This window comes from Myripristis murdjan, chromosome 17 (genome assembly GCF_902150065.1).
Source record: "Myripristis murdjan chromosome 17, fMyrMur1.1, whole genome shotgun sequence".
NCBI lineage: Eukaryota > Metazoa > Chordata > Actinopteri > Holocentriformes > Holocentridae > Myripristis > Myripristis murdjan.
In genome coordinates this window covers 16,478,763-16,724,662 of record NC_043996.1, presented here as the reverse complement: position 1 = coordinate 16,724,662, position 245,900 = coordinate 16,478,763, and the positions used below count along the sequence as shown (strand labels likewise).

General features: G+C 41.8%; 17 protein-coding genes and 1 pseudogene across 25 annotated transcripts; 10 read left to right on the top strand and 8 right to left on the bottom strand.

Moving 5' to 3' along the window:
* The first annotated feature begins 10,812 nt into the window (after positions 1-10,812).
* LOC115374884 (solute carrier family 22 member 5-like) lies at positions 10,813-19,780 on the top strand (annotated as a pseudogene).
* A 928-nt stretch (positions 19,781-20,708) lies between these two features.
* map2k2b (mitogen-activated protein kinase kinase 2b) lies at positions 20,709-30,331 on the top strand. Its single transcript, XM_030074354.1, has 11 exons — positions 20,709-21,789; positions 21,956-22,166; positions 22,306-22,452; positions 23,442-23,519; positions 23,734-23,785; positions 24,696-24,820; positions 25,813-26,026; positions 26,583-26,635; positions 26,902-26,963; positions 27,201-27,246; positions 28,571-30,331. Exons 1-11 carry the CDS (start codon positions 21,701-21,703, stop codon positions 28,679-28,681), a joined length of 1,188 nt encoding a protein of 395 aa, XP_029930214.1. The 5' UTR covers positions 20,709-21,700; the 3' UTR covers positions 28,682-30,331.
* A 3,771-nt stretch (positions 30,332-34,102) lies between these two features.
* Positions 34,103-58,093, top strand: tcf3a (transcription factor 3a). Of its 5 annotated transcripts, none has more exons than XM_030073722.1 (20): positions 34,103-34,641; positions 37,800-37,896; positions 38,327-38,399; positions 43,299-43,372; positions 43,538-43,610; positions 44,326-44,366; positions 44,628-44,760; positions 45,205-45,254; positions 46,721-46,820; positions 47,251-47,369; positions 47,499-47,649; positions 47,787-47,845; positions 47,964-48,042; positions 49,815-49,891; positions 50,080-50,253; positions 50,438-50,549; positions 50,732-50,864; positions 54,076-54,320; positions 54,764-54,910; positions 55,119-58,093. In XM_030073722.1, exons 2-19 carry the CDS (start codon positions 37,843-37,845, stop codon positions 54,901-54,903), a joined length of 1,887 nt encoding a protein of 628 aa, XP_029929582.1. In that variant the 5' UTR covers positions 34,103-34,641; positions 37,800-37,842; the 3' UTR covers positions 54,904-54,910; positions 55,119-58,093. The 5 variants fall into 5 exon arrangements, with proteins under 5 accessions (XP_029929582.1, XP_029929583.1, XP_029929584.1 ...); XM_030073723.1 differs by having other exon boundaries at positions 43,538-43,612; positions 44,325-44,366; positions 50,083-50,253; XM_030073724.1 differs by lacking the exon at positions 54,076-54,320 and adding an exon at positions 52,018-52,256 and having other exon boundaries at positions 43,538-43,612; positions 44,325-44,366; positions 50,083-50,253.
* A 1,699-nt stretch (positions 58,094-59,792) lies between these two features.
* Positions 59,793-64,058, top strand: uqcr11 (ubiquinol-cytochrome c reductase, complex III subunit XI). Its single transcript, XM_030073730.1, has 3 exons — positions 59,793-59,949; positions 60,606-60,736; positions 63,596-64,058. Exons 1-2 carry the CDS (start codon positions 59,900-59,902, stop codon positions 60,724-60,726), a joined length of 171 nt encoding a protein of 56 aa, XP_029929590.1. The 5' UTR covers positions 59,793-59,899; the 3' UTR covers positions 60,727-60,736; positions 63,596-64,058.
* Positions 64,059-64,606: 548 nt separating this feature from the next.
* mbd3a (methyl-CpG binding domain protein 3a) lies at positions 64,607-72,303 on the top strand. Its single transcript, XM_030073729.1, has 7 exons — positions 64,607-64,777; positions 66,848-67,013; positions 69,188-69,325; positions 69,657-69,747; positions 69,845-70,022; positions 70,959-71,114; positions 71,255-72,303. Exons 1-6 carry the CDS (start codon positions 64,722-64,724, stop codon positions 71,107-71,109), a joined length of 780 nt encoding a protein of 259 aa, XP_029929589.1. The 5' UTR covers positions 64,607-64,721; the 3' UTR covers positions 71,110-71,114; positions 71,255-72,303.
* Positions 72,304-72,937: 634 nt separating this feature from the next.
* Positions 72,938-81,170, top strand: LOC115374678 (RNA-binding protein MEX3B). Of its 2 annotated transcripts, XM_030073721.1 has the most exons (5): positions 72,938-73,055; positions 73,220-73,349; positions 73,874-74,438; positions 75,713-75,957; positions 76,128-81,170. In XM_030073721.1, the coding sequence occupies exons 3-5, from the start codon at positions 73,940-73,942 to the stop codon at positions 77,343-77,345; spliced, it is 1,962 nt and encodes a 653-aa protein (XP_029929581.1). In that variant the 5' UTR covers positions 72,938-73,055; positions 73,220-73,349; positions 73,874-73,939; the 3' UTR covers positions 77,346-81,170. The 2 variants fall into 2 exon arrangements, with proteins under 2 accessions (XP_029929581.1, XP_029929580.1); XM_030073720.1 differs by having other exon boundaries at positions 72,962-73,349; positions 73,876-74,438.
* Positions 81,171-82,881: 1,711 nt separating this feature from the next.
* LOC115374676 (protein unc-13 homolog A) lies at positions 82,882-119,029 on the bottom strand. 3 transcript variants are annotated; one of them, XM_030073716.1, is made up of 43 exons: positions 118,682-119,029; positions 114,272-114,301; positions 113,866-113,965; positions 112,252-112,369; positions 111,484-111,607; positions 110,372-110,442; positions 110,087-110,141; positions 109,617-109,646; positions 108,402-108,615; positions 106,080-107,174; positions 105,825-105,927; positions 104,254-104,297; positions 103,428-103,506; positions 102,987-102,992; positions 102,819-102,893; positions 102,499-102,718; positions 101,489-101,716; positions 101,223-101,364; positions 100,743-100,912; positions 100,479-100,594; positions 100,211-100,374; positions 99,752-99,905; positions 99,194-99,262; positions 98,798-98,887; positions 98,277-98,411; positions 97,853-97,980; positions 96,960-97,045; positions 96,623-96,749; positions 96,424-96,520; positions 94,711-94,854; positions 94,531-94,608; positions 93,840-93,917; positions 93,655-93,743; positions 93,363-93,506; positions 92,719-92,842; positions 92,529-92,534; positions 91,762-91,818; positions 91,544-91,624; positions 90,414-90,561; positions 89,863-89,919; positions 87,858-87,944; positions 87,523-87,679; positions 82,882-86,482 (listed from the first exon to the last, which is right to left on the bottom strand). In XM_030073716.1, exons 1-43 carry the CDS (start codon positions 118,701-118,703, stop codon positions 86,194-86,196), a joined length of 5,631 nt encoding a protein of 1,876 aa, XP_029929576.1. In that variant the 5' UTR covers positions 118,704-119,029; the 3' UTR covers positions 82,882-86,193. The 3 variants fall into 3 exon arrangements, with proteins under 3 accessions (XP_029929576.1, XP_029929575.1, XP_029929577.1); XM_030073717.1 differs by lacking the exon at positions 92,529-92,534 and having other exon boundaries at positions 86,194-86,482; XM_030073715.1 differs by lacking the exon at positions 92,529-92,534 and having other exon boundaries at positions 93,655-93,917.
* A 4,012-nt stretch (positions 119,030-123,041) lies between these two features.
* Positions 123,042-129,273, top strand: btbd2b (BTB (POZ) domain containing 2b). The gene is made up of 9 exons (XM_030073727.1): positions 123,042-123,589; positions 123,713-123,832; positions 124,044-124,200; positions 124,512-124,617; positions 124,714-124,911; positions 125,030-125,222; positions 125,797-125,884; positions 126,007-126,153; positions 128,037-129,273. The coding sequence occupies exons 1-9, from the start codon at positions 123,042-123,044 to the stop codon at positions 128,196-128,198; spliced, it is 1,719 nt and encodes a 572-aa protein (XP_029929587.1). The 3' UTR covers positions 128,199-129,273.
* A 332-nt stretch (positions 129,274-129,605) lies between these two features.
* On the bottom strand, positions 129,606-138,810 carry LOC115374677 (elongation factor 2-like). The gene is made up of 14 exons (XM_030073718.1): positions 138,643-138,810; positions 137,281-137,495; positions 135,738-135,919; positions 134,669-134,880; positions 134,323-134,501; positions 134,044-134,149; positions 133,551-133,803; positions 133,182-133,377; positions 132,833-132,956; positions 132,370-132,612; positions 131,836-132,189; positions 131,523-131,705; positions 131,279-131,411; positions 129,606-130,218 (listed from the first exon to the last, which is right to left on the bottom strand). The coding sequence occupies exons 1-14, from the start codon at positions 138,643-138,645 to the stop codon at positions 130,025-130,027; spliced, it is 2,577 nt and encodes an 858-aa protein (XP_029929578.1). The 5' UTR covers positions 138,646-138,810; the 3' UTR covers positions 129,606-130,024.
* A 5,352-nt stretch (positions 138,811-144,162) lies between these two features.
* On the top strand, positions 144,163-150,576 carry LOC115374883 (cyclic AMP-responsive element-binding protein 3-like protein 3-A). Its single transcript, XM_030074035.1, has 9 exons — positions 144,163-144,252; positions 144,713-144,986; positions 145,838-145,971; positions 146,050-146,160; positions 146,347-146,453; positions 148,658-148,726; positions 149,717-149,801; positions 150,222-150,315; positions 150,404-150,576. The coding sequence occupies exons 1-9, from the start codon at positions 144,166-144,168 to the stop codon at positions 150,574-150,576; spliced, it is 1,134 nt and encodes a 377-aa protein (XP_029929895.1). The 5' UTR covers positions 144,163-144,165.
* Positions 150,577-155,246: 4,670 nt separating this feature from the next.
* Positions 155,247-158,969, top strand: LOC115375326 (relaxin-3 receptor 1-like). Its single transcript, XM_030074745.1, has 3 exons — positions 155,247-155,453; positions 157,814-158,254; positions 158,358-158,969. Exons 1-3 carry the CDS (start codon positions 155,247-155,249, stop codon positions 158,967-158,969), a joined length of 1,260 nt encoding a protein of 419 aa, XP_029930605.1.
* An 8,078-nt stretch (positions 158,970-167,047) lies between these two features.
* Positions 167,048-180,190, bottom strand: sirt6 (sirtuin 6). Its single transcript, XM_030075183.1, has 8 exons — positions 180,015-180,190; positions 179,088-179,215; positions 173,884-174,066; positions 172,604-172,663; positions 171,538-171,633; positions 171,364-171,444; positions 168,502-168,625; positions 167,048-168,337 (listed from the first exon to the last, which is right to left on the bottom strand). Exons 1-8 carry the CDS (start codon positions 180,078-180,080, stop codon positions 168,029-168,031), a joined length of 1,047 nt encoding a protein of 348 aa, XP_029931043.1. The 5' UTR covers positions 180,081-180,190; the 3' UTR covers positions 167,048-168,028.
* A 995-nt stretch (positions 180,191-181,185) lies between these two features.
* On the bottom strand, positions 181,186-192,207 carry cdc34b (cell division cycle 34 homolog (S. cerevisiae) b). The gene is made up of 5 exons (XM_030073885.1): positions 191,046-192,207; positions 190,852-190,938; positions 190,177-190,274; positions 183,252-183,386; positions 181,186-183,135 (listed from the first exon to the last, which is right to left on the bottom strand). The coding sequence occupies exons 1-5, from the start codon at positions 191,229-191,231 to the stop codon at positions 182,925-182,927; spliced, it is 717 nt and encodes a 238-aa protein (XP_029929745.1). The 5' UTR covers positions 191,232-192,207; the 3' UTR covers positions 181,186-182,924.
* Positions 192,208-192,524: 317 nt separating this feature from the next.
* On the top strand, positions 192,525-198,816 carry cactin. The gene is made up of 10 exons (XM_030073878.1): positions 192,525-192,832; positions 192,950-193,601; positions 193,751-193,846; positions 194,516-194,661; positions 194,825-194,987; positions 195,630-195,744; positions 195,970-196,162; positions 196,412-196,534; positions 196,749-197,140; positions 198,083-198,816. The coding sequence occupies exons 1-10, from the start codon at positions 192,525-192,527 to the stop codon at positions 198,571-198,573; spliced, it is 2,679 nt and encodes an 892-aa protein (XP_029929738.1). The 3' UTR covers positions 198,574-198,816.
* Positions 198,817-199,283: 467 nt separating this feature from the next.
* LOC115374768 (semaphorin-4E-like) lies at positions 199,284-208,714 on the bottom strand. Its single transcript, XM_030073880.1, has 15 exons — positions 208,579-208,714; positions 207,372-207,654; positions 207,064-207,209; positions 204,839-204,901; positions 204,650-204,748; positions 204,408-204,507; positions 204,204-204,311; positions 203,498-203,649; positions 202,954-203,132; positions 202,325-202,481; positions 201,933-202,155; positions 201,640-201,755; positions 200,834-200,991; positions 200,693-200,745; positions 199,284-200,477 (listed from the first exon to the last, which is right to left on the bottom strand). The coding sequence occupies exons 2-15, from the start codon at positions 207,478-207,480 to the stop codon at positions 199,804-199,806; spliced, it is 2,337 nt and encodes a 778-aa protein (XP_029929740.1). The 5' UTR covers positions 207,481-207,654; positions 208,579-208,714; the 3' UTR covers positions 199,284-199,803.
* Positions 208,715-210,392: 1,678 nt separating this feature from the next.
* On the bottom strand, positions 210,393-216,537 carry stap2a (signal transducing adaptor family member 2a). The gene is made up of 11 exons (XM_030073884.1): positions 216,430-216,537; positions 215,467-215,538; positions 215,257-215,376; positions 215,113-215,169; positions 214,841-214,992; positions 213,840-213,971; positions 213,657-213,726; positions 212,627-212,729; positions 212,414-212,509; positions 212,206-212,334; positions 210,393-211,826 (listed from the first exon to the last, which is right to left on the bottom strand). Exons 1-11 carry the CDS (start codon positions 216,535-216,537, stop codon positions 211,771-211,773), a joined length of 1,095 nt encoding a protein of 364 aa, XP_029929744.1. The 3' UTR covers positions 210,393-211,770.
* A 402-nt stretch (positions 216,538-216,939) lies between these two features.
* Positions 216,940-228,180, bottom strand: LOC115374770 (endophilin-A2-like). 2 transcript variants are annotated; one of them, XM_030073882.1, is made up of 9 exons: positions 227,965-228,180; positions 224,765-224,833; positions 224,372-224,588; positions 223,918-224,051; positions 223,476-223,634; positions 222,504-222,607; positions 221,889-222,022; positions 221,681-221,737; positions 216,940-220,012 (listed from the first exon to the last, which is right to left on the bottom strand). In XM_030073882.1, exons 1-9 carry the CDS (start codon positions 228,007-228,009, stop codon positions 219,825-219,827), a joined length of 1,107 nt encoding a protein of 368 aa, XP_029929742.1. In that variant the 5' UTR covers positions 228,010-228,180; the 3' UTR covers positions 216,940-219,824. The 2 variants fall into 2 exon arrangements, with proteins under 2 accessions (XP_029929742.1, XP_029929743.1); XM_030073883.1 differs by lacking the exon at positions 221,681-221,737 and having other exon boundaries at positions 218,070-220,012.
* A 556-nt stretch (positions 228,181-228,736) lies between these two features.
* LOC115374769 (nuclear receptor ROR-beta-like) lies at positions 228,737-243,629 on the bottom strand. The gene is made up of 10 exons (XM_030073881.1): positions 243,179-243,629; positions 236,552-236,637; positions 235,617-235,758; positions 234,926-235,459; positions 233,607-233,728; positions 233,160-233,292; positions 232,476-232,583; positions 232,068-232,178; positions 231,508-231,620; positions 228,737-231,410 (listed from the first exon to the last, which is right to left on the bottom strand). The coding sequence occupies exons 1-10, from the start codon at positions 243,183-243,185 to the stop codon at positions 231,249-231,251; spliced, it is 1,518 nt and encodes a 505-aa protein (XP_029929741.1). The 5' UTR covers positions 243,186-243,629; the 3' UTR covers positions 228,737-231,248.
* Positions 243,630-245,900: the final 2,271 nt, after the last annotated feature.

Here is a 245,900-nt window from a genome sequence, read left to right as displayed (position 1 = left end):
TACAAACATATAACCTTGTAAATAATTTCATAACAACAATGTAGTGAAAATGATAATAATAACGACAATGATAATGATATTGTTAATAATAATAACAATAATAATACAAACAACATCAATAATAATACGAATGATAATAATACTATATATTTATGACAAAACCAACAACAATAGTAGTAACAACAGCAATAACAATAATAATAATGATAATAATAATAATGGTTGGGGATAGTATCATCTCACCTTCTATTTGTCATCTGCTCACCGGTTATTTCCTCATTTTGGTTTAATTATTTTCTGATATATATTTTTTGCAGACAGGGACAGTCAGTGTGTGAGCTGCACGTGGTGCCTGATCAGTGAATGTGAGTTCACCACTAACGGAAATAAATGAGCACGGGACAGCACGAGAAGTTGATCGGCACCAAAGCTATTGGCACTGCTGATTGATGCTTGTATCATCCGATTGCTTCAACGACGGCCGATCTTCAGATGCTGACTGTTTTCTCTGTTTTGTTTGTTTGTTTGTGTGTGTGTGTGTGTGTGTGTGTGTGTGTGTGAGAGAGAGAGAGAGAGAGAGAGAGAGAGAGAGAGAGAGAGAGAGAGGTGGCAAGGGGCAAGAGGGGCTTTTTGTTTTGGAAATCTGAGTGTCTTTATGAGTCTGTTTCTTCATAATTGTGAATGCAGCTCTTTATATTTTCTCAGTGGCATATAAATTTTAATGTTTGCCTTGCTTAATGATAAAATTCAAATGATAATTGTACTAAATTCAAACTTATATAACCGAATTTCAATATTTTGAAGTTGCTCTGATGGTCTTATTTTTTTTTTTTTTTTTTCTACTTTTCCTCTTAGATCATTGACTCGGCTGTCAAAAATAGGCGACAATATCCCAGGCAGCAGGCAGGCCTATAGGACAGATTCTGTCCTTAAGCACCGCAAAATTGAAATAAGTAAATACCCCGTTTTCTATATGGGATGATTGACACTTCGTAGCCAATTAGATAATTTTACTAAAAGAAAGTCTAAATAAATTAATTAAACATAGAGCATAACTGCCTATTCTTCAGTGTTAGAATGTTCTGTTAAAGGCTGCTTGCCAGGTTCTTTTCGAAGCACAATTATTTTTGATAGCCCATTGATCTGAAATGTAACTTTTCAATATATAGGGCAAGGAGTAGGTCATTAGGCCTATTTAAGCCTATTTAATATTTTAGAAGTCATCGAATAGCTGGGAGGAAATTGACACACACACACACACACACACACACACACACACACACACACACACACACACACACACACACGAGCTATGAGCATTTTCCACCAAAATAGTTTGTTAGGGCCTCTCTCTCTATCCGGACAAACTAAACAAACAAAAAGAGACAGACCTACCTATGGTGCGTTTGCTAAGCTTAATATTGATTAAAACTCAGTTTGCCATGCCAGTGTCTTTGTCGCCAGGTTAAGAAACAATGAATAAATAAACAAACAAACAAACAAATAATTTAAAAAATAAATATGTTTGCCCATAAACTCAGCCGACGAAGTCCGTCCATGCAGTTATTTCCGTATGGCATAAAGCTCGATGGTTAAGCTGTTTCTCTTAAGTTTAGGAATTGATCGCTGCTTTCGATTTATTGATCCTCGATCACTTCAATCTCAGTCTGTGCTGCCTCCTAAAAAGAGAGGCGTTCATGTGAGCTCGTGTCAGTGCTGGAGCCTTAACCTGTAGCACAGGAATGACACCAGAAAGGAGAGACGCTCCTGGAGTCTTACAGCTGATTCTTACCTGCTAATTTGAGGAGGAGGAAAAGTCATTTTTGCGAATCATATGCGAATTAAGACTGAATGCAGATAAAAAGCTGCGGTTTGTGGCTCATCCTGTCGTTGCTTAATGAGCTGCGCTGAGCAGTGGGCCTAATGAAAAAGTTGAGGTGGGTCCTCCTTTCAATAACACCGATAATTATATTCCTGCATAATCCAGCTTGTTAAATTGTTACAGGAGATTATTTAGGCTGTTTCTTACAAGAAAGCAAATAAAAAACATTTTCCTCGTGCCGCCACGTTACCTGTAAGCGGGAGAAATAATTCCTCATTTTATCGTTTTGGCACAAGATTCAATGTCCATGTGAATCAAACACACCATGAAAAACCGCATTTCACGGCGCATCTAATATTCCTGACATAGGCATCACTTCTATAATGTACTTAAAAAGGTTTATATCAGTGCTTGGGTTTACTGAGAACAATGACTGCTTGGCATAGTGTGTGTGTGTGTGTGTGTGTGTGTGTGTGTGTGTGTGTGTGTGTGTGTGTGTGTGTGTGTGTGTGTCATATCATAGCATTGTTCCTTTAGAATGATGCTCTAAGCTTGCAAATTTGCTCATGTGGGCTACATTTGTAAAGCGTCTAAGCTTCACTCAGACACACCTCCGTATTTAATTCTCAGTGTCGGATTTGAAGTCTTTGAAAATCTCCCAGAATGAAAAATAAAACTGCTGTGTTTCTTTTCTTTCTATTTAATTACATCAGCATCAGTGTACTGACAGAGCCGGTAATCTTGTAACCTGCATGCTCCCAACCAGCGAAAATATTTGCGATTTCTAAAGTTTTCTTAATTTAGTGATTCATATTTGTTCATTTTTAAATTAAATAAATTATGTGACAAATGCTGCAAATGTCAATATCCCATCAATAGAATTTATTAAATACTTGAAAGAAAATAAAAAAAAAAAAAAGAAAAAGATAAAGTCCGGCTGGTACAGGGCAAAGAAAATCTCATAAGATGTTTCCTGTAAGTCTTGCTCGTCCCCTCTGAAAACCTTATCATGGATCTGTGCTCCATTAGTGGCCAACGGAGCCTTGAAATGTGGTGCATTTGAACTGAGCCGGCATATTCAGGCTGGTGTTGGAGACTTCTTCCACCTAAACTCACCACACTATTTCAAAGCCAGTATAAAAATGCTAATGTCGGCTCATTTTATATTTGAGGTATGCAAGTCAAGTTTTATGAAAAAATAATATCTAAAGAAAACTTACAAGACATCATGTTAAAATAAATAAATAAATAAATAATAGGCTAATAATAATTAAAAATATATATTTAAAAAAATAAACTGAACTGTAGGCTACAGTAAAGAACAAAACCAAATTTGACTTCGAAAGACTTCTAGCAGGCCTTCTCTTTTCAGTTCGGATACTTTTCCATTAATTTCTGCTAAATGGAAATTAAAATGTCCAGTTTCTATGGTCTGTAAGGGATTTTAACTATGGAAGATGATAGATAGATAGATAGATAGATAGATAGATAGATAGATAGATAGATAGATAGATAGATATTTGCCCAGGTGTCCCCCACACGAAGATTGGCCTGACTCTTCTCATCACACTTTGGTTTTATGTTTTATGTGCTTGGTCACTTGGTCAGGAACCACTATGGACTTACTGATTTTTCCCCACACACTGCTCTTTCTCACTTTGATGAGTTTTTCCCTCTTCTGAAGGGTTTTGCATGAGCTGTGGTAAACAGCAGATTGATGTGCCTGTCACGGCACATATTTGTTTTTTATTAGCGCAGAAATGATTGAGAAGCCATGTCCTGCAGGTTGGACACACACATTACAGGCTGTCTTTGATTTCTGTTTCTGTATAAGGGAAATTATGCAGAGTTCAGATGCATCGGTGCCAAGTGGTGATTTTTAAGCCTCTCCCAGACTTCCACAGTGTCTGTATTTTTAATCTGGGGATTATATTGTCACGTCGTGCAGCATTTAGGCTACATGATGAAAGTTCACTTCGAAGAGAGCATCGTCCGCAAACACAATGCCAGTTCGAGGCTTTTGAATATATGTTTAAGATATAAATTATTTAAACAAGCATATGGTTTTGTATTGTACATTAAAACACACACACACACACACACACACACACACACACACACACACACACACACACACACACACACACACACACAGTGGTAGTCACCGGAGTGTCTCATTACTAGTTTCTTTCTGGGAGGAGTAACAACCTAACAACCATCTAAAAAAGAAATAAAATGTCTTGTTAAAGTAAAATGATGTAGAATGCGTTTTTAAAAATCATAGCATGTGAGTAAAAAATGACACTCTTTTAGATTCTTAACATAAATTTAGTGACGGTCCTCTTTATGAAGAACAAAAATCATTTCCCTATTTTTGATAGTAGGCCTAAAAGCTGCAGATTTTCATCAGCCTCCATGTTATGGTGCAACTAACTGGAAAAATTATCAAACTACCTCAAATTGTGGGCACAAAGTTGAAATACGTCCTAACTCTGACAAATGGCGGTCACATCATTAATCACAACTCACAGTGTTTTACAAAATAAAATTTCAACAGTTTTGGCGGGACAAAGAGTTACGGAAGACGGAGAGGAGAATAGAAGGTGCTTCAGTCTCCCACTGTTTCAGCCAACAATGGCCATGCCTGTCCTGATAGCATTGAGACGTTTTTACACCACTAAATAATATAGTAATAGTGACATTTTCATTAATCATATCTCTTTATCAACCGAAAATGCACAGGAGTACAACTTCTCCAGCATCCATATCCTCTCGAGCACCGGTTGCTAAGTAACAGAAGGAGAGATGTATTGAGACAGAATAGTCAATCAATTCTCCAGTGAGGTGTGTGTGTGTGTGTGTGTGTGTGTGTGTGTGTGTGTGTGTGTGTGTGTGTGTGTGTGTGTGTGTGTGTGTGTGCGTGTGTGTGCGTGTGTGTGCGCGCTCTAGCTTTGTGTTTATCTCGGTATTGTTAGGGCAATATTGTGTCTGCGCACATTTGCATTGTGTAGCTATTCTTGCAAATGCTGGTAAAGAGTATATTTTTCTTCGCAGACATTTGAAATACTCTTTTTCTTCTCACTCCAGTGAAATCTTCCTGTCAGGTTTGGCAAACGGACACGCAGGCCTGTGTATCTGCATCCTAACATGGACAAAAATGCATCACGATTTCCATGCACTTGTCATTTGAAGCACTTAATCAAAACTATATGTCCAGGCCGCCCTCTTTAACCACTTTATATCTGGAGGTCATAGGTCACCTTGATTTTCCTCCAGGGATTATCTGTTTCAAATCGCATCACTCAGTGCAGTAAGAGGCCTATATGGGGAAACTCTTATCTTCACTTCACAGAGGCAAAGCAACAGATTGTCGGTCAGATGTGTACTGGAAACCTTATGCCGTACCCACGAGGGATGCATCGGACATCATTTGTTTCCCCCAGATATAAACAGCTCCGACAAAACAACCCGGATCTATATGGACTCGCTTGTTCGTGACCAACAACAAAGAATTCACAGTAAGTAAGTTATTTGTTTAGTTTTGTGGCAGAAAAAGTGTCTCCAAGAAACAGAGCGCAGGTCGGATTCGTACATCTTAGCTCTTAAGTACTGCAGTTGAGTTTGAGGGGTTTTTGTTTTTGTTTTTTTTTTTTTTTTTTTGCACAGTGATAGTCTACAATTTGATACACTTTTTAAAATATATTTCTGATGCTAAACTGGTCCAGCTGTGCATTTTCTTATGTTAAAAACTGATACAATAAATAAAAAGTGAGATGGGAGTATGACCAGGAAGCGTTTTCTTTGACTGAGAGACAGGAATGCCACGAAGCATCTCTGCAATATTAGTTATTCTTCTTCTGCACAAAAATAACCTGCAGAAAGTGAGGTGTTTTTTTTTTTGTTTTGTTTTTTCTTACAAAAGAATCAGTAGACTCATCCCGACCAACTTAGTCTTCTATGCAGCACTTACAAATGTGTTAAAACATCAGCAACAAAAAAAGGCATTACAAAAAAAGATGTATAAAGTTACAGATTTAAACCATACTTTCCACGTCTGCTCCTCTCACACCCATTCCCCTCAGGTCTCCTACAGCAGGAGGCAGAGAAATATGCTGGTTTCATACAGTCTATCGATTTTACCCCCGAACAAAGACAGACAGAGAGAGATGGAGGGAGGGAGCGGGGAGGGGAGGGTGTGAGAGAAATGAGAGATAGATGAAGAGTACTTGCCGATGGGAAATTTTCTTCTTTTATCTAACGCATGGCCACATATATTCTGTTTGGCAATTATTGGCAACTGTAAATCTGAACAGGAGATACAAGGAATGCGCGTTTAATATTGGGTTAATTTAGGCATTCTGTATGTTTACCGTGGACGAAAGCCACTCATCATAATGGCTCAGGCTTCAAATGCAGAGAAGCGCCGCTTTCTCTGTGAATCTCTCTCTCTCTCTCTCTCTCTCTCTCTCTCTCTCTCTCTCTCTCTCTCTCTCTCTCTCTCTCTCTCTCTCTCTCTCACTCACTCACTCACTCACTCACTCACTCTCACTCTCACTCGGTGTGTATGTGTGACAGAGCAACAGAGAGAGAGAGAAAGAGAGAGAGAGAGAGAGTTGGGTTGGTGTTAAGGTGATTAGTCTGGTGGGTTGGCGATAGAGAGAGTTGATCAATAACCTATCGATCTCTCCTGGCGAGTGTCAGGGGGGTAGTGGGAAAGAGAGGGAGGGTGAGAGAAAGGATAGGGAGGGAGTGGGTCCTGGCTTGACTTTTAAAAATCCTTTACTCTGCAGATGACAAATAACCCATTAGATTGCAGGAGAGCTGGAAAATGTGGAAATCCTTTTGGAAGACACACACACACACACACACACACACTCGTGTGTTTTCTGAATTTAGCAAATATTCCCCAATTTCAATTATACATGTTATGGATGATTTTGCAAATATGGTCGCAAAAAATCATTTCTGTAAGTAGGGTGGAAAAACTATTGAGCTCTATGCAGTGAAGTTACTTAGCAGACCATTACTTCAAAGAATTCCTCTAGGCTGAAAAATTCACTGAAGCAACCCATATTCAATACTGAAGTCTTTTAAAATGTACAGCAATAACTCTATTAGAAATGGGTGACATGTTTGGATGTAAATGATAAGCAGAAAAAACATTGCTCTTAAGGAGTTTAAAAAAAAAATGCTGTTGTAACACACCAAAATTATAAAACTGCATCTCAAAACCTTTCATTTCGTTGTGCATTATAGAGTATGGAGTCTGTGAATACTGGCCTACAATCCGCAACTAAAACTCCACAAACGTGTGTTGTCAGTGAACTACTGCTCTCTGTTGTGGGAATAGTCTGTCAAAATGATATAAGATCCGGTAAAGACAATAATAATCCTCATAAAGCCGATGATAAACATGGCTACTAACCGTCCCATCCCCCAGGCCTCCTGACAGCCGAAATCAGGGGTTGTCAGCATTTGAAAAACACAGACAAGAGAAAGCTATTAATAAACAGCAGATACAACTGAGCTGTGGTGAAATCAGTCAATACACAGAGGAAAAGATGACACTGTATGCATGCATGTATGTGATGTTTATGTGACGTTTGTGTGTGCATGGATGCAAGTGTGTGTCTGTACGTGTCACCAGGAAAGAGGTAGAGATGTTACAAGGTTTGTCACTCCCTAGTGTAATGTGGACAGGATGGGGTCAGAGCTGAGAGGTGAGGGGTGAAAGGTCACGGGTCCTTGAAAACACCTCAGAGCCCAGAGGACGGATGTCAGGGTAATAGAGGAGAGGATAGTTATTGAAGAGCCCATCATTTTTTATTGTTGGCTCCCGTGCTGGACGCCTTTTATTATGGCATGTGGAATAAGTGTCCAAAGAGCAGTCGGGGTTGGGACAGGTGGTGATGTTGCTGCATTGAAGTCAAAACACAGTCCTTTCCCCTCATAAATCACCATTGTGCAACGCTCCCTCTTTGGAGTGGCCCGGAGATCTGATGGCAGAGAATGATGGATTCTATTTGCATCGGGGCTCAGCTCTCAAACAGCCATTATCATTAAGGATACTGCTGACTTCAGGTCTCATTTAGACAAATAGAGAAGGTTTTCAGAACATCTTTTGATATTTGAGGAATGGTGCGTACAAGAATGGCTAATGGGTAAAATACAACCCCCTCGTCCAAGTCCCTCTTCCCTCACCAACTCTCTCCCTCATCTTTCATCCCCACGTCCGACTCCTTTCCATTTCCTTATTTTCCTCTCATTTCTCCTCCACCTGGCTCTCTCCTTCCTTTGTCCTTGTCTTGTGCATGCCACCACCACCCCACCCACCCCACACACACACACCCTCATGCCTCTCTCTACCTACTCTGCTCAGTGAGCCCTGCCCCCATCCAGTGTCTCCACTGCCATGCAGTTTCTCAAATTAATGTGGAGATATTGACAAGTCATGCGCCTGGGAGGGATAGATGATCAAGAGGAAGGAAAGAACAGGGCCGGGATGAAACTATGCCACATAATTCCTCATGGACGAAAGGGGTTTCCCCATGTGCCCAACGGCAATTTGCTTGCTTGGTTATGTGTGGCTTTAAAGTGCTCCTCACTCCTGCTCAGCAATTACCCACTGGCTTCATCTAATCGTGGGCAGAATCTTCAAAGTCCCTCATTAGTTAATTCCCCTCTCCCTGCCTATCATCCAAAAAGCATTACAGGAGGAGACAGCTCTCAGAGGAAGGTAAACTGGGCAAGGTATTCATCACTGGACCGAAATTACACACTTTTTTGCAATTAACCGGGCACATAAACATCACACACGGTGGCTTCCCTACTACATTTAACCAGATGTAAAGTGGATAAGGTGTTACATACAATGTGCAAAGGGATAGTTGGTCAATACACCAATTATATAGATGAGGGTATCGAAAGGGCAAATGATAGCCAATCAGTGAAGTGCTTTTACTGTCCTCTAGCAAGAGCTGACCCTCTGACCCCAGCTGATGACCCACAGGCCAGAGGTCACCACCCCAAGGGTCAGAGGGCATCACCGTGCACTGGACAGAGAGCGGTTGCTATGGTTACAACACTGGCCAACTGATGGCTAGTGGTGATGTCGAGGGGGAGGGGACACTGAAGATGTGGAGACGTAGGATGCTTCTTGTTTGACCTGCTCCAGGTGCGTTCAAGACACAAAACTCCGGGCACTCCAGGCACTCGATTTTTCATTTCAACACCTTATATCTTTTATCTTGGCAGCAGATTAAAAAACACACTTTTGAAATATATGAATATTGAATATATGCTAATATCAGTTGTGGTTCATATTTTGTTTTCATATTAAACTTCATTCCTTGGCAAAGCTTATAGAGCCTATATGGCCAATAGGTAGGACACCCTCAATATAAACTGTTTCCAGTTATCTTGCACCATCTTGTGGTGGATTTACACATAAATGCAACATTGCTGGAGGCCGCTTGCTAACTGTAGCTATATTATGGAGTTGTATGTCTAAAGCATGAGTCTGAACATGCATGCTCACATTTTTCCCATATTCTCCCTTATACATACCTATCACCCTATAGCAACAGGATATAGAGGAGCACACCCACTTTCTCCTCAGTAATCTATCCTTTTACTTACCCCTTATTAAATATCACTACTGCCCTACATTCTACAGTAAATTTATTGTTAATGAAGGGAGTCCGATTATTTGGCATGTTGACCACAGACATCATCAAAAAAAAAAAAAAAAAAAAAAAAAAAAAGGTATACCACAGACATTTCCATTTCTATGAACCAGATACAGTTTTTACCCCACCAACACCCTCCCCACCCCCACAGAAAACAAAAACCAAACCCTCTCTCACACACACATTACAAACATAATTCAGCACAGCATACACACCTTTTAACTGCCATTCTGCTGTGATGCCATGCGACTGCTATCTTTGTATTTCTGACTGCATAGATCCCAGACATAACAACACAGTAAACCTTGACAACACTAGTGTGGCCTATAGCGACTCAGCTATAGGCCACGATTATTATTATTATTATTTTAATCATTTTCATTTTCTTTTTCTTCAAAACAATTTTTATTAACTTTTTCCCCACATTCTAAACCAGATTTTCTCATATCGCTTCAGTATGTGTATGTGTTTTTAAACAAGCGTACAAAAAGGAAATAATGGTAATAATAATAGCAATTTTAATTATCGTCATCATCATGGCATATAAGCATCATGCATATAAAAACACTTATGGAAAATACAAAAAGAAGGAAACACAGTGTGTGTACATATATACATACATACATACACACCCTTTTGATGTTGGGTTGGTGATAGAAAAGCATCAACAGAAGAGCTAACAGGCTGAGAAGAAACAAATGAACAAACTCGGACACAGCTACGTACCTGATGATGGCTAAATTAAAAAAAAAAAAAAAAAAAAAAAAAGTGACTTTTTGGGACATTCAGATATAGCCTACATACACATATGGAACATAAGGAATGTAATAAGGAATGTAAACCAAACCTAAACCAAGTTGAACAAGTTTGCAAACCATTTGCCAACAACCAACGGTGAAGTATAGGGGTGTTGCCCGTCTAATAATAAAACCTGAAGTTGGGTAAGTCCATAATGGGCCTTTCAGGCTTCAGCAAGTACGGCTTGCGGCTTCCCAAGTCAGCTTTATTATAGACGCAAAACAATTGAGCGATATTTGAAACAACTCCTCTCCCTGGAGCCACTGCCGTTGACAGGCAGAGCAACCGGTTAACCCACGTCGTCTCCATTATTATTCTGAAGCGCTGATGAGACTTGAAGAGCCTGCTGAGGTGAAACACGCCGGCAGTAGAAGACGTGATGCGCCCGACACTTTTGGCACACTCGTAGATCTCGCGTTGGACCACAGCGCTTTTTTGGTAGCACATTTACGTGCGCTCCAGTTCCCCAAATTTGCTGCTGTTTTGGCCATTAGCCATAAAAATATGCACGCAAAGGTGAGAGACTATGATGACATCACATCGTTCCTGGGTGATTTCGGTCGCTTTCAAACTGCAATATGGGCACTGATGGCTGTAAGTGCGATTCCCCCTGGATTCATGGCATTGTCCATGGTTTTTTTAGCGTATGTGCCCGAGCACCACTGCAAGCCGTCCATGAACTTTACGGGGAATGCCACAGATTCAGAGGTCTCCTTTCATGAGCAGAGTAGCTGGGTCGGACCTGACATGTGCTCTCGGTACAAAGTGATCGGAGACTCGTCGGAGACAGCGGGACTTGGCAATGAGACAGAGGAGTGTGTGGACGGATGGGTCTTCAGCACCGAGCGATACAGCGCAACTATCGTGTCTGAGGTGGGCTCCTGAACACACAGAATAACCTTAAAGTTGCACAGAGTAAATAATTGCATGGGGGTGATTCCAGTCACAGTCAAAGCGGGCGCTCTTGTGTGTCATCCCTCTGAAAATGTAAAGGAGGGGGCTTAATTTCTGAATTGAGCGACAGAGGCGACAACTTTTGACCAGATCAGTGTCATTGGCTTGTCTCGGCGCTCAGGAACAGGGGCACACTCAGTAATTTGGAGTTCCCTGGCACACCCCGACCTTTTTCAATCCATACACTTAATGTCAGTCATCATGTTTTGATGCGGATTAATCCTCCTCCACCCTTTCATTACCATCACACAAAAAAGAGGTTGTCAGCAAAAATTTCCTGTTTGTTTTCTACCCGACTAGCTTCTCTCATTTTAGGGAAGAAAATGAGCATAAAGTCATGGTTCCTAATAGTGCATTACAGCCTGACTGGGGCAGGAGGTGGCTCTGTACTGATTGTTTTTTATAGTGTAAAGAATAGGTGTGTTTTCCCAATAAATGCATTTCTTTGTATGAAAAAGGTCCTTATATTGCTCGATATCCTTGTCTTTTGTGGGGTCTCTCTGGCTATCAGGGCTTAGTCCAATGAAATGATAAGACCGTCCCTGCTCAGGGCTCAGAATATTTAAACTTTTTGCTTATGTGGTTAGGTGCAATATTCACATGGAAGTGCCAACTCTCTTTTCCTCTGTACAGTGGAATCTGGTTTGTGAAAATGCTTGGAAGGTCCCCTTTTCCATCTCCACATATTACATAGGAGTCCTGATCGGATCCTTCATCAGTGGTCAGCTCTCAGACCGGTAAGTACACTGACACTAGCCTGCATACCATTGCAGAAACACAGTTTTCTCTGGCTCTGACAGACCAACTACACTATGTATCTCTCTTGTTTTCTGGGATCTCTTAGGTGTCAGAAGTAGCAGTATCACTAATTCTGACACGGTTGCCGGATCAGATAAACACGTTTCACTATGACCTTTCTCTTAGCGTAGAAACAGCAGCCAAAACAAAGCGAACACATCACATAAACAACAAATACAGTGTACGCCCTGTTGTTATTTGGCTTGGCTCAGGATGTTTACTCTCTTCTTTTCTTTTTCTAACTGAACAAGCAAAGTAGTGTTCAGTGGCAACACAAGCATAGATGAAATGATGTGATGTTTGCAGTGATGCCACAATAATTAATAACATGTTCTACAAACTACATGCTCTGTTGATGTGATGCCTGTGTGCGCTGTCTTCCAGGTTTGGCAGAAAGCCAGTGTTTTTTTGGGCCATGGCCATAATGACAATCTCTGCTTTGATCCAAGCCGCCTCAGTCAGTTGGGTCATGTTCTGTGTCATCAACTGTGTGAGAGGAGTAGCCCAGATATCAAATTACATCACATCACTGGTGCTGGGTGAGAGAACATGTGCACACCTCCACTGTTCACAGTCCTATCCTTGCTTCTCTCTATTCTGCAATATGTTCATAAAAGTGAACATAAAACATCTATTGTGTGAACTGTGAGCTCAGGGGTGAAGGTAAAATGTGGCCATAAACCAAGGCTGTCCTTTGCTTGCCTTAATAATAATAATAACAATCACAATAATGATGATGAATGCACCATCCCCCCAAGTTTCATCAAAATCCCTCCAGCTGCTGCCTCAAATATGTATCAAATGTTTGTAATAGTTGATGATTTGAATTTTAAATATGGTGCCACCATTGGGTCAATCAGTGTAATTAAAGGAAAAAAACAACATAAAATGTGGCAGTAAGATGTTGGGCTGCCAGAACAGTTTCAGTGCACCTTCGCTTAGATTTTACAAGTCTCTGGAACTCCACTGGAGTGCTCGGACATCATTCTTCCAAAAAATATTCTCTCATTTGGTGGTTTGACCCCGACAGCAGGACCCCCTCTCTGTCGGGGTCAAGCATCATGGTCTTGTTTTCTTGGTGAACTCCAGACATGCACCCATCCACTTGTCCAGCACATGATGAAGGATGACTCATCTAACCACATCACTTTTTCCCACATCTCTGTCCCACATCTCTGTCTACCACAAGTCTCTCAAGAGAGACTTATGGTATCTAGGCCACAGGGGGTCAACACCTTACTAAAACATCTAAAGTTGATTCAAATTTGTCACCATCTGAATATGTTCACATTTTTGTATTTTTGTATTTAAAAAAAAAAAAAAAAAAAAAATCAGATCATCAAAATACCAAAATTGCTTCATGTGGGTTCAAAATCAGGATGGTGGTAGCAGACACAGCTGATTCAAAGTAAAACATAAAATATTCTTGATACACCTAGGCCTCATCACAAATGAACACTGGAAAAATCACTGAAATATTCAAATTAGGAAAAAGGAGCTATTCGCGGTCACACTGAAATTTGCATGGCAAGACCTGGCAATCAAAATTCAGCATGGAGCATCTATGAAACTCTGGAAATGCTATGAGATAACAGCTTGGTATTTCTGTAATTTAATAGCAAAGTGAAGACTCCCATAAAAATGGTATTGTCTATATCTTACCTCAGCAGCAGAAAAGTACACAAAAGTCAAAACATTTAATCAAAGGGGTAGCTATCACTCTTCCTACCAGAATTATTCCCACGATCACTACTACTAGCACTTCCATGGCTAATGTCTGAGACATGCAGTCAGACAAGTAATTCATTTTACAGAGAGCAGACTGATCTTGGTTTCTGTATGAAGCCAAATCAGTTTTCCCAAGAAGTTCTCAGAGTTTACTGTTTCTAAACCATGTTCAGCTATTTATTGTACACTTGAAAAAGTGGCGTCTTACAGGACATAAAGCAAATCACACGTATTATTAGAGGAAAGTTGTTAATTTAAGTTCCTGGCTGACAAAACAAACTTTTACAGACTTGAATAATGAGCTTCCATTTTTGTTTTTCTAAAATTAATATGTAGGTTTTTGTGTTAGAGCTTGTCAAATGCTGATCTGTACGAATGCTGGACTATAGGCTAATGCTTTCTCTTTTACTTTAATGCCTTGATTCTTTTCCGGGTCAGCATCAGAGATCCTGAGCCAATCTGCGAGAGTCACCTTTTCTATGCTGGGCCACAGTTTATTTTTTGCCATCGGCTACGCCTGCCTTCCTCTGTTTGCCTACCTCATTCAAGGCTGGAGGATGCTGCTAGTTGTTTCTGCCATCCCTGGCTTACTCTACATCCCAGTGTGGTGGTAAGTGAGTGATCCGTGGATAAATATGTGACTGAGAAGTGCTTTGTCTCATATTCAGAAGGGGTGTGTGTGTGTGTGTGTGTGTGTGTGTGTGTGTGTGTGTGTGTGTGTGTGTGGTATGAGGGTAGAGTTGGCGCTGGAAAGGAATGTGGTTGATGAATTGGCTGCATGCCATCTATTATATAGAGTTATATGTTACAGTTCTCCAATTTGTGCAACTTATTAAATATTAGGATGTTAATGTTCTTATTGATTATTCATGGTACACATTCAAGTCTCTCGGCAGCACTGAGATGCTACAGCTTCTCAAAATAAACATCCCATTAAAATATATGAAACTTGTGTCTCCTCAGGGTAATTCCTGAGTCTCCACGTTGGCTCTTGCAGAGAGGCCGGGTTGCAGACGCTGAACGTGTCATACGAAATGCTGCCAAGAAGAACAGGGTCCCTACCCCTGAGGTCATATTTACGCCTGACGAGTGCCTGGAGCTAATGGTTTGCTGCTCCATCCATTATTAACCCAATTGCAAACTGTGTTGACAACTGCATTCATGGGCCAGCATAACTGTGGAAGAAGCAAATTGGTGCTTTTCCAGTGTGCAAGTAGCATTTACAATCTGATGTGGCTGTTCTGTGTCTCTTTGTATTTGTCATAAAGCAAAACAGAGGTGAAGAAGAGCAGCAGACATATAATGTTTTGGACTTGGTCCGGACCACTAACATGAGGAACATAACAATTCTAAACGTCTTCCTTTGGTAATGTGGGGTTCTTCCTAATCTATTTACACCTGTCCCATCTATAACCTTTCCTAAATATGTATTTTATACAGTATATATTACTTCATTTGATTTTTGCAACCAAAACTAATAACTGCAAATAATGTTATGTTTATCAAATCAATGACAAATACTTTGTCACAGTCAGTGTCACTGATTGCCAGACAGAAAACCACCGTCCTGTTTAAAAAAAAAAAAAAAAAATCATGCATACCTGCTAAGTGGTGGCATTGCACTGTCGCAAGCACAGCTGATAGTGACAGTTTAAGCAGTTGTTTAGAAAAATGCTAAACATGACCAATTACAGGTGTTATGTGTTAACTGAAATTAAGTGGGCTTTTGGAAAACATAATTACTAAATCTTGATGACTGTGTAGCAGCTGGACTTTACAGGCAGAGGCTTGAAGCAGAGGTTAGGTGCAGACCAACCAGATGTATATTTTCACCAATGAAGAACATGACACATGAATCAAAACTCACTCACAGCTGACAGCAGCAGGGCTAGATGTTACTGGCAGTGTTATATAGCCAGCTACTGGCCCTAACTGCACCCCTACCACAACACAGGGACATCTAGTTCTCACCTAACAACATAATAAACACCCTACAAGAATAAACACCAAAATACATGTTATATACAACCCTTTACATCAACTTCATGAAGTTAATCCATGCTACACACTACACTTTTATCACAGAAGAGCTACTGCAGATTAACGAGCACCACACTTCCCCTGCACTAATTACAACATGGTATCTCCCGGAGCCTTTAAATTGGTGCTCAGTGGCCTTGGGACTTTTTTTTTTTTTTTTGCTCAAAACCCCCGGAAAAGAGACACAGAGGTCAGTGAACTACACACACCCTCATATCATTGCACATTCACTGAACACTGTGCAATCCTTTGCCATTTTAACGTTTAAATATTGTAGCACAATAAAACAAAAACACATGTGCTCACCAAAACTGAATGTATGTTCGTCTTTACAGGGCCAGTCTCCAGTCAGTCACTGCTGAGAGGCCGCTCCAACATCTGCAAGACACACACCATTAAAACACCATGTTAATAAACACATTCAATCCTTGTAGTGTGTGTTTTCTTTCAGCAGAACTGTGTATTAATCGTACTACAACATGCAACAACTACACAATTCTGGTAATGAGGAGGACCTTCAGTACTCTTGCTCATCGAATAAAATAGAATAAAAGTGACAGCTGTGCACACGTTAAATGGGTTTGGATTGACGTATTGTAACATTTTCCCATCTGAATAGTGATCAAATCCTTGTGCTTTCTTAAACATTCCCGCCATGTTTACCCAGCTTTGTTTTTGCGGATCTCCTCCTCCCACAGGGCTGCCATAACCATGGTCTTCTATGGACTATCTCTCAATACTAGCAACATGAGGGGAAATGCCTACCTCAACAGCTTCTTCTCTGCAGCCATCGACATTGTAGCCTCTGTAGCCGTCTGGCTGCTGATCAATCAGGGTGTCGCGACCCACAATCCTCCCCTCCACGCTGCTGCTCTGTAGCATCACGCTTCTAATCATCAAGCTGGTTCCTGAAGGTTTGAATATTCTTTAGGGCTAAAATCATAGTGACAATAATATGTGTTAAGTACAGTATCAACCAAGTTGTTGGGTAAAACATGACGACTCGGTGCATTTTGTGAAGCTTTATGTGCCCAGTTTGACACCCTTCTGTGTTTCCTCAGATATGCCTGTCATGTCCCAGGTGTTTGCCTTGCTTGGAAAGCTGGGTGTGAGCGGGGCCTACTCCTCTATCTACTTGATTGCCACTGAGCTCTTCCCCACTGTGGTCAGGAACATGGGCTTGGGAGTGGCCTCAACAGCAGCACGTGTAGGCAGCATCATTTCTCCCTATGTGGTCTACCTAGGTATGTGTGTTTTTGTTTGTTTGTGCTTTTGCACGTACATGAGTGCATGTTCGAGCAAAATTTTACTTTTACTCAAGTACATTTTTGCTTGAGTATTGTACTTCCCATTTTAAATCATATCCATTACAGAGTAGAAATGATCAATGATCAATGAAGAGGAATCTGGTTCTAATTTATTTCCAAGTGCATTTTAAATGAGGTTCTTTTTGCTTTTACTTAACTAGATTTTTACAGCAGTACTTCTGCTTATACGTCAGTAAAATATCACCACGGGCGGCTCCTTAGTTTGCACCATCGCCTCACTGTGAGAGACAGACCTGTTTGACTCTCCATGCAGTTTGTCATGTGTTTGCATGGTTTGATCCGGTGGATTGCAGACTGCAAGTGTTGCATAAGTGTAACAGGGAAATGTTGTCTGTCGAGCTGCATATGCCCTGTGATCCTGTGGCAATGCGTCCATTGTGGTTTCCTTCCTTTCCAATCAGTGTTTGCAAGGACACACCCTGAAATTTTTTTTAAATGGGTACAGAAACTATTTGAATATGACCTCAAATTAAACAGTGTGGTTCTTTGTGCAGACATGGATGTTTGACTTGGCAAAGTCGGCGCTTGAGACATTCTCCTTATCTTGTATGTTATGGCAGGACAAATGTATCTCAGCATTTTCAAAAGTGTCTACAGCCCCAGGAAAAACTGATTGAGTGCCAGTACTCTTTGTATGCCCTTGTAAACCGGTTTAACTACTTGCCATAACATTCATCCACCGATACTCACTCACGAAAGTCTGAGGGACTAAAAATGAAGAAAACAAAAAGTCTAGTGTGCAAAAGCACTAGAGTACAAAAAAAGATCTATCAATGTAATTAATGCCAGTGTAATTAACGAACACACACCATCAATGTCATCTTCCCCAAAACTAACTGAAATAAGAAAAATAAACTTAAAATTGAAGAATCCATGATGTATGCAAACAATGAAGCAAAACAGATTTGTATTTTTGGAGTTAAGATGTGTTTGAAAAATTCCAAAAAGGTAAGTTTTCCAACTTTTCAATGAGATATGTGCATCAGCAAATAAATTACACAGCATTTTTGTGTTAGTTGTATTTGCATGCTGCTAGTAATAAATCATAAACTGTCAAAAATGAATGTAGGCTGAAACTGTGTATTGTGGGGGCAAAAAAATACATTTTGTCATTGAAGTGTGTTCTGCTCTGTTTGCAGGGGTTTACAGCAAGATCCTGCCTTACATTGTATTTGGTGCAATCAGCCTCATAGCTGCTGCTGTGAGCTTCTTGCTGCCAGATACCACCAACTCCAAACTCCCCGACCACATCAGCCAGGTCAAACCCATCAGAGGGTATGTCACCGCAACGGGATAGCGCCACAAGAGCCTGTCAGCTGTCTGAAAGGTTCACAAAAAAAAAAAAAAAAAAAAAAAATTGAATAGTGAATATCACACAGCAGTTTGTTGTGACTGATGCATTAATTTGGGCAGTTGTTATTTTACACTGTTTAGAGTAACTATGACATTAAGAGCTGGTTTGAGGTTAAATTGCAGCTGCCTTTTTATTACTTAAACCAGGCTCTGATTTCAAACATACGATGTTGATAGGAAATATTGCTCAAAACAAGTCAAATGTGGTGAATGCAGTATGTGATCCAAAATGTCCCAAATCCAAAAGTCACATGAAGAAATTCTGTTTATAAGATCAGATTTATCTATCTGTGTCTCTGTTGTGTTTTGTCATTTTTTACACTGAGCGCAGTGCATTTGTAACGCTATCGCTCTCATTTTCTCTCATATAATCTTAAAGCTGCTGGTCGCCAAAAGAAACTGCCACAGTCCAGTCGCAGGACTGCAAGGAAACGAGCAGCTCCGCCGACAAGCCGTGCCGAAATCAGCTGCTGTGTGGCAGCGCCCTCTGCTGACAGAAAATTGCACAGCCACAAGGATTACGCAAAGACAACACCCATGAAACAAACGCAGCGCTGTGTTTTCAAGTCGCTGTCTGATGCGAATGAATGTCATTAATATTGTTCATATCAGACACTTTCTTTGAAACAGAAGGCACCCGAACCACAGCAAACCCAGACAGATCTCCCTGTGGGTTTGACAGAGATGCACTATAGTGAAAAATTTAACTGTGAGTGTTATGAGTTTGAATTCACCTCCGGCTCTGTGATCTCATGTTATAAAACCACTGAGCAGCACATGTAGTAATTTGTCAAAATTTCATGCTCAGACTATTGTCTTACATTAATACGGTGCTATTTAAGTCTTATAAGCTTTGTTTCATTTGAATATGTTTGTAACACATGTCCTCATTTTGGCCACATTATATTGTAGGTAGTTATGGTGGCTCAGGCAGGTGTGTAACTATAGTGGTGGTGCAGTGTTAAATAAAAAAGCAGACTGTTTCATTTAATTTCTCACACACTGTATTTTTCTGTATTTTAGCCCTTTCATTGGGCCTAAGTTTGATCATATTTTGTATTGCATACTTTGCTCTGGGCCGCTTTTCTCTGCAGGGACAGTAAAGTCTACCACTAAATATCTACCTACCTATCTGATGTCAACTACTTGCCTTAATATGTTTCATGTTCTTAAAAGGAACCCACCATCAGACTGATACTACAGACTACAGTAAATATACACTGTAAAGATTTGTATCAGTCTGTAAAGCTATGTAAACACCATTCACAAATAAAAACATCCCTACAGTCTCTATATGATCACAAACTCATTATCAGGATGAACACTAAAGAAGTTAGTTTCACCATGTTTGTCTTTGTAATAAGACTAATCAATCAATTAAAACGGACAAAATAAAGGGTAATTTATGGGTACCTGTAATCTAGGGTGTTTTTTTTTTTTTTTTTTTTTTGTTGTTGTTGTTGTTGTTGTTGTTGTTGTTTTGTTTTTGTTTTTTCAAAGTAATGCTGGTAATTTCAGTTCAAATTTCATTTCAGAATCACAAAACGGTCCATAGCATATAAATGATAGAGAAAAAAAAAAAAAAAAAAGCATACAGAATGAAAATGTCTCTCAGTTGCCCCCTGTTGAACTGAGACGCTATTGTTTGGAAACTGAAACACCAAACAAATCAATTTAAAGGGAAGAGTTGGTATCACAAATTTCATTCAACATACAACAAGACTCAATAGATGGATTTAATGATCAAAACAATTTGATTTAGCCTACAATAAAAATGACCAAAAATAGCCACTCTACAGTGTCATTCTACCTCAGCCAACACAGCCTGCAAAAGGATCTGTGTAACTTAACACTTCCCTTTATAAAAGTAAGTTAACTGTTGTATTATCAGAATAAAACTGCCAAATAACATCTTTATGGCGAGAATCATGTTAATCATTGATTCCTTGCATTATTAGAAACTTCACACTCAACCAAAGCGGTGCATTAATGCTCAATTTGTTTACTTTGCTCCCACACCGTGGGCTGTTTTCTTTAGTTTTTGCATTTATTTATTTATTTGTTTGTTTGTTTGTTTAGGACAAAAAGTATACCAACATGAGTTGAGGCACTGGACTCCTCGCTGCTGACGGCACTCACCTCACTGTTGACGTCGGCGGAGTTCTCGCGAGACTGTCCGTGACGCTGCACCCGGCGCTGTGCGGCTGCTGAGGGCCGCTGGACTCCGCCGCGCCCCCAAGCGACTGTAGGACTCGCCGCACACTCGCCAGTTGGAACAAGGGCGAGGAAAAACAAATAAATTACCACCCGACTAGGCCCGCACCTCTGTCAAAAACACACCGGGGTGGTAGACTGCCCTGCGAGCTGTTGGACACGACAACAGTGGCTCGCTCTCTCGTCAGCTGCACGGTGTGACAGTGGGACTATCATGCAACAGCTAGCCAGATGAAGTTAGCTAGCTAAACTGCTGGTGATGGATGTGCTTTCAAATTTATTCTGTTTGCCGTTAAGTTGCTGCTTAACGTAGTGGAGTGTTTTCTTCTTCTTTAATTCACACTCATTGGACTGTAGACATCATAATGCTAGCTGGCGTGCTAACCAGTTTAAGCACCGTTTACTGCGTCTTATTATTTGCAACACTGTCAACCAGCTAACGTTGTCTTTACATTAGCACACTAGCTACCAGTGCACCACTCTGGGCTTAACTAACTTGCTGTTTCGTTGACTGCGTTGTTTAGTAGCTGATCTTAATTTGAGCAGTGCCTGTGGCCAACCTAGTGTGAAGTATTCAACCTGTAACTTAACTCGCTTAGCCCTAACCCCAGCTAGCTTCCTCATCCTACGTAACTTTCTCAGCAAACGTGGTTTGGGAAGTGTACGTGTATCGTTTGGAAGGTGGCTAACTTGCTAGCATGCAAGCCACTGTGCTTTTTTGCTACTTTGCCTAGCGTTAGCATAGGAAATAGTTTTTTTGTTGTTGTTGTTGCTGTTGTTGTTGTGATCCCAAATTACATCGCCTAACCACCTGCCACTCCGCTCCTAGTTGTACACTAACGAGACAAACGGGAGAGACTTTAAGTACAAGTTGCTGGGCAGCATTACTTACTGACAGCTGTAAACTCACCATTTCTAACATTAGCAAGTAAAGACACATCAGCTGAGACTAGTCTGGAGTTTGTCCTGAAGTAAGCATGGCTCCTAAAAAGAGACCAGTACCCTTAAACATTGCTCCCACTGGCGATGGATTATCCACCTCTACCAACATTGATGTTGCATCTGAGTAAGTTACATCGCTGGCTTATTGGGTTTTTTTTTTTTTTTTTTTTTTTTTTTTTTTTTTTCTCACTGTACTGTCCTATATATGCAAGAGCAGACAAGCATGGCAGTCATTACAGAGTTTAGAAGGTGTGTTATTATTTCTCTTATCCCTCCTTTGTGCTTTCCAGGGCCAACTTAGAAGCACTCCAAAAAAAGCTGGAAGAGTTGGATCTGGATGAGCAGCAGAAGAAAAGATTGGAGGCTTTCCTCACCCAGAAGGCCAAGGTAGGCGAGTTGAAAGACGATGATTTCCACCGCATCTGTGAGCTGGGCGCTGGCAACGGAGGAGTAGTCAACAAGGTGTGCCACAAGCCCTCAGGCCTGATCATGGCTAGAAAGGTGAGCCCCTGGTGATTGAAATTAACCTCCAGTTTCTATGAGTGTAAATTGTGCCATATACATTTTGGTGAACAAAAAGGAGGCATTCCAACCTTGTTGTAAATAGCCAATTGAGTAATCAGCCTCTGTCTCTGTTCAGCTGATCCATCTAGAAATCAAACCTGCCATCAGAAACCAGATCATCAGAGAGCTTCAGGTGCTGCATGAGTGTAACTCTCCCTACATTGTGGGCTTCTATGGAGCTTTCTACAGCGATGGAGAGATCAGCATCTGCATGGAGCACATGGTGAGAGAATGGTGATGCATGTATTCAGGGAAGTGGTAGAAGATGATAATAGTATGGTAATGTTACATTTTATTGATCACTGCAGTTAAATTCTCTCCTCTTGCCCCCACCAGCCCACCCACCACAGAGAGTTCAGAGTGCAGGGTCAGATACAGAACAGTGTAGCTGGAGCTGGTCGAGATGCAGTGTCTTGCTGACACACATTGGCAGGGCGGATGTCTGCTGAGACAGGGCTTCAACCTGGCTTGTCGGGTTGAAGGGTGGGTCTTCTAGCTGTTAGGCAACACTTCCTCCTGAGAGGGATGGTTGGTGCATGATAGGTGATCAGAATAGTTGTCTAAACTCATGTCACCACATGTTAAAAAGTGCAGTCTTGTAAGCGATAATTTACTTATTTCGAAACGTTTCACACCTGTAGTGAAATTCAGGCGCAGTCGACCTGTGACTGGCCTCGTGATGTATGTTCAAGCTCATTTACAGCCCAGTATCACTTTTTACACTCTCAAAGGACTTTACATGCCCAGAACTTTTCAACAAACAGGACAACACCCCCTGACTTAACCCACCTGATTTGCAACCAGCACCAGCATTCAGGCTTTTTCCTCCAGTTCAGGACTGCAGAAATATAACATTTATGTACAGTATGTGTCAGTAAAAGGTTTAGGTTTGGTTTTCAGAACTACAGAAGCACAGTCAATTGATAAGGATTTACAGTGGGATTTTTGTTTTTTTGCCAGTTAATAATTACGATCATGGAATGAGTCCCTACAAAAAGAGTTCTTGTCCTGGAAAGGTTTCCCAAAAGCAGTACCACATTATCTGTATTTAGCTGAGCTGTAACTGCTTTCATAATTTCTGCATAAACCATGATCGGGTTTTGTTGAGTAAGAATAAATGTGATTCTTTGGAATTCCATGTTAGACAAGGTGTACTTGCAGCAGTGTGCAACCTGTCCTGTCCTCCTCTTTCTTCTTTCCCCCGCTGTACAGGATGGTGGATCTCTGGACCAGGTGCTGAAGGAGGCCAGGAGGATCCCAGAGGAGATCCTGGGCAAAGTCAGCATTGCTGTAAGTATATGATTATCCTCTGCAACAAATATTATAATATTATGTGATGGTCCATTATATGGATCTTGTTTAGTAAATTCAGTTTTGTTTTGTTTTTTTGTTCTTCAGAGTACATGTCAGTAATCTCTCACAACTGATTTGTTCTAACTATAGCTTGTACATTGAGATTATTTATAATGATCAGCTTTTGTATTTTCTCCCCTTTCCAAAACAGGTTTTGAGAGGTCTTGCCTACCTAAGAGAAAAACACCAGATTATGCACAGAGGTACCAATTTTTTCTGTGGAGATCATTAAAGTTTCACCCAGTTAAAGCATTCTGTTATGTATGAAATTTATACCAGCACACCTTTAAATATTATCCTATTTATACCATGGTCACTTGCCAAAGATTAAAAAATGAAAAATTGTCAATTGGCACTTGTTCATTGGCCTTTTTGCTGTGGTCACCACTGGGTTTTTGGCAAAAATAGTCCCTTTGCTGTATCAGCCTCTCTTTTGTGCCAGGCAACTGCAGCCACTGCTGAAGCATCTCTACTAATGAACTGATAAAGTCTGCTAGTCAGTTAGTGGAAATACACAAAATGAATTTTTTAAAAAAAATCTCAGCAAAGATGTTTTTATCCAGTTCATTTATTTGACAACTATTTAATTTTTCCTTGCACTGATAAATTAACTGTTGATGTGTTTAAGCTGAGTTGGTCACATAATTACTAAATATCCTTTTGGAAAACACAGTTTGTGGGCAACTTCAAACTAACTTTTGTTAGATGAGCTATGTAATACAGTTTGTAAGCTGAGTAATAGCTGAGTAAGTCTTGAATGATGTCTTGAAATTTGCATAGTTAGTAGCTAACTGGGCGGAACCATTAATCTTTGGTCCCACTCTTTTCAAGATGCAAAATATATGTATTACTTGATCACTGTTTATCTGATGGTTCAGCACATTGGTCTGTTTCCAAATGTTGCCAAGCTATTGATAATGGACACTACTTTAAAAATTGGTGCACAGTCAGATTTGAAAACCGCTCCAAGTCATGGTATAAATTGTTAAATTACTTGTGTTGTTGTATATTATTATGATTGTTTTTGTTCTGCCTGTGTATTCAGAATACTTTCTTGCACACTGGCATGTCGTGTCTGTTTCAGTTTTTCCAACATATTCACTTTCCACCCAGATGTGAAGCCCTCAAACATACTGGTGAACTCACGTGGGGAGATCAAGTTGTGTGACTTTGGTGTCAGCGGGCAGCTCATTGACTCTATGGCCAATTCTTTTGTGGGGACAAGATCCTATATGTCGGTATGTTGGCCCTTTCTCAACTAAGAGGCTACTCACATTACCCTATTCATGCCGTGCCCAAGCACGTTTGACCCCAAAATCTGGATTATTTGACGTGTAAGCACTTCGTTCCGTGCTCTCTTGTCACCACTCTCATGGCAGCAGCCTGTGTCTAACCTAACTTGTGTCATGTCTGGGAGGAACTGCTAGTCGTATTCATGCACCATATTAGGGCTGTGCTATGTCATATCGTTCATGATAATACTGGTATAAATTTGTACATGAAAAAGTGTTATTATATCAGCAAAATAGCAGGATGAAATGCTGACGCTTTTGCATACCCCACCACACAGCCTGCAGCTTTCTCTCACCACAAAAACAAACAGAGCAGCGTCAGCCTCTGGCCAGAAATTAGTTCAGTGTTTTCCACTCTGCCCAGGTATATCACCGGCTGCACAAATATACTGTAATTAAACCCTTTCAGGTTTTCCCTTTACTGCCATTAGTTTCACATCACACACTGTATTTTGGGTGGGTGGGTGGCAAGCAAGGTGAGCAGTGAAAAATTACGCTAAATTAAGATGGAGGTTTAACTAGAATTAAGAAATTAGGCTTAAGTACTTTTTCAGTTACAGTGTACAGTGTCATTCTGTGAAACACACTGTAGTTATCTTCTTTTTTATATTGTCTTTAATATTGTTACTGCAAATTAGCGTGAAATGTTGTAGTATTATCTTAAGTCTATATCGCCCTCCCCTATACCATTTCATGATTTTGTGTGGCCGCTGGCCTGCTGTGGGACACACTCATCAATAATCTAATGTCAACCTGATTAGTATAGTGGGTATTCTAGTAAAGAACTTGTCTAGTTCACTGACACAAGTCTGAACAAGTTCAGTATGTTAATGTCTTATTTGATCATTTTTGTTTATATAACTGATCATCTCTGAAATAGTGAGCAGTAATCAGTCACAGATTATATGCCAACATCTTTCCCTGTGTGTTTTGTGCAGCCTGAGAGGTTGCAGGGAACCCACTATTCTGTGCAGTCAGACGTGTGGAGTATGGGCTTGTCCCTTGTGGAGCTGTCAATTGGACGCTACCCCATCCCTCCTCCAGACGCTAAAGAACTAGAGGCCATATTTGGACGACCCATCTTGGATGGTGCCGAGGGAGAGTCACACAGCACTTCACCCAGACCCAGACCACCCGGCAGACCTGTCAGCGGTGAGCAATATATGCACACCCATTCACACACTCTGTCTCTCTCCACACAATGTTTAGTAACATTTTAGAAAACCTTTTTAAAACTGGCCTAGGCACTTTGGCAGCCTTTAATGACAGTAAGAGAAATCATGCAAGTGGGTTGTCAGTAAGCTGAACACAGTGCACTCATATTTAACAACCACTCAGCCAGTGTGTGACTGCTAGATACTAAATAATCTGACATTGGTGAGTTTGTTTTCCTGTGGATAGAGCACCGGCTTGCTGCAGTCAAATGTAACTGTATAAGACACACGTGCATACCTGACAGTTTAATTTGAGCAAACAGGGCAGATCTACAAGGTTTCAATTGGGACAGTCCAGTCTACTCTATTGTAGCCTCATTTTGTGATTTAGCTGGGTAAAACAGGTGTTTTAAAATAACAGTTTTGCCATGCAAAGCATTGAAATGTTAGGGTTTTGTGTGTGTTTGTGTTGTTGTTTTTGTGTGTGTCTAAGACTACATGTCACAGTCCTGATTGTGACTTTGAAACTCCTTTTCCCTCTGCCTTCTGTCTAGGTCACGGCCCTGTAATGGCCATCTTTGAGCTCCTGGACTACATAGTCAATGAGGTAAGAAACAAGTACGCTTAAATTCTGCAAAGAACAATTTGAAATTGAGCTAAATTGCCCACCAATTCCATAAACCACTTCTTTCCGCTCTTTCTAGCTATTCAGAGGTAACAGCTCAGGAAGAATGTCACAGGCACCCTGTGGTTTAATCAAATAGTGATTTCAAATAGGGATGTCTTAAAAATTGTTGTAAAACAGGGGAAGTCACTCAGTGCTCAGTCAGTGGTATAATTACACACTCATTTAAGTCTTCCTTTGAATTTCAGCCCCCTCCCAAACTACCACATGGAGTATTCACCTCTGATTTCCAGGATTTTGTGACAAAGTGGTAAGTCACCCTTTGTCTGTGTTAAGAAAAAATCACCTAACTAAAAATGTGCTGTTGTCGCTTTGCAGTACATACACATAACACAACAAATTGTGCAGAGTAGTATGTGTATTTTTCCTGTATACATATGGCAGGCAGAAGTATTAAAAGTAATGTAAGGGAGTGTTTTGTGTAGAACTTAACGGATGGCTGGATACAGTGGCTGCCAAACGATGACTCTCTCCTGTGTATTTCTAGTCTCATCAAAAACCCCGCAGACAGGGCTGACCTGAAAATGCTGATGGTGAGTATGTGACTCCTCGGTTAGATTGTGATTCACGTTTGAATTAAAGCTCCCTCTTTTGACTTTACTCAGTGCGTAACACTGGTTCCAGTTACCGCCCTGATAACACCTGCCATGTCGGACGGCTTTAGACACCAAAGTCAGATTTACCTCAGGGGTCCAGCCCTACTAGTCCTGCAGTTTGGTTAAACACAGTGACGTTAGTGTAACGTTACTAATTAGGACCCTATGAAATATATTATGCATCATAGCTGATTATCCTGCAGTATATTTAGGGCCCTATGAAATCTGTTTAAATTTTTTTAGAATCCATTTTGTTTTTTCCCAAATTCTGTTTTCTGTCTTTAATTTTTCTGAATTCTGTGTTTTACGGTCTAATCATGTGGTGGATGAATAAAATTTCAACAATTCAATAAAAAAATATTCAAAATGTAATCAGTATCAGTGAATTTGCAACACAACATGGCACTTTTTTTAATCAATTGAAAGTGCTTCAGTAGTGTTGAAACTGCCCATGTTGCACCACTTAGAGTTAGGCACAGTAAAAAAAAAATATAATAGTAGGGGAAACCCTGATATTTATGAACTGCATCCACATTTTGGCAGATTCCATGATATTCTGTATTTTACAGTTGATTCCTTTTATGTTATCAAATGCCACAGTTCTGTCAGTGTTCTCTACATCATGGAAAGTCATAGGGCCCTACATTGCGTAATTGCAGCTCATGCTTCTTGGGAAGTGAGAACCACAGAGGGTTTTCGTGGACCCCACAGAGTTGACAGACTCTCACACACACATGCATGAGGATGAAAGTGTTCTCTGCTCTGTGCACGCTTTCAGACACCATAAGAGCACGTGGGCAGAATGGAGTGGGAGTAGAGCGACTGAAAAGATGACTTCAGATCGGTTGAAGTTTTACAGTTATCACCTCCAGTGCTCAATACACGCAAAAAGTGCAGTTATGTATTTTGTATAAATTTTACATCATAGAAACTTGATTTACCAGCAAAGAAACCAAACTTGAGCAGCAGGTAGTGTTGTGTTTTGGCACTATTTGAAATACAGAAAGAAAAATGTGTGGCATTCTTGTGAGAATTCAGTGGCATTCATCATTCTTCACCACAGAAACCTTCCCCTTTGACACTGCGTTGTCTGCCTTTAAAGATTTCTGGTTGACATTTAAAGTGAAATAACCCTCAGATGTTCTAACTTTTCATTGCTTTGTTAGACTGCATTTTTCAGAATATGTTTGACAACGTACAGTCTTTGTGAAAACTCTGGGTCCAGTGTCTTATTTATACGTGATTGTCTGTTGTGTTGCAGAACCATACGTTTATCAAGCGGTCCGAGGTGGAGGAGGTAGACTTTGCCGGCTGGCTTTGTAAAACCATGGGGCTGAACCAACCTAGCACTCCCACGCGCACTGCAGACTAAACACACACTCCGAGTACGCTCTCGCACACAGTATGTATACATAAAAACAGACGTACACAAGCTGCTGCCTGAAACCATACACACACACACACACACACACACACACAGACACGTATACACCTTAACCTCCTCCCTCAGGTGAACCTCTGAAGGCTCCGTCTATCAAATCAGCTCTGCTGATCTGTAAGCCAGTTGATCATCCAACCATGTCAGGAGGGAAAAAAAATAATCTGCAATCAACACCCCTTGTTGAAAATCAGTCTACAGCGCCTCTGTTGACAATTCTGTTGACAATGACAATGAATTCCTTGTTAAATTGATTGTACCACATTTCCTCTGAATGTTATAATAGCAACATAGAGGACACTGGTCATAACTGATGTATTATTGGTTCTGGATGTTGGGCCTTTAAATCACTTATGTGGGAGTCATCATATCGATAGCTGCTAGGTTGGAATCTTTCACCCGTAACAAACCCCAACATTTTGCAGGAGGAGTTCTCAAGTTTGTCACAGATGTCACAACCATGCCTAGTGTTCAGCACTGCCCAGCCATTTTATGTCACATGGCCATCTTAATGCCATGAAGCTTTTATTTGTCCCCATCCCACTATCCAGCGGTGACAAAAAGTGGTTGTGCGTACTCTGTTACAGAACTCGAGGAGATATATTTCGTAACACAAACACATGTACAACAGCTGCACTTAATATTTTTGTAAGATGTTTTTATTGCCATTTTGCTTTTTTTCATTGTCCTGTCTAAATTGATCTGAAGTGTTCTAAGGCTCATGGCGGGAGTGCATGTCAGTACATTATCCAAGTTATTATTATTATTATTATTATTATTATTATTACAATCACTGGTAGGCATTTGTACATGTGTACAGATGGCGACATATAGGAATTTGTTTTCATGTCTGTTATGCAAACACTTTGAGATTGGTAAGGATGCATTTGTTTTCTGTGGCAGGTGGGTTTTTTCTCCTTTGTTTTCTTTTAGCAGGACAAGACTGACTCTAGACAGTCTTGTTTTTTTTTTTTTGTTTTGTTTTGTTTTTCATTTTAGTTCTTGGTTATATGTGTCCTTGGATTCAACAAATTTTGAAATGTCTTGGGGTGAAGCACAATGTTGCAAGCATTTTTAGCATGAACCTCATGCCCAAGCAAAAACAAATGCATAAATGTTACAACCTGGAATGCACCCTCTGCTCTTATTGTACTTTGGGGTTGTTTGTCAGCAACTTACAGCCGCATCCTCAGCTTGTACTGGTTCTTTCACATTAGCTGCAGTGGAGCAGAGGCAGTTGTTGACCATAATAGAAATGCAGCCCTAGTCAGTACCTGCTGTAACAAGACTGCTTTTATCTCTGAGCAAGCTGCATGGTGACACTTAGCAGTCTTGAGATGAATACAAATGGTAATTTATATGTGTATGTTATTATGTAAACATCAGGACATGGTTTTGCCATGAAAGTGCATCCTGTGTTCTGGCAGGATGAGGGCCTTTCGCTCCTTTGTTTTGTTCTCTTTGTGTGTTTCCTCCTCTCAATAACGGTTTAAAGATATGTGGTTTTTATGGTAAAACCATCAAGAGCTTTGTCTTTATAAAGTCATAATTGTCAAATAAATGGTATGTATTGTCACATGTGAACACGATGTCTTCATTTCACAAGTATCTTTTTCATGTACCTCTTAGTTATGCACTCATTTCACCACAAGGGGGAAGCACGTTAGGTGCTCAGCAGTAAGACCTCAGTAGTGTGATATGGTAAATTACCATGATGTTACATACCCAACCAAAAATAGCAAAACATCTAAAGACTGCCCTGTGTACTGTGTATACATTGTTGCCACCAGATGAAATGCTATACATTCTCAGAGAACAGGCCTGTAAACTAAAGCACCTTTGAAATGCATCACAACAGTCCATATAAATGAAGGGCATAGTGATTCATCTGTTTGGCTGCTATCTGAAGTGATACTGAAATGTCTCCTTGAATGTCTGACAACTGAGAAGGGAAGGCCTTGAGCTGGGAGAAAGATACGGTGTTGCAGTATGTGCGGCGTGGTTAAGTCTAAGGGGTGGTGATGGGAGGGAGGGGGGACTCTACTGCAGCAGAAAAACAGCAAAGTCTGCAGTCATTAATATGCAAATATGCAAATGAGAGGGTAATTAAGATTGGGCGTTTGTCAGTGGCTCTTTGATTGCTAATGAATTCCAATCTGCAAGAAAGGGGGAGGGGAAGATGAGCTGAAAATGAGGAAAAAGAGGAGAGGATGGTATTGTGCTTTTCTCCTTGCTTCATAAACTGGGGTGTGATGAGGGGTCCGTAGAATGTAAAGGCCCTACCGAACAAACAGGGTTTTTTTTCTCAGACATTTTTTTTTAAAAAAAGAAGATTGAAATCTTGTAAATAGTGCTGCTGTAAACCACACATCAAATATACACAAGACGTCAGCGCACATCCAAAGCAGATATGAACAGTCAGATGAATGGATAATGCAGTGAAACACTATGCTGGAATTCTTTGATAGAGATGCTGTTTCATTGCAGACTGAAGCTATGGATTGAAAGGGGGTAAAAAAAAAAAAAAAAAAAAAAAGGAGGAGGGGGTGGGGGGGGGGTGAGTTTGTTGCAGGATGATTAACAGTGTACACCATCACTGAGCATTCACCATGGCAAGCTCGAACCACCACAGGAAGGGAGAAAGATTTCTGCTCATTAAGAGTGATGTGGCTGACCCCTGTTGAGAGTGATGTCGAGGGAGGGGAGAGCGATGCAGAGAGAGGCTCAGGTATCCTGGCAGGGGGTTTGCAGTGGCAGCATGTCATGTGTCACAAACAATGTTATTTTGATATTTTTGGCAAACGGCGGGGCCTGTAGTTCACACACGAGCACACACCGCTGTTATTGCTGTTTCAGTGGTCCCTTGGTACTTGTACATCTTCCTCTCACACATAAAATGAGAAAATGTATACATGAAATAAAAACAAATTAATCTTATGAAGAATGGGGAAAACAGCTGCTCCTGTCACCTTACAGCCTAATGGTTTCCTTGCTGTGCTGCAGCTTTGTGTATATTTCACAGGGCCGAACACTGGAGCCACTATAAACAGCATTGCTGCCTGCAGTACTCAGCCCATAAAATATGCTAAAATATTAAATGTTGTTGTTGTGAATAAACAAAGGAGTAAAAGTTTCATTTGTAGTGAATCAAAGTGTCAGTATGATATTTTTATTGAGTACAGGGTTATAAGTATAGACATACACAAAATATTTTTGGAGTAGGGTGTTTGTAGCTTATCCCCGAATTGCTCTGTGGCCCTGAGGACTCGGGGAGTGTACGAGTGTGTTTGTGTGTGCATGTGAGGGGGGGGCTGTATTTTTTACAGGAAACAGGAAACCAGAAGTCATAACAGGATGCCCCAGGTTTTCATACTGTACCTGATGCGTGGGCGGCTGCATGGGGGTAACCCATTTACAGAGGAATAGGGCTCATATAGCGAAAGAGAGAGCCCAGGAAAGAGTGGGTGGAGAGGAGGGTACACACTTTGGGGTTAGGAAAATGGAGTTCCACTCTAAATATAGCTTTTTGTGTCTTGTGCCTTACCGTGCACCTTGATGTTGTTTTGCCACCGTGCTGTTTGGCCTACTTTCTAAAAGGCAGCAACCAAAACAGTGTTTGATGTTTCATCTAGAGAAATGATAGGATCACTTCCATAGCGAATATGTGCACCGTCTTTCCCCAGGTGTAGCAGCTTCGCCAGTGAATCTGTGACATGAGACTGGTTTTGTCATAATGGGGTTGATCTGCTCACACTGCCTGAACACTCCCACCCCTGTTGCAAACTTATCTAGAGCTGAGTTGCATACACTGAATGTGTATTGCCCTCACAGCCTGACTCACTTGACTGCGCCTCTCTTTACAGATGCAATTTTACACATTTATTGCTCATCTTTGTGCCTAAGTGAAATCTTCTTGTAATTTGTTCTACATGTATTCAGCGCTGCAAGGATAGCATAATAACCTGTCTTTAGGCAGGTTAGGCTGTTAATGGCATACAGGTGTGCTCAAGTGCATGTCTGCATTTGAGTGTGTGCATGAGCATGTGTGCGTGTGAACCACAAAGTGGATGGTTGAGTGTTCTCGTAAAGGCCGGCACAGATGTTAGTGAGGTTGTTTCCCCTCGAACCAGTTGAGGTTTTCTCTAGAAAGTCTCAAAACAAACACTGACACTGCAGCCTTGTTTATATAACCACCAAGTATACACTTCATAAGAAGCAAGAACCCAATCGTATTTCTGAATCTGTGTCATCTCATGGCCAAACCACACCGAATGGTTGTCGATCTTAAAAGATGGTGCAAAATGAAGTCTCTCTTTCTGGCTTTTTTCCCTTTCTCTGTATTTCACATACAAACATACACACACACCCACACATAAACAGCGACGTGACAGCTGTCAGCTCTTTCTGGCTACAACTGGACATTGACCATGCACACAAACAATGTCTAAAATGTAGAGTTAACCACGGGAGATATCTGTCTAGTGTGGTCTAGTGTGTTTGATGACCCCCTCTTTGAGTTTAAGGTGCCCAGCTGCTCTTTCACTCTCACCGGTGATGAAAACTTGTCTGTGGTGAGTCACCACAGACCTACATTTTGAAGGGATTTTTCTGCCCTCCAAACCTACAGTATTTAACCACCATTAGACCAGAATGATGCAATTAATGCAGCTTTTGGTTCAGTCTTAAATTATTTTTCATACTGGGAGATTGTGAGTTTTATCATGAACCTGGGGTGCTGTGATGACTAAAATTGTAGAAAAAGATTTTTATAGCAAGGTCACCTCAACCACTGTATATATATATATATATATATATATATATATATATATATATATATCACAGGACTTTTAACAATATGGCCAATCAAAATCTGCTGCAAAGAAACTTTCTTAAACAAATTCTTGTCAGTGGTCTGCATAATTGAGCATGGTGAAACTCAGCAGACATCTCTCTCTTTCTCTCTCTCACACACGTACGCACACACGCATACACACACACACACACACACACACGCACACACACACACACACACACACACACACACACACACACACACACGCACAGACACACACACACACACACACACACACACACACACACACACACACACACACACACACACACACACAAACATACATACACAATTCATGCCCGTTTTTTTGTAGCTCAGGCAGAATTTCAGAACAAAATTAAAATGCAACCCGTGGGCAAAACGAGGGTTCTTTAAGGAATAATGCTGAAACATAATTGGACGCTCCACATGCCAATCAAAATTTCCTCGTATCCAATTGGCCCTCCGCCCCGATATTATCATTCCATCTTGCACTGGTCTGTCACTAGTCTGTTGAGCTTTCCGCTGTCCTCATCCGCCAGTCGACATAGATCCCCGCGGTTTGCTACTCAGATAATACAGCATTTTACCCGTAGCTGCAACCTGATGTCGTTTCGCAGTATCTAAGGTGATAAATTCATCAATTCAGTGACAATCAAAATCCGCCTCGTTCGGTTTCTTCGCTCGGTTGAAATTGGACACCGCTGATGTTTTAGCGTCCATCTCTTCTCGTAGGCTGGTGCTGCGGAGGGATACTCCGTTGGAGACCGACAATGTGGAGGCTGTTAAAATGTCTACTAGGAAAATGAAATGGTTACAATTTCGGCGACAATAAGAAAACGGACTAACGCAAGAGTTATGGTTCCGTCGAGAGACACTGTTTCAATTTCGTGACGAAGACGACGGCGAGACGAGGCGGCGGAGGAGTGGTTCATATTGTCTTTCCTCATCTTCATCAAGCCCACGGTCCGGACCACGGGGAAGGATCCTATCCCCAACTTTGTTTTTCTCTCTACTCCAGGCGTTCATTTCCCTCTGTTGGATGCCAGATAATTGAATCCAGGTAAACGTGTGGGCAAATATGCGTTTTTATTAAGCGTGTGCATGCCAAAGAGAAACTGTCTGTCACGTTTTTATTGGAGTATTAATCAACTTTCAGCGCATCGCCCAAGTTGTATTGAGTGCCACGGCCGGGAAAAGCGGGGTCTTGGATTTTCGTCCGGCCTGGGCGAGCTGGCAGTGTTATTGAGTAGTATTTGCAGCTTGTGGGGGAAAAGACTTCTTTGTTCACTTCAATGGGCTATAACGTTTCAGCACATTAGCATATTACCAGACTGACTTCACTGAGTTGTTCCAGGGGTTTTGGCATCGCCGGTGTGTTGTGTTGGAAACGAGAAATGCATTGAGCACCGCACGTAGAGGTTGTTGAATTGTTTTTACGACATTTAACGATTTCGGCCCGGGATGACAAGCTCCTCCACCTGTTATACGAAATGTTGTAGTTTCACCTTTGCAGCCCGCTTAACTGCAACCACCATGAGAAGTCGCAATTTTGTCGTATTAAATCCTGCAGTGGTTACAAAGGATATGGGTGTTATTTTACGCCAACACCACCAGCAACTCCCAACAACAACAACAACCAAATAAACAAGCAGGAAAATTGGTGCTAAAACCGCTTTTTTTCTCCGTTGCTCGTAACGTTAGGCCCAATTTAATTAGCAATTAGAGGGAAATTGCATGGTTTGGTGTATTTGGTTGTGTTTTGGCCACTCGTCTGAAACTTTGCTGGCCTGAGTCTTTGTGTTCATCAGTGAGGTGGCCCATTCTCCTGCTCGATGTGAGGGGCAGGCAACAGGTTTTTAGGTCCTTTTAAAGCCTTGTTCAATGTAACCTATCGATGAGTCATGAAAACAACTGTGTTTTCATCACAATAATAGACGTCCCTTTTGGACACCACTTGGCGCATACTCTCGGCTAAATTGTTATTTGTGGATTAAAAAAAAAAAAAAAAAACTTTTCTCCAATTGGGCAGGCCGAAGGTGGGGGGTGCTTAAGACAAGCGTATGTAACTTCCATTTGTTAGGAGGGGCTAAACATTTCTCCCCCATTTTGACCTCAGCCCAATGAGACAGAAATTGCAGGCCAATTTACTGACAAGCAGTGTTTTGCTCGATGGACAAAAAACAAAATGATTCTCTTTACTCTTTAAAAAATATAATGTTACTGCATTGCTTATTAAACACTGAGTGCAGTGTTGTGCTGCTCTTTACATTAGGTTTCTTTATTTTTAGGCTAGAAATTGGTGGTTGCATCCTGAGTTTACCCGTTCCTTTAAAATTATGATAAATCTCACCTATCACTGCTCAAGGTGACAAAATAGTTTTTGTTTTTATCCCTTTGTCCTCGATGAAATCAAAAATAGTTGGAACACATGGGGCGGAGGACAGTAGCTGGGAAAACTTTTTTTCCCCCTGTTATTTCTCATCTGAGCTAGTTCAAAGGACATTTGAGGCTGGGATACAGTTTTGGAGAATTCAACTCGAGTCTGATGTGTAGAAGGGAGTGGAAACAAATGGACCGACTTATTTGTTGAATGGTGATTGTTTCAGTATTCAGTTCTCGCTGGCAAAAGTACCACTCACTCAACACATTGCCAAACAAAACACTGGTGATATCTAAACTCATTTTTTTTATGTAGAGTCTGTGTTTGACTAAATGCCTTGAATTGGCTTTTCCTGTTTCCATTGGGTTATTTTAGACTAAAAGCGAATCACCAGTCATGCCCTGAAAATGAAACTGAGCTATTTATGTAGTAACAGTGAAATCATCTCCCTGATCTCCTGTATGTACCTGAGGTCATGTTTTAGAGTGGTCTCATTAACACAAGGATCCAAACAAATTGTTTTATATTACAGAGTACACTTGTGCTGCTTTTGGTATCTTAAGGCCTTTCCATTCTTCACTGAATTAATTCTTAACACTGAAACCAACTAACTCACTTTATACACAAAGGCTGCATTTGCTTTGACAAGGGATAATCAAGAAATGCCTATCTGTGAGTTCAGACAACATGCTATGTCGTTACTCTTGAAGTTTCAGTGAAAAGAGGTGTTGAAGCAGGTTGGTTTCTGAGGTTGAGGAAGCAGCCTGAGCCCTGGGGCTGAGGAAGGAGGGGTGCAGTGCGGCCTTGCGGCTTAACAATTGGTCATAATTCAGATACACATGTTAGAAGTGGGCTAGCCGGGAGAGCCCTACTTCTGCTTGGATTATGCACAAACTGGGATATTTGGTCAATACAGTGTGATAGCATCAGGCTACATCCACACTAATACGTTTTTGTTTTTAAAATGCTTAACTTTAGCTACGTTTGTGCCTAGCGTCCTCACTACTCCAGCATTTTTGAACCTCTATAATGAAGGATTTTGGAAACATGGCTGATCCCGTTTTAGTTTGAAAATTACGGAATGGCGTTGTTGTCTGGATGGGTTGAAAAACAGTGACACAGATACCCGTGTTAGCCTCCCGATATGTTGCTGTATTTGCTTTGTGACAACTTAAAATCTCTGTTTTCCGCTGCCTTGACCGTCTTATACTCGTGTTACTTTTAATAACTGTTTGACCTGATCATCGGTTCAAACAAATAAATCTCTTGTCTTACTTTTTGCCATTACTCTTCATCTCCGAAGTATTTCTACAACTGAGCAGCCTACCTGCAGTTTGCTTCCTGTTCACTCTGGCATGTGCATGCCGGTGTACGTGAACGGTCATGTGATAGGCATTTTCAGGCATGTTAGTATGGACGAAGATTATTTATGAAATGGTGCTAAAACGCTCGTGTAGACAAAGATTATTTTAGTTTTAAAACGGTGTTTTCAAAATGAAAAGGTATTAGTGTGGATTGAACCCCAGGCAAGAATGTGGCACCTGAACGCTCTCTCTCCTTTGATGCAGGCATAAAGTACTCAGTAATATTATTGGCAGACAGATAACCTGAATCCATCAAATGTTGTTGAAAAGCTGAGTGAGCGGTTTGTAAGGTTAGGTGTGTTGGCCTACCCACCAGCGTCATTTAACTGACTTGCCTCTTGGGCTGTCGCAATCTTGACGAGCAGCTTGAATGCATTTGAATCATCATCCACTATGTGCCTTTTCCAGTCAGATTAGTTAACCATCTCACAAGTGGGCAAAATGTATTCATGCTGTCCTTACCTCTGCCTGCAGTCACTTGCTGAGACTGAAAGGGCCAAGTGAACAGCAGCAGAGAATGGCTGCAGTGGGAACAGACAAGGAGCTCAGCGACTTGCTGGATTTTAGCGCGGTAAGATGTCTCTAAAGAATGCTTGACTTTGACCAGTATACATCCTATACAATTCCTGCCATGCTCACAGAATGACATGACAAGGCCTTCACTTTATCTTTCCAAAAGTCTTGACGAGTCATTAAGAATGCTGAACTAATATGCCAGGTTGTCCGGGAATGTGTCAGGCTGAGGGTTTGAAAGATTCCCAGGCATAAATCATCCTCATTTTCTGTTAGACTGTTGTTGTGCGTCACTTTACTTTCAGTACTGACTCAGTGAAAGCTGGAATGCACAGACTGCCTCTCACCAGTGGAAGCTGTTGCCTAAATCTTTACTGGATAGTTTGAGTTGGCAGCTAATCAACCTTTGCACAAGTAAAGCTAACATACAACTAACTCTTAGATGCAATAGCAGTCGTTTATTTACTTTTCCATTTCTTCCTTTTCAGATGTTTGCGCCACCAGTTTCAAATGGGAAGAACCGGCCGACTACTCTTGCGAGCAGTCAGTTTGGAGGTTCAGGTAAGGCCCTGTTTTATCGAGACAAGAATAATTGCTGCCCTTATATCTAAGAGAGATAAGCCACTTCTTTTGACACCTTTCTTTCTTTTGTCCTTTGCCTTTGTAATAGAATCATTTTCTCTTTCTTGCCATCAGTGTCAGTTAAGAATTATCACCAAGAAAATAAATTCACTTTTTCCTTTCTTCCTCTCACCTGAAGCTACTGTTGTAACACTATTATTGCTTGGTAATGGTCCCCAGTATATCTCTTGACAGTACAGCATGGCAGTGAGGGGCTGTTAGTGTTTTTCAGCAGCCCCTCCCTCTAGTCCCACAATCTCACCTCCATTCACTGGTGGTGTTTTGAATGGTAATAGAAGAGGATATTGTTGCCCTTATTCATGGCATCGATGGAGTGACTTTTAAGATCACAGATCATTGAAAACAACCTCAGGAACGAATGCCGTGTTGTGTTGTGTTGTGTTGATCAGGCGTCATCTCCCCAACACTTTCTCATCCCTTACCCCTCGCTTCGCAGGTGTCCCTTCCCTCACCTTCTCAGCTGTTGCCATTCAATCACTATATACTGGCGGTGTGAGGACAAAGGCAGAGGGTGGGGGTTGATGGGAACAGCCCAATTAATCTCCACTGCTTACGTTGTGAAAAAGTGTATTCCCATGTCCTGCAATCTCGCACCCTACTTTTCCTGCACACATAATTCATTTTCAGCTAGAGCCATTATCCTCAACATCAACCTAACCCGCGCAGTCAGTTTTGAGAGATGCATCCAGCTGGTTATAAACAGGCCATGTTTCCTCAATATCAGACCTTTTCCTCTTTTTCATGATATCTCCGAGTCCTCTTATATTGCCATCGTATACCATGAAAACATCCTCATTTTTCCATCTCTGTCCCTCCTCTTAAAAGATCCCCTCACCCTTCATAACCCTTCCTCTACCACTCTAATACCTCTAGAAGTGCAGTTGGTCTTTCAGGTAGCAACAGAAATGAAACAGGATATTGAAGCAAAGATGAAACACGAGGCAAGCGATGACTGGGTGGAGTGGGGGAGGATATGGGGGGGCTCTGTTTCTTCTATTCACTTGAGGGCCACTTAGATGTTCTTTTGTGGCAGAAAGGTGCATGCTTACAAAAGAGGCACATTGCTGTTATCAATCCAACGGCTGCTCATCGTATTGTCTCTTAGCCTTTAGCGCAGGGATGCACAATGCGCAATAGATCCTGTGACAATGGGATCGGCATGAGCAAAACTGCTGGATAGTCCGGTAGCATATGCGGATTAGGGTACGATTTCACTGTGAAAACCCGCACTTCACAGTGCACAACTAATCAACCTAAAATCTTAGGACGCAAAATCTTAGGTTGATTATGTGGAATCTGCCACATGGTGTGTTTTCCCAGGCATTCGATGCTTTTGTGCTGTCTGTATGATTACGTGATGATTGGTTTCAAATAAATTCAGCTGTTTTTATGGTATTCCTGCAGTCTGTAGAGCAGCTGCCATGTGTTGTCCTTATGGAGTCAGTTAAATGTCATTTTCCCCCCACCATGATTAAGGTTTGGATTAGTGGGGGTTGAAGTTGTTTGGCATGTGTGGCCAAGGGGAACTTCTAAGAGCCCACAGCAGTGATAACATCTCTGCCCTGGTCGCATGTGCCCGGTAGATCTGCAGATCCCTTTAACTAGCAGTCAGCTAAACTAATTGCCAGTGTACTTTCATTTATTGGTCACCAGAAACCGAAAATTCTGCAATGTATTTTTAAACCTCGGTATGGGGCCTAAATGCAGAAGGGGAGGAGTGTTGAATTTGCATGAAGGTTCCATTTTTCAAAAACAGATGTCCTAAGTCGCTCAGACCTAAAATCCAAAAGTGAACATCATTAGATTTGCTCTTAAAATCAGAATGTCTGGCCCACAGTGCTTTACATAATACGGAGTGAGCACGGTGACATTTACTCATACAAAAGGGCTATCTGAACATGGGTTCCTGTCATTGTAGATGTGAACTACATCCAAACAAAACCTGTATGTCTCACTGGTGCCCACTATGTTGAGTCTGTTTTCGGTGAGTCACAAGCTAATACATCAAGGCCTGTGTTATTGTACATTGTTCAGTATTTCATTTATGGTGTTCACTCTCTTGAGACTTGATATGACATCATGCTTTGTGTCTGTGTGACTCACTTTGCCAGGGGAAGGAAGAAGGTGTGTGTAGACAAAAAAGACACACTTGGTTATAGGTGCCTGGGGCAGTATCCCAGTAAAAACTAAGACATGTCTGCAAGTTTAGCCAATGTATGTGCATGAGTTGCTCATGAAGTCTATGACTCAGGCTGGCTGTCTGTTTCCAGTATCTCTTCCTGTGTAATTATAGACTAGCCATGCTTAAAGGGGCGTTGTATGATGGGAGGAGAACAGCATTGGGGTTCACCAGAGAATTTGTCTGGCCTTACTCACTCTTCTCTACAGTTTTCACTCCCCAGTGCTGGTAGTCTCCCGGAGTAGTGTAGTACTCTTGGTCTTGACACGTCTCATGAACCATGTTAAAAGCTTACTTAGATTCTGTGTCATATTGTTCTGTGCTGGGCTGTAACTTATAAAATATAATTCAGAGAAGGATAATTTAGCATACTTGTTTTTGAGTGATCTAAAAGGCAATTTAATTTAAAACTTTTACATTTTTTTTTTACTGGAGTTGTGAAATTCACTCCTTTGGGCAGCACTTTGCAGTGGTGATGTGCTGTTAGGACTGTCATTCACAAAACATTTTTTTGGGGGGGGGGGGGTTAACATTTCAATGTAGTTAACAGGATTGATGATATGATTGATGATGGATTCTACTCAAATTAGTGTTTCTATCATGCCCTTCATTTGTCTGTCACTAGATCAGTCTCTATGAAGGGAATTGTGCACTTACATATGCATATTCATTATATAGTACATTGTCTCTCTCAGTATATGTGTATATAGATAGATGGAAGGATATATTTAGATATATAGATATAAAAGATGTTAATTTCTTACTCATTTACTTTCAGTTGTTCCCCCAGATAAGCTCAGTTTAAGGCAGAGTAAAAGCATCTTGTTCTTGAGGCTATTTTTCTTACTAATTTCTCATTCGTCCACTCTCCCATTTATCCTAGACATCTGTCCTTTTACTAATTTTAGTACCCTCAATTGTGAATTCACTTGTTGACCCTCTTGTGAATCCTTCTGTGTCATCCATTGATTCCTGTCCCAATTCCCTCGATACCTCCTTGGAAAAAGTATTCCTGTCCAGGCAGGGTTGTGGAGCTTGTTACCTGCAGAGCTTACTATTATAAATGTGCTTTTGTGGAACTGAATGGTGTCAGTTCAGGTTTCTGTCTCTGTTTCCTTCAACCTGTCAGTCTTCCCAAAGAGGGGAAAAGAATACAGCATGTTCATTTCTTACTCACATTCTTCAGTCTGCTCAGTTTAGGGTACGGTGCATGGCACTGAATTCATTAAAATGGGAAGCATGGTCGTTGAAATGTGGCAACTTCACTCCATTACAGTGAACCCCAAAGGAAAAGCCCGTTCAACTTGTTTTTATACATATTAATTTTTTTGGCTGTTGGACTGTCTAATTTCCAGAGCCCTTTAGTTCTTCTATTTATTATTTTTTTTGTTTAACTGACAATATATCCATCACAGGAAAAGGATGCCAGTACAGATTGTGCACTCATAAACATGTCAAACAAAAAGGAAAAAGCAGAGGAAAAGGAGAAAAAAAAACAGCAAAACATCAAAACAAAACACACACGCAAACAGTCCTTAATAATAGAATAGGTTACGCAGGCTTTTTGAAAACACAATTCACTTTTCATGCATAGTCAGTTCCTTTTTTTTGAAAGGACCAATCTGTAGCAACATGTAAATAAAAAGGGTAGCGAAGTCACAAATGCAAAACGTGGAATTGGAGCTTTTTCTTTTCTGGGGCTCGAGTGCTGATGATTTACAACTGAAATGAATGGTTTGTGCTTTTTCTTTCTCTTCTTTGATTGACATGGAGAGTGACAGTCAGCCATATAGAGGGAACAAGACATTGTCTCCTTCATCTCTTATTCCACTGGTGTCATGTGTATAGATCACAGTTGTCACGGCAATCTAGCAGCTCTCAGCGCTCTGGACCCATCATTCTGTTCTACTGCTGATCCTGTCATGATTCTAGCCCGCCTCTCCCCCCTCCCGTCTCCCCTCTCCGCTTTTTAATTAGACAACAAAACAAAAATATGAATATTCATAGAGCCGAGCTTCATTAATATGCACAATTATGCAAATCAGTACGCAATTAAGCTTCAGCTTTCCCCTAGAGATGCTGTGTTGCAGTACGAGAGGAGACTGAGAGAAGGGGGACAGGCAGGAATTTCTGCTTCACCAATCTTTAAAATCACACTCCTTTCAATCACATTCACCTCTCTGAAAGCTACAGTGCTCTGGCCAGGGATAACATGTGTCAAGGGTGTCAGTTTTGAGGCCTTTGGTCTGTGTTAGGGGGAAGGTGTAGGCCAAATGTGAGAGAATGGATGGGCTATGAATGACTGTTGCCATGGAAAATGTAAAGGAGTGGAGTGGGAGAATGAAGAATGTCGAGGATGATTCTGGAAGCTTCATACTGGGTGTTAATTATTCAAACTTCCTACAGCTCATATCCACGCTATGTGACAGCGCTGTCACTATGCTGTCTCTGTGTGAGTTGTGAAGTGAAGCTCTTCGATGGAGGTTACTTTGAACCGCGTGGAAAAACCTGTATCAAAGCAGGTCAACTTTGCAGCTCTCTGAACTCATAGTTTTGCAAAGCCGATGTGTAAAACCATGTTAAATGTGTCTGCCGCTGAACGCTTAATAGGCCTAACCCAGTTTGTCTTTGTCTTCCAGGTATAGATGAGGGGAGCGGGTCCAGTCCCTGGGGACCGGGAGAGCAGAACAGTCCCTCTTTCAGCCAGGCACGGGTAAGGCTGCACCTCGCCGAGCACATTGAACTTGGTCATGTACATGTCATGTTACTGAGCTCAGAGTCCCTCAGTGAAGCACCTCTTAATGCTGGATGATTCAGTAACTTAATAACAGGCTTTATTTTAATTATGTTCCTAAAGCCTCTGCTATCTTCCCCTCAGGGTTATGGAGAGGGAGCTATTTACAATGATCATGAGGGCATTGCCTCTGCCCCCTTATTTGGACCAGGGATTGGTAAGGAGGTTTAAATTCAACTAAGCTGTTGAGTCTTAGACAGCATAGTTTCACACACACTCTTCTAATCTAAACCCTAGCTAAATCAATGGCAACTGGGACCCATGGCACCAATAATACCCCTTAATATGGAGGAGAGCACACATATTGAAATACACAAGTGAATACTGATGGACTATGTGACTGAACCAAAAGAATGATGTGTGTGTGTGTGTGTGTGTGTGTGTGTGGAGACGGAGAGAGACCTTTCACAGGTTAGACACTGATGCACCACTTTGGGGCAATCCATATTTGTGCTTAGGTGGCAATGGATGAGGAGAGTGGGGTAATCAGGGATGAGGTGGGGGGAGGGTTTTGTTTGTGTGTGTTGCAGTTTGCGTGTTGGGAGAGTGGGGGGTAGGGTTGTGTAAAAGGGCATCCATGCACAAACAGGACCCTCCCTTGGGATTACGGTGGCCTATAGCTCTCCTCAATTGAACTGTCAAGGGAGGAGGTAGGTGGGGGGGTAGATTGGGCACAATTTCCCCTGAACCGTTTATAATGGGCCAATTTGTTGTTGTTTTGCTGTCCAAAGCCATAAATACTACACATCCTATACATTCACTGCTGCAGATGGGAGGTGCCCAGTTGGAAAAGGGATTGTGATTTAATATTGGCATAAAAGCTCAATTATTTTTATGTTGACCTGATTTATTTTCTTCGCTCATGCTAACAGGGAAGCCTGAGCGAGGACCATACTCTTCGTTTGTATCACAGGTAAAAAAAAAAAAAACAGTCGGATAGGCAGGTGTTCTGCCATCTCCACTTCTGCTGCTCTCTTTTTGAAATTCTCTCATACTTGTCTGTAATAAGTCACTATAATTAGACAAAATTAATCTTACTTGTCAAATGTAGAAATCAGCTCTCAGTGCATAATATCTTTTCCTATATCATGCACCATTTGCTTTCACAATTACCTGCCTTATTCCTCTCCTTTACAGTTCTTTGAGTTTGTCCTTTCCTTTCCCCCCTCTGTAGCCGGGCTTTATGCCCAATGAGATGCCCATGCCCAGTCCTGATGCCCTCTCCCCGTCTGGCCTAAAATCCAACTCCCAGTTCTACCCCTATCAGGGGGCCAACCCTCGCAGGAGACCTCCACAAGACAGCATGGGTAAGACAGCAGAGGACTACCGATATGCATTATTGAACACATGTTGCAGTGCACTATGGTAAACTGGGCTGTTACATGTCAGTGAGAGTTTTCTTTGTTCTGGTTTATATTTACATCCATGCGTAGCGCCACTTCTCCTACTTAGGCTTAAAAAAAAGTTTCTGAGAAATCTCACTTCTGCTTAGCATGAATAGAGGACCATCAGCGTGAGAGCCCAGTGTGGAAACAGCAAAGGTGTTGATAAACATCACATTAAAATACCTTTTGATTAGGAATTAATGAGTAGTCATAAAGACACATGGGTAGATTCCTTCAGCAGGACAGAGGGAAAGGAGCTGCACAAATGAAGCCATTTATCGGTACATTATATAGGCTGTATTGCCACAACTTAAGATGTGTGTATGCTCTTTCTCTCCCTCTCTTTCTCCCTTTCCCTCCCCTCAGATCCTCAGCCAAAAAAGATCAGGAAGGTGCCCCCTGGCCTGCCCTCCTCGGTGAGTACTAACATCCAATTCTGCTGCAGCCCCAAACTATATCTCAGCCCTTGCAGTCAGTCCATGGGAGCCCATGTGCACAGATTACACCCCTTTTCACATTCCAGTTGGCATCTTAAGCCTCTCCTTGGCTTGCAAAGCATTAGACTAGCTGCCATACAGGACATCCAGCTCCTACAGCTGTGTGTCTACGCTGCCGAGGCAAAAAAAAAAAAATACAGAGCCACTCATTCACCCAGTCACTCATTTGCAGTGTGTATTTATAGTGTGTTGTATTTGTAGGCCCTTTATTTTATAGCCACATATCTTCCCCCCTGCCAAGTATACTTGTTAGATCACTGAAGGGAATACATAGTGGGGTTTGATGGTTCTTACTCCACCTCTTTTTTTCCCTCCCTCCCTTGCTCTCTGGGCACCCTATTTCCTCCTCTTCTCCGTTTCTTCCTCCCCCCATCCCTCCTCCTCTATACCCCCCTCCCTCCACCGCCTCCTCCCCCTGCTACCACGAACAACAGCCCTCCCCTTTCTCTCTCCCTCCCCCATCCCTCTATCCCAGCTGCCAGTGGAGTTGGCTGCCGTCCAGGATTCGGCAGATGGTTCAGTAATTAGGAGTGCATCTCTCCGTTCCCTCTTCTCCTCTCCCCTCTCTTTCCTCTCCTTTCTCTCTCTGTTTAATCAAATTACAGAAGAAAACTTCAGTCCATTTGGATTTGAGTTTTTCAGACGCATAGTTTGATACTTGATTTTTGTGCAGAATAGTCCTGATTGAGAAGTGTATGGTGATTCAGAACATTGGTTTCTTTATACCCATTATAAGACAAGCCAAATCCAACTGCATCTCCTGTTCTATGGCCACATCTCGCTGTGTAGAGAGTCTGAATTATGTATCTCTAAACCATTCTCAGCATGTTTCTGTTTAAGATGGTAATATGTAAAAGCCACTCCAAGACATTAGAAAGAGTCTAAGAAAACCCCTGACACTGCACATCCAGTGCATAATGCTCACTGCTCCAGTCTGCTAAAATGTTGGAGCAGACTGTTTATTGAATTAAGTAGTAAAATCAGGTAGTAAAAATGGGTTTTAGTCCAGGAACACAGAAGAGCTGTGTCAAATCAGGCATGTGGTGCCTGGGTTTTTTCTGACTGTTTTCTCAAGAAAGAAAAGTTCACTTGGTCAAGATCACATTCTAATTAATTTATTTTTTATGTAAAAAATTAAACTTAAAAGGAAAAAATCATTTGTGGTGAACCTCCTAGTTGACCACAAAGGGCTTATATGAGCACAAAGGGCTTATATGAGGCCGAGTATCTCAGAAAGGACACAAGAATATCATCTATATAATAGATGAATCAGTTGTAAAATACTTTATTATGAAGCTTGTTTATGAACATAGTGCTTGCTGGGAAAATTTCTAGCTTTTAAACATGAAGATTCACTCCTCCTTTTTTCTGTGTGTGATCTATAGGTGTATGCATCAGCCTCAGGAGAGGATTTTAACAGAGATGGCGCTGGGTATCCTGCTTCCAAGCCAGGAAATGTCTACCCATCATCTTTCTACATGCAAGGTAAGTAGATATGAGCTATACCTTCCAAGATCTTTGATTGCTCTTTGTATTTTGTTCAGATTATCATATCTGATGAGTAACTATTGTCAAATCTATGTGTACGTGTGGCCAATCCTATTGCACATGTAGATAACAACCTGGAAATTTCTCTACATGGACAATATTTTTGGAAAGAGTTCACAGTCATATCCTTAAGTCCATGGAAGCTTGGGTGCTAAGCTTGTATGCCAGTACAACACCCTGTAGTGCCCGGGTGCTGACTGGTGCATCATGGTTGAATGAAGTCATCACAATAATGTGACATGTCTCATATGTGGCTTTCATTGTCTTTTATCTCTTGTGGCTGGTTATCCCTCGCCCTCCTCCTTCTTACCCCTCTTGCCCCAACCTTCGCCCCCCCTCCCTTCCTCCCCTGGATGCCCCCTGACAGAAGGCCTCCACCCCACCCCTGATCCATGGGGCTCTGCTGGGTCGATGGTTCAGCCTGGTTACTCTGCTGTGTTGGGCCAGCATGGTCCCTTCCCTGGCATCAACCCCCAAGACAGACTGGTGAGCTCTGCCTTCACACTTTGGATAAGGCATAATGAGGTTTTTGACACTTTGTGATTAATGCACCTTTGAAAGCCTCTGTCTGGTTGTGCGTTTTAAAATCTTTGACTGGGTGTGTCTCTTTCTAAGAAACGGCAGCCACTGCCCCTCTCCCCCCAAAACTACCCCCTGCATGGCAGCGAGGTGAACGGGACTCATCCCTCTGGCTTCCACTCTGGCTCCAGCAGCTACGGAGTCCCCAACCACACACCCCCTATCACTGGTGCTGACACTATTATGGGTAAACCCACCATCTCTCCCATCTCTGTCTCTTTATAAAAGTGCTGTGTCTGCTCTCATCCAGTAATGTCACATAGCAGAGTTGATGATCAGGCACAGGTTCTAATGCAAATGGATCTGCATTGTTTTTTCTACAAGCCAATCGGGGAACAGCCCCAGGAAGTTCAGGCGATGAGATTGGAAAAGCGCTTGCATCTGTAAGTAGTCTAAAAACACCTTCTAATAAGCAGACTTTCTCAAAATGCTTTGACATGAGAAAAGCTTTACATTTTCCATATAACAGTATATTAAATTTGAGAAACAATTTGTGTGCAGATCTACCCCTCAGACCCAAACAGTAGCGCCTTCCCTCCATCTCCGTCTACACCTTCCGGCTCCCCCCAGGCCATGTCCGGTGAGTATGTAGCTGTAGTCATTTTTCCCGAGGCCTCAAGGTCACTTAGCTGGTCATAGTTTTGTTTTGTTCATTACTGGGTCTTTCCTGTTGTGTAGGGGAATGATAAAATCTTTGCAAAGTACATTGTTTCCATTATGACTAAGCCTGAGTGGTTCACAGTGACAGTGTAGCTCCATCTATTGGGACAAAAGTGGAACTAAAGCATTTTTAAGTAGAAATACTGATTTTATTTTAGTTTTAGGAATTTGCATCAACTCAGCATTGTGTATAAGTTTCCTTATGATCTGTATGAATAGCATCTGTGTAGCGTATTACTTCTGATACGACGCATGACTGTATCTATGCTGGGCTTTCATTTACCATGTCATTGAAGTCATCTGATTTAGCAGTGAGTTGGTTGTAAAAAAAAAAAAAAAAAAAAAAAACCTTCTGATCTAATTCATGAAACCCTCCAAGATTCCAAAGTCAAGGATGTATCTACATTGGCACACTCGCATTTTTAGTTACATTTTTATTCATTTTTGATTCATGTAACAATTTTGTAGCCAGTACAGACTGACAAAATGACATAAGTATCATTTTTATGGCATAATCCACCATGCCACATTATACATGACTTTACCTCCTCTAGCATTTAAAGGCACACACAAAGACAAAGAGTGGAAGGGAAGAAAGTAGAAATAATGGGTGGAGAGTTAATTTTTTCTGCTGTTTTATAACTTAATTGTTTCTATAGTAAGTCTAAGATTGAGGTAATCACAAGCTTCTGTACACCTTTCTCAATCATTTTTACTGTGCATAATATATGAATCACAGCTGCCAGCACAAGACAAGAAAAAAATATATTTATAAAGTTGATGCTAATAATTCTAAAGAAAGAAAATGAGCTTGCATTTGTGGGTTTGATTGATACATCAGCCAAAGTATAGAAAACACATTTATATTCCATATTTCATTTTTTGATCTATATATTTATCTATATCTTTATATTTCGGTCACATTAGCTAGAAGCATGAAGATTAATATGTTGTAAATGTTTGACATTCTGAGTTTTATGCAAACTGTATTCAACACATAATAATCTGTGTGTATATGGTAGAAGCTCATATTAAGGCTTCCTGGGTGTTAGAGAACACATCCTTCTTCCTTTCGAAAGTGTCTTTCAGTTCTTGTAATTTAATAAAATGTGTAAAAATGTTCTACATTTCTGCTTAGTCAGGTGCACACAATGTATAGACTGAAGCTGAATGAGCCTGTGTTTTGCACATAATTGATGGGTGTACCCTTGTACAACCACATTCGACAGGGCTCTGGGATGAAAACCTTAGGTGGCATTAACACTTCTTGTCAAAGCAGTGAAGCCAAACAGGCTGATTTACTTACAACACTAGAGAGAACTAGACCCTCTCCCTTTTTTGTATGTCAGAGATTAGAATATTTTAGGGGTGTAAGTTAAAAAAAAAAACAGCAGGCTGGCATAGTGAGTAGGGAGATCATTGAACTCAAAGGCCCAGTGACAGCAAACATCTGTCTCGTAGGGTCTGAGTAAGACAAGTATCTGTCTGTAGCTGACAAACAGCCCTGATCTTCCTGTGGAGGTGGGCATGTGAAAAGAGAATATCTCTTTTGGAGATTATTACAGTACTGCAGTAAAACCATATAATGTGGTGTAATGTTTGAATGTTTGTTTTTTTTAGTTGATCACAAGCTCACCTGATCAACAAGGGCAAATATATCTGGCTGATGTCTTTGATTCTGCTTTTTTCCAGGCTCTGCATCCCAGTGGACCAGGTCCTCTGGCCAGGCGACACCCTCTCCAAACTTCGAGGGTGGAATTCAGGCCCTGGTGAGTTAAGATGTCTTATTTTTGTCTATTCTGTATGAGATAATCATACAGAAGATTTTGGCCTATATTTAATGGAGTCATGTATCCACCAGTATTATGAGGAGTGAAAGACGTCGGCTAATTATTGCTGTAAACGCATCATCTGCTGCCACACTTTTTTTTTCGTTGTTCTTCCTCCACTTCCACAGCAGAACAAAATGGAGGACCGTCTGGAGGAAGCCATCCATGTTCTTCAGCGTCACGCCAGTGGGCAGGGAGGGCCAGGACTGGCTGACATGCACAGCCTGCTCTCGTCTGGCATAGGACTACCACCCGCCTTCAACAGCGCAGGGCTGGGACTGGCCAGTCGCCTGCCTGGACTGGTGAGACTAATGAATGGTGGAATTGGAAAGCTAGCAGCAAATGACTGAATCGGTTTGAGATTTCTTGTGCATGTAGGCAGAGAATGAGGAGGGTATCACTGTGATATTGTCTGTATTATGCCAGCATTATGTATTTTTAAAAAGATGACTGAATCCATGTTAATGTTAAATCACTGTCTTACAGGTTTCCAGTCACCATGAAGACTCTGTTGGTGTGCCCTCTAGTGGTGGACTTTTGCATGGTCACCATGGCCCCTCCTCAGTCCAGCCGGGCTCTCAGCCTGAAGGTTTTACTGGTGAGTCTATCAGTGACTGTGCTCACTCATTTCGGGCAGTGAGCAAGCCATTTGGAGTGTTCAGACTTGCTTGTAACTTTATCAGGACAGGTCTATTGTGTGTGGCTTTCACAACATTTTGGTTGTGTACTTGTCCTGTTACATGTCACTGCTCATTGACTTTATTTCTCTTCTCAACCCAGGCCTGCCCGGTAGCATATCCCGCTCCAGTGCCAATGATATCAAACGAGAGGACAAGGAGGACGATGAGAACTCTTCCATTCCTGACAAGTCTGAGGATGAGAAAAAAGACTTAAAGGCCCGCATTCGAACAAGGTGTCTAAAACCCCCCTCATGTGGGGCAGAATATTTTTATTCCTACTTACTTGCACATGATCAGATTTCAGGTCACATAGTCTCGAGTATCATATGTCTCAGGAAATTACATTTTTTTTCTAATTATTTTACATTATTTTTTATTAGTCACCAATTTCAGTGGATGGATAGAACTTTGATACCCAATATTTAGCTCTTTTTTTTTCAAATTAACTTATGCTTGGTGTTATGGACATAAATATGTTTCTGCCTAGGCATGACTTTGTAATGTGGCCCTGTGGTTTCCATTTGAATTTATAGTGAGGCTGTTATAATGTGCCCACTTTTTTGTGTTTTATGTTTTTTAGAGATTTACCTAGTAAGGAGCTTTTCCTTTACCTTCTTCCACTTTATCAGAATTTAGAGCAGAGTAAGACTGCGTTTAGTCATGTGAGAATGAAATGCAACTGGATTCAGTGAATAAACATAACACTGCATGGTTGCATGTTACTGAAGGTCATAAATAGGCTTAAATTATCTTACAAATATTTCATCACTAGTGGATATTCATCATCTTAAATTAAATTTATTTACATGCCCCTCAGCTAGTGGGAATTTGACAATTCGTCTTCCTAGTCAGATAATCTTCACACTTTTAAGTGTGAAGACACGCCTTATTTGTTGTAATTTCTTTGGAAAACCCAATTACACTACCTGTCTACTCAGCTCACACATATCCTCTAAGTACCCCTCACTCAGCAAATTACACTCTACCTTTGAAAAGCTTGACTCCGACATACCAAATTTAATTGCAAAAGTGATTTCTAATAAGATTGATTTGTTTTTATTTTTCTTTTTTATTTTAAATAGAATGAATTGGTCAAAGATTTATCAGCTATTTAATTGCTAGCTGACATCTTCATAATTTATGAGTGTAAATAGATGTTTTTTGAAGAGAAGTTGGAGCCAGATTACTATACCATTTTGAATATGAGTATTTTAAGTCTTTTTGGCCTTGTTAGACTTGATTTTTATTTAGAGCTTAGCAGGAGACTTGATTGGAGTAGGAAAAAACTGACTGCACACCATCATTGGGAAGTAATTTCCAGTGAAGCGTATCCATATTATTGTTTCCTCCCCCCTTCATCTGTCATTTCACTTGGTTCTTCGCCAGTCGGGATGATGAGGATGAAGATGAGGATCTGCCGATCGAGGTTAAGGCTGAGCGGGAGAAAGAGCGGAGGGTGGCAAACAACGCCCGCGAGCGGCTTCGTGTGCGGGACATCAACGAGGCTTTTAAGGAGCTGGGCCGCATGTGTCAGCTCCATCTGAGCAATGAGAAACCGCAGACCAAACTACTCATACTGCACCAGGCTGTTAACGTTATACTCAACCTGGAGCAGCAAGTTCGAGGTCAGTGGTGGTCCAGGGAGAAAGGAGGAGGAGGGGAAGGGCCCCTTTATAATCCAAAACTCCCACATGGCTTCACTTCTCTGCTTCCTGTATCTCCTGTTATTTAGTAGTTAGATCCTTTAATAATAAAATAATAATTATGATAAAAAATAATGGCAACTTAATGATGACACTAAGAAAAGTGTTGTGTTTTTTTCTTTTTGCTCCATCTTGGACTTTAAAAGATCGACAAAGCTAGGAGAAGGGAATGAGAAATGAAGCTGTGTCTGGCTGTTTTGAGACTTGCCCATTCTCTGGTTCATCCTACAAGATTTTGCTCTTCAGGTCACACATACAGGACTGCAGACTACTGCATGTCCTGATGTAGTATGTGTTGCCTAGTCTTACAATTGGCTGTCTGTCTCCACTGTGAAGATGCTTACATGTCTCTCTGCCTCACCCTTAACTGGATTAACATTACATCTTTTGTCCCCTCATTTGCTTTTTACCACTTTTGCTTCATTGTGCTTTTCCTAACCAATGCTGCATCAAACTTCAAGACATTTTTAAGAAGCTATTTCACCTTTATAGATTTGAAACTACCTTTTTGATTTGTTGGAAGAGACTACATTGTAGCCTGTCTCTCTTCCCTTGAGTTATGATGTCCTTTCCTCTTGATGCTATTACTTCTGCACCTAGTATAGTTGTCTCTTTACTGGGACTCCTCGCACCTTTTCCTGCAGACTGACCATATAGAACAAGACAAAGGTTAACATGAAAGGAGGGGCTGTCTGTCGTCATGTTTATTAACCTGCCTTCCACTTCCTTGTTGCAGTGTCTCTGTGCTGCATGTCCTGACCTTTCAAATGTTAACCCCTAAATTTCGCTGCCCTGTTTTCTGTACAAACTTCTCCATTTCTTCATTCTCTCCCCACACCTCTCATTTTCCTTTTTGCAGATGGCAGCAGTGACCTACTCTTCCTCACATTCAGATAAATACATCTCCTGTTGCTGATGTATTTAACACGATGCCTCCAATCTCTTTCTCCTTGGCTTTCTCTTCGTGGCCTTGTCTGTGCACTGTACCTGGCAGAGGGTGTTGCTTCCTCTCTCCCTTTCTTTCTCTCCTCCCTCATAATTCTCTCATCCTATTGGACAGTCCCCATATCCCCTCAACTTCAATCCTGGACCTCAATGACCAGAAAAACCTTTGCCATATTTAAGTTGGTTAGACTCCAGGATAAAATTGTCAGTCCTGGGCCCAATTCAACTGGAATGTTTCATTTTGGCATCAAACATTTGATCTTGGCATCAGTTCATACATCCGGCATCTAACTCAGTGCAGCAAAGGAACCCGCGACATTTCAAAGAGTTCGATCAGCTTAAGTGTCTGCCAAGAATTCGTAAAAAACATTTGTTGGCAATTAGTTTATTCTCTGTTAGACTAGAATATGAACTATTTTTCAAAGGGTAATTAATTGTCTTCAGCAGCAGATACTGTAGATCCAAGAAAGGCATGTCTTGATTTCCACCCCTCCGCTCGCTCTCCTGCAACGCAGCACCGCTCCACTGGAATCTTCCCTCAGCAATTCCACCGGTCTTGTCCTCGTCTAAAAGCTGTAACTTTGCATGCTTGGACAGACACAAATTCACGAAAGATAAATACGTTCCAAGTAAAGGCAGTAGGATTCTCCTGCGTTATTGTTAAGGGAAAAAATACATCCAGAATCTTTTAACCAGCACAGCAGTACCTATTGGTAAAACCCTCAGAGTAGGATCAGTAAGGGTTGTGATTTGGGTGTGTTAACCAGCCCTTCCAACCCCCTTCTCCTCCCGGCAGCAGCTGCAGCGTTGTCTCGGTGACTGATGAGAACCTGACTGCAGAGGAGAAGGAGCAGAGGGAGCGTGAGCGCCGCCTAGCTAACAATGCTAGGGAGAGGGTGCGTGTGCGTGACATTAACGAGGCCTTCAGAGAGCTGGGCAGGATGTGTCAGGTCCACCTCCAGAGCGACAAGGCCCAGACCAAGCTCATCATCCTGCAACAGGCTGTCCAGGTCATACTGGGCCTGGAGAAGCAGGTGCGAGGTAGGTCAGCCCATACAGGAACATCTTCCTGTCAGTCTGATCCTCCTAAACAGCCAAACATCTCTCACCACAACCGGACAAAAGCCAAAGGGGGACAGAGTCCAACCACCAGCGGGAATGTTTCTCTGTCCTCACTTTCTCACCTCCACTTGCACTAGCCATTGCCTTTTCCATTCCCTTTTCCTCTTGGAAAAAAAAAGAGAGAATGAGGAAGAAAGGGAAAGGAGTGGAGGAAGTATATTCCTGCTTTTCTGCCAAACTCCTGCAGTTGTCATCACTACTACTCACTGTCCTGTCTAGCTCTCTTCCTTTTGTGTTTTATCCTTGTTTGTTTATCGACTTACCTGTCCATTCAAAATTGTTTCAAGGCAACAACATAATGAAGTAAAGTTGTTTATCTACTTCTCGATGATGTTTTATCCTGTGTGTCCTTTTTCTCTAAGAGCGCAATTTGAACCCGAAGGCTGCCTGCCTGAAGAGGAGAGAGGAGGAGAAGGTGTCTGGTGTGGACCCCCAGATGCAGCTTGGAGGGGGCCACCCTGGTCTGGGGGGCGATGGACACAACCCTGTGAGCCATATGTAATTCTCAGGTCAGTCTGCTGCAGACTCTTTTCATTGGGCTTTTTTTGGTGCATGTAAATGGGGACCAGTATCACCAGTAAGCAGCTCTTAAATAAACCACAAGTTTATGTAACAAATCAAGACCATATATATTTGAAGTTGTTCTGTAAAGTTACTTGGGAGTCGTAATTGTATTAAAAGACACTCACTGTGTTTTTTTTCTCACTTCTCTTCCAGTTCCTGTTGATTGTACAGCCCTTAGAACACGTGGCCTTAATCTATTATTGTCATGCATCTCAGTGTGTGTAAATCAGCATAAGGAAAGCACACACAAACACACACACCTCATCACTGACAAAGCAGGTGGCCACATTCCTGACCATGAATACAAGAGTAACAAGCACACTCACACAGAGAAAATTTTAATGAGTCTTTACCATAACAAAACCTTGAACTGAGGAGACTGGTTTGGAGACGGTGAAAATTGGACATATGGAGTTTATGTCTAATGGTCATGTTTTTGTAAGACATTTTTAAAAAGTTGCTTTACATGTTGGGAGCAAACTTGTTTGGATCAAATAGGACTTTTGGATCAATTGCTCTTGTGAGCAAAGTTTTGATTTGTATCCTTGGATAGTTATTTGGCATTCCCATCTGAAAAGGAGGTCTTACATTCATTACAAGCAAAGAGGACACCTGACTATATATTATGTTTGAATAATACCTATGTCTGAACATTTGCCTAATTGTAGGCTTAATGCATAGTGTTTGGTAGGATGAAAATGGCCATCATTATCATATTTTTCTTTCATATGACTGAAATACAAAGGTAGGTTGGAGATTTCCAGCTATGCTAACAGCATTTAAAGGACTGGACAGTCAGAGGACAGACTCCTCTTGCTGGTATGCTGGTAATTCTTGGCTGTATTTTTATTTTTTATTGGTGGCTGAAAAGGTGCCACAGTCACTGACTTTATGTACGTGGTGGGTATTTTTATTTTTTGTTTTTCAAATGGCGGATCCCTCAGCCTTCTATGCCCAAGTCCAGTACATCTATCGGTTATGTCACTGCCATGCAAATGGAATGGAAAGACTGCCAGAGAGGGATCTGCCACCCACTCACACATGAGCAAGAACTCATAATGAATGCAGAATCTGCAGTGATGATGATGAGTCACATGGTGGTGGACACTGTCATCTCAAGCATCCTTTTGCAAGACTGCTAGTGGACTGAAGCAAACAGGAAGTGGTCCTCACATCATCGTTCACTGTCATGAAGTCAGTTACCGGCTGCCTTGCCGTCGGCCACAGCGTGTGGACGTGTAGGCAGTGCGCACCTTCGGCCTTGAGTGCAGCCAGTGTCACATCAGCTTGGCCCTGTCATCGTGGCTGAAGACTCTTTCTTACAAATATGGTGAACTCACATGTCCAGGTAACAAAATATGAAGACTTATTGTAAGACTCAGAGCAGTCTGTATTTTGGTAAACTACATTTTGCTGGAAAAGTAAGATGGAAATGGTAGATGAGTATTGAAAGGGATCACGAGTGTTATTGCTACCTTCTGGTGACTTCACCTAATTGCCATTGACTGATATTTTTTTTTTTTTTTTTTTTGGTTGTTGCTCTGTAGTATAAACAGAGCCTTTGGTGTTTGTTTTTCCCCTATTGAACAACTGCAAAGCCTGTTTGTAAGGATCTTCCTTTTTGTAGAATTGATTTATCGTTCTGTTTTCTTTTTTTAAAGTTTTATTTTTATTTTTTACTTTGTAAGATAGTTGTATGAGTTTTTACTTTTGGAATGCTTTTTTTTTTCTTTTTGTTTACATTGTTTAAATGTAAGACAACTCTCAATTTAGACTCCAGGAACAAAGTGAGGTGTGTTCTGTCATTCTGAGCACTTTGTGCCAGGTGCTTAGTTGTTTAGAAATGTTGAAATTATCTGGCTGTAACATCACACAATTGTGGTAATTATTTTCTTTGAAAGCCTGCTTCAACAACAAAAGAAAAACAAAACAAAAAAAAACTGTCGGGCCAGTTACAATTGAAGTGTTCCGGTGTTTGCAAGACATAACCTGGTATATAATTTCGCTAAAAACTGAGTACATGGAAGATTATTTTGTCCTTCAGCATACCTCCCTCCCACTTTAACCGGTGTCCAGTTCCCTAATGAAATTGTTGGTTATTGTGAGGAAGGGTCATTCTGCACAATCTGCCACATAATTCAATGTTTCATTATGACTGCATATGAAGCATAAAAATGAATCAAAAAGGGTGGCCTTAGTCATTTTCCTGACTTTGGGAGTTTTGATAATGGTTACTCACCAGTGCCTGAATACTTCTCTGCTACACGGTGGATGATGTTGCATTTGAGGATTTATAGGTTGTACCTTTTTATAATACAGATGTATAAAAAAAAAAAAAAGATTTACTTGGGTAACATTTGACAATGTCTCAGCACATCTCAATGAAGAATTACACTCATTGACGACACTGAACACTTCAGTGTCTGCTTGTGTCATTAGATGTAGTAAGTTGATGGAGAACCTTACGTCTACAACTTTGACTATAATGTGACGCTGAAAACTGTACTTAAAATTTCTCATCTATTATGTACTGAATTTGTTAAAGAAATATAATTTCATCCTTGACTGGCATGTGCATTGATTTATATGTACAGCGGTATATGTCCTCATCAGCTTTATCATTGTAAGCTGATACTGATATGTAACAGTATTTGGTTTACCTCTATTTGTCATTTTGTTTCATGATCACAAATATCCCCCGCCCCCCCCATGGACTAGCCCCAAACATTATTTTCCTCTTGTCACTTATTTAGCTCTCTCCCAGAGTTTGTGCTCTTCAACAGAAATGGAAAATTGCTACTATACATTGCTACTTTTCTTTTACGTACGAGAAAGATGACTACAGTATCCATTGAATTTCATTTTCAAAACACACCTGGTATTTTTTTTTTCCAATTTTATTTTTTCTGTCCAGGGGAGTGGACAAACTTTGTCCCTCTCTGTCCTCCACAACAGATAACCTGCTACAAAACTCACTGTCTCACTCATGTTTGGGGACAACATCTATGTAGGCTATGTCCTCAAAGTGCCTCCAGTTTCCTATTTTTTATATATAAAGTAGATATTGAGAACTGTCGTGTATATAACAGTAATGTAGCAATAAATGTGCCATTTTGAATAACAAAATACACCCTTTTCCAATGTCTTTTTTTTGAACTCCTAACTAAATGGAAAATATTGTAATGAGGGATGAATTTCTATTATTGTTGTCTATTATGCAGGATGTCAGCCGAGGATTAATATAAAGTGAAAGATTTTTTAAATCAAACTTAATGGTAATGTACATCATCAGGCTATAATTATAATTAATTATATACACTGAAATGGACTGGTGGCCTAACCTAAGTGTTATCTGCCTTAGAAAGATGAAGCTGGTTACATCACACGTAGTAGTAAAATAGTTAAATATACATGTGGCCTTCATGTTTTGTTTATTAGTGGTTGTTTGCCTTGTGGTGATGAGGGAGTCAATTGACTGTCTACTTTTTGATTCCCAGTGCCTCACTGGCTATTATTATCCTCGATTCATATCCAGAAGGGAGGATTCCACAGCACCTACCAGACAGAGCTTTTCTTGGGCGGCTTTTAATTTGGCAAGAGCCGGAAATGTTTGCTGGGACTATTTACGTACACACAGCAGACGTTAACTAACCAAATTTAACAAAAATGGGAGGAATCTCTGTGTGTCTGTCCCTCCATAACCTCGACAACCGGTCATCTGATCGGCTTCACCTTTGGTTCAGGACCCGAGGAAGTGCAGTGTCCAGTTTTGTTTGTTGCACCGGAGACCAAACAGGCGGCCCGTTCCGCACAGGCACGTGTGGGACGGGCACTGCACCGGTGTGCACACACACTGGACACAGTGGTTGAGCCATAGATAGATATCTATGGGTTGAGCAGCCTATGGTACAATGGCCTGTTAGTTATAGGTAAGTAGGTAGGGAGGTTATTGTTGCCCTTGGTCAGAAGAGAATGTGTATATTGTGTACCTTTTATCTCCCGTTAATTAAACTACCCTGCAATGTCATGTCACGTTGGACTAGACCTGACAAGAAATGTCCTGCCAACTTGAGTCATTTGGCATTCAGTGAGATGCTTTTTTTGATGATATATATTGGACTAATACTCAACATTCATATTCAGGGAGGAGGATTAGCCTGTAGCATTTTAATTGATGTGGGGCAGTAAGGGACCTGGACAGTCCATAGGGGGACGCTGGACCCCAAAAGGCTGAGAACCACTGGTTTACACATTATCACTGGTAGTCTAGTGCATATGTATCAGTAAAATAGTCATGAATGCTCATTAAAAGTGCCTTCAACATGTGAAGGCATTGCCTAGTTTTTATATTTGGGTGTTATGACTAATTTAAAAAACAAAAACAAAAGAACTATCCTTTTAAATTGAAGAACAATATACTGGTAATGCTCTGTTCTTTTGTAATACAGTCAAAACACAGCATTTTATACAGTACAATTATATTCAAATATTACAGTATAAATATTGTTATTTGTTCTGGTCAAATATTGTTTCATCACACATGATGCATCATAGCTATGCACACTGGTGTGACTGCCTGTCATGCATTAGGTGCCCTTTTTATTTAATTGCCCCTGTCCTTCAAACAGTCTGAGTCTGCCACTGTTAAAAAGAAGAAGAAGAAGAAGAAGAAGAAGAGAGAGAGAGAGAGAGAGAGAGAGAGAGAGAGAGAGAGAGAGAGAGAGAGAGAGAGAGAGAGAGAGAGAGAGAGAGAGAGAGAGAGAGAAGGTGCCACAACTGTTTGGGAGACTTTTATTTTGGAGTAACCGGAAATAATCTTGTGCACTTGCGCGGTGAGTCTTTGTAAACGGAAGGTGCTAAGCTAACCGGTGGACGAGGACCTCAAGCTGTAAGCTAGCCTATATCTAACGTGTGGTGGTCCTTATTTAGTCAAAATGATCCGTAACCTGATCGGTAAGAAGTACGTGTCCATCGCCAAATCATGGTAAGACGCTGTGAAGTTTGTTAAAGTGATAAAAAGCGGGGAGAAGTCAGTGAGAGACGCTCAGCTAACAGAGTTTACACTTGTCCTTAGCGAGCCGGCTGTCTCTGTGACTGAGGTCATACCGTGGTTAGCTGTCAACAGACCTCATATTGAGCCTTAAGATACAATAAATAATATTAAAGGTCAGAGGATAACGCCGTTTAAATTGTTCGTTAGATAGTAAGTAAGCCATAAACGCCTGTACAACTTTTGAATGACTTGTCAGTGTTAGACACATGGCTAAGAAAAACATTTACCAGCATTACCAGATTGGAAGGCATGCTAACTTTTATTTTACTTAGGGTAGTTGCTCTTATTAGGCAACTGAATGAAAAGTATTTTTAACATTTACTGCAATACATGCTGTTACTGCTATTCCAAAGCAAATGTTCATTTTTATCATTAACTTTTCAAACAAAGTGTGGCCAAAAGAAATCTAGAAGAAAGTATAACATTGATAAAGGTGAATTTTTTCACGGAAAAAAAGCACCTTGTAATTTATGTTTGCCTCAAATGAAGGAGACTTGATTTGTAATTTTGTCTCAGTGGGGGTACTTCTATTTTTAATAAGTGAACATTTTTTTTTGTAAATCTTGCCAATGGTGTTTAATGTGCAGGGTCCCAACTTTGGCTGTATGGGGCACAGTGGGAGGTGTAGCCCTGGTCCACTTCACAGACTGGCGCGTGATCTTGGATTATGTTCCGTACATCAGTGGCAAGTTCAAGAGGAACGACTAGTGCCGCTCAGGTATGAACAGTCATGGTGATGTCTCACTCACTTTGATCACTCTCACACTGAGAGTAGGATCCAGTAGGATCCTAGTCTTCTTTGACAGCCATGTAAACTGTCTGCTGAGGCAACTCAAGAGTTGCAAGAGTCTTTCACACAATTTGCCCCATTTGGGCTTTGAAGGCTTATGTAAGTCGCACCCAGGTGACTTGTGAAACTGACCAGATCTTTGTTTGTTATGGTGAGTGCAGCTTGGGGTCTTTATAGGCTCTCCCCAATTACAGGATGCATTTGCATGGTAATGAATCGGGTAAACCTCACCTTCAATAACTCCCTCTGCCATGGAGTGATATCATTGTAGAAGTGATCCAACTGGGTCATATAACCACGCTTACATGTAACCTTTGTTATATGGAAAAAACAAAGCTTGTGTTTTACAACTGATGCTGAGTATGTTATTGCTCCTGCACATATTGAGGGAGAATACCACTGATAATTGAAGTATTAAAGCATTTTTCTTTGGTGCACATGCTATCACGTCAGTATTTATGTACAGCTCTCAGTGCAGTTCTTTAAAAGCCAGAGATGAGAAATCTGAGACCTGTCTGTTATGTTGATGTACAGCAAGGAGCTCCTCTGTTTACACTAACTTTAGATTTATGTTGTAGAGTTATATAATGATACTCCCAACCTATACATCCATATTTGCTCTCTAGCATGCTAGTGCAATGACATCTATGGCAGAACGTCTAATCTGACCAGCAGAACCTGAGGATTTGTTGTCATCACTGTCTACTGACTCTCTGGGGAGATGCACATGTGATCACTGATGCGTGTTGGCACAGATTCACATATTCCGTCCTATCCTTGAGCATAGGAAATCCACAGGTTATTTTGATAACTGAAACTTCTGCCTGGTATTGGTATTACTATACTCACTATACTCAAATGTGCTTGAAAAAGTTTTGTATTGTACTAGCTCGCTCTTGTTTATAGTGTATTAAATGATGTTAATGATATTACCAAATCCGTTGTTGTGGCATAATATGAAACCCTCTGTAGTTTATGCTCCAGAGTTTAGCGACATGAATCATACAGTTTAGGCAGAGCTGTTTGACTGAAATATTTCCGGCTTGGCAGGGTGGTCCAAGTGCTCAAAGTTGTTTGAAACTGTCTCTCTCGGCCACTTGAATTGGCACTAGATCCTAACTGGTAACTGGTAACAGCGTCTGTTACTTCTTGCCATCTGTTGCTCCTCTTGTAAGGCACTCTTCCGCAGAATGACTTTGACAAACTTTGCTGAGTGAGTTGTTTTTTTTTTTTTTTTTTGTTTTTTTTTTTGCTGGTACCTCAGCTGGTCAGTCCTGGTCGATCACCGACTCCTGAAGCTTTTTATAGTCTTCATATTCTGTGTGGTGGTTAATTCACAGACGGTGGAGCTGTGTTTGACAGAAATTGCTTTCCAACATAGTGTGCAGATTGGTGTCTTTTGAGCAATATGTGTCTTTTCAAAGCCAAACCACCTCCATGTGAGTGAGGATGATCCACGACTAGCAGTGAAATCTAACAACACTGATTCTATGGCTGGTGCTGTTTGTGTTTGCGCACATGTGTTCCCAATGCGCATGCTCAGTAGGCTGTCCTACCTGGCTTGATCATATGCAGTGAATGCGTGTTTTGATAGGTTTTTGCAAAATGAGTGCCATGCTTGAGTTGATCATATCACACATTGTCAAAACATAAAACAATTAAGATATTATCGTAGATGATATATCGCACACCTCTACTCTTGACACTGCCCTCATCAAAAAAGAATAAAATGTAAAAGGTGCCAAGAACAACCCCAAAAGGAGTTGAAACACAAATCACATAAAATTACGTAAGAGAAAACAATGCACAAGTATCAGTAAGCATATAATTTAACATTACTGTCACATGAAAGTTTGCCTTCTTTTGAGAATTGGGTGGCAGGTCTTAGCACATTCATTAACAGCTTACCAGAGAACATAATGTACAGTTTATGGGCTCATTAAACTTAGTATCATATTCTGAAACATGGGGAAGTTTATATCATCATAAAGATTGCATTGTGAAAGTACATGGGATTCATATTCAACAGCTTCCTTATTACAAAGAACACAGAGACATTGATCCCCTGGCGTTTTTGAGGATCTGCCGGTTTCTATTGCCAGTGGAGCAACACCACATCTAAATTTAACAAATGCACTTTGAAGCTTTGTTTATATAATATTCTGAACATAAGGCTCTGTTTCAAGGCAATTTTGAATTTACAATAAATTTGCAAATTGTTACACTCTGGTTTATTTAATAAAACATAGGCTAACAAACTGAAAAGTTGACAAATTAATTTTATTTATCAACTGAAACCGCCTGTGTTCCTCATGGTGGAGTCTGGTTGTATGGGAAGTATGTGACATATGTAAGGAGCTTAAAAAACAAGATTTATCATAAAACACATAGTTATGAACATTTGACAAAAACACTTAATTAATAAGTCTGACATCGGCCATAGTGTGAACAGTGTGGTTTCATTCATTTGCCATTATTAAGTGAGTGGATTATGTTTTCCAAAAATATATAAATAAAGATAAATAAATGGTGGTTAACTGTTCATGAATGTGAGAGGTACTTATGCTTAAGAGTGAAATATGCCTCCACTTCAAGTAATGTTAGTAACTTTGACATGTTTTTGGCTTTTCTTATCTACTGATTAAAACATTACATAGAGTTTGTTGACTTTTGACTGACCTGATCTTTCATGTCAGAAGGGTAGAAGGATGGCGTCTTGGTTTTCACAGCAGGCCATGCTTTGCAGTGTAAGATAATTACTTGTTTTTTTTGTTTGTTTTTTGTCAGGTCATGTGGGTTTTCAGAGAGACTCAAGAACATGAGCCTGCACAGGTTCTTTCTGTGGCGGAGGAAACCTCACCCTGGAACAACCACATGGCAGACCTCTGGAGGCCATCATCATCCTGCAGCCTGTGAAATCATTGATGGACTTTTCAACATCTGCAACTTCTCAAATGCATCGGGGTTTTGTCACATTGATAACGTTGCTCATCCAAGTGGAAGTGAATGGCAGGTTTTTGAAGATAGAGATGTCACGATAAATGGACTTTTCTTTGCTCTTTGTCGTATCATTTATTATTTTCTGGTCCGATTTTTAAATGCAGTCAGTCTCTTGTGCATTGTCGATCAAACCAGGATTTCTAGAAGGAAATCTGAAAATAATAAACTGTTTCATGACAGTTTGGGTCCCTAATCTCATATCATAATTGTTTAAGAGAGAACATGTGAATAAAAAAGTTTTATCCTATAATGCGGTGGATTGCATGCATTTATTACACTTGCAAAGGTTTATTATGGGATGTCAGCATTTTCTGCCTTCATTATCATGCCAGATTAGTCCCAAATTTAATTATGTGTAGCTGAATGCAGACCCTTAAGTTGATATTGGAAATTTTCTTAGTCCATCGTCTTGTATACAAGAAAATCTTACATTGTACATCGTGTGTCTTTTTTTTTTTTTTTTTTCTTCGACCATGAAAATATTCTGAGACTTGAAGTTCAAAAACTAAAGCATTTGCAATACTCTGGTGATAAACTGGGCGATGCATCTGCATAAAATGTTTCAATGTCATGCTGAACAAACTTAATACCTATTTCATGTCACACCAGAATATCAGTCTTTATTAAGTAGAGATATTGACGCTACTGCGTGACAAAACTTCCACAAATACTTATTATTAAAAAAAAAAAAAAAAAAACACTCCGTCAAAATTGTGGTTCATGATCACTGGAAGCTTCGGCTGGAGCTGCACTTTGGAACTAGTTTGCCCAAGTGTTGCGGAAGGATTGCCGTGCTTATTATGTTAACAGGTTGGCGGAGTGATCTAATAATGGTTGGGACCAGGGATAGAGAAAGGACAGCTGATAACAGACGCGAAGCAGATCCACGACAACAGTAGCTAGCTGTACAATCATGTACAGTCTCTCCGAAACAAAAGCCAAGACGTCCGGAAACATGGAGAGAAAAAGGTGGGCGCAGCAGCAGCTCGTAGGCCTCCAGCTGACGGAGTTGATAAAGTAAAGTTTGGTTTCTGCCAGCGGAGCGCACCGCATGCACGCTTCTTGCACGTTCAGCTAGCGATAATGAAACAGTTCATGTGTTCACACGGTAACGTCCGGTCAGCCAGCACTGACGCTAGAGGTGGAAAATGTCCGCAAACTCGGCTTTTAGAGTTTATCGAGTGGAAAATACACGTCAAGCGGCACATGGAGAAGGTACAGCTGCCGGCTCGTAACTCAAACGGTGTCGGTGCCGTCGCTGCTGCTCGCCGTGCGGCTAGCTTGATTAGCCAGCTAACTTTCATTGTTTACACACGCCTGACTGGCGACGGGCCCTCACACACACGCACACACACACACACACACGCACACACCCACACCGGGTGCTAAGGGCACGACGCGGCGGCTCGGTCCACACCGTGAGCCGGACCCGGAGAGAGGCTGCTGGGTCTCTAGCAGCTCGTTTATCGATAAATGTGCTGATGATCAGTGATCAGCTTTACATCGTCACTCAGCGGCTCGATGACAGCGCGCGCAGCTCGTGGTCTCAATAATCAATAATCAGTAATCACGATTACAAACCTGTTTTGATACTGGATGATTGATATACACATTTATAGTCTCTCTTAAAAAAAAAAAAAGAGCAACTTCGCCATTGTGTAACTCCGAAGTGTAAAGCCATCTGTGTGACTGCATCCCTTATAGCATCTTAACACTTTACTTTTTTGTTTGTTTTGTAGCCAAATAAATAAATCATCAATTTTTATTACATAGTAGAATTATCAGCCAGTATTTTCAATAGCTCTACCAGAGTTTATCTCAGAAATCCGAAATAATCTGATATTTCAGAGTGATTTGTTTATTTATTTAGTACTTAATACTTTGCATTGTTTTCAATAAATACCTCGGACGTTAGAACGTATATACAGGCAAACTTAAGTTATTATGTAAATTTTTTTTTTTTTTTTTTTTTATGTAGATGGAAATTGAATAAAATAAAGGTTGAAGGTATTAAGGGGGGGTTCAACATGTGTTGAAATGCTGTTATATGTTGTTATATGCTGTCCACAGCCCCAAAGCTATTGAAAATGGTGGGGTAATTATTATATTATGTAATAAAAATTCATGAACAAAAATTGGCCACAAAACCAAAAAAGAAAAAGGTGGAGATGTGATGGGGTGGGGGGTGGAGTCACAAACATGTTAGAGTTGGTTTGGGACTTTGGCAGTTCACAACAGCCAAGCTAATGAAAATGATAATGAAAATAATGCATAACTAGAAGAGTGCAGATCTCCTCTGTCTCCCCGGCTCTGGTGCTCAGACTACTAGACACAACCAGCTGAGGAGTTATCACCCAGTTGTGGTATAAAACAAGTTTTTAAAAGGTTTTGAATCACCATAACCACTAGAAATCTTTGATCCTATAGTCATAACTTTGCATAAAAAAATATCATCATAGACCTAATAGTATGTGAGATTAGTTGTGGATGGATACACACACACACAGATACACACACTGCAACCTAGTGGACACGACAAATATGTAATATATATTTTTGAAAAAACAGTGTACACAAATTGAAAAAAGTAAATTGCCACAATTCTGCAATTCACAACAGCCAAGCCATTATTTATTAAAAATAGTGATTGAATGATGTAATAAAAGTTCATGAAGAAGTAAAAGTAAAAGGTGAAGGGGTGTGTGTGTGTGTGTGTGTGTGTGTGTGTGTGTGTGTGTGTGTGTGTGTGTGTGTGTGTGTGTGTATGTATGTATGTATGGGGGGGTCTTTAAAATATAGGCTATAAAGACATAACAAAAGTAAGGAGATCTAAAAATACCTATGACAGTTGGTTTTACACTTCTGAGTTACACAGTGTAAAAGCTGTTGATTTTTGAAGTGCAAATATAAATCTGAATATCCAACATCCAGTATAAAACCAGTTTTACCCTTCTAGTATCTAGTGAACGAATCTTAAATCCTCTGCTGTCTGAGAAGTCACTTCTATGATCTTGATTTTACGTTGTGCCTCCTCTCCAGTCCGCCTGCGAAGCGCTTCCTGAACAAGCCCCAGATAATCCGCTGTCTTGGGAGCAATGGTCCCACAGATGTGCAAGCCGTCCACTCCCGAACTGGACGCTCGCTCATGAACAAAGTCCAGCGCAACGGACACAAGCATCTGAATGACGGCAGCCATCAAATCAAGGTGAGACAGAGTGTGTTGATGTGTTGGAATGACTGTGCAAAAATTAAATTAATTAGTGAATTTAAAGCAGAGTATTCCTCCACAGTCCTTGGCAGTGTGCAGGCTTCACACCATAATTGTAAAAAACAACTCAAAAGCACCACTTTTTGTACTGATGGTATTAATGTTGTGTACTAACATTAAAGCATGTGCCAGAACTGAATATCAGAGTACTTTTCACATATTTTTTGAATGTTGAAAAAAATCATTAATTTATTAAGTATGGAAAAATTTGTCATGCATCTGTTAGATTTTGGAAAAGAATCAGACATGTATTAAATATGGTAGGAAGAAAAGATAAATATTGGAAAAGACACCCTTATTAAGTGTGTAAAAAAATCCCATATTTGTTAAGCATGAGAAAATAATCAAGTGTGTGATAAATGTGGGGGAAAATTCACACATTTCAGGGTCCAAAATTAACTTTTTGGCTAATGTGCCAACAGGAGGCAAACTGAGAAAATTTACCAGCCAGAAATATTTGTTACCAGCCACAAAACTGCATCATGTATTTTCTACATACTAGGCTTCTGAGCTTCATATTTTAGCCAGGATCTCAGAGCCCCTGTGTCGTTCCAGCGACACAAGAACACCATCATCTATGACTTTCTCTTCACCTCCAGGTTTTCTTTTTGGTGGCTTAACTCCAGAGATGTGTCACCACATCTGTTATAACATGTAACACAGATGTTTCTTGCAGCAAAAGCACAGATATGGTGTGAAAAGCAGCTTTGATTTGATTGGCCAACATCACAACATCAGCATGGCTGGTGACCCCAATTTGTTTACCTACCAAACCCAAAATTTAGCCTACCTGCATTCAATGGGTGTTAATTTTTTATCCTGCACATTTCTTACATGTTGAAACAGCAACACCAACATTTACTAAATCAGAATCAGAAATACTTTATGGCTCTATACTGGAAACCTAATATAAGGAGCCTTGGGGTTACCTTTGATTCTTCTTCTAAATTAGACGGGCAACTCAAATCAGTTTTCGAAGCCAACTTTTTTCAATTCAGAGTTTTAGCCAAGATCAAACCCTTTCTCTCTCCCAAAGACCTTGAGAAGGCCACTCATGCTTTTATTACCTGGAAGCTTGACTACTGTAACTTGTTATATGTCGGAGGGCCAGCCACTGTTATCCAGGCTGCAGCTGGTTCAAAATTCTGCTGCTAGACTCCTGACCGGCACCCGAAAGCCTGATCACATTTCACCAGTCCTGCCATCTTTACACTGGCTACCTGTTCAGGTTTCAAAATATTGATGTTTGTCTATAAGTGCTTGAACGAACGCACCTGCGTCTCTGTCAGACCTGTTGCAGCCCTCTGTCCCATGTCGTTCGCCGAGGCTGTTGGACCAACAGTTTCTATCCGTTCCCAGAGTTAGACTGGCACTTTGGGCCGACCAAGCCTCCTCAGTGGCAGCTCCTAAACTGTGGAACAACCTCGCCCTCCTTGTCAGGGCAGCAAATTCACTTCCAGTTTTTAAGTCCCAGACTGCCAAGCTGCCTTCAACTCTGCTGCTGGTCGGCCTGAAACCAGTGATGGTCCTCATGCCACTCCAAACCTCTCTCACGCACTTATTAAATATTGGAAAATAATAAAATATTCATTATATTGTAAAACATGTTTTACACATTTTGTTAAATGTTGAGAATAAATAAACAAATACAGCATCAGCTATATGGGGAAAAAAAGCATTTGGTCAAAACTGGGGATAAAATTGAGCTTTTGTGAAATGTGGATGTACTTTTCACATATTTGTTCACTGCTGGAAAAGTATTTGTTAAATGTAAGAAAATTGTTATGTTCTTATTGCATGTTAAAAAAAAAATGTCTGCTTTGCAATAACATTTGGCTCATAAGCATTACATAAGTAAATTCTGAAAATAATGAATCTGAGACATGAATTTTGGTTTTAAGTACAAGATCATTTCTAATATTTAGCTTAAATAATGGAAATTTAGTATTTACTGAGCAGAGAGTCAATTTCTGATTACCAAAGTGTAAAACATATACTAGAACAATTTTCTGTTGTTGTTTTACTGTAATAGAAAATCAATCACAGTTGACTTAATCACAGTTAACTTTGGCAGTTTTTACAACAAATGTTTGTTTTTGTCTTTGTTGAAGGCCAAGCCTGACTTGAACACAGCACTACCAGTTCGACAGACAGCATCCATCTTTAAACAACCAGTAACCAAGGTCACAAATCACCCCAACAACAAAGTAAAGACTGACCCCCAGAAAGCTATGGACCAGCCAAAACAGGTGATTCATTGAGCTGTGTGCATGCACATGTTCCACTTTTGTCGACAAAGAAACTTTGTATTGTGTCATTTGCATTTACAACTTTTTCAGACACTTTGAAAAGTCAAATAAAATTCAGCGCAACTGAATTTTATTTCATTTATTTACCTACAGTGTAAAGTATGAAGTTCCCCGTATAAATTAAATGATCTAGTCAGCTGTGCTACGGTCAAGCTGAGCAGCACTTGAATTGATGCTGCTTTGGATCATATGCTTGATTATTTCTAATGTAGTTGATCTGATTCTTCTTTGTATTTTGTGTTTTTGTTTTTGTTTTTTTCTTTATCTTTAGCTGTTTTGGGAGAGGAAGTTGAGTGGTTTGAGTGCATTTGATATTGCAGAAGAGCTGGTGAAAACCATGGATCTTCCCAAGGGCTTACAGGGTGAGTGCAATGAGCATTTAAAACACGACAACCACGTAGTGTAATTTAAAGCATGGGTTTTCTGTATGCCTGACCTGTGCTTTGTGTCTTTTTGCAGGTGTTGGACCTGTGTGTTCAGACAAAACCCTGCTCTCTGCCATCGCCAGTGCCCTGCACACTAGCCCCACGCCCGTCACAGGGCAGCTTGCCGCTGCAGTGGAGAAGAACCCCGGAGTCTGGCTCAACACAACGCAGCCTCTGTGCAAGGCCTTCATGGTGACCGATGACGATATCAGGTAAGCCACGCAAGAGCAAACACAGCGCCATCCACTTGGGATGGGAAAAAAAATTATTCACTTAAGTATCACCATATTATATATATTATATAACTTGACAAAAACAAGATATCTAAGTGAAACTGGTTTCTTTCAGTACACATGGGTCTCCCCTTTGCAGAAATGCCCATATTATGCTGATCCCCTGCAGTTTTGGGCAAAAGAAATGCAGGTTTCTACATACAGTACAAATGTGTTGTTTTCACCCGTTCTAAAATGGTGCATTTCTTCTGAGGTCTTAACAGTCTTGGAGTTGGAGAAATTGGGTTGGACTGGAAAGCTGAGATTCTTGTGGATTCAGTGAGCCACATTTGATTCATGTGTGACGATGTTAGCCCCAAGAGTAGCCATGTCATTGTAGTGAGACTGTTTTTTGGTACTTGACATTATGGTATAAAATGACCCACTGAGACCTCTAGGATAATCAGAGCTTCATGAAACTTTACATCCACCGACTAGAGGGTAATTAAAAAAAAAAACAAAAATTGCAAGAAATTGTAATATCCAATCACAGTACTTAAGAATTGCAATACATATCGATTCAGCACCCAAGTGGGGTCACTCATGCTGCTAATGTACACACTCACAGTTTACAGCATGGCACGTTGCCTTCCACTATAAGGAATATATTTTGTGATGCTTAACCCTCAGAAGTAGAGATTATGGCCAATAGATGAATTAAAATGTGAATCAGTTACTGTTGTCTGTATGTTCAACTAATTTCTGTGGACTGAGGAGGTTGAAATTGTAAATCTTTTACTAATGTTGAGTTCTAAAATATTTTGCTGTGAAAGGTCTGTGGCAGCTGTATTTATAACATACATAGGTATGTTGTAAATACAGCTGCCACATTGGAGCTGATAACTGTGTTTCTTTCCCCTCCTGTGTGTCCTCCAGGAAACAGGAGGACCTGGTGCATAATGTGAGGAGGAGGCTGGAGGAAGCCCTCATGGCTGACATGTTGGCTCATATAGAGGACACGGCTACAGACGCTGTGGCTAACGCACCGGAAGAGAAGCCAGAGCAGGTGGACACGGACAACTTATAGCCAAGGTATACAAGAAAACGTCATAGGGTCAGTTTGTTGGGACTCTTAAGTCGTGGATCATTCAGTCCCGTCATTTGTCTTACATTAGTATGTAGTAAATGGATCCCAAACATGTAATATATCTCTTTTGTCATCTCTCCTACAGGCTTGTTGGATGAAAGGGAGTCTGCTGGTGCATGGTATCCCCTCCTCTCGTACAAAGAACTTTTTTTTTTTTTTTTTTTTTCAAATGATTGGCTTCATTGTGAAAATTGTCCTCAAGCTCTTGTAACTCAAGTGGACCTCAGATGCAGGGAATCTGCAAATTTGCAACCTAAAGAAAACAGAAATTGGTTCTAGAGAAAAAAAAAAGGTTTGTTTTCTTTTCTTTTTGTTTTTTTTTTTCTCTGGCAATTCTGAAATGGTGCTTTTTATTTGTTCTCATTTTTACCTCTACTCATGTTTAACAGTTATAGATGGTGCTTTACTCAATGCAGTTTTGATAACTTTCTAGTTAACATGTTCAGCATTGAAACACAAACCTGGTGTATGTGAATGAGAAGAGTGCCTTTGCTCTGTGTGTGTGTGTGTGTGTGTGTGTGTGTGTGTGTGTGTGTGTGTGTGTGTGTGTGTGTGTGTAAATGTTTAAGTGTTTCAGTTCAAGCTGAGGAGACCCTCTCAGCATGTTCTTTTTAAAGGTTCTGCCAGAGCACATTGTTGTATAATGTTCTTCTTCTTCTTCTTTTTTTTTTTTTTTATAACAGTCCTCAGTTGTATCCTACTCTGGTAATATAGGCAGTATGGCATGCCTTTAATCTTAAGGGGTATGTTTACATGCACACAAAATTCTAGTTATCATAAATTATAAAAGAAAGTTGTTAACTTGACTAAATGTTTTCATACTTGTATGATTTCTATGAATAACTTGAATTGATGTGGATTTAAAAGTATTACTCCTGCTATTTGTATTGGCAATATACAGTAATTGTCAGTATTGTTTTGGGGGGTTATTTTGCAGAGTAAGTGCAAACTTAACCACATTTGAGTTTAGAATACAGACAGTACCAGAAAAACGTTTCTACCTTGAGAAAATATTGGACAGTAATGATGCTGATGTGCCCTTGATTTACCTCATTTCCAAGGTGTGTTGTAAGTACATGTGTCTATACCACTTTATTGTCATTATTAAATAAATGCAGCTCTTTTGTAAATGGTGTAAACTATCTTTTTAAGCTCACTTACTTTTAGGTCATTGTTATTACCTGTTAGAATTAAAGGGCTGGGGTATTTCTTTCATTTTGTGGATTTATGAAGTGGACATTTTTATGCTTTTAAAATTGATCAGTCAAAGAGTGACAGGTAGTGGAGCTAATATTTTTCATCTTGCTTTCTCATATCCTATTCTGGCACTTTAGAAAGCATGTTGTGCCCTGAGAAGGGCTGAAATCATGTGTTTACATGGCTTGAATTAAAGCAGTTCACTCCAATAAATCAGATGTGCCTGTAGTGTGCTATCCGTGTGATAATCTGAAACGAATTAAATAGATGCAGGCACACACACACAGAGAGACACAGACACATGGAGCATCATTGGCTCAGTGCTCTGTTGGACCACCCAAAACCTCACCAATGGTAGCCATGATGAACACACCCTGCCATGACCAAAAAAATTGAAATGTATCATTGCGTAAGTATCAGGCTGCAAGTGGACGTAAGTTAGAATATCAAATAAAAAAAATACAGTGTCGGACAGACGGGCACAATGGCAGTGACAGCCACAACAGCAGCTTTGCGGTGATGCGCCCCTGTGCTGCATGGCCTTTGAACCCATTGTTGTGTCGCGGGTGACGTCAGTGCTGTGTGCGAGAGACAGTCAGAGCGGCGTGCGCCTGGCGAGACAAAGGCGGTGGACCAGGGTCAGGGAACAGCAGAAAGAACCAAGAAACACTGTATATTTTTACTAAAAGGTAATTATTTACCTTGAAATTCAACTGTAGGCTTCTAGTCGACACGCATAATGAAGACCCGGTGATGCAACTCGAAATACGGCTTGGGTAGAGTATTAAAAAAACAACAACAACAGTGTCCTCTTTTCGTTTTTAAACGTTTTTCTCCAACGCCCCCAATTTAGCGTGCTAGCAAGCTAACCCTGCTAGCTGTTAGCGCACACTGGTCGCCTCCTCCTCCCGGCTGCTTCTCATCTTTCCTCCAAGAATTGGCGAGAAGAGAGAGGGGGACCTCGTCGAGAACGGGAAGATAACGTAAGTTCACGTCGTTTCCGTGTTTGTTTTATTTTAAAAAAGTATACCTGCCTTTGAAAATGACAAAAAGTTCGACTGTCAGAACACAGCTAACCACCTAGCATTGGTACTCCCAAACAAAGGGGTCGGCAACGTGACTGAGTGCCGACTGTGGAGCTAGCTAGCTAGCTTGCTTGTATAAGCTAACAACAGCTCACCTCTTTACCCAAATTCCCAAATTTCGATGAGTACACAGGGGAGTAACTTATCGGCAGAGAATACACCTTTGTTAGAGCAGAGAAATATCCTGTGCACATGTATTCTCGTGGACATGCTTTATTCTGATCAGACAGCCAGCAGTGTAGATGCTTTCAGTTGTCATACAAGAAGCAGCAACAGACAAAGCAGGGCGCCCAAATCAACACTATTAATTCAATGTATTGATAGTGAATGGGAGCATGCATGACAGTCGATTTCAGTCTTGTTCCGTGTGTTTAATGCACAACAACCACTTGAATTTGTGCTATTTCGTCGTTATTTTTTAAAGGGTGCCCTCAACTCCCCAACTTAACAGGCAATATCCGAGATCTGATGTGAGATCCACGGAGACTATGCCTAGCCCTTTATTCCACCCCGAGATTATGGACCACGACATGGTAGTCAGCAGCCAGCACAACGGGGTCGGTCTGCCCCGAGAAACAGACCAGGAATCCAGGGAAGAGGATCACCAAGAGGCGCTTCGCTTCGCCCTGGACCAGCTGTCACTCATGGCCCTGGAGAAGGTGGACTGTGGGGGCGGTGGGGGCGGACTGGTCGACCCGCTCGACGGGACCCAAGGACCGGGCTCTGAGAGTTGCAACGGTGTGGGTGGAGGAGGCTATGTGGACCTTCAGATGCTGGAGCATCCTAGTGGGTCCCGGGACTCCCCGACATCCTGCTCCCCATCCCCAGAGTACTACGGCTCGGGCGGCTACCACATGGCCGGCTCTCACTCCATGCTCCACGGGGAACAAAGCTCCGTACTCTGCAGCCGAAAAAGAAGTGTCAACATGACTGAATGCGTGCCTGTCCCGAGCTCTGAACATGTTGCTGAAATTGTGGGGCGGCAAGGTAAGACCACTGGCTGTTTTAAAGACACGCACGCCGAGCTGGGTGTGTATTTATTCAGTGTTTATTAACATCTTAGACGGGCAGCATGCAGGCAGTTTGTTCTTTGTTTGGGTGACTGGTGAGAGGTGGATCCCAGAAGTTTTACAGCCTCAGTCAGGTGTTGATGCCGGAGTAAGCTCCTTGAGCCGCACTCTTGTGTTTGGTTCTTTTCGTGGCTTGTATAATGTTAGTAGTCCTGAAAAGGCATGCTTACCTTATTTGCATGGCCTTTATAACAGTGTTAAGACAATGGCTTGGTAGAGAGTGAGTGAGAGAGTGGTTGATGAGTGGGAGGGAGGGGGAGGGGTAGGAGAGGGTCAGACAAAGCGGCAGATTGTCGGGAGTCTGGACATGTCTAGCAGTCTGCACCAAACAAAGGAAACGTACCGAATAATTTTGATTTCACCTATCACAAATATAAAGTGGCTAGATTGAACTCCGAACATGATGTATTTATTCGCAGCTGTGCTTATGGTGTATTATAAATTATTTTGCTGAGCGGATTGAGGCTGAAACGGGGCAGACGCACAAACACGGGACTGGGCGGTGTTACGCCCTGCACCCATCTCCGTCTGCCGATGCTGTTCGCATGTATACCCCACAATTTTACTGTTTTTTCTTTGGCGTTACATCAATACACGTATTAAATTTGACATGAACCCATCGGTTAGGTTTGGTGCGCCCGTTGCAGTCGCGGTATCGTTATGGCATTGTTCTCTTTGTTTGAAAAGCCATGCTTTCTGCTTCCCAGAATGACATCACGCACTATGCGCCCTATTGGTTGCCCAGATTGAACCGTCCATATTTAAAGAAACAGAGCACACACTTTATGTCGGTGAAGGTAGATGAGGTGCTACAAACAGTGCATGAACCCCGGACGTTTATGTGGGCAGGCATCGTGGCTTTAATTCATGCCTTCCATTTTTGCTGCTTTATTTATCATTTAGATTGCAATAATTACTTGAAAATTACATGTGATGTTGGCAAGTCTTCATGTACCAGAAATATATTTTTTGGTTGTTTTCTTTTGACCACCTGTACATGTGTATGCGTAACACAGATCACAGTATGTGTGTTTTATTAATTAATGTGTATCTATCTAATGTGCTTTGGCAATTTTAGTATAATGTAATTAAAATCCATGTTTATATGCTTCTACATCTTACAAAATGTGCTTTGGCAATTTTGGTATAATGTAATTAAAATCCATGTTTATATGCTTCTGCATCTTACAGGTTGTAAGATCAAGGCCTTGCGTGCCAAGACAAACACCTACATAAAGACCCCAGTTAGAGGTGAGGATCCAGTATTCATCGTGACAGGACGTAGGGAGGATGTGGAGATGGCTAAACGAGAAATCGTCTCTGCCGCTGAGCATTTCTCTATGATCCGGGCGTCCCGATGCAAGGCTGGTGCTGGGCCAGGGGGAGGGGGCTCCCTTCCTGGACCGCCCCACCTGCCAGGGCAGACCACCATACAGGTATTTAAACCATTATTGTCATCCAGCTGTCCTTGTTATAGCTTATATAATAATCAGGCAACAACATATTTAAGATGTTATACACCTGTAGAAAACGTTAAAATGTCTGTATTATTTGGTCATGCTTTCACCTTTCAAAGGATATAATGTCTCTGTTATTGCCGATCCAGGTGCGGGTACCTTACAGAGTTGTTGGTTTGGTTGTTGGACCAAAGGGAGCTACCATCAAGCGCATACAACAGCAGACTCACACCTACATTGTGACACCCAGCCGAGAGAAAGACCCAGTGTTTGAGGTGACTGGTATGCCAGAGAACGTGGACCGTGCCAGAGAGGAGATTGAGACTCATATCACCCTGCGGACAGGAGCCTTTGTGGATCTTCAGGGAGACAATGACTTCCACCAGAACGGGACTGATGTCAGTCTAGAAGGCCTGGGCTCCCTGAGCGGAGGGCTCGGAGCAGCTCTGTGGTCCAGGGCTACTAGCCACCATTCTGCACCCCCTCCTCCGCCACCCCCTCCCCCTCCCCCTCTTCCAATGGCTATGCACCATTCATCCAGCCGGAAGATGTCGTCCACAGCCTCCTACCACACACACAATGGCGGGATGAGCTCAGATAGCTACAGCACCACACGCAAGGCCACCGAAGGAGGTAGCCCTACTAGTCCATTTAGCACAGGCTCCAGCAGTGCTGGAGGAGGATTCACTTTTGGGGGAGACTCAACCCCAGGGCTGTCCTCTTCAGATGAGCTGGGCTTTGAGTTCAGTGCTTCCAACATCTGGGCACCTTTTGTCAATGGTGGAACAGGCAATAAGACAGCCAGTACGTCCCAGCAGCAGCCTCTGCGTCGTAATAGCAGTGGCCTGAGTGGTGGTGCCATCACACCAAGATTGTCTCCAACCCTGCCTCAGGACACAGGCGTGAGCCCCCTGGATCATCCATTGGCCCGCCGTGCCCAGAGCGACCCCCTCAGCACTCTATCCTGGCTACAGTCTGGCAACACAGGTGGCGGCTCCTTCTCTGGAGCTTCCAGCTCCAGCTCTGGAGGTTCATCCACCGGCTACTCCTCCTGTTCAGCCTCCTCCTTGCCTGGGGGCTCTCCCACTGACTCCGAGGGAGGCAGCAGTGGGGTGGGCCTGAGCTCTGGCATGTTGGGCCGGCTGAAAGGTGGCTCTGGCCCAGGGGTTGCGGGTCTCGTCGGTGTTAGCCCTGGTGTCAATAGGGACTGCTTTGTGTGTTTTGAGAGTGAGGTGACAGCAGCCCTGGTGCCTTGTGGCCACAACCTGTTCTGCATGGAGTGTGCCGGGCAAATCTGCCAGTCAGCCGAGCCAGAGTGCCCTGTCTGTCATACCCCCACCACACAGTGCATCCGCATCTTCTCCTAATGCCAGCGGGGGACAGGGAACGAGGGCAGTGCCACCTGGGGATGAGGAGGGGAGGTATAGAACTTGAGTTGTCTTACTATCTACAAGACTAGAGTAGGACATCAACTGTGGAGGAGCGGACGGAGGGACTTACACTAATGACCTTCACACACACATATGATGGACCATAATAAATGCATTAATAGAGATGATGATACTATACGGATGTTAATTATTGGTGATAACTATGTCAAGAATAATAACAGTAATAATATTGACTTTTTCTGAGTGAGGTTATTTGAAACTGTTCTGCAGACAGGTGGGGCTCAGACAGTCTCACGGTGGGAACTTATGGAAGGAAACTAGTGTCTTATCTCTCTTCAGGCCTTCATTTTGACCTGGACCAGTCTGCACAGCGTGACATAGTTCAGGCTGCTGGCGGCTGGTCTGTCTCTACGTTTCTTCATTCTGGCTTCTTCAGATCTCTGCCTGCTTTCTCTCACAGCCTTTCCTTTTGACACTTTTGTACTTAACAGATATTTTTCGATGAAGCTGTCAATGAGGCCTGCACTTTTCTACTCTTTATTTTAATGTTCTTGACAGGATGCAAACAACTGTTAACCAATCCCTTGCTTTCTCCTGTGCTCTCACTCATGCTGTTTGTAACATTGCGCAGTGGGTTTGCTATTTTTCTGTATGCTTGGAACTTGTTTAAGGTTGGGCATGTAGTCAGGCACCTAGCAGCCCGATGCACCCGTGGGACCTCTAAAGGATAATTTCTTGTTGCTACAGAAACATTAGCGAAATTTAGTCATCATTAGTGATAAATTAATGGGATCAATAGGGGCAAACACAAGGTATCTCTTAATTCTTGATCAAATTACCTTAAATCAATGACATTTTTTTGTACGCTAAATTAGTAGAATCTTCCCCACATTTTAAATGTGGTTGGCCCTGTGACTCACATTAATTATCCTTTAATGACTAAGAAACGTAACATTAATGATATTGAAGGAATGTGTCTGAGGTCAGCTTCTGTGTACCTTTAGGATGCCTGACAATCCATTCACATCTCTTTTGTGTGCCTGTGTGTCTGCGTGAGTGTTTGGGGTAGATTTTAATAATGTATACCCAGTCATGTTTGGCATATCGGGCTATTTCACACATTGGCATTATTGTGTGTCCTCAAGATGAGAAGGTCTGGTTTTTGTCCTGCTCTCCCCTCTCCTTCACCCTCAGAGTCTAGGGAAGCCATCCATCCACACCGGGACATTTGCCCCAGTCCTCTCGGTTCCTCTATCTGTTACACTTAGATTGGGTTATGTAGTGTTTTCTAATAGTTTTTTGACTCTTGACTGTCAAGTTGTGTGGCTAACTGACATATTTTGAACTATAGGATAAGATAGGGCTTTCTGATGTCACACACGTGAATGTCTTGTCCAATAGGGGTCTTGGTTAAGGGGAGGTGGCTGCCCCTCCCACATAAAACAGTAATAAGGGGCTAGATTGAGCCATTTTTCATGCACTGCAACTCCCAGCCCCTCTAAAAAAGAAAAAAAAAAATTGAAAAAAGAAAAAAAAAAGCTCTTACTGTTTTTTTTTAAGTTTGGTCTTCCACCCCCACTCTCACAGCAAAGCTGTATGGCACTCTCAAATGACACTCTGTTATACCCCATATAGAGCTGTACTCTCGGCCAAATGTAGTGCACTATATGGATAGTTATTTGAGATTTGTCCTGTGTTTCATAGCATAACTTGAGTAACTCCTCATAAGGTGGTTACAACCTGTTTTGTGTTAGTGTTTTTTAATTCATTGTGAGTTCGCAGTAACTGCCTCCTGTAGTGTTTATATGTATGATTTGGACGTAAGTGGGTTTTGGTGTGACTGTATGGTTGCTGTTAGTAGCCCTTTCGAACATACATGGAATCAGCTCATAGAATGAGACAAGCCATGACAACAGAATTAAAATAACATGACTAATATGCTCAAGGGCTTCCTCTGACATTACATTTTCAGGCTCACACAGTAGAAAGAAAAATCAAGTTCTCCTATATGGCAGCTAGTAGCTAGGTCATCCAGGGCTTCCAGACACTCTTGTGTTCAAATCCCAGCAGCTGCAGAATGTTTTACTTGTTTTTTGGTTTTTATTTTTATTTTCCCTAAATTGGTATGTCCCCACACAGTCATGAGGTCATCACCTGGTCCTCAGATCACATCCAGATGAAAAAAACTATAGGCCGATGCATTCTCCTCCCTGGATTTTACAGCAGATTAGAAATGGTTGTGCGTTTTTAGTTATCATGGAAAGATGGGTGTATCTAAATCAGTAGATCGTTGTCATAGCTACAGAGTTGAAAATCTAATTGGCAGTTGCTGCTGTGATTATGGTGCTCCAGCCAGTATGATGTTAAACTCCTTCGCTGTGCGCTTGTCCGGATGCCTGACTGTTGATTTCCTACTTAGTTGACGAGGGCAGCAGCTCCACATAGGAATCTAATAAGCCCACTGTCCTGGTTGAGCACAGCGGTACACTGACTTGTCTGTCCACACATGTGGAGGGAAATAAACCCAGGAGCTGAACTAGTAGTCTTTTTGAAGACTAGCCAATGGTGCTTTGGTGCAACTCCCTACTGAAACACATCAGCGAGCAAACCCGCTTCTTACGTATGGTAGTGCAGGGGCATCGAGTCCCCAGACTAACTTCTCCAGTGCACTGTAGAACTGGCAACCCTGTCCTCATTCTTGTTGCCCCTGTGTGGGACTGTTCTGTTGAAACTGGCAACCCATCCCTCCTGGGGTCTGATGTCAAATGTTGCATTTTGTCTCTACTTCTGCAGACTCAGAATTGATGCAGGGGTGTGAATGTGTCTAAATGAACAGATAATGACTGTTGTGTGAGTCTGTGTTGAGGCCAATCTGAAGCCCTTCTGAGAACTGTCCAAGTTGACTTGTTCGAGAAATAAAATGTGTTTAATTTTGCCAGATGGGTCTAATGTAAGTTCTGGTGTTGCACCAGGATCTCTCTGGCCCATGGGAGAGTGTGTTAGGGTAATGTACAGTAGCTTAATCGTTAAAAGGTACAAATTTTCTCAGATTGACTGCTGATTTTTATTTTTTATTTTTTAGCCAGACTTATCCCATCCCCCATTTCCTTCCTAAATGTTTGAAAACAGGGTTTCCTGAGGCATGCTAGCCAGTGACCTCTGACCTTTTTTGTGATTAGAGGGGGATGTGAAGAGAGCGCGCCAGTTGGGGGTGACACACTCCCCCCAAGCCTCTGCTCTCCTATTTTGCTTTAATTCTCTTTGTATGCAGAACCAAAATGTAAACGTCAGCAAACTAGGTTTCAGGCCTGACCTGTATGTATATACCCTGAATACAATCATTGGGATTTTGTTTTCAAAAGGTGAAATGACTTAATTGAAGATAAGTGTAGTTTTTAAAGAACATGTATCATTATTTGTAAGTTAACCATCTGCATGTCTTCAAGCCGCCTGGCATTAGCTAATAATTTTTAAGATGAAAAGAAAAAAAACTTTTTACACATTTTATTTTTACAATTTATTTGCTTACCTAAATATCCCAGACAATAATGTGATCCTTTTTATTACTTCAAATTTATTTTTATTTTCCATTTTTTATTTTCCTTATTTCCTGTGTACAACATATAGGCAATTTATAACAAAATGAGAAAAGTATTGAAGAAATTTTAAAATTGAAATATATTTTATTTGAAAGTTTATGGACCTTCTAACCGTGAGCCGGAAAAAATTGTATAATCATATAATTTGAGCTGACTTGACGGTTATGAGAAATGTATCAAGAGTTTTATTTTTTATGCTTCTTTAATAAAGTCTTGTTTTTGGTTTCATTTTTTTACTGTAAAATAATCCTGCTGTGTCTGTCTCTTTGTTTCTGTAAACGTGTGCAATCGATTGCAACTGTTGCGTCAGACTGCCACATGGTGGCAGTGCAGGCACATCTGCAGCCGACCCACTGACTGCACTGGGATCGTGGTGCACTGTGAGCGATGCATAGATTATATATGATGAAAACTATTTGCAGTCAGAAGCTTTGCCACATGAAGTCGTACGGGCTTCCTCTTCATGGCCGCTGATGGAGCACAGCTCAGACCAGCTTTAATTATTTTTTTAACATTTCCATCAGTTTTCAGTATTCTGTTCCAAGAAGAGGAATAAAAATGTCTTGAAACCATGAATGCTCGCTCACCCCACTCCACTGCTTAAGCACACATGCACCAAACACCAGACTTGCTTGGAGGGAGATGACTTCCCTGTCATCTCCCTCCCCCATCCCCACCATTTAGGGCTTCAACTCAGAACCAAGAAAATACAGTTTAAAAAAAAAAAAAAAAAAAGGTGCAATCCCTCTGGTCCCACAGTCTGTTTTCTTTAGATGTGTCTATTTGCACCAGTACTGTTAAAAAAGGCAAAAATAGAAAATACTTATATAATGACCTCTCTTAGAAGTCTTACATTGTCAAAATAAAAATAATATAGACCTTATTGAAAAGACTAACAACCTAGAACAATAGAAAATAAACGTTTCCAATAATACACAATGGAGAAGACAGTTGGTGTGTGTAGTGCTTACATGAGTCTGTAGAAGCTTTCTTTTAGTTTTGCTCAGTTGCAGTGGCTCCTGAGGCTGGATGGAGGAGGCAGTCTTGCTAAAACCCCGGGCTCACTGTGGCTGATCACGTGTTGATCCCCCTTCCCTTCTGCACAGGGAGGTCAGAGGTCAGAGACGGCTGCAGAACAGCATCCTGGGAGCTCATAGGGAGTCAGTGTTTTGCTCATCAACACTCCATCCAAGGCCAGTGCTTTCTGGATGGTGGCTTGATCCTGGCCCAGGTGAAGGGCGGTGTCCATCTAACAGCCTGCTGTCTCTCCACCAGATTTCAACTTGGCTTCCTCTGTTGAGACATTGCTGTCTGATTTCCGTCTTTGTTTACACAGTGACGCATCGCTTTGAAGCTCCTTTTTCACTCTGAATTCAATTATCTGAGCTATCTGAGGATCAGCGGAGTCTGGAAAACAAACACAGCATTCTGAGACTGTATTTAGATTGTTAAACACTTGGGCTTAATTAGGCCACATTTGTATTTTCTGATGCAATATGAAGTGGGGGAAACAAGACTCATTCCATTTCCAAATCAAACTGCGAATATTTTTTGGGTGTACAATATCACTGATAAAACAAAGCATAATCAGATTTGTTGAGTGCTGTCATTTTATATCATCTTGAGGGATAAATTATTGCTTCCTACTGAATTGAGATTCAAAGATTCAGTTACTATGCTCACACAGTTTTTTCCAGTGCTCCTAAAATTTTACATTTTTTCACCAAAGGTGTAATAAATGCCACTGCAGAGCCTGCTGCTTATGCATTCATAGTCACTGACATTTTTCTAAAACAAGCGAAGTCAAAAGGAGAGGAGATCTTAATGGAGTCCAGTGTCACTGGTTTGTGAAGAGAGACGAATCACAGTTCAGAGATACAGAGGCCGGCGGGAAGAACGATAAAGTCGACAGATTGTGACACAAATGTCCTTTTAATAGGAAGCAGATCACAATCAGGCTGCATTCCAGTTCCACTTCATCCTCATTAAAGAACAATCAATAATGATAAGAAACAAATTAGAAACATCCTCAGTAGAAAATAATTCTCTCATGCGAATTCTGTGTTCACACTACATTCATATTGGTTACAGATGTATTCACAAGCCTTTTGGGAGAGAGGGGGAAAAAAAACAAGGTGATTTTACTAATACACTGGTTTTGAAATTAAAACCAAGGAAACGAAAATGTTGGCAAGAAACATCAAAGAGACACGTGCTGGCACAATAGTTTCCCATCATGCAATTTGTTATTTGATTCTATTCACAGCGTGGGCATCATTGGCCTCCATTGAGATGTGTCAGCGTGCATGCATGCATGTGTGTCATCTTACATGTGCCCTTTTGTGCTTGAGCATAGATTGGTGTGTATGCGTGCATGTGTGTGTGTGTGTGTGATCAGTTGTTTGTGTGCAGTAGAGTTTGTATGCATACATACATGAAGCAGGCAACCAAAGAGCCCCATTCTGCATGATAAATATATATATGCCTTGTTTGTTGTTGTTGTTGTTGTTTGTTTTCTCAGTTACAGCCTAACATGTCAAGTTTTGTCTTGGGCTATGTGGGATTACTCTCAACTCTGTGTTGTGGTGTGTCCTCAAATCAGTGGCACTCACCGGGACAGTTTGCTTTAAGATGGGAGAACAAGCCAGCGTTTACAAATTCACGTCCAGTTAAAGGGCTAGGTCACCCAAAAGTCAAGCATAATTCGGAAGTACAGTCCCTTTACGGTTCATGTCGAGTGAAATTTGGAGGCCTAGATAAAAGGCATGAGTTGGTATCACCGAGTCAGTCGTGGTTTTCGATTGAACTGTCCCTTTTGATCAAAGAGAGAAGGCTGTGGTGAGATTAAATAACATTCACAAGGCTAGTTTTTGGTAGAATTCAGCAGTGTCCAGTGAGGCTATGGGCACAAAATGTGACAAGTGTGCAGTGTTTTATCACTGTGTGGCACTGTCTCGTCATGTCGCTCCCCACAGCGACAGCACAAACGTCTACAGGGTTTGTTCATACTGCGTTGCTTTATACTACACCTGTCGTTTGCATCATAAACCTAAGTTTCTGGAGCAGAAATGAGACAAACTAGGAAAAGTGTTTGTGTTTGCTCACTTTGTTGTAGTGAAGAGTTAAGGGGTTGAGCACTGCGCCTGACAAGTCTTTAATTAAGATGCCAGAATACTATTAAATGCTTGGCGGTGACTTTGATGGCTTCATTCTTTGAAAAAAAAAAAAGAAAAAACAACAACAACACATAAGCTCTGGTCCGTGCAAATTTGGTCCTACTCAAGGCAAACAGTAATTCAAGGACAAAACCCTTTTCTTTTCCGTTTTCCAGTATTCCAAAATATTTCCCGTACTTCTGGGAAAAAACACACTTCCTATAGGAAAGGGAATTTTCTGAGTCCATAAAAGAAAATTCAAAGTGATCAAAAAGGGGGAAAAAAAGCAATCAAAAGACTATTCCCATTCCTTGGATCTGGGTATTGCAGTTGGTACTTGTGTATAGGCAGCGCATTCATTTTGGGTGTGTGGAGTACAACATATTGCTCACAATCTCAGGTCGCAGGTGCCATATGAGATTCAGCCTCCACACACACACACACACACACACACACTCACACACACTCGCACACAAACACACAGACACACAGACACACACACAACAACAAAAGACAACAGTGTGGACAGTGGGTTTGTTCTTCATAAAAGCCAAGAGTGTGAGTGAAGGTACAAACGAACCGCTATGGCCTAATGGGATGGATTTAAACATGGGAAGTGTGCAGGCCTTTGGAGGGACAGGTGTTCCAGGGAGCCGCTGTTCGGTTGCACGTCAGCGTTGCTTGTTGACGAACGTCCTCGGGCGTCCACAGGTGCAGTCTTGAAGATGGATGTTGAGAGCAGGGCAGACAACCGACCAAACTTCTCTCACGGACAACGCAACTGTGTGGATTTATGTGGAGTCCCTCCAAAGTGTCATGGCGCGTCTACGTGACACATGGGCAAACCTTGCGAATGATTTGCCAGTACAAGCATGGACAGTATTTCTTAGCACATAAATTGACATCCAAGTCCTCTGATCCTGTAGCCCTTTTTGGAGTAAATGTGCACTCTAGGGGAACATACAAGATGCCTTGGTGTGTTACACACTGGGGTATTGCTCCTTTGTAGTGATGTGAAGCAAGAGAGTTAAGTTTAAAAAAAAAATCCACCAAAAGTGTCTATGTACATTATGGCCATAACATTTGCCTCTTAACGATCACATCTCAAAACATTTTTCTGTTGCCTGTGTTTTCTCTGTGGTGATGAAGCTTAGGTCATCATTATAAAACGTTACTGTACCAGGGTTATATGCGCCATGCTCACACAGGTATAAGGTGTCTATTGGATGCACCCATTTTTATGGGAGGAGGGAGCTGGGGTGCGTGGGGGATTCTGCACATTTGTTGCCATGGTAACAGCAGGTCATTCACAGTGTTCCTGGGGTCAACATGCAGGAAGTAGTACATTACAGGACAGACTAGTGGGGGTAACACCCCTAGACACTGATCTAAGTTCAGGGCTGTGATTCTTCTGATCTTAGATCAATGTCTGAACTCCAACTTACACGACACATCACACTGTGGGAAGACTAAGCTGAGCAAAACGACAAGGGGAGAGAAAGAGCGACGGACTGAAAGAACGACACACAGTCAGGCAGGCAGGCAGACAGATAGACGGACAGATAGAGCATAGCTAGGCGAGGTCTGCTCTCCTGAAGAGAAAAGGAAGCCAAAGTGCAAAGTGGTCTTTCTCAAACTATTAACATGGTTCATTGTTGCTCTGCTTTTCATTATATCACATCTAGGTCTCAAATGTACAGCATATAAAAAGGTGTGATATGTTAAAGGAAAGCTTGAGTGGGTGATTGACAAGTGCTTGCTAATGTGTGGCTAACACTAAGCCAGGTGTTTTGAGGGGTGGTGGGGGCTGTTTCAGTTTCCAAAATTAGATATGAATGCTCAGAAACGTATTTCTCCATGTTTGCATTTGAGAATATTGCAGTGTTAATGTTGCATAATGTATGCAGATATATGTAGAACATAGCATTTTGTGTGCTTGTGTATTGCACATGGTGGTCTATCTGTGTAACTGTGAGTACTAATATATGTGAGTGTACAGAATACTATGTCTATCAGGTTATGTCTCTTGTGTGTTTGTGCACGTGTGTGTCCTTGGTCTCTCCGTCTCCCTCAGCTGCGACCCTCCTCGGCCGAGCGCTGGTCAGACTTGAGCTTGACGAACTCCTTTGCCACGTCGTCGTTGTTGCGCTGAGAGAGGATGCGCAGGACCGTCAGGCCCGTCTCATCCATGTGGACGCGCTTGCCTAGAGGCAGCCAGCAGGTGACACTGCCCTTACTGGCTATGTCCTTCACCTGCAGCACGCCCATGCCCACCGTGCGATCCTCCCGGGCAAAGCAATAGTCCTTCACGCAAACCTGCAGTTCATAGCTCTCCGGACCCACCTCCGTGCCCAGGGAGCTGCAAACAAACAGGAAGGTTGGAGTCATATCCATGTTCAACTTCACATCCACATGCCCCATATACAGGAATCAGATAAACAGGTATCAGAGTAATGCTTTTTAAAACCTCTTTAAGACATACCTCATGATATTTAAAACTGATATTTGGACAAACCATCTTATTCTTATTCACAAACGTTTTGCAGGTAAATATAAAGATAAGTAGTATTCTGTTGGTGCAGTGCAGGGCCAAGTTTTAGGCAGGCATAGGGTATTTTTTTTTTTTTTTGTAAAGATTATCTGTGGGCATTTCTGCTTTATTTGACAGTCACAGTTCAGAGAGACAGGGAAGACAGGGTAGAGAGAGGGGATGACATACAGCAAAGCGTCTCAGCCGTGGCTTAGTATGTGCCTTGGTATTACAATATTACTATAGTAGTAGTACATGCTCTACACAGTGAGCCACTGGGGTGCATATGTTAACTTATTAACTAGATGCTTCTATAAATTGATATTTCAGGCTGTATAAGTTCTATAGCATCAGAAATGCTGACTTTGAAAACTTGAACTATTTTTTTTTTTAAAACGTAGATGGATGAATGAAATTAGGTAAGATTTTTATGTTGAAACAAAGCCACTGGAACACATTTTATGGCCCTGCAGACACCCTGCAGTGACTCAAGAGTAGACAAAGCACATCTGCACTTCCAGCACATCTTAATCATTATTCAGTTAAACCTTGAAAATCTGAATCAAGTGGTACATAGCTGGTTGAACCATTAAAATGTCCAAACGGACGAAATACAGAGGCAATCAAGCGTGTAATTCAAATATTCCCACATAAAAGACTGTGCAAAGTCAAATTTGAAATTAAAGGTCCCCCAATTTTATGTCTCAACAGGGACGTATGTATTTGGTCCATTACGCCGGTTTGGTTAAATTTTTGTTATGGCCTTGAATATAGGTTTATGATATTTTAATGCGTATGACAGAAAATCCGCCAGACAAAAAAAAGGTAACAACAACAAATCAAACAGGATGCTGCCAGCCGATACTCACTACTGGAAGCTCTCATTGAATTTGGGTGACCAGCTGTTGTTCTTGGACTTGGTGGCAAATTTCCTCTTCTTGTCGCTGAGGTGAGGGCCGATGATGTAGACCTCGACGAAGGGGCGGAAACCCTGCGCCTTCCACTTCAGCTCATTAGCGGCCACCACTGAGAGGAGCGATGGGAAGGGAAACAAAGAAAGCAAGGAAAGAAAGCAGGAACAAAGGAAGAGAAGAATAAAGATAGACAAAAAGAAAAAAAATATTGGCTTGAAACTGTGGTGCAGCATGCACTGTTTTAAACAAATTGCTCCCACTTTCCCTCTCCCTCTCCCTCCTTTTCTTACCTTTGACATTAATCTTGTGTTCTCCGTTGGGTTGAGGTAAGATGTCCACGTGCATGACAACATCTCCAACCGAATCCACTCCAGAAGCTGCCACAAAAACACTCATTTTAGTGGTTGGCTCCAATATAGGTTGACAAAATGTGCATGCGTGCATGTGTGTTTGTGTGTGTGTGTGTGTGTGTGTGTGTGTGTGTGTGTGAGTGTGTCTCAGTTTCTTGGCTTGGGGGTAAATTTGGTGTCTGAGCAATCCACAAAAGTAATAATAAAGCAGTGATATATAAGTGGAAGAAGAGGCAAGCATCAGCAGGTTGTGAACTAAATTTAAACTCTCTCATAAACTCTCTCTCTCTTTCTCTCTCTCTCTCTCTTGCTCTCTCTCACACACACACACACACACACACACACACACACACACACACAGACACAGACACACACAGGTTCTGTCTGATCAGATGAGTGGGACTTGGCCTGGTGCGGGCAGCAGCTTTGGTGCCAGCTTTAATGCTAAGCTTGCAGACTGTAATGCAGTAATAGGTGGTAATTCTCTTTTGACACTCTGTTTACACTAAATAAGAAGGCAGCAATGAAATGAAAATCAAAGCTGCAACACAGTTTCCGGGAGAAGACCTATTTCATCAGTTGACCCACTTCGCACAGCGTTCATAAATCTGTGCCGCTGCAAAGCCCATCCCCATGTCTCGGCTGCCATTTGGCAGGGAACACAACTGGACTCTTCCCCGTTTCCAATTTTCTGAATTCAACATTAAGACCATGCATACGTCTCTTCTCCTTATTGGATTGCACATCCCAGCATCACCTTGGTCTCTTGCCATATCATTGCTTTTACTCCCACTTACATTCTGTCCTCCTAGCTCTTTTGTGCATCAGGATGTCATTACTTAGCAGAGCATCTCCTTGCCGTGTTCAGGCCAAATAGATTAACAGAGATGGTTCAGAAGAAAGACAGCCTAACTGAGTCATTTCCTGTACAGGCTGCAGAGGTCATGTCATTGTGTGTCTCTGATTTGCTAGTGTTTTTAAGACCTCTGAATTAAAAAAAAAAATAAAAATAAAAATCCTTTGTTTATGGGAGGAAGTAATGTGGTTTTCCTAAATTCTTCAAAAAATAAATACATTTGATCATTTCTAGATGAAAAAATATTTTTTTTGCCACATGTATAACCTGCAACCAGTTGGTGTAATTTTTAAAACTTAAGCGGTCAGCCAGCCATTATGACTTGTCGCACGTGTCCAGAGTTCTTGAATATTTGAGCTTAAACAAAACAAAAACACTTGGCCAAAGATAAGAGAATAGCCAAAGTAAAGGAGATGCTAGCTAGCTAACCAGGTATTTTTATGGCTCAGCAACAAGTTAGAATGGTTCTAGTTGGAAATCGATCAGGCAAAGCTGGTCTCAGAACAGCCAGCTATGTATTTGATGTGTGCTAAATTTTTGTTAGCAAAACAATTATTTTAGTTGGAAAGTAGCAGCATAACGCAGTGGATCCAGTCCCGTTTAAGTGAGAAACATGCAGATAAAAATGTCTAAGTTTTAAATCACAGGCTATGACAGGGACGATTATGTGAAAACGCTATGGATTTTCCCCACAGAGAAAATGAATTGGGTCTGAAATTACATATCTGGGGTTATTCACTCCAGTGGAAGAAGATGTACCTGAGTCCAGATTATGACTGAGGGGACAGGAAGTATATGCCATTTTCCTTCAACGGGAACTTCTTGTAATGCATCATCTTCTTTTATTTAAGTGTCTTTGATATTAGCAGCTCCCTCTAGCACACCTGCACCTATGTGACTTACACTCCCTCCTACTCATCTGACGAAAAGGAGCTCAAACAGGAAAGCAGAAGGAAGGAAGAGGAATGGGTAACAAAGACGGGTACGGAGAACTTTACTAGGGGTTAAAGTGTCACTGTGTTGGGTTTGATTACACACACTAACGTGCTCTCATGGACATGCAAATGATAAAACACTGCTGACACATACCTTTCTCTGGTGGTGTGTCTTCATTTGGTGTATACCTGATCCCTTTCCCTCCGTGGACTGATGCAGAGAGACAAGAAAAACATACAAAGACCACAAGGATGACGTTGACCATCACAGCAGTGAAAAAGAATACAGAGAACTGCATATATTTGTGTTTATATAGTACATCCATTTCTGCAAAAGTGCACTTTGGCACTGACATTTAAAGTTCAATTCATTATTAGAAGCTGGTGTTGTTAATTACAAATGCATCTGTTAACTATTAAAGGTTTCACTTGCATGTGTTTCTGAGATATTGCCACCAGCCTGCTGTTTCTTGTATTGCTAGTATAAGTCAATGAGGCGAAAAAAATGAAACCTCCTCTATCAGCACCGTAAGCAAACCATTCCATTTAGTTCTGTGAGCTGTAGAGACAGTGAGAATAAACAATGGAGCTCTCTGAGAAGAACTGAAAGCAGTTCTGTGAGAAACGGTTTTAATCCCCTGTGTGTGTGTGTGTGTGTGTGTGTGTGTGCACTGTTTCCAGTCAGGCTGCCCTTTGATGTCTCACCCTGAGCGTTCTGTGAGAGGACAAACTTCCTGATGAGCTTGTCAGTCGCCTGTGTGTAGAGAGACAGGGCGTAGCGCAGAGACTGCAGGTCTGGACTTTTCTCCAGGAATGTTTTCTTCAGGCCCACACCACCGGCATGGAAGTATTGCTGCGCGACAGACGGGACAAAACCAGGAGGTGAGACAGGCAGTAAAACAGACAGGAAGGAACAGATACATGGCAAAAAAAATAAAAATAAATTAGGATTGTGACAAAACAACAGCTATGTAGTTTGTAACAGCCATGAAGCTTTGTAGCAGAGGTGTGATGATTTGAAGCTGGGAATTTGCGCCATACTAGTCTGTCATAGCAATATTTTGTCACATGCAGTCAAAGCTGAATCCTGGTGCAAGTGTGTGCATATGAGACTGGAAAGAAAACCTCACAGTATCACTAAGTTTCTGGTGATGCTCATGGGCTAGATTATTGTACTTAAAAAAATTCTGACTAAATATGGAGAAAATACTAACTGATTTAATATGATTTTGATTTATCCAAATAGTTTGGTCAACCTGAAACTGTAACATGTGAAAAAAGGGCTGCACTAGGCAAGATTTTCATGTGAAAACACATGAAACACCCGTATCATCAGCCTAAACCACCAAATGAAGCTGCAACGGTGAACAGCATCCCATCTCCACTACCTGAGACCCTGCAGAATAACCCTGTTTGTGCAAATAAAATTCTGACGTCAGGTATGGAAACTTCTGCTCCAACAGGAAGTGACAACATATAAGAGCAAAATACACAGCAGTCCTCTGACAACAGTGAGTGAGCTCTCCATCCACAAAAATTTATATAATTGCCTTTCTAATTCCTTTAATATCTTTTAGTCCTTTAGCATAAAGCAACAACAGATCAACCAGGTCGGTAAACATGAGTGTGCTGTGTGCAGTTTACAGATGTCACATAATTACTGGGCATTCAAATTGATCAGTTACCTCTTGCTGCCATTTGGAGCCACCAATGTGCAATGTTGTCTAATGTGGTATGCAACATTGTCTAAATATTTATGGCACCCACTGTATTTCCAAAGTATTTGAATAGATAGAAACACTGCCGAACCAACGTAGATCTTTATCCCAGTTTACCTTAATAGTGTCCAGTGCCAGTTCTATCACTGCACACTGTTTAGGCGTCAGAGCTTTGGCCTCTTCCCGCCCCATGTGCTCCTGCAGGACAGACAAGGCAGACAAAGAAGTTAGCATGTACCACAGCTCACAATTTATTGTCAAATGAAATAGATCATTTTGATTCATTTAAGTGCTTTAAGTGCTCTTGGGTGCACTGATGTCATTCTTTTCATTACCTTGAGCTTGGAAAGCTGGCCCAACTCCTTAGCAGCGTTGAAGATCATCTGAGTTCCCTGGTGAGGACAGACACAGATGCAAGTGAGGTTGGTGCGGAGAAAAAGGCACAAAGTATGGCGTCTCACCAAGTGATGTTGAGAGATGCACAGACAGGGAAGAAGTTGCAATGTGTGAGAGGTGAGTTCGGGATGTTTTGTGTGGACAGCAGGAAATACAAGAGGGTGAAAGGGAAGAGAATAAAACAACTATATATATATTTACTCTTATAAAATAGATGAACATAACACCCTTTGTGAAAATATCTTTCACACTAAAGATTTCAGGGGAGGCAAGTTAAATTTTTCAGGAGAATGCTACTTAATGATAAAATAATGGGAGTTAGGGTAAGAGATTGAAGGTTTAGGTGCTTTGTTTTTGTAGGTGTTTGTGGGCATGTATGAGTGTAGTCTTTTCGTACACCATGCTAACATCTGCATCAGGTTTTGATGCACCTAGAAAGTGTTGATACCCACAGAAAGAAAGACAGAAAGAGGAGAGGTGGAGAGTTCTGGTGTGATATAGGCTGCCGTGAGAAGTGGGAGATGGAAAGAGTCTTTTTATTCAAAGGTTAGATCGTGGACTGTTACAGCTGGCATAGAGCAGTGTATGTTCATGCTTAGAGATATTATACAGTATATATATATGGGAACACACATACAGACACACACACACACACACACACACACACACACATACACACACACTGGAGCCCATACATAATACTTACAATAACCTAAGGAGGTAGGAAGGAGAAATGGAGTAATGGCGAAACAGAAAGATCAATATACAATCACTATGGCGTCTTGTGTCGAAAGGCACTGAAATTCTGAATCAGAGTGACACCAATGTAGAGAGGAAGAAGATGCAGTAAACGGGGGATGTTGGGGGGGTAGGCGGTGGGGGTGGGGGTTACTTACAGTCTGGTCAGTGAGTGTTGGAAGCACAACGGTCTTCTCCATGGTGTTCATCACCAGTTTCCACAACTCCTTCAACACTCTCTTCAGAACCGTCTTCTCACAGATCTTAGCAAACAGCGACAGGCTGGAAAACACAAACACATAATCTCTCAGCAAACATAATCAAAGGCAGCACTCTGATTTATGTGCATTTATTTATTAAATGTTAGTGTGTGTGTGTGTTATATGGCTATGATAGCTTTAGTGGGAAAAGAGTGTTTATATGTACATTATATGTGCACTATGCTGACACAATTAATCGATTGACAGAAAAATGTATTCATTATAATTTCAATATTTAATTATTTTAGCTAGTTAATTATTTTAGTAATTTATCAAGTAAAAATGTTAAACATTAGCTTATTATACCTTCATTAAGATCACTGAGGTGCTAAGATTTACTTACAGTACATTTCTCTGTTCATATCATTGTAAAATCAATACTTTTTTTGGCTGCTAGTGAGACTAAGGAAGATAACTTCCCATGAGAATTTGTCAATATTTTTATACTCTTTATAGAGTAAATTATTAATCAATCAATAATGTAATCGACAAAGAAAATGATCATTAGTTGCAGCTCTAATATACACAGAGAGAGAGCTCACTTGCTGTCTAAGAAGTCCATGATGGGTTGAAGGACGTTGTCAGCCTCCTGGACCACGCTGCCGTTGGCTGGCACAGTCTGACCTTTGACCTGAGCTAGGATGTCCCCCATCTGCCTCACGTTGTCCTCGATCTGGGGCTGGAAACTGCATGAACACGGAACACACACAGCAACAAAAAAACAGACCTCAGTGTTAGGTGGTGAGGTTGGTTACAGCATCTGTTAGCCCCCGTCAGGAAACGAAAACAAAACAGTGGATGTGTTCCCACACTCAAACACTCAAACACACCCACCTGACAGCAAAGATGTGGCTGAGGTCGTCCATGACGTTATTGAGTTTGTTCTGCAGCTCTTTGAGGAAGTCGCTAGCCTCCACATTCAACTGGAAGAGGAGGAGGAGATGTGATGAGGGTGGGTGCCTTATGACACAAACAAAAATTATGAATAAATATACAGAATGATAGGATGGTGGACTTACATCTTTGCCACCCATGGCCTCAAACATCTTCTCCAACTGAACTCTGAGCTGCTGGATGTTATTGATGATGATACATGGCTGAAGGAGAGAGAACAATTATTACTGCATTCAGATACACACACACACACACACACACACACACACACACACATACATCTCTCTCTCTCTCTCTCTCTCTCCCTCTCTCTCTCTCTAGGTTTTTGTTGTAATCAATCAAGGTTAGTCCACCTAACTTTTTTATTGCTTCTTTGGCAGAAAACAGTCCCAGTGATGCCGACAGGAAAAGCTGGAGTTCCTTGTAATTACCACTCCTCTGGGGCACCCAGTCTCTCTGGGAGTGCAGCCCACTTTCTTCACCACATTCAGCTAATTACACAGCCCTAATTCACTTAGACACGCTGCCAGATGAGCAAGACTATTAAACTAAAGAGGCTAAGAGATGGAGGTGGCTTTTTGTCCTCAAATCAACCTGATCACTGACCACTCAAAGCAGCTCTTCAAACCAAGTCTTCTTGGAGATGGAAACAAGCTATGCAATTATTCACTTCATTTTATTCTTCTGCCACAAATCGCCATCTGGTACTTCATCTGGCCAAAATACTTCAGAATCAAAAATTATAACATATGCTGCCTTGCCTTACATACTTTACTGCTCTTATGTCTACCTCTTTAAAATATATCAAAGGCCTACCACTTTCTCCTTGTTGACATGATTTGGAAAGTCCTTTGCTATGATGTCAGCATAAGACAGCAGGACATTGCCAATCGTCTAAGGGAGAGAGAAACACAAATGGAGACATAAAGTAAGTAATGTCAATGTCTGACTGCTCAACAAGCAGGCTCAACGTCCATATTAAGAGCTAAAAGTCACCTTGGCGAATCTCTTCATGTAGTTACCAACGATCTGGGGATCAGGACACTCCAGCTTGCGGATGATTTCAAAGCTCTGGTTGAGCTGAGAGAACACGTCCACCACTGAGCAGGAGAACAAAGCATGCTCTGATGTAACCTGGAACTGCAGGAGAAGAAGTAGAAGAAATGGCACCGGGGGAAAGTATTAGAGAGGAGAGGCTGCAGCACAATGAGCTGAAGCTGGCATGGCATGGCTAACACTGTCGGCATTAGCACTTTAATTCCCAATGGAGCCACTCATGGCAAAAATGTATGTACTCATGGTACGGCAAAGTGCTTTGGATAAAAGCCTCAACCACACGGCATATAATTTACATCACAGAGACATTGAACTGACCCTGATCCTTTCCCTGAGCCTTCATGTTCTACAGCTGCATGTGACGGTAGTAAAGAAATTGTGTGAAGTGACTCTTCTGTGAAGATCCAGAAACCAAAATAACCCTTTGCATAAGAGTTGTTGAGGCAATGAGAGGGTGATGATGGGGAGCAGGGCCCTCATTAACACCCCAGCCATTAGCCCAGTAGTAAATGGTGTTGTTGCATTATACAACGCGGGGCTGGGGACTGCTTTTCGCTGACACAGTAAAGTGGAAGCTGCTCCAGGCGACAGTAATTGGACCCAGAGGACTTGTGACATACGAGCTAGGAGAATCTTCGGCTGCATTGTATTGACCCCTCGCTGTGTGAATATGCAGGCGTGAGAGAGAGATACTGTGAGTCAGTTCATGGTATACGTGTTTGTGTGTGTGTGTGTGTGTGTGTGTGAGAGAGAGAGAGAGCGCATCTACTTCTGTTGTAGCATCTGCTCTTCTCTGCAGAGGAGTTTTTTTCAGTTGCCTTTGCTACTGAGTCATTATTGATTGTGCTGAGGCCTCCAACCTGCCTCTCCCTCACTAGGTCTGCAAGGTGCTGAGTCAGGAGAGCTGAGGCGAACAGCCTATTTGCATGAGAAATGCATGAATATATTTCTGAAGGAAAATTTTGCAGGTATCACATAAAACTAAGCTTTCATACTTTACTTGAATCCCAACAGAAGTTCCTTGAATGCATATGCACACCTGGCCATTAAGTCTGATTCTATATTTGTTTTAAGGAGAATTGTTCTGGCTTGAGTTACTTAATGAGTGAAAATAAGGGAAGGAAATTAATCCAGAGCATATTTGTGTGCAGCTTCAATCCACATCAAAAGGTGTGTCACTCAAAAGTAAGACGTGATAGCTGTACACTGAAAAATATGTCCACCGTAACAGGTCATTTAGACAAATGTCCAGTCTTACTTTCAAAGCAAGTCAACTTGATTAAAGATTTTTCATGAATTGAGTGTCCTGCTGTTGATACAAGTTGATATACAATATCTGCCTTATTCGAGAGTAAGGCAGACATAATAAGGACTATGATACTCACACTTGTTTTTGGAAATAACAGCATTGGAAACAGGTGGAAAGATTTCTCACTTGTTTTAAGATAATTAAGATATTACGAGCAAATGTTAATTACTTGTCACGATGGGCATTTTCAGGCTGCGTGTATGTGCGGTACATTCGTATTTCACAACACTGGAAGAGATGTGAGCTACAGGTTGTGGATTGTCTGCTGAAACACCTGTTCATTCGGACAAAAGTGCAACCAGACCTGCATCTTAAATGTGAAGCATGCAGAGGAAAAGAGTTACCCCGTCTTTTTTGTCCCTCTCTAGGGCACCATGGAGGAAATCTCTGGACACTTCCTCATTTTCGTCTAACCACATGATAACAAATGGCTCGAACCAGCTGCAGAACAAAAAAAAAAAGCGCAGGAGCAACCTTAGTTTCTGTGTGCAGTGATGAATATAGGAAAAAAGGTGTTGATGCCATATTAAGGGCCATACTCACGCAGGGTACTCAGGTACATGTTTCTGGAAAGTGGGCAGCTCTTTGCAGTACTCGTTGTACAACCACTTCACTTTGAAGTGCAAGTTCATATAATCTGCGCTTTTACACAGGCGGTGCTTCTCATGCTCTAAATACCCAAGAGAAAGAAAAATCAGAGGGAGAATCTCTCCTCACCAGGGATACTCTCTGTTCATACAGCCTACATAATAAAAATACCCTCTTTCCCCTTTCTTTGAATCATCCCCAGGCCCCCCATGCATGCACACACACACACACACACACACACACACACACACACACACACACACACACACACACACAGCACAGAGAAACTTACCCTCCATGGCATATTTCATATCTTGTGCAAACATATTCCACATGACCTCAGCGCTGATCTTGCCCACATTCAGTTCCTGGGGAAACCTATGAGGGGCAGCACAGTGTGCAGGATTAGATGCTCTTTATGTAATATTGGTAATGTATTATTTAACACAATAGCTCAGCTACAATTTTATAGATAGCCTGCTTTCACCATCACTTCCCCCTCTATATTTGCTCAGCGGCACTGATCACCACAGTGAGAAATCCGCCACGAGAGAAAATATGAAGCTAACAAGACAGTATTAATTCCCAGAATTAATGAGTAGAATTTGATTGTATCATTATTTCTTTCTGGTTTAATACTACTGCACTGAAACAAAAAACAACTGGAAAGAATCAAAAGCAGAAGTACACCCCCAAACTGTAGCAGCTACAGGAGAAACACTGATCTGCATACACACAGGTCAAAGCCTATCTCCAGCTTGTATACTGAGTAAATACACACCAGCACAACACTATTAACATATTATGTATGATTCATTGCTTTGTTTTGCAGTATTTGACATTCATTAATTCACTTGTGGTGGCCCACTACAATATCAAACAAGCTTATCACAAACAGTTATTCAAAAACATGATGATGATTAGCCAGAGTGATTAGCCACATTTGATTTATCTTCTTTCCTTTTAACTTACAAAACACATTCTGACCTTCCATGAGGCAACAGAGAAAGGTTATTCACTCTTCTCCTACTTTGTTTCTTTACATTTGTCCCTTCAGTAAGCCGAGTACAGCTGTTGCCCAGTAACTCCTTAGTTTTTCATCAGCTGGCCTTGAAATTTCCAGCCCTGGCGCTGCATGATAAACATGAAGTGAGAGATCACTGTTATGAATGGGAGCAGACTCACTGGTTAAGGCAAGGGGTGTAGGAGTTCTTGTCCTCCTCTATGATGGAGACAATGAGGGTGATGAGTTTGGACCAGAAGTCCAGGTTCTTGATGCTGGGACCCTGCTCATCCGGAGGAACTGCCTTTGACTGGAGAAAGATAGAAGGGGAGTTGTGGTCTCACACCTAAATATTCCTGCATGCGAGTTTTAGCTGCCATAGAAATGTCTAAGCCAACATCTGCCCAAGTCTAACTATAGTCTTTTATTGTTCCAGAAAGCCTGTGCTCATTTAGTTACACGCAAAACAAAATTGGAATTTTCCAAACATTTCTTTTCATGGGTAGAGCAACACTGCAGTGTTAGTGCGGTGAAGAGCAGGACTCTGTACATCTGTACATGCTCACACACACACACATACACACACACAGACACACTCAGACTTACAGGGTCTGTCTGGTATTCCCGGTTGTACAGATCGTGGCAGTTGTTGAAGATGTACTCATAGGTGGAGTTGAGGCAGGCTTTTACACAGTCCTTCACCACCTGGCTCGCCCTGGGGGGACTCTGCAGCTCCTGGACCTGAACACAAACATGACACAACATATGGTTGAATCCAGAGGGCCTCACAGTGCTGTCAGACTCACAGTTTCAGCATGGGTTATCCCAGTGGGAATTTAACCACTGAGCTGTGCAGAACACACACACACACACACACACACACACACACACACACACACATACAAACACACAAAATAGCTTAGGTTTGGATAAGGTAATGTTAAGATGACTCTAGGTGTGCACCTTAGGCTACTTTCCGGAAAGAACTGGTTCTGCTGTGTTTATATGACAGTATAGTGCTAACTGATCAAAAAAAAGAAAAGAAAAGAAAAGAAAAGAAGGAAAGAAAGAAAGAAAGAAAGAAAGAAAAAGAAAGAAAGAAAGACCCATCATTCTTTCATTTTCACCTTCATCCTGAAGAAAGTGATGCTGGTCAGGAGGTCTACAGTAGACTTGAGGTCCTGCAGCCTCTCAGGACTACTAGCTGGGAAATTATTCTGAAAATACAGATGCAAACACAGAAGACAAGAAAAAGAATTATAACCTGTATAAGTGTAAGTGTGTTACGAGCATGTTATCTGTAACGAGCACAAATGAGAACACCACATGGTTTTCATCTCAATGCCAAAAGCAAGGGATTCTCGTGTACATGCATCCAGAGACAGCACAAAAAAAAAAAACAAAAAAAAAACAGGGCTGACAAGAGATAGTTAATCAATAATAAAACTAACATAGCGGTACTATCATAGCAATCAAAAGGTTCACCATTTTTTTATGATAGAGAGAGGGAAAGATGTTAGTACCCGGTACATGGACAGGTCAATCCGTAGGGAATTGTGCAGCTGATCCAGCAGTTTCACAAACCTCTCCTTCTACACAGAAAAAGATAAAAACACACAAAACCTCTCAGAAGGACACCATGGCTGACAGATTATTTGCTATCATTTGACTAAACAAATCCAGCAACGGATCTTTCTTGGTTTACCTGATTGGACCTTTGGAAATGTAGGTTGGGCCACATTATCCTAACTTTCAAATACAAGCATCATATGCTTTACTTATGCCCTAGAGGGGGAATACTGGCTTTTGAAGAGTATGGTCCATTCAAATAGCTGCTCTGAAAAATATCTCTAGATGACTAGAGATGCTTCTCTTATTGAAATAGTCACATAAGTTTATGAAAAAGGAAATACATATGAAAGCTGCAGTACTTGAGTCTACATGGTTCTCACACTCAGCTATACAGAGATAAGTGTTTTTTTCCACAATTCTGTCTAAAGGGTCGCCAAGTAAATAATCCCTTGGCAATTTTGATTGCTTAAGCTTTAATTACAAAACAAATTAATTTCTCAGGAACTCACACCAAAATTGGAAGCAGCAAATCTGTCTGAGGCAGAAACATTGTTGGAGGACTGGGTGGTGTGGGCGTAGTAGGCGTTGATGTTGGCCAGCAGGGTGCTCATCACTGCAGGCACGCCTGGGCACATGTACTTTGATGACAAGCAGGCAAAGTGGCTGTTGTGTGGCAGAGGCAAAAAAGAAAAAAAAAAAGATTTTTAAAATATAAATGTAAAAAATGCAATAACTCTACATAATTACATTTTCTTGTACCTCTGCACTGATAAATGAGTAAAATATATAAAATCATTATCCTGCGTGTTGCTGCATGGTTATAATTTGGTTTGTAAAACAACTGAAGACATTTCTAGTAACACATAGATAGAACCAGGCCTATATTTAAAACTCTGTATTCGATCTCTCCTGTACAATTCCACTAAACACTAAATACTAAAATTTAGAGTAACGCTATAGGTACTGACGTCATAGCCTGGTAGATCGACTCCACTCCATAACGCATGGCAAACTCATCCACTATCTCCTGAGCCGTCTCCTCAAAATACACTTTCCATGCGTCATCCCCTTTGGCATCCGGGATCTTCACTACGCCACCATTTTGCTCTTCTGTAGTGTACTGGAACAGGTGCTGAACACAGAGAAAGAACAGGGTATGTGTGTGTCTGTTTATATGTGTACATATGTGTGTGTGCGTTGGAGCATATCAAAGTACCAGCAGGTAGCCAGACTGACCTCATGTAGACAGGTGTACTGAACATGGTAGGGAGCCACGGTCTCTTCTCCTTTGATCTCCACACTTATGTGCATTCGAATTGCCCCTGACACCGCAGACTTATCTGTTCGCTTGTCTGTCAGAGGAAAGAAAGATCGACACACCCTCTAAGTTTGCTTGAATCAAATCTATCTTCAGGAGAGAAGGACTCCAGTTGACCAAGTCTGGTTTACTTATCTCTTATTTGGCCTCAAATTCTCAATTCTCTCCTCCTGAAAACCTACCCAGGTTGTACCAAACGTCCATCTCCCCACTGAGTGTGCGGACCTCGATGATGGTTTGACCCAGGAAGTCGTCACTCTCCCGTTTGAACCTCTGTTTCACGCGGGACTTGATGTCATCATCCTCATCCCAAACACGCACCTTAATGCGATCAGAGGAGTTGTGGCATTCACTAGACGAAGCAGAGGCGAGAAATGAGCAGCTGTGGCACAACAGTATAAACCTCGGTGGTGGAAGAAACAGGGAATAGAAAACAAATATTGCAAGGCTCTGCAGTGACACTGAAAAATGTAGGTGGACAGAGGGAAATTTAGGAGCATGATTTTCAAAAACAGTTGTATTTAAATATTGTGATTTGTGAGTGAGGCGAATCCTACTAAAATAGTAGCCTGTGAAGCATTATACTGTCTATTACAGTGATATAAAATTAAATGAAATATCAGTTGATGGAAGATGTGGTTTGATATAGGTAAGTCCCTCACAAGTGAAAGTTCTCCTCCCAGACAGGGTTGAGGTTGCCATAGATGGTCTTGGTCCTCTTCTTGGTCTTTCCCACTTGAACAGTGACATATGGGTCACTGGAGCCTGTTTTGTCTTTAGCCTGCAGGCCCTGGGCACACACCACTGAGGAGAAGACAGGGAGAGATATCAAAACAAGAGACTTTGACAGCTGTCAGACATGCTATCTTTTTAATGGACAACTATGTCAGCGTGCGCCCCTTATTAATCTCAACTCCATTTGTCTCACCAGTGATACTGATCTTTGCCGACCATTTGGAGGTCCCATCAAGGACGCTCTGTTTGATCTGCTTCATGTGTGTTGCATGCGTTGATTTGTCAAGGGCAAACACTTCCTGTATTAGCTCAAAGATCTCTGGCTTGTTCCTCTCTCGGATCTTCATGCGGTCCTTCAGGACCATGATGATGTTCTGGGTCCGGTCCTCCGCTCCATGCTTGGAGCTCTTCTCCGCAGCCCCTGATGAGACGGGGGAGACAGGAGAACAGTTAGAGGAGAGAGATGGGTGGAGGAAGCATAGTTAATAGTGAGTAAATTATATTCAAGCAAATACAGCACATAGGCCAGCAGTTTATCTCCTGTTTCCCTGCAATCCATCTCTTTAAAGCTGAGTGCCAGATAGAGATAGCATCAGATCCCATTTTGAAAGTCTTTGACATTTTTTGGCCAGGGATCAAACCCCAAACCTCCCAGTATCAGGGTGGAAACTCTAACCACTTAGCCACTGATCTGGTTAGGAAAAGTGGGCAGACAGAGTTTCGGGCACCCGCTTCCCACAAGACTCTTTGGAGACAGGAGACAGATGAATAATACATTGCATAGATTGACTCCAAAATCAGTATGAGGATTGGATAAGTCACCCCTTGTGGAGCTGAATTAGAAAAAGCAGTATGGATGCAAAGCCTATGTTTAGAAGTGAGAGAGGAAAGAGGCAGGGGATGACAGCACATTACTCAGGAGATAAATTGGAAAGGAAGAGGGAGGAGAATGTAAGAGTGGATAGAGGACAAGAATAATGGGATGTCAGTCGAGCAGAAGGATACAGAGGAGCTAAAATAGCTTTGAGTTTGTGTGGAGGATTCAACGTGCATTTCTCTAAGTAAAAGTAGATGCATATATTTGCTTCTGTATCTGTGCATTTGTGGAAAAGTACATGTATACATGGACACTTGCATTTGATTATCGTATACAAGCACAGCTAATGTGCATAAAGATGTATGTCAAGCATCAATCATTCTTACTCTGCAGACAGTCCGCATTGAGCAGGTCCTGGCACTTTTCATGGCATTTGACGCCACACTCAGAGCAGCGCATACCCTGGCGGGCGATGCCCCACAGCAGCCCCTCACACTCATAGCAATAGGTAGGGGTGGTGGCCGTCCAAACCTCGAAGTTGTGTGGCGTGGTAGAAGAGATGGGGTAGATCAAAGCCTGAAGGGTCTTTTTGTAAACATGGCTCTTCTGCAAAGGGCAGAGATTGAAGAGTGGTAAATTTGAGACCAGCAGAGCTTAGTGTTGTATAGAATAAACTGTAAAGTAGACTTAAGGTGAGGAAACCCACCAGCTCCTCATTTCCAAGAGTGGTGGAAGCCATGGCGGAGGTGATTCCAGCCTTACGAGAGTTCTGCACTAGAGACTGGGAACAAAGGGGCATTTTTGTTTGAATGCATACTTAAGTGTTGAGTTCACTCTTGTATCTGACATCTGTAAGGTATAAACAAGTACTTACCATAGCCTTATGTCACCAGGCAGTGATAAAAAACAAAGAGTGAGAAAGGGAGAAAAAAGTGGAAGAAAATTGAAATGGATGTTAGCACATTTAGGTATTTCCTGTGTGGTATTTCCTAACATCTAGAAGATAGCAGTCAAATCTCTCACAGTGCGTAATTCTGGTGTATTCAAGCATCTAATTTGGCAACAAACCAATTGAATTACTTATGAATTACTTATCATCAAAATGCAATCATTGTTTAAAAATCTGGCAGGACTAAGGACTTCCTATCAAGCAAAAGTGGCAAGAACAGAGATTGGTCCCCAGAGGTTTTAATTGGGGTGGGAGAAACCAATAATGTCTGCAATAATTATAATTACAGGGCACATCACAAGAATGCTGTATATCATGTGTGAGCTTGTGTGTGTGTGTGTGTGTGTGTGTGCATGTGTGTCTCACCAGATCTCTAACTAGAGGGATGGCTTTCCTCTTTCGAAGGTCAGGCATGCTGTCAATACTGTAGAGTGCACCTCCCATTCTGAACAGGAAAAGTAACAACCATTGCACAGTCTGACGAATGTTAATCAATATTTACCATTTGTCAAGTGATTCATTGTCATTCTTAAGCTTAACATCAAGTTCTCTTACTAAGGGGGTAACATGATTCCCTCATTAATTTTCCCCTTTTTCCAGTCTTACTCAAGTAACAAAATGCCAATAAAAACTTCAAAGAAATGACATTTCCATAGGACATTAATTGAAAGTTTGATTACACAAATTCCCCTGTCTTAAACTGTGCACATAACACTCAACACCTATAATTGCCATGTTGTATCTGACTGCCTTAGCAGTTTTTTCAGTATGCAGCCTCAGTTCCATTTTAAGGTCTGTCTCATCTACAAATGGCTTGCCAGCTAAGTCAGGGCAGCCCACCACCGCTCAATACTCACTGGCCAATTGCCACAGGCTGAACGAGGGTGTGGATCAGAATGAAATAACATGGAGGCTTCCGACACTAAAGAAGGGCAAATCCCCTTACGCCAGCAATAGCTGGCATAAGTTTTCAGGATGATTTAAGAATAACTTAATTGGGTGTAATATCTGGAGGCATGTCTCTTTAGATAATTCTAGAAAAATCAAAAGACTGAAACATGTATCTCTATCACCTACACAAACCAGTATGAGACTTGACTAATTAAACTAATTAAAACTAATTAATTGTATCTGATAACTATATCATGTTTAAAAGAGTGTATTCCTAGATGAACTGAGAGCATAAACTCACCCTCCTTTACCAAACCACAGTGAGTTGGAAGTCTCTCCTCGAGCCTAAGAGAGAACAAAAAGGGATGGAGGGAAGAAGTGAGAGGGAGGAAAACTTTGACAATATTTGTTTTTAAGAAGCCTCATCATATGTTTGAGTCCATACACATCTGTTGCATTCATATATGAAGAGAAGACACATTCATTTGTCTCAGAGCTAACTGTTCATAAAATTACTTAATCAGGGTTTCCCATATCTAAAACCCCATTCCATCTGTGTGTTACTGAATGATGGGGCAATAGTGACTTTGCTCAATTAAAAACCTCAAGTCAAGTCAAGCTCAAGTCAAGTCAAATATGCTTTTATTGTTACTCAGCATATGCATATGCACATACCATACATACAGGGGAACGAGACTGTGTCTCACACGCTCAGACAACTCCCACCTTTTAAACTGCTGGAGTTTTGTTAGGGTTATAATGCATCTGTGAATGCCTATCATCCAAAGGCAAACCCAAGTCTGTGCTAGGAGGAAACCAGTTATTCTATAATTTAATCCTTATAAATGATGCTGTAGAAAGCAGCTATGCAAGGAACTATGCAAACAACATTGTAATGTAGTTTAATTTCAGGTATATATTTAGTAAACTGAAAACTCTGTGGCTAAGAATAATACTGAATGACAGCTCTTGCATGATAAAACAGAAAAAGTCAAATTCTAGTGAAGATGAATGGGTGTGGAGGTGCTTGCTTTCAGACAGTGAGGAGTCCAACAAGACATCTGCTGCATGAAATATCACTGGGCCAACATTTCCTTCTTTCCCTTGAACAGCCTATTGGGTTGTACCTACCTGCCAACCTGCTCCAATCATGGCCGAGCAAAGTGCATGCGAGTGTCACTATGGCAATGACATGAAACTGGAGAGAAAACAAAGTGGGTCGGCACAAACAAACAAACAAAAAAGACAAAGGAAGGGAAGCCAAGTGTAGAAAAACGCAACGTGACATACATCAACATAAACATTGAAGCAAGTGATTAATCTTCTGCACAACTGAATTCAAAGGTAATGAACAGCAACATAATATGTGAACAAAATATGCCAGTGAAAATTGACCAAGCAAAACTAAATGTGTAAAACTAAATCAAGCAGTTCTGTGGTCACAGTGGTCATATCGTGGTGTGGTGCCTCACCCCAGACTAAAATAAAAAGTTTGCCTTCTGAAAAGTGCTCAGTCCTTTAAAAAAACAAAAACACAAAAAAACTCTAAATTATAGAATATGAAACACATTAAGTCCGCACTGCAGTGTCTGGTGAAATGCACGATCAAAATAGAACTCCAGAACTTATATAAACTGTCTTTGCATATAAATAATGCACTTCACATACATATTTCAAAGACTTGGTGAAACACTTTTAGAGTCTCTTGAACTCAGGCATACCTTTGAGATGACAGCCGTGACACTGCGGCTTGCACTGAATTTGGCCTACCGGTCTGGGGCTCAGACTGGGCTGCTGTGGAAAGCTGGACTGGAGTTTGGAGTGAGAGTGAGGGTCCAACCAAAATAAGATTCGGGATGCAGTTGCACTTACCTCCCGAAGCTGCTCCAGGACCTTGTTGTAGAGCCTTAGCCAGTTCTCCTTGGCTCTGACTGCTGGATCCACTGGCTCTTTGGGTTCCTCTTTTACCACAGGGCTACAAGAAGAAGAAATTGTTTTCATTTTTATCAAAAGAGCCTCTGTGGGGGTGCTTGAGGGGTAAAGTAGTGTGGGAACTTCTTAATTGTTGATTTAAATTCAAATGAATCCAATTTCTTCCATTACAACGATACATTAGTTTATTCCTACCTCTCAGGCAGCATCTCCTTTTCGTCCACAGGTGTTGGTGGCCGGCTTTCCTCAATGCGCTCCTCCATCTCTTCCACAGGGAGGTTTTCCTCTGGCTGGGCAGGGGGCATCCTAGCCTCCCTTTCCAACATTATGTCCTCCTCTAGCCGGTGCTCCTCTTCCAGGTGGGGACCCTGGTCCTCAGCAGTAGTCAACTGTGTTGTGACAGGACCGCTGGACTGGGCATGAGATGGGGCAGAGGATGGAGTGGCTTGAGAGGGAGGAGCCATGTTGGAGGGGGGCTGCTGGGTCGCTGGGGGTGCCACGGTGGCTGGGTGGGATGGAGGGACAGCGGAGGATGCAGCAGACTGTTGTTGTTGGGACACGGCTGAGGGTGGAGGGTGAGGCTGGGCGGGTTGGGCAGTGGGTACAGAAGACAGGAAAGTAGAAGCCAAGCCTGTGACGGCCGCTGTTAGAGGTTTAGCCATTGAGAAGAAAGAAGTTGCGGATGGCGCTGGCTGAGGCTGAGGCTGAGGCTGAGGCTGTTTTGGTGGCTGGGCAGTCGGTTGACCCGTTGGGGGCTGTGCAGCCGGGGCCATGCCAGGAGGGTGAGCCTGGTTCGAGGCTTGGTTAGGGGGCTGGGCAGGGGGCTGCTGTTGGTGGAGAGAGGGCTGTTTCTCTAGGGGCGGTCTGGAGTTGGGTACATCGAGAGGTGGGGCAGCAGGTGACGTTGGGGTGGGAGTGTATGGAGGCTCCAGGTCTTCACTGAGGGTTCCATCCAAATTGTATAAATCCTCATCATCATACATCATCTCCTCATCTTCATAAAGGCCTTCCTCTTCCCCCTCATACAGCCCTCCGTCATCCTCCTCGTACAGAGCCCCCTCTTCTCCTCCATCCTTGCTGTAGCCTCCCTCATCACTGTACGCCCCCTGGGTCTCATCAGGGTCCCAGTCTGGAGATCCTTTGCTGTAGCTAACTGAAGAGTGGCAAGAGTGATAGGAGTCATTCTCATCATAAGGGTCCCGCTCTCCGTACTCACCGCCATAGTCCTCCTCACTCAGCTGACTGCTGCACCGACTCAACTCTGCAGACGATGCATAGCTTCCCGTGGGACTGGTGAGGAGAGGAGAGGAGAGCAGAGGAGAGCAGAGCAGAGCAGAGAAGAGAAGAGAAGAGAAGAGAAGAGAAGAGAAGAGAAGAGAAGAGAAGAGAAGAGAAGAGACACTTCAATACATTGACTAATAATTGACATCCCCAAGAGAGACTGATAGAGTATTAAAGAGAGGGATGTGGTTTAGGAATGAAGATAGCAGGAGACCAAAAAATATGCTTACAGAGCACTTTGTTAGAGGATGGCCTGTACACTTTGTGCTGGCTACCCATACCAAAAACCTTTTCTACATGTCTTGAGGTGGCCAGGCATTATCCTGATGGCTAATCGATGAAAGGCAATGGGGATACAAGAGCACCAAACAGGCAGCGAGAAATAGAGCAGAACAGAAAGGTGAGAGGCCTTCAGAAAGCTGACAAATGAAAAAGAACACACATCCACAAAGGCAACAAACAAGGAAAAAAGTATTTATACTCCATGATGAATGGGGCTATTAAAACCAGAATAGAGGCAGAGAAATGGGGAGAGCAGGAGATAGTGAAGACAGGAAGGGAGTGGTGAATACAGAGACAAAAAAAAGGAGAGAGGGTGGGGATGGAGTGAATGGAGAGCGTGGAGAAGAGGAGATGAAGACGAATGGGTGGAGGCAGGGGACTGTGGGGAGGTTGCCCTGTCCAATACACTCACACAGACAGCTAATCTTGCGTGCAATATTGACCATTAGACTGAAAGCTGAATTATTCATAAAGCAAGAGGTAGAGGGATGCATAGTTTTGTTCCTAAACCGGGAGAAACATGTGGAGACACTGAGAAATATAACAGTAAAAAAAAAGTCTTAAAGCGAAAAAGACTAAATGTAAATGTAAACATTAATTGAAATTAGCATCTTTTCAAACTGGAGACCAGTAAAAATGAGCTATAACGCACCTTTTCCCCAGCTCCACCTACTGAAATCTGTTTTCATGTTCTATGTGGGAATTGTGTTTATCCCTGTGAAACCTATGTTTGTGCATGGGGCGATTTATGAAACCAAATGTGTACATCAGCTAACACAAAGGCAGATCTAGTCTGCCAGAGTCAAACCCTTTGCTGTGCCTCATCATTTAATAAAAACATTTTCTATACATGAGTTGGCCTGAATGAAATGTCCTTACTGCCCCAAACTGTCCTTGTGTTTTATATCCAGCGGTTGAACTCATCCTCACAATTACAGCAATACAACCACACACCTGACAGCCCTCTGATGGTGGTAGTCGAGGTCATGGCTGTTGGCAGAGCGTGGGTACGAGGAGCTTCTGGAGCTGCGGTGCTGGTGGCTGATGGGATATTGGTGGACAGAGGCATTGGGCTGGGATGTGGTGTAGTAGGGAGGAGGGATGCTGTTACTGGTTTCACTGCGGTAGTCACTGTCTCGGTCATCTACAGCACTGTCAGGGTCCTCATCTACACACAAGAACATGTACGCACAAACACACATCAAAAGGCAAGAAAAAATTATCTGCCATTTGCTTTATCAGCTGTGTCCATAAACGTATTTATAGTGAAGCAAGAGTTTGTCTGGGGAAACTTTTATATCTCTATAAATTAAAAAAAAAATGTATCTGAAGAGAAAAGAACTTCATCAAAAATTAAATTATCATCCAACTTATCATGTGTCACAGTGATCAGACATACTAAACTGCTCTGGGCTACTCTTTTACAATTATGGTAATGACAGATAATATAGATGAGCTGCCTCTACTGAACTCTTATCAGACCAATATGGTCAGGTCATTCACAGTGCACTCATAGTAACACAAGACTGCTTGGTTCTCTTCATGGTCATGCCATAATAACTGTTACATATATACTGTATCACCCATTCCTACACAGTAAAGAGATGCCCTATATGTCTATGGCGGCCAGAGATCATAGCTTAATGCCCCAGTGGGAAGTGATGAGAGAGTTCAATGGGGCTGAATCATCCAGAAGCCAAACCAACATCTATTAATCATTCATCATTAGCCATCATCATCTTTCACACGCTGATGAAGGCTGCTGCAGCACCACTTGCACCTTCATCTTCATCTGTCAGGGCATGTAAACACTAATTAAAGGCACTGAACTTTGTTTCCCTCCTCAACCATGACCCCACATCTCCCTCTCTCTCTCTCTTGCTCTTGCTCTTCCTCTGCTCTCTATCTCTCACTACCGCTGGCTCGCACTTCTTTTCCTCTGAGCGAACAGAGATGAGATGGATTAAATAACTGCAGTGGTGGGTGGGTCTGATAGATACTTTATATAAGACCATCAGTAAATGGGGAGGGGGGAGGGGGGGGGGTTGATAAACAGGAAGGGAGTGCATTTTTCATTTATGCATGTACAGGATGAACTACACGTTTGTTTGAATGTGTGTGTGTGTACTATGAACATACTGTACATGTATGTTTGTGAGCCACACTTACTTTGTTGGTCTCCCCACAGGCTCCAGTTACCTGCAATGAAACAGGAGGAGGGAGTATTGATTAAGAATTTCATTAGTTTGTCTTGATAAGCATGCACTGCTGTTAACGCTTTGCAGTTCCCAGAAGCAGCTTGTGAATGGGGAGAAACCACAGAGGCTTTGCTGAGCCTGAAAGTCTTTCCAGATGCCCGAGCGAGCTGGCTCAGCAGGTTTGGCAGACTGGGCCAATAGAGGAACCACAGCAACATCCTGGAGGAGCTCGCCTCCGGACATCTGATACTGCTATTGATCCCTTACAGTGCAGCAATCCAAACCCATCCCTGTCCCATACACAACAAACCATGTGTGGTTACACACATAATGCACACGCTGAGGCAAAGCAATCCAATTACATCTCACCAGCTGAACACTTATTTCACTTGTCCTGGACAAACAAATGACTGTTGTGTGCAGCAGTGATTGTTCACTTACAGCACTGTGTTCCTGGAACAGGAAGTGGGCGTTCCTGCTCTTCCTGGTATGAGTACTGGAGGAGAAAAAGAACAGCACAAATTCAGATAAATTAGTTTTTGAAAACAGGATAGCTGGTGATAGACCAGTAAGTAGTCTTAAGTGTGTGGCAGTGCAATTTCACAGTTGGATTTCTACTTGTAATGTGCAACACATTTATAGTCTTAATAAATCATGTTGCCATGTTCCAAAAAAAAGTTAGGAAAATTTTGCTAAGGCATTAAATTAAACTGGGTGACAGCTTACATCTTGGTCCCTCATGGCATTGAGTTGCTCCAGTTTTTTGGCCCAGTATCGTGCCTCATCCTCAGGGATATCTGCGAACAGCAAGCAAGACAAACTCAGGTGACGAGTACAACCCTTACGCAGTTGCACCTGTATCACTTGCATTCTAGAAATACTTGCTTCTGCCTAAACATTCTGCCTTAAGGAGTTTTTAAGCTGCATTTCAAGTTGCTGCAGATGCCTTGACCTCACCCCACTACTCTTTGACATTGAATATTGGCCTTTTCACCTACAGAACTGGAACCAACCCCCCATATAAATAGACCTGGTCTACAAATCAAGGAGTCTGGTGTAGAATATTGACTAAGGGAAAGGAAACAGTATGAAAATGACACCTAATCAATACTAAGAGGAACACAGCTTCATCGTGGAGGAGGAAAGGGCACAAACAACAACATAGCAATGCATACACACACTAAAATGTAGGTCAGGTCAATCAATCAATCAAAGATTATTGTGTTTTCACATATCATTGTGTGCTATGAAAATACACATATACGTATGTGTACCATCTTCCATTCCCTGAGCGGGCTGCCTACCTACTGTTTATTGTTCTCCTCTGCTACCAGCTATTAACAGCTCATGATTATAAAGTTAATACAGATTTCTATGGAAGGAGATCAGTCTGGCATTTACAAAAAAAGATACATATTTGCATTTTTTTTAAATAAAAATGTTCAGCGGGCTTTCACTAGCATTGCAAAACATTACAAAACTTTCACACATATTGATATATGTATATTTTCATATTTTTAGCACTAGCACTTGTTTTTGTCATATATGTGCTGCACTTGCATGATCAGTTAAAATGGGCCAAAGCAGAAGCGTTCCTCTTACTGGATTGAGCTGCCGCTATGACAGAGGCCGTTTGAAAGAGATTGTTACTACCACAGAAGTAAAAGGGCTAGAAGACGCCATAGAGCCTCAATGCATCTAATGCATTTTTATACCTTAATATACATTTGTGAATTGTTTCTTTTTCACTGTTTATATTTCTCTTTATTTTAGTTTATATATGTGATGCTCCTGACATCTTCTCCCCTCATTTCAAAACAATAAAACTGTGCTCTCACCTAGGGGCAGTTCGAAGCGTGTGTCAAGCAGCACCAGGTGAAGCGTGGGGTCTTTCGTGCCGCAGATCTCGTTATCAGCCATGATGACCTGAGAGTCCAGAGTGAGCCACTCCCCTGGACCTTCCTGTGTACATAAAGACAGCACATAGTAGATACACAATTTACGACATATGAACCCTTAGCTGTTGCACAGACAGATGAACATGACAAGAGGTCCAACCAACTAGGAATGTCATGATACCAGGATTTTGGTAGCTGATACCACTAACAATGAAATTCTACAATCCTTGGTGCAGGATTCAGACATTAACAAGTAAACAAGTCATGAGGTGTTTAAACATGTAGACTCCATTAAAATAAAAACACTGAGTTACATAACATCAGCCTGTAGCCTTTAGGTGGAAAATAAAGCAACCCAACAAATTACTAATTTCAAATCGGAGGAACTGTATGAAATGTCCTGCTATAACAACAAATAGAACAGTATGATTATGTGCTCTTATTTTGACTCACAGTCCTGTAATGTACTGCATTTCAGTATTTAAAAACAGGCTATGGCTACATGAGAATAACATTGAGTTACAGAGTGAAGGATCAAGCTGTGAAGATACAACCAATACTATAAACTCTAGTGTTGGTACCATTTTCAAAATGCTGATATAGACTGGGTGTTTAATTGACTGTTGTGACTTCTTTGCTACCAAGAACCCTGAGTGTACAAATGAGAACAGTGTTGAAGTTTTTCTTAATTGGTGGTCAGTGGTGAACCTCATTTGACTGCCGGATGCTGCGGAGGGGTATCCACACAGTGCCGACCATGGTGTCCCAAATTAACCCTTTGTTCCACACCTCTACGGTCAGACCCAGGTCCAAGCGGTTAATTTCACTTGAGAGAGAGACAGAGAGAGAGAGAGAGAGAGAGACAGTCACAACAGAGGGGAAAGCACGACAGCCGATAGCTGATGTATGGTATGCCTGGAAGTTGGTCAGGTTCAGAGGACAAGAAAAAAAAAATTAACAAAGTACTTAAAGCAGTCAGACGAGACGAATACTGTCGTTCATGCGCACACACACACACACACACAAGGCGCAGAGTAATTACTTTTGGGCTTCACTGTGACAAATAGAAAACATGTCTCTGTGGGGGAGAGCCTACGAGAACCTAAAACACAGCATTTACAAGACAGCTGGGAGCTGAAGAAAGAGAGAGAGGGAGAGAGAAAGGGAGAGAGAGAGGGAGAGAGAGAGAGCGAAGGAGGGAGGTGTTGGGGAGTTGAATATTACATGTACATGAGTGAGAAAAGAGAGAGGGAGGGTGGGAGGAAAGTGTGATCAAGAGAGCGGAAGGAAGGAGGGAGGGACGGAAGGAGGTGATTGTATCACATGCCTGGAGGGAGAAAGTGGGAACTTTAATTAAGAAGCAGGGGGGTGGATTTCCCGTCTCAGTGGTGACTCCTTTTAAGAAAAGTGCCAGTTTGATTCATGGCAGTGACTGAGGGGGCACAGTCGTTAAAAGGCGGTTTGAAGGAGGGGATGAGGATCTCCGCAGCCCAGCATTACATAACACAGCATCCCTGGTGCAACACCAGTACAATACTCAACGCCTCCAAACATCATACAAATCCGCAGGACTCAGCAGTAAGCTTTGCTTGAACGCCTGCTGCATCCCACATGTTTCATCATTGGCAGCATTTACCAAATAAACTCTGAATACCACACCGGATTTCATAGCTTACAGAAACACAATGTACAAATAATTTTAGTGGTAGCAGTGAGTTATTGTTCCAATATTTACCAAAGCACAAGCTCAAACAAACCACTTTCAAGGTGAGGAAGGCTGCTAATGATGATGTGGAAAAAAACTAAAAAGACTGCTAGTGATGACTGGTACGCAGTTGAAACAAGATGGAAGGAAGATGCGAAACCACAGGGGAAAACAAGGGTTGAAACAAGGGGGAGAGGAGGGTCAAAGTAAATGAAGATCAAGGAGGCATGTTTAGAGGAAGTGACAGAGAAGAGAGACAGAGAGGGGAAGGGAGGGATGGGAGAGAGCCAAGGTTGAGAACAAGGATGAGAGAAGAGTGAGGGGCAGAAGTATCAAGGGAGAATGGATGAAAGAGGGGATGCGGGAAGTTGTTGAAGTCAGAGGTGCAGATGAAGAGAGGAAAAACTATCTAAAACAATACAGGGATAAAGGGCACTTGGGATGAAGATATGAAAAGGAGTAGGGGAAAGGAATATGAGAGAAAGGTTGACAGGAAGAGACAAAGCAAAAGCAGTAAAGCATCTCAAGTGGAAAGTGACTTTAGGGAATTATGAGAATGGACAGAAAGAGAGAAGGGGAGGAGGGACCTAAAGAAAGAAAGAGAAAAAGAGACTCACAACATGAAATCTTGCTCCCAACTGGGCAAATTGCCCCTGACAGCGATGGTTGTGCTCTTCACATTTTGTACCTTCAGAGTCACGTAGGTGTTGAATTTCTCTATCAATAAGAGAGAGGAGAAGAAAGAGTTGCAGGAAGAAAAAACAACAAAGAATTTTGTTCAGTTCTCACTGGTACTTATTTCAGTGAAACAACTCAATCTAGCCCCTGTCAGGCCTTAGGATTTAGGCACAGGACTGTTCTACATAATAACTGACTTCCCTTTGCTTTCATTTGCATCAATATCTTCAGCATGTAATGTTTACTCAGTCTGCTACCAGTCTGTGATTTAAGATTTATGCCACCAAACTGTGAGTCTCTCCTGTGTGATCTACCTGTCTTTAGTTCCAGCATCCCAGGCCTTACCTTGGGGTCCATCCAGCTTGGCTTTCTTCACTGTGGAAACACAGAGAGGGACAAAGTCACACACAGAAACACCATCTGTTTGTCTTATAAAAGCTCCCGCGTCCTCTTTTTTGGCTTTTACACAGAGAATAGGCTATTAGGGGAAAATCATATGATGGAGGCCCACGGAGAGTAAAACAAGATCTCAACATTATAACTAAGTCTATCAGGACAAATACAAGAGATTGAAGATGCTGCAGAGAATGGAAATCATGATAATATTTGTGACTTCACATATTTTTTTAGCAGCACCACTCCTTGGATGCTCCTTAGACAAAGATAGGGATTTGGTGTGCAGTGCATATTTCACATAATACTGAACTGCTGACTCAGGAAACTAAAACCTGCAAATGCAGCTCTGGGCTAAGCGTTTTGCCTTCAGTGCCATAAGGTCCAGACCTGTTGGCACTGTATGTGGTGGCAAAACTGCACAGAAACATGCAGAGCTGATGAAACGTGGGCCACCGTCCCACTGCGCATCATCAGTGTAGGATCACCGTATTGTGATATTTCGGGTAGCAAACAGGTTGGCTCTATGGCATACAGAAAACAACGGAGAAGCATATTGTACATCACAGCTAGATACAAATAAAAACAACACCATATAGCACTGATTAAAAAGATCCCAGAGAATATGTTATTGGCAGTAATAGTAGCAGTAGTTTAAAAGCTTAACACTATAAAAGGACTTTCTTAGCACATCAACAAATTCAGCAATTATCAAACATAATGAGTTTTTATCTTTGTGAGATTGAAGCCCAGCCTTTCTTTTCTTTCTGCAGAACACTTTTACCAGCTTTGATGTAACTCACGCATACATTTTTAATACTCCACTAACCCCCCACCCCGCACTCACCCTCAAACACACACACACACACACACACACACACACTCCACATCATCCCCACAACACACCACATGGGCTAGTACATTATGTGCGTACACAACATGTACACGAACACCCACACACAAAGATTTGATGATGTATTCAAAAAATGCGGGTTCAATATATTGCCTACCCAAACCCACCCCATACCTCCCCTTGAGCAATGCAGTATGAACTTAAATATTCAACAACTCCCAACTGTTCATCCAACAATACTCCAAACAGACAGTCCACACTGGAACAAGTCGCCATAGTAACCACCAAGTTGACATAAAATTGCGCTGAATCAGCTATAAGCTGGTGACTTCTTTTTCACTGTCTATCACCGTCTTGCTCTTTTCATCACACACACACACACACACACACACACAAAAAGGCAAAATCTGCAGGTATAGCCTTGTGCTAAACAGATGTAGCAGTTACATCAGCAGACACAATTATATACACCTGCAGTGACTCACTCAGATGCACCTGCAGCTATGGTAAAAAAAAAAAAAAAATCCATCCCTGCTGCCATTCAAACCATCACACTCAGCACACACACACACACACACACACACACACACACACACACACACACACACACACACACAGACACACACACACACACACACACACACAAACACACACACACACACACACACACACACACACACACATACACATAGCACAATTTTGCCCAGGCAGTGCCTCAACATCTGCCTAATGTCCAGTTCATTCCTCAAAACAGATGTGGCCGGGAGACACTGCGCTGCTGCAGATGTGTAAAGAAAATGAAACCATTCATTATTATGCATGGAAGACAAAGATGAAATCGAGCTTATGTTTTCAGCAGTCTCCCTTTCAGTAGCCGTCTCATTGTGTTTTACTCTCAGGACTAAACAGGCCTGGAAATATATCAGCACATGAGGAGGATCAATGAAAAAGGAATTGGATTTCAGACAGCAGAGAGCTAAAGCTTAATAATAGCACACAATCATAAATCTCTCTGATGGAGTAAAATGCGATGAGAAACGTCCCCAACCCCCAAACAATATTTAGAGTCACATTTGCTTGCATGTAAGCACACAAGCAACCCCCCCGACCACCTTCACCTCTCTTTCTCTCACAGACACACACACATTCACACAAGCATGCACATGAGCTGTCACACAACTCATAAACAACACGCGTGTGAGGGTGAGCGGCTACAACAAATAATCAATCTGCTGAAATGTGGGCTACAGGCAAGTAGCCTACATTCAGAAAACCAGGCCATATCCATAACTTAATATCAGCAGCTGATTTCCCACTTTGACTTACAGGACTCAAATCAAATTCTGCTTTTTCTTTATCAGAGGATGCACAGCGCAGTCTGTTAGAGCACACAGAGAATTGGGAAATGCACTCTTATATAGCCCCAATTTCCTGAGTAGAGATTTCATTTGAGGAGGTATGACTAAGACAGCAGACTCCAACTTATAGGTACTAAGAGGATTGCCCAGAGAACAGAGGCTCAACGGGACTCAAGCGAACCTTTCAACTTGAACTGTCAGAATGTGAAATAGGGTGTGGGTGAGGTGAGATCAGCCAGCCAAGGACAAAAATAGGGCTGACATGTTTCAAACAGACCGCTTTTTTTCTAAGGTGATCACTCCACACATGCAAAAGCAGGGACCTGCAGCAGTTTATATGACAGAACACAAAGAAATAATGCGGCCGTTTTGTGTCCAAACTAAGAGGGTAGAAAATTGAGCTTTAAAGTCCATGGAATATCTGCATGCTAAAAAAAAAATAACAACAACAAAAACGAAGCTTTTCAGCATCCATCCGTCTTACTGAATTCTGCTTTGTCGACAGATGCTACAAAAAAATGCAGACTTCTCAAGAGGTGCAAGTCCTGGAGGCCAAAAATAACTCAAGTCAGGTAAGCATGAATGATGTAACAGGAACAAAAAGGAGGCTCCCTGCCAAAACTCGTAGCCTAGGATAGTCACATCCGCAGCCAGTGTTTATGAATGAATAACACCCAGGTCCTAATGACATCTGGGACTAGCTCAGGGGGGAAAGGGAGAAAGGGGGGTGTTAATTATGGGCTCTACGCACAAGAGATGACTATACCTCCCTCTCCATTTTCATATCATCCCAACACTCACATTGCTTTTGCTGTGACAAACATCATTCAGTTAATGACCAATTATTAGTCACATTCCTACATGAAATTATAGGTTTTGAGCACCACCCCAGGAGCCCTAATTGTCCGTCATATCATACCATATCATATCATCTCATATCATATCATATTTTTAGTCCCATTTTTGAAATGTGTCTGGAAGGAGATATTTTTGTTTTACTCAGCACAGAAAAACCCTTGCTAAATTTTATTTAATTCCTCTGCTTGTTCCATTTTGTCTCCGGCAAACACAATACAACAGCTGCTGTATATTTTGAAGAAACTTTTAGCCTATTTGTTTACAGTTTTGCAGATTTCAACCAAACCCCTGCTGCAAAACCAGAACATTACCAATTTAAGTATGCAGTATTTATAAATATGGGACAACACTTGAGAGGAACAGCAGGGAATTTCAGATCAAACACTAGGGATCTAGTTCCTCAGTTTGGGGGTCTAGGTAGTCAGTAGTGCACCCCTACTACTGAGTGGGAAAGCTGTATTAATTTATAAGCAATCGCATTAGATGCTTAATCATGACATTCAGCGGGAGCAAAGGCGGTGTCAGGTGTTTTTTTTTTGTTTCCCAGAAAATGGTGTGATGAGGTGACGCATCGCTTCAGGGAAAAGTAATTTTCTCCCAGCAGACAGGAGGGTGAGTGTGACGCGGCGTGCGCACCCCCAGCCGCCCCCGAGTATTGGTATTCCCTCACGACTACATAAGGGCGGAAGCGGCGGCGTTTGATCGCCGTAGCGGTGCGGCAGGGGCGGCAGGGGCTTCCTCCTCCTCCTCCCCCGACCGCCCACGCATGAATGAACAGAGTGGATGACACACAGCAGCAGCAGCCGCAACAGTACTATGGCAGGACACACGGTTTCTCTCCCATGTAGACACACACATGGAAACTCCAGCCACAAAACTACCCAGCACCAAACACACCACAGTCACGACTTTTAGCCATTAGCTTGTGTCCGTTATCGCCTCTTGTGCCGTTAAACATCGCATTTCTTCAACTCAAGGTAAAAAAAAAAAAAAAAAAAGAATGAATGAATGAATGAAAACACGCCGAAAATAGCCCATTCAGCATTTTCTATCAGCTATTCAAGTATCTCCACGGTAACAAGAAACCAAAACAGGTTTCCGTTAAGGACAAGCTAGCCTCCTGTGTGATTTTAACGACTATTCAGCACAAACCCTGCTGTTTAGGCAGGACTTTTCTACTGAGAGGACAACACACAGGCTTTGTTTGACAGCTGGTGAGATAACGATGAATAAAAAATTGTTTACTAATGTTCAAGTAAATTGTTTTCACCCCGCTTTCCCCCCCTCTCTTACCTCCCACACATAGCAGGGACATCTCTGATAGCGGCGTGAGCGTCCCCGGCTGTCCTCTACTGAGTACCTGCCTGCCTCCTCCGTGATTTGTTTGGTTGGTCCGTTTTTTTCCTCCCTCTCTCTCTCTCTCTCTCCCTCTCTCTCTCTGCCTCTCCTCTCTTGGCTAGCTGAGCTTGTTCAAACCAAACCCGCAGTACTGGTGGTGGCAGAAACGAATCAGCACCATGTCACAAGCGCCCGTCTCTGTCTTGGCAGCTGTTGCTCTCCTTTTCGGAGGACGACTCTCTGTGGGTTCCCCCTCGCTCCTTCTCTGCATTGCCTCAGCTCTCCTCCGCTCCCCCCGCGCGCACAGCCATCTTGTTTCAGCAGCAGCACCTCTCCGCGAGGACAGCTCCCCGCGCCGCCTGACGTCACGCTTGATGAGAAGCAGGCAGGGCAGAGCGGGGTGTGTGTGTGTGTGTGTGTGTGTGTGTGTGTGTGTGTGTGTGTGTGTGTGTGTGTGTGTGTGTGTGTGTGTGTGTGTGTGTGTGTGTGAAGGGATGGGGGGTGTCGTGATGGGATAGGGGGGCTGAATCACATCATGCTCGCTGCTATAATGAGCACACACACTATGGTAAACTTTAGCATAATGACGCCCCCCTCCCCTTGAGCCAAGAAATCTCATTCATCCTTTGCAGCTTAAATGGGCAGTTAAAGACACATTTTAAAGCTGGCATTTTCCTAGATTGTGATTTGTTTTTTGTATTTACCATATTTTATCCTGCTCTTTATCATTGCTGTGTTTGCTTTTCTTATTTTGCTTTTCATCCTTTGCAATCTTTGAATGGGCCCTACTCACTCCAAGATAAAAAAAAAAAAAAAAAAAAGAGAGAGAAAAGGATCAATTTGTATCCGAAGTGAATGGCATTATTTTTTATGGAATCTTGCTTTTGTTATGCGTATAAGAGTAGGCCGGTGTTGCAGCTAATTACTGGTTTACAGGATCAGTGTGTTCATGAGCAAAAGATTTAATATATGCTGTGTAAATATGACATGTTTGATATGCACACAGAGCCAATGTGTGACTTGAATGTATCAAAGTTACCAGACTGACAGGAGAAAGGAAGCACATGAAAGGTGTAGGAAGAAGCCCAGCTCCTTTGAGAATTGAGAACTATGAATCCCACAAGCACAGTAGTCCTTCTGTCTCTGTCTGATTTGAGCAAAGGCTTAGGATGACAGGGAAGATGGTGGAAGTGGAGATTTGAAGAGTATATAAAATAAATAAATAAATAAAACAGGGAAACTCAACACCAACTTTGTCAGAGTTCAAAGGGGACTTCCAGGCATGTGTCAGCGTTGCACAGAGAGACTGAACTACAGTGATTGCAGAGCAAAAGTTGAGATGAAAACAGATAATGACAGTGTGTTTGTTTTGATTGTTACAGATACAGATGAGGACCAAACTGAAGATTTCAAGAAAGATGATGAAGGTAAAAATATGAACATCAGCATATACCAAATGTCGTAGTCTTCACATACAAAATATTTTACATTTAATGGTCATGTAGCTCTGAAATCGAAGTCATTTCTCATCAAAAGCCAGATGGAGGAGCTGAAGTGGCAACTATCTTACATCATACTGAAATGGAAAAAGAGAAGACCTCATTAGCTGGTTCACGCTGAACAGTAAAACAATAGCTCGGAGCAGCAGTAGCTTAAAATGAGCCTTAATTATCTCTCAATGGCGCACTACCTTTGTATTGTCTTGTAATTAGAGACAAAATTAGAAATGGCTTGAAATTAGAATGATTTGCATGCTTTGTTTTTACAGACTCTTCCATACAGATGCTTTACATTTATGGTTTACAAAGCCACTGACTGGCCATTGACTGTGTGGCAGCCACCAACACACACCTACAGATGTAATCAACCAGACATATTCTTTAAGCCCACTAAATAGTGAGATGTTTAAAAGATATGATTCCTGGCTGACAGTATAGTTGCTGTTTTAGTCATTTGATTTTATTAAGCTCATTTTATAGCTGATAACATATCCTATATATATCATATCTTTTACAATAGGGCTGATGATGCCTTGAATTAAGCCATGACAGCATATTTTTAAAACATGACCTGATGGTTTTTCACCCTGGCACAATGTGAATGAAGCAGAGAATGACAAATGACTGCATGTGTAAAATGTGAAAAGCCACCAATGAGGGGGAAAAAAAGGCTGTCCTTGAATTCCTACACTACCTATTAAATGGGTCATGTGAAAGGTATGACAGCAGATAATGGAAACATAGAAATGTTTCATCCTAAAAAAGCACCTTTATTTTGCAATATAAAAAGAATCACAACTTTGATACGCAAACAGCTTCAATAGGAGACTGAACCAACCACATATTATGCTACAAAAGGTTAACACAAGCACATGTGGTAATGGTTCTAATTTCATATGAGAAGATTTGCCGTGCACTTTGTTCACAAATTTCTAACTGCAAACAACACACTACCAATGAGGATATGGTGACCTCCACTGTTATTTATCCATGTTTTTGCCCAGAGTCACATATAAAGTCCATTATTTCACTAGAAGGGTTAACAGTACGGGGAGGTTTATGTTCATGGGTAATTACTACATGCTCATTGTTTTTAACAGGACATTGTGTGCAGCAGCTCCAGTTTCTGCACTTCCATCTTACTTACACATCTCTTTTCCCTTCTTAACAGCCAGATGAAAGATTTTTAAGCAGAGGCTACAGCTGCAGCCATTCTGATCTTGGATTTAATGATTCTCTGTAATTTGTAATAGAGTTTCTCTTTACTTGTTTTCATAGACGCTGGTAACACACTTTTTAATGCCAGCAAATTCAATATCTGTATGCTTAATATTTTCCCTTTTTTTTTTTTACAAGTCACATTTTATGTTCAAAGGCCCTGTTGATGCATTTCTATTTTTTTTTCTTTTGATAAAATAAGAATGTCTGGAAGTAAGGCCAAACTTCATTCAGTTGCATTCACCGAGTTGCATGCATTTTTATCTCAGTTAAGTCTGAATACTGTTTCATAAATATTCCCACAATTTCCTAAACAAGTATAATTTTCTTAACTACTCTAAAGGCCTGTCTCTCTTGGCTCTGTAAAAGAAAAGGCAAACTTCAAGAGCTTCAATCAGCTCATTGTAGTCAAAGAATTCTTCAGAGACATTTTTATGCACAGTCATATTTTTTTTATTCATGTGTAAAGTTCAGCAATACAGGAACACGGATAGCACCGATATAAACTGGACATTTACTACTACATGCATTGCTACATGCAGACATATGATAAGAAATGTGCAACCCTGCAAATGAAGGTACTGGCAGTAGACCATAAGTAGGAAATGCATTGTGGTTGCTATGTGTAGCAAAAACACAACAGCTTTTATTAACACTCAAATGTTCAAATTTAGAATCTCAGTCTGTAAAAAAAAAAAAATAAAAAAAAAATAATATTGGAGTTTTTGAGTGCACGGTTAAAAATGTATATTTGCCTCTTGGAGAAGATGGAAATGTCTTTGTTGAGCAACGGATAATTATTTATTGTCAGACTTGACAGCCTCAGCCTCAAAGATGTAAGGGATTAGCTGTGGTTTGGCAGAGGCCTTAGCTTGGTAAACATCAAGATGGACTGCCTGGCAGCTGTGGAAAGTGGAGACAGCTGAGTGGAAAGCAATATCCTTAAGAACATCTCTTCCTCTCATTTACTTTTTCTAGACATAGAACAAGTTTTTCTTAAAATATGTGTTAGGTTGTGAACATTGACTCATACATCTGCAGTTCTGCTGCAAAGAAACAACCCTTGAAATGGTATCATATATTATTCACTCATCTCTTTACTTATTTCCCCTCAACTCTTCAAATGAACTCATTTTATTCTGTCTTTAATGTTTCATTAAGGAGAAACATTTCAGAAATCTGTCAGATTGTCAAATTATGTTTTTCTTATTTGTGCCAAGTTTTTCTTTAGTTAAGGGAGATCTGTGTTGCTCCTGGGTGGGGCTGGGGGTATAAGAGTAAGACTTCAGATATCAATAATCCTACATAATCAATACAGAATTCAGATATGCAATACCTCCCCAGAAATTAGGAAAAGGTGATTTTGAGTAATAAATCTCGTATAGGGGAATGCACTATTCAACCCTTAAAATTTTGAATTTACGGTCTGCAGTGCACCTGTGAGGAGAGAGGCAGGACAGTGGTGTTGTAGTGCCTGTAACAAATAACAGGCTGCAGCAGCAGCCACAAAACAGTGTCGAAACGACCAGGAATATAGCAGAGGAAGAAGAGTTGTGTTTACGCCTACGTCACCGCCCCCTCAAGCTGACAGATCCAAGATGGCTGCTGGAGACAACAGCGGCAGGCCTCCGTGCCTTAATTTCTCTGGTCCAGGTCCTTTGGGCAATGGCCAGCCCAGCAACAGCGTCTTTTCAATGCAAACGTCCAACAGCGGAGCCGTCGGGGCGGCGGGCGGGGCGCAGGGAGCGGCCAGGCGTCCCAACCCGCAGCTGGGGCCTGGTGGGGGAGAAAGCAACGGTGTTTCGGCCGGAGCTCCGCCGACTGCGCAGAACTCCCTCCAGCAGCCCGCTCAAGGAGCCGCTGCGGTGGGGGCGGCCGCCGGAGCCATGGCCACCTCAGCGTCCAACATGACAACCACCGCGGCGTCCAACGCATCCCCGGCGGCAGTGCCGACCACACATTCCTCATTTTCGGCGACACCATCCGCTGCGTCGGTGCTGGTGTACCGAGAGCCGGTGTACAACTGGCAGGCGACGAAAAGCACCGTCAAGGAGAGGTTTGCTTTCCTTTTCAACAACGAGGTACTCAGTGACGTTCATTTTTTGGTTGGCAAAGGAATGGGGGTGCAGAGGATACCCGCGCACAGGTGAGTTAGACATGTTAACTGGACATTAAAAAAAAAAAAACATTTAAAAAAACGGCGGTGTGTCTGTAAAGCAAACAGCGCAGCTTCATGTATGTTCTTTGTTGTTTACTGTTCACCTGACAGGTTTGTTCTCGCCGTGGGGAGCGCAGTGTTTGATGCCATGTTCAATGGTGGGATGGCGACGACGTCCACGGAAATAGAGCTTCCTGATGTGGAGCCTGCTGCCTTTCTGGCGCTGCTGAAGTAAGCAGGATCAGTGTGTGTGTGTGTGTGTGTGTGTGTGTGTGAGATCCTCTCATTGGGCTCCAGTTTTATTGGGAATAGGAATATACCACCATCTTGCTTAGATAGTTAATCTGACATCTTATGGCAAAGCATTCACAAAAGCATATCAACGTTTGTGTGCCATAATGAAATTAATGTTTTGTATTATTTGTGGTCCCCTCTTCTCCAGGTTTCTGTACTCTGATGAGGTCCAGATAGGGCCTGAGACAGTAATGACCACACTCTACACAGCGAAAAAGTATGCAGTGCCTGCACTGGAGGCTCACTGTGTGGAGTTTCTCAAGAAGAACCTAAGGGCAGACAATGCTTTCATGCTGCTTACACAGGTCAGCATCTCTTAAGTACTGTCTGATCGCTGGGGCAGCACAATTTGGCCCAGAATAATTTTGCTGTTGTTTTTGTCTACTTTTTTGGTGCAAATTGCAATGCATTGGACACAACATCAGAGTTCATTTCTCAGGATCCTTTCTCGTTGGGGACACATTACAGCCTCTTATTATTTACGAAGCACAGTTGTCGTTTCTTTTTTCTCCAATTAAGCAAGCGTCACAGCTGTTGTAATTAGTAGTGTTTATGTTCAGTTAAATGTAATTGCTTGACTAATGCACTCCCTTAAACAATGTGTTGTTTCTTACAGGCACGGTTGTTTGATGAGCCTCAGCTGGCAAGCCTGTGTCTAGAAAACATTGACAAGAATACTGGGGACGCTCTTGCTGCTGAAGGCTTTACTGACATAGATTTGGGTAATGTGGGCCTAGCTCAGGCTGAATTTTGTCATTGATTATTTTCTCATGCTGTGTCACACATATTAATGGCTAATTGGCTTTTGCTTTTCTCAGACACATTGGTGGCAGTGCTGGAGAGGGATACTCTAGGGGTGAGGGAGGTGCGTTTGTTTGGGGCTGCAGTGCGCTGGGCGGAGGCAGAGGCCCACAGGCAGCAGCTGCAGCCAACTCCGGAGAACAAACGCAGAGTCCTGGGAAAGGCCCTCACACTCATCCGCTTCCCTCTCATGACCATTGAGGAGTTTGCTGCAGGTAAACACAAACGCTGCAAAGTTTCATTCACACACGACTCGTATGGTAGACTCGGCATCGTCTGTTTTGTCAACTCTGACTGTGATCTGGGTTTTGGGCTGTGTTGTTGCATCCTCAGGTCCAGCCCAGTCCAGTATTCTGACTGACAGGGAGGTGGTGAGTCTGTTCCTCCACTTCACCGTCAATCCAAAGCCACGTGTGGAGTTCATTGACCGGCCTCGCTGCTGCCTCCGTGGGAAGGAGTGCAGCATCACACGGTTTGGACAGGTGGAGAGCCGCTGGGGCTACAGCGGGACAAGTGACCGCATACGGTGCGTGAGAGCACAGTCAAATAATACCACATACATCCAGCTATGCATGCCATCCAGTTTATGTCAGATTAATTTATTTCTATCATAAAATGTCCAATGTATGAACCAATCCAGATCTATCCCATCAGATAAATAGAATGGTGAAATACAAACACACAGAAGAAAAACTAAGCCCAAGACACATAATAGTAAGTTCTAGCAAGACATACTGTTTACCTGTCCTATACAACCTAGCCCACTTGACACTGTCAACCTTAGACCCTCAGTGTTTGCAAGGAAAAACTCCCAAGAAAACCTTAATAGAGGAAAAAAATGGAAGAAACTTTGGATGGACCAAGTTAAAAAGGCTCACCCACTGGCATGGCAGATCATAGAGCGTGGGCTGGGACAAATAGTGAGAGAGGCTGACATAGACAATGTCAGTGACATAAGAAACATTATTTGGTTGAGAAATGAGGCCATGGTTTGTGCCAATGTTTGTAACAAGGGCAGCACTACAGCCAGTCTGAAAGACTGTGTCAAAGATGAGACTTTGGCCATCATCAATCAGCAATCTTACTGTTTTTCCTCTCAGGTTCTCAGTAAACAGAAGGATATTTGTGGTCGGGTTCGGTCTCTACGGGTCTATACATGGACCCACAGACTACCAAGTCAATATACAGGTATTGTTATGGTCCCAGTACCAACTACATCATTGTTCCTGTCAGAAACCTTTCATCTTGTTGTATTGTCTGTAGGCACGTATGTGATGTATTTGGGATGTTTTTATGTCGCCTTCCTGCAGATAATTCACACTGACAGTAACACGGTGCTGGGCCAGAACGATACCGGCTTCAGCTGTGATGGGTCTGCCAACACCTTCAGAGTCATGTTCAAAGAACCAGTGGAAATACTACCCAACGTCAACTACACTGCCTGTGCTACACTTAAGGTACGTTATATGATGAAAAGATGTGATAAAAATGACACAAAATATGACACCACATTTGAAATGACCACTGCACCTGATGAATTTTGTCTGCTAACCTTTAATTTGACCAGTTCCTTAAAGAAAGGATCGTGCCTGTAAAGCCTTACTGTTTTTATATAGTTCTCATGTTGGCAACACAAAACATTTCCACAGCCTTTATCAGTGTGTACCAAATACTTGCAGTGCATCTCCATTTAAAGGTGGGTTGTGTAAGAACAGGTGAAAGTAATCAGCAATCAGCTACGTCAAAGCTTCGTCACACAAGTTGTCGGTCTAGAATGTTTACAATTTTTAGGGTTAGCAAAGTAAAACAAACCTAAGTTGAAAAATATATATTTTAGTATTTATATTAATAATTGCTTTTTCTACTTATAGTTTGTTTTAGTTAAAGGGCCTTATTATCGATTCACTAATGCTTATTACAGTGACCTTAATATAAAGCATTACCTAAATATCTTTGGGTTGTGGACTGTTGGTGGGGACAAAACAAAACATTTGAGGACATAACCATGGGCTGTGGAAAACGTGATCGTCATCTTTCATCATTTTCTGACATTTTACAGCCCAACAACTAATCGATTAATCAGGAAAATGATCAACACATTAATTGATAATGAAAATAATTGTTAGTTTCAGTTCTAATAACAGTTTGTTGGTACATACTGATGAAGGCTGTGGAGCTGAAAATACGGGGCCTCATTCAACAACCGTTCTTTTGTTCTTAAAACCTACTTATGCAGTTTTAAAGAAGATTCTGGCATTCGCCGATGTTTTCTTATTTGAGCTTTGTTCTTGTGTTGGAACAGAATTTACGAACACTCGAGCACTCTCAGCACATCTGAATGCTGACGTGTGTGCAAAACAATTGGCTGTTGTGTTTTCTTCAATTCCACAGTTGTATAGTATTATAAGATTTGAATTACAACCATAGTTATACAATTTATAGTATCCTTAATAAATATTTTCATTATTTTATGACACTAACAGAGCTCAAATGATTTTTTTTCCCTTCATCAGTTGTGTGTCTTTCTCCACATACAGCATTTACAGTAACCGTGCATCTTATTTTTTGTTGCTCTGTCTCCATTCTGCTAAATATGAGCTCCGGGTTCTGCCTCCTCTGCTGTTGTGCGTGCAATCGTGTGCCCTTGTCCTCACTTGTTTGTAATCACTTTCTCGCACAATAAAAATTTGTATGGCAGGTCATTTGGTGTACACTTCCTGCAGCTGTACATCCATCTCTCTTTTTTTATTTATTTTATTTTTCATTTTTTCTAAGCATCTGTCAGGTGTCTGGTGCTCCAGCCTCCTCAGACTTGTCTTTGGGCATTCTTGACTTCTCTCAACTTGATCAGGTTCTGTGTGTGATTGTGTGTGCGCTTGACCCTGCAGTCTCATTCCCTTTTGGGGTGACTGGTGGGGCCCTAACTACCTGTGCTAATAAGAGTCACCTGGCATGCCCTTTTGCAATTCACGAAGGCAGTGGGATTCATCAGTGTAAGAACAATGCTGTGAGCAATTCTGCGGTTTTAAGAACACGTCAGGAGAATCTTCCTTAAGAAGAAATTTAAGAAAAAACTTAGGAAGATATTGGTGAATGAGGCCCATTGTCACCAAACATGAGAACAAAAACAGTAAGACTCCACAAGTTTGACCTTTTCTTTTTAAAATAAAAAACACAATACCACTTTTATAACTCTTGGTTTCCGATGCTGTAAATGTTCACATATATGTCAACGCATAATCATTTTATATGCCTTGGCTTGGCAAGGCATATTAAAGGAAATCTAATGACATAGATTTCATTTTGCTGGTGTCTCACTCTCTCTCTGTCTGCCTCCTAGGGTCCAGACTCTCACTATGGTACTAAGGGAATGCGAAAGGTAACGCATGAGTCATCATCCACCGGCACAAAAACCTGTTTCACCTTCTGCTATGCAGCAGGCAACAACAACGGCACTTCAGTAGAGGACGGACAAATCCCCGAGGTCATCTTCTACACGTAGTCGCCCCTGACCTCGTGTTGACCTTTTCACCTTGATGTGACAAGCTGACCTCAGTCTGGTGCCAGATTTCAGCGGTTAGACTGTGGCTAATCTCTCAGACAACATCCTATTGTTCTCTCCATATAGTGTACTGCTGTTGGCCACATAGGAGGGTGAATATCTGTGAGGCAATGTAGGTCACTACATGGGGCGTAGCTTGTCATCTGAGATGCTGCCTCTCTCTTTCTCAATGGTCTTCTTTATCCCATTGTGTTGTTCCCACAGTGGGGTGGAGGGAGGATGTCGATGTTGGAAGTTATTAAGTGATGTAAGTCGTTTAAACAACGAGAGAGGGAGAGAGAGAGACAGAGAGAGAAGGGCCGAGACAGATACAGAGAGAGAGAGGAGCCTCTCAGACTGTGATGCAGTATTGATGTCACTGCTGTGGACTGAAGACATAAACCTTAACACTGAATTTTACTTTAGCTGTATGATTCCCCTTCTTGTACTCGAGCTGCATTAGAGCAAAGGATTCGCAGTTGTATGAATGTACAGATTATTTTGTCCCCACTCACATTTGCCTAGAGAAGAGCCTTCTCACTGTTGCAGAGCAAAGCAGAATTTCACTCATTTCCACACCAGCTGTAACTCCCAGACTCATAGAATTCATAGGCTTAACCGAACTCTTGTGGCAGATCTGAATGGGTGTGGCTGGAGACAATATGAAAAGCCGCAGACAAACTGTAATGCGTTCAGAAATGTAACCCTTTGGGGAAAAAAAGTCTACATCTAAAATCTACAGATTAAAACATTTGTGAGTACCACATACAATCTGTGACACCACATCCTTGCTTGATAGTTGCCTGTACCCAAGATACCTTGCACTTCTTGGTCTTGCATATGTTCATTGGTTGTTTTAACTATGGATGCACACTAACTCCTCCTTGGAAATGTTTCTTTGCAGCCTTGTTTTAAAATGTACGGGTGTAAAAGACCCTTCCCTCTTGGTGCAGAAGTTAAAGGGTTGTATATTAAACTGGCATTTATTAACATTGATGTAACTTGAAATAACTATGGATTAAAGAGTGAGACAAAGTATCGTGTTGATTATGTTTGATAAAGAACGAGAAAAATAAATAATAATAAATAAAAAAAATAATTTTACAGGTTTTACATAGCGTATTGAGTAAAACGGACTTGTGGTTGTTGGATTAGAGATTGTTACATAACAGCAGGGCAAGTTTTAAACCTTCATGTTAAGCCTGCTTAAATGCCCTAATGCCAAAACTGCAGTTGTTATTCTGTAGTGGCATTTTGAATTTCTTGAAGCAGGACAAGCAAAAACTGAATTTCCTTTAGGAATCATAATCTTTACAAACTGAAATTATTTGCACATCACATGCAGTAAGCACATGTCCAATCCTGCTATGAGTTCTGTAATACTTTATTGTGATTTCCATGGTTTTATCTGGCCATGACCCATTTTTATAAGCATTATTGCAGCAGTATCACAGTGCACTGTACAGCCTCTTCCTACAGTACAGCGGAGGAGGGGATAAGGATGATCGGGAGGACAGGAAGAAACAAAGAATTGATGATACAACTGCTTCATCACAAATGTTCCCCAAAACCCTCACCCTAGGCACTTAGTGTAGCTGTGAAATGAGAAAATAAGCATTGTTGCTCCCACTAGCCTGTAAGAGAAGAAGCTTGAGCACTGATTTTGCCCTGACGTAAGACAGAACAAGTACATTTTGTGCATTATATCTTAAACCTATGCAAGTATTTTAAAGTGCCCATAGGGTAGGGTTTAGAGCTTGATTTGGTATTTCATCCCGGAACAGTGTTTACAATTTGTCCAAGTAGTTGTCAAGAGAAGGAATGCCCTCCTTCAGACCTTTGCGTTTTCTAATTTCAGCAATAACTTGGAAGGGCCTGCTGGCAGGGTCATTGGGGTCTCCCTGGAGAATCTGCCAGTGATCAAACACGCACTGAGGAAAGGCCTGGCCTCCTGTGTTGCTGCGCAGGTCAGCTGTGAACCCTGAAAAGAAAAAAAAAAAATGATGAAAGAGCTAGCAATTTGTTCCCAGAGGAGCATCATTGGCCCTGAACCTCTGCACATATTGATGTAGGAATGTGAACATGTGAAATATATGAGATTTCAACTAATGACAGCAGTCTAACAGTGCAGCAAGGTCATAAAGTTTGCACAAATAGAGACAGGGCAGCTGATTTTTCATTAGAATGACATATCACTCAGTTTATTTACCAACACAGCTCTGGTTGGACCAAATTACTGACATTTAATTAACCTTTTGCTTGCTTACACTATTTTATGTTAGGAATATGTGTTACACGTGAAAATACAATTTAGAATTTCAACTTAACTCAAGCTTTTCACACTTCTCTCTTGAATAATGACAGCTGGTTAAACCATGACCACTGGGTGGTGTCACTGGGTCCCAGTGGATGGTATCTGTCCCTACAGTAAATTTCTATATGTTTGAAAGTGAAAATGGTCTCTCAGCTTGTCTATTTGTACATGGAGATCATCTTTCAAGCTGAAATTGAATTTTAAGATCTATAACCTATACCGAATACCGAAGTCTCAGTTCCCTACAGTAACATTAATAATTTCAGTGCAAAGTGCTGCAAGCAAAATACTGCAGGATGTTTACTGTAACTTATTTACTTAGGTTCCTCACACTCTTTCAAATGTGTGTACAGGAGGCAATTAAGGAGGTTTTCATAGCAGGCTCAATATTTCTAAATAAACACTGAGTATTACTTAATAACATCTCCAAGATCCAATTTAATCTTAGGGCTTCTTCTTAATGAAGCCTGTATTTATGTCTTCCTGTAAGTGTTCAGTTATGATAAGTCACTAAAACTGCATCTATGAATTACTAATTATAAAACCAAAAAGGTGTCAATCTGCCCCCTGAATGTTTTGGATCAGGTTGCTCACTGTTGCTCACATTTTTAATTCAAGAAATTAAAAATGTAATTGTATGATTAATTCATAATGTATTCATTGTTAAATTCAAGGAGCAAGAGCGTGAAAAAGGTATTGCACAGTATTGACTGAGACACACACTCACCAAAGGATTCGTTGACAGGCAGGTAAGCTTTCACCACAAACATGGGGGTGCCCATCACCTGGGATTCCTCAAACACATGCCCTCGCTTCCTATTTAATACACCATAGATCCCACCAACCACCTGCTCTGGGCACTGCATGGACAGGAGGCACATCAGAGGGACACGAACTCACATCAGAGAGCTGTCAGACAGAATAATGATAACTGTGAACATCCAGCCACACATCAGCAGTGACACACACACCTGGATCTCCACAAGGTAGACAGGCTCCATAAGTCTTGGCTGAGCTGTGAGCTGGCAGGCATACAGAACCCTGCGAGCCGTGGGAATAATCTGCCCTCCGCCACGGTGAATGGCATCAGCGTGTAGTGTCACATCATGAATGTCAAAGCGGATTGAGCGCATGTTCTCCTCACACAGTGCACCCTGTGGGAGATGGGAAGCAAGATGACAGTTTTATTTTCACAAGTATACTGGTACAAAATATAGTATCACAATATAAAAATATCACATCTGTTAACACATAGGGACTGATTTCAAATTAACTGCTTCCCACCTCTTTAGTCGCCCACTGGAAACCAGCTACCATACTGTCTTTGATTTCACTGAGGTACTGAACCCCCTTGGTCACGTCCATCAGCAGATTGGGCCCACTTCCGTCTGGTCCAAAGCACCAGATCTTCCTGGCCTCTGTCACCTCCCATTCGTATTTGTCGGCCAGGTAACGGGCACGAGTTTTGAGCTCCTGGCGGGCGGTGACTTCCCCTTTCTCGATGTCCTCAGCAAGGCCATCAGGGAAAGGACGGGCCTTCATAAATATGCGATTGTGCTTATTGGGAGACTTGGACAGACACATCTGGCCTGATTCCTCAGTCACTGTCTCTCTGTAGGACACGACGGGGTCCGATTTCTGGAAGAGGATGAAGGAGACACAAAAGCATGAATGAATGATGCAACACTTTTGAGGTGCAAGTCAAGTGTTTTGAAGCTGGAGTAAAAATCTGAGATTTGTCTGTCTTCCTTAACACTAGGCTGAATTTCCACTCAGTTCTTACTCCACCCATCTTCTCGTCTGTTACTGGTGTCTCACTTTCAGGGGAATGCAGGCGTGGTCCTCTTCTAGATCCTTCAGGCAGATCTCCAGGTGCAGCTCTCCTGCTCCAGCAATGATGTGCTCCCCAGACTCCTCAATGATACACTGCACCATGGGGTCAGACTTGGCCAGGCGCTTCAGGCCCTCCACCAGTTTGGGAAGGTCAGCAGGGTTTTTGGCCTCCACAGCGACTCTGACCACAGGGCTCACACTAAACTTCATCACCCTCATGTTGTGGGCCTGCAGGCACAGCCACAGTCATCGAGTTAAAAGATTTCATTGTATTCGTTGTGTGCATTTGTGGCCAATGAAATCCATTTTAAATCCTAGCCTGTGTGCCAAAACACTTAAAAAGTGAGCAATAGCTCCTTCAGGTGATGCACTTTTTGGATTACATTATTTTAAGTGTTTATCTGAATATGAACCCTGTACAAAGCTTTACAAAAATGCACTACTTCACTTGTTCATAGGTGGTAATGGTCCCTGTCTTAACCAGGAACTGGTCTACTCCAACCAGGCCTACAATGTTCCCACACGGGACATCCTCAATAGGCTCCACATACCGGCCCATCATCAGAATGGTCCTGGTTAGAGGGAAAGGAGAGGAGGACAGTAGATGGGCAGAAGGCAGCAAAAAACAAGTCAACATAAAAGAGTAAAAAAAAGAAAAAAGAAAAAAAGTGTGCACAACAGGAAACATATACAAGTTAGCACACATACTTTTCATGTCCTTTTAAGACCTTTAACACTTGTAACCTTTTCTAATACATATGGAACACACTCCACATCACATGCACAGGGACACCCACCTCTGGATGGGTTTGAGGTAGAGGTCATCCTTCTTGCCAGGGGTGAAGTTTGGTCCCATGATGCGCACCTTCAGGCCCGTGGACACACATCCAGAGAACACACGGCCAAAGGCGTAGAAACGACCCTTGTCGCTGGTAGGAACCATCTTGGAAATGTACATCATCAGAGGAGCCTTGGGATCACAGTTCTTTATACCTGAAAGAAGAGCAGAGACCAAGATCAGAATCTCTTAAAGCCTATAAATAAATCCATATTTTCCCTATCCCACATGATAATCATCAAAATGCTTTTTAATGAATAATGTCCAGTTTGCCAGCTTGAGAATCTGTATGGTGGTGCGATTGTGTTTGTTTGTGTGTTTTACTGACCCATGGCGGCCTCGTCGTCTCCAGGCCCTTCGTACAGCAGCTCACAGCGGTACCTCTGTGCTGTGACAGGGGAAGGCAGGTGGATGGTGATCATCTGAAGCAAAGCCTCTCCGGCAGGCAGCCAGCGACGCATCACAGCCTTCAGCAGGGGCTTCCCCTCCTTTTCCCTGTCCTCTGAGTCCAGTTTGACATCCAGCTTCTCAATCAATTTGGCTGTCTCCTCCTTCTTGAAGTTCATGATGGCATCAAACACCTAGAAGGGGAGCGTCAGAAAGAAAGGAGTATGGTGGTACACAAAAAGGAGGTAAGTCAAGATGACAGTACTGTCCAAGAGCATCTACTTTTTTAATGGATAAGTTAATTCTTAATAATGGCAAGCAGATATATCAGCTAGTTATTCTATTATCTATTAGTCAATAGATAATTTAATTCCTGAATTGGTCAGGGAATACACTGAACATTTAATAGTCTACTGCATTATATTTCTACTCACCTTAAAGATGGGGTCCAGAACGAGCTGGGAGAAGGTGCGAGGAAGCTTCTTGCCATCAGGAGCAGTGGCAGTCTTACTGAACTTGCCCACACTTGGGTCAAAATATCTGAAAGAAACATTTCAAGTACTGTGTAATGCATTTAGGATAATGGATCCTATATTATCCAAATTAAATAATTCCTAATATCCCAACTCCTACTGCTGAGGAAATTTACAACATATGTGTGCTTACAAGCTTATATCATGATCATTTTCAGAATGAAGGTGATGTATGTTTACCTGTCTCCCCACAGTTTCTTCATCATGTCCTCCACCTTCTTACACCTCTCTAGTGGTCCAAGCTGAGCATCACCTTTAGCAGTAAACTTGGCCACATACATCTCTGCAAACTGCTTTAAGGTGAAAGCCCAGCCGTGGAGGCCAGAGCCAAACCCAACTGTGCCAACAACAGGGTCAATCTAAAGAAAAAAAAAGGCCTGTATTTAAAGCAGCTTCAGCTATCTATAAATAAAGCACAGAATGTACATTTCCAAACTATTCCATTTCCACTCCACATCACATTTGTGTGTCTATTTTTTCATTGGTATCTATATATGTCTGTGTGGCGTTTCAGCATGTGCCTCACCATGATGTTACCCATGGGTCCTCCCTCATCTTCTCCATAGGTGGAGATAATAACATTGATATTTTCCACAATACGCTGGAAGGTCTGGAAGAGCTCATCCGGCTCGAGCTGCAACTCAAGCAAGGCCCGGTCCATCTTGTTCATCATCAGAACTGGCTTGATGCGCTCAGCAATAGCTTGACGTAGCACTGTCTCCGTCTGCACACACACACCTGCCGAGGTAGAGGAACAGTTGAGACAGGAAAAAATACAAAGAGGACAGAGGTGTGTGTGTGTACCGAGCCCTTTGTCCACTTCATGTCAGGATCTTTAATTTCCCTGTCAGTGCTTATTCTGCAATAATGACCAACTCACCAAACATTTTACCAAGCATTACATAGCTAATTACCAAAAACATTACTCATTTGACACTAAATACCGATTTAAAATTGTTTTGTTACAAACTAAAGTAATTCACAAGCTTATGCGATAACATATTCCTTCAGAAATCAGTTAAATCCACTAACCTTCTTCACTGGGAGGGTGGTATAGTTAAATGTAAAGCAGTGGTCTGCTCTTCTCAAATAAAAGACCTCAGACCTCAGTCATTATAGAAAATTCAAAGTATTAATGGTGTTCATGCCGAGAAATAAGAAATAAAAATAAGCCAAAACTTACAGCGCTCAGGAGAGAGACACAATTTAAGACTAAAAAAATCTAAACTCAGTCTAAAATCTTATACTGTGTTGTCCCTGTTTTGTTGCTGCTTTCTCTGCCAATATCTGTCCTCTAAGTGGAGTCTTGCACTCCCCATTAAGCCTTCACTCTAGAACTTCATCTCATGAAGAAACACAGAGAAAAAAAAAGTGACTGAAACAAATAGGAAGAGAAGGTGAGATAACCAGGAGGCAGGAGACAGACAGACTGACATTAAGACAGACACTTATCAAACTTCTCAGTGTAGCAGTGTAGACTTGGTATGTTTCGCCTTTCAGGATAAAACAAAACAGGCTGCTGCAGGGTGTTAGTTAACGATCTGACTTCAGCAGTCCTTGCTCTGAGAAGACTGACAGATTTTGGGTCAGATCACCTGAGACGCAGTCCACCACTACCAGGGCTCCGTCAGTGACCCTGAGGGCAGCGGTGACCTCAGAGGAGAAGTCGACGTGACCTGGAGAATCAATCAGGTTGATGAGGAAGCCATTGCCGTCCCTACTCTGCTTGATGAACGCCAAGTCATATTCTCCAAGCTCATAGTACATCGAGATGGCCCTGAAAACCAGAGGGCAAAAAAGGGTTGAGGGTAATGTCACTCAGAGACATTTCACTTCACAAACCATGAGAAGAATTTTATTTAAAGATATACTCAAAACAAGCAATGAAGCTACCAGTATGTAGGCAAATAAAAGAAGGAATTATTTGGGTAGCAGAAGACGTGAAGTCCCAAAAAAAATCTATCTACAAAGGCACATCAAAAAAGGTTTGAACATGAATACACAACAGACTAACAAACAACACCTTTCGCCTGGAAGGCTTCTTCAGGTACATATATTTTATTCAAAGATGCCATGCTATTCTTGTTTCCACAATCCTGTTTTCAAATACACTGTTGCTAATTCTGAGTTGCACTGAATCAGTTAATGTGTATTCCTCACAAACAAAAAGACTAATACTGTTCCCTGATTAATCAACAACACCAGCTCCTCTAATTCAAATGAGGTAAACTGGCCTGATTAGAGGGATTTCAGTAATTATCTGGACCACATCCAGTGATGAATCCACTGTCTCAAACTAGAGTTGGGAGGGATCCAATGACATTGTGTGCCAATACTGGCATAATTCACTCATTGGATATTGGACTGACTTTACTGATCCATGTATTGATCCAGATTCCATAGTCTGATGATATGGCAAATTAGGAATGTGTAATAATGCAATTTTATGTTTGCCTCCCAGAATTCAGTGAGTTAGATGTACAGGTGAAGCTTGCACTGAACTACTGGTCTGCAACTGAGCCAGTAACTGTTGGCTGAGAAGTGCTGTGTTGTTTACTACAGCCTTGTGTAACCTTACACATAATACCACCACCACCACCAATAAAATGATGACGATGATGATAACAACAACAACAACAGCAATGAGAAGAAGAAGAATGGTATCATTATCAGCATCTGCAGATATCCAAATTCAGGTATTGGAATTGGAGCAGAACTGAAAAAAGTGAAAAAGTGAAGCGAAAAGGTTGGATTTTTAAAAAGTCAATAGACTTACATTTAGTTTAACAATGTCTTTATCAAACATATTTGGCCATCTTTGTAATAGACAAAAAACTGAAATTGATTAATATGGAAATCTCAGTCATCAGAGCTGATCAGACAATGATGTCAACTTCATGTCATAATGACTGCACAGAGCATTTCCACAAGGCATGAAGGTGAATGTTTGATATTTTGATTAATTTATACTGCAGGATTCAGACTTAAGATGCCGATCTTCAGAAGAATTTTTATTGGTCAGATAAATAATGTTTTATTGCAATTTACTAGGACAATACATCTGATATTTACAAAATTTGAGGCCACTTGTGAAAGTCATATACTACACACATAAAGAAACTTCATTCGTCCACATACGTTGACTTGATGGTGATGCAGCGCTCCTGCTCATCTTTGCGTGTGTCAGTGAAGCGTGTCTCTCCAGCCCGGGAGGAGGCAATGATCCCGGCCTTGGACACCAGCGAGTCAGTCAAAGTGGACTTCCCATGGTCGACATGGGCAATCACAGACATGTTCCTGATGTTGGACTTCTTGTCCATGATGGCACGGATCTGGTCCACTGAGAAGTTCACCTGACAGGAGGGCATTCATCCCGTTATAACCAGCAGAGATGAAATCTGTTCATCACGTGTCCATTTTCTTTATATCCCCTCCCAAATCTCTGCAACCACTCCAAGTAGAGTTAAGAAATGAATAACAGGCTGCTTACTGGTGTGGAAGAATCAATTCATAAGCTTGACCTGGGTGGGCTTAGGCATTTCATACTGACTTTGCCACCTCTAGAAATCAGGAATGACTAAGTACCAGTCACTGCATTCAAAAGGATTGAGATGTTGTCTCTCTCTCTCTCTCTCTCTCTCTCTCCCACACACACACACACACACACACACACACACACACACACACACACACACACATATAGTGGTAGCTTATAAAATATTTCACTGTAAGACTATGTATTAAACCTTTATTTAATGAAGCCAAGTGTGTTTCAAGTGTGATGTGGCCAAGAAGCAGCAGCACCCAGATAAAACACAGAGGTTACCATCAAATCATACAAAGAAAACATGCAGGCTTTAGTACTGTTATGTATTTACACTATAATGTAACACCCGGGTGCAGTGGCCTAATTGGCCGGTATTGTCCTGGCGTTATTACATGATTGAATAATGCTCAATTGAATGTACTGAATGCAGGGCATATCCCATAATATCTAATATCTCATCAAACATGCGACACGCAGCCATTCACCTTAATTCAGCAGGCCGGCTGACATAATAGATTTACTATAGGCCTGACAGTGCATTACCTGCATTATATTAGAGGCTTTGCTATGTGCATTACCTGCATTACATTAGAGGCTTTGCTATGAACGTCACCGCAGCGGACCGGTGCACTTACAAGTTGATGTTGGCTAACCGGGCCGTGACAGAGGCCGTTGCCCAAATTTTGTAAGCTGGCTGCTGCGCATTTAATATTTTCAAGAGCTCACATCTTGGAAAATTTGTTGTGATACATGAACACGCAACATTGTTGTGTTTCTACATCATTTTTTACAATAACGTCACCACCTGACAGGCTGGTTCTCGCTGCTGCACCGGTGAAACCGTTAACGTCAGTCAGGTGAAGGTTATTTGGTAACGCTGACAGCGCGTATCTTCCGGGCTTACAGTCGGGTTAAATAAGCACATCAGCGACTTGAGTGCCGAATTTACTCACCATTTTGTCTGGTGGTCGTAGATGTTTGTGTCAGAGGGTTTTCTTGCCGCAAACCGGTGGACACTGCCTTCCTAGTGTGAGCAGAGGAGGGGAGGCAGCCCGTGTGTGTTGACAGGGGAGGCTTGTTTAGCTAACCTGCTCACGAGCTGGTGATGCGCGAGCTGTGTTGCACTCCGATTGCACTATGAGCGTGCAGTATTGGCGCTGCGCCACCAGGGGGCGCTGCAGCTCAACACTGCGCTGTGTTGCCTGCCCCGGCTTACACCGCAGACTGTACTCACTTGTACTCCTATAGAGTCTCTGAACTAAACACAGGGGTCGCAAATTAATGGGGGAAAAAAAAAAACATCATAACGTGTTTTGTTAAGTCTCTGGAGCTCCGCTTGAGGGATGGAGCGCTGTTCTTCCAGAAGATACTGAACACAGGGAAGGATTTTACAGTCCAGCTGCAGTGCATAAACCCTTTATTACAAGGACAAATGCCTTCTGAGAGTGCAGTGGTGCAAAATCTGTATACACCGGTCCACAGAGATGTGGGGAAAAAGTGATGTGGTTAGATGAGTCATCCTTCATCATGTTCTGGACAAGTGGATGGGTGCATGTCTGGAGTACACCAAGAAAACAAGACCTTGATGCTTGACCCTGACAGTGAGGCGGTCCTGCTGTTGGGTGGACATTTTCCTGGCATGCTTTGGCTCCACTTGTCCCCTACAAATTCATACAAAGTTACTCTGAGTGATCACCTTTATCCTGATATGAAATGCCCCCATCCACAGGGCAGGAGGTCTCACTGAGTGGTTTGATGGGGATGAAAACGATGTAAATCCTATGCACTGGCCGTCACAGCCATCAGATCTCAGCCCAGTCGAACACCATAATCAAAACACCAAATGAGAGAATATCTTTTGGAAGAATGAAGTTCGAGCTCTCCAGTGGAGTTCCAGAGACTTGTAAAATCCAATCGAAGGTGCACTGAAGCTGTTCTGGTGGCTCGTGGTGGCCTAACACCTTACTAAAATGCTTTTTTGTTGATTCTCCCTTCAATTTGTCACATGTCTGTATCTCTAGACGTCTTTAATGTACATCATAAATAGATCAAAGAGGAAGAAGAGAGAGAAGCTAAATTCCTGATTGTAGCTGAAAGTCATTTCTTTATGTATTCTGAGAGTGTAAAAGATTTGTTTGCACCTGTGACCCTACTGATGGAGGAGACTGATCAAGAACAGACCTGCAATTTAGGTGACTGATTACTAGCCCCCCATAGCATCTTTATATTCCATGCTAGTCTGATTGTCAAAAGATCAGTTGTGTTAGCTGCAGCCATAAGGATAAAGAATTTTTTTTTTCATTGAAGTGTCATAGGTTCATGTTGGAAATTAAAAAATAGTGCCCTTGTTTTTCATTAGTGATGAACTACAATAATCCCATAAATGCTCCATAGCAAACAATAGCAGTGGCTGTGTTTCCGGTGCGTTGCTCTTTGTTGTGTGAAATCCTCCTTCCCTGTCATTGTGTGAGCCTTGCTGAGCAAAGGAGCTCCAAGTCTGCAATCACCTTCGAGCTGCTTTCATTTTTTTTTTTTTTTTTTTTTGTCATTTGTGAGTCATAGGAATTTCCCTTGAGGCTTAGGTATATAGTCATTCTGTGTGCCACAGTGCCCTATGTAAGTAAACAGAGTTATCGCCCAGGTCCAGATAAGAATCATCTAATGTGAATTTTATGGCTGGTGGAGTGATAAACCTGTATGTTCACTAGACTGTATTTAGGGGTCCTATGGATCTGAGAGGATACAGGTTCATCACAGTAGCTATAGCCTCCTCTCCTCGCTCACCTCCCTCTTTTTTCATATGGCTGTCTGAGAAAGTAATGGTTATCATCACTAGCCAGCTGGTGTTTTGTTGTTTGTTTGTTTTTTTTCTCTTACTTGTTCATTTTCAGTGTGAGCTGAGAAACAATTTGCTGTACTGAATTTCATCCTTATGTTTGAATGTGCAGTAAAATCACTGAGGAGAGACAAAAGCATGACCATGGTGTCATGCTACATTTCTTGTTATTTTGGTTGGGTGTCACTTCATTCCAGTAAGAAATTGGTATACCTTCCCTTCATCCCAGCCTCACCCATTTGTGGATCTAAAACCCATTTAAGCATTTACAGTTTAACCCTACTTCACGCTCATTAAAACTCCTTGGATTGGACTGATGCAAATCCAAGGTTATATGGATTCGTAATATCAAATGTAATAACATGGCAGTTATAGCCTATGCTTAGTAATCAGAGATGTGCTTAGTGGCCTGGTTAGATAATATCTGTATGTACTTTGTAACTCTCTAGTCTTAAGAAAGAACTACAATAAAGATAGCAGAGCTCAGCTGTCGTGCAATTAGGCCTATTACAATACTGATAATACAGTGTTCCTGCCGTAGATAAGTGGATTTTAATGCATCAACAACTTCACTGACAAGTGCACTGAAGACTGAGTGACAGGGATTAGGTTGATACTCCTGGGAAGTGGTTGCACGTACACGCACACAGGAACCCAGAGTGAACTGACCTCAGTTATAAACTAATAATGAATCAATCAAACCTCATCCAGATAAAGTGCATACGTTTCTTTTCCTGTCACTAAGTGCTTAAGATAAAGGCCCAAGTCCACAACGCCATAAAGATGGTCTAATTTTGAATTAATATAACATTGTCCCATTTCAATAGATAGTAGGGTTATGCAGTTAATGGCAGGTAATTCTTACATCTTTTTTTTTCTTTTTTTTTTTTCAAGATTTTCAGATTTTCAGGACATGACCCACATAAGAACTGTAAAAATGAATGATTCAGTCTCTGCAAGTGTTGAAATCAAAAACCTTTCCAGCTGTTTGGCTCTGACTGACAGATTTTATTATAAGAAAAGGGAATGGGCAATGTTCCATTGATTCATGTCGTGTCACACACTTGACACATAATCAAAGAAAATGAGGCAGGTGTGTATGGCAAGCTGTTTTACCATTTGATAGCTTGACTGGATGTGTGCTGCAGATATCTGTTTCAATTCTTCCTGGTCAAAAAGAACATTTCAGATACCACAACGTCATCCTCCATAGGACAAATGACATTACTTTTGCCATCCATGTGTAGGGGGTTTCTCATTACAGATATCAATAGTTCATTTATAGATATTCACAATGTGAACTGTGGATATCCACAACTGTATATTGACTAGTCCTAATTCCAGCTTCAGGTATCCACAATTTAAATCTGACTAGTCATTATTCCAGTTCAAGATATCTTTAATCCCCATCAAGTCCAGATATACATTGTCCTTTTCAAATTAAGTTTTACCAAGTAATAATTTAATTGTAGATATCTAGAACTGGAACTACAACTGGTCATAATTGAATCATAGATATCCACAATTCACACTGGAGATATACAACTGAATTGTGGATATCTGAAGCTGAAAGCCCAATAATCATGAATGGGAAAAGTGATGTCATTTGTCCTAGGAAGAAGGACAAAGTAGATATCTGAAATGTTCTTTCTGACAAGGCAAAACTTAATCACAGATATCTCTAACTGTCGTTTTGACTATCCAGAATGACATTATAGCTATATCGAATGACTAGTTACAATGTAATTACGTTGCTGATGTCTGTGAAGCTAATTCTAGTCAGTCGAACTTTGTTATTAAATGTTAAAACGTCTTGCCATAGGTGTAGGGATGGTGAGGTTGTGTTTTTACAGAAAATATCTTTCACTCATGTCACCTACCAGACCTGCATAGGCAGCTCAACCTCTGTTTTTCAGAAGCATAGCAATGCCTAGACATGGGGGCGGGAGTGATGCTGGTGGTCATGAAAAATAAGAGAGGAGCTCAGTGATGGTCCTGTTGACTTGGTGAGAGCAACTGTGTGCTGCATTGACGATGGCAGATATTTATCTTGGAAACTGAAGGATAGCCCGTCGATTTACCCTGTTTGAATTGAAGCTGCATAAAATGTTTGGCTCTGATTGCCTCTGCCACCCGATGGCTGTGTTCTCCTGGATCATTACTGTGATAATAGTTTGCTGTGAGCCCCAGAATACTGCAGCAACATCACTTTGCGATATGCATGCGTGGTCCTGTTGTACCGCCGCTCTGAGAACACATTACATAATGCTGCTCTTTATGGTGTGTATGCTTAGACATGGCACTAAACAGGTGTTCCTATGTATGGCAATAAAGATAAGAATAATAAAGACCCCTCTGCTGTAGAAAGCCCAGAAATTACTGTCATTATTCCAGTTTGATATTAGATCTTAGAACATAGCTGGAAATGTCTCATTGATTGGCACACAAACACAAAAAAGATATAACCTTTTAAAAACAAACCTCATGTGAAGCATGGAGTACTGAGTTTGAGCTGAATATATTGTATTGTTTGTGCTGGCTTTCACCTGTGACTGAAAGGATGAGTAAAAATGTGCGCGGAAAGGTAATTGATACTGAACAGATGAAAGCTATATAAGAAACGTCATCTGATCATGAAATACAAAACAATTTGTGTTGACGGGTAACTAAAAACTTCAACCCTGCACAGCAAAAAGAATGTGAAAGTATACAGCAAGCGAATCCTCCGTTATCTTAATTATGCCAAAGCTTAGGCAAGGGCTGCCTGTGACCAACTTGACCAATTCAACAATCAATAAGCCTTCCTCACTTTCTGATTGGTTCCTTCTCCTGTCTGCCACAGATTTGATTGGACAGCAATCAGCTGGGTTGAGAATGCAGCTCTGTGATATGGTTTTTCAACTTTGTCCCCCGAAAGAAACTCAGGCAAGCCTTCTGCGTGTATTAACTCACAGTCAGCTACACACTGAAATCACAGAGACAGAGAGAGAGAGACGGAGAGAGAGAGAGATTAATCTGGTTGTGTCTTTTTAAACCTGCTGGATACTTTCATTCAAAGTTAATCAGCACTGCTCTAATGCTGGAATTATGACCCTGACTACAGACAAGGTAAGATACATTTGCAAACAGATTAATAGGTAAAGTCAGTGGGTTGAACATACCCTTGAAGTAAAAGAATAATTAATGATGTGAGTGTGGTCAAAGTAAAATAGCAGTGGTGTCTTTAAATAAGGTAATATAGGTTCTTTACTGATTCTGCCAGGTCTTCTATCTCACCACACAAAGTATTGCCTCTAGTCCAAGAGTAGGCAACCATTTGCCAAGAGTGAGCCGAGAGTCTGCAGGTTTTCATTCCAACCAAAAACTCCACCAGGGGATTTCACTGATTACCTCACATTCGACTTATCAGTGAAATCATCTGGTGTAGTTTTAGACTCTCGGCTCACTATGGCACGCAGTTGGCTACCTCTGCTCTTGTCACACCTTAAATAGGAATGTTAGTGTGAGTGGAGGCAGTTTCATTTTCTATTAAGAACCATGCGTTGGGCTGGGAGGTCACCTGGCTCTCTGGGAATCTTCCTGTGTTACAGTCCGACACTCCAATAATCAGCACAGCTCATCATTACAGGTGCAAGACAGGATGGAAGTCATTGACCTCCTGCTCAAGAACATAGACGAAACCACCGGTTGCCACAGCAACCAGCCCTGGACCGTCACAATTCATGACGTGAGTAAGGTGGTCTCGGCAGTTTTCTCGTAAACAAGGTCATTGTGGAGATTCAGGGCCACAGCTAGCTAATAAACACGAACAAAATTACGAATTTATCGGATTTCATTATTAGAATTGGACCCTGTATTTCTGGACACTAAATCTGTGCCTGAGTGACTGACAGCGGTGAGAGTCGAAGAGTCATTGACAAATCAGCTCAAGTATTTTGAACTTCACAAGAGAAATGTCAAGATTTCATACGAACAGCTGGCTGTGTATGTGTGTGTGTGTGTGTGTGTGTGTGTTGGGGGGTGGAGGGTGGGGGGTGGGTGTGTGTGTGTGTGTGTGTGTGTGTGTGTGTGTGTGTGTGTGTGTGTGAGTGTGTGTGTGTGAATCTAATTAACAGATTAAGTCACCCCTTCCAGCAGTGCTGATGTACTGTGCTGTGCTGATGATATGAACTTGCTCTCCATCTCAGCCTCTGGTCCTTCAGGGAGGCGACACTGATGATTTCCTAGACGTCCTGCTGGGTGGGAGTGACTCATCATCTGCCCCAGCTTCCCCCCTGTGGTCGCCCTCCACCACTGACAGTGGCATCACTTCTGATCCCCTGGAAAGCCCTCATCTGTCCTCTGCCTCAGCTTTCCCAGCTTTCTACACACCGCCTCACCCTCAACCTCCACCACTGGCGAACCATCCCCCTAGCAACCTCACACCAAGTGAAATGACCTCTGATGTCTCCATTGATGTGGGTGAGTGTTTCACTGCATTTACAAAGAAAAATGTCTATCCTAACCACCTGAAACCTGAATGAAATACACTTTATGTATTTTTAAAAATATTAAAAAATTGTTTTGTTTTTTTGCTTTTTTTTTTTTTAAATGAGGCTCTATGCTTTCCAACAAAATGTTGCATCTTCAAAAGCCAAAGCATGGATTTTAAAGTATTTAAAAACAGAAATACGGTTAGAAATAAGGTTTTAGAGGGTTAAAAAAACATGTAAAAAAAAAAAAAAAGCCTGTTGTTAGACTCATGGTTTTCAGACGATTAAATTTTCACATCCAAAGCAATGTCCAATAACCTGGTGGCTGCAAAGTGTGGTTTTAAAAAGTGGATTCAAATTAGCTATCTGTTCTTTTTTTTCTTTTCTTTCTTTTCTTTTCTTTTCTTTTTTTTTTTTTTTTGATGCTAAATCGATGTTAAAGTAGGCGAACCTGGTAACAAGGGTCTCAACTACACAGTGAGCCAGTGCACAGTGCAGCAAGGAAAGAAAAAAACAGATATTTGGTGGGAAATTTGTGCTGAATATGGAATGAAGGCCTCTGTCAGTGAAGAGGCCATTCAAAAACCAGATGGTTTGAATCTCCATTTCTGTAAATGGAAATGGAAATTGTCCTGAGTAAAACAAGGTTTAAAACAAGATTTTTCACAAGAGGGCCTCAAACAAAGATGGATGTGTGGTGTGCATTTTGTAAAGCATAAAAGCACTACAGGGCACAGCCAAAATTACCTTATTTATTAATTTTTCTTTTTCTTCCTGAGAGGCCAGCAATTTTTTGTACCATCACCTGCTGTTTGTTAAAGAAAATGTTACTGTCCACAGGTTGGGAGTCTGATGATCTCCAAGAGCAGTTTGGGATTGCCTATTATCTTACCACTACACACAACAGCTCTCCTCTGTCCTCCGCTCACACCCTCACAGTGAAGGATCTGCTGTTGTCTAACCTTGGACAGAAAGTAAGGAAGCAGAGAGAAAGACGGAAAAAAGAGAGGGATCCAGAGAGATATCCTGGATTAATCTATTCTGTTTCACAGGCACAGCGAATCCCACAGCATTCCCTGCAGGAGCTTGTGCTGAATGAGGATGAGAAGAAACTCCTGGCCAAAGAAGGAGTTAAGCTGCCAAGCAAACTGCCCTTATCCAAGGTGTGTGAAGAACACACTGACTTATGTAGGGTTGATCTTCCCACATACCCATTACCTCTAAAAATCCATGTTCCTACTCTACAGCCCTCACCAATTACAGGCCCAATTTCTTCTCACCTAACCTTATTGGTCTTCAATCTTTCTTTTCCATTTCCTTCCATGCATGCGTTTCACCTCACTGACAAGATTGAGGAGAGGGTTTTGAAGAAGATCCGGCGGAAAATACGCAACAAACGCTCAGCTCAGGAAAGCCGGAAGAAGAAGAGAGAATACATAGACAGTCTTGAGGGGAGGTAGGTGCCAGATGAGCTCAGCATGAGACTATCTCCACATCAAACAACACATTCGGCTTTGACATACCATGGCCTTTCCCATTAACATTTATGAAGTGATGGTGTGTGCTCTCCACTCTCTCGTTCCTGACTGGGCTCTGTAATGAAAACCATCGATTAGATAAGATAAAATATGTTGAAACCTTACTGGAGCCTGTTGGGTTGTTGCAGCAGCAAATATGAATGTAACAGCATACATTTTGGTTTAAATTAATAGAATACAAAAAAAGCATAAAAACGCACAAAGTGGAAAGGTGTGAAAACAACATCAGTGGAAGCAGAGAACTTACTGCCACGCAAACTGACACAAAATGTATGAAATAAATAAAAACATACTTAAAAATAAGTAATAAGCACGTGAGAGTAAATGGTAAATAAAAATCACAATATAGATGGTATGTAAAAATGTGGTCATATTTAGTCTACAGAGAATAGATACATTTTACAGAAAGATACACTTTGTAGAAAGATACACTTAATTGTCTACCAAAAGGTTAAAATTTGTCTTTTGCTTCACAACATAATTGATGTACAGAATATAGATGTGCTTTGTAATTTATACTCACTCTAAATATTATTATATTCACTTTACAGATGTATTTATCATAGAATGTGCAGATTTGGATATGTGTATTTCTGGCTATCTTACCTCAGACAAAACTCCAGATGGAAGAACACTATAAACACAAACAGGGACAATGTGGGCACAGATATCTGTTCTCGTTATCCTTTTCATAAACAGAACAAATGGAAATGGTGAGTGGAAATATTGTGCATACAGGATAAGTGTCCAGAGATGAGTCTTAGTTGGCTGTGTTGTACAGGCTGATGACTGTCAGCACCGAGGAGCACCTAAAAAGCTCCGTGCTGCACCTTGGGAGGAAGAGGAGGAGGCTGAAGGTGCATCAGCTCACCATAGAGCAGTGGGAGGTGTTGTCAAAGATGAAAAATCGCTTGGTCCTCATCTTCCTCCCTGCTATGGTGTCCAGACTCGGTGTCCTGCAGATGAGTCAGGCTTTGTTACTAGTTTGTTAATCTGTCCTGCCTCCTTTGCACAGCTCTGGAAAGAACAATGAGCTGGCCACAACAGATTGGTACAACATGAAGAAAGACCGAAACCTCTTTAAGAACAAATCAATTCTTCCCTCTTTTGCGCTGCATGTGTTGTTGGAGCATACACAAGGGACTTGTGGGTCTCCATCTCCAGCTCCTCCCCCGTGGATGATGGCAGATGCCAGAAATTCACAAGCAGTGCCTTCTCATTACTGATCTTGAGCTTCAGATGATTCCTCCTGCAGAAACACCACCTGACCAAGCTCGCCACCAGAGCCAACATAATAAGGTCATCTGAGAGCTTCTGGAGGTACCATGACCCAGGGCTGAATTTGAAATCAGAATAGGAGACGTTGGTGTTGTCAACCCACATCGTTTTTAACATTTCCTTGAACCATAAAAGAAAGGCTCTGCAAACACTATGGATTGAAGACGCATTTTCTCTCTCAGACCGACTGAGCAAACCACCAACACAAAGACTGTGAGATTGTCACTGACCAATTTAAATGTATTTTTGAAGCTGTAAATATTCTGTGCATGTCACCATTGCTTGCAGTGACTAAAGAAAATGGATCTGTTATGTGTTCACAATGACACTCTCCTCAAGTCTCTATATATAGCTGTAATTTTTTTATCATCCCAAAAAATTCCTTATTGGGGCTTTAACCATCTGATAGTGTGCAATCAGATGCTCATTCAAGCCTGAGCTGTATTTGCACTGAATAACAAAAGTTGCATAACAAAGATGAGATTGCCGCTTCCATTGAGCAGAGTCAGCATTAATTGTTTATTAAGCTAGCTGCAAGCAGAGCGTGCCCGCAGAGTGTCATTATCAGACATCATTCTGCTCAGCCGGAGAGCCACAATAGTGGGTGACTCAACGACAAGAACACCACAAGAATAAGAAAGGGCGGTCAGGGGTAGAGCTGGTTTCAGGCTCAATGAGGTGCAAGATAAGAGTCAGCAGACGGATATTGGCATGGACAAAATAGGAGAGGCAGTAGGCCATCATAACACTGTTAAACATTATTTGATGCCTCCCTTTTCTCTTTTATTTCTTTTTCTTGCTCTCTCTCTGCCTCTTCTCTTTCTCAATGTCTTTCTCCTGGTAGGATGTCAGCCTGTAGCGCGCACAACCTGGAGCTGCAGAGAAAGGTCCATCAGCTGGAGCAAACCAACAAGTGGGTCTTCATGTAAACCAAAATGCAGACATAAAAGCAGCTCAGTAGATTATACACACACACACACACACACACACACACACACACACACACACACACATATATATATATACACACACACACACACACACACACACACATATATATATATATATACACACACACACACACACACACACATATGTATGTGTGTGTGTGTATGTATATATACACATAGTGTATATATACATACACACACATTAGTGTTTTTACCTTTCTTTAACTTTTCCTTAGTTTATACTGTAAGTTTTATTCAGCTTTTTTGTCATTTAAGTCATTTTTCAGCACTTGTTACTAATTTTTACATTTTTTTATGCATTTATGTTGCAGAGAGTTAACACTTTTTGTATTTGCTGTTGAAATTTATCACTGAATTTATTCTCCTGTAGCTACTTCTTTCTATAGTCTGCTTGTCTTTTTTTCATAAATCTTGTTTCATTTTCAGTTTTAGACCGATTCGATGTCCTCATTCTGTGCCGCTTTATCTCTGCCTGTCAGTTAACTCATTTATTAATAATTCTCGTTTTTTCTATCCCCTGCCACACAAGGGACGGCTTTGCCTTTTGCCCTGTAAATAACAAATTATCCCACACCTGTCTAGTTAAGTAAATATTAACCAGACGGTGTGGTACAGGTTACATGAATTTTACAAAACCCATCCAATATTTAATTCACATATTGGAGCCTCTACCCTTCCCTCCTCTTCATTCTGTAATCTCATTATGTTGCTTTCTTCCTGACACTGGCAGAGGACTACAGCGAGTTGAAACAAAATGTGGAAAGAGGCCATGTAAGACTATGCCTCCCCGCTGTATCCTACACCGCTTTTGTTTTATTATTTACCAGTAATTGCAGACTGTAAAAATATGCCCATATTCTAACGAATCTGCAGACCTTCATGTGAAAGATTACTCAGTCTCTTTTATCTTCCTGTCTGGTTTTATTCTGCAGTTCTCTGTTAGAGCAGCTCAGCAGACTGCAAGCTCTCCTTCCTAACAGCTCCAACAAAACAGCACAGAGAGGGACCTGCATCCTGGTGAGACAAAAACCTAATTTTACTTTGCATTAAGAAAATGCTCAGATGGTGTCATCTGCATCAAACGAATCATCGATACACATAGATATATAACACACACATGCCATTATGCCTGCGTCATTTGATTAATTCAGTGAATTAATTAAGTCATTCATTCATTCACTTAATTCATCACTGTCGCTGTGTCATTGTTAGCTACGGCTGTGTTTACTTTGAGGATGTCACTCAGCTGAATGTTTGAATTGTTCCTCTGCCACATTCAATTTTTGTGCAAAAAGTTTCAGTAAATTATGCCTGATAACTCTCTCTCTCTCTCTCTCTCTCTCTCTCTGTTTTTCTGTCACATTTTTCTGCAATTTTCCATTTCACTCCAATTTCTATTTCCTGCTCTTGGCCTGTTTTTCTTCCAATTATCTCCAGGTTCTGCTTCTCTCGTTTTCGTTCCTGCTATCCTCCAGTCTTCAGCCAGACGCTAGCAGCCAGCTCGGCCACAGAGAATTCACAGAGGCCAAAGGTCTGTAGACACATGTACACACACACACACATACACACATATATGCACACAGAGATTAACCTGTCATCACCACTTTTCTGCCCCTCAGTGCCATCGCGCTCCCTACAATCAGTGGTCGAGCTGGACGAGACCCATCCAGCTGTCCTGTCAGCCTCCAGGGGGTTGCACGCCGTGTCCAGCCTGATGGAGAGGCTGCGGCTGGGGACAGGTCTCCCCAAAACAGACCTCCACCCTTCCCACAACCAGGATCACAGGCACTAACACGGTCTCTGACTGCTTCGGGCCCCCTAGACGAAAGAAGCTTGTGGGCACAGCATTCAAATGAGATGTTTGATTGCTTTCCATTATTTCTTATAGATACAGCAAAGTGGTATTGTACTGAGGTAGTGCTGAGGTATTATGGGGTGCCTCTCATTCCATTCCACTTTCGAGATACACCAGTTGACAGATTATTGTGCATGAATCTACTGTCCATGCAGCTGTATTGTTCACTCATATTGAGGTCAGTGTAAAGGTCGTCCACACAGATTTAATTCACCATTTAATGGACCCCAAGACACCCAACAGGGTCATGTATTATATTGGCTGTGTATTACACTGACTCATTACAAGCTGCAGGCCTATTTCTGGCCACTGCACAACACAAATACATGTCACTGCCACTCAATGCATGAACGTAATTACTGAAATTGCCTTCTCTCATCGTCAGTCCGTCCATTCAAACAAGAATATTTCGCTGCGCATTTGCTTCCTTGGATCGTCGATTCTGTACTTGCAATCACATGATGCGGTCTGCCCCAGTTTCTCTTCAAATACTGCAATAACATCTGCTGTGTTCATTTTCATTTCTGCTCCTAACGCATCGCTCAGGGGAAGATTTATCTGCATAAAGTGGGGGGAACTGCATTTCATGTTGCTGTAAGTCTCTGCCAAAACCTGTCTTTCAAAATGGTACAAACTATGCCTAAATTTGTCACAAAGAAAAGGATCAGTGTTGTTCTGTGTTTCTTTTGTTGGCACACAGCTCCCTATGAACTTAACAACTTATGTAAGCTTTATGATATCAACAATACATCAACACCTAAAGAATGAGAGTGGTCTTCATTTAACCACAGGCTTTCATTTAAGAACCCACACTGTGGTTTAACAGACTCTCAAGCAGGCAAAACAAGCTTTCTAATCTTGTGTAAAACTTCTCCCCACCGTCATGAGGTGCAGCCAGGCAGTCCATTGAGATGTTCTTTATACAGTATATGTGCTGATGTGTCAGGTTCTCATTGCACACCTTGACAAATACAGGTTACTGAGATCTGATATAAATATTTAAACGACCCTCAGTGAGTGTTGACTTTGTTCCTGCTATTGAATCTACAAGAACTAAGGAGGTGGGGGGTACATTAATATTTTAAAACTGTATGATTTCAGTGAAACCAAACCAGATGCTAGCATTTTAGAAACCATTTACTGAACAATGATAAGCTCCATGTGGATTTATCTATACAGTACATGATGATGTTGTCTTTCAGATGTACCTGTGAAGTGAGTTTTTGTCTTTCATGCTTATTCATTTACAAACCTACGACATGGTTAATTTTGACTAACAAGAGAATTTATTATCATTGCTTGCTTGAAGAACTTTGGCATGAACCTCACTGATTTCTATCCATGTCACTTTTTTAAAGTAAGGCCGCTGTGTGAGTTGCTGACTGCCCCTGTTGCATTCTGACAATAAACGCTGCTGTACATTATGCATTGTGACAATGGGAAAGGAACTCTTCAGAGTCTTCATTCAAATCACTTTCTCCAAGAAATGGTTTCTCTACCAGCGTTAAAGGCAAGGCAAGGCCAATTTATTTGTAGAGCACAATTCAACACAAGGTAATTCAAAGTGCTTTACAGAGACATTAAAAGCAACAAGACACATTTTAAAACAATAAAAACAGTCAATAAAAAGGGAAATAGAATTGGGAATTATAGCGAAAATAAAATACAGTAACATAAAATAAAAAGGGAAATAGAATTGGGAATGATAGGGAAAATAAAATACAGTAACATAAAATATCAACAGGCTCAGTACATTGCCTGAGCTATACGGACTTCCCGGTCACCCCCTGCAGGGATGCCGACAGCCCAACCTCTTGATTCCTTAGACTCTGAAACCTCTCCTATTGGAGATTTCAGTCCGGACTCAGTCCTCAGCCCTGGAATCTCTGACATTTGACATCGGAACTTTTCCCAACATCAGAACCTTTTCCCGACATCAGAACTTTTCCCAACATCAGAACCTTTTCCCGACATCAGAACTTGCACTGACATCAGAACCCTTTCCCGAAGTCAGAACTTTTCCTGACATTCCTGACATCAGAACCTTTTCCCAACATCAGAACTTTTCCTGACATCAGAACCTTTTTCCGACATCAGAACCTTTTCCTGACATCAGAACTTTTCATCGGAACTTTTCCTGACATCAGAACCTTTTCCCGACATCAGAACCTTTTCCGGACAGCAGAATGAGAAAGGGAAACTCATCTGAAGTCTTTGGTCAGGCAAGGGACAGTATGTGAACAATTCATTGTATACTCAAGCCTCTCACAGAGCTCACAGCCTCGCCAGGTGATTGTGAGTGGAGAAAAGTGGCTGATTAGGAAAAGTCAGAATCACATTGAGGAAGCTTGAGAGGTTATTAACGTTAGACCCATGATTGTCTGGAGTCATCCTAAGAAATTTGATTAATGATGACGGGCAAAGGACCATTTTGAGGATCTGGGAGACATGCACAAAGACAAAGACATGAAAATCAGTATTCAACTGTGATGGGAAAATCATTTCTCAAAGTTGAGGATCTCTATTAAATTCTTATGTGTTAATACATTAATAGTGTGGCTGTTGCTTTGACTTCTCAGTGTAGAATGGATTTTCTGAACTCCACCTTCTCCGAACTGGAGCAGCAGAGAACTATGTGATGAGAATGACATGATGAATGACCTTTGACCCCTAGCACTGCAGTTGCTCTTGCTGCTGACTTGCAAAGAGCAGTAAGTGGTAGGAGAACCAGGCTACTTCACACCAGCCTTGGTGCTGCTTCATTCTCAGCAAAGTCAGAGACAGTGTGCTTTTGTTTCGAGCTGTAGTGCGTCTGCAAATAAAAAATTACACTCATTACCCCCTCTCTCTGTCTACTCCCTCTTTTTTCCTCAAATGCATACACTCAGACACACTAGTGTATTGTGTGAATACCAAATGCTGACCTATTAGAAAATGCAAATTAGAAACATACATCTCTCGCTCTCTCTCCTCTCCTTCAAAAAGATTGAAAGGGGCTTGAAAGCATCTAATTTATAATTCCTGATGCACATCGTTTTAGATGCGCATATAAAAGTCGGCAAGTAAACCTCTCTTGAAAGATAAGCCTGGATATCTGACATACCTTTACATCATACACATAAATATATATGGTGATATTTGCCCATGACATTTAGGATAAGTTATTAGTATATTAGTATATACCATCAAAGAAATGAATTTGTGTAATCAGCGAATGAATGAACACAAACACACACATGGCACTGAACTCTCGCTGCATTTTTGACCGGCATGCAGATCACGCCATTCCCATAAATGTTTCACTTATGCACAGGATGTTAGCCAATTATTGAGGAATTAATTACACAGCATGTATGTAGCTAGAACTAAATGTCAGCCCATGTTCTCTCTCATGTGTTTTCTTAATTTCACATGACTGCTGGCAAAGAAACGATGGGCTGCATCATCACTACACACCACAAGACAGTCCTGCCCAGAGGCTCATTCAGAAGATGCAGGTGCTGATATTGTTTTTTTTTTTTTTTTTTTTTTCTGAGTTACCTACTATCATTAAAAGCACATTATAGCTGCATTCCACTCACATAAATGTTTAAGTTCCGAAGTACCCTGGTCTCTATGGCAATATTTATTTCAACTGTTTTTTGTGATTATTTGAACATGATAGGCCTGTAAATTCTTTTTCTGTGTTATGCAATTTATCACTTCTTATTGTGATTTTCATCTATGTTCTTTGATCTAATACATTCATGTGTTGGTCATGTGAAAGCCTCCTCTCTAGGTGCGGTCACACCTAATGTGTCTCTTTAAAGCCCTGACAAAGACTTAGCAGGGGTTGAAACATGCTGGCTTTTTTAAATGGCATATAGCCACTGCAATAAAGGCTTTTAAAGTTTTTTTTTTTTTTTCTTTTCTTGTTCCTTTTTTTTTTGTTTTTCACTTGTGGAGTGGCTGGAATGCCTTGCTATTTGAATTCCATTATGTTAATTATCCATTGATGATGGAGGCAGACATGAGAAATCCCAGTTAAATGTATCCTCAAGTGGATACAGGCGGAGAAAAGGGGCAAATTATCTGAATCAAGCAAATCAGCTGTGTTTTCTGGGGTTTCTCTGCTCATCAACAGGATGCTGAGCAAGTGAGACTTCAGGCGGTGCGCCACCAAGTGGTTTAGAAAAGAAGCGGGGTATAAAAACCACCGGGTTGGATGCTGTCAGTATCACTGAAACAGGAGGCAACTGCACAGTGCGTCTCTGGACTGGACGGCAAAAAGTGCACCACTGCGGGTTAATAAACATTTTCATTTTTAATTTCCCATCTGGCTTCCGCTGATGTAGACATTACAAAAAACATGCAATCAGTCTCCTGCTGAGACTTAAAAAATGAAGCAAGACTAAATACAGCAAGACACGACAACAATGGGGCTAAACCTTTGTGGCTACATCTCCTCCTGGGTGCCAACACTTTGGAAGTTAAGTTAAAAAAAAAAGAGAGTGAGAGCGAGAGAGGGGGAGAGACAGGACGAGAGAGGGCAACAGCCACCTGGTGCAAAACAGCCGGACTGGTTTTAAAAGTTCTTCGCTCTTTGCTCTGCCGAATTTCTGAGTAAAATGCAGAGCAACGACAGTGGCACGGGGCTGCTGCTGGGACTGAGTGTGTGCGGAGGGGAAGAGGATGAGCGCCAGGTCTCCCAGCAGGTGAACGAGACGGCCGCAGCCTCCAGCCTGGCCGCCCACAACCTGTCCCTGAACTGCTGGCTGCAGCTGCTCTCCAGGGAGTCCAGCATGGAGCTGCACGGGGACAGCGCCAACCTGGCGGTAGGTGTGCACATCAACACACATTATACCAACACAGAGAATTAACCGGAAAACATGGGCTGTCACTTGACGGAATTATATTCTGTTATTTACACACACATATGTACAATGCTGTACATATGTGTGTGTGTGTGTGTGTGTGTGTGTGTGTGTGTGTGTGTGTGTGTGTGTGTGTGTGTGTGTGTCATTATTTGAGCTATGATGAATTGGTTTGTTAAATCAACAACAATAATTAACAAACAATTAAAGAAAATAATGTAAACAGTTAATGAACTTTGACCTTTAAATACAGGTGAAGTGACAAAAGTCTCCTCAGTTATTTCTACCATCTATCTATCTATCTATCTATCTATCTATCTATCTGTGTGTTCCCAGTCCAGTGTGACTGATTTACAAATTTTCTCTCTGAAAAATGTAGGTAATTTAATGTGATTGTCATAGGCCTCCATGACTTTGTCCACACAGGTCATCTCAACACACAATAAATTTTGATGATTTCCATTCAATTTTTGGTGTTTTCACTTTAGTCCAATGTATATATATTTTTTTTAATTAATTAATAAAATTGGGTTCAGGTGCATGCACACACCTCATCTCCCAGAACCCCACGTGCATGTGTGTTTTAGCACAAACTGAGACACACACACACACACACACACACACACACACACACTAACACACACATACATACACACGCACACACACTTCACTTGGCTTTTTGTCTTCCATAGCAACTTCTGCAGGAAACCATCCCCATTTGCTGTAAACTCTTGTGGAAGGCATCACTGCACTCAGCACTGAGTTCTCTTCTCATTGGTGGATCTTAGCCCTGCCCACTAGACTTTAGACACACCCCCTTTTCGTTACTCCTGAATCGTTTTTCATAGACACTCTTGGGAGGCGTCACTGGTCTCCATTGCCATTTCGATGTTTACAATGGTTTGAGTTCAGAACTTGTAATGTTCCCAAGGATTTAATTTGATAAAAAGCTCTAACACAACATTAAGTGTTAATGTATGTATTATTATGGATTTACAATCAGTTATAATGTTCCCACCCATTTTCGTCAGGGAACACAAGGTTAATTAACATGTAACAAACACAGCAGGAGGATTAAGAAATAATGAGAAATAGTATTGACGTTTTTAATTTGCCAATAACTCATAGCTTTAATCTGCAGCTCAAGATTTAGGGACACTGTCCCTACAGTTTCAACAATTTTCCCTTCAGACTCAACCAGCGGCCTTGCCCAAAGTCTTTTGTTTTGTATTAGACAAAAATACTAAAGTGGGAAATGCTATTATTTGCATTTTGAAATGAATTTTTACATGTTCAAGCAAGCCAGTGCTTTTATTGTCTCCACCAGACATGGCCAGGGGAGATATTGTTTTCACCACTGTGTGTGTGGGGGGGGTCTAACGGCGTAAAATTTTCTGTGCACAGTCATGCCTGTACCATAAAGAACCTGTTGTGGTTGCAGTGATTCAACACCTTTGCAAATTGTCTCGCTCTCTCTCTTAACTCACTGTCTAACCCTCTGTTGTGACTGTCTAACTGCTTCCAAAAGAGCATGCCACTCAAACATGGCTCAAATAAGAAACTACGGGGCAAAGCATCCCCAAAACAATAATGGAAATATTATTCTGAAGCTTTTTGTGAATTACCTGTCTTGCTAATTGCTATTTGGAAGCAATAGCTAACGTGTTGTTTTGGTGAGAGAGTGAGCAATGGGAGACAAATTGGGAAAAAATGAAGCATCTGTTACTGATTATAACTACCAACACAAGCAACACTTCAGCTTTTTCTTTTATTTGTTTTGTCTGTCTGGGCATTTTGGTGGCAAGTACAACATGCATTGTGCACAGGTGGGAGCAGAGGGACAAATTGGTGACTGGTTTATTCAGATAAAGTAGAGCAAAGCAAATTGTTGGTATTGCTGTGCTGATAATAAATGCAGAAACATGTCTGTTTCTGAGGCAATTTAACTCTGCCGGCACAAGTGATTTTATCAACAAGAGCAAACTAAACTCTTTAGCAAATGTCAGACTTTGTAACCTATTTTAACCACCACTCTGACATTTTTTTTATTTTGTTGTGATTCTCGTGTGTCACATCTGTAGGTTGTTGACTTGCAGCTAACCATGCGAAAAACCTTACAATCAAGCCAAACAGACTTAATCAAATGGGCTCAAGTGAGATACTGTATGTATGTGCATGTGTGCGCATGAGTATACACATAATGTATACACTTGTCAGGTTCAAAGTCTCCATCTCCATTATTGACTCATCTGTGCAACATCGTCCATGCACAGTAAGTGAAAAACCTATTGTGTAATTGGATGTGTTGGACTCTCTCACAGGTACGAGTCATTATCGCCCTGGTCTACCTGGTGGTGTGTGTTCTGGGGCTTGTGGGTAATCTTCTGGCACTGTTCCTGCTCCATTCCCGCCACCGAGGCCACCACTCCTCCATTGATTGCTTTGTGATGAGCCTGGCGCTGACAGACCTTCAGTTTGTTCTCACCCTACCCTTCTGGGCAGTGGACACCCTGCTGGACTTCCGCTGGCCCTTCGGCCACATCATGTGCAAGATCATAAGCTCAGTCACGACCCTGAACATGTATGCCAGCGTCTTTTTCCTCACGGCCATGAGTATTACCCGCTACCGCTCCCTGGCTACTTCTCTGAAGATGGGCAGCCCCAGAATCGCCACTGTCCACGCCAAGTGTGCCAGCGTGGCCATTTGGATGGTGTCTCTGGTGGCCACTCTGCCTCATGCCTTCTACTCCACCACAGTTCAGGTTTGTTGGATTACATAGAAAGTTTGTTGCATACAGTGCACACTTTGTTAATAGGAAAGCAAGCATTTAACACCCCTCTGTGCAACTATTGCTGTGTTCGCAGGTGTCTGCTGATGACGAGTTGTGCTTAGTGCGCTTCTCTGACTCTGATTCAGGCAGCTGGGATCCCCAAGTTCTGCTGGGACTCTACCAAACACAGAAAGTCCTTCTGGGATTTGTAGTTCCCTTGGTGGTGATCAGTGTGTGTTACCTGCTCCTCCTGAGGTTCATTCTGAGCCATCGCACCGTGGGCAGTGTGATTGGTGGGAGTGTTACTGAGAGGTCAGAGTGTGAGAAGGGCCGCCACCAGCGCCGCTCCAAAGTCACCCGCTCTGTCACCATCGTCGTGCTGTCGTTTTTCATCTGCTGGCTGCCCAACCAGGCCCTGACCCTTTGGGGGGTGCTGATCAAATTTGACTTGGTGCCCTTCAGTAAAGCCTTCTACAACGCCCAGGCTTATGCCTTCCCTTTGACTGTGTGTCTTGCACATGCAAACAGCTGCCTGAACCCTGTGCTGTACTGCCTGATCCGACAAGAGTACAGGGCTGGTTTGAAGAAGCTCCTGCTCCGGGTTTCTCACTCAATCCAGAATGTTCTCACCTTGGCCCTAAGGGGAAGGAGAGTGGAAGGAGCGCCACCTGGCTTTGTTATGACGCACAGAGTCACCAATATGTGATTAACTCTGAGAATGCCAAATGGCTCCTTTATGAGTCATAAGATTATGATGTGTCTCTCCATAGGGACACACAAATTGTTTCGTTTTTTCCTTTGACGTCATAATTGAACCAAGTCCTTGTCTTCTGACTCAGACTGTCAGCAGACTATTTATGCACAAAGACCAAAATCAAATTCATCTATCAATCTGAAAGCAGCACACAGTGGAATTAGCCAGAGAAAGCTGCTACTAAGTCACAGTCTGCACAGCATGCACATAACCTTGTGCAAAAATCCCAGCCAAAATCTGCTATTTTTGGAAGTAAGCTCATGGTTGAATTACTGATCGAATTTCTTTGAGTTACATAGTGGTTGAAGTTTCACTTGATAGTAAAGGGATCGAGGGCCACACTAAAAAAAAAAAGAAAAAAAAAAAGACTGTAATCACTTAACAAAAGATTCTTGATTATTACATGATTTCCTCATATGTACATCATGTGATGAATAACTCTTTTGTTATGGGACTACAGTCTTTTCTTGATTATTACAATTTATTGTATGTCCTTTAAGCTGTTATGTTATTACAGTCTTTTTTGAGGGCAGACCTCCATTGTTTTCCTTTCTAGTTATTGTCTTTGGAGAGCCAATGCACCACGATGAAGCCTTGTTGCAGTGTGAGGTAAAAAGGGTTGCCTCATCAGGCTTAAGTTTCACGCAATCTAGGAAAAAATCAATGTGATATTCAAATAGCTTCAAGTGGTTTCATACTCTGTGTCCCAAAGGCTCACGTAGGCAACAATCACCCAGGCCTTTATTATCCAAATGAGGAACGTGAGTGTGATACTATTCACTGAATAGACTAATGTATTAAATATGGATTTGTTTCACTGTTGTAAACTCAAGACAGGAGACCAGAATACCCCTGATGTACATAAAGAATGAGCTTTATCACATACACTGCAGCAGAAGCATTGCAACCATTGCAGGATATTTCTCATTCAGCGCATGAGAAACGTGTTGGTCTGTTTCAAATCTCTTGGTGTCCAACTTGCTGTATTGCATTGTATGCATTGCTTTGTGAATGTATTTATGTATTGTGACATTAAATAAAATGTGCCAAATGAGAGGACAAAAGGTGTTTTTCTGTGACGTTTCAGGTAAATTAATCTCGTCTGGACACTCTGGTCTGACCTTGGCGAACAGTCAAGAAATCATGAAGACGAGCAAAATGAGACAACCACACAAAGGCTGTTTCACGCGTGTGCCCTTCTGCAACCTTTAAGTCTGTACATGGATAACCATCATCAGCTGCCCACAGATAGGACCACAATGCAAATAACACACACACACACACTCCACCACAGTCCCTCCATTATTATTGTAATTACATCTCAGATACAACTGGCTCAGCAGCGGTCAGAAACACATTAGCTCTGCTGTTTAAAAGCAGTGGTGCAGTGAGGGAACCTCCATCTCCAGGTATTAATGGAAAAACATAGAAACTGTGTTCTCAGAACTACCAGTTGCTAGGAAATCTAGAGCAAACACACTCTTATTCTTACTGGTCTTTTTGCAGAATGCCGTATGTCACTTTGCTCCTCTCTATGTAATCAAGTCAAGGAGAGTCTGGCATTAAGACATCGATTATTGTTTTCTCTGACTCAATAGGTTGGCTATTATACTTCCCTAGATGAACTCAATGTATAATTTAATAGCAATGGAATGTCAATTGAAAGTGCATCGACCTTGTGCAACAGACAGAGGAGCTACGACTTCTCATATTCAAATAGCCTCACAATCTCAGAGTAGGTCACAGAAAACAAGAAAAATCAAACAAATATGAGAACCGCAATCCTGTAAGTGCACAAAAATTCGTCTTCAAGTGGAGGGAAGCAGTTTCTGAAGATGTCCCACTGATGAAAGCTACTTGAATATTGTCACCATCCAGCGCTGTCCAATTTTGGTGATGTTCATGTTTGTACTTAATGTGAGAATTTACCCTTTCCTCCGTTGGGTTCAGCAAGTTCCACAACCGTTTGACTTATTAAAGTTTTTCAAAACTAATTAGATAAACTGAAAAGTGCACAGCCATCAAGCTAAAAACAAGACTGTTCTTCCTAGTTTCCAAGAGGTTGACATTTTGAAGTACAACACGCACAGCACAACAGCGATATATTAATCTCCATCCTGTCATCCACGGAAGTAACACCGACTCAGACCCATGCATCTCCCAGGGGCCAGGATGAATCACCGGCTCAATCTGCAACTGCAATTTTAAAAGAAAAAATACATACACAAGCAAGTTACAGGAAAGTGCATGTAAACAGGTCAAATTAAACCAGAACTGATACCTGCACATCAATGTGAATGTGTGTGAAATTTTACATCTCAGCAAGAAAAACTGTTTGGCCAATACTATTAATGTACCAAGCATTAATAGAAAACTGACATGACCTATAAGACCAAGACCTGCTGACTGAACTCTATCAATAATGTTACACTGAGGGAAATTATGAATTTGAATTGGACAGTGCACCTAGTTTTACATGCAATGACATACAGTGGAGGAAATAATTATTTGATCCCTTGCCGATTTTGTAAGTTTGCCTACTGACAAAGAAATGAACACTCTATAATTTTAATGGTAGGTTTATTCTAACAGTGAGAGATAGAATACCAAAAAGAAAATCCAAAAAATCACTTAATATAAAAGACATAAACTAATTTGCATTTCATTGAGTGAAATAAGTATTTGATCCCCTAGCAAAACATGATGTAGTACTTGGTGGCAAAACCCTTGTTGGCAAGTGAAGAGGTCAGACATTTTTTGTAGTTGATCACCAGGTATACACACACATCAGGAAGAATTTTGGTCCACTCCTCTTTGCAGATCATCTCCAAATCTTTAAGGTTTCGAGGCTGTCATGGCAACTTGAAGCTTCAGCTCCCTCCACAGATTTTCTATGGGATTAAGGTCTGGAGACTGGCGAGGCCACTCCATGACCTTAATGTGCTTCTTCTTGAGCCACTCCTTTGTTGCCTTGGCCGTATGTTTTGGGTCATTGTCGTGCTGGAAGACCCATCCACAACCCATTTTCAGTGTCCTGGCGGAGGGAAGGAGGTTGTCACTCAGGATTTTGCGGTACATGGCCCTGTCCATCCTCCTGTCGATGCGGTGAAGTCGTCCTGTCCCCTTGGCAGAGAAACACCCCCAAAGCATAATGTTTCCATCTCCATGCTTGATGGTGGGGATGGTGTTCTTGGGGTCATAATCAGCATTTCTCTTCCTCCAAACACGGCGAGTTGAGTTGATGCTAAAGAGCTCAATTGTGGTCTCATCTGACCACAGCACCTTCTCCCAAGCATTCTCTGAATCATTCAGGTGTTCATTGGCAAACTTCAGACGGGCCTATACATGTGCCTTCTTGAGCAGGGGGACCTTGCGGGCACTGCAGGATTTTAATCCATTACAGCATAGTGTGTTACCAATGATTTTCTTGGTGACCATGGTCCCAGCTGCCTTGAGATCATTAAGAAGCTCCTCCCGTGCAGTTGTAGGCTGATTTCTCACCTTTCTCATGATTATTGATACCCCACAAGGTGAGATCTTGCGTGGAGCCCCAGACCGAGGTCAACTGATGGTCATTTTGTGTTTCTTCCATTTTCGAATAATTGCACCAGCAGTTGTCTCCTTCTCACCCAGCTTCTTGCTTATGGTCTTGTAGCACTTTCCGGCCTTGTGCAGGTCTATAATCTTGTCCCTGACATCCTTAGACAGCTCTTTGGTCTTGCCCATGATGGAGAGGTTGGAGTCTGATTGATTGATTCTGTGAACAGCTGTCTTATACACAGGTGACAAGTTGAGACAGGTGTCTTTTATGCAGGTAACAAGTTGAGATTAGTATCTTTTATTAGTTGAGTATCTAATAGGTCTGTGGGAGCCAGAATTCTTAATGGTTGCTAGGGGATCAAATACTTATTTCACTCAGTGAAATGCAAATCAGTTTATATCTTTTATATAATGTGATTTTCTGGATTTTCTTTTTGATATTCTATCTCTCACTGTTGGAATAAACCTACCAGTAAAATTATAATAGTGTTCATTTCTTTGTAAATAGGCAAACTTACAAAATCGGCAAGGGATCAAATAATTATTTCCTCCACTGTATAACCTGAGCTGTAATGTCTTCATCTTGTGCACTATGACAAACCCCAGACCGAGGAATCCATTTTTAACCCATCCCTGTGATTGGATCCCCACCTATCTCCACATCCCATTTTATGAAATCCAACTGTCGTTCTATTTTGAGCCTCACAGTACTGAGAAATGATTTTTTTCCCCCCAAAAGGGCACTCATCACTCGCTGCTCACACATTAGCTCACATTAGCTGGGAAGGAACGGAGGGAAGCAGTGGACCCGACAAAAGGGTGTCACTGTGACTCGGTGACAGTTGCCTGACATCCAAATAGGAGAAAATGACTTGGATTGCACATAATGTCCCAAGGAGGCGGCACGATCGATCATTTCAATCATTATCAAAGCAAATCGGAGGAAAGTACAGGATATTTAAACTTCTTTTGCTCCTCAGTTAATAGAGAAATAAGTTACACATCTGAAGGAACCATGACATGTCGATTAAAAATAGGTTACTACATCTGTAAATAAGCACTCAACACAGGTAGATATGGAAAGGATGAGAGACAAAGAGATACCCATAATGTGATAGAAGATTCAATCAGTAATATAAACCACTGGATTAACCAAGCAGGAATACGTTCTAGTAATTATTGTCAGTTACAGTTAATTGCTTGACCTGCACAATAATTTCAAATAGTGAATTTAACAATGTATTCTAATATTCAGGCTGAGTTCAGACAATCAGTCATAAATCTAAATCTAAATTCACTGTTTTCCTAGGTGGAAATGTAGATTTTTTCCCATTTACCCCCAGGAATGTCAATAGTCAGATTTTTTTTCTTTTTTAGGTAACAAATGACAGTACCAGTGTTTGCAAGGAGACTATTGTAGCCCTGGCCTTCATGGGTGATAAAAGTGGTAACGCATGGACAGCTTTAGAGTGGTAGCACGCACAACACAGCGGCACAACAGCTAGAACAAAAACAAGCTTTTCTCCAGAGGATGAGTCGCAGCTAAACACCGTGGTGATGCATTTAAATGCAGCTGTTAATTCTGTTTCCGTAGCTTTTTTGATACTCATTTTATTATGATAGAAATGCAGCTCATATGAACATTCTGACCTGAACAATGTGATGTTTCAGTTCTCTGTGTGAAAGGCAAATGCTTTCAGTATGGGGCAACTGGTGCAACTGGCCAAAAAGAGAACAAGAACATCCCATCCAGTTCACCGCCGCTCATTGGAAGACATGACCCTGTCAGCAGCGTAGTGACAGGTGTTAACATGCCCTCCACTTAGTACATCACTTAACAGGCTCTTTGTCCATTTGCTTTCCAAGAACAGGTTGGACATTGTGGGGAACCCTAACCTAAACTGGAACTCAGACTCATGAACCTGAAGAGCTGACTCTAACAGTGTGAACATGAAGACAAGTCTCTTATGGCTCTTTTGAAGCCATTATTCTTTCTCTGGACACTGGAACTGTACACTGGATGATACCACACATCTGAGCCATAACAGCCGGCACATTTTCAGAGCTCAAACAAAACTCTTGAGTCTGCTGTCTTCATTTCAGCATCATATGGACCTCATCTCTTGTCAGTGTAGAGGATTAGAGCCTTGGTTTTCTGGTGTATTGCTTAGGGGGGGACACGATAACCGAGGTAAGGTAAGAAAGCGATGTCCATTATTTGCACAAAAAAGCTCTCTTTGAAAAGAATTGCAGTCATAGAAGTAAAGCTCATTATAGAAGACCATTAATATTTTAAGAGTTTCGCTTACAGATAAGGTTTGAGAATGGATTTAACTGTTTGAAATGCATAGAATATATCATGTAGTGTTTGTATGTGTAAAACAGTCTGTTTTAGGCTGATTTCTGCTCAGTATCTCTGCTATACGCTTCTTCTTCAGATTTTCAATGAGATTCAAATATGGAAAGCTCAAGGACTTTCACATCATTTTTATAAAGCCATTCCTCTGTTGATTTGGCTTTATGCTCAGGCTAATTAAGCTATTAGAATATAAACCACTGCCCAACGTTAAAGGCCATTGGTACTCTTGAGACATGCTCACCTGCACACAAAAGTGTCAATTTCCCTGAGGCCAGACAGCTGTTTCACCTTGGCGATCTCTCATCAGAGCCAGGAAACTCCAAAGCCGGACCCTCCTGCTCCATTTGATTAGATGATCTCTTCATGGTTCCATTTTCTTCCATTTCCTAATGATGGAACCTAAGTCGCATAAAGCCTGAACAACCAACACCTCAGAAACTGCTTTACACCTTCTGAAGATCCTTGAGTCAGTCCTCAGAGTTTCTTCAATTTTGTGGCTCCTCTTAAACGCATTCTCATCTGTGAGACTTAACACACACATGGATTTCATACTAAATCATTGTTAGTCAGCTGAATTGGTCACAGCTGGAATCCAATCAAGTAGCAGAAGACATGCTGGGCATATTCAAGGGACTTGGATGCATCTTAAGCGTCTCAGCAAATCAGTTATTAGCTTGAAACATTTCCACTTTTCTTTTTAGTGAATTTGTAAAATCATTTGGAAAAAAATCCACCTTGACACACACTCAAAAACATTAAAAGGCTTCTTGGCTGAGTCATAACCCTACGTTGTGCAAGCCAAATTTCATACGATCCATGCAGCTGATCGAGATTATGAAGATTTTTCACACCTGTGGCGCCCCCTAGAGGTGAACAGCAATGTGCTTTAATATAAAAAATAACTGAAACCTACTGAACATGTTTCTCACATTTCAGGTTAGTATCTAAACATATTCAAGAGTTATAGCCATGTTTTTGAAATGCTATTTTGAAAAAAATGATTGGTTTGTATAATCAAAACAGACTGGCACACTGAAAGTCTGTAGATCCTGGTTTGGGGAGATTTGCCCCCGTGGTTTCTGATTAGATGTCGCAAACATGATTTTGACATTTTTAGAGCTGAAGACCAGCAGAGCATAGAGTCATTTAATTGCAAAAACATACATTTACTTATTCCAGCCACCTTGAGGTAAATGAATGTCATTTTATCTGCCTGAGTAGTAGGAGGGATTTGCAACCCACCAGCCAATTTTGGTGTTTGTAGGTCATACAGTTTTTGCTGCACAAACAGTTTAAGTATAGAAAAATAACAAGAAAGAAGAGGACAGAGAGAGTAATGAGAAAAACAGTAGGGGTACCTGAAGCTTCACTGATTGGTCCCTCATTAATTTACTTTCATCTCAGGCTTGCAACACAGTATGCAGAAGAAATGACTATGCATGAATTTGATTTATATATATGTTTATATGGTACTGTGGTCCTTGTATGTTGTGAGTGACAAGGTCACTTAATTGACCACCGAGTATTCACCGCCAGAGACAGATGAACGTGTTCAGAGCAGTAATGATCTGCTTGAACAAACAGCTGTGGCCCACTGGCTTATGTCACCCTGAAAATATACTCTCTTCATAATCAAGAAGGGGAAAACTGTACAGTACATTCACGCCCCCTGACCTGCTTGTGTCACACTAAATACAGAAAACTTAAAATTCATAGCAGCTCAGTCATAATCTATGCGTGTATACTGGGAGAAAAGTAATCCATAGCTTGAATGTCATTGGTAAAGACTAATTTTCTGGGGTTTGGGTGAACTGGATGGATTGGGTATTTATAAGCAGGGGAGGATCTTTCAAAACAGCCCATGAACCCGGCTGAGACATGTATGAAGCCTTACTGAAAATTTCAATCAGCTCTGTCAAGGCAGTCATAATCATATTAAAAAACCTCTCAAATGTACATTTATGGATAAAGACCTCCTAAGTCTTAATGTGTTTCCTGGCAAACACAAGATTAACATCATTATCTTAAATGAACACAGCTCCTCCAGTGCCTCTGAAATAAATGTATATTTGTGTTTGCAATCAGGCCGAATGGAAGACTGAATGCCAAACATGCAGCACACATACATGGGGACTGTTAATGCTGTCTTTATTGTCCAAAAAAATCTGTATAAAAAGTTAACAAACATTGAATATAATGTTTGAGTACAGTGCTTTTCTCCTGAGAAGAAGACTATTTTCTTGGAAATGCACAGCATGACTCTCATCCACTCACAGCCGATCTGCAGCAGGTGTTCCATTAAACTTGAAAACAGGCGTAAACATACATACATCACACTAGAGGACAAAGAATCTTTTCCTCATGCTATAAACAAGAACAATTAATACAAACCATGGTTTTCCTTTTTATACCAAACTGACTGCAACCAGATACTCCTCTGTCCGTTTTAGAGGAGCGGTTTGATAACTTTGAGTGGGTATCCTGTCATTTTGGGGGATAAATTAGAGCACCCTTAATTAATTTTGATAAAAAATGATCCACTGAAAAGCTTTTTTAAATTTCAAGTGAATCTGGCCAACACACAAAAGGTGGTTTAACCCCAGTCTCAGCCAGCAGCATGTAGCCACTTGCATTCAAACAAATTGAGAGGGACCCACTCGACACCATCAGAGATGTACCAACTCTTTCCCAAGCCCTCTTATTTAAGTATCATAGTTGTGTTTCTAGGTTTAATAGCATGAGGGACGGTTACATCACAGCCTGTGTGCTGGTAAACATTTCCACCTGAACACCTACCTGAAGCAATGTCATCTTAGTCACCTTAAAACAGTGCAGTTATCCTTGTTACACAACCACTTAGCTGATGCTACTATATCAGGAAGTCAGTGAGTGAGGCTTCAGTTGAGGAGTCCTCCATCGATCAGTTTCATCCTTGATCACAGCACTGTGTGATTACTTGAAGAGATGTGGGATTAACAAAACCAATACAGTCCTAACAGAGACTCTTCTCTGGAGGGTATCAGATGAGAAACCCCTATTCCCTGTGGAACTGGTTGACCCTCTATTATAAAGTTCAGTTCTGGACGGGTCTGCATTGTGAGAAAACATGAAGCTATTTCTCTTCGTCTGTCCCTGCTGGGGATTCTGCTCTCTCCCTCTTTACTGAAACTGTCTCCTCCTTAACCTGCTCATCATCTGCTTGTGGCTCGGCTAGTCTTTTCCTCTCCTCCTTCTTAATGTCATTTTTCACCTCTTCCTTTGCAATAATTGCATTGAAGTCCGCAGAGGATTCGGAGGGCGCTGTGGAGCTTTCACAGATAGTTGGACCCTCCCACTTTGGGATGTCCAATCCCAGCAGCTCCATCAGCTGCTTCATGATTTCATCCACATAACCATGGATACGCAAGTGTGCATGCTTGTCCTAGAAGACAGAAAAAGAAAACCATGAAAGTGAGAACAATAACAGGCTAACAGCCCACATGAATAATGCCTTTTCAAACATATTTTTTTAATTTGAATTCCTCAAGGCATTTCAAGTGCCACTCAACATGAGACTACCTGTGGTGGAGCATGAGTGACACTCACATGTTTGGTAGGCTGCAGGTTCACTATGACCACTTTGCCACCCTTGCGCTTAGTGAGGAGTGGAAGGTCTCCACTGGGTTTGATCTGCAGCGAGGTCCCAAGAGTCAGTGCCAAATCTGCTCGTCTGCATAAAATACAGATAACAAATGTGCCATTTATCAACAAGCAGCGATGAGTACCTGTGATGGGTTCTTTGTGATGGTATGGACATGCTAACTCTTAATCAGTACCAAGGCACTTGTCAGATGTTCAGAAGAAGACGTAAAGAGACATGGGTCAATCAGCAAATAATAAGCAAATAATACTGATATGCTTCAGGTTCCTATTCTTCCTCCTCTTAGCTGAAATATTGAAGGAAAAATCCACTATTAATATGCACATATTGAAACAGTTTTGTTGAATTAATTCTGATTTTTCCATTGGGAAAATTGGCAGACATAATACACATCGAGGGCAGCTGCAGCAACAATGGAGCTTAAACGGAGGAAGAAGTGAGCTCTTTTCCTTCTTTGATTGGTTTCTCCTTGTATGTTTGTTTAACACTGCTGCAAATTGGTGAGCATACGAACATGCCCTTGTTGATTTAATTATAGGGGTTTATACTGAAACCCAGGAGCTAACACTTCTGTTATTTTTTTAATCACCACTGTAGCTGCACTGAAACTATATTTCAATGATGTCAGTGAATTCACTTGCAGGGAGTTTGACAAAGAAGAACAAAAATACAAAATCCAACAGCAAACAGCGCCAGATATGCAACGTAAATCTACTGCTGGGAGATATGGACAAAATCAAATATCTTAATATCTTTCACAGAATACCTCAATATTGATATTGTGACAATACTGTAAGAATGACTGTTGTTGCTTTCATAACGTACACTATATTGCCAAAAGTATTCGCTCATCTATCCAAATCATTGAATTCAGGTGTTCCAATCACTTCCATGACCACAGGTGTATAAAATCAAGCACCTAGGCATGCAGACTACTTCTACAAACATTTGTGAAAGAATGGGTCGCTCTCAGGAGCTCAGTGAATTCCAGCATGGTGCTGTAATAGTCATGTAATAGGATGCCACCTGTGCAGTAAGTCCAGTTGTGAAACTTCCTCGCTACTAAATATTCCACAATCAACTGTTAGTGGTACTATAACAAAGTAGAAGCGATTGGGAACGACAGCAACTCAGCCACGAAGTGGTAGGCCACATAAAATCACAGAGCGGGGTCAGCGGATGCTGAGACGCATAGTGCGCAGAGGACGCCAACTTTCTGCAGAGTCAATAGCTTGAGACCTTTAAACTTCATGTGATCTTCAGATTAGCTCAAGAGCAGTGCGTAGAGAGCTTCATGGAATGGGTTTCCATGGCCGAGCAGCTGCATCCAAGCCTTACATCACCAAGCACAATGCAAAGCATCGGATGCAGCGGTGTAAAGCACGCCACCACTGGACTCTAGAGCAGTGGACACGTGTTCTCTGCAGTGACGAGTCACGCTTCTCCGTCTGGCAATCTGATGGACGAGTCTGGGTTTGGTGGTTGCCAAGAGAATGGTACTTGTCTGACTGCATTGTGCCAAGTGTAAAGTTTGGTGGAGGGGGGATTATGGTGTGGGGTTGTTTTTCGGACGTTGGGCTCGGCCCCTTAGTTCCAGTGAAAGGAACTCTTAATGCTTCAGCATACAAAGACATTTTGGACAATTTCATGCTCCCAACTTTGTGGGAACAGTTTGGAGATGGCCCTTCCTGTTCCAACACGACTGCGCACCAGTGCACAAAGCAAGGTCCATAAAGACATGGATAAGCGAGTTTGGTGTGGAAGAACTTGACTGGCCTGCACAGAGTCCTGACCTCAACCCGAGAGAACACCTTTGGGATGAATTAGAGCGGAGACTGCGAGCCAGGCCTTCTTGTCCAACATCAGTGTTTGACCTCACAAATGCACTTCTGGAAGAATGGTCAAAAATTCCCATAAACACACTCCTAAACCGCGTGGAAAGCCTTCCTAGAAGAGTTGAAGCTGTTATAGCTGCAAAGGATGGGCCCACATCATATTAAATCCTATGGTTTAAGAATGGGATGTCACTCATGTTCATATGTGTGTGAAGGCAGCCGAGCGAATACTTTTGGCAATATAGTGTATTTGCATCCAGGAGATTTCTGATAAACTAATTAGTAATGTGGATATGATGACCAAGCAGGTAGAAGAAAATCATGAAACAACTACAACAAGCTAATAAGTTCAGAAAATTGCATAAAATTACTGTAATGCAGCATTTAAAAACCAGGGAAACACAACACTTATGCCATATGCCATACAATATCTTCCTTTATAGTCAGAGGTCAAGCAGAAAGTAGAAAATATGGGTCATTCCGACTGCATGAAAATATGTAAATGAATACATTCAGTGCATCCTATTCATTTTGATACACATTATGAAAGCCTTGTGTGGGCATAAGAAAAGATTTGTGTACTGGGAAATAGGAAATCATAATGGGCAAAAGTAACAGAGAAAGCCCTGGTCATAAGCAATAGGCTGTGAAGAATACACACTGTTCCAAATGAGGCTGAATTTGCATGAGGACAGAGATATGACATAAGGAGTGCTGCAGCACATGTCCCATATAGCCTTCATGTTTTCCAGTACTCTGAATGTGATTAAACTATTTCTTGTGCTATTTAGGGTAAGGGAAGCGTAACTGGGATGCTGGAAGGGAGGGCAGGTCAGATGGTGTACTTTATCAGGGTTACCAGCAGGGCAGACACTGAACCCAAAACATAAAGATAATGGATAAGAGACACACTGAAGCTCAAGAAAGAAATCAGTTGATTATGATCTCCATGTCCACCTCTGTCTGTCTCACCTGCTGGCTTCATCTGCTTTGGTCAGGTCTCTGTGTGGAAGAGCATCCTCCCAGTCCAGTATGGAGCTGATCAGCTTCCCTCTGTGTAGTGCACAACACACAGATGCACTCCTGAATGTGTGATGCTATACTTTTTGTCACCTGAATACATTCACAGGTCCAAGCATGTGTTACCTGCAGGCTCTGAGTCCTCGCGAGCGAACCACATCACAATAACGTCCAGTCGGCTTCAGCCCCATCACACCAATCACTTTCTCTCTGACGTACTGTCTGGAAAACCAAAAGTTGTACAGTTCATACCTCAGTCCACCCAAAATCACCTGTTACGGCACATCTTACAGTTAAGGGACACCACTGCTCTACAAATTAAAATTTATACACATACAGGCTTCATCAAGGTGGGAGCAGTATGATAGCAAAAGTCAGAGCAGCTTGTTTAGCTGAGAACTCTTACAAGGTTCACTTACCGCTGGCAGTACCAAAGAAACTAAATTTTTCAGCAAAGGATTTTCTTCTTCTTGAAAAATGCTCAGTGCAGCCTTGACCCATGACCGACCTCCCTACCAGATTTTGTGATGTTATGTGAAAGCATTTAGAAACTACAGCCCTGTTTGTGCTAAGTCCTATCCATAACCCTGCCCATTTGATGCTGACAGGCTTGAAAAAGATTTTGTGGTGTTACAGGGATCTACAGGCCGTTTGTGCTTAACCCGCCAAATTTTCAGTAATACTATTGTCAAAGGACACACCCCTGTCAGCCGATCAGCGTAGAAAGTTGCTTAGTGATGCCTTGATCCATGACCAACCTCCCCGCTGGGTTTTGTGATGTTATGTGGATGTGTTGGAAACTATGGCCCTGTTAGTGCTCAGCCATACCCATTGCAACACCTCCTTGAAGCGACCAAAAAGTTTCATGAAAATCCAGCGAGAACTTTTTTTTAAATTTATGCTGCTGGCAGCCCCTGGCAGATGTAATTATCATTTTAATGCTCATCCCATTAAACTGAATGCTAATGTTAGGTGTGATCTCAAACAAAACCCAACAACACAATTTTCATGTAAATGTATCATGGCCAATTTTGTCAGCTTTTAAAAAATGTGCTTGTTATTATCAGTTCTACTCACAGACAATATGTAATATTAAATTACCTTCAACCGCTAGTTTCATTGTCAGGCTTCGGGTGATCAGTGCGTGTGTGTGTATGTGTGTGTGCGCGTGTGTGTAGGCGCATGCACATACCTGCCACATTTCTCACACTCCTCTACAAACATGTTTCCATGAAGCTCTGATAACATGTCCCTAACAGGGAGAGACACAGAGAGGTTTGTCCAGATATGCAGGGGGAGAAAGGGGATCACAAAAAAAAGCATAAATTAAATTATCTCCACTTAAGAAGCAATGTGAAGACTCTTGAACGCAATTAAAAAAAAGGCAAAAGAAACATCTCCTCTCCTTCCTAGTGACTCACTCTCATATATATTCCAAGCACTCATGTTCACTTCTGTGTTCCATTTGACACAAGCACAGATTAGTGCCAAGTGGCTAGTTCACTTTAACAATCTGTTGCCTCTCTTGCCGATTACCGCTGAGAGAGCTGTCACTCGCCGTCTTACCTCATCTGGAAAAACTGGGAGGCTGACAGAAGGAGGAAGGACAGGTAAGAAATGCCTGCCAGGAACGGTAAGCCTTCCAATATCTGTGGAGGCTGGATGTGTATGCCAACTGGAATATTGGATTCCTGGCCTGGGGTCAGTCCAATATAGTCGAACAACACTGGACCAAAATTTTTGGCATTAACAATGAACATCATTTCACAAACTATTTGAAATGCTACTCATTTCTGACGTGCGGACACCACTGGAGCTGTAATCACAAAGCAGGCAGCAACTCCGGATTTTAAACCCCGAGTCAGGACTCACGGTTTTAAAGGGAATTAAACAAGATTACTTTATCATTTCACCCCAACAAGTTGAGGTGAAATCAGATATGGTAATCTTCTATAATTCCTTATACCAAATACATTTGTGCGTGTGCAAAATTCACAATCCCACATAGGCAAGGCATCAGAAGTAAAGTTAAGATTAAATTAAATTAGCATTTTGTCAGTTGTTTCCTCCTTATTGAGGCATTTACTACATGAAAACTTCTCTTCTTTTCAACAAATAAGTCACGTACCCTGCTGCTCACTAAATCACACACTTCCTCTACTCACTCTAAAAAAAAAAAAAAGCTCTCAGAATCATTCTGCGTAACAAGAGATAGCAGTATGGCTAAAATATCAAATATATATGCATAAGGGCTTGTTGTTTGGTATTCTGAGATGCAATTCTCCATCCATAGAGCATTGTGTCTAAGATGATCAATGTCTCAGTGCTACAACAAATGCTGTGACATATTTTTGACTACATTCCTGCAAAAATACAGGCTGATTTCAGTTACAGTGTTTGAAGTATAAAATTTAAGTCACCTAACTGATGGCTTGGCATTGGGTAACAGGACAGCAGGTGTGGTAGTTCTACCTGGGGAAGCCGGATCGGACGTGCAGGCCATCCACGTTCTGGCTGATGAGGTACTTGAGGTACCCGGCCCTCTGCAGCCCTAAGAGGGCCATGTGAGTCAAGCTGGGCCGGGCGTCCTCAAATGTGGTGTCAAAGTGGGGGCTCTCACCCTTTTCCTCTAAGGTCCACACACCCTTTGGACCCCTGAAACAGAGTACCGACGGCAACGGTTACCTAGGTATTTAAGATGGTGTTTAATTCTAACAAGCACAGTATGCATATGTAGTGTGTTTGAGAGCTTGTGATGTGAGTGGAGTGAGTGGGTAGGAGACATGATCAGTTTGCAACTGATGCTAGGAGTTGCCAAGTGATTTGAACAAACAACACGAAGGAGTATTCTTGGGCCAGATTTGACACCATAATCATCAAATAGTCAACTCTTGCTAGTCCAAGCCCTTTGGAAATGTAGAGGGAACAAAATCCTTGGCCGAGACTGCTTTCACTAATGAAACATTCAAAGGAAATGAGATATATTATACTGTACAAAATGAAAATGATGAAAATGAACCTGGGAGTATACCACAAAATTGTTTACAGCCAAAACTGTTTAATTAAAATGTCTCTGATTGCATACAATTATAAAACTTCAGCAATCAAACCAAAATATGCAAAACCCTCTGACCAATCTGATCATTCTGTTCATGCTCATGAGATTAACCTGTCAGTTTAGGAGGTCTGCAGAGGAGATGAATGCTTTGGTACCACGGCATCACCACTGGTTCCACCTCACACACTCTGACAGCTGCCAAGTTATTGCGAAGATGCACAACTTATCTTTATGCATCAGACAGGGGACTCGCTTCTTGTGAATCTTCATATGTAGCCAAATCAGTCTCGTCTCTTACTTTCTTTTTGAAGTTTTACAGCTCCGTACATCATTGCTCATATGGTTCATTACCAGCATTACTCTGAAGGCATACACACCAGTTATTATGTGCTTATCACCAGGGGAAAGATGGTGCGGTACATGAAAGCTGGGAGAGCGCAAAGCTCATGTATGAACTGCTGTGAGGGAGGGGTGTATGTAGGAGTGTTTGCTTTAATAATTCCACCCAAGGTCAACTCTGCTTGACAGACAGGCAGAATGATGAAATATTAATTGGTCATGTTACCACTGCTATCATCTCCAGGTGTGTATACTGGACTCCATTACAAGACAGCACTAGTGAATCAGACTAGGGCTGAATGACACAGTAAAAAAAATAAAAAATACAAATATTTTCACAATTATTGCCATATTAGTCATAATGTTAGTGGGAATGACCATTGTTCCATCATAGTTTTCATTTTCACTGAGAAAATAAATACAATGATGATGATGATGATGATGATGGTGATGATGTGATTTTTGTTGGGGTCTGCTCTGTACCATACAAATATTTATGGGCCAGTGCATCTCTGAAGCAGTACAATTTACAATTTATATGATATTTTATAACATAATTTGGCCACATTGCAATTTTAATAATATTTCAATTAACTGTTCAGCCCTAATTCAGACTTGATGAAAACAAGGGAAAAGGGCCACATTAATGTCTTGCTCAGTAATACTTCTTTGGTTCTCGATCTTATGCATCTCAGCTAAGATATTAGGGGCACAATTGTAGTTGAGGAGGAAATACAAACACTATAACAGGTCACTATAATAATAGAATAAGACACTATTATAGAATAAGACAATTTGCCTTTCTGTGTTACTGGTGCAACAGTGTTGCATCTGCCAAACAAAACCACTGCACTGAGCATGTGTCGCCATCATCTGCTGATTCACTGGTACTGCAAGAGAAACCAGGGAGATTAAAACAGGAGTTTCTCACACAGATTTCAGGCGCTGGAGGACAATCCCTCATTAAGCCATTAAGCTATTAAAATCTGGAAGAGGAATCAAAGCAAAAAAAAAAAAAAAAAAGCCTATAGTTTCCATTTTTAGGAAAAAGTCCTGGCTTTCACTTGTTAGAGATTAAATATTAGTTTGTTTTTTTTTTGTTTTTTTCAACAAACTGTTGCATGAAAATAAATAAATAAATAATTTTAAGCAGGTCTACACATATTTAATCTTATAGGCTCAGTGTCTATGAACCTTGTTTAAGCATCTTGATATTATTAACAGTCAATTTGCCAAGTAAATGAAGCCACAAGGGTAAAACATCAGAACAAATCTTTAACACCTCCCACAATGAATTCAAATGGGAAGAAGGATATAGTTAATAAACAGTTAAGCTTCTAATAATCCAAACTTGTACATGCACCGACTCACAGACCCCAATTTAAGAGTTCATGATCAAAATGATACACATCTTGCTTTTTTAATCTCTGGATCGATGTGCTTTATATTCTGTAGAGAACGCTTGTTAATAAATGTATTTCAGATGAAATAAAAAGTAAGAAATGCTAAAGCCACAATCCACACATTGCCAAAAATTAATCAAGTTTCAAATTGGTCATGTGAACATTGCTTGCTTTGGCTGTATAAAGAGTAACTTACAATGAGTGTGACACAAGAATTGCATGATAAAAATTACAAGTAACCAATAGTAATGGCCATAGCCATTGCAGACTATTCCTGTGACCACTGAATCATTATGTAGGATACAGAAGTGGAAGGAAATATGCAATGAGGTAGATCATATATTAAAATAAAGGTAAAAACAGAAATACATTTGCATTTGAATACATTAGATTTTTCTTAGTAAGGAACACTTCTCAGTATTTTTGGCTTTTAAAGATATCTTTCAGCATCCTCAGGATGCCTATTCATTCAACAGATCCTTCTCTTCTTCACTACTTTCTGATCTCTCCCTTTCAGTCCTGCTGGTCCTCCTCCTTCCACTTTTATAGAGACCAGTCTTTCTCCAGAATGGCTGCTGTGATCTAAAACGCTACACTCGACCAGTTGCTGATCTCATCAGATTCATTCACTCTTTTGCTTTAATCCCCCTTATGCCTTGACAAACACCTGAATAACGTTCCCTGGGAGATTTGCATGAAATCAGGACATTCACATGGGCGACATGGTCTCAGTTTTATCCTGCTGCAAAGGCTGTGCAATAAGGAGCACTAGGATCAGAGAACTGCATATGGACCATGAAGTCAATCGGACGATAGCAACTAAACTGATGAAATATGGCCAATGCACATGGCGCACTGCCCAGTTTTGATATTTGTTCTCCAAAATCATTATTCTACAGTCCTTAGTAAGTACACTTTAAAAGAGGCTAACTGCGGACTAAATGGCGCTCTGAATGTGTTGTGGGGTGAAGGATGACACAGGACGAAAAATGTCCATCTGCCAGGCCTCATCCAATCAGTACAGGCCCTTTTACTGTGATATACTTAATATGACACTTGCATCAACACTGTGCACTTCCTAGAAAATACTTTTCACCAATATGGATTAATTTGCTGCACTATAAGCAGTTAGGAGGGCCCGAACACAGGCCCCTGCATTGTAAAATGTATCAAAGGTACTGCAGATAATTCTGATCTTGTACCACTGCAGCACTTGATAATACAAAGGTAATCCCTTGTCACACAGTTTCCATTTAAACATCGGCCTCTGTTGTGGAGTGCTGCCCACCAAATGCCAGGCTCTCTCCAGTGACGTGCGCTGCTTTGAGCCTCTATTCACAGCAGTCAAGTCAGGTGAAGCTCTTCACTGTCTACCAACATCAAACACATATCCTGACGTAAGACAGACGTAAAACAGTCTTGTGGAGCAGTTCTAATGTGATTTGATTTGATTTCTGATTTAAAAAAAAAAAAACACCCAAACAATTTTCAAAACTAATAAGGCAACTCATGTATGACATTGTAACAATATTAAATTATGTACCTACTATTAATTATCAAATTCTGTTATTAGTGAAGCTGCTGTACCCCTAACCTATCAGAGTCTTGAGGGGAAACACACACAAAACATGTAAGTGTTGTAAATGAAAATAATGATAGGGCTGGGTGATATGGACAAAATCAAATACAGTATTACAGTATTTTTGAGAGAATAACTTGCTATCAATATTGTGACAATATTGTAGGGATGACCACTGGTGCTTTCATAAGATGTTTACACACGAGAGAGTTTTGATAAGCAATCATAAGTAATGTCGATATGAAGACCAAGCAAATAACAGAACAGCTCAGTCTCCTAAGCTCAGAAGCTGCATCCTGTGACTGTAATGCAGCCTTTAAAACCCAGACAAAACTAGTGATACCATTTCAGAAAATTATGATATCAAAGATCCCAGAACAATATCAACACAATAAAAGATAATATCTCCTCTCCAATCATGATAGATATTATACTGATATATCACCCGAACCTACATGACAGCACGATGCTGTGTAACTAAATGGGTGACAGTTATCTGCACAGGCATTTACCATTTGTGTAAACATATAATTGACTGGACTTGGCCTTTATTACTCTGTTTCTCTGTTTGTGTGGCACAGTAAGCCACATGTCACAACAAAGTACATGTTAAAATTCGGGAGTTTGATGATCACTTGCTCACAGGCATAACACATCCATCCATACCTCTTGGAGCATGATGATGTAAACTGTTTATTTAACAATTTAACTGGGCCCCTAACTTATACCGGTAGGACTTGAAAACAATTCAACAGTGCAATTTCTCTGTGTATATAAGGTGTATACAGGTAGACTTTTTTCTTTTTTTTCTTTCTTTTTTTTTTTTTTTAACACGTTCAATTTCTTATCTTGGTATTCAGTGTTGTAATACTTGTAGCATTGATGCATATAATTTGGCACATACCTTTGATACAACTTACACATAAAAACACATACTTTTTAAAATTTGTAAGGCACATATTTTTATATTTCGTATTTCTTTAATTGTTCTCTTTAGGATTGAGCAACTGCAACATACCCAATTTCCCCTCAGGGATCAATAAAGTATTTCTCATTATGATTTAGTTGAGTTTCCCCAAAATCACTCCTCATCATCCTCCAACCCAAACACCTACGGGGTGATTATGTAATTGCTGCTCTTTGGTCCAAAGCCTATCTGCCCTCCAGATTGAATGGGAATGCATTCACAGGTTTTTTGGGATGTCCTGCTGATAGACAACCAGCATAACATGTCACTAAGTGAAGTGACAACTTCTTACGAGAAAGAGAGAACTGAGAGTTTGAATTCCAGCCTCACCTGAAGTCCGGTATGCCCGTCGAGGTGCTGATGCCAGCTCCAGAGTGGACGACCAGGTACTGCGACTCCTTTATGAGCTGAGCCAAAGTCTCCACCTTCACCTTGAGCTCCTCAGGACTGTCAAACACCTGCCAGCACAGCATGCAGCAGGCCACAGGGAAGACAAACAGACACAGATCTAACCATTAAAACAAAGAAACAAACAAACAAACAAAAAAAAAAAAAACACTGCAAAAAGAAAATGTTTGGATAACAATAATGTCCATGACTTATCAGAGGATGGATACCAAAGATAAGAATGTCTGAAATCTCCAACACGTTATTAAGGTTTGAATGGGCGTGTTTATCAAAAAATATTTTCTACAAAGATGGAACCAATGATTGTAACATGTTCCTTGTAGCTGCATATAAACATTCATGTGTTGTTGTTTACCTTATAAGTCACTTAAAGTAGATAAACGATCATCTAATAATAAGTTAACTTTACTCTGGGCAGAAAAAAAGCAAGTTCTCTGAAGTCTTACAAAGAAAAACACACAAAAATGTTTTTCTATGTACGTATTCTTATTTTTCTGCAACAATGGTTCCTCACATTAAACGCAATAATAACACATAAGTAAATAAATAAAGGATGAAAGAGACTGGGTGTCAGATTGTGGCAGTTTGCACGGAGATTTCATTTAACTCTCTGACTGTTGTTGACCTGTTGTTGGCAACTTTAATTATGAATTGGTGAAGGGAAAACGTTTCTGCGTGTGAGGGAAACGCACTGGCATAAGTCAGTGTGAGGACAAGAGTGAAAGGTGAGGTCTTTGTGCGGGGAAAACTCCGTGTGTGTGCCTCCAAAACATCCACAACATAATTGACCCGCTGCGGCTAACATGCTAACGCTAGCTGATTCTCCACCGAGCTAAGCGGCCAGCTCACCTCGGGCAGCCCGCACACGCCTTTATCTGCGTACGGAGAGAGTCCAGCGGCGTAATTCACTGACATGGCTGCTGTTTGCACCACCTATTTATTTAGTGTTTTTTTTCTTTAGTAAAAATGCTCCAACACAAGATGCAAAGCAGCCTCCCCGGCGGCTTTTTCTCCGACTGTTTGGATTAGGCTTCGTCATTTCTTAGCGACGCTATTGCTGCGTTTAAGTCCGAGGGAAAGACGGAGATCTGAAATCCCACCTGGTTTGTCCGACTCTGAAAACTAAAGTCATGTTTTTAAGTCATGCATTCGTTTGTTTTGTGTATTTATTTATTGTATTCTATCTTTTTTGTTAGTCTGGTTTTGTTTTTGTGGTATTTTTCTCTGTTGCGCTATTGTTTCATCTGCTTGTACGAGACGCTGTTGTCTTCTTTGTATGTTCATTTGAAATACTTAAAAATAGATAACACATCGTCAAAAGTTTCAAACTACATAATAACATATATCGCTTAAGATAGATGTTTTTGTTTGTTTGTCAAACGTTCAAATGTTCGTCTCACTCAGTGCTTTTTTTATGAACTAGACCAGAGAATGCAGTCATGGTGCGTTCAGGGCCTCCAACCAACAAACTTGAGTTGTGGGACTCTGCTGCTGACTATCAGCTGTCAGCAACTACCTGGCACTGCAATACCTGTGCAGCATTAACATTTGTTTCCTCAGCAAATAAACTGCAAATTTCACTGTTATTAAACTGAAAAATAAATAAATAAATAAATAAATGTAGAGGACATCAGTGAAGTTTAAAAATACATGACAGATAAAACAAAAATGATTAGCAGACAGATGCCAGCAACAGAAGGCCCAGTAACAAAAGTGAGATGCCTGATACCTTTGTCAGAGCTTCATTTTCAACAGGAATAAATGATAAATAAATAATAAAGAATAAAAGAAAACTTCCACCTCTATTTGCTGGAAAATATAGCATGGGTCGAGACATGAACATGTGTAATTATATATATAGCTGGTGTTTAAAATATCTATATCTATCCATTTATATATAAATAATTTATCCAGCATTTAATGACGACAAACTTTTGAAACAGGTTGCAGTAAAAGAAGCATCTCCAGCAATAGCAATTCTAATCCAAACACCATCCTGATTAAAAGACTCTGGGCTAAATAATTTTCCGATAAGTCTTTATTTTTCAGTTTTAAATAGCCAAAAATAAAAATAAAAAAAAAGAAAGAAAGAAAACACAAGTACGTAAAACAATAAGGTGATCATCCATACAGCTACATGTGCATATCAGTTATGGTTCCTGTTGAAGCTGTAAACCAACTTTGACGACCACCTAAAGAGTAAAATAGTCTGAAGTTGTTTAATCATACGTATCCTGAGAATTGCTGTACGAAGTCCAATTTGAGTAAATAAAACAATCGATATTGCTGATGCAAAATACACACAAGGGACACCCATACACTCTAAAAATCATATAATCACCGGTCCACCCTCCACCAGCACGCAAAAATAAATAGTCATTAAAAATAAAAACATGGCGGCCATTTTCTTTTTCCACTTCCAGGGTCTCTCTCTCCAAAACAAGCTCAAATAACCCTGTCCGGTACTGCAACAACACTTTTCGACAGACACGTTTTTTTTTTTTTTCTGACAGCAACCTTTTTGCCAATCGAACCCACTAATCTCATCACATAATTCATATCATTCTCAAGCAAAGTTTGCAGGCAGAATGTCTAACCAAAGGAAGAGACTAAAGTAACAAAGCTTGCAAGAGAGAAAACAGTTAAACATAGACAAGAATACAGCAAAACATTGTTTCGTAGTCATAAAATGTTTTGGGCTTTCTTTTATGCCACTCCACCTCTTTGGCTCCATCAGGCCTCTCAAAGAGGAAACCTGGGGAGAAACACAACTCCGATCAGTAATTAGTTCTGCCCCCCTGATAAGCGTCATCGTCCTAGGCGACTCTTTAGCCGAGCGACTTCAAATAACAACCCCACACTCAAAATGACAGATAATCACATCCAACAGTTAATCGCCAGAAGACCACAGCAAAATTCAGTTTGATGTTGCCAAAATGTTCACATGAGAGTTTGAGCTATTGTCTGAGTTTGCCAGCAGGTCCTTCAGACTCGAGAATTTTTCTGGGATCTCCATCATCACATGTCCTTTAGAGACTGAGCTGAAGAAAAGATCACGATGCAGCTCAGCAGTCCGCCTGTAAAAACAACAACAAAACAAACAAAAAAAAAAGCTTCCAAGATGTTCTGGCATGCACAAGAACTCTGAACCAAGTGTCCTGTGACGACGCGGGTCCCTTCCTACAGAGGCGAGACAGGATGCACACCTTGCAAATGCACGACTCATTGTATGTCTGTGGTGCATCGCTCACACATACAAAAACAGGCTTTGTGAAGTCTTCAGTCTTTAAGTCACTGAGGCCGACTACTGGTAAGCAAGACCCAGTTACGATTAATGAAATAAAGGTATGAAAGAGAGAGACTGAACAAGATTTGTAAGTTTGCACCAGTGCAAAGATTGCTGTTGTTGACAGTGGTTATTAATCCCACAATACGACACAATAAGACTTAGCTATAGTTTTCAGTTATTTTTCTCAAGATAAGGTTTTTAGGTGATAATGAACATCATTTGCAAAAACAGGTGCAAAGATTGTGCTGGTGCAAATCTTACAGGGTCAGACCCTTCCTCGACGATGCATCAACTCTGGTCTCTGAAAAGAATTCAGAGGCTTAGGAAAAAACATCTCTTTTCAGCGGTTAAAAAGTGGGAGGCTTTGAATCTTTCTTAGATGTAGACCTATAATTTCTGGCAACCCTGACAGAAAAAAGGTGTAGCATGTGTCAGCTAAGACTGGGGGTGGGGGTCGAAGCTCAAACACGTCATGACTCTTCGTTGCCCGAGTCATCTTCATCGTAGCAGCAGTCACCATCCTCGTCCTCCAGCTCCTCCTCGTCATAGTAATCATCGTAGAAGAGGTCGGAGCCTTCATCGGGGGCCGGGGCACGGGTGCGGACACAGTACTCAGCCAGGGTGGTGGGCACCTTCACGCCGTCACGCTCGGCATCCGCCTTGGTGGCCAACACCTGTTTCCTGTAGGAGAACATTTGGAAAAAAAAAAAAAAAAAAAAAACATTTAGTTAGTCTGCATTTAAAAATGTAATGTAAAAACTGAAAGTCAGAATCGCTGCTGTTGTGTGGCTGCTTACCTGATGATCTCAGCATATTCCCGGTCCTTGCCCTTGCTGTCTCTCCATTTACGGTACATGACAGAGGCATCCACGTTGGCAGGGGAGAAGGTGTTGGGCTCGTTCAGCAGTGAGATCACACTCAGCAAGATGGTCCTGAAGACACACACACACACACACACAGAGTCATGAGTGACACACCAAACTGTAGTGGACTATGAGAGACATCAAATTAATCGGTGCAAAGGTGCAAAGTCAATACTACGAATCTGAATGCAATACCAACACTAGTGTTTTGAGGATCAGTTGTATCAATGCAACTTGATACCTCACTCTGTTCTTATTCTAATGCAGCCTATATGTTTACATAGTTGAAACACTTGCACTTTGGCTTACAGGACTGTAAATCAAAATGAGAGCGCATAATCATGCTGTTGTATTTGTTATTGTGGTAGGACATTTCACACAGTTGAAACAATCCTTTTGTTGGGCCGCTTTGTTCTCCACTTTCAGGCTACAGACGAATATTGCATTGCACAAAACAGTTATAATACAATCAGTGCAAGAATTATCATACATCAATTCTTCCCTCCCTCCTCCAGAGAAAGAGAAAAATAAAATAAAATAAAATAACATCCGTATCAACAATACTAATAATAACAGTATTCACACTTGTGACAGGGACAAAATATGTTAATAGGAAAAAACAAATACACGTACAAATAGAGCTATCACAAATCGGGCTCTACTCAGAGTCCTCGAAAACATAACCAATGTCCATCTCCCACTTAACCTTAGCATTGTGAACTTTACTTTCTGTAAGGCTCATTAGTCTGACGTAGGTGTAGGATAGAAAACCCTTAGAATTATGTTTTTCTTGCATCATCAGTTGCAAGTTTGAAAACCCTCTAAAGAGGTAAGTTTCTGCATTCTGATATAATTTCTAGCCTGTAGGTATTTTAAAAAGTGTGCCAAAGGAAGCTCAAAAGACAATTTCAATAGTTCGAAGGATTTCAAATTATTGTGCTCATGTACATGTTTGAATGTACATATGCCTTTATTACACCAGTCTCTGGTAATGCTGTTTCTCAATGCTCCATGTAAAACCAGTTAATGGAATGGAGTAGATTTGTGTATCGTGCCAACACTTCATTTCGTGTCATATTTTATAGGTACATTTTTAAGAGGATTTTGCCGCATGGCATTGGGAGTGCTTGAAATAAGTTAAGAAATTTGAGTAGGATATTAATTTTTATACAGTTTAATTTCATCCAATTAGGGATACAGGCAGAGACTTCCACCTTTCCAGACCTACTTCCAGTTGTATAAGCAGGGGGTCATAGTTAAGGGGGGAAAAAAATAGTATTTGTAGACCAAGATAACATAGTTCATAAGGTTCCCTTAGGTTCAGAAAGTAATGTTATCCCTTGATAATTCTTGGGCTGAGTTGAGAGGCATTGAAAGGTGAGTTGTGTGTGTTTATTTTGTATCCAGAGATGCAGCTATATTCATTTAATAGGGTACAAAGGGCAGGACGGGACGACACTACATTGGTCAAGTACACCATAATATCATCAGCATAAAGCGAGATGATATGCTTTTCCTGTTCAACCATAACACCCTCTATAAAAAGGGTGTGCTCTCATTACAAGAGGTTCAATTGCCAATAAGAGGAGTAGCAGAGACAAGGGACAACCCTGGCGAGTACCATATGACAATGGGAAGAGCGATCAGATATTAGCAATTGTTTGAGTCTCTGCTGATGGGTTGAGATAAAGTATCTACATCGTTCATATCAAATTTGGAACAAAATTAATTTTTTGTAAAACTGCAAAAAGGAAGGGCCATTCTAAGCGGCATCTAATGACAGGACAACAACAGTAGTATTGATTTTTTTAGCTCAATAGATAATGTTGAGGAACCTTCACATTATCAAAAGAAAAATGATTTTTGGTGAAGCCAGTCTGATCCTCGATTTATAAAGCTAGGTATCACATTCTCCAGTCTAGTGGCTATAAACTTGGCAAACACCTTATATTCTGATGAGGAGGGCAATGGGCCCATAGGATCCACAGAGTTTTGAGTCTTCGCCTGGTGTTAGCAGGATAGTGATCAGAGCTTGTTCTCAAGTTTTAGGTAACTGGTTGATCTCAACTGCAGCATACCCATTAATGGTGTAGTAGCTGCAAAGGCTTTGAAGAAGTCCGTGCAGAACCTATGTGGCCCTAGCAATTTTCCCCCTCAAAGCTTTACTCTAGCATGTAGAACTTCCTGTTAAGAAATGTTAGTCTCTAGATTATTTTGTGTCTCCGCAGTCATCCCTGGAACAGCAAGACTTCATTCATTTTACACAAATCTACACTCAGAGAAGAGTATAAGTCCAGATAAAAGTCCTTAAAGGTCTTACTGATTAATTCTGGATTATGGACTAATGGCACTATCTCTTATCTTAACTGAGGAGATACATCTTCAGCTATCCTCTTTTTGGATCTGCCAGGCTAAAAATTTACCATTCTTATCCCCATATAGAGTTCGCATATTCTGCCCGAACCCGACCTGACCCGACCCGACATTTTCGGGTTGGGTCGGGCCTAAAATTTACGTGAATTGGGCGGGTCGGGTCGGGCTTCGGGTTCTGTGGGGGATTTTTTTTTTTTTTTTAAATAAAAATTAGAATTATGTGTTGTGTTATTGATTATGACGTTTCATTTTTATGTGACTGGTGGAGAGAGTGAGAGACTGGATTGGATTTGGAGGCTAAACTTTCAGTGACAGACAGACAACCAGCTGTGCGAGCCCAGCGCAAACAAGTGAGAGAGAGTTGCAGCAGTATCCCGCTGTGCTGGCAGACTCGGCAGCAGGGACGGTTTTTGCTATGGGCAGTGCAACTGCCCAGGGCGCAATCTACTTGGGGGCGCACGAGAAAAAAAAAAAAATCGCCAGTTTTCTAGACTACCGTATTGACCTGCACATGCCGCGGCAGCATCAGTCGGCATCAGGCTGGCCAGCTGCGGCACCGTCCGACACCGCGCCCACCCGGTCAGGTCTGCCGGATCTGACAGGTGAGTTGCCTGATGCTGGCCGGTGCCGCGGCCGGCTCGCCTGATGCCGACTGATGGTGCCCCGGTGCCGCGGCCGACCGGCGCTGCTAAATAATGGCGAATTTGGCAATTTTTTTTTTTTTTCGGGCTTTATCGGGCTGTCGGGCCTAAAGTTCGGCTAATTAGTCGGGTCGGGTCGGGCCTCGGGCTGGCCCAGTCGGGCACGGGTCGGGTCGGGTCTTAATTTTCAGGCCCGATGAGAACTCTATCCCCATGTTCATAATAGTGTTGTTTAGTTCTGGTCATGGCATTCTCAATCCCATGTGGTTAAAATATCATATTCAACCCTTTTGTTGTTTAGAAGATCAAATGTCATCTCACTCTGTGTTTGACAATGCTCTCTTTCGAAATTCTAATCTCTAATTCAAGACTTTTGGTTTTTAACACATGCTGTTTTTTCCATGATGTATAAGTTATAGTCTCACCAATCAAATAAGCTTTTAAGGGTTCCCAAACAACGGATGGCGAGGCAGTCCTCTTGTTAATGCCACAAAAGCTGTCAATGTTGTTCTTGGTAAGTTTAACATAGTCTGCGTCACTGAGCAGGTGTGTGGGGATTCGCCAAAGTCTGTTACTGCTAGCGATGTCCTTGTGTGCAGTCAAGAACACGAGAGGCACGTGGTAAGAATGACTCATAGCTAGATATACACACGAGGATATAAGGTGAATTCTTTCGGCATGAGTGAGAGAGATAGAGTAGCTTTTATGAGCATCTGAGTACAACAAGTACTTTACGTAGTAATTTATATCTTTCCCTTCAGACATCTACAAGTTTGAAGTCTGCCATTTCTTTATTAAACGTCTTAGCTGCTTGGGTAAGATTTTGAGATTAAAAGAAGATCGATCCTAGGATGGATACAAAAGTTTATTCATATCTCTTCCTATAATAAGCTCATTACAAGGATATGTAAGTGTGAAAAATACACTGGAAGAAATGAGAGCAATCACAATTTGGGCCATAAACACCGACTAATGTAAAAGTTCACCTGCTATGGAGCCTTTAGGTATCAAGTATCTGTCCTGTTTGTCTTTCTCAACATTATCCACATATTAAGAGACCTATTAATATGGCAATTCCTCTAGACTGGGAGGTGAAGGATGAATAGGTCATTTGCCCCTGCCACTGACATGTCAGTTTGGCATGTGCAAAATCTGTTAAATGGGTCTCCTGCAATAGAGCTTTATCTATTTTTTGGCTTTTCAGAAAGTGTCAAAGTACCTTTGACAGTTCTGACAGTTTGTTGACACTGTTAGTGTTCCTTGTCAAGTACCTAAGAGTTGCAGTTGTCATTTTCCCTTTCTGTTCCTTCCACAAAGTAATACAAGATACACTGAAACCAATCAGGGGGTGTTTTAATATAATAAAATAATAATAATAATAATAATAAAACTTTATTTGTATAGCACCTTTCATACAAGAATTGCAGCTCAAAGTGCATAAATATAGCATAAATTGTACCAATTCTCCATTAAGTCCCCACAAAGTGACTTCCTGTAAATCTGCAGTATCTTCAATAGTGACAACAACCTGCACTAGTGGGTGTCAACTGAAATTTCAACCAATAAAACCACAAATCTTTAAACAACCCTCTCATCCACCTATTCCTCTTGAATAAAAAATTTCCATCCAGATGCATTTACTCAACACCTATTTAGTATCCTACATCGATCACTGAAAGGTTCTTTTAAATGCAGTACCATTATACCCTGTGTGCACAGGGCATGGGTTATGCTTAACAAACGCACCTCAACAATGTAAGTGGCATCTCAGATTATTAACAACAAAAAATGGTTGGAAATCATGTCGGTTGAGAAAGATAAATAAAGAGGGGGGCAGCAGCATCGCACAGAATTGGCAGCTAAACTGGCAATTGTGATGGATTCCGTCAACCCAAGCCTAGTCCTCAGTCCATGCAGGTCCATGTTACCAGGGCACAATGAGACGCTGATGAACAGCCCTGGCATGGAAAAGGAAAAGTTGAAGATCTTCCTGGCCATCAAAAGTCAATCCTATCTGTCCATAGTCGTCTTCATGTCCTCTCTCCCAACAGAAACGTTAAGACAACAACGCACAGGATCTGCTGTGCGTTGCTGCAATGACCTGTGTACATGTTCCACTTCAAAAGTTTCCCCTTCCAAATTGAGTGTCTTGGGTAGCCATTCTTGTATGAATGCCTCTGGGTTCTTCGCCTCAACTACTTCTGGAAAACTTACCAGCCTCAGGTTTTGTCTGCAGGCTCTGTTCTCTTAATCATCCAGTTGTTCCCTCAGCACTCTGTGACCCTCTGTGGCCTTTTTGTAATCGTTGAATTCCAGCTGCATGGCAGCGAAAGACTCGCACTGTTTTCCATCAATGCACTTAACTCTATGTCCAATGGTTTCGTTGTCATTGGCAATTTTCTCCATTGTTTCAGAAAGTTTGGTTAAATGTCCATCAGTCATGGACTCAATCCTCTATTTTCCTTTTTCCATCTCAGATATGAACAGGTCAGTGGTTGGTTCGCTGCCACTGTAGTTAGCATTTGATAGGAGTACCTGTCTACTTTACTTTTCTTTTGTTGTTGTGCCGTCATTCTTTTTCAACAGCATAATCTCACTTTCAGTTTTTTCACTTATGAAAGTGAGGGTGGTATCAAATTATTTCAATTAACAAATCGACAAAAGGCTAAGTTTAGCAGGCTACTGAGCAGAGGCTGGCAACACATGTCTGTTCTGTATGCCTCCATAACCCCAAGTCCAATGTTGCACTTATAACTCAATGTTCATCTTCTAATGTAGTCTACGTTTAAATATTGGAAATACAAAGTTTTGGTTTATATTTGAATGTTTACACATTTTTTTTTTTTTAAATAAAGCAGTGTGTGCTGAGTAGAATTTCTGTTTTTGCTGTGGTATTGAATCAGGTGCCAAAAATCAGGTAACTTCACAGGTAATGCTAACAACTCTCAAGTTTCTGGTATCGTGACATCCATGTGTATTATAACCTTGTTGCAAATAAGGTTTCTCCAAAAGATACCAACTTGGCTATTTCACATTGCATTTCAACAGAATAATGTTTTCTGTCTGCTGAATTAATAGGGAATAGCAGTAACCAGACTGTTTTAGTGTTTTTTTTCTCTCCATTCCTTTCCCATTGGGGAACATTGCGGATGTTATCTATTTTTTGATCCAAAGTTTAGCAGCAGTAATAATACTTCAACTGTTTGTGGTGTGCAGTTCAAGAGGGGCCTCATGTCACCTTCTCCTCTACTTGCTTAAATTTCAAACAAATTCTCCCTTTACCTTTCCCATAAGGACATTCCTTTACATATTTGCCATGGCACTGTCTCTGTGTCTCCTTACTAATGGCTGCTGCAAATTTTAGTGACTGAAACTTACTCTTCTCTTTCACTTCCTGTAATTTGCTCTGGCTAAGAGCACAAGTTAAATGCATTATTGATAACAACATTTTTTTCTAAACATTAGGCCTTTGTTGTTTATGGCTGAGATTAATTGGTTACAATTCTGGATTAGTTCATGGTGCGGATTTATTATTTAGCAGCAATTGGACATTTCCTGATGTGGTGGCCTTTGACTGCCTAATGAACTATCAGTGTAAAATACTCAACACAAATAAAAAATACTTTTTGCTGGATGCCACAAAAACTTTCACGTTTGTTTCTGAGAACTTCTGAAGAGGCTCCACTGAAGACAAACGACATATGATAAGGGCATGTGGGGGAGGAACAAGACTGAAAAACGAGTGAGGCTTGGAGGTGGGGTTGGGAGTGGGGCCAAGAGAGGCAACCAGAGAAAAGGGAGATATTATTGCATGAAGGCCACGTGACAGCAGAGCATTAACTAACCTGACATTCTGGGTGGGATTCCATCTCTCTGAAGGCAGCTCGCCGCTCTGGGGATCATCCACCGGAGGGTGGAGGATGGAGATACACACATCTCCATTCTACAACAGAGGAAACACACCACTCTCACCATCAGAATATATACACATTTATACATGTGTGTCCAACAGATTATGAGTATACATCTATTTAATATATGTACATTCGACTAATATTTCATTATACATAGTCTATGCAAATGTTCAAAGGTGAAAGGTCTATAGATATATTTTAGTATATATTTATTATTTTTTAGTATTTTAGCATATATATATTTTTTCACTCTTATAGGGTATGCATATTCTCTTTTTTTTTGTACTGATCCACTTTGCTTATTTTGTTGCTTGTGTTTAATAATTTTTATAAAGATATTTATTTCTCCTAGTGTTGAAAGGTAAATTCTGTGTGCTGTACTATTGTCGCTGTGAAATGCCTGGACAACCCGCTGCTGTAACAACAATTTCCCAGATTGGGATAAATAAACTACATCAACCTATCTATCTGATGGCCATTAGAGCATGGCTATGTGAGAGTTAATTAAGGACACAAATGTCCTCATAACAAGGTGTAGTCGACGTTCTTATATGTCTGATTTTGTGACTGAGTCAGGAGATTTACACAGTGACTGTAAGACTTCACCTCGTAAATGTTGGGGTGCCACATCTTGGTGAGGAACCGGAAGGCAGGAGGGGAGTACGGGTAGTCAATAGGGAACTTGATCCGAGCCTGGAGCATAATAAATACTGATCAAGAAATGGTGCTCTACATGGAAACGCCGTACTGCTGTAAACATTGCCAAGCACTGTTTCAAATACACTTAAATCTCCACTTACCTTAAAATACCCCCCTTCATAATGGGTGTTGGGGGGTCCAAAAATAGCCACTTCCCAGTTGTACAAGTCTGCCTCGTCTACTAATGTTATTTTGAATCCCTCGACGGGCTCTTCTTGGAGACTCTTCATTTCCAGCATTAGTGCTTTCTGTGAACTGGCTACATGAGAGGGGCCGTGTTGCGCCATAGCTAAGCAGGCAGCTTTCAAGATTATCTTCAGTCGACAGCTGACGAATTTGTTTACTCGAGCACAGCTAGCAGCCTCACTAGCCAGCTGATCTGACTACACACAAAAAAAACCTTCTTTGTTTTCAATGCTCGGAGACAATGAACAGGCCGAACCAGCGGACGCTGCGCACAAGTCAGACAAAGGTTTTGTTGATTTGCCTCACGATCCAACAGATTATTTACCAAAAAGCAACACTTGAAATCTGGCAGAGTGGCCAAACCATTGTGGCCGAACAGCGCCCGCAGCTCTATTTCAGCGACCGAGCCAAGCCAGCCGCGGATAAGCCGTAAATCTAACGCTAGCTGCTGGCTAATGTAAGCTAACAAGCTCTGCCTTATCGGCCAGCTGAGCCTGACGGAGCGCCGGTAACACTAACTCTCTGTTTTTTAGGCTCAAAGGCGAAGTAAACAGCCGGTTCACGTCAACCACTGAGCTCAAATGTCATTTCACTAAATTTCCAACGGCGGTCCTCAGCACAATAACTTGATATCTGCCCAACAGAGGGTTGAGTAAAGCAGAGTGTTGCTCAAAGGAGTCCCCTCTCTCAAAACAGCCAGCGGAGCACGCGGTTATCTGGGAGTTGTAGTCCAGTTGTCACACATAAACATGCTGGTTTTCCGGTTAAACATTCAACGAGGCTGCATAATGCTGAATAAACGTACTTTTAGCACCATTTTCAATGTTCTTAGGTGAAGGATGTTTTTGTCTGGTGGGAGTTTTTCGAATTATTTCTGCGTGTTTGAATTTAGAGAACTACATTCGCCAGCGGTCTGGCATCATGACAACACGAATGTTGTTTGTGTTTTTGAAAAGCAGTTCTGACCCATTTTAACGGCCAAATTATTTGAACCCAGTGACGCTTCTTTACATGTTCGCTTTGTTTCGTCACATTTAACGTGATACAAAACCCACGAATCTTAAAAAGAAAAGCTGTTTTTGTATTGTCTTTCCCTCCCCCCCCTCTCTATTTCAGTGACGCTTTTAAACTGCGACAGGATTCGTGGCAAGCCCGTGTAAGGGAGGCTTTCTGTTCGCCTGATGAAATAATTCAGAAACCGAGGAAGACAACTCATTTCTTTGCATGACCATCGTTTTAGAGTCTGAGGTATAATTTTGCATGGTTTTATTAACAGTTTTATCAAATATACGTCGGGCCAAGTGCTGTGAAAGTAGCATTTCCCCAACACAAAACATTAGCTCTTATTTACGCGACGGAGGACAACCCGGACCCAACAATACGGAAAGTTCGCCATGGGTTCGAAAAAGCGTCGTCGATCCCGCTCCAGGTCTCGAAGTCAGGAACGGGAGCCGAGGAACAGGTCCAAATCGAGCAGATCCCGGTCCCCCAAGGGGAGGAGGGGTCGCAGCCGGTCGGTGGACACGAAGCGGGACGTCCGGAGACGTGGACGGTCCGACAGCCGATCCTCCAGGAGCAGCGATGGCTCCCCTGCCCGACATCGGCGTCCACACAGAGACCGTGGAGGGTCCAGGAGCGAGTCCGAGGGCCGCAAGAGGCGAGAGGCGCGCCGCTCCGGGAGCAGATCCAGGGATCGATCCAGGTACCGAGCAGTGCCGCCTGTGGTCACGTGGTTAGATTATTGATCATAGGTAATACTCGGTCACACCTGAAGCTCAGCCAGGTACAAATTAACTTAACTGATATGTTTTGTTTTTAGCTCTGATTCAGATGATTCCAAAACGGGATGGAAGAGGAGGCAAAAGGAGAACCGGAGAGAAGAGCCAGGAGAGAGGAGGGGTAGAGGGAGGTCTCTGTCCCGCTCTAACTCCCGTGGGGGGAGCAGTGACCGAGACAGGAGACAACGCAGGAGTCCTGAGAGAGGGAGTCCCATCAGAGACAGACAGAGGAGGGACAGGGACAGGGAGAGGGAGAGAGAGGGTCGGAGGAGCAGCAGCAGGGACCGGGGCAGAAAGGGAGACCGGGACAGAAGGCAGAGGAGTGAGGAGAGGGAGCGGGGGAGGAGAGAGAGGAGCAGAGGGAGAGACGACAGAGACAGAGACAGGAGGAGGCGACTGTCCAGGTCGCCCGGTTCATCCGAGAGCTCAGGGTCAGAGCAGGAGAGCCACGGGGGCTTCCCAGAGGACAAGGCGGCCGGGCATGCCAACAAGGAGGAGAAGAAGAAACAGAAGGACATGATGAAAGCCCTGGAGACGCCAGAGGAAAAGAGGGCAAGGAGGCTGGCAAAGAAGGAGGCCAAGGAGAGGAAGAAGAGAGAGAAGATGGGCTGGAGCGAGGAGTACATGGGCTACACCAACGCAGACAACCCGTTCGGTGACAACAACTTGTTGGGCACGTTCAAATGGCAGAAGGTGAGTGGGAGAGCTGCTCTCAGCAGCATTCAATTAACTGTTCCTATTGCAGACATTAAACATTTATTTGCCCACACAGCTGAAAAGATTGCTCGTCATGACTTGGATTTGGACGATTGTTGTGATTTTGTGTGTGTCTACGTACACAGGCACTGGATAAGAAAGGCATTGGCCACCTCGGAGAGAAGGACCTGAAAGAAAGGAACAAACGAATCCAGGAAGAGAACCGCAGGGAGCTACAGAAGGTATGACTTGGATGTATATACTTTATTTACTACTGGTGGCATGTTACATCCATCAGGCCAAGGCACTGCATTACAGTAAAAGGATGCACTTTCCTGAACTTATTAGACCACTGTTTCTCAATATATTTTAAAAAATAGCATCCATGCAAGGTTCCTTAAAAATCATTATTTAGGCTAATAAATATTCATTAAAATATAACTGGAAGTTCATAAACGGAATATTATATACAGTATTCAGTGTCATCATCCTGAAAAACTCAGAGACTGTAGTAAATACTGTAGTAAATTATAGATACCTTGGTTTTTGTGAAAAATATCTTGACAGCGATACGGCACACGATATGACTATGGGTTGACATTTATTTGAAATTTTAAGTGTAACAGCAGTGAAAAGTAATCTTTCTTCAAAAAACATTATAATAGTAGCAAATGGATGCAGAAAATGCAGTTGCTTCCGAAAATATTTTTTGATCAGTACAGACCGCTCACTGTCTTAGGCAACCCTAACCCTGAGTTTGATATCGTCCATATGGTTGCCTTTTGAGATATTAATATCTTGCATATTTATATGCAGATAATGACATGAAACCCATATTTATCCCTCAGCCCTTGTCCATTTGACCCTGTTAATTGTAAGCATGCTGTATCATACTAAATCTGTGTGTGTAGGTTAAACAGCTGCGTTTGGAGAGAGAGCGAGAGAAGGCCATGAGAGAGATGGAGCTGGAGATGCTGCAAAGAGAGAAGGAGGCGGAGCATTTCAAGACCTGGGCTGAGCAGGAGGACAACTTCCATTTGCACCAGGCCAAACTACGGTCAGTGTGCGGCAGCCAATATGTTCCCCCACGCTGAATCTCCCCTCTTTTGCCACGGACAACGCTACATAGTGTTTTAACGTGCGCTATTTCAATTTGCATCCAAGACCCGTTCTTTAACCCATGTGTTATTGTGTTTTCACCTCGCGTTTTGTGTCTCTAGGTCTAAGATTCGTATCCGTGACGGTCGTGCCAAGCCTATTGACCTTTTGGCGAAGTACATCAGTGCAGAGGATGATGATCTAGCTGTTGAGATGCACGAACCTTACACCTTCCTCAATGGGCTCACTGTCACAGACATGGATGACCTGCTGGAGGACATTAAGGTGTGTGTGTGCATGCATGTTTATGTTCTGGTCAGTTCAAGGGAAAGCTGTGACTGTAGCTGACAGCCATCCGGTTTGTAGAGGACTAGTTTTACTCTTGTCCAAACCTGCTATGTCAGTCATATTTACAGGCTGTTTGTGCAAGTAAATATGAGACGGCCATCTGCTCTAATTGCACATTAGATCAGTATTCACCTTGGACATATATTTACTCTTTCAGCCATGGTATATTTTTATCCTTGAAAGCATCTTGCTGGTGAGACGCATGAACGAACCCTCTGAGAGCTGCATATCCCATGTTAAGAATTACTTGTGAATCTGTCTAATATTGTTACCTTTGACAATTGGCTTATAGTGAAATTATCACTTGTGATCTTTTTTCTAGGAGTGTGTCATTGTCAAATTAACAAAAGTAAAACTAACATGGTCTTTTGTATAATAAACAAGTTAAGTCAGATCTAATTGAGAAGCTTAACCTATTTTGCATCTGCATTTATATTCCGGTTTTTACAAAACTGCATATTTGTATCATATTGGTCATTATGTTGTGGAAAGATATAGGTATTGTCCTCAACAACCGTTTTGTTCCATTCCTGGAATATAGCTGATATACTGATGCAGTGTGTGTTGTTGCACTGGTAGGTGTACATGGAGCTGGAGCAAGGGAAGAACGTTGACTTCTGGAGGGACATGACCACCATCACCGAGGATGAGATCAGTAAACTCAGAAAGCTAGAGGCCTCAGGCAAAGGACCAGGTACCCAGAAACATCATTTTCTCATGTGTTATATCAGCATACTTATTCTGATTGTCTTTGTCTCCCATTGTGTAGTTACATCTGTATCTGTACTAATCTGACTCATCCTACCCGTCCTACCTGCTTTGTTGTTAAAGTGAACCTTAAGTGCAGCAGGAGGTTGTGTTAGACCTCTTCGCTTATCACTTTACTCTGTTTTTATGCATCTCATCATTTCACCCTCAGGTGACCGTCGTGAGGGCATCAACACGTCTGTGAGCACTGACGTCCAGATGGTGTTCAAAGGAAAGACGTACAGCCAGCTGCAGGCGCTGCACCAGAACATCGAGACAAAGATCCGGGCGGGAGGATCCAATCTTGATATTGGCTACTGGGAGAGCCTGCTGCAGCAAGTCAGGGTCTATATGGCAAGAGCCAGGTACGCATGTGGGAACCCTCACCATGCATGTTTCCATCTAATTGAGCTATATTTTGGTTGCATTTTTGATATCTCATTTAGTATCACCTTTGTTAAGAATCAGGCTTGCACCGGTGACTGCTTTCCTTCTATTTATGTGGACAGGCCACCCAAATATAATCAACATAAGACAAAACACACAGGGAATTATAAGTGTCATTGAAAGACTGAAAATTGTATATGCAGTCACATTATCTTTGTGTGTCTTAGGCTGAGAGAGAGACATCAGGACGTGCTGCGACAGAAGCTGTTCAAGCTGAAACAGGAACAAGGAGTGGAAAGTGAACCTCTGTTCCCCATCATCAAAGAGGAGCCGGAGGATGAGGAAGCCGAGTAAGTTTCCTTGCAGCACACGCAGGAGCCTCTCAACATCCTCAATGTGAAACATGGGGACCTGGTGGCTTTCAGTCTGTGGTGTATTTGCAGTTGATAGTGGCTTGAAATCAACTTCCAGCTCCTGCTATCTTTCATGTTTACGTTTCTCTTCAGTGTGTGTATTATAAAACACTATTCTCCATGACAAAATGCTAACACATGATTTTTGCAGCACGACCATAGCAGCAGCAGAGGAAGAGGGAGAAGCTGATACTGAAGCACCGGGCCCATCCTCTTCCTCCCCCACAACCAATGAGGACAAAGAAGCAGAAGGAGAACGGGATAAGGAGGCGAGTCCAGCTGGATCTACAACAGGGGAGGCAGGGCAAGATGAGGGCGAAGGAGAAAAAGAGGGTGAGAAGGACGAGGAGGACAAGAGTGACGTGGTGGAGGCGGTGCTGACGGAGGAGGATCTGATCCAGCAGAGCCAGGCGGAGTATGACTCGGGCCGCTACAGTCCCACGCTGCTGCTGCCCTCCGAGCTGCCGCTGGACACCCACACCATCACTCCTGAGGAGGACACACACAGGCTGCAGCAGGCTCGCAGACAGCTGCAGGTCACCGGTATGAGACCACACACACACACACACACACACACAAATGCCCTTGAAAATATTCCTGTGCTGTCGTTTGTATGTCACCCTGCCTCATCAGTATTCATGCATGATTACAATACTGTTCCCCTTTGGCTTTCTAAGTAATGTGTAGGAGTGTATGACCATGCATTTGTTTCTTGTAAAGTCTGACTAATATGTTATTCAGTATTATCAGCTGATATAAGCTCATCACATGTATATCAATATCAGTGCATGTGTGGGTACAAAAAGGACTGTATATAGTACATTATAATCATGAGATAATTCAAAAACAGTGTTCTCATTAAATACTGTCCAGTAGACCATCGTCTACAATATTTTGTATAACATGACTTTGCAGAGTAGCATGTCACAGTTGTGCAGATGGTGCAGATTACATAGCACATTTATTTTTCAAGTGTAAACTATGGAGCCTCTCTGCGTATTGTTGTTGCAACAATTTGATTACCAAATTTCAGGGTGCCCTGCCTTGTTTTTAGGTACCATCCAATGAGTTGGCATGGTATGTTTTTTTTTACGTCTAAATACATTTATTGGTATCAGCCCAGACAATAAATGTTTCAACAGTGTAGAAGGAAATTTTTTTAATCGTTAATTTTTAATGATTTTGATTTGTTTAATGATTTTTAATCATTAAACAGCAGAGTATGCAGCAGAAAATGCTGACACCATGCAGCCAGAAGTTAGAGGAAAAAGCTAATGTCAAATAAAGTTAGAAGTTACAACCAGTCTTAGTCGTACAAATTTAGTATTTTTGCCAGTAAGCAATGCAAATGTATTACTTCACAATTCAATAAAATTGCCTGTTGTAAGGGTGAAAAGCGACTCAAAAATAAGCTCAGCAGGTGTGAAAAAAATGAGGGGGCTTTAAGTAAAATTGACCTTGACAAATTAAATTGTTTGTTGTCAGGTGATGCCAATGAGAGCGCAGAGGACGCCTTTGTGCGCCGCGCCAAAGAGGGCATGGGCAACGACGAGGCCCAGTTCAGTGTGGAGCTCCCCATTACTGGCAAGATGTACCTGTGGGCCGACAAATACCGGCCCAGGAAGCCCCGCTTCTTCAACAGGGTCCACACGGGCTTCGAGTGGAACAAGTACAACCAGACGCATTATGACTTTGACAACCCTCCACCCAAGATCGTCCAGGGCTACAAGTTCAACATCTTCTACCCGGACCTGATCAACAAGCGCTCCACCCCGCAGTACTTCCTGGAGCCCAGTCCCGACAACAAGGACTTTGGGATTCTGAGGTTCCACGCGGGTCCTCCGTACGAGGACATCGCCTTCAAGATTGTAAACCGGGAGTGGGAATATTCTCACCGCCACGGCTTCCGATGCCAGTTCGCCAACGGGATCTTCCAGCTGTGGTTCCACTTCAAGAGATACCGCTACAGGAGATAGTCTCTGTAACTGTGACCCCACTGTGACGGACCAACACCCCACCTACTGGGTTTTAAACATAGATGAGTCCTTTGAGCAGATAACCCAAAAGATGTGTTTTTGTTGTATTGTTTTGGCTCCTCTTAGGCCAAAGAGCAGCTTTTGAATTAGTTAAAGTTACAGCAAACTCTGTACGGTTGTATTAAAAGTAATTTGTATTGCAGTCTGAAAAAAACATATTAAAGAGGTTTCATTTTTCCCCGTGGTACTCATTTTGTGTTCAAGCCAGCATTGGGTGATGGATTTTAATTAAAAGTTGTGATTTTAGGGTTGCATCCCAAAGCATAACAAATTTGTCAAACTGTTTCAGTGTGAAATTCAAATGCCAACAGGAGTACACGTGTCAAATAAGGTGTTGAACTCTTTCAGCAGCAGGACACCGTACAGCCAGCGCACCCAGAGCTCCAATCATACACTTTTATCAGACAGCGCTCCAAATTCTGAAATTCAGTCACTCCTTATATCCTCAAAGATCGAACTGTTGTAACGCAGTCTAAAGATAATTCACTCAGGCAGCTTACATGTCCATGCATCACACATTCTTGGCAAGTCTAGTCTTGCCAAAAACAAGAAATCCCTGTCAGCTGTAAGTGTACACAAACACAGCAAGGATTAGATAGAAAAGTTTTAATACAGTAAAACAATTACAGTGCTGTTTTCAAAAACTCCCCACTGCACTGAGTTAAAAATAAATCCATGTAAATTCCATGTAAAAAAAAAATACCACTATTTACAGCGGTCCTCAATATGATCTGCACTGACTGGTGGGAAACATTCTCCACTCAAACTCAAAACTATCAACACTTACACAACCTATGTCACAATAAAAAAAAAAGTAAAGCAAAACAATTATTCTACAGCAAATTCAAGTGTCTGTGTCCATCGTACTTGCACAAAAATCCCAAGTACAGCATCTTTTGGTTTTTTTTCAGTCTCAAAAAGTAACTTGCAGTCTTTCAACAAACTTTAAATCAAGTACCTTATATATTCTCATCCAAAATAAATGTGGGCCCCACATAAGTAGAGCAAACAAAGAGTTTTTTTTTTTTTTTTTAAATACTCAAATCACAGTTGAGCAGATGAATCCAGTTAGTTCTGCCTAGTAACAGTTATTTTCATGTATTCCCATTCACGAGGCAGACTAACAGCATTCTGTGGAGAACTGTTAATATGATGGTACGTCTTGAATTTTCAGATTTCAGACTCGTCATCAATGTACTTCATAGATGGCAGGTCAACTTTAGCAGAAACATTCTCATCCTGTGCAGCACTGAACACCACCTCGCCTCCAGTGTGGTTGTTGTTACTTCTGCCGTTGTCTGCTCCAGACACCAGGGGCTTATTCTCCGTCTGCTGTTGGGTCACGCTGGAGTTGTGACCCCCCTGTTGTGACAGTGCCTGGTTTGCCCCTTGTCCCGCTCCACTCTTATCGTTGCACCTCCAGGGCACAGGCAGGTGGCCTTTCCACAGGTTCCAGGCCAGAAGAGCAGCGAGAAGAACCACCAGGAGCCCCACCACAGCCTGCAGTCCAACCACAGACGGGCCTCCTCTCTGGGCCTCGGGTAACAATGCTTTTCCCTGCCCACTGCCGGCGCACGAGTCCCTGCAGACCTGGTACTCAGCCACAGTAGTGGTGTAATTGTCAGTGTTGGAGCGCTCGACAGACAGACAGCGGTACCGACCGGCGTCAGCAAATGAGGCGTTGAAGATGAGCAGCCCATCATGTAGGAACAGAAAACGAGTTGATGGGGACAGGGGGAGCGTGTTGTGCTCCCACCTTATCTTTGCCAGGTTGGAGGGAGGCGAGCAGTGAAGCTTCAGGTTGCCACCCACCTCCATGGACTGATTCACAGGCTTCACTGGGGCTGAAACCAAACAGACACATTAAAGATGTATTTACATGTGCGTTAAGGCCTTTAAAACTTGCATGCAGTTCATAAAGCTGCCACTGGGCTGAGAATGGTACCAGCCCTGGCAGGGTTAGGGGTTCAATTTCCACCAGGACCACCCATTCTACAACTGTATGGGACTGTGAGGAGCTTTGTGTACAGCACAAGTGCACAATTTGACATATACTCACCAGGATGTGGGCAGAGAGAGGTATCTCCTTGTTTCACACTCTGTATCAGTTCCCTGGTGTAAAAGATACAATTTAATCTGGGTTTGAATATTTATATATATAAAAAATAACACAGCACTCCAGATGTTGCTGGTTGCCTACCTTTGTGCATCAGAGACGGCAGTACATTTGGCAGTAGTTTTGTCCCAGCCACAGTACGGGTCTCTGGCTAAAACACAGTCCATACAGGATAAAGACCTTGAACAGTTTGCTGGTGGTATCTGGACTGCCCCAAACTCTGAACCTGCATACAGATGACCCTGAACACATCAGAAACATCACACAAAGCACAGGTTAATGACAGTGAAATGCTATGTAATACACACTTCCAGAATTCAAGAAAATAAGAAATCAAAATATGCACTTACAAAACAATTTAAAGGCAACAATTCAACCAAAAATACAAAAAAGAGAGATATTTTCCTACATACCATAAGTGCAGTCTAACCATTCAGATACCTTCCTTGTGATTTGGCCAGTCTGCTGTGATCTCCCCTGTCCTTGAAAACCCCAATAAAATGGGGCCGGATGGGTATTTGGGTGTGGCTGTCAAAAATTCACACGTGAGAAACTCAACAGCATGAGTAAGAGGCAGAGATATTGTTAGGCGGTGTTCTTTGGCAGTAAAGTTTGCAGTAGTTCCTGATGAAACTCTTCACGCCCGAGGGCTGTGGATTATATCAGGTATGTTTTCTGTTGTTTTTGGAAAGATTTGCTGCTGTTGAGTTTTCGACATGTAAAGTTTTGGGATGCTGGAGGACGGGGAAGACCACAGCAGACCGGAAACCTCACAAAATCGCACGGAAACTATCTGGATGAATGGACTGCACGAGGAGTACGTGGTTTTCGAGGTGTTCCTTTATGTCAGAAAATCAAATAATTTCACCAGGGTTAGGGCATTGTGTTACCGTGACATTAGAGAATTTGAGGACTTTGATTGGCTCGGGGGGCTGGAAGAGCTGCACTTCCTCTATGATGAACATCTCTCCATCGTAGTTCACAGCTTTCAGCATGGTGCCGTCCTCTGTTTGTGAAAAAAGATTAAAAAAAATAAAAAAAAACCCTGAAGGACCCTGTTTTTACAAGCTGTCGCACATGCAGCCTGATACCGCTGACACTGACTACTTTGACGTTACAAAACTCCTGAAAGCAGTAACATCATTTCCCTACAGCCAACTGTGCAGCCACGCTGTACGCATACCTGTGCCTATGAACATCACGTGGTACTTTTCCCCATCGGCAGCCTGCACTTGGTTTACTACGATGCGTGTGAATGCAGCTCCCCTCCACACCAGAAGGGGCTTCCCGTCTTTTGGCAAGATCACCTGGTCCATGAGGGGACTGTCTCTAATGAACTGAAGCGTCCGATCTGGCAGGTCCAGAGTCTGAGTAATTCCCAACTTACGAGCCGCATTGTCTATGCACTGGAGAGGCAAGAAGAAAGAAGAGGGAAAAGAGAGAACAATAGCGAGGGAGTACTAGGGGAGTTAGCTTCCTGCCGCACTACTTGTAAAAAAGTAGCCCTTTGAGATTTCTCTCATACGCACAAACACACACACACACACACGCATGCAGAGTAGTGGTTAGACTCACAGCTCCGGGCCGGGGGGAGGGCACATCTCCGCTGTACATCACCCACTTGACAAAAGAGGTTTTCACAGGCTCTGGCGTCTTGTACTTCCCCTCTGAGAACACTTTGCTCATGTCTGACACCGAGTAAACACACACTGCAGACAGCGGAAGAGCCATTCTAAAAGACAGAAGGTTTATATTTATTTTATTTGGAATAAGTAAAATACTATACATTACTGATATTGCATATTGTATCTGTGCTATAGTCATATTTTGTTGATTCTAGTCCATTGTTATATTTTCTTATATAATATGGTCCATTTTATTGAAATTTTAAATTCACTGTGATTAGACTCAACTGGAGTGAAAGGTGACTAAGTGCCAACTGATGCATCTTGTTAGGCTGCCCCTGTTTGCTTAGTTACTGGTCTTATGAGGTTTTATTGTGTAACACTTGTTTTTAGAATTTCAACACCGCGGTTTGCACATTTTGAAACACTGAAAGGAGTCCTTGAAACACACCCAAGGAATATGCACATAAAGAAGAGCGTGCAAAAACTTGACCATGAAAGGCCCTACTCCGACCTTCAAGACACACACACACACACACACACACACACACACACGCAAGTGCCATCAAACCAGCTTACGACTGTGGTGTGAAGACGGCGAAGAACAGGCAGCTCTTCCAGGGCTGCTGCGGCTCGCACCACAGGAAAGTGTCCTGGATGATGAAGGGCAGCTGGAACTCCAGCACAGGACAGTCCACCATGGCCTTCAGGAAGGAAGTCCACTTCTTCTGCAAGGTCCTCTGACCTCCCATGTCCCCCTGAGACAACAGAAATAAAAGCACAACAAAGGCACATAGGCAAGTGGAAAAATATGAAGATAAAAACATGTAAAATCAAGGTCGAGCAGAAGAGGAAGAGGAAACACTGTCAATATGTTGTCAGTTCAGGAAATGAAACTAAATAAGCACCTGCATGATAAATGGAGCACTTTTTTATTTATTTGTTTATATATATATTTTTTTACTGAAACATGGTGGATTGAACACATTGAATACCTACCAGTATATTTTAGTGCTAATATAACTGATACACCTCTGTGCAGTACAAATATCCATTTCATGGGTATAGAAAACATTTCTTCTTCCAAAGTATTCATAGATCATGAAAGTGCGCACTTCCTCACCTTGCAGACACGGGCCACACGAGAAACCACCAGTCTGGTGTAGAAGTCGTAGTCCACCGCCGTCTCGCTGAAGAACAAGTACACTTTGTCATCATCTCCCTCATTGCTGTCGTCGCTCTCTGGCATCTGGGCCATGGAGACAAAGTTGGGATCTGGTGGAAAACACAACATTTATTTTGACTTAACTGCGTAGGCCCATAAATAATTATCATTTCATACACACACTACACAGCTGGTGCACCGTCTCAGTGTGAACATCCTCACATCAAAAGTCAGTTAATCCATAGCAGGACATCACATACAATGAATGAACAATTTTTCTTAACAGTGTCAAAGTACAATATATATATATATATAAATATATATAGATAGATAGATAGATAGATAGATAGATAGATAGATAGATATTTTTTTTTTGGATCAAGGTACAGTGTGTGACAAAGTATCATCATAAAGTGAGGCTACAGAGATGCTTTGGCCTACAATTTGCAGTCTCCAGACATGAGAAAACTGGTTTGCTTGATACAGATCTCAGCAAAAATCAGCATGTTTATATATTTTTTTTCAGTGAGAATGAAAATTGTGATGCAAAAATTATCAAGCCCACTCTAAAATTGTGAATCATATCATAATGTCTGTCAAAATAATTCTGATGATTTTTTTTGAAATATTGTTCAGCCCCATTACATAGAGCCACACGTCTCACCTTGCAGCCAGCTGGCCTTGAACTCGGTGCGTATGCCGGCAGGGTTGCGTATCACCACAGGCTCGGAGCCCAGGAAGTTCATTGAAGTGGCAGAATACAGGTCATCACCTGGCGGGACGGCAAGCAGAGAGAGAAAAAAAATCTTTTGCTAAAGTCAACCATTTCTTCCTGGATCCCTTACAACTGCCTGTATTCATTACTTACCAACCATAATGGAGGCATATCTCTGGAAGGGATCAAATGGACACTTCCCCTTCCCATCCTCTGCTTTTTTCTCAAGAGTCAGCTTTCCGTCTGCATACGACTGCACAGACAAACACAGAGGTATACCAGCACGGAAATGCTTATCTTTATTAGCTCTTGGTTAGGGTTATGATTAATGATTGACTTAGCTGCTGAAACACGGATAAAGACCCGTACACACTTGGGTTCTCAATTTGTCTCACCATGTAATCGCACTCTGGATCAAAGGCATTGGTTCCACATACATACATCCTGCCGTCCTCCATCGTATGCAGGGTCCTTATGTAGTTCTTGCAGTGACTCTGTGGAGGCATTTCGAGCGGGATGACTGAATACAATCTAATCAGTGTTCAAGTGAAAGCGAAAAGGTGCAGATCACTGAACTGACCCACCTGAGGATCTTTCCCTTTGTTTTCACACTCTTTTGCTTGCTGATCCGTCACATCCCACTTCACCTAAACAAGTGAAAAATAACTTAATCACACTTCGTTGAGGTAAAAAGTTTTTTTCTGTGACAGACAGGGATACAGACAACACTATGTTAGTTAAGGGCAGGGATGGCATTTGGAATCACTAATTTCAGGAATTTCGGGTAAGTAATTTTCAAATAATGACATGAATAGCAGGGTGAACACAGGTATTACTCATGACATTAATTGCGGTTCTGTGCCATTTTGGTGTGACAGAGTCTGGGCCATGGTGTCGTGCATGCTGGCGCCTAGTTCCAGGGAAGGTGTCAAGCTGACAAAAACTTTACTTGACACTGTCAACTCAAGTTTTGGATATTGCATTTTAATTTGCCTGCGGTGAAATTTCTTTTAAGAGAATAACAACTGGGTGACAACTCAAATGAGAAATAGCCCATTTGCCTTTTTTTCCCTTAACAAATAGCTAACAGTAACCTCTGTCCATTCATTACTACTGTCAAATGAATCCTGTACATTGTATTTCTCTCCAAAGTCACTGATGTTTAAGGTCATGTGGGACATTTGGATTTACAACTACTCTTCAGTAAAATCCGACTAGTATGACTCAAACTTGATGCATTGAACTTTGCACATTATTGCACAATCATAATCTGAGTGGTACAGGAACTTAATTAACATCAATAGTAACACCAGTGTTTACACCCTGTGATTCATGTCAGAATGGATGCTGTGATGAAGGTCGATTTTCTGCCTAGTTGCTGAGTGATTGCCACTAGTGACGAGATATGCTGTGCCTTCTCTTACTTTTTAGCGGGCAAGGCTTTGTAAGGCTTACATTTGGAAATTCGGAGTCAGTTCTTTAAGCCCTGGGCTATTTGTTTGGTCTTGTGGTACTGCTTTCAAGTGAGCTGTCAACCAAAACCTTTCATCTCTGAGTGCTAGGCTGTAAAGAGCGAGGAAAGCAGGACAAATGTTTGGCTTTGAAGTGTTTCAGCAAGGTTTACCTCAGTCGTTATGCGAGGAGAGATGTTGGCTGGATTGTGAATTTACATGTGAAACCATCTTTGACAGCGGCCACGGTGTCTAACCTGTGTTCTTTATGTGAGCGGTGGCTTTTGACGGGTTTTGTTACCTCTCCGTCTACCTACTCAGACTGTTATGAGTCAACTCGTGCAAAGCCAATGCATTATAAGGCACTGCGGTCTCTCTTTGTGTTCACTTGAACTTGAAATAAAATGAGTAAAGTGATGCAGATATGATGCACTTCCTGATGCATGTTGCATGTCCTGTTACCATTTTTTTTTTTTTTAGATATTTGACTATAATATGAACCTGAATTCTTAAAAGGACTTCTGAGTTTCTGCTATTTTTATTAGCTGTGGTAAAAAAAAAGATAGGTTTTAGGTCAGAGAGAATAGTGGTTGTTGTAAGGAATGAAGGGCTTGAAAGTGATTTAGACATTATTATCAGTTTTCTAGTTGCATTTTATGGTTTGGGGCTTACTAGACAGTAATTATTAGACATTATACAGAGTACAGAGATAATAGTATAACTGTGTACACTGTCACAAATACAAGACGGAAGTTTCCTTAGGTCTAAAGTATCTATAGTACAGTTGTTGGTGTCACATCTCTGTTTCTATCTCAGATCTCAATAATAATACCAATAACCAGCCACAGCATCCCTAGCAACAGTAACAATACAACAACTAAACAAGCTACACTATGAACCAAATAATAAAAATAACCAGCCTAACATTAAACCTGTGTCAGTCTCTGAACTGAACTCAGCTCTTGTAAAAACACTGCTTCTCACACAATGCTGTGGACTGATTGCCCTCTTACATGAGGGCCATCAGCTGTGCTATAAAACGGGTTACGACCCCAGGCAATCGGGACCTAATCAAAATCCTACACACATTTTGTGACATCTTGTGGGATCTGGATGCAGAGGCCAGCAAGAATGAAAAAAAAAAGCAAACTGCACAATAATGACAAATTGCATTTTTGTTTTGAAACTGCTGTATGAATTCTAATAAACAAGTTTGTTCTCAAAACTTCTCAGCCCTGAGGTAAGAAAGCTTTCTGAGAGCACTGCCCAAAGCAAGCTGACAATTAGCGGACCGAGATGCTCCGAGGCAGAGTTAACTCTAAATCTGCATTGTTATTAGTTAACAAATGAGCTCTTACTGAGGCCTTTTTGTGGGAGATGTTGCCGAGGTCAAGAGCGTAGATGGACCCCCTGGCGCCCAGCACTAACAGGCCAAGGTCTTCTCTCAGCAGCATGGTGGAGTAGTTCGATACCCCTTCCTCACGAAACAGGTAACCATTGTCCCCTAGAGACGGGATTTGTCAAGTTACCTTCAAGATTAAGCCAACATCTCCAGTGGGCCAAACTCAGGGCCAATCCAAACTTAAACTTCAGCAACATGGCCTTGTCAGATTATAAATCAAGGTTGCATGAGACAATCAAACCCAGGTGGGGTGACAGCACTCACTGTGATGGGGCACGGTCCTACGAGGGATGCAGCTCAGCGGTGACTCTCCTTCCACCACCAAGGCCGAGTGGAGAATCCAAAAGATACTGAGGTATTGCAACAGACACATGGCTCCTTTGCTTTCACGATGCAGAATTTAACCTGTAATGTTTTTTATTCAGTCCTGCAGAGGTTAAGGCAGTAACTGGCATCTACGGGGAGAGTTAGTCCTTGTTGACTGGGCACCGGTTCCTTTGTTGGCCCCGCTCAGCAGGCTGACCATGGTGAGATGGATGGCGCAGACCTAAGAAACAAAGGAGAGGAAGAGACACGGTTGAGCTCATATCATAAGTAAATTCACAGTCACTTACAATGAAATCTGACAGTGTACTGGTACAGCGCGTACTTCAAACCACCACACGGCAAGAGGAGGAAGTGAGCTAGAGCAACGAAATACTCAACAGAGGAGACAGACGACTTGAAAAAAAAAATGCAGAGGGATGGCCAGAAAGGGCATAATGAGCTAAAGTCAGTGCAGCAGTAATTCTGTCAGTGCCATAGTGATGGTAATGCAGGGCCATGAAAGGCATTCAGCGGGGTGCAGGGATGTCAACTTCAGCTCTCCTGCAGCACCAAACACAAGCAGACAATAAGAGATTCACAGAGAATACCAAAGGCTGGCACGGAAAGGAGGAGAAAAAACAAGTGTGTCGCAAGAGATGTTGCACTCTGAGCAGAAACATGTTGGTTGGTCAAACCACTCTCATCTTGATCTAGATGCAACCACAAAACGACCAGCAAAACTTACGCCTTCCTGATCTTTAATCACCAAGCAGTAAAAGTAAAAATAACTTTTCCCTGGCGTTTCTTTGACTTGTCAAGTAGTTTTACAACCTGCTTTGCGGGTGTGCTTCTTCTCTAATAAGTGTGTTGTGTTTTCCTGATGAGCTGCGGCATGTCAGAGAATGCAGCCCTGATAAGATGTTTCACATAGTTGCCTGTGGGGCCAAAGCCTCTCTCAGTCAACACTTACTGCAACAAACTTGGCTTTCACATTCGCCCAGACGGTGTGTGTGTGCCCCACAGGGCCAATCTGGTGGCATTGGTGGCACAAATTCAGCTTGCATGCGACTCACAATTAAACTCAAACTTCACAACAACATGGATAAATCATGCGATAAACCAACGAGCTGTACCTGCAATAACACTTCACTATCTGCTCACTTACTTGTGTTCAGACACGCCCATGGCTGCAGTAGCTACTCCTTAAGGGAAAAATAAATAAATAAATAAATCCACACACCTGTAAGCATTAAGTCTGCACCCACACTCCTCGCTAAATCAGACTTAAGCAAAGGTACGAATTTAAGATATTAGTTAAGTGAGACACGCAGCAGACTCCACCCAGTGCCTACCTTGAAATGCGAAAATTAGACTCGAGCTTGCAACTTCCTTGAAGGTGAGAAACGCCCCGGGCTCAGCTCTCGACACGCAAACACACACACATTACACACACATACACACATGGCACACACACTCACACACAGATGCACAGCCTAGTGCTTTCCTCCCAGGAGAATAAGCTCAGCAGCCGCTCTGTCTCTGTCAGCCGCCCTGAAAGAGTGCGCTGTCGGCCGGTATTGTTGCAGGAGTAGAGGCGCTCACATCCCGCGGCGACACAGACCTGAATGGCCGCTGCTGGCATATGGCTCCTGTTGGCCCCGCACCTCTTTTTTTTCTTCTTCTTCTTCAAACCACCGATGAGAGATAAGGAGGGAGACGAAAGCCACTGCCCTTTGGTCTGATTAAACTTTCATAGGCTGTTGTCATCTGTCGGTAAATGGAATCGCTTAATCAGGATGGGCGAGGATGAAGGGCAGCTGGAGCCTTTTTTTGTTTTGTTTTGTTTTTCTCTATCAAACATGTCCAAACAGGCCTGACAAGAGAAGCAGAGTGTCTTTCTCTCACCGCTCCGGAGTCTTTCTAGGTGCAGGACTACCTAGTGGTGTGATTTGGGAGCTCCTTTTTTTTTTTCTTTTTAAATAATTGTTGTGATATTGTTATTCAAATAATAACTGTTGGCATGGTAACGTCAGCCGCACAGCGTGGGCATAGAAAACTCTAGTTAAGTCTCCAGAAGCTTAAAATCTAACAGAAAAAATATAGTTTTATATGGAAACCTATAGAAAAGATTTAGATGTTTCAAGTTAAATGGGATGCCTTAACCCCTTTAGATACATATGTGGATCAAAACACACACATTATTTGAGTCACATTATTTTTTATATATCATAAAAATCTTTTTTTTTTCTTAACTGATGGAACTCTTTCATGAGACTAAATTGATAACAATTGCATTACACATTTATTACCATAGGTTGTATTCGTTTTTATTTATTTTAAAGTTATTATTGTTGTTGTAGATTTTTGCATGGCCACTAACCTGCTGCCTAAGTACATAATTAGGTTGGAAAAACACATAGTAGGCGGTTTGCTAGATTGATTAGGTGTTATTATGTATTTAACAAGTGCTATCCACTTGTTAAATACACTTCTTAACATGTTACAAAAATAACCATATTTTAACTTATATATTGTTGTTTATTTAATACGTTTTTTGCAAAATTGATGAAAATAATAAGCTTTAAATATGGAGAAATACATTGAATCTGTATTTTGAATTTGTTGCAGAAAACTAAGAGTAACGTCTCTGTTACTGACAGTTAAGGTGCTGAATCTGCAACATAAAAAGCTGGCATGTGCATTAAGAAACGTGGTGAGGCCCACATGGCATATCAGTTCACCAATAAATAAATAATATCCATGCATAACCAATTTAATGCCCTCAATATTTGACAAAGAACACGATTTTTTGATAGTAGTGACAAAATAGACACAACACATTATATACATCTACACACACACAAGAGCTGACCTCCAGTGCTTAAACACTTAATACATACAGTATCTACAGGGATGGGCCAAGTGACAGCAATAATGTCAAAAATGAAGTTTTTTTTTCATAGAGAAATACCTTTTGTATTGTTTTCAGTGTTTGGGACCTGCACTAATGATAAGCCTGTTGTACAAGACAGAGAGGTAGGGTGTGAGTACAGCATGGTGTAAAATGGTAGGCTACAAAGCCAAAAGTCTGGTCTCTCCGATACTGAATTCACACAGTATTGTAAACTTCACTTTTTATGTGCAGATGTGAATCAGATTCAGTGATTTTGCCATGTTAGGCTTACGATATAAAAACATTTAATCTGTACCCACACATGGTTTTGTTCCTGCTGTGTGCTGATAAGGTTTCACATTAAACAGGCTTGGCGACAGTCAGTCCACTAGAGGGCACCTTTACATATGAACACAGTGGATTGACTGGCAATTACAATATATCACTTACAGTTTCCAACGAGGTCTGAGCACTGGTGAGGTATAGCACCATACAGTACACATACACAGTAGCAGAGAATTAAGGAGTCACTTGAAATTCGGCACCAACAATACAGTAAAGACTTACGTCGAGTCATTAAAGAGCCACAGTAGTATGACTGTACCAACAATATATTAGTGGATGATAAATAATCAGGAATACCACTCTGCATCAGCAGTCCGGTCTGCTCCTGACAAGCCAGGGACTGTGCAGGCTTCAGCTTCAAACACTTCTCTTGTATTCAGCTAATTTGTAATCATGTCACACTTAATTAGGTGAATCAGGAGTGTTAATGAGCTGAAACTAAAGTGTTCCTGGCTTGTTTTTTCTCCCGGAGCAGATGTAGTGTCCTCAGGTAACTGTCTCTCCGGGGTTGGCCTTTGCTATTTGTGGTTCGGTTCTTTCCTTGTTTCCAGCATAATAGCGGTAACATCAGCAGCCATGGGCTCAAACAGAATGCTCAGTTGTGTGTCTGAATTTTGTCTGTGCTTCTCCAGTAAGCTTTAAGCTGCCCGTCATATTGATTCAGTATTGTTAAGGATTGTATTCATAAGGGAAATTGTTCATTATGGCACAGTTTTTGTTTGTAGGCAGTTTGTAACAGTGTTGCGCTGCTGGACGAAGCTCAAGTAGATCATTAGCCACTCAAGATAGGCAGCATTTTGTGAGGTGTTACATCAGTCTAATCCAGTGTTAACAAAACAGTGTTGTTTGATGTAGAGCCACTGATTCCAGTCCAGCATGAACAGAACTGACTTGCAGACACCTTCATACAGTGGCAAAACCAGAAGAAGAACAAAACCAAGAACATCCTGAAGCTCTCCACAACCAAAGGTGGTGGCAGTTTGTAGTCACTTGTCTTCCATCCAGAAGGCACAGGATGAATATATAGCTGCGGCAAGAAGGGGTTTGTTAGTTTGGCACTGAGGATTGGCTGAGCTGTGACAGGAAGTTATTCCTTATTGGTTGTGCTGCTTTCGTATGTCACTCCTGACTGGCTCGTCTCTTCTCCAGCTTCATTTTGAGTTCTTCGTTGAGTGCTGTTGAGGCATAAAACAAAGTGTAAACAGAGCTGGTAATAACAGTGTCAGTACAGATATCAGATGCAATAGATAGCACTGGATGTAGTGCACTTCCTCGCCAGTGTAACTGAGTGCTGAACTAGTTCAACATTCAAACTGCAGGAAAAACGCAGCACATCGGAAATATGAAAAAGACAGACTTCACCACTAATGCACCAATTTGTTTTCTGGGCCAAAACTGCTGACGCAAATCACAGGTTCACCAGCGCATCATGACATGTCAACATGACTAATAAATTGTTGCACAAGATGTGAAGTCTTTTTCTTATTTTTGATGTGCTGTTTTTTTTTTACTGCCTTTTATCAGATGCAGTAGGTCAGGACAACTTCCACTCACTCTGTGCAAGAGGTGAAGGGGAGAGGATGAGTCGTCTCATCGGATTGGTGGGTGAGGATGGTACCGGTGATGTCAGGATGCGGCGGTCGGGGGCGGGGGACCTGGACAGAGGTTTAGTGGACCAGCGATCTGCTCCAAAGAAAGAAATCAGTCAGCATTGTTGTGTCTGTCTATCTTGTTGTGTGCTGGCCAAGTAAAAGGGAAATACCTTGTTTTGGCGGCAGGGCAGGAGCTCTTGGCAGAGGGCTGGACGGGGCAGTGTGGAGGATCCTCTCTCCATTCTCATCATTGGAGGAAACATACGCTGGTGATGACAAATAGTTTAACACTGTCAGCCATACAGATTACTTGTAACACTCAGAGATAGGAGGAAAACAGATTCCAAGGTAGGGAATGTGTGTGTGTTGCATGCACGTCTCACTGATATTCTCCTCATAAGGCTCCTCCAGCAGGAAAGGCTGCAGCGCCCCTGCCGTCTTCTCTACCAGAGCATCAATGACCTCATGAAGAGTAGCACAGGGAATCTAGAGAGGAAAAACAGAAACCTGATGCAGTGTCTGATTCAAAGCTTCATGTGTTACCAGACTGGTACCAAGACATCGAGCATTTATTGCTGTTGTCATATCAACATGTTACTCTAGTTTTTCTTGAAATAAATCATGTGCTGACTTATGGGCCATATGGACAAAATCAAATATCACAGTATCTTTGAATGAATTCCTTCATATCAATATTGTGACAATACTGTGGGGATATCTACTCGTGCTTTCAAGAGACATTTGCACACAAGATATTTTTGACGAACAATTGTTAGTAAAATGTGGATATGATGACCAAGCAGCTAGAAGGAAATAACAGAACAGCTTTAACAGTTTAAGGTCAGAAAATTGCATCCCATTACTGTACTGCAGGCTTTAAAACCCAAACTATGCTTATGCCATATTACAGTTATACAATATCCATAATCCTAATCCATATCTAGTCTCATTTCACAACATTTATGTCATATCAATATGCCGCCCACGCCTGTGAGAGACCCACAAATTTTTTTTTTACTTTGAAAAATATCCAAGAGTCTGAAGATCCAGCTGTTTTTCTTTCTGACAAGCTGACACTTTAGAACTGATGTTTTTTTTCTGACAGCAGATAAAATGGAGCTTGGAATTGTAAAGTTTTATCGGGGAGGAACAGACTTGTGAGATATCAATCTGAGAGATCAATTTTACCTACCAGCTGGCAAAACTTGCATAAAACCTGTGTTTTCTGTGAGTATGTAACATTGAAAGAGCACGAAAACAGATAAACTAAACTTTGATCAAAAAACAAGGATCTTTTCATTCCAAGCTGAACAAAATGTCCAAAGTCAGTTATGTGTGTAAGCATTACATACCACATAATTTGAACAGGGCTGAACCGAATCAGCTCAAGTGTTGTGTGTGTCATGGACTTACTGGATTTTCTACATCAATGACATAGCCTCCTTGGTCTCTTTGAGTCACACGGTAGTGTCTGAACACTGATCTAGAGAGGGGAAGAAAAACAGAAAGAAATAGGAAGCATGTAACACTGAGAATATTGTCATGTCAGACACTGATATTTATAGCTGTGGTATCCTGGTGTGCGTCCGGTGTTACCCGTTGAGGTCCTGTCGAGTGGTGACAGCCAGGGAGCATCCATCTCTGCCTGGACGGAGCAGCATGTTGCCACAGTCTGGATGTCGCTCCAACAGGACCTCAGCCTCTGTTCGAGACACCGGTCGGAAACATCTGCATGCCGCAACGCACACACACACACGTGCAAATTAGTAACACAGTCATGCACACATACTAATGGTAATATGCGGGGGTCTAGGCAACTAATTGCGTTTACTCTCATTTGTGTGACTGAATTTTTTTTTGTTTTTTGCCCTTGTACTTGTTGTGAGTATTTTAGTCAGTAATTAATGTCTACATAACTAAATGTCAAACAATATGAAATTATTCTAATTCAAGTTACCTAGCTCCATTTCAAATCACACACAGTTCAGAGGGCTTGCTCTCCTTGAGCAGCAGAAACTAAACTATTGTAAAATGGCCAGTTGTGGAGGCACTCACATTTGGTCAGCAAAAAAGGGAAGTGTAAGCTGGTGTTACTTTGTTTGCACACTTTCATTTTCCTCCTTTTTTTCTTTCTTTTTTTCATAAGAATCTAATCTGTCCTCTCATCCAGTTAAAATGGTACCGGAAGAAACACAATGTGACACTGTTCCTTTTTCTGAAGAAAAGTAACTCAGTAACCTGCAATGAGTATGTTTTAAATAAACTGATTTTTAATTCTGCTTGAGTAGGTTTTTAAGTGGTAGTTGTATTTTTACTTGAGCAGTATGGTTAAGAAGATACTCTTTCTGCCCGTTAATATTTAATTTAATTCCCCAATGGTGTGAGTGGGTTGATGCAGTGACATAGATGAAGATGTAGTATATGTTTCACATATATGAAGAAGTATAGTATATGTACTGTTTATACACAGTGATGTAATTTGGTATGACGTGCAGTAAATGTGCCGTACGTGATATAGTTTGTAAAGTCCTTCAGGGAGATGCTTGTGATGAAGGAGTAAATAAATAACTATAAGTAGCAAATAACTTGGCACTCACGGTGGGATCTCTCCTACTAAAGGCACAGACAGAGGTGAGGGAGGAGCTCGTGCAGGAGTGCGTGTTCTCCGCCTGGACCTTTCTTTGTCCACCACCTCCCTCAGCATCTGCAGCTGGCCGGGCAGCAAGGTGAGGCACGCCGGGACATTCAGCTTCCATAAGAGAGGAGAATTAATCATAATGCAATGGCAATGACAACTTGGTACAGGCGTGCAAATCTTGTAGGTGTACTGCAGCTGTGTGTGTGTAGAAAAAAAGCACAGGTCACTTACGTCTATAACAGAGTAGAGGAAACCCTTCCACAGCTCCCTGGATTCTAGATTGGGTGCCTGAAAAACACGAGGGTGACGTTACTCTATTCAAAGCGGTGCATAGAGTATGGGTGTTCGGATGAGGGACGGTGTGTGTTACGTTACTGTAAGTTTAGTCTCTCCATCCTTCATGCGCAGGATGAGTCTGGCTGCCTCCAGGTTCCTGTCTCGGCTACAGTCGTCCTTCAGGGACACAAAGCCGCTGAGGTCCAGCTTCTCCACATACTTTAAAACACACATACAAATGCACATATGTGTATCAGCATGTCACATTACACCCTAACGAAAATGGCATCTTTCTCAGTCAGAACTTACATGAGCGTCCTTAGCATTATTGAAGAAAAACAGTGCATTGCCACACAGGCAGGTCCACAGTCGCCTGGATGCCTGTTAATTATAAAAACAGATTGACACACACACAAAAAGAGGCATGGGTGTAAAAGAAAGGTTTTATGACAAACACAGTACTGTTTTTCACCATCTGTGTAATGGATCTTCTCATTTTTAGTTACTCCCACATTTCCTGTCCCAGGAGATGGATAGTGACTGAAGCTCAGCTGTTGTCAATCTGTAGCCATGGATCACTGCAATAACCTGCACCTGAGCCAGGCTCTCAAATTACATGTCTGTATGTCTGATTAAAATAAGCCCCCTAGTGAGAGAAGGGGGTTGGGGAGAAGTAGTAGGGACAAGCACCCCCCTCTTTGTGCATCACCTTCCATTTATATCTTTTAACACCCACATGGCTCTTCAAGACATCCTGTCAATTTCTGCATTTAAAACTTTGTGGGATTCTGGCACAAGCCTGACAATTATCAAAAATGTCAAAAGAACAGTTTTCCATATTTCAGTGTGCATGCAATGAATTCAGACAGTGATGAAGATGCACAGCATACATACATGAGGGACGAAATAGGATGCTTAGGAAAGACATGAGCTGCAGACTGATTCTGATGTGGGATTTAAATCACATGCTGGATTTTGTCAACAACCAGCAGTCGGGCTTTGACAAATATACGCCATGACTCATTTATGAATGGTTGCATGCTTTATAGCTGAAATATTTATAAAACCACGCACAATGGGGAAACAAATCTGCAATCCGCTATGTGGAGAGAAATCCCCCGCAGCACCGGCGTAATCTCGCCTCGCCCATTCTAACACAATAAGGAAGTTGACAGCTCTCTGGAATGGGAGGATAAGCCGGTGCTCCACACACTGACCACCACAATATGCTCTGAAACAACATGGCACTTGCTCAGCAACGCTTGAACCCACCTTTTCTTTCGGTCCGCGCTTCTCCAGGTAGCCTTCATAATAGCAGGGCGGGAGCTGCGCCCGGGGTCCCCCTGGCCCGGAGCGCTGCTTGACGGGTGCAGCCGCCATGAGTGTCGCTGGCTGGGCACCGACCGAGGACAAAGGGGCGCCGAGTGATTCGGGGAGTGACACGCCTTCCCCGATGAGATAGTGCTGTGGAAATAATCCAACAGCTGGCTGGTGTAGCCTGCGGTGTCTGGTTGTCATACAGACGGCCTGTGCAGATTAAAATGTGGATGGTGGACGTACGTCTGCTTAAGTATAAATCTGTTTCTTGAGCAAAAGCACTTGAGGGAATAAAAGTAAATGAAATTATGTATGATGAATCTGGGGATGAATCAATTACAGCTTTATAGCAAGGGACCCATTAAGGACTATGGAATGTTAAAATGACTGATGTTAAGAGACATAACCATATCAGTTCAAACCAATTAACTTGTAACAATGGCCTGTAAATGACACACTTGCGACCAAATTAATTCATATTTATTTAAGAAGTGAATGAGCGGCATCCATTCCCCTTCACATAGTTACAAAAATATACATTAGAGATTATACATAGTACAGAGGTAATCCATATACCCTTAAGATAATCCAGGATAATCCCATTTTTAGTCTCCCCACAGAACATCACAGTTAACCAAAAAAAAAAAAAAAAAAAAAAAAAAAAAAAAAAAAAAAAAGGCATTGCTTAAGGCAGACACAGAGGCTATAATGAAGACACATGCAAAACAATAACATTTTACAATGAACATTCCATAATAATGCACACACTAAAATAAAGCTAGAGTCAGATAATACTTCTGTCATCAGTACTGCAAAGTCCATACACTTCTAGGTTTGATGCAGTATCACCCACCACAGAATGTAGTGTTACAATTAATATTAGTCACAACATTAGGATAATGATGTGACAAAAATTGATCTTAGCCCTTTGTTCCATGACATCATTCATTATCAATGATAGGAGCTATTTGCTGTAGCCCAACCAGAGCCCCTTGCCCTTCCCACACCCCGAGCTTTTGATTTAGTCTAATGAGGCATGTTAACCCACACCTGAACCACATTAAGTATTACTCAGCACAGCAAAACCCCAGGACCCTTCATTTCACATGAATAAGACACAAGAGATGCACACATAACTTTAAGAGACCCATTCATCACTAATGATGAGAGGATAGTTCCAGGGATGGACTAGGAAAGGAGGGGTTAGGCTTAAGAGGCGCCACTGGGATGGGATAGGGCAGAGAATGAGAAAGAGGGTAGGGGTACAGGGGCAGGTGGTGAATAAATACTGATGGGGGCAGGGCATAATCCACTGCTGTGTGCCCTTTTGTACTGAAAAGACCTGTCTGTTCCGCTTCCAGTTCAAATAGAGATGGGAGAGATGAATGGGAAGGGGGTGGTCTAATAAGGGGATCATTACAGAGGGAGATAGCTGGCGTTTTTGTGAACAGCATAAATCTTCACAGTTCAGAGTCTCCTTGTAATAGGTTTATTTGAAGCTGAAATCAGAGACAGTCAGCATATAAAGCTTGCACACAATAGCAAGGAGACAGCATTTTCTGCTAGGTCATGTGCTCAGTTTCAGCCTGAAAATACAAGCAGGCAGGCACAAAGCATCAAACACTTGTCAACTAAATTTTCAGCCTCGAAATTATAAGCTTGAGCACTGAAGAAACCTGATCACGATCAGAACCAAAGTATTGGTCCCTGTGTCACTGCCACCCCGAGCAGCACTGAAACAAAATTAAGTTCACAGACAGAAAATGAATTTGCAAACATCTGGGTAACTTTGTCAGTGACACTGCCAGCAGTATCAATGGAGCCTGAGGAAACTGAGAAACTCAAGGCTGCTTGCTTATGGCTTTGGCATAATGCTGCAAAATATAGACAAAATCAAGTAATGTCATTTTTGCTGAACAATGTAATTTCCTTTTTTCTTGGAAAAAAAAATGTAGGAAAATATTTTAGGAGAAAATGTTTTTTCTAATTTGCCCAGTTTGAACATAATGAACTAACTTTTCCAATGTGTAACTTGATTTTTATCACAGGGATAATGCATAGCACCAGAATAACTGACAGAGGCTGTCTGAAACATGGTTCATTCTGATGAAAAACTGCAGCCTCTTGCAACTTGAAAATTAATTGTGCAATCATTTTTTGGCATCAGTTCTTGAAAGAGCTATTTTAAATCAATGACACACACAGTTTAGCAACAACCGCCAGAAACAGTGATATTCAAAACAAAAGAGGGCCATTTCCAAAAACTTGAATTGTGCATAAGCTTCAAAATACTTTAAAAATCCCTTAAATCCCTTGTGAAAAACAACTTTGTAGTCGGGAATTATCATAGTCTATCTATGGGAACATACTGCATAGTTTCCCTGGCCAGCATTTGTATGAGAAAAACAAACAAACAGACAGACAAACAAACAAAAAAGACTAGAGATACAGTCAGTCACTGCTAACTGCTGACTGGTTGCAGGAGTGCCTCCATATTCACTGCCAAGTATTTCTTAAGCTTAATTAAATATGTATGCATATATCAAAAAAATATGATTGGCGCAAACAACTTAGACAAGGCACCCAAACAGGTCCAAAACAACAAGACAAAGGCCACAAGACAGTGCCACTCAGATAAATAGCTGGAGTTGGGGTCTACAACCACCAGATGGCAGTAGAGGCCAATCCCAAACAGTGACAAAAGCCAAAGTCCTCCATGTTAGCTCCAAAGTATCCATGATGACATTAGAGGAGCCTTAACACAATGATGGGATAGCTGGGAGTGTAGCAACAGTGTTCACATGAATTTAAGTGTGTGTCTGTTGTGTAGTGCCAATGTGAACAATATGTAAGTACAAAAGACCGAGATAAATGACATCATGTTGTGACTATATAAAATAGGTTAACAATATTAGTGTCAACTTTTTGCACTTATTGTACTGTTCATGAATAGTGCTGGTCTCCTGTAAAGACATGTAGTTCTTTCATAGCCTTTCTTCATCAGTCCCGGTGAGAGAGGTGTAGTGTACAAAGTGCACAGGTGCATAGGGAATGAATATGAAGACTAAGGTATGTTAAATGCATCCAAACATTGTGCCATCATTTCTTTGATTAAAATCCCCCCCTCTGCAATTCTTAAAAAAAAAAACAACTTATAGCATAAAGAGGCCTTTCTTTCATATCCTTCCTCAGATGGCTGCAAGACATAAAAAATAGGTCCCTGTCTTGAGATGTTTAACCTTCAACTGCATGGGAAAGTTAAAAAAGAGGCACTTTTGACTATTGAGACTTGCTGTCTGATAATCCATTATCCCCCTTTTCATCCTCTCTCTCGTCCAGTTTTTCTGGTATTAGTTAGGCAGTGGTACCAACACTTCTACATAGTTGTTGGGGAAGTATCCCGTTCGTCCGTGAAGGGTTCCCTCAAACCAGTTCTCATCGATTCGAGTGACCAAGGTGATGATGTCACCCTCACGGAAGCCCAGCTCTCCATCGTTTTCTGGCTCAAAGTCATACAGAGCCTTGCAGCATGGCTCAGCTGGACAAGGACAGAAACAGAGGAGATACAAGGAGAGATAAAGGGGGAAAGAGAGAACAACAAATCAGAACAGTAAAATAACAAAGTTTATAAAAGTAAAGTAAAAGATGGTATAAGAGACAAAAAAAGAAAGGGGCTAAGGAACAGAGATAGGCAGAATTGCCCTTTAGCAAAGTACATTCTGCTCCAGGAAGATTTGATTTGAGTCAGTGTGTCACCAGTACGGTTTCCAGGAGTCTGGAACAGGCCAGAACACTAGATTCATTCAAACAGGAGAGATTTTTGAGTTAGTAACCAGTGCAGCTGGGCTGAGGCGGAAACAACCCTTCTGAAGCTCAACAACAATGTTTTCCTTTTCCACCAAACCAGTTTGTGGGCTGGTTCATAGCCAGTGCCTAATCTCGAACCAGTTCTTTGCATTTCGACAGCTAGAGAACTGGCTCTTGGCCAGGAAAACTGGTTCCACAGCGGCACCAACTCTTGGCTGGTCTACAACAAAGAACCAACAAAGAACCACTTACGTCTGGGGCAGGGGGTGGGATTATTGATCAGAACAGTGTTTCAAACAGCCATGTCGATACCTCGCTCACTATTATAAAAGGCCGATAAAAAGTAGACTCCCAAATTAACTAACCTAGATTATATCAACTTCTGACATTTTTACAGTGTTTTCTCAAGCAAGTGCCTTGCGCGGTTCTCCTTCATCCTGCCTGTCCTCTGGCCGGTGGCCCACTGCTGCTGCGGTGTAGCTGCTGTGAGGAGATTGTTCTACTGTCACATCCTGCTTGCGGCACCGGGACAGTGGCAGCGAATATGCACGTCTGTTAAAGGTTGCTGGGAAAGTGGAGACGCATACAGTGACATAATGACGTGGCTCTCTAGCCAACTCTAGCAACAGAAAAGCAAACCGGATCTTAAGAGGGTTTGCAGGTTGAACCAACTCTGAACTAGCACCAACCTCAAACTAGCACTCGCTTCTTGGTGGTGGAAAGGGGGTATGTGAGGGCATTTTGGTCAGCAGAAATATTTTATTCCCTCCTGCCACAATGAAAATGTTCAAGTTTTTACATGTAGCCAATTTTCACCTGTGTTTGACTAAGGTGGTGACTGAAACTTGGAAAAGATAGGAGTGTAAGGGGTTTACTGATTTAAGGAGCAGTTCAGCATCAGCCAGTGCTCTTCAAATGAAGTGTAGGACATGTTACCCCTTTGGCTTTGAGTATCTAATTTCAGTTCATGCAGAGTAGCCCTAGTACTTGAGGCTCAGGAATCTGATCTATCAGTGAGCAGGCTGACTGCATATAACTCAGCAAACAAAGGTTGTGAAAAATAAGAATCTAATGCAGTTACAAATGTAACATTCCACTGACAACAGCCACAGTTTGGAGTCAAAATGGAGATAGCTGTAGCTATCTCGGAATTGGAGTAATATCACTTCTAACAAGCCTCACTTTTACCCAGACAAGAGGATTAGTGAACCCAGCAAACACCATGTAGCAATGTTACTGAAACAAACTTCAGTCACACAGACATGCATACACCCTGTTTCTCTCACACACACATACACATACACACAAATGTGTCATATGAAAGCATCAGTGCAATTTAGTAAGCTGCTTGAATTGTATCTCAGTGCCACTCTGTGCTATCTCCATCTGTCACACTCACGCGGTTTGCTCTTCATTGATGTTCTTTGGAAGGATGGACCTGGGTATACTGCTGGGGCTGGTTCAGTTACAAGAAGAAGAACACACATCAGTACTAAGAATAAGACATACACTCACGACTTCCTTGTAAGCAGGCCTGCACCTATACACATACACAGACAAAGACACAGACACACAACTCTCAAAGTAGTAGTTGGTTCTAGGTTTACCAGCAGAGTAGGCTGGAGGGTTTGTTGGTGCAGGTGTGTATCCTCCGTTGGAGTGTTCTGCCTCACCAAAGTCAAGGGAAGGCCTGTGTTTGTGGGTGTATTGACGTCTTGGACGAGACTGGGCTTCATTCACTCTGTATGCAACCAGAACAGAATTAAAAAAAATAATAATAATAAAAAAGACTTAGTTGAACTGACAATGAACTGACAAGAAAGGATTTGATATATATGGGATGAGGCTGAACACGATGAGTATCAAAGAATTTTCCCTGTTCTAAAATTTAGATACAAGATGACCAATTTATCATAAATCAAAACACATTAACTTGATTCTAAGTATTTTTCCAGACCTGAAATTGATTGATATTAGATTTCTGTAATGGAAAACAACACTTGAGCCTTGAACAGATGAAAAAACTAAGGCTGATCAGGTTTTCTCTGATGGTGTCTCCAAACTCTTTAACAACCCCTTTTAGGTTTGCTTTTACTTAATCTGTTTGGTTACACAGGTTGCAGTAATGTATTATTTGTGCATTCCTACTCCATAACCCAGCAGACACAGCCTAAATGTACAAAAAGTATGCAATCTTCCACAAATGCAGTTATGGTGCTGACCTTCTGCCGAGTCTCTCAGATAGGTCCTCCAGGATTTTCACAGCCTCCCTGTGGTACTGCAGCTGAGACTCCACCAGAGAGGACAGCTGGCTCACCTGCTCTACCTTCTCTCATGCACATGCACACATAGGTGCGCACACGCACGCACACACACACACACACACACACACACACACACACAGACACACACACACAGACACACACACACACACACAAATAAATTAAATGCCTTTTCTTAGAATGGCAGCTGTCCTTCAATACATACTTTCGCAGCTACTTTAAAGTACATACCACTTCAATACTGTACTCAACTATTATTCTGTGTTCTTTTATGCTGTCCTCTCTCCTACTTTTCCTCCCATTCCTTTAGCATCAACGTAACACTTTACCCACCATAACTGCTTTGCCCACAAAGCTTTGCAATGCCTCATTAGGACAAGTATGAAAAAAGTAAATGCCAAACAGGTTTGACAAGTTCACATTACTGCAAGTCATGGTCGAAAAACAAAACACGTCACCTGAGACATCATGTCCTCTAAGGCATTATATAACCATTTGGCTTGTTAAATGAGAAGCCGTGGGCAGCTGGAGGCATGCCTTTCCTGAAATACCCATCAAATGCTTCTGGTGATTCAAAGAGATAGAGGCCAGAGGAAAGATTTGGACTCACACTTATAGTATGACAGAAATTCTTATCATGCTCTTGCTATTAAGTGACTTCACACAGATCTGATATTGCTAATCTGGATCCAGATTTTTTAAATTTATTTATCTACTGACACAGGTAATGAGATATTTCCACCTCTGTCTTTTGTATCATCCTCTATGGTTCTGTATAGAGAATGGGCAGCTCTCTACATAGGTTACATTACCCTCTCTGCCTGTCTACAATTCTAACAGTGTGGATTACAGCATAAATGACAGAGAGGATCAGGTTTTGGGATTCTAGGTAACTGATGTGAGGCTGCTTACGTCTGTCTCCAGCAGGTTGTGCATGGAGCTCTCAGCCAGCTCCTTGGACTCGTGGAACTTTTCCAGAGCCTGTCTGAGCTCTTCATCCGGGATCCTCCCCTGACGCTTCTTTTTGTAATCATAGTCCAGACGGCGGCCCTCCATCTTCTTAAGGTGATGCTGACGGGGTGAGAGTGGGGTATGGGTTTGTGAGGCAGAGAGCTCATTATACAATGATGATAACAATATTTTATTTGTTTTTCATCATTTTTAACTGCATTTGTAACTGCACATAATTTTAACTCTGCTAGCCTGTAGGCTTGAGACATTTGTGTGTTATTAAGCTGGTATTATGTATCTGGCCTGGATTAGTTTTTCATTAGACTGCAGATGATGAGTGCTGAGCTCATTAGTCCGTTCCTGGACTGTCAAGCAGCGGCATACCATCCATTCAATTTTATACCTGGATGTCTTTGATGTCCTTGTCAGCAACTGCCTGCAGTGGGTCGATAAAGTTCTGCTTGACATCGATATCCAGAGAGTCCTTGACCTCAGACAGCTTCTTCATTGACTCCCCGACATCCAATAGAGACCCACCTGCATGACACATACATGTAAAATACTGACAAGGCAGTGTAAGACATGGTGATGCATGTTAGCAATTTAGGAGGTGATAGTACAAAGAGAAGGATAAAGTAGACATACACACACATATTATCCTGGAGAAAAAAAATCTATTTGCAACACATGAACTCACATGCATTTCTATTTTCCTTCTGTTTTATCATTTTATTTCCATGTTCCACTCTCAACTCTCTCTATTTTGATAATGTCCAATCAAACATACACCACTAATTACCTCATCCACTCACTACTTATAGTCTCAGATTTTCCTTTCAGTCTGCCACCAGTCTTACCATAGTTGTTGTCCTCGCCCAACTCCAGCCCGTACTTGGTCATGCATTCCCCAAGGAGGCCCTCAGGCTGGGGGTAGCCAGGGCTCCTCACCTGTCCCCGGATTTTGGAGACCGTGTTGAGCATAGTCAGCTTAGCTCTTGATGCAGGGTTTGGCTGGAGGTACTCTGAGGTTTTGGAGATGATATCCACCACAGCTTTGCTGGTGACATCAGCTTTCTGGTGGGACAGGTAGGAACAGACAGCACTTTACACCTGGCTGTTTGTATGCAACTGAGAGAGCGCTAGTACAAGAAAATAAGGGGCAATTATTTACATTACAGCAAAATACATGAATACAACAAACAACCCAACAAATATAACTCATGATATTCTCTTAAAACATATGAATTTACCCTTTCCAGGTCCTTGAAGTCTTCATCCAGTTTGGTTCCTTCAACACCTCCAACCTTCTCACTCACCATCTATGAACACAGAGCAAACACAGCAGTGAAGAAGACTAAACACTGCATGTTGACTGGTCTCTCCTGGAAGAATACCTACAGCCAACCCCCCCCCCCCCCCCTTTTTTTTTTTTTTTTTTTTTTTTTTTTGGTCTTCCTTACTTTCCACGACTACCTTGAGATTCAACACTTGTCCGGATTAAACAAAGACTGATAAAAATATCCATTATTGTGCCTTTTATGCCCCTCCCCCCTTTTTTTTTTTTTTTTTTTTTTTTTTTTTGGTCTTCCTTACTTTCCACGACTACCTTGAGATTCAACACTTGTCCGGATTAAACAAAGACTGATAAAAATATCCATTATTATGCCTTTAATCCCCACAGGGAAATTCTCTTGTTCTTGTGCACCTAAAAAGGGAGGTCAGAGTGAAGCACAGTGCTCTTGGAACTGATAAGGAAACAAAGTCATGCTCACGGGCAGCAGGGCAGATTTTGGGCTTTCCCTCCCAGGCCACCCGGGTCAATGACTGTCTTCCTACTGGCTTTACAACCTTGCTACCCCTTGCAAAACATACAAGACCTTCTGATTTTTTTCCATGCCTGGCTAAATGAATTTTCAAATTCCAAGACATCCTCAGTTTTTTCCATGAGTAGAAGAACCCTGGAATCAGTTTGCATTAAGGAATGAGTACTGTAGCCTGGTCTTTGCTCACTACTGAGAGTTTTTATTCCATCAGAAATTATGGGTTTCCCTGCTTTTCTTCAGTAACGGATATTCCACCAGGTCAGCACACACGTTGCAGTTTCCTACACCACAACCACATTCATGCATACTTTCACTAAGCAAACATACTAACTTCATCATTCTGACTCACTCACACATGGAAATAAATTTGCTCATACACGACACCCAAGTGCACTCTCCATTTCTCTTCTAGAGACAAATTCTGCATTCCTCTTTGGCCGGCTGGCAGGCCAAACAGAGCATCTCATTGTGTGTGTGCATTCTCCCTTGCCTTGACTTGGTGCAGCTGTCAGTGCCACACTGTACGCAACACCTGCGACCACATGGGTCGTCTGTCTTTCTAGTTTATAAATACACAGGTTAGGCCACAAAACATCTGTGGCTCTGCAAATGTCCAACACAGTGATGGCCAACTGTTGGCCCATGGGACTCACTTCAGCTCCCGCACTCACTAATAATGAATCAAGTCCTCGCCTCTGTGTACTTTAATAAGAAGCAATGCATTTAACTGCAATATCTAATCAATTTTGGCACCAAATCAGTGGAATCAGGAAGCAAAGACAGAATTTGACACGAGTACATTCACTTCATTCTTGACTTATGGACTAATTCTGTTTCACAGGATTTCTAAAGGCCTGGAATCCCGTTAGGGCACAGTGGTCACATAACCAGATTCCACTGCCAATGGTCCGCGACACACCCACTGAGCAAGGAGTTGTCTATCACTCACCACAAAAATTGTTGTGCAGGTATACAGACAATGCAAGACCCTTTTGTAAGCCAGGTGTAACCATAGGAGGACAGAACAATTCACGGAAATATAACAAAATCACAATATGGCCAAATGCAGTATTCAAACCACATTTTTCCACAGACCCTAAGTAACTCTACTTATAATCCAAAAAACATGGGAACATGGACAAAACATTTGGGATGCAAAATCTGTGGAAACAACTGAAATTCTCCATCCCTGTTATGAGAATGTGCCGTCCCCCTAAACTGGCTAGGTTTCACAATCATTTTTATTTTTGAGCACACTATTTAAAATACTTAATTAAGACATCTCACCTTAATTAAATATATTATCTGCAGAGAGCCTTTAAAAAAAAAAAAAAAAAAAAAAAACCTGTGCAGAGCTCTGACAGACTAACCTGAATGTTTGCAAACAACCTGTCAGTGTGTGACGTTCACTGTTAACGCCTACAAATGCCAGCTTGCATCCAAGCTGACATATCTCATCTGTCAGTGTTAAACTGCACTTGAATTCTGATGCCATCTGTGTCACACTGAAAGAGTACAGAAAAGGGGGAGTTACAATCCAAAATGAGACATCCACCACTGTAAAGTTAAAAACTTTTTGTAAGCCAGCCAGTAACACAAGTCTCTGGCTGACAAAGTCTTGTGGATCCCTTTTAAAGACACTAAATAATTCACTTTCTTTTCTATTTTTAACAAATGAATTTGTGTGTATGGAAATTAAGGCCCACTGATTTCCAAGCAAATTTATATGACATGCAGGAATACTGATGCAGCGTTAGTTTGCCTGCTCTGTAAGAGTCTCAGTCTCACACTAATAATCATACAACATGCTCAGAGCTGAAGACATAGGCTACAAAGGAACAAGCCAAACATCAGCTGCATTCAGAGGCACTATCCACAACAAACGCATTACACTATCGGACTTTGATGTACACCTTGGGAAACACATTGCGTCACCCAGAATGCCTCAAACAACATGACACCCAAGGGTGTTACTCATAACTGCAGCGAGGAATGCACCTGTTTGGAGTATAGCAAAACAACACAAGCAAAAAAAAAAAAAAAAACTATTCATCACTACTCATCATTACTACTAGCCTTCCAGCATCTTCATGAAGCCAGTTTGAGCACACGTCCTCTCTTTTATGTGCTTTTATGTCAGTCAGCAGTAACGTTAGCTCGGTCATTCGGTAAAATGACAAAAAGAGTTGGACAAACACGAAAACCTTTAAGTTACTTGGCTGCAAATGAATTACCAGAACTGATTTATTAACGTTACTGGCGGTAATGACATAACCTACCAGCAGATAATTAGCAGCCACTCTCTGAACATTATGATAGCTAAGTTAGCTGACGTTACTTTTGAGGAACAACGAAACTGACAGCTGATAAAATGATAATTAAAATATCACTCTGTCAAATGTTTATTTACCGCACGTTACTTCACGTCAAGGACAAGTGAAAGGAATGCCCTTTCCTTCTAGTAAAATTGTTTTAAAAGCATCCCCAACATAAGCTAATTCGGTTAGCGTTGAGTTAACTTAACCAGCTAGCTAACGTTAGCTTAAAGCTAACCAGTAAAAGTAACGATAACGTTAGCTAGCCAGCTAAGCTACAAGCTAGTCTGTAAAAAACAGTTACGCGCTTACCTGGCTTGCTTTGTAAAATTGTTTCTTCAGTCCAGCGACAGACATCTTGCAGCACTTATGTTACTAGTTTGATGTTTGTGGTGAAACTGTCTTAAATTAAAGCTGTAACGTTGACGTTTCCTGCACCAACGTAGCTTTCTGTTACACGTCTTCAAACTTTGAACTGTGTGTGGAACTTGCTAGGCAACCACTGTGTGTTTCCTGGCTCAGCGAGAGTGGCTCCAGCCTAGTGGATAAACTGGGTCAGTACACACACACTCACTCACACTTACACACACACACACACACACACACACACACACACACACACACACACACACACACACACACACACACACACACACACACACACACTGCACCCAGACATCCCTCTTTCTCTGGAAACTGTCACCTGCTGAATAAATTACATGTGACCTTTGCTCATGTGTATTTCAGCTCAGACCTCATGAAATCACTTCACCCCCCCGTAATTCATTATCTTGTGTCACTGCTGCCCACCCTTGCTGATAGTACACTCCATGCTTTACTTATTAGCTGCAAAACTACTTCACTGGCATGCACAAGAATTAATGTTTGATTAAAACCACATGGAAAAGTCATAGTTTCTCAGGGAAATAATGACAGAACAGTGATATTACTGGCTTTTTGAGTATATGGAATATGTGATTAGTCTGTTAGCAAGCCTATACACAGTGGTGTATTGAACAAGAAAGCTTACTTCCAATATCCAAAGAAAATCTTACTATTTTGTGAAAAAAGACACAATGAAACATTTCAAAAGAAAATGAAATAATTTTATTACATTCTTAAAACCACATATAATGTATCCCATTGGACAACAATATATATCGAGCTGTGTGACTCAATTACTCTTGGACTAGTAATATACCTCTTGTACATTTTGTCATACAGGGAAAGAGAAGGGAAACAAACTTTTTTTTTTTTTTTTTGCTTTTTTTTTGTTTGGAATTTTCCTAATCTTGCTTGAATAAAAAAAATAGATCACTTACTTTACAAGACAAAAGGTGGAGACACAAAAAGAAAATAAAAGTGGATAAAAGACTGACAGATAAATGAAACTCACAGCAAAAGAAACATTAAACTCCAATATTGAAATTCATCTTTCTCTCTATTTAAATGATTTTTTTTTTTTAAAACTCCTATTTCTCATAAATTTCATGTTACAATATTAGGACGAGGAGGGGCGAGGGTTTTGACACTTTGTGAGTAACATTCACAAAAATAGAACTTACGTCCACAGTGATTATGGTTATGGGTCTCATCTTAGGTGCAAAGGTGTGAGGAGTACAAGGCTAGAAGACGACACTGGTACTAAAGGGTCACTGACAGAGATTACAACTGTCTCCCTGAGCGGCAGGCAGTTTCCCAAAATCTGCTCTGGGACTTACAGTAAGTAAGACATTATTGTATCAATGCTAATATCATCCTGTAGAAAATGTGTTATGTTTGTATATGAAAAACAGAGAGGTATGGGCAAACTTGTAGAAAGCATACAACAAAAATAAATAACTTGAGAATAAAGTGTTTACGTCTTACTGGCACTGAGGCCTGACTCAGGGTGACAGCTGGGAGCTCTGTCTGGCCTTAAACTAGTGCCCAGTGAGATAAGAGGAAAGAATAAGTGCTTGGTATTTTGGGCAGGTGTCAGGTTCAGGACTGAAGGAGAGAGGAACAACAAATGTACAAAAATAATACAGTTGCTCCAACCAGCAAGGAGGGTTTATGATACATATGGACCGTCCGCGGCCCATCCTGAAACCAGCGGAAACATTATGAATAAAAGATGAGTATACTACACCTATTAACTGCTGGTTAGAAACAAGTGGGGAGACACTGTGCATCCCCAAGTCTCTTGTTACGTAGAGTTCATGAAATCGTCTTTTGCCTTGCTGTCTCTTCTCCTTAGTGTCCTCTTTGTCGTCGTATCTCTTTTGGCAGGGGCGGCTGCGACAGCACCGAGTCTTTGAGAGTGAATGCTTTCAGTTTGAAAGTGAGATAAAGGCAGTTTTTTTTATTGTTTGTTTTTTTTTTTTTAGCCTTTGTGTGGGTAGAGTGCCTCCCCTGCCGTGTCATGTCTGCAACAAGTGTCCACCCCGTTGCTTGCATCACAACTGCATGTCACCCGGTTGGGTTTCTATGAGGGCAAGAGGGGTTGTTGCCGTGGAAACCTGAGTATGGTCAAGAGGAAAATAGTCCAGAAAAGGACTGAGTCCAAAAATCTGCTTTCCTGAAGTATCCATCTTTTTCCCCTCTCGCTCTCGCTCTCCCTCTCGCCATCTGCTTTTCTCTCCCTTTCTTTCTCAACTGCACTCACACATTCCACCTCTCTATATACTAATATATATATAGTCATTTATTTACATTCTTATTTAAAATATTTGTTTATAAACGTGTATATAAATTAAAGATAATTTCATCTTTTCCTGTCTCTAAGTGGCATTTACAAGGGAAGGGGTGTGTGGGACTGAGGTTTCTCATTGCATTATAAGAGCCTACAAAAGGCAGCACCAAACACTGTCTAACTATGTGTGTGTGCGTATGTGTGAGACCATTTTTTTTAACTGAGCCAAAAGGCCTGCCTAGGTTGTGAGCCATATCATACCTGTGCATTTCCTTTTTTTATGATAGGAAATGACAGATGATCTTGGTCCCTTAGAGATGGTCAATACAAGGATATTGTCTGTATGAATATGTATGTGTACCGTACTCTGACGCATCAGTACAGAAAATCAATACAGAGAAAACATATTGGCAGAAAGCCGTTTTCATGTTGAGACCTGTTGATCAAGAGGACTTCGTTCTGTGTGTAGAACTCTGTCCCGAAGCGGCAGGTTTGTACATTCGCTGATGGGTTGTGGCTTGTGCACTGGTGCTTATGACTGAGGTACATTCATGACTGGTTGGGTGATCCACAGTGGATCGGATCTCGAACGAGTATTAGAGCTTGGAGCCGTCTCATGCTATGTGGGACACTGTGTTATTATAATGCCCATCCGCTTGTTGTTAATGCTACAAAAGTAGAGGACCATGAGCATGTGTGGTCTGTAGTGTAAGGTGCTTTGCCTGCTGGGAAAGTGGAGGACAAGTTTGGGATCATGGGAGACTGAGTATTACATGTCCTGGATTGTCTCTTAAAACTGCTGGTTGTTGAGCTTCAACATCTATTGTATATTCTCCTCTGTCTCTCCTTTTGCTTCCCTACCTCTTCACACACTTTCTCACTCTCTCTCCTTCTCTCTCTGTCTGTTTTTGTGTGTGTCTGTCTAGCTGTTGGTGGAGTCAGGCAGAGACATCTCACTGCCAAACACTTCTCGGTACAGTGGAGGGAAGCTGTACGCGGTCTCTGGGTGGACCAAGCGGAAAAACTCCAGTTTATCAATGTGGAGGTTACAGATAGACTTCATCATGGGCAGCTTGGACACCATCTGTGGGAACAGAGTATAGAGACATGGGTAAATGTGTGAATACTTGAGTGTGTGTATGTGTGTGTATCTAAGGAGAGTAGTGACTGCTTGTCTTTACCTTGTCTAATTTCTCATCTGAGGTGCCACTCATATGTAAACTGTGCTGCAGAGCCAGGTAGACTTTTTCTTGAAGCTTCTGAACCTTTTGGCCTTCTGTCAGCCATGGTCGATCTACAGGAAACACAATATTAAGTGTCAGATAAAAGATGGCATGTGCGAAGACAAGCAGCTTGTTGGTCCAGGGGTGTGATTCTTGCTTTGAACCCAGGTTCAAATGAAGGGCTCACCCTTCTTTCCCAAATTTCCCTGTGGGAATCATTAATCTTAACTGTGAATGCAGTGATTCAAGAGTGTCTGAAATATTGTCATGGAATAAAATAGACAAATATTATAATGCGAATTTTGTCTGTCGTTACTCTGTCACAAGAATTAAATGTACAAGTGAGATATCTACATCCACATTTTGAAAACTTAACGTAATGAGAGAAAAAGGTTTTCTCTATGTGGGTTAGGGTGTGTGTTATCGACTGCTGTATGATTTGGCTACATCATGAGCAGTCTTCTTCAGTGTGTTTGTATTAAGTCATGCACGTGTGAGAGAGACAGAGAGAAAATCACCAGGGGACAGAAGGACAGCAGCGCTGAACAGAGCCATCTCTTCATCAGACAGCTGTAGACGGCAAAGGCCTTTGCCCAGGTCAAACACTGCACTGACCAGGTCATCGCAACCTGGGAAAACACAGGAAAAAAATCACATATTATCAAATCTTCCGTCTATTGATTTTGATAGCTGTGGCACAACAGAGGCTGATTGCTGATCAGAGCATGCTGGTCAAAATCAGATTTGAATGTAAACACATAGAATGAGAGTCACTGGGATAATCCTGTGATGCTATGAGGCTATTAATATTTCTTGATTGTGTGTGTGAAAATGAAAAAAACATACTGATATTTAGCTAAAACATTTGCTTTCATGTGTGCTCAAGTAAAAAAAAAACCAAAAAACTATGAACCAATGAAACTCACCAAGTGCCTTGAAGAACTGAGCAGAAGCAAATTTTCCATCAAAGAAAATGGTGCTGTTGCTGGCGTTGAAAGCTCGGCACATACGGATCAGCAGGACCTCCAGACAGCCTGAAATGGCAACCACAGATAGAGACACAGAGATGGAGAGATGGAGGAAGAAGAGGAGCAAGGGGAGGAGATGGGTGACGGAGGACACAGAAACTCCAACATGCACAAGCACATTACAAAAAGTAAAAAAATTCAGTTCAGATGGGTGTACAAGATGAGACATTTTGAACCATTTAAACATTGACATAATAATATAAGCATCCTCAGACAATTGTCAAAGAAGGTTCAAAACATTTACAAAGAGGTAAACACATTTACAGATATGTGTATTTTGTACCACAAACATAAATGTTGATACAGGTACATAACATAATTGTACATTTGGTTTTCAGAAATGTTTTCCCCCAGTGGCCAAACCAGGCATGGGAGGTTAATGACAAAACAAACAAAACAAACAAACAGATGGCAAGAGGTGGAGAAAAACACCAAAGATATAAGGTTGGAAACAAAAAAAGACAAGAGGAGAATACAATTAGCAAGATGCAGAATTTGCTTACTCAGGCAATATGGAATGTGTGAAATCTGAGCATTTTTTAATTTGATGGCAGTATCAGTAGAGTAAGTGTTAGTACTGACCTGCTTTCAGCAAAATAATCTGATCATTCTGGCACAGGTCCATGAAGCCAGCGATGCGTTTGGCAAACTCCACCACATATTGAATGGCGTTGGTAATATGGTGTGCACACTGCTGCCACATCCACTCAGCAGACTGAGAGAGACACAAAAAGAGACAGAACTATTAGGAGTATTACGGTTTCAGGCGCTATACATCAACTACTAATACTAAGTACTGGTCAGACTACTTGCCCTAGAAAAATAGACAATAATAATTGATATAATTCATTTTTATATATTAGAACAATCTAATATTCTTCTGATCTCTCAGAGAAAACTTAATAACTTACTTTTGCTTTGATACTAGACATCGGTATTGTGTGGGTATATTCCCAATTGTTATTCTATATTTGTATATGAGCACACAAAACTTAAAAAACTGCAGGAGCTGCTGGGTGTAGTGTGTACCTTGTTTTGAAAAGCACGTGTTTCCTCGGGTGAGTACTGCACCCAGGTGAATCTCTTCATGTCCTCAGCGCTGTACTGACACGTCTCTAAGTGGGACTTGACGATGCTTTGAGTGATGCGCTCTGGGACAAAAACAAATAAACACACACACACACAAAACTTTAGTGTTGTGGCAGCAGAATGAGGTTTATAAAAATGCAAGAGTGTAGTGGAGGAAAGGACTGTGTGTGTGTGTGTGTGTGTGTGTGTGTGTATGTGCGTGCATGCACATGAACCACAAGATGCAAATGATTTTCATTATCAGTTCCGGGAATCTACTTGTTGATCTATCCTACACTGTGGTGAAATTGCAAAACAAAATATGATTATGGGAAAAACAGTGAGTTATCGTGGCAATCCGATGATGTGGTTTCTTTACAAAACCCAAGAGTAACTACAAAAACTCTGTATCTTGTGGTATCGTGCACTGCAGGCCACTGTGTGTTACGCACTTCCTCTGTCTAACTCACACTGAGTCAAATTATGATTGACTGATTACTGTGATGTTGTTTACATATCCACAGGTCATGTAAATGTGCCCTTAAATTACTACGTGCTCTGCATCACTCTGCCATTAGGCCTAGTGCGAGCAGTCTCTACCACTGTAATCTGCAATCCAATCATAATATCAAGCAGCTAACCTCGTCCTTACTTTGCCAGCTTTTTCCACCTCATAGACTTGGTAAGACCCAGCAGTCATAATACTTACCCATCGTTTCCTTTAAAATTCCCCAGAGTCCTTGGCTAATTCTCTTTGCAGTTTCCTAAGCAGCTGAAACTAGGTGGCTATATCTCAATACCTCCCTTCATGGAGTCCACACACCTCCTGTCTGAAAATCGCCCTTACTTCCTTACCTTTTAAGTATCACCACAAAAAAAAATCCCCCGCTATTCTTATCTTGTTCCTTTGTTGCTTTACGACTTCTGCCCATTTCGCAATGCTTGTTTTGCTCGTTCGGCTTTGTCCTTGTGGCCTTGAACGCCACTTACAGTACAGAGCTGCTCTGCTTTGACATCTGATGCATTCTTCATTTTCTTCCTTTTCTCTGTTTCTGTCATATGACCTTGTCCTTATCTTGACAGTGTCTTGTTTGTTTTGTTTGACCTATTTTATGTTTTAAATGTCATTTTAGTTCACTTTATTGCATTTGATTTAAATCCCGTTCAGAATGCCACTTGCCAGGCTACCAAGTTAATATGAATTTGTTCAAGGCTGTCCTGTCAAGTAATGGATGAATAAAGGACTAAATCCTTTATTTCATGTCTTTGCTGGTACTCACCAAGCTCTGTTAGGGAGTAGTCATCAGGCAGATGATCCAGCAGCGCTTCATGTGTGTGTGCCAGCAGTTGATGTGTGTGAGAGTGTGTATGCATGAGCTGGATCCCACTGTTGTCTGCCACATCTAGTATCGTCTGCTGGGGGGAGTTCTGATTGGATGAGGAGGAAGAGGAAGAGGAAGATGAGGAGTTGGAGGTGTTTCCGGTGCTGGCCCCGCCACCTCCACCCAGCAGCTCCAGGCTGCAGTACTCGCTCGCCTCCTCGGGGGTCAGCGGCAGGTCAAACAGGTCGGGCAGCGCTGCAATGTCATCCAGGTCACTGAGGGTGGAGCTGGAGCCCCCGCTACTGCAGGAGCGGCTGAGTCCCCCTTCACCATCCTCTCCGCTGCCCCCACACACACCGTCTTCCCTGGGTAAGGACAGGCCGGCAGAGCCACCGCCTCCGGAGCCCACACACTCCTGGGACTTCTGGTGCTTCTGCACCTCGGCGTACAGGCTGTCCCGCTGCTTCTTTGACATACGGCCAAACTTCACCGCTTTAGGGAGAGGAGGTTCAAGTGAGACAGGCAAAAAAACACAAGATTCAGAGACATCTACAAGTGACAAAGTGGTTAGCAGCTAAGTGTGACAGCCAGTTCTGGTAAGTAATCAGTGTGTTAATGTAGGGCAGTGTGTTCTGTGTGTGGTCCTCACCATCTCTGCTCATGCCCAAAGCCAGACACTTCTGTAAACGGCAGTGCTGACAGCGGTTACGGTTGGTCCGGTCGATAAGGCAATTCCTCTGACGGGAACAGGAGTACATGGCATTGTTCTGCTGGCTGCGACGGAAGAAACCCTGTACATACATGTGTGCACACACACAGAACACATATATGTAAATGATACGCACATTTTTGATGAAATGGGACAATTGAACTGCTGTAGTGTGGCTACACTGTTAGGTCCAGTTGCACCAAATCTAGCTTAAATAAGCATAGTATATTGCTGTTCTGTATAAATTAAACACACTGTGGTCCTGGGGGAACCTATTTTTGTTCCTCTATAATACAGAGAATATTATACATATTGGCATAGGCATTGAGGTCATAGTTGAGAGGTGTTTCTAATATTCTGTCCCCCTCATGTATATATATATATATATATAGGGAGTGCAAAAAATTAAAAAAATTGGAAACACCTCTCAACATAATGTAGTCCAGTACACGACCTCTGCAAATTAAAACCTCAATGATTAAAATATAATTAAATTTTCACATTTTACACAAAAAACTGAACATTATAAACTTTCTTAAAAGGTAGACTTTATGGCAGAGCTGTTGCATTGAACTGCATTAGATTGTACAGGTGGACCTAATACAGTGGCCACTGAGTGTATACATGTAGAAGGCCCTATGCAAAATGAAAAATAGTTTACTGTCTCTTTGATGCATTAGATTTACGATAATAACAATGTTTTAATTTCACTGTGACTAATGTTCTAGTAAGACATTCACACAATCTGATACGTAACACAAGTTAATCTTTTTATATCAGGGTAGCTGGGGGGAAAAAAAAGTTTCAACTTGCGGGTCCTGAATACGGAAAAGTTTGAAGAACCCTGGCCTAGTTGACTTTGTGCATCTCCTCACCTTGCAGCCTTCACAAGTGATGACTCCATAATGGATTCCTGAGGACTTGTCCCCGCAGATCTTACAGGGGATGACCTCGATCTGAGCTGCAGAGACAAAACCAAAACAGATGAGAGGTCACACGACTGACTAATGTGTCTTTACTAACTCAACACCACACAGAGGGCTGGACCTGAGATTAGATTCTGAACAGTCAGTCACCTGCTCAGTGAAGCACAGGGGTTCTGACTGATTTGGCACATTTAAACGTGAGACTATTGAGTAACACATTACCACCAGGCAAATGTCTTGTGGATCGATGCCAAAAGCAGCTGATATCCAAACAAGCCATTGTGTAATACAGTACAGAGAGTCTAACATAAACATACACTTAGCTTGGAGGCCGATTTTTGGCCTACATTCGGTGTCAGCGAGGATGTCTGCTTCACAACATGTCGCCAGTAAGAACATGTGGGAATGATTAACACAGTGAAGAAATTGAGAAAGATCACTGCATGAGGCACATCCCCTACTTTGCACAGAAGTATGCAGCATCCAGACAGAAAGAGACATTTTTAACAAATCCTGCAATTCCCCACAGCATATAGACAAAAACTTACATTTAAGAAAACTGTAAATGACAGCGACAGCCCTGCACTGAGTTGAGAATAAGAAGACGTTACTCTGTCCCACAAAGTCCAGGTACAAGACGAGATAATGTGGCTCTTAACTGTGCTTGCCTGCATTGTGCTTGTGGTTACCATGAGGGTGCACAACGCACAGACGGGGAATCAGATGACACATGCATGATACATACAAACAGTCCACACAGCACAGAGCCTGTCTCCTTGTCGGCTGAGATTAAATCAACAACCACACCATAAAATATTTGTTGCTCAACCTGCTAGTCTACACAGACGGTTTATAAAAATCACTGTCGTTTCTGTAACATTATACATTTGGCTGGGTATAATAGTGTATACGGAAAAACGCTTGAGTCTTAACTGATTTTAGACATTGCTGTGCTCTTAGGTACTGGAAAACACACCATGCTATTTCTTTTTCCCTCTTTCATGACACGGTCTGCTGTCTTTTTTTTTCTCAACTGTTGACTAAAACACTCCGACTGATTAGAGCAGCTGCAGCCATGCAATGGAAAAAATCTCCCCCTGCTCTCTCCCTCCCTCGTCCTTCCTCTCTCTCTCTCCGGTTCCCCGTACCCCTCCCTCATCTCACGATTATATAACTCGTCTGCGAGCATTCCACAAGCGCTCATTCAGCGGGCTCACTCTAGCAACACCGAGGCCCCGCCCCACTCCGGCTCGCGGCTTCCCACTGGCTGACCGGGGCTCGATGCCTCCTTGCGATTGGCTGACTCATCAGTCACTCAGGCGCGGTAGCCTGTCAGCCCATGTGGACATTCTGTCCTACTGACACACTTTCCCACTGCAGGGGGAGAGGGAGGAGGGAGGCAGGCGCGATCACGGCGCGTTTGAATAAGTCCCTCCGCACACCAGTTTTAAGGTGGAACTGAACAATGCGCGCACTTGCCACAAAATATTTCCCTGAAGGCTCATTGCTTGTATCAGGATATTGAATATGTTACATAACACAGAGATATGACAAGTAGGGCAGTGCTATAAGCCTAGACAAGGCAGCACAACCAAAAACAAACAAAAAAGATTTAAACATGATCACTGTTATCCATATCCATATCCAACCTATTAATACATAGTATAGGCTAGTAACAGCATTACTGATAGAGATAGAAAATATTATCATTATTATTATTGTTTGTGTTAGTCTTATTACTTTGATAGCAATAAAGCATCAGCAGCATTTAGAAACCCAATTTTACTGAGTGCAGTGTACCATACTGTACCTGGCTTGAGTCCACCCAAGCCAGCATAGTATGATCTTCAATGTCAGCTATTTCACCCTCCCCCCCTTCCTCTCTTTGACATTGAGCTTCTGCCTAAACCATTTCTATTCTTGTCCTTGCTGAGAGCCAGAATTACACAGACAGCCACCCACCAACCCTGCTGCTACAACTGCACGTACATGCTTTCTCGCTCCTCTTGTCTGCCTTTCTGCAGATACCTAAGCAGAAGCCAGAGAGACAGCGAAACAGGCATCTGCAACAACACAACTTATTTTAAAAGGCAGTGTCCTACTGAGGCCTGACGCTTAAGAGAGCTGATAACTTATGAATGCGCACAAAATTTGCAGTTGAGCAAAGTTACTACACAGTAAACAAATGGTAACAACAAAAGCCGTTGCTGGAGCTTCTTGCATACTTATGCTGAACCAAGACAGGTAAATAAGCCCAATTAGATGTAACAGTAAATACTCAAGGAAAATAAGTTTATTTAACGCACAAATTTAGCAAATTAAAACGTCTAAACTTCCCTGAAGGAGACACACAGGCAGTAGTAAGACTAAAAGAACAATAAGCGTAACCTATAACCCTGCATTTAACCTCTGACCTCAGCCAAAAGGCCAGTCTTGGACATTTGACCTGTCCTTTTCTCGAGAGTTCACATTCCAAGCAGACCAATACATGGCCTTTGTTTTTTGCATTTTACATTTCTCCACCCACCAAAAGATTAAATAAATCACATGATATGGTGAAATGAGGAATATGGAGTGAAGTTAGGCAAACAGCAAACAAAGGCCGATGTTTGAGTATGATCAAGTGTTTGTGCAGAAAAGAGAATGGGTGCAGTTACTTTGTGTGGCACACCCAAGCCTTTTGACAAAGTAGGAACAGACGCAACAACAGCAAAACTGGCCCCAGTGTGTTTATCAGCCAGTTAAACGTGTAACCTTGTTATCTGTATATGGGGCTAATTCGGTGTGTGTGTATGTGTGCGTGCGTAGGGGAGAATCACTGACTTTATGGCTCAAACACTTCACTTCTTGGTATCTCGTGTGCCAAACAAACAACCAGGAGTTCTCGGCCGCTAACCTTCTGGTAAGTGTGTCAAAAAGTCAGTGTGTCAGTATGTCAGTAGCATGACAGGAGAATAGCTTTTGACCCTCCACATGAACAGTCAAATGGTTCTGCGCCCACACACACGCACGTACGCACACACACATGCACACTCGCACGCGCGCGCACACACACACACACACACACGTGCACGCGCCACTTCTCTGTCTTGATGTCATGTTCCACCCTGTTTCAATGCAAAGTACAAGTACAGGTTGTGCTTGTTTGCTCAGTGCACAGGTCATAAAACACACAGCCACACACATTTGCTTTAATGCAGACATTTGCCTGCTGCACTTGTTCTCAAGCAACACATTAACAGGGGTCTGCTGGGGACATTGCTGTTCATAATGAACTAGTCTGAAAAATGAGAAGAGAAGTCACACGCAAGGAGAGTTTTGTGCTTCCACTATTTGCAGTGTTTACTCTGGCGGTGGTAATTTAGGTGATAATTCTAGTTTTGTCCCATGCCTGCTCCCACTGTTTTGGTCTAAGTTATGTTTCAAGTTGAGGTTCTAGTGTTAAAAAATGTTTAAAATCATAATTTAATAATTGCATCTAAAACACCTACTTGTTTTGTTTTACTATGACTATGTTTATTTTCATTTCACATGTTTTCTTGCAGTCCTGGTAATTTCCTTTTACTTTATTTATTTAACCTTTGTTTAACCAGAAAGTCCCTAGAGATTTAAATTACTTCTCCAAGGCAGGCCTGGCCAAGGTAGCACATTAGTTACACCTCTGTTAAATGAATACAAAGAAAACACTGATATTTGTGATTTGTGGCACCTCTTGTGTAATGCCACAGAAGGGTGTATGCCTTAACATCACAGAGGGCTTACATTACAAGCCAAACAGGCAAACACAGGTCTGTATCACAATAGTCCATGACTGGCCTTGTTGCCACTCCTTCTTTTGAAATCACAAACCTCACTCTTTTCCACACACTCCACAAGCGGAAAAGAGGAGGCTGCTTGGCCCCGGGGCTGTGATGAACCCCAAGAGATCATATATATTCTCTGTTATGAAGACAAAACCATGTTTTTCTTTCATGGCTTCTGGTCTAACCTGTGGAGGGAGTTGTATTTTACAGATTATATATGATATCCGTAGAAAACAAAACTACACCCTATAGTTCGGGCCTATACAGTAACAAAAAGGTTATTTTTGAAAGTGCACAAAAGATGATAATGCTTGTAACAATATAACTCTGAATAGACTTTTTGCTCAACATAATACATATTTACAATCTAGCTGTAAAGCAAGCAGAACAAGTGTAATCAAATCACCTGTCTCCATTTAAAAAGATGCAAATACCAGCTGAAGCCCACACAGTGGTGGTGGTGGGGGGGTGTTTTTGCACATTACAACAGAGCTGTGAATTTCATAAGCCTCTACCATGTGTCTTCTGGTGTGTGTGAAATGCCTTCTGATCTTTTTACAGCATGCCTAGCCGTAATAAACATTAATACATCCACCCTCGCCTGTATTACAGAGAAGTAGTAAAATCTAATAAAATAAACAAGAGGAAGAGTCTCAAGTCCATATATCCGCCTGACAGAACAATAAAGCTGTCAGAACATCTTGACAACTTGTGCTGAAGTGACTGTGTTTGGATACACTGGTGTATATACCAGCTCCAATTGAGATGAAAATGCTGACATGCTGTTATTGCAAATCTATTCTAGTCAGCAAACAAGCAAAGTTGTTAAAAGTGAGCAACTAACCTACATTTTTGGTCTAGTGAGCTAAGGCCTGGTCTGGGTTTGTTTACATTTGGATATCCTGCCAGAAAGGGAACCTCCCTCCACCAGAGGCCCCCTCTACTTCTTTCTCCCTCCCTCCTTGCTGCCAAAATTCTTTTCTCCCCTCTTCTGAAAAAAAAAAAAAAAAGAAAAAAAAAAAAAGAAAAACCTCCTTGTGGCTAATCCTCTGTCCAGCACCACAAAAGAATGCAATGAGCGTCTCGGTGAGAGCAAAAAGCAGAGGCGCACCATAAGCCCAGTCAAATAGTTTGCAGGGAACAACAGCATATTTACTTTTTTACCTTGTCATTGTTGCTGAGCTGTAACAAACATCAGTGCAAAGCTTTTTTTTTTTTTTTTTTTTTTAATTTGTGATTTGTTTCCTGATGATTTATTTGGGCAGATTGTTTCATGTGGAAGTGACTCCAGCAACAGACACATTTATTTTTACTGAGGCATTCTTTTCCCAAAAATATTTTCCATATGCATCTATAAAAAATAGCTAATAGCTAGTGTATTTGCACAAGCAGACAATATGCATTCAAAATATAATTTGAATAATTGCATCATATTTTGCATGCACTGCAAATAACTACAGGCATAACCATAAAGACATGTGTCGTGTTTTTTTTTTTCTTTTTTTTATGTTGGAAATGCATCACTTGATTGTCACTACTACTTTCATTTTATTTACATACAAAGACAATAAAGCCTTTTCTGATTCTGATTCGTTGACTAACATTTCAAATCAACGCCATCAGCATGTTGGGCCAACTTTTATTTTGAAATATCTCCCTGCACATGCCCTAAATTGGCCTGTGTAGATAAAAGCAATAGCAACCTGTATTTTGCAAAGGTTGCAAGGTGTGTAAGGTGTATTCAAAATGCCTCCCCACTGATCGCAGTTCCCCTCTGCCCAAGTTCAAGCTCAAGCCCGGCTGCTCAGTGAAGGGCGACACAGCAAGCCTGCAGCCGCACATGGCGCTGCACGTCGGTCGGCACGGCCCTTCCCTGAGCCGCTCCCCCTCCCTCCTCTGTAGATGCTGTATAATGTTGGGTGACATAACTAGGTCAGTGGAACAGCCAGGGCCCTCTCCCTCTGCACACTCACACTGTCGGCCATGCTGGCACCGCCATCACACCACAACAACATCACAGCAGTACTAACACCGGTGATAATGCTTTTACACACTTTGCAGCACAAATAAAACCTGTCGCGAGCACCGCAGTTGTGGTTTCTTATTCCAGCAAACATCAAAATACATTTATCAGAAAAATGATGTGCCGGCAGATCAGAGAAATGGTTTACGTTTGGTTTACAGTAACGATATTCTCGAGCAGGTCTCAAACGATCATCTTTAAAACTGTAATTAATTTAGATTACAGAGCCGAATTATATGTCGATTACATAATTACAGTTTTGGGTAACAACAGCCTCCACACACGCACGCCCCTCCCTCTGCTCATTGCATAACTCCAACATCCCCTGGCATTTACAGATGGAGTCCCAGGTGGAACTGATATTTCTTCCAAATGCACTTTGGAGTTATGACGCCGGATTAGAGTACACACACCAAATATAACTACACTTTCAAACACTGCTTACACAATAAATACGACAAACAAACCCCGAAACAGACTTTATCCCGAAATGAATTCCACATTTGATATTCCTTCAGCTCTTTATTACTGCATGGCCAACTTCCGTGGAGCATGCAGCTTCCAGTTATGTGCAGCTAATCCAGTCTTGACGGATTAATGCGCACTAGAAGAACAGGCGCACTCAACTCACTGTGTGCGCAGACACATGTGGCCATCTCACCCCGTACGAAAACACCGATTCCGTCCGAGTTCAACTACATGTGCATGGACTTGCATAAGATAAAAAGAACAACAACAACAACAACTTACCTCTCATTTTGATGTCTTGTTTTTCTTGCGCGGATGCCGAAAACACGACTACATGTGGTTCAAATGGATGTCAGAATAGTCAGAGCAACACAGCAGAGCCAGAGCGAACTGGCTCTCTAAATATAAACTTCGCTCCAGTGGCAGACAGCTTTCGGTAAACACGGCCAACAACAGAGGAGGAAAAAAACTACCCGAAACTCTTTCCCCCTTATCGCTCGACCAAGTCCGGCGTTGGAAAAGTAAGAGTAAAGAAAGTCGCTTTGGCTTGCATGTTATTGTCTCGACGCACTAGCGGCTGTATTTCGGCGAACTTTTTGACAGAAAAGTCCCACGGTGGTTGAGCTTGGCTTGCAGGACTCCCAGTGCTTGAGCCCCCCCTCCCTCTGCTGCTGTGACTCTCCGCCTGCTTTCCTCTCAGTCTACCCTGCTAACCTACTTTCTCCAAGCGTGGACTCTCACATGATCTCACTGCCGACAGCTCCTCTCACAGCACCCGCGGGGGCGCGCACACGGGAACGCGTTTAAGGTGGCTTGGTAAATGACTGACTAGCTGCTTGCCCTGGCACTCAGCACAGATGTGGTGATAAATCAATAAAAATATGACGTCCAACCGGTAATAATCACAGGGCAGGCAACCTCCAATAACAACAAAAATCAATCTAATATTTATTTATACTCGATTATCATGGAAGTGAAGCCTGATTTCCATGTATCAGGTAACACCCATCAGTTTGACACAACTTACTGTAATGTTCATAGTGTGTCATTAAGAACCTGTGAAGGTGTTGCCAACCGCGGTGACAAGCAACAACAACACACCATCAAACAGGTTTCTTGTGGTCCGTTTTGATGAATGCACTGATATCAGATCAGCTGAACTCAGAAAGAACAGATGACATAACCTTAGATGACAGATTGGTTATTTGGGTTGCTCAACTTCAATGATGTTCGTTGACCCGGCTGCTCTTTTGCCATATGAGCTTGTCCTGAGTCAGCTTGGAGAATTCAAGGCCTTACAGTAGCTGTCCCCAGGAAATCTTTTCTAAAAGTAGTTGAGTATGATGACACACACACGACACCCCTAACATCCAAAAACGTTGAGGACGCCGGACATTTTCTCTCGCCGGTGAAAAGAGAAAGTTGTACAATCAGCCCTTTTGAGATTGGAATGCCGCTTAATCTATGTTTATCTGTCATCAACCACTATTTATGAGCATGGGCAATTAAAACAGTAGAGAACTGACATGCAAAAATGTGATGTCTTTTGATACACAGCCTGGAGTTGCTCCTCAGCTAATAAATGGGAGACCAATTTTGTGGACAGACCATCTTTCTTCCCCATAATTCATACTGTGTGGAGCATCTCCAGAGTTTACACCCAGTGATATCACAAGTTTGACTCTTTGCTTGTGTGTTTTTCTGGTTTTTGGGAGACAGCTGTGCGCATTCATAAACATTAACTTGACTTGCCTTGGCAGTGAGAATAACATGCAAGAATTCATAAATTCAAGGGAATTCTGCCAGTGAAATTTTGCATGATTGGTTACAGGATGAACGGTTATATAATTGTACTCAACACATATGTGCGTTTTAGTGTTATTATATATGCATTCTCCTTGCTGTTAAAATAGGACATCTCTGCGGCTAACCTTGTTTAATGTGATGTCAGGTTATGAAATATAGATAATGGTATTATGCATATGTAATGCTCTGTGTCTTATGTTATGTGGTTTTGCAATGTCCTTTTCTTTGTTATCTGTGACGTCCAGTGTACAGTGTATCTGCTTTTTCATCAGTTTAGTAATTTTACACTGTATTCTCTTACCTAAGCATAATTTATAAATAAAGGGAATTCTGATTGTGATGTGAGAGTCTGCCCGGGATAGTGTACAATTATGGATGTGGGATGGGCAGTGGTGGTGGGAGTGTGTGCGGTGTGTATGTGTGTGTGTGTGTGTGTGTGTGTGTGTGTGTGTGTGTGTGTGGTGGGTGTTATGATGCAATGTTCTGGCAGCAGTGTTATGAAACAGCAAGAAGGCAGATTACTCAAACTAGGTTAGTGGAGCAGCATAGCACAGGGTATCTACAGTCACAGATTCTATCTCTCTCTCGCTCTCTCGCTCTCTCTCTCTTACACACACACACACACACACACACACATTCTTTTGTTTATTCCTGTCTCTTCACCAAACCCCCTCCCTCTCTTTCCTCTGTGTTATTCATACAGTACATAATCTCTTATCTTTTCATTTATACACTTCCTTTTCTTCTTCATTTCAGTGCAAGTGAAATAGATTCTGATAGTTTGATGTATTTACTCTCGTGTCCATGTTCAAATCTATAATTCTTTAGCCTTTCTGGCAGCAGTTCCTCTCGCCGTCGTCCGTCTGCATGCTGTTTTTTCCCCTCTCCTCGCCCCCTGAACATCTCCTCTAAAGCCCCTCTGTTCTGTGTCTCCCTTGACAACGGCAGTGACACTTTGACCTTAGCTCTTACGTAACCGCCGAGCAGCTCGGTTATACAGCAGAGGAAGGAGAGGGAGTGGGAGGAGGGAAAAGGAGGAGGTGGAGGGCTCCAGCATGGCAAGGCAACATGGTAGACATTTTCCTGCTCAATGATAAAACAAGAGGTGGAAAGAAGAGGGAGAGAAAGCAAAGAGCAAGAGCGCAAGACAGGAGAGCTTTGGACGGGTGCCAGCAGCTGCATAACAGGATGAGGGAAC

Excerpts from the sequence above, each read along its gene's own strand:
- LOC115375326 (XM_030074745.1), top strand. The coding sequence starts at position 155,247 with ATGCAGAGCAACGACAGTGGCACGGGGCTGCTGCTGGGACTGAGTGTG. Across the intron at positions 155,454-157,813 it reads GGGACAGCGCCAACCTGGCG|GTACGAGTCATTATCGCCCT; the intron begins GTAGGTGTGCAC and ends ACTCTCTCACAG. Across the intron at positions 158,255-158,357 it reads TCTACTCCACCACAGTTCAG|GTGTCTGCTGATGACGAGTT; the intron begins GTTTGTTGGATT and ends CTGTGTTCGCAG.
- mbd3a (XM_030073729.1), top strand. The coding sequence starts at position 64,722 with ATGTACAGTCTCTCCGAAACAAAAGCCAAGACGTCCGGAAACATGGAG. Across the intron at positions 69,326-69,656 it reads CTATGGACCAGCCAAAACAG|CTGTTTTGGGAGAGGAAGTT; the intron begins GTGATTCATTGA and ends CTTTATCTTTAG. Across the intron at positions 70,023-70,958 it reads GTGACCGATGACGATATCAG|GAAACAGGAGGACCTGGTGC; the intron begins GTAAGCCACGCA and ends TGTGTCCTCCAG.
- btbd2b (XM_030073727.1), top strand. The coding sequence starts at position 123,042 with ATGGCTGCTGGAGACAACAGCGGCAGGCCTCCGTGCCTTAATTTCTCT. Across the intron at positions 123,590-123,712 it reads CAGAGGATACCCGCGCACAG|GTTTGTTCTCGCCGTGGGGA; the intron begins GTGAGTTAGACA and ends TTCACCTGACAG. Across the intron at positions 123,833-124,043 it reads GCCTTTCTGGCGCTGCTGAA|GTTTCTGTACTCTGATGAGG; the intron begins GTAAGCAGGATC and ends CCTCTTCTCCAG.
- LOC115374676 (XM_030073715.1), bottom strand. The coding sequence starts at position 118,703 with ATGTCCCTGCTATGTGTGGGAG. Across the intron at positions 110,142-110,371 it reads ATGCCATGAGGGACCAAGAT|TACTCATACCAGGAAGAGCA; the intron begins GTAAGCTGTCAC and ends TTTCTCCTCCAG. Across the intron at positions 103,507-104,253 it reads CTGTGGTTTGGTAAAGGAGG|AATGGGAGGTGCACTCTACA; the intron begins GTGAGTTTATGC and ends TTTCCTGTTCAG.
- cdc34b (XM_030073885.1), bottom strand. The coding sequence starts at position 191,231 with ATGGCGCAACACGGCCCCTCTCATGTAGCCAGTTCACAGAAAGCACTA. Across the intron at positions 183,387-190,176 it reads AATCCCACCCAGAATGTCAG|GACCATCTTGCTGAGTGTGA; the intron begins GTTAGTTAATGC and ends GTGTGTCTTCAG. Across the intron at positions 183,136-183,251 it reads GAATATGCTGAGATCATCAG|GAAACAGGTGTTGGCCACCA; the intron begins GTAAGCAGCCAC and ends GTTCTCCTACAG.
- LOC115374769 (XM_030073881.1), bottom strand. Across the intron at positions 233,729-234,925 it reads CTACTCCCTAACAGAGCTTG|AGCGCATCACTCAAAGCATC; the intron begins GTGAGTACCAGC and ends TTTTTGTCCCAG. Across the intron at positions 232,584-233,159 it reads GATTATTTTGCTGAAAGCAG|GCTGTCTGGAGGTCCTGCTG; the intron begins GTCAGTACTAAC and ends TTGCCATTTCAG.
- LOC115374768 (XM_030073880.1), bottom strand. The coding sequence starts at position 207,480 with ATGTGTCTGTTGCAATACCTCAGTATCTTTTGGATTCTCCACTCGGCC. Across the intron at positions 207,210-207,371 it reads TAGGACCGTGCCCCATCACA|GGGACAATGGTTACCTGTTT; the intron begins GTGAGTGCTGTC and ends TCCCGTCTCTAG. Across the intron at positions 200,746-200,833 it reads GCCGTCTCTGATGCACAAAG|GGAACTGATACAGAGTGTGA; the intron begins GTAGGCAACCAG and ends CTTTTACACCAG.
- sirt6 (XM_030075183.1), bottom strand. The coding sequence starts at position 180,080 with ATGTCAGTGAATTACGCCGCTGGACTCTCTCCGTACGCAGATAAAGGC. Across the intron at positions 172,664-173,883 it reads GTCCGATCCGGCTTCCCCAG|GGACATGTTATCAGAGCTTC; the intron begins GTAGAACTACCA and ends TCTCCCTGTTAG. Across the intron at positions 171,634-172,603 it reads GAGTGTGAGAAATGTGGCAG|ACAGTACGTCAGAGAGAAAG; the intron begins GTATGTGCATGC and ends TTGGTTTTCCAG.
- LOC115374883 (XM_030074035.1), top strand. The coding sequence starts at position 144,166 with ATGGAAGTCATTGACCTCCTGCTCAAGAACATAGACGAAACCACCGGT. Across the intron at positions 144,253-144,712 it reads GGACCGTCACAATTCATGAC|CCTCTGGTCCTTCAGGGAGG; the intron begins GTGAGTAAGGTG and ends TCTCCATCTCAG. Across the intron at positions 145,972-146,049 it reads TGTCTAACCTTGGACAGAAA|GCACAGCGAATCCCACAGCA; the intron begins GTAAGGAAGCAG and ends TCTGTTTCACAG.
- map2k2b (XM_030074354.1), top strand. The coding sequence starts at position 21,701 with ATGGCTCCTAAAAAGAGACCAGTACCCTTAAACATTGCTCCCACTGGC. Across the intron at positions 22,167-22,305 it reads GCCTGATCATGGCTAGAAAG|CTGATCCATCTAGAAATCAA; the intron begins GTGAGCCCCTGG and ends GTCTCTGTTCAG. Across the intron at positions 26,027-26,582 it reads ACCCGGCAGACCTGTCAGCG|GTCACGGCCCTGTAATGGCC; the intron begins GTGAGCAATATA and ends CCTTCTGTCTAG.
- uqcr11 (XM_030073730.1), top strand. The coding sequence starts at position 59,900 with ATGATCCGTAACCTGATCGGTAAGAAGTACGTGTCCATCGCCAAATCA. Across the intron at positions 59,950-60,605 it reads GTGTCCATCGCCAAATCATG|GGTCCCAACTTTGGCTGTAT; the intron begins GTAAGACGCTGT and ends TTTAATGTGCAG.
- LOC115374770 (XM_030073882.1), bottom strand. The coding sequence starts at position 228,009 with ATGTCTGTCGCTGGACTGAAGAAACAATTTTACAAAGCAAGCCAG. Across the intron at positions 224,834-227,964 it reads AATTTTACAAAGCAAGCCAG|ATGGTGAGTGAGAAGGTTGG; the intron begins GTAAGCGCGTAA and ends CTGTGTTCATAG. Across the intron at positions 220,013-221,680 it reads ATCAATGAAGAGCAAACCGC|CTGAGCCATGCTGCAAGGCT; the intron begins GTGAGTGTGACA and ends GTCCTTGTCCAG.
- LOC115374677 (XM_030073718.1), bottom strand. Across the intron at positions 135,920-137,280 it reads TGCATCACCATCAAGTCAAC|GGCCATCTCGATGTACTATG; the intron begins GTATGTGGACGA and ends TCTGGTTTTCAG. Across the intron at positions 132,957-133,181 it reads TACCTCAAACCCATCCAGAG|GACCATTCTGATGATGGGCC; the intron begins GTGGGTGTCCCT and ends CCCTCTAACCAG.
- LOC115374678 (XM_030073721.1), top strand. The coding sequence starts at position 73,940 with ATGCCTAGCCCTTTATTCCACCCCGAGATTATGGACCACGACATGGTA. Across the intron at positions 74,439-75,712 it reads TGAAATTGTGGGGCGGCAAG|GTTGTAAGATCAAGGCCTTG; the intron begins GTAAGACCACTG and ends TGCATCTTACAG. Across the intron at positions 75,958-76,127 it reads CAGGGCAGACCACCATACAG|GTGCGGGTACCTTACAGAGT; the intron begins GTATTTAAACCA and ends TTGCCGATCCAG.
- stap2a (XM_030073884.1), bottom strand. The coding sequence starts at position 216,537 with ATGGCGGCTGCACCCGTCAAGCAGCGCTCCGGGCCAGGGGGACCCCGG. Across the intron at positions 213,972-214,840 it reads TTAGTAGGAGAGATCCCACC|ATGTTTCCGACCGGTGTCTC; the intron begins GTGAGTGCCAAG and ends TGCGGCATGCAG. Across the intron at positions 212,510-212,626 it reads GCCTTATGAGGAGAATATCA|CGTATGTTTCCTCCAATGAT; the intron begins GTGAGACGTGCA and ends TGTCATCACCAG.
- tcf3a (XM_030073722.1), top strand. The coding sequence starts at position 37,843 with ATGGCTGCAGTGGGAACAGACAAGGAGCTCAGCGACTTGCTGGATTTT. Across the intron at positions 37,897-38,326 it reads ACTTGCTGGATTTTAGCGCG|ATGTTTGCGCCACCAGTTTC; the intron begins GTAAGATGTCTC and ends CTTCCTTTTCAG. Across the intron at positions 38,400-43,298 it reads CAGTCAGTTTGGAGGTTCAG|GTATAGATGAGGGGAGCGGG; the intron begins GTAAGGCCCTGT and ends TTTGTCTTCCAG.
- cactin (XM_030073878.1), top strand. The coding sequence starts at position 192,525 with ATGGGTTCGAAAAAGCGTCGTCGATCCCGCTCCAGGTCTCGAAGTCAG. Across the intron at positions 193,847-194,515 it reads ACCGCAGGGAGCTACAGAAG|GTTAAACAGCTGCGTTTGGA; the intron begins GTATGACTTGGA and ends CTGTGTGTGTAG. Across the intron at positions 194,988-195,629 it reads ACCTGCTGGAGGACATTAAG|GTGTACATGGAGCTGGAGCA; the intron begins GTGTGTGTGTGC and ends TTGCACTGGTAG.